General features: G+C 59.6%; 12 protein-coding genes across 50 annotated transcripts; 6 read left to right on the top strand and 6 right to left on the bottom strand.

The window, feature by feature from the left end:
* The first annotated feature begins 408 nt into the window (after positions 1-408).
* Positions 409-28852, top strand: MEIOB (meiosis specific with OB-fold). 5 transcript variants are annotated; one of them, XR_006816670.1, is made up of 15 exons: positions 409-464; positions 2822-2898; positions 5093-5150; positions 7300-7431; positions 9144-9216; positions 11595-11790; positions 13829-13929; positions 14784-14836; positions 14928-15023; positions 19152-19253; positions 20391-20544; positions 23367-23550; positions 24247-24333; positions 28032-28346; positions 28443-28568. XR_006816670.1 is itself a non-coding variant. In XM_045993297.1 (14 exons), exons 2-14 carry the CDS (start codon positions 2830-2832, stop codon positions 28551-28553), a joined length of 1416 nt encoding a protein of 471 aa, XP_045849253.1. In that variant the 5' UTR covers positions 409-464; positions 2822-2829; the 3' UTR covers positions 28554-28852. The 5 variants fall into 5 exon arrangements, 4 of the variants coding, with proteins under 4 accessions (XP_045849253.1, XP_045849254.1, XP_045849255.1 ...); XM_045993297.1 differs by lacking the exon at positions 28032-28346 and having other exon boundaries at positions 28443-28852; XM_045993298.1 differs by having other exon boundaries at positions 28032-28548.
* A 7889-nt stretch (positions 28853-36741) lies between these two features.
* Positions 36742-38517, bottom strand: FAHD1 (fumarylacetoacetate hydrolase domain containing 1). The gene has a single exon (XM_045993318.1). The coding sequence runs from the start codon at positions 38515-38517 to the stop codon at positions 37852-37854; it is 666 nt and encodes a 221-aa protein (XP_045849274.1). The 3' UTR covers positions 36742-37851.
* A 124-nt stretch (positions 38518-38641) lies between these two features.
* HAGH (hydroxyacylglutathione hydrolase) lies at positions 38642-67047 on the top strand. Of its 6 annotated transcripts, none has more exons than XM_045993314.1 (10): positions 38642-38778; positions 39309-39441; positions 41553-41728; positions 42177-42241; positions 46371-46488; positions 47047-47155; positions 48780-48883; positions 49110-49211; positions 55013-55092; positions 55554-55745. In XM_045993314.1, exons 3-10 carry the CDS (start codon positions 41624-41626, stop codon positions 55651-55653), a joined length of 783 nt encoding a protein of 260 aa, XP_045849270.1. In that variant the 5' UTR covers positions 38642-38778; positions 39309-39441; positions 41553-41623; the 3' UTR covers positions 55654-55745. The 6 variants fall into 6 exon arrangements, with proteins under 6 accessions (XP_045849270.1, XP_045849271.1, XP_045849268.1 ...); XM_045993312.1 differs by lacking the exon at positions 38642-38778 and adding an exon at positions 38952-39105; XM_045993315.1 differs by lacking the exon at positions 39309-39441 and having other exon boundaries at positions 38643-38778.
* IGFALS (insulin like growth factor binding protein acid labile subunit) lies at positions 65266-68951 on the top strand. Its single transcript, XM_045993296.1, has 2 exons — positions 65266-65939; positions 66911-68951. Exons 1-2 carry the CDS (start codon positions 65924-65926, stop codon positions 68701-68703), a joined length of 1809 nt encoding a protein of 602 aa, XP_045849252.1. The 5' UTR covers positions 65266-65923; the 3' UTR covers positions 68704-68951.
* An 830-nt stretch (positions 68952-69781) lies between these two features.
* On the bottom strand, positions 69782-73611 carry NUBP2 (NUBP iron-sulfur cluster assembly factor 2, cytosolic). Its single transcript, XM_045993317.1, has 7 exons — positions 73407-73611; positions 72178-72296; positions 71903-72101; positions 70932-71086; positions 70723-70833; positions 70520-70589; positions 69782-70351 (listed from the first exon to the last, which is right to left on the bottom strand). Exons 1-7 carry the CDS (start codon positions 73438-73440, stop codon positions 70206-70208), a joined length of 834 nt encoding a protein of 277 aa, XP_045849273.1. The 5' UTR covers positions 73441-73611; the 3' UTR covers positions 69782-70205.
* A 146-nt stretch (positions 73612-73757) lies between these two features.
* Positions 73758-79107, top strand: SPSB3 (splA/ryanodine receptor domain and SOCS box containing 3). Of its 4 annotated transcripts, XM_045993308.1 has the most exons (8): positions 73825-73906; positions 74587-74721; positions 74898-75035; positions 77401-77584; positions 77673-77860; positions 77955-78057; positions 78156-78281; positions 78458-79107. In XM_045993308.1, exons 2-8 carry the CDS (start codon positions 74674-74676, stop codon positions 78784-78786), a joined length of 1116 nt encoding a protein of 371 aa, XP_045849264.1. In that variant the 5' UTR covers positions 73825-73906; positions 74587-74673; the 3' UTR covers positions 78787-79107. The 4 variants fall into 4 exon arrangements, with proteins under 4 accessions (XP_045849265.1, XP_045849264.1, XP_045849263.1 ...); XM_045993309.1 differs by lacking the exon at positions 74587-74721 and having other exon boundaries at positions 73758-73906; XM_045993307.1 differs by lacking the exon at positions 73825-73906 and having other exon boundaries at positions 74199-74721.
* Positions 79108-79259: 152 nt separating this feature from the next.
* EME2 (essential meiotic structure-specific endonuclease subunit 2) lies at positions 79260-82430 on the bottom strand. 4 transcript variants are annotated; one of them, XM_045993301.1, is made up of 8 exons: positions 82040-82430; positions 81755-81891; positions 81373-81462; positions 80708-80799; positions 80446-80539; positions 80131-80246; positions 79757-79946; positions 79260-79677 (listed from the first exon to the last, which is right to left on the bottom strand). In XM_045993301.1, exons 1-8 carry the CDS (start codon positions 82428-82430, stop codon positions 79507-79509), a joined length of 1281 nt encoding a protein of 426 aa, XP_045849257.1. In that variant the 3' UTR covers positions 79260-79506. The 4 variants fall into 4 exon arrangements, with proteins under 4 accessions (XP_045849257.1, XP_045849260.1, XP_045849258.1 ...); XM_045993304.1 differs by having other exon boundaries at positions 80131-80228; positions 80708-80849; positions 81373-81485; positions 81988-82267; XM_045993302.1 differs by having other exon boundaries at positions 80708-80849; positions 81373-81485; positions 81988-82267.
* Positions 82399-83482, top strand: MRPS34 (mitochondrial ribosomal protein S34). The gene is made up of 3 exons (XM_045993319.1): positions 82399-82719; positions 82809-82851; positions 82935-83482. Exons 1-3 carry the CDS (start codon positions 82399-82401, stop codon positions 83228-83230), a joined length of 660 nt encoding a protein of 219 aa, XP_045849275.1. The 3' UTR covers positions 83231-83482.
* Positions 83483-83545: 63 nt separating this feature from the next.
* Positions 83546-84629, top strand: NME3 (NME/NM23 nucleoside diphosphate kinase 3). 2 transcript variants are annotated; one of them, XM_045993320.1, is made up of 5 exons: positions 83546-83698; positions 83785-83915; positions 84054-84155; positions 84231-84335; positions 84419-84629. In XM_045993320.1, the coding sequence occupies exons 1-5, from the start codon at positions 83653-83655 to the stop codon at positions 84614-84616; spliced, it is 582 nt and encodes a 193-aa protein (XP_045849276.1). In that variant the 5' UTR covers positions 83546-83652; the 3' UTR covers positions 84617-84629. The 2 variants fall into 2 exon arrangements, with proteins under 2 accessions (XP_045849276.1, XP_045849277.1); XM_045993321.1 differs by having other exon boundaries at positions 83555-83698; positions 84231-84343.
* Positions 84626-130621, bottom strand: MAPK8IP3 (mitogen-activated protein kinase 8 interacting protein 3). 18 transcript variants are annotated; one of them, XM_045993289.1, is made up of 33 exons: positions 130170-130621; positions 117314-117434; positions 115097-115167; positions 114762-114856; positions 111182-111205; positions 108620-108668; positions 104755-105001; positions 103573-103675; positions 103274-103392; positions 96793-96804; positions 95954-95971; positions 94828-94885; positions 94234-94386; positions 93550-93631; positions 92547-92677; positions 92083-92139; positions 91826-91996; positions 90966-91092; positions 90727-90822; positions 90490-90645; positions 89806-89971; positions 88934-89116; positions 88655-88844; positions 88431-88550; positions 88272-88352; positions 88099-88166; positions 87852-88000; positions 87237-87408; positions 87038-87151; positions 86812-86850; positions 86457-86636; positions 86197-86346; positions 84626-86122 (listed from the first exon to the last, which is right to left on the bottom strand). In XM_045993289.1, exons 1-33 carry the CDS (start codon positions 130485-130487, stop codon positions 86001-86003), a joined length of 3942 nt encoding a protein of 1313 aa, XP_045849245.1. In that variant the 5' UTR covers positions 130488-130621; the 3' UTR covers positions 84626-86000. The 18 variants fall into 18 exon arrangements, with proteins under 18 accessions (XP_045849245.1, XP_045849234.1, XP_045849244.1 ...); XM_045993278.1 differs by having other exon boundaries at positions 108533-108668; XM_045993288.1 differs by having other exon boundaries at positions 108620-108671.
* A 3299-nt stretch (positions 130622-133920) lies between these two features.
* Positions 133921-147329, bottom strand: JPT2 (Jupiter microtubule associated homolog 2). Of its 2 annotated transcripts, XM_045993954.1 has the most exons (6): positions 147214-147283; positions 145321-145408; positions 144830-144978; positions 139337-139479; positions 137511-137559; positions 133921-136549 (listed from the first exon to the last, which is right to left on the bottom strand). In XM_045993954.1, the coding sequence occupies exons 3-6, from the start codon at positions 144972-144974 to the stop codon at positions 136362-136364; spliced, it is 525 nt and encodes a 174-aa protein (XP_045849910.1). In that variant the 5' UTR covers positions 144975-144978; positions 145321-145408; positions 147214-147283; the 3' UTR covers positions 133921-136361. The 2 variants fall into 2 exon arrangements, with proteins under 2 accessions (XP_045849910.1, XP_045849909.1); XM_045993953.1 differs by lacking the exon at positions 145321-145408 and having other exon boundaries at positions 147214-147329.
* Positions 147330-147731: 402 nt separating this feature from the next.
* CRAMP1 (cramped chromatin regulator homolog 1) lies at positions 147732-201990 on the bottom strand. Of its 5 annotated transcripts, XM_045994226.1 has the most exons (21): positions 201714-201990; positions 199201-199556; positions 189521-189714; positions 183500-183653; positions 178564-178647; positions 175934-175982; positions 167789-167874; positions 167244-167367; positions 166000-166081; positions 164423-165586; positions 161840-162110; positions 159897-160078; positions 159741-159815; positions 157577-157658; positions 156763-156867; positions 156361-156539; positions 155764-155832; positions 154947-155181; positions 154125-154289; positions 152954-153099; positions 147732-151368 (listed from the first exon to the last, which is right to left on the bottom strand). In XM_045994226.1, exons 2-21 carry the CDS (start codon positions 199553-199555, stop codon positions 151204-151206), a joined length of 3966 nt encoding a protein of 1321 aa, XP_045850182.1. In that variant the 5' UTR covers position 199556; positions 201714-201990; the 3' UTR covers positions 147732-151203. The 5 variants fall into 5 exon arrangements, with proteins under 5 accessions (XP_045850182.1, XP_045850184.1, XP_045850183.1 ...); XM_045994228.1 differs by lacking the exon at positions 201714-201990 and having other exon boundaries at positions 154947-155178; positions 161933-162110; positions 199201-199671; XM_045994227.1 differs by lacking the exon at positions 201714-201990 and having other exon boundaries at positions 161933-162110; positions 199201-199671.
* Positions 201991-203477: the final 1487 nt, after the last annotated feature.

A 203477-nucleotide genomic window follows, 5' to 3' on the forward strand; every position in this document is an offset into this window, starting at 1 on the left:
GGGGGCCGGGGGCGGGATCGGAGTGTGAGGCGCGGTCCAGGTTGGGGCGGAGCCAGAGCGTGGGGAGGAGCGCGGAGGTGAGGCGGGGCGAAGGGTGGGGTGAGGGGCGGGGCAGGCCGGGGGCGGGGCAGGCCGGGGGCGGGGCAGGCCGGGGGCGGGGCAGGCCGGGGGCGGGGCAGGCCGGGGGCGGGGCAGGCCGGGGGCGGGGCAGGCCGGGGGCGGGGCAGGCCGGGGGCGGGGCAGGCCGGGGGCGGGGCAGGCCGGGGGCGGGGCAGGCCGGGGGCGGGGCAGGCCGGGGGCGGGGCAGGCCGGGGGCGGGGCAGGCCGGGGGCGGGGCAGGCCGGGGGCGGGGCAGGCCGGGGGCGGGGCAGGCCGGGGGCGGGGCCTGCGCTAACGGTCGCGCGGCGGGTTGCGGAGAGGCTGTGGAGCGCGGGGCCGGGCGAGCGCGAGGAGCGGCGGCTGAGGTGAGGGCCCGGCCCGGGCGGCGCGTTCTGTGAGGTGCGGGCGCGCGAGGGGGCCTGCGGCGCCGGCGGTGCGGGTCGAGGTGGGAAGCCGGTCACGCGGCTGCCCTTTCCCTTGCTGCCGTCTCGGGGCGCGGCGTCCCGAAGTGGGGTTCGCCCCCCGGGCGCGGGGACGCCCGGTTCCGCGGGGGCGGGCCACGAGGGGCGTGGCCGGCGCGGCCGTTGTGCGGCGGGGACGGCCGCGGGCGAGCGCGCGGAGGCGGCTCCCGGCAGAGCGGCGGATCCGGGCGGGCGCTCCCCGCGGGCAGAGCAGGGCCGGGCCGGGCGCCGAGCAGCGCGCGCAGGTGCGCACCGCGGGGGCGGGGCTCGGGGACCGGGAGCGCGGGCGCGGCGCCCCCTCGGAGCCCTCCCGCGCTGCCGCCAGCGCGTGACGTGGTCCGGGCCGTGCGTGACGGAAACGGTCCGCGCGCGGGCTTGGAGGAGCCGGCGGGTCACGCCCTGGAACCCCGACCGGGGCCGCCGGGTGCTTCCGTGTCGCCCTGTGGTGTCGAGCGGCTTCCGGGCCCCCGGGGACCCTCCGAGCCCGCCTCCGCGCTGCTGTGCGCGCGCGCGTACCCCGGGCCCGCGGGGCTGCCGTTGCGGTTCTGCCTGGTTTGACGCCGCGAGCCGGCCGGGCGCAGGCGGGGGAGCGGCGGGCCGAGCCAGAGCGGGAAGCGGGCGCCCGGCCGAGCCGCGGACCGATGCGGGCCCATCCCGGACCCTGGGGTCGTGACCCGCGCGGGAGGCAGCGCTCCACTGACCGAGCCACCCTGGCGCCGTCTGTTTCTTTCCTCGTTTTTTTCCTGACGGTCTACTCAGCGCTGTGAGCGACGGAGAGGGCGCGTGCGCCCCAGCGGGAGCGCCCCAGAGCGCCCCACGTCGACTCCCCGCTGAGCACTTGTCGGCGCCTCCCAGGGCCCCCGAGGTCGCTGTGTTTCCGAGAGGAGGCTTTGCGCCGATGAACACTTGAGTCCCGCTGCGTCTTCTCCCACCCGAAACTCTAACTTTACGGGGTGCACGAAACTGCTGGAGGAGCGAGGTCCCTGGGTGCCGCCCCGTGTGTCTGACGAACTCGGTCGTGACCCGCGCTGCCGCGGGAACCGCCTTCAGAGTCTCTCTTCTTTCCCTCCGTCCCTCTCTCCCAGACGCAGTCAGTCTTTAAAAAACTCACATTCCGAATCAATACCAAAAAAAAAAAAAAAAAAAAAAAGTGAGGAATCAATACAAAAAAAAAAAGTGAATCAATACAAAAAAAAGTGAGGAATCAATAAAAAAAAAAGTGAATCAATACAAAAAAAAAGGAATCAATACAAAAAAAAAAAAACCCACCTCACATTCCGGGTTTTGCTGAAACGACAACGTCATCACACGTAAGACGCCTCTTGGAGTCAGAAATACTGAAGTGTGAAAAAAATTGCTAACTTACACATTTTCTGGAAAGTAAAAGTTAAAAATTGGAACCGAACTGTACCCTTCAAAACTGTAAAGGGACGTTTTGAACCACGTTTTCTACAGATTTGATCTGTACTTACCTGTCACTGTTGTTGTTTTTTTTTTTAAGATTTTATTTATTTATTTGGCAGAGAGAGATCACAAGTAAGCAGAGAGGCAGGCAGAGAGAGAGAGAGAGAGAGAGAGAAGCAGGCTCCCCGCTGAGCAGAGAGCCCGATGCGGGACTCGATCCCAGGACCCTGAGACCATGACCTGAGCCGAAGGCAGCGGCTTAACCCACTGAGCCACCCAGGCGCCCACCTGTCACTGTTGTAATAAAAACTTTTCCCTGAGAGTGACATATCTGATGCTTTCCTAGATAATTTTTTTTTAAAGATTTTATTTATTTATTTGACAGAGAGAGATCACAAGTAGGCAGAGAGGCAGGCAGAGAGAGAGGAGGAAGCAGGCTCCCCGTGGAGCAGAGAGCCCGATGCGGGGCTCGATCCCAGGACCCTGAGATCATGACCTGAGTGGAAGGCAGCGGCTTAACCCACTGAGCCACCCAGGCGCCCCCTAGATAATTTTTTAAAAGATTTGTTTATTTATTCATTTATTTGGGAGAGAGAGGGGGAGTGTGTGTGCGTACCGGTGAGCGGCCGCGGGAGAGGGAGAAAGAGTCCCAAGCAGACTTTGCCCCCAGCGAGGAACCCCACCCAGGACTTGACCCCACAACCCTGAGACCACGACCTGAGCCAAAACCAGTCCGGCTCTGAACTGACTCCTGCACCCAGGCATCCCCCAGATGATTTTTTTTTAATCTTGGAATTTTTCATGCGTTATTTCAGTTATTTAATTTATTCATCAAACTTATATTTTCCAAAATGTAGATAAAAGAATGGCAAACTCCTTTGCCTCAAAGACCTTCACCACACTTTCAGATCTGCATCCAAATATGGCTAATCTGGTAAGTTTTAGTAATATAGCGGTTTGGTGATTCTCTAGAGAAACTTTATGTGGTAATATGATATTACATCAACATTATTGGTTCATGTGACACATGCTTGTAATTGACGAGGATATAGCTACTCATTCCATCAGTACAACTGTTGATATTAGATACCCCTGAGCTTCTTAGATTTTATGCCAGGTAACTGAAAATTACTTTCCCTTTTGTCTAGAGTAGGACCTTGCAGATATGACTAGCAGTTGTTCGAAATGATCAAGAGTTTAATTGTATTACTTTCATTAAATATTTAATAACAGCTCAAACTTAGCATTGTGAAATTAAAACATTTTTGCTCAGCAATATCTATTCTCTAATCAAACTATACATAGGTTATAGACTTAAACGCTTGCCACTATGTTTCTTTATGTGACATAAAGGTACAGAAAAGATGTATTTCTGAAATATTATGTGAAAACCCATTTTTTACTGAAGGGTTGTAGGGGAATTCAATCATTTCAAACATGCCAAGACACTTATTAGTCAAATAAAATCTAGGTGGAATCATCTTATGAGGTGAAGAACTGCCCCAAGCAGTCTGTTGTTTACATTTGGCATTTATAAATCAGATTTCTTAAGATGGGCTATATTTATATGTAAACTTAATGTGCAATTAAAGTTTATTAATGTTAAAAATAGGGGGCCCAAGTTTTTCTGATGGAGGCCCAGAAAAAAAAGGTAAGTTATTAATTTCCTCTTCAGTTAAAAGCTTTGCTGAATATTTCCATTATATTTTTCCAACAAAATTTGGTGAGATTGACATGCATATGGAATTTAAGAAATAACAGCTGTGTGTCTAAATGTAGTAAGATTAATTAATAGCTCAGCTAAAACGTGATAGTCTTAAGGGCTTGAACATATTTTTTTTTTAAGATTTTATTTATTTATTTGACACAGAGAGAGATCACAAGTAGGCAGAGAGGCAGGCAGAGAGGCAGGCAAAGAGAGAGAGGGGAAAGCAGGCTCCCTGCTGAGCAGAGAGCCTGATGTGGGGCTCGATCCCAGGACCCTGAAATCATGACCTGAGCCGAAGGCAGAGGCTTAACCTACTGAGCCACCCAGGCGCCCCGGGTTTGAACATATTTTAAATGTAACAGATTACTGCAAGGTTAAAATTAGTTGCTAGAATTAGTAGTGTAAGTTTAGGTTTATCCTTTTAGGAAAATGTAGTTATTTTTGTAATAATAAATGTATAATACATATAATATTATATATATCATTATTATACATTATTATTTAATGTACAATGAATGTAACAATAAGTGTATAATATGTATAATATTGTATATAATTATTATATTGTACATTATTATATAATGTACAATAAATGTAATGTAGTTATTTTTGTAATAAAATTTTATTTATTTTTTTAAAGGCTTTTTGTTTTTTTTGTTGTTTAAAGATTTTATTTATTGATTTGATAGTGAGAGATCAGTAGGCAGAGAGGCAGGCAGAGAGAGATGGAGAAGCAGGCTCCTTGCTTGAGGAGCGGAGAACCCGATGTGGGGCTTGATCCCAGGACCCTGAGATCATGACCTGAGCCACGCAGGCGTCCATAAAATTTTATTTTAAAGTACTTTTTAAATATTCAGTTTTTATCTGATAGTTGCTAAAGAGAACATTTAAATGTTTAATATCTTTAAGGTCTAAGATCTAGGACTTTAGATTTGTTAGGAGCGATGTACAAGTTTTGTTATAATCCAATTCATATTACTGTTTAGCATGTTTGGATTAAGAAGCTAAGCAATTTTATGTGGATTGTTAGAAAATCCTATAGTAAAGAAAGCTTTGAAGACCATGGCAAATTAAATAGTATATACGTGTGCTTCAAATGAATTCAGTAAGAACTGATAACATAGGGTGGTTACTGTGCTCCCCCTAGTGTGAAAATAAAGTAGAAGCATGCTAAGTATTAAATGATTGTGTATGTAATAGCAGTTAACTGTCTTATTACTTTGTACTTTGCCAGTACTTTGCCTTGTAGAATTGAACATTTATGAAGTTCTTTAGATGTTTGTCTGGAGTAAATATATTTAAATGGCTCCTAGTCAAAAATGTTTGTTAGAGCCAGTAAAATATAACAAGTCCATGAAATTAAATTTACCATCTACATCTGTATTTAATATTTGTCTTCTATAACCTTCTTGTTTTTCAGAAAATAATTGGTATAGTTATTGGGAAAACAGATGTCAAAGGCTTTCCAGACAGAAAAAGCTGAGTTCTATTTAACTCTTTGTTTCAGTTTTCATCAAGTGTGGCTTATGACTACAACAAAGTGTATTTAAGGGATTGAGTTCCTCATGCCTGTTTAACTCCTTAAGAGCAGTGTTCATTGCTCTGTTGTATGGTAAAGTAATCAATTTAAGGCCATATGTGTGTGGACCTTAAAATAATTTTTAATGACATATAAGGCTGTTTGACCCTAGTAAGGACTCCACTGTTTACGATCACTTTCAGCCTAAGAGATAAAAATACACAGCTAAATCTAAGACAGAAGGTGTTAAGGAACAGGGTTTTCAAGCAGGGATATGTTATGGTAGAGGAGCGTGGAAGGAGAGAAGTACAGCAGTGGTATCGACTAGACAACCAGTGAGAAATTCATCTTCCATATGTGGAAAGTACAGTTAACTCTGGCTTTAGTGGCTCTTTGAGTTGCTTGAACTGTATAAAAGTTTTAGGACGATGGAAACAATCCAAGACTAAAATTAGATTTTAAAAAAATTTAAAAACAATTAAAATTAATTTTAATTAAAAATTTTTAAAAACAAGTTTTCAAACTTCTGTAGTTGATGTATAATGATAAGATATAAAAGGCCCAACTAGCATTGTAGTACCAATAGCTTTTAAACCATCAGCACTACTTATGAAAGGTTGCATTATAAGGGCTTGAGGGAGTCAGGGTTGTAGTCAGTCAGACAATGATTTTGGCAGAAGACGTGAATTTTGTTTGAATTGCTTGAGTAATTGTGACTCTGTTTTTTGTCTCATGGTGTAGTGACAGTACCTTAATTTTAATTTCATGTAATATTCCATTATTACATTTGATGTAAATATTTGTTTATGCCTTCACTTTACTTCATCATGATTAATGAGATCAGAATTACCATTTGAAGTTTGAGAAAGTCTATGTATCTTTTTTCTAAACTCTGAAAGGAATAACTTAAAATACACGAATTAGGAAATTGTCAGTATTTGAAATATTTGCTGAAATCCCAACAATGAAATACAACTTTCACCTCACAGTTTGTGCAGGTACATGATTCCTGTGGTGTTAGAGTACTTTGTATGATTATATGTACAGAACACCTTTTCTCAAGAAGATATCCTTACTGACTTAAAAAAAAAAATTATACACATGTTACTATATTTGCACAAAACATTCAAGCAGTGCAGAAGGGCATAGAATAGAAAAATGAAATTCTTTTTTTTTATTGCTTTTATTTGACACAGAGATCACAAGTAGGCAGAGAGGCAGGCAGAGAGAGAAAGGGAAACAGGTTCCCCGCTGAGCAGAGAGCCCAATGTGGGTCTCAATCCCAGGACCCTGAGACCATGACCTGAGCCAAAGGCAGAGGCTTAACCCACTGAGCCACCCAGGCGCCCTGAAAAATGAAATTTTTAATTCAACCCCAGCTCTTTCCAGCCTAGTCCCCTCCCCAAAGGCAAGTGCTAATTACAGTTCGGTAGGTATCTGTAATTTATGTATGTATGTTAGGTTGTGTACTTTTTTATTTAGTGAAGAACAAACAGTGAGGACATTTTTATTTTGGGGAAAAAAATGTACCTGCTGACCCCTAGTGGCTCCATGTACTAGTACACATTTATTTGTTTTGAAATAATTTATTTTTTTAAAAAGATTTTATTTATTTATTTGACAGAGATCACAAGTATGCAGAGCGGCAGGCAGAGAGAGAGGGAAGCAGGCTCCCTGCTGAGCAGAGAGCCCGATGTGGGGCTCAATCCCAGGACCCTGAGATCATGACCTGAGCGGAAGGCTGAGGCTCAACTCACTGAGCCACCCAGGCACCCCTGATTTGAAATAATTTAGATTTGAAGCATGACTTAGATTGAAACTTTAATTATAAGAGAGAAATGGAGATCTAAACTAAAATCTGTATGGTTCAAGCCGACGTGTCATTTCTCTGCAAATACACAGATAACTGGGGAAAGGGAACAGAGGGGTCAATAGCGAGGTGAGTTATCTACTCTGGCAGCTGGGAGATTGACTTAAGCATGACTTATCTTAGAATTTGTATCGCAATAATAATATGTTTACCATGTGTTTGAGTGTGTTTGTTATCATAATAATCATATTTGTTCAAACCTAAGGTAAAAGTTTTCATTTGCATTGGTTTCCCTTAGATATTGGATCAGAGAGATACACTTTCAGTTTCACCATTCGGGACTCACCAACCCATTTTGTCAATGCAACATCCTGGGGCAGTGAAGGTTACATCAGGTCACTTTCTGACAGCTTTAGGGTTGGAGAGTGCGGTAAGTCGGCGTTGGTTCTTGAACTGTTTCTGTTACAGTATTATTCCTGTGACATATTTGTGGGAACTGCACTGAGGGAGTCAAAGTAAGACATCATTCATAATTCCTAAGAAACAGCTGAAAAAAGTCATGCATTAAGAGCATAACACAAGCCTTTAGCATTTTATTACTTGAAGCATATAAATGTGATGGTCACGTGTTTTTACTAGGTAGCTTTACAATCTTTGGTTTATTTCATATTTCCGTTTGCATCAATTCCTGTTGTTGCTGTCACCATTTATCTTTCAGTAACCATAGTCAGGCTGCTAAGTAGCTTTTGATAAAAGAAAAATTTGAAGTTTTAATACGAGTTTAAGAAGCTCTACTTTCAACATAGCAAATCTTTGGCAACCTTTACCCATCCCAGGAATCTTCTGATGGGACAGTGTCATATAAAACAACCAGGGCTTTGAAACTGGATAGAGCTGGGTTCAGATCTTCCAATATTTGTTTACATCATGGCTTTGAGAAAATTGCTGAACCTTGTTGAGCCTCAGTTGTGAATGCGGACCCTACAGATGCTGTGGGTCTTAAAGGAGGTAGTATGCGTGGTATAAAGTGTACGTCGTTGTCCCTCAGTGGATGGCAGCGCTCGCCTCCTACAAGTAATGGGAAAGCACGATACCAGCTCCCTTTCGTGGGAGAAAAAAGAAGGGAAAGAGTAATGCACAGAATTAAACTGCTCTCCAAAACTGCACAGTTGGGCAAGCTATTACCCATCCCCATCACTTGGCACTTACTCGTGTATTTATTACGTCATATTATGAAGTTGAAGGGTTGTACATTGTGTCTCTCTAACTGAGTAATAAAGTACTTGAACATGTGGATTGTGAAGGCAGAAAACTTTGTAAACTTCACAGGGCCCAGTACTGTTAGAAACTTTCCTTGGATGAATGCCAGTGCATTAGTTATATGGAGCTAAAGTTATATTTTGGTATTAAACTATAGGTTAATGGTTGTGAGGATGAATGAAGTAAGGGGTCTTAAAAGCATAAGGTTGACAATAATTACAAATTTAAATAGGACCTTGGTGTGTTGGTGTGAAAAGATTACAGATTTTTGGTTCAGAACAACTGTAAGTCTAGCCTACTAGTTTCTAGATATAAAACCTCCAGAAAGTTATTTAACCTCTGTGAGCTTCAGTTTCTTCCATTCATAAAAAGGGGTTATCATGGAGTAGTTGTGTGAGGAATAAGCAAAACAGACACAAAAAGGTCCAACAAGATCATAAGGAAACAGAACCCCTAAAATGTTCAGTCATAAGCTGTTAAGTTGTGGAGTGGAAATCAGGATCCGAGTTGTGCGTGGCTCTTTCTGCCCTGTGGCGACTGTTTCCAAAGGCAACCATGACCTGGGTGAAGTTTATTTAAAGTCTATGTCCTATGGAAGGCCAGGTCGTAACCAGATTATGTGTTCAGTGTAACTGATCAATAAAACAATATTAATGCAGGTCATATGTAGGAATTTAAACACAAAATGTGAGACATCTGGAGCCATGTTGATGGTCATACCGCAGGTTTCCTTCTCAATGACACAAGGAAAGGACTGCGAAGGAGGTGCTACCCGGACTCAGAAATTAGAAGTAACATTGTAACATTCGGTGTGATGTATACTTGTTTTTAGGTACCTAGTTACTTTTTTGTAATAGCATCTTACTTTTCCTTCTGTTGCAGTGATAATTGAAAATCCCCTGATTCAAAGAAAGGAATTAGAAAGAGAAGAAAAATTCAGCCCTGCAACTCCCAGGTAAATAACCCAGCACAAAGCCCACAGCCTTCATGTTGGAGTGACTGCCGCTGTTGTGTCTGTGTGTGGCAGTAGCAGAGAGCTCACTGACGGTGTATGTGTCGATGTGAAAATTGGGAGTTCTGTTATTCCTCAAACAATTCACGTTGATACAGGATTGCATGAAAACATGGCTGTTTTTAGTGCTTTTATTCCCAATTTAGAAAAATTTGCCTCTAGTCACATTCAAGCTGAACAATGAGAAAGAAAGGTAAGTCTTGGAGGTCCTATAGAGGTATCACGCCCAAGTGAAACTGCGTACACGCTTTCCTACCTTAGTTCAGGTTCACTGGAGACAGAGCCCAGAGGAAGATTTTTGTGCAAGGGGTCTGTTGAGGGAGCGCTCTCTAGAGCAGCCTGTAAGGGTAAGGTCAGGGGACAACAGAGGGGCAGGTTCTGTGGGAGCTCTGCTCTGCCTGCCTGGCCCCAGAGGGAGCTCTGGAGCATGAGTGGCACCCCCTGAAAGGAAGGGACCGGGTGTTTGTGGCCTGGACTCACAAGTTATCGGTGGCGCCCACTCCCCACCACTGGCATTTCTTCCTGAGGCCATCTCTCAGAGCAAGGGGACGCTGGTAAAGGGCTCTGAGTGCGCACAGCGGTCTCCCCTACCATGACACCTGCACCCATTCTGACCCCTTCCCATCTACTGTTCTGATGTCCTAGCAGACCCCAAGTCTCATTTCTGTGCAGCCGCACAGACTCCACTCTGCAAACAGCGTGGGCTCATTCTGCACTATAGCTTTTGCACACTCACTCCCTCTGCGCGGAACAGTCTTCTCCCACCTGCTTTGAACGTTTGCTCCTCCTCCTCATTCATGTGTCACCTCCTCAGGCCCGCTCCATTTTCTCTGTGTAGTCACCCTTGCAGTTCATCACGAGGATGTCTCCCTGTCCTGTTATCATCAAGACCTACTCTCTGAGAGTCTTTGATCAGTGGTGTGTCTGCCTCTCACACAGGGGACCTCCATGACATCAAAGGTCTTGTCCGTCTCTTGCATCACTGTATGCCCTGTGCCTAGACTCAGTTCTGGCACATACTAGCTCGTGGTAGATACTGATGAAATGAATGGATAAATGGATGGAGGGAAAGAGGAAGGGGGCGGTGAGGAACGTTCTTAGTGGAGGGAACAAACATGAAACCTCCTGGACTTTTCCAGAACAGTTAACAGTAGGTTGAACTGTATGAAACTGTTGACATTTAACTGTTTTTGGTCTAAAACTGTCATTTTCGTAATCTAGTGGTCTGATATGGCTGGGCTTTAAGGCAAGGGCAGTGGAAGGAAAAGCTTGAGAGAGAAGCGGAGACACTTCGCAGTCAGCTTTGCCTGGCATCCAACTTCCTTCTTTGCCGGTGGCTAGCCCAGAAGGTCTTTGAGTTGGGGAATAGTGTGTTCATATTTGTGGTTTAGGATAATCACTTCAACAACCTGAGGGGGAAGGAAGCCTGGAGACGAGGCAGCAGTTTAGGTGAGAAGTGATGAGGGAAGCACCTAACAAAATAGCAGGGGAGGCGCGGGAGGAGGGCCGGGTTCGAGGCTAGGAAGAGGCTCCCCGAGGGGACTTGGGAGTTGATTGGCTGGAGGGGAAGAGCAGCCTGACGGAGCTGAGTGTGTAGCTACTGGGCATCTGCTCCGCGGAGAGCATCCTAGAAGGAAGTCGAGCGCCGTCCTGATGCAGGCAGGGCAGTCGGTGTCACGGAGACAGAAATGATGGGACCCCCGCCCGCTCAGACATTTTAGAGGGATATTATACCCTTGTTTTACAGAGAGAAAAACTGAAGCTCAGAGTTTGGGGTTCGGTCAGAAACTAGTATGCGTAGAACTCGGGCACAAATTAGTCCTCAACCATTTTCTTAATGAAAATACATTTTAAAGATTTTATTTGTTTATTGGTCAGAGAGAGAGATTACATGCACAAGCAGGGGGAGCGGCAGGCAGGGGAGCCCGACGTGGGGCTCAATCCCAGGACTCTGGGATCATGACCTTAGTCAAAGGCCCACGCTTAACCCACTGAGCCTCCCAGGCCTCCCTTAATGAAAATACATTTTTAAATTAACATATAATATATTTAATAAAAAATAATATCCACTCTGGCTCTCTCCTCCACTGCAAGGGGGAAGAGTGGTGAGGAGGGGCATGAAAATACAGTTAAGACAAGAAATATTTCACAACATTTTTCAGTGTTTCTCAGAGTAAAAAAGTATAAATGTTCTAAATACAAGAAATTACTGTTGGCTGTCTAAATTACAACCAAAAAGATAATTTAATGTGAATCTGGAAGTATTTTTCTATTAGAAAATCACTCAATATTAACTGTTTTTGTGTGTTTTTGCAATTTAGCAGCTGTAAGCTATTGCTCAGTGAGAATCATTCCACGGTGAAAGTTTGTTCCAGTTACCAAGTGGACACCAAGCTCCTTGCTTTGATATACTTACCTGTCAAGGAGTCTCGTGATTTTTATTCACTGGGTGACATTGTTGCAAATGGTTGCAGTCTGGATGGGAGGATTATTAACGTGCTTGCGGCAGTGCGGTGGGTAAGTTAAAGCCTCAAAAAGCCAACCTCTGTTTGGCAGGCACTTCTGTCCCTTCACTTCTGTTTGGAAAGTAATAACCAGGGGAATCACTTTTCTTGATCTATAGTAAGTTGAATTAAGAAAATGGTGGCACTTCTCATCACTGTCAAAGGAGCAGTTTATCTGGAAATGAGTAGCAAAATAAAATCGAATTTGAATGTTAATGGTCTACTAACTGTGAGAGCTTTGCATACTTTGGTGAGACAAAGACACGCATGGAAAGGATAAATTCATGGACTCGGAGATTTGCATGACGTTTCTCAAGGAGATGTAGGTTGGAGGACTGTCGGAGTTCACTCACATCTGTGCTCAGAGGTGTTCTGAGATGGAGGGGGCGCATCCCCACTGTGTGGCTGGCATGACCTTGTGCAGGCATCGTGGGGCCCTGGGGAACCTCTCAGGTTCACTGTCACCTTTATGCAGTTTCCACAGTGAGTTTGAAACTCTGTTGGACAGGCGGGTCACTTGGCAGACATTCAGAGGTAGATCTCAATAGTACAGTTTCATACACAAAAAGTACAGGGAGAAAATTAAAGGGGCAGGACCAATTCCTCAACTCCTAGGGAGTGAGGATTGTCAGAGACCACATACACACGTATGGAATGTTGTAGGTAATCGCTCATTGCTTTTCTGTATTAAATGATTGTGTTGACTCTTCCCATTGACAGGCCTCTGACGGTGGAGGCCACGATGGCTGTGTTGTCCACACTAGCCCCAGCCCAGCGCAGTGCCCGCCACACAGTGGCCATTCACTGTAACTCAGGCTGGAGGAGTGAACTCCCTACGTGACAGTCTCGAAAACCAGGAGAAATCACTTTCTGGGCTATTTAGTTAGGTTTAGTCTTACATAAAGGCAGGATATTATCTCAATTTCCCTGCAATTCTATACAATGCCATTATATTACAATGTAGTCAGAATTTTCTAAACCTCGGTATAAGCAAAAGCCTGGGACACCACTTTCTGCTTCCCCCGCCATGAATCTGGCACCTTCTTTTGTAGGAGGACGTTCCTTTTTCATGTGTGCCTTTCTTCTACCATTTTATTTCCATCCCTCTTATATTTCCTTTTCTTCACATTTTTGTTTAGCCCTTTTTTCTCTTCCTTCTCACCTCTCTCGTCACTGTAGAATCCTTCTCTGTAGAATAGACTTCTCTTGTGTGCCGTGATAAGTCGCACTTCGGTCACACTCCGGCTGTCCTTACTTCCGACTTTGCTCCTCGATCCTGCTCTTGCGCTGGCAGCGGCCGGTCTTCCTTCAGCTCCTTCCCCCGGAGCTCAGCTCTGTAGGAGATGTGGAGGCGGCAGCGTGGGGGCAGCCTGCTGACCGCCGTGCTTGGGCCAGTGTTACGTGGCTGGCAGAGGGGCCTGCCCTTCCCTCTGAGAACTTGCCGGAGGGACAGAAGGGCCCCTGGCTTTACCTCCACTTCCACGATCTCTTACCCCCAGTGGGGTCAAGCCAGGTGGTGTGTGAGCACTTCCCTTGTTTGGTCTCCATCACCTCATCCCCGTGGAGGCAGTGAAGAAGGTGCTGGTCTCCTACCTGCACCAGCAGGCTGAGGACGCGCAGGCCTGGGAAGACAGAGTTGCGTCGGTCGCGTGTACTCCGCGCCAAGCTCTGCGCTGAGCCGTGGGCGTCACAGATGTTGGGGATGCATTTTCCATCCTCAGTCCACCTAGATGCCGCACGGGCTTGTCGCGGGGCACTGTTTTTGCCATGTTGAAAAGACTCCACAGTCTGAACTCAAAGCACATGTTTCTGTATCTCCCTTCAGTCAAAGTGTGTAAACTTACAACTTCAGCTAACTATACCTACGTTAGAGAGAGAAGATGCTTTTAAAACCATATATATATATATATATATATATATGTGTGTTTCTTGCTATTTTAATTCTTTTAATTCGCTGTTTGAAGGGTAAATATTTGAATGTTTCCACCAAAAAACATTTTTGTACCTCTACAACTGTAGGTGGAGAATAATGATTTCTTTCCATTTCTAAGGTTGGAGAGCCAAAATACTTTACAACTTCAGACCGGAGGAAAGGCCAGAGGTGCGAGGTGAAGCTCTATGATGAGACAGAGTCTTCTTTTGCAATGATATGGTAACCTCCCACACCTGCTCCAGACCATAAAGCCCCTGCTATTAGCACCAAGACAGAATATTTTTACTTTATGAGAAAGATGATGGATTTCATAGTAGGAGAGGAGTAACGATGGAGGAAAAGTGATTATGAAAAAGGAAACCTTTGCTCTTAGATATTGAGTGTGATAGTCTGTGCTGTAAGAGTACCTTAAAGTGAGGTCTGTGGACAGCACGGGGTTATTTGGACAGACTCCACTGTGACTGGTTCATTCCTGTCCTCTGCTTTATAGCAGCCGGTGATTCATTAGGTCCCATGGTAATAAACCGGCCGGATTCTGTGTGATTGCTCGGGTAGTGCCCTGGAATCGGGCCAGGAAGGTGTGTTGTCCCCAGCTGTGCCCTGAAGCACTGCAGGGTAGAACATGGCGTTGCTCCGACTCTAGATGCCCGGGCACCAAACACTGAGTTTGAAACAGGCCTTCAACCCGTCAAGTGCCCTGAACAGTTTAGCCAATGCGGACCTCTGTTAATGGTCGGACAGAGTGGCTGTAAAAGCTTCAGATTTGTAGTCCCTCAGTTCTAACCAGCCTGTGGCCACTGAAGTCGTGGAGAAAGAAGGAACTGAGGAGGCAGAAGTGGTCAAAGATGGGTAGTGTCCGGGGAAAGGACTTAACTCGTGAACATGAAATGCCCTTTGTAATAGACAGTGAATCCTGCAAATCTCAGGAGATGCCAGCGTCCTTCACTGTGGCTGACAACCCGGTAGTGGTTAACTGCAGCCATTAAGGCATTCTGTTTTTGGCAAACAGTGTGATCACTGCCAGGTTTTCTCTAATGTATTCATTTTTTTTACTTCCTTTTAAAAATATGCAGTTGGGATAAGGAATCTATCCTGGTTGCCCAGAGCTGGGTGCCGCGAGACACAGGTACGGTACCGCGATGCTTGCACTCACTGTTTATCGTGTTTTATAGCCCCTTCCACATAAAAGTTGTAAAATGGCTTTTTCCCCCAAACAGTGATATTTGCCTCAGATGTAAGAATAAGTTTTGACAAATTTCGGAACTGCATGACGGCAACTGTAATCTCAAAAACCATTATTACGACTAATCCAGGTAAAAGGCGATCTGCGGTGTTGTGTCCCTTTGGAAATGACCGTGTCACACATTTCAGTGTTTGTGCAGTGTGTTTAAGAATGAAAACAAGGGGGGCGCCTGGGTGGCTCAGTCCGTTGGGCACCTGACTCTTTGCCTAGTGTCGTGGTCTCTGCGTTGTGGGATTGGCCCCAGTTGGGCCTGGAGTCTACTTAGGGTTCTCCCTTCTCCCTCTCCCCTCCCCCTCACTTACACATGCACGTGTGCACACTCTTTCTCTAAGCAAAAATAAGAATGAAAACAATGCTTCGATTTCATTTGAATTAAAAGTGAAAGTTGCTTTATATGCTTTCCATTTATGTTTCTCTAGGGGTTTTTTTAGATTTTATTATTTGTCAGAGAGAGAGAGCACACAGGCAGGGGAATGGTAGGCAGAGGGATAAGCGGGCTCCCTGCTGAGCAAGGAGCCTGATGTGGGACTCAGTCCCAGGACGCTGGGATCCTGACTGGAACTGACGCAGACGGAAAACTGACTGAGCCCCCCAGGCGTCCCTTTACATTTATAGTTCTGAAACTTACAGTGAACTACGTCTTTGATGTCCTTACTAACGGAAAGAAATGTGGAAAACGAGACTCATTTTTACTTTATGGTTTTTAAAAGATTTTTATTTATTTATTTATTTGAGAGAAAGAAGGAAAGAGTGAGCATGAGCAGGGGGAAAGGGCAGAGGCAGAGGGAGAAGCTGAGTCCTGCTGAACACGGAGCCCGACACAGGACTTGATCCCTGAAGCCTGGAATCATGACCTGACCTGAAGGCAGACTCTTAACCAACTGAGCCACCCAGGCGCCCCCAGACTCATTTTTAAAGCATCATTCCTAGTGATGATTCTGGAGAGATCAGTGTAATTGATTGGATCGCCTAAATTATTGACTATTTTATTTAAGTTTTTAAAAAATGTATTTGTCAGAGAGCGAGAGCACAAGCAGGGGGGCAGCAGGCAGAGGTAGAGAGAAAAGCAGGCCACCCGCTGAGCACGGAGCCCGATGCGGGACTTGGTCCCAGGATCTTGGGATCATGACCTGAGCTGAAGGCAGCCGCCCAACTGAGCCACCCAGGCGCCCCAATTATTGACTATTTTAAAAATAAATTCACTTTTACTATAGTAACTTAGTACTAGAGCACCGAGAACATACACGTCACGTGATTAGTTTATAACATAACAGAACGCCCAGAAGGCCCACTGGAGTGATTGTTGAAAGAAGTTACAGCTTATGTCAGCATGCAGTCTGGGAAGCAGGGTCTCAGGAGACGTGAGAAGTTGGTGCCCTCGAGTATCCTCACGGTCCTCTGCACTGCGGATAGAGAGGTGCGCCCAGCGCCCTGAAGAGTGCAGAATTCCCAGAGATGGAACGTTCCTCCCAACTCAGGAAGCTGGGCCTGCAGTAGTGGGTCACTGCTGGCAGTAGCCCCCTCTGCCGGTTGCTAACAGAGCATCAACAGTGACGTGCAGTGCGGTCCTGTGTTGTATTGTGTAGATTTCAGTTATTTGATAGAGGGCGAGCAGATGGCCACGAGCAGGGGAGAGGAGAGGGAGAGGGAGAAGCAGACTTCCCACTGAGCAAGGAGCCTGACATGGGACTTGATCCCAGGACCCTGCGATCATGGACCTGAGCCAAAGGCAGATGCTTAACTGACTGAGCCAGCCAGGTGCCCCCTACAGTGACTGAGAATTACAAAGCAATTCTCTATCTTTGACCAACCATTATCAGAATTTTTTCAAGTAGGGGTGCGGTGAGATACGACATAAAATGATAAGACTGTGCTGCATACGGGTGCTGGACTTTGTGCGTCCGCCCGAATACTGTGTCCTTGAAGGTGGCATCACGGAAGGTGACTTGACATGCACACGCTGTGTGCAGGGCATTGTCCTGGGAGCCGGTGACACAACACAAATATCTCCGCGCATGAAGCTCACATTCTAGCAGGAGAAGCACGGCTGATAAATGGTAAAGATAACACATCTGTGAATTATGATACTGAAGAAGAAAAAGAGGAACAGAGTCAGCAGAGTCCAGGGCGGGTTACACTTTACAGAGGGGGGTCAGGTAGGCCTCCTTGGGAAGGTGACATTTGAGCAAAGACGTGTTGAGGCAGTGGGGGTTAACCACAGGAAAGAGCATGAAGCTATTAGTACTGGAACAGTGCAAAGGCCCAGTGGTTGGCATGTGCCTGCGTGAGGGCAGAATAGCAAGGAGGCCAGTGTGGCTGGAGTGCATGGAGCACGGGCAGAAGGAGGAGTCAAGGTCAGAAGAGAAGCCTGGGTATCAAGAAGGCCTTGAAGGCTAATGAAAGGATGTTGGCTTTTACTCTGTAGCAAAGGGTTTGGAAAAGAACAGTGACATTTTCTAAGTACTGAAAGGATCGCTCTAGCTACTTTGTTATAAATTGATGGTAACACAACCACAATCTGTTCTCAACATTTAAGACAAGAATGCTACTCTTCAATTCCTTTTTTTTTTAAGGGTGTACTATGGTTTGTTATTTTTAACAACTTATTAACAGTTTTATAGCATTATATAGAGTAATGTCAATGATTTAAAAGTTCCCTATCTGCTAAGTGTAAATTTAGCCTGGGATAACTTCTAAAACAAAATTAGATTCTAAAAGTCTTGTGGGGGGGGCACCTGGGTGGCTCAGTGGGTTGAGCCTCTGCCTTCGGCTCAGGTCATGATCTTGGGGTCCTGGGATTGAGCCCTGCATCGGGCTCTCTGCTTGACAGGGAGCCTGCTTCCCCGTCTCTCTCTGCTGCTCTGCCTACTTGTGATCTCTGTCTGTCAAGTAAATAAATTTAAAAACAATAAAAGTCTGTTGGAAAAAGTTATCAGGCTTGGTAGGACAATTGTGTCCATAACTCAGGGCTAAGTTAATGAAACACACATTCGGTGGATGTTATCTGTTTGGCTCTGAACACAGCCTGAAAGGGGAAATGTCAAAGTGTTTGGGCAATGCTAACAGCCCTAGAGTAAGTGCCTGCTTCTCAGAGTGACAAAGGAGAGTTCTTACAAGTCTGGGTGAATTTTTAAAAAAAGTTTTTATTTATTTGTTTGTTAGAGAAAGAGGGTGGAGAGAAAGGACAAGCAGGGGGAGCAGCAGAGGCAGAGGGAGAAGCAGGCTCCCCACTGAGCAGGGAGCCTAACGTGGGACTCCATCCCAGGACCCTGGATCATGACCTGAGCCGAAGAAGAAAAAGAGGAACAGGGTCAGCAGAGTCCAGGGCAGGTTGCACTTTACAGAGGGTATAAAGCTGAAGGCAGACGCCTAATTGACGGAGCCACCCAGGTATCCCAGGATATGAGAATTGTAGTGTGTTTTTTTATTTTTTTTTTAAGATTTTATTTATTTATTTGACAGAGAAAGAGATCACAAGTAGTCAGAGAGGCAGGCAGAGAGAGAGGGGGAAGCAGGCTCCCTGCTGAGCGGAGAGCCCAAGGCAGGGCTCGATCCCAGGACCCTGAGATCATGACCTGAGCTGAAGGCAGAGGCTTAACCCACTGAGCCACCCAGGTGCCCAATTTATGCCTTTTCAATTGAAAGGAAATTACACCACATCATTCTATAAGCTGCTCTTTAACAATATCTGGTGTGTGTCTCTTGGTTTAGTAGACCACTGTGTCACATTGCTAATTGGCTGCATCATATTCTATTTGACTGTGTTTTCGTATGTCTTCACTTTTACCATTAAAAGTAATACTGGAGGGCACCTAGTATCTGACTCTTGATTTCAGCTCAGGTCTTAATCTCAGGGTCATGAGATCATGCCCTGCCTCTGGCTCCATCCATGCTCAACGCAGAGTCTGCTTGAGATTCTCTCTCTAAATACATAAGTAAATAAATAAAATCTTGGGGTGTCTGGATGGCTCATTCAGTTGAGCAGCTGACTCAGTTTCAGCTCAGGTCACGATCGGGGTCCTTGGATGGAGCCCCGTGTTGGGCTCTGCACTTAGCGGGGAGTCTGCTTGGGACTCTCTTTCTCTCCCTCTTCCCCTCCCCACTGCTTACATGTGTGGTCTCTCTCAAATAAGGAAATCTTTAAAAAAAAAAAAGTAATCAGTAGCTTTTCACTTATATTATGCATCTTTTATTTAAGATACCCCAGAAGCTAACATCCTGTTGAATTTTATAAGAGAAAATAAAGAAACGAATCCTCTGGATGCTGAAATGGACAGTTACTTGAGAGAATCCATAAATTGTAAGTAACCTTTAAATTATTTTTTTGTTTCACGTAGGAGAAGATACCATATTTTTATCCTGTAACTGCTATATTTCCACTTTCTAAAAGGTTATTTAAAACTTTTAGAAGTTTTGGGGCACCTGGGTGGCTTAGCCAGTTAGGCGTTGACTCTTGGTTTTGGCTTCGGTCGTGATCTTGGGGTTGCAGGATTGGGCCTTGTGTGGCGCCGTGCACTCAGTATGGAGTCTGCTCGGGATTCTCTGCTCCTCCCTCTGCCCCCACACGCTCTCACTGTCTCTGGGATAAATAAATAAATAATCTTTAGAGGTTTCTATAACCTTTTTCCAATCTAATGGAAGTTAAAAAAAATTGAGCTGGCTGCCTTTTTCTTACTGATTTTTAAGAATTATTTATATATTCTGGAGTCCTTTGTGTCCTTTAAAGATTGCTGGCATCTCCCATGCTGAGGCTTGCCTTCCCACTCTTTTTTTTTTTTTTTTAAATATTTTATTTATTTGACAGAGAGAAATCACAACTAGGCAGAGAGGCAGGCAGAGAGAGAGGAGGAAGCAGGCTCCCCGCGGAGCAGAGAGCTCGATGTGGGTCTCCATCCCAAGACCCTGAGATCATGACCTGAGCCGAAGGCAGAGGCTTTAACCCACTGAGCCACCCAGGCGCCCCCCTTCCCACTCTTTTAATGGCATCTTCTGATGATCAGAAAGTCTCCATTGACATAAAATGAATTAAATTTCTCATTCTTTCCCTTTTTTTGCTTATTATTTTTGGCTGTTATGTCCATTCATGTAATCAGTCTTAATACAGTAAATGTAATAATTTTTCTGTTACTTAACTGAAGCTATTACATGTTCTCATTTTTTAAAAGATTTTATTTATTTATTTGAGAGAGAGAGACACAGCGAGAGAGGGAACACAAGCAATGGGAGTGGGAGAAGGAGAAGCAGGCTTACCACAGAGCGGGGAGCCTGATGCGGCGCTTGATCCCAGGACCCTGGGATCAGGACCTGAGCCAAAGGCAGACGCTTAATGACTGAGCCACTCAGGCAGCCCTGAACTTCATAGTTTTTCTATTTAGATATAATCCTTTGGAATTCTTAGAATATATAGAGAGCCGTGATAACTTCTTTTTATTTTCAGTAAATACAATAGTTGATGTCTACACAGTTGAGCAATTAAAGGTAAAAGCTTCGAAGAATGAAGGGAAGGCCGACCCTTTCTATGGCATTCTGTATGCTTACATTTCTACGCTGAACATTGATGATGACGCCACGGCCGTAGTTCGACACCAATGGTGAGCAGCCCCGTATTGTCAGCTGCTGCTGCTTAGAAGAAATGAAGACCAACTATTGTTAGTAAATGCTAATCTCTATAAAAGTTAAAGCTGTTCTTTGACATAACAATTATTATGTATGCTATTTTTTATTTTGTTTTTATTTTTTCAAATATTTTTATTTATTTATTTATTTGACAGAGAGACACAGTGAGAGAGGGAACACAAGCACGGGGAGTGGGAGAGGGAGAAGCAAGTTTCCTACTGAGCAGGGAGCCCTATGTGGGCTGATCCCAGGACACTGGGATCATGACCTGAGCCGAAGGCAGGTGCTTAATGACTGAGCCACCCAGGCGCCCCAGTTGTTATGTATTTTAAATAAATATATAAATAAATAACCCATACTGAAATTTCCAAGGCAAACTATGCTGATTCAAAGGTTACAATTACTTTTCAAAGTAAAATTTGATTTGCTGTGTTTCTGTAATCTTAAAATATAAAGATATAATGGTGCCAGAGACTATTTTTTTTAAAGATATTGTTTATTACAGAGAGAGAGAGAGAGAGAGAGCATGAGCTGGGAGAGGGGGAAGGGCAGAAGCAGACTCCCTGCTGAGCAGTGAGTCCATGCTGGGGCTTGAGCCCAGGACCCTGGGATGATGACCTGAGTTGAAGGTAGAAGCGTAACCGACTGAGCTCCCCAGACACCCCTGCTTCCAGAAAGTTTTAAGTGAGATGACAAACTGTTGTTTTATAATATATTAGAATATTATTTTGGTTACTGTGTTCTATAGCAATGCAAGGGACAGCATTTAAAAACAACTATTTTCAGGGGTACCTGGATGGCTCAGCGGGTTAAAGCCTTTGCCTTCGGCTCAGGTCATGGTCTCAGGGTCCTGGTATCGAGTCCCGCATCGGGCTCTCTGCTCGGCAGGGAGCCTGCTTCCCCTGCCGCCTGCCTGCCTCTCTGCGTACTTGTGGTCTCTCTCTGTCAAATAAATAAATAAAATCTTAAAATAAAAAATAAAAACAACTATTTTCAGCTGCATGGTAAATATGATTTAAGCCTCTCCTAGGTCAAAGTTAGTATCTAATTGTATAAAAAAAGTAAACCCCAGGGATTTAATAATATTAGCCAAAAGATACTTGGCAAGAAACCTCTAAAATGTTACTGTGAAAGTCTATGAATTTTTGTAATTGAATATTTTACTGAGGGGCGCCTCGGTGGCTCAGTTAAGCGTCCAAGTGTTGATTTCAGGTCTTAATCTCAGGGCTGAGAGTTCAAACCCCACGTTGGGTTGGGCATGGAGCCTATTTAAAAAAAGAAAAGAAAAGAAAATTTATTGAGATTGTTTTAGATTCACATGGAGTTGTAAAAAATAATATAGAGAGAACCCACATACTTTATCCCAATGGTAACATTTTATGAAACTATAGTATTACTTCATAGCCAGGATCCTGACATTAATTCAGTTTGGGGATTTTTTTTTAAAGATTTTTATTTATTTATTTGACAGAGATCACAAGTAGGCAGAGAGGCAGGCAGAGAGAGAGAGAGGAGGAAGCAGGCTCCCCGCTGAGAGAGATGCGGGGCTCGATCCCAGGACCCTGAGATCATGACCTGAGCTGAAGGCAGAGGCTTTAACCCACTGAGCCACCCAGGCGCCCCCAGTTTGGGGATTTTTATTGAAATTTCACCACATTGACCTGCAGTCACACACGTGTGTGTGTGTGTGTGTGTGTGTGTGTGTATGTGTGATTCTATAGGATTTTATTACATGTGTGGGTTTGTGTATCTACCACCATAGTCAAGATACTGACCTATGGATTTTGAAAATATTTTATGATTTGCTATTAAAATTGAAAAAGACCAAAGCGGAGGCTGCTGTGTAAGTCAAGTGTTTAGTTTTTGAAGAACATTTTTCAAAACCTTTTGAAAAATTTATTGTCTCCCTAATTTCTTCCTATGTCTTTAATATTGGTATCTGAGGAAAAGCATCTGAAATTTACCTTAAAAGTGATCTGAGCCCAGACAGGAAAGCACTATCTTCAGATCATACCCTCTAGTCTTTCTGTCCAAATTGGGTAAAGTAAGACCTGCCTCAAAACAGGGAATGGCATGTCATCACCGCTTAGAGAGAGAAGATTGCGTCACTAGCGGAACAAGAGCATTCTGGATGTGAACCTGACCTACCCTAGGATTTTTCTGTTGAGGTGCCTGAGGCCCAGCACAGAAACATAGAGTGAGCATTCGTGGAACTGAGGCTTTCTAGGCACGAGACAGGATTCTTCCCTCAAAGCCATGAGCTGGGGAGACCAGGCGGACCTACCCCCAGTAGGGAGGAATAGGACAGGACAGGATGGAGATGTGGGGCTCACGCTGTTTAGAGCTGGGAAGGGGTGAAGGAAGGGAGCCTTAGCAGGGGCAGGGTGGGAGGCAGGGCAGTAAAAATGGGATTGATTGCACGTTGTGATGTTCCTTATTTCGTATATCTCTCTGGTATCCTGCACTGTGCTGAGCACTCTGAAGTTACTCTGATTTAGACTTTGTAAAAAAGATTCTATTTATTTATTTGACAGAGGGAGAGATCACAAGTAGGCAGAGGCAGGCAGAGAGCGGGGGAAGCAGGCTCCCTGCTGAGCAGAGAGCCGGATGCAGGGCTCGATCCCAGAACCCTGAGATCATGACCTGAGCCGAAGGCAGAGGCTTTATTTAACCCACTGGGCCACCCAGGCCCCTAATATAACTGATTAAGACTTTTAAGGGAGCACGGTTCTTCTGCTGGGGATCAGGATGGTCATTTACGGCCTTCACATTTACCCTTGTCTTTGTTTCCTTTCAGCTCGGGCTGTGGTTATGTTGTAAATGAAGCATCCAGCTCTTGCACTGCTTGCAACAAAAATTCTTTGGAATTTCGGTCTGTTTCTCTCAGCTTCCACTTGCTGATTGACCTCACGGACCACACAGGTACCCTCCAGGCCTGCAGTCTCACAGGACAGGTTGCTGAGGAGACTTTAGGCTGCACCGTAAGTGACAGAAAGGAAGACATGTTTTGAAATAATTCCAAATTGAGTTCTCTTCCCCCCCAAGTATAGGTTATTTCGGTGAACAGTTGGTAGAAATTAAGGCATTCATAAAGAAGTCTGGGAAAAAAACTCAAGCTTGATTTAAACACGCGTTGTTTTCCTGAACAAATAATTGCATGGCGTGTGGTCAGCGACAGCGGCCGGGGCTGTTGACTGTGGGGCAGAAAGAAGACGTTTTCTATAGTCGAGCAACCGTGTGCACAGCACATTGGGGATGCTGATGTGTTGAGGCAGGAGGAGGGTCTGGGGATGTTTCACCAGCCCGCGGGAGGAAGTCACCCCGTGGGGAGTCAGAACGCACACAGCGCCGTCCTCCGTCAGGGCCGCAGCTGACACTTGGTGTGCGCGCGCAAGGACAGGCTCTGGGTTTTTCTGTTAGCGCCAGCTCGTGCGCTTTGCCCTTAGCCCCCAGCCCCCGCAGTGTCAGGTTTTTAAGGGGAGTTTTCTGGGCTGAGCCTCCTGACTGGTGTCGGAGATTCAGCTCCTCGGAGAGTTTCCGACTTTATCTCCTCCATGAAGACAACTGAGCTGTAATTACTAAAAGCAAAATTCCATTTTAGCGCGCAAAGCCAAGTTTCACATTGTTAAGAGGAGTTATTTATACGGATTTTGGAAATATTTGTCTGTTTTAACCAGGTAAATGAGTTTCTTGCAATGACGGATGAACAGAAAACAGCACTGAAGTGGCAATTTCTTCTGGAAAGAAGCAAAATTTATTTAAAAGTTAGTGTATTTTACAGTACTATATTATTCTATATATTCAAGTAATAAGAAAATCCTCGAGTATGACCTAATAAACTAGGGAATTTGTTATTTTTAATAATGTCCACTCCCAGATATGCAGAAGACTCTGGCTAATGTGGGAACAAGTAATCAGCTGTGTGTTTGCTTGTTTCATGTGGTATACAGGGATTCCACGTGACCAAAAGAACAGACCAACATGGGCGTCTGGCTGACTCCTTTGAAAAAAAATTTTTAAAGTTTAAAATCAATTAATATATAATATCCTATTTGTTTCAGGGGTACAGGTCTGTGATTCATCAGTCTTACCTAACACCCAGTGCTCACCACAACACATGCCCTCCCCAGTGTCCATCACCCAGTTAACCCTATCCCTCACCCCAACCTCCAGCAACCCTCAGGTAGCACGTGACTCTTGATCTCAAGGTCGTGAGGTCAAGCCCCACCTCCAGTGTAGAGATTACTTAAAAATAAAATCTTGGGGAAAAAGAAAAAAGAAATAGACCAGCAAAGACAATATCTGTTATATTTAGTCCAAGGAGGGCCCTGGGCTGTGGAGTCAAAGCTGGTACCCCACCCCTGTCCCGCCCCTGGAGCCGAGCTCCTCACCTCAGTGAGTAGTGCCAGGCGGCACAGTCACGTGCCTGGTTGCTGGGGAGAGACAGGCTGGGTCTGAGTCCCAGCTCCACCATGCAGCGGCAGCCTCTGGGACCCTCTGGAGCTCTGTGATCCTGCATCTCTAGTCACACTTCAGTGTGGGAGGGTCACAGAATCTTTCGAATCAAAGGTGTGAAAAGGGAGGAGACAGAGTCCTTTGTTTCGCAAATGCAGAAACTGGAGTCCAGAAATGTTGCTACTTACACCAGGTCACGGGTGAGAGGGGCTACAGCCCGCGCGCTCTGCCCTGTCAGTCTCAAGAGAGTTGTATCTGTCGGTACTTACTGCACTAGAACGTGACACTGAGAATAATTTAAAACCTGTTCGTGAGCCGACCTTCCGTTAGCCGTCAGCAGTGATGTCTCCCATGCCCACAGCCTCTAGAGAACCACGGTGTATTCTTCCCAAGAGCAAGAGTGAGAAAGGCAAACGGCACTTAGTATAATCACGAAAATAGTTGTGACCTCTCAGGTACTCTGCATAGTCTTGGGGAGCACGGTACCCGCTCCAGCTAAGCCTCAGAAACCGCGGTGCCCACTTCCCAGCGCTTCTTTCCGTGGGGCCTTAAGCACGTCTGAGCGGGTTGCAGACACGGAGGTACCCGTGGGCTCCCTGATGTTCCTAGCACATTGGTTTGAGGCCTCTTTATTACTAGGCTGGAGGGGGATTGCAGGAACATACGGGATCTCTTCCGCCATTAGCATGGAACCCTGTGCGTACTGCCTGTCCCAGAGCAGAATACACTCAGATCTCTGACCCACTTTGCTTCCCTCCAGACAAGAGCTGCCAGTGCTGATGAGTTTGATCAGTTTAAATCCATGGCAGGTTCCTTATAGTTTCCCTAACTTGATCTACACATAACAAGAAATTGCTCTCAAAAAGGAGGACATTGTACCTTTCCAAAGGACTTGTTTAAAAGGTAGTTAAGTCAGATTTAACAGATTTTAAGCATATATAAAAGGATTCTATTACAAAATAAAGATCATGATCTAACAATTTCAATTTTTTAATTTATTTTTTATAGAATTTAAAAATATATTTTATTTATTTACTTGACACAGAGAGAGAGAGAGAGAGAGAGAGAGAGAGAGACGCCAGAAGCAGGGGGAGCAGCAGAGGCAGAGGGAGAAGCAAGGATCCTGACACAGACTTGATCCCAGGACCCTGCAATCACAGCCTGAACCGAAGGCAGATGCTTAACTGACTGAGCCACACAGGCATGCAACAATTCCAGTTATTTAAAATCAATTAAAATAGAACATGTGATTTTATTTTTTTTTGTTTTTTTTTTTTAAAGATTTTATTTATTTGATATAGAGAGAGAGATCACAAGTAGGCAGAGAGGCAAGCAGAGAGAGAGGGGGAAGCAGGCTCCCTGCTGAGCAGAGAGCCCGATGTGGGGCTCGATCCCAGGACCCTGAGATCACGACCCGAGCCGAAGGCAGAGGCTTAACCCACTGAGCCACCCAGGCGCCCCAGAACATGTGATTTTAAAAGTAGAAACTCATGTTGTTCTGCTAATATGACAAAAAACAAAGTATTGCTATAAAGATGGGCCATTTTGTATATTTATCATATTTCAATTAAAAACAATGGCTACTGGGGCTCCTCGTTGGTTTAGTCAGGGAAGCGTCTACCTTCGGTTCAGGTCATGATCTCAGGGTCCTGGGATCGAGTCCCACATTAGGCTCTCTGCTCAGCGGGGAGTCTGCTTCTCCCTCTGCCTCTGTCCCTCCTCCCTGCTCATGCTCTCTCTCTCTCTCAAATAAATAAAATCCTTAAAAAGCAAACAAAAAACAATGGCTATTTATTTATTTATTTTTTTTAAGATTTTATTTATTTATTTGATAGAGAGAGATCACAAGTAGATAGAGAGGCAGGCAGAGAGAGAGAGAGAGAGGGAAGCAGGCTCCCTGCCAAGCAGAGAGCCCGATGCGGGACTCGATCCCAGGACCCTGAGATCATGACCTGAGCCGAAGGCAGCGGCTTAACCCACTGAGCCACCCAGGCGCCCCAAAACAATGGCTATTTAAAATGGTTCAGTTGGAGGGATTTCAAAGCAATGTATTTTAGTATCTTTTTTAAACGATTGATTTATTTATTAGAGAGAGAGAGAGCATGAGTTGGGGGAGTGGCGGAGGGAGAGAGAGAGAATCTCAAGCAGACTCCCCTCGAGTGGAGCTCAAGGCTTCCAGGACCCTGAAATCATGACCTGAGCTGAGAACAAGAGTCAGACGCTCAACCAACTGAGCCACCCAGGTGCCCTGGTATTTTAATGTTTTAAAATACATGGTGATATAAACACAGGTCCTTGTAAGTCTGATATTAGTGTCAAAGAATGATTTCCAAAAAGGTTAAAACCATGACTCACACAAAAATAAAATGGACGTGTCAAAGATTTAATTCATTAATCAGTGAAGCAAGTAGGAAGGGGTTCTTAACCAATGAATTCAGAAAAGATTTGAAAGAGCGGACGTGGAGGCTGACCGCAGTGCTGAACTGGGGTTCTCTGTAGACAGCAGAACCTGCCTCTTCCCGGGGAGAGCTGACTGTGTCTTCACGCAGACAGGATTCCTTGGGATTTCCCTGAGTAGGACCGCTCTTTGCATCACCATCTGTTTTCTACAACGTACTGTGGAGAACAGCTCAGCCCTGGCCAGGACAGGGGCCGAGCCCTGCAGAATGAGGTCACCCTGACTGTACGGGGGGGTGCTCCTCTGAAAGACTCCCGCTTATCTCATCGTCCACCTCAGTCTTTCAGTGTTTCCTGACATTCATCTGTGTTTTCCTGTTAGTCTTTGAAACTAGCATGGCCAACGAACATGTCCTTCCACCCTGTATTAAATAAAACATCGGTGAAAGTGCCTTGTTAAATGTCAAGAATAAGACGGTCTTAACAAACTGCATTCTCACATCCCCAGAGCCTACCAGACTTAGGTGACCACCACAGGCTAACACTGTCACAGCTGCTAGTTTGAACACATTTTATTTTTACAAATAACTTCTTTATTTGTTGATTTAAGTCATCTCTACACCCAACGTGGAGCTCGAACTCCTGACTGGGAGAGTGAGAGTGGCATGGTCTTCCAACGGAGCCTAGGCCGGCGTCCCCTTGAACACACTTTATACCCTTCTCTTCTATGTGCTGGATTTGAAACTTCAACTTCCCTACCAAAGAGAAATGTCATGAGAAAAATAACACAGATTTTTACAAAATTACCGTCGGGAGCCAGATACGTCATTTCCCTCCCAGACTGCCCCGATGTGCCTTTCCCTCGTCTTCCAGCGGTTACTAGAACTGACGCTCACACCTGCAAAACAGCTCATCGTGGTTCTCTGTACGTCGCTTTCTCTGCTGTGGTCACTGGTTTTCAACTGTATATACATAGTGACTTTTAAAATTAACTCCTTGTCTCTCTCTTTTCTCCCTACAGTTTTTTTTATCACACAGAGCGAAGGGCGGATTGAGAATTAGCGTGCTCTCATGTAAGCTGGCGGACCCTGCTGAGGCGAGTAGGAGCTTGTCCGGGCGAGGGAAAGTTTAACACAGGATACTTTAAACTCTGGACAAGAATATGAGTTTCCATTCTCTTGAGAGTGGGAAATGAGTTTGAAAGCTATGGATAAAATTATGTTTTGTTCAAAGGTGGTAAAAATGTTTCTATAAATTGTTACTATGTGTCCTTCTGAAATTGGTTAGGGAGTAAGTCTTAAAATCTCTCATCCACCCCAGCTCCTTCCTTAAAAGGCCTTTTTTTTTTTTCCTCATTATTTTTTTTTTGTTTGTTTATTTTCAGCGTAACAGTGTTCATTGTTTTTGCAACACACCCAGTGCTCCATGCAGTACGTGCCCTCCCTATTACCCACCACCTGGTTCCTCAACCTCCCACCCCCCGCCCCTTCAAAACCCTCTGGTTGTTTTTCAGAGTCCATAGTCTCTCATGGTTCATCTCCCCTTCCAGTTTCCCTCAACTCCCTCTCCTCTCCATCTCCCCATGTCCACCGTGTTCTTTGTTATGCTCCACAAATAAGTGAGACCATATGATACTTGACTCTCTCTGCTTGACCTTAGAAGGCCTTTTTGACTGACTTTGCCCTCTCTTCCCAAGTTGGAAACTCTGTGTGGGAATTAATAAACACGTTTAAGGGCGCCTGGGTGGCTCAGTGGGTTAAAGCCTCTGCCTTCGGCTCAGGTCATGATCCCAGGGTTCTGGGATCGAGCCCCACATCGGGCTCTCTGCTCTGCGGACAGCCTGCTTCCTCCTCTCTCTCTCTGCCTGCCTCTCTGCCTGCTGGTGATCTCTGTCTGTCAAATAAATAAATAAAATCTTTAAAAAAAAATAAACACGTTTAATCTTCCCCCACAGATATCAGTGATTTTTTTTTAAAGATTTTATTTATTTATTTGACAGACAGAGATCACAAGTAGGCAGAGAGACAGGCAGAGAGAGAGGGGGAAGCAGGCTCCCTGCTGAGCACAGAACCCGATGTGGGGCTCGATCCCAGGACCCTGAGACCATGACCTAAGCTGAAGGCAGAGGCTTTAATCCACTGAGCCACCCAGGTGCCCCAAGAGATCAGTGATTTCTTTTTTATTTTTTTTTATTTTTTTTATTTTATTTATTTTTTATTTTTTTTTTTAAAGATTTTATTTATTTATTTGACAGAGAGAGAGATCACAAGTAGGCAGAGAGGCAGGCAGAGAGAGAGGAGGAAGCAGGCTCTCTGCGGAGCAGAGAGCCCGATGTGGGGCTCGATCCCAGGACCCTGAGATCATGACCTGAGCCGAAGGCAGCGGCTTAATCCACTGAGCCACCCAGGCGCCCCGAGATCAGTGATTTCTTAAGCCCATTTCCTCTTTGTCTTGTTTTCCTGGGGAAAGATCAGAACCTCCTAAAATGACCTCCCTGGAGCTTGGTGGTGGCTGAGACTGTTTTCCAGGAACTGCTGGGACACAGGCAAGGGCCTCTTGGTGGCTCAGGGTGGGAACAGCAGAAGCCCAAGGCCGCAGGCAGTGCTGGGCAGCAGCTTTGAACCCTGAAGAGCTTCTCTGACCCTTGCCTTCTCTGATGACACATGGGGCCGCCCAGCACTTGTGAAGACTGGCTGACATGGGGCTGAGATGTGTGAGTCTGAATCACCTGGGAGGAGACCAGCCTCAAAAGATCTCGGAGTGGCGCCAGTCTGGGACCTGGAAGGGCAGGGCTGCTCCCACAGGACGCCAGCCCCAGCCCTCCCCTACCGCACTGGTCCTGGCTGTACCCCGGAGCACGGTGCTCAGCCCCACACCGTTCCGAGTCACCTGCTGCAGGACACGGGTTTACCCTCACAGTCACTGCTGGCCCACAGTCCGGCAGGTCTGGCGTTTCCAGCACCCACCAGAGGAGAAAAGAACAGAAAGTAAGTATCTGAAGCTCTTTCTCACGAAGCTGGTGTGGGAGACACACGTATCAGCACTGTTGTGTCTGGCTTTTACCACCGGCAGCCGTGTCAGAGGGCACGAGTGGACCCTCGTGGGTCCGGATTGTAGCGATGAGTGAGGCAAGGCAGGACTTGACCTAGGTGTGCATATGGGCGTGCGCCCCATGAAGGGCTTCCTTTCCCCCTCCCCTGGGGCAGGGTATGCGTGTGTTAAGCCGGGTGACTCCAGAAGAGACGGAAGGTGGCAGAGTGGTGGAGCGGGAGGGTTCGGGCTGCGCAGGAGAGAGAAGTGGGGGCTGCCTGTTGGTCACATTCACACGCTGCTGATTAAGCAAGAGCGGGTGTGCAAGAGCAGAGGAGACCAGGAAGGACACCTGGCCCAGGTGGTGTGTCAGGAATAGCTATGCCAGCCCTCCTGGTGCCCTGACCTCTGCCAGTGGGTCCCGAAGCACCGACGCCTGGACCACAGGTGTTGGTACCAGCCGTGTGGGCTCCTGCCGTCCAGGGGTCTCTGTTGCCTGATCACCTCAGCAGCTAATACAGATGCCTAATATAGACACTCTCAAATTAGGCTTTTATGTCATACCCAGTGTTCCCCAGCCACAGCCATGGGCCCGAGCAGTGCCGTGGAGCGCTCTGAACAGCCTCTTCACTGCTACCTTGGCGACCTCTCAGTCCACCAGCATGTAACCAAGGAAAGCCCATGTGCGTACCTGGAGGGGCCCCCTGATTGTTGATTTCTTCGATTCTACAGGGCTAGGTGTCAGGCCACACTGAATCAAAGGGGCTTCCCAAGATTAACTTAACATTTATGAAATGAAGATGGCAAATTGGCTGATTTCTAAAATCTGGCTGTAGATTAGCCAGAATTCACGCACTCAGAGGCATAAAGAAAGAAGCATCCCATTCCATCACTACGAACTGTGCGTCCCTGTCCAGCAGCTCCGCTTGCTGCTCCCCTCCAGGAGCTGCTTTTCCTGTCCTGGCATCTTCCCATCTGCAGGTTTGCTTTGCTTTATGTAAAGGTGTGACTGTATGATTCTTCCTAATCTACTCGTGGTGGCTTTCGGTAAGGTTCTCCTTTCCTAATTCTGCTGTGCACGTGGCAGAATGTGTGATGCGCTTCACGTAAATTTGATCATTTTACCATTTTTAGGTGTACGATTGAACGGCCTTAAATATGTTCACAGCGTTGTGCAAACATCACCAATCCATCTCCAGAACTTTTTCATCTTCCCAAACTGACACTCACACTCTGTCCCCGTTAGACAATCGCTCTCTATTTCCGTTTCTCCGCCCCTGGTAGCCTCTGAGCTGCTTCATGTCCATGAGCTTGACGACTCTGGGTACTTCATGCAAGACATGACCTTCCGTGGTGGCTTCTCTCTGTGGCATGATGTGTTTGAGGTCCGCCCGTGCCACAGCAGCTGGCAGTGCGTCCTTGTGGTTGAGGAGTTTCCTGCCGTATGGACAAACGTTTTGTTCACCCACTCGTCTGTCTGTGGACATCTGGGCTGTCTTCACCTTTTGGCTCTTGTGATTGGCCAATTACAGCTACTGTGAGCATGTGCTTACAAGTGCCCTCATGTTTGTGTGTCTTTCCTGTCATATGTATTCATCTTTCTTTGTTAAAACGTACAGTTTGCAAGTACAGGACACTCCATATCTGTTTACGCTTAATACTTTGTAATAAACCTTTTTACATGATTCAATATTTGAGCTAACTTTAATGGCTATATATCATTTCATTCGTTATATAAACGTAGGGTAGTGAATGTAATCAATCCAATGCTGTTAGACATTTAAGATGTTCCCCGTGTGTTACTATTGGAAACGACAGCTGTAGCTGAATTTTTGTCCACATTCTTTTTAAAAAATTTTTATTCATTTTTAAAAATTTCTTTTCATTGTTTCAGAATTCATTGTTTACGCAGCACACCCAGTGCTCCATGCAATCCGTGCCCTCCATAATACCCACCACCAGGCTCCCCCAACTTCCCACCCTCCGCCCCTCTAAAACCCTCAGTTAGTTCCTCAGAGTCCACAGTCTCTCATGGTTCATCAGCCTGCGATTTCCCCCAAGTCCCTTCTCTCCATCTCCCCATGTCCTCCGTGTTATTCCTTATGCTCCACAAATAAGTGAAACCATATGATGATTGACTCTCTCTGCTTGATTTATCTCATTCAGCATAATCTCCATTCCCGTCCACGTTGATACAGAACTTGGGTATTCATCCTTTCTGATGGAGGCATAATACTCCATAGTATATATGGACCACATCTTCCTTATCCATTCGTCTTTTAAAGGGCATCTTGGCTCTTTCCACAGTTTGGCAACTGTGGCCATTGCTGCTATGAACATTGGGGTACAGATGACCCTTTTCACTACATCTGTATCTTTGGGATAAATACCCAGTAGTGCAATTGCAGGTCATAGGGAAGCTCTATATTTAATTTCTTAAGGAATCTCCACACTGTTTTCCAGAGTGGCTGCACCAACTTGCATTCCCACCAGCAGTGTAAGAGGGTTCCCCTTTCTCCACATCCTCTCCAACACATGTTGTTTACGGTCTTGTTAATTTTGACCATTCTAACTGGTGTGAGGTGGTATCTCACTGTGGTTTTGATTTGAACCTCCCTGCTGGCTAATGATGATGAACATTTTTTCATGTGTCTGTTACCCACTTGTATGTCTTCGTTGGAGAATTGTCTGTTCATGTCTTCTGCCCATTTTTTGCCATGATTATCTTTTTTGTGTGTGTTGAGTTTGAGGAGTGCTTTATAGATCCTGGATATCAGCCCTTTGTCTGTAGTGTCATTTGCGAATACCTTCTCCCATTCCGTGGGTTGCCTCTTTGTTTTGTTGACTGTTTCCTTTACTGTGCAAAAGCTTTTGATCTTGATGAAGTCCCAAAAGTCATTTCCTTGGGATAAGTTCTGGACATTAAGTTGCTGTAATAATGTGAATAGCTAACATAATTGAGTGCTTTCCATAGGACAGACACTGTAATAGATATTTGCGGTACCCAATTTATGATTTTATTATTTTTTTGAAAATTTTATTTATTTGACAGAGCACAAGCAGGGGGAGGAGCCGAGGGAGAAACAGACTCCCCACTGAGCAGGCACCCCACACGGGGCTCGATCTCAGGACCCTGGGATCATGACCTGAGCCAAAGGCAGATGCTTCACTGACTGAGCCACCCAGGCGTCCCTCATACTCAGTTTATACAGGACTGTTCGTTTGCCCATTTTACAGACGGGACCTGAAGGCCCAGCTGCAGGAGTTGAAATAGAGGTGATTGTGCGGGCAGGCTGCTACTGCAGGCTCACTCCATGTGCTGCTTCCAGGATGGTCTTTGGCTCTGAGCTTCTCCATCTATGGGTCTCCTTTTGTCAACGGGTGACTGTCAAGGCTGAGCGCATGCACATGTGTCAAGGGCTTAGACTCACGCGCCAGCGCACGACCGGGGAGTGTGATACTGGAAGTGCTGAAGGAGAGCGGTTTCACTGCCACTTGCATCTGGCAATATTTTGTTGTGTGAATCCTATTCTGCTTTTGTAGTTTGATTTTTTTCCTATAGTTGATTTTTTTAAAAAAATCTTATTTATTTATTTGACAGACAGAGATCACAAGTAGGCAGAGAGGCAGGCAGAGAGAGAGGAAGCAGGTTCCCCATGAAGCAGAGAGCCCGATGTGGGGCTCGATCCCAGGACTCTGGGATCATGACCTGAGCTGAAGGCAGAGGCTTTAACCCACTGAGCCACCCAGGCGCCCCTGATTTTTTTTTTTTTTTTTTTTAAGTAGACTCCATGCCCAAGGTGTGGCTTGAACTCATGACCCCAAGATTAAGAATTGTGTGCTCGGGGCCCCTGGGTGGCCCAGTCAGTTGAGTGTTGGACTCCTGGTTTTGGGTCAGGTTATGATCTCAAGATCTTTAGGTCAAGGCCTGCATTGGGCTCAGCACTCAGCACAGGGTCTGCTTGGGATTCTCTCTCCCTCTTCCCCTGCCCCTCTCCCCCACGCTCTCCCATATGGTCACTCTCTCTCTCTCAAATAAATAAGTCTTGGGTTGGGGGGAAAGTGTTCTGTGCTCTACCAACTGGGCCAGCCAGGCACCCCTATAGTTGAGTTATAGTTACAATTACTCTTTCCCTTTAAAATACATGAAAGTTTAGGGGCGCCTGGGTGGCTCAGTGGGTTAAAGCCTCTGCCTTCAGCTCAGGTCATGATCCCGGGGTCCTGGGATCCAGCCCCACGTCGGGCTCTCTGCTCGGCAGGGAACCTGCTTCCTCCTCTCTCCCTGCCTGCCTCTCTGCCTACTTGTGATCTCTGTCTGTCAAATAAATAAATAAAATCTTAAAAAAAAAAATATGAAAGTTTTTAGCATATTTGAATTTATCATATTAAAAAATATAAAACTTACCTGAAATCAAGGGTACTACACCAACATTAATACCACAGATGTGCCCAATAGTCTCACCAAAACAATAACTAAGTACAAAAATATTGAAAGATGATAGCCTCTCTATTAGTGAAAGAAATGCAAACTAAAATGAGCACAGCCATAGGGAAGCCTGGGTGGCTCAGGTTGTTTAAGCGTCTGATTCTTGGTCTTGGCTCAGGTCCTGATCTCAGGGTGGTGAGACGGAGCCCTGCCTGGCTCCAGGCTCAGCGGGGAGCCTGCCTGAGAGTCTCTCCCTCTTCCTCCACCCCTTCCCGCCCCCATGCTCTCTTTCTCTCTAAAAATCAATAAATCTTTTTAAAAAGTGATTATAGGAGCACCTGGGTGGCTCAATGGTTAAAGCCTCTGCCTTTGGCTCAGGTCCTAATCTCAGGGTCCTGGGATCAAGCCACACATCAGGCTCTCTGCTAGGTGGAGGGCCCGCTTCCCCCTCTTTTTGCCTGCCTCTCTGCCTACTTGTGGTCTCTGTCTGTCAAATAAATGAATAAAAAATCTTAAAAAAAAAGTACATATTTAAAAAATAAATAAATAAATTTTAAAAAAAGTGATTATAGCCATGATACCAGCATTGGGTAGGGTATGCATAAAAAGGTATTTTTACACACTCATGTCAAGTACAAATTTGTGTGTCACTTTCCCATGGCAATTTGGCAATTTATTTATTTATTTATTTAAGATTTTATTTATTTATTTGACAGAGATCCTGTCTGCTGGTCAGATGAATACACGCTCGGTTACGGGCCCCCTTCAGCCAGCTTTTCCACCGCAGGGAACGTAGCCCAGTGCAGTAATTACAGATATGCGGATTCCACTAGCAAATGACTAGAAACCATTTCATTTGCCCATGATGGAGGAGTGATTTCAGAATCTTGCAGTCACTGAAAACGGCGCAGCAGGAATGTGCCGGCCGCCACAGAGTCACAACACACTGTGAGGAGAGGTTAGGAATTGAGTTATGGGCAGATCTTCTAAGAACTGCAATTACAACCACAGATTTGGAAAGAAGGTACATTAAATGCTTCACTTTGGCTCTCTCTGGGTGAATGGAATTTTGGGTGTTTTCGCTTATTCATACTCTTGAACTCCTCTGTAATAAACATAGTGCTTAGGCAATTAAAATAAGAAACTTGATTAGAAGATAAAACAAGTTAAGGTAGTATGACATCTAAAAAACAGGTTCAATCCTGGCCCTTCTTCACAATAAATTACAAATTAGATGTGGGGGTTGCCTAATACTTACATGTTTGAATCTCCTCATGTATTTACCTGCAGGATACAGCCGGCATTGTCGTCAAGACTTCATGTTCTGGACTTAAGGAAGCTAGGTTGTAACTTGGTTCTTTCCCTCAGCTGAGTGACCAGAAAGCCAGGCTAGCTAGCCTCTAAATCTCCATGCTGATGTTTAACAGGGATGGTGGTGATACCAAACTCCCAGCTTTGGTTAAATAATACACGGAAAGCTCTTGACCCAGTGCCTAGCAGTACGAAGGGCTCAGTAAATGTGACCGGTTATTAAATTAGATGTCCTCAGCTTTCTGCGAGGGGACTGCGGATGTCTTCTGTTTACATCTCCAGCAGGAACCCCTGCCTGAAGGATACCACCGTACCACGGGCACTATGCATCCTGCCAAGACTTTTTGTCCACGGAGAGCAGGTAGGAACAAAAGTAGCTCTCCGGGGCCATTCAGCTTCCTCATCTCTGGTTGGAGGTAGAGGTGCTGATTAACTCTGTTAATAGAGCACAGTGCTCTAGAGGCCAAAGGTCAATGACCAAGGTCTGAACCCCTTAGTGAGGAAGTGTGCCTCTTAGCCACTAATGAAGCGGTAAAAGTAAACTTAGGCCAAATAAAAGAAAGCATTTTTATTTGGAAAACAATCATTTCAAAATTATCTCCCAAACTCATAATCTTACAGACCGTGGTACAAATGAGTGAGGTTGCCGTCGTTCATTTATTAAACACAATTTAAAATTGTGTGCAGTAGTGTTTATACACAGTTCCAAAAGCAGCACTTCGGAGTGCTGGAGATTAATTCTGCTGGCTTGGTATGGGCAAGTGATGTGGAAATATTTATTTTTACAAATACCTCTAGATGATTATCATGATCAACTTAGGATATGTGATTTTCAAAATATTTTGTGTATTTTCTAAAAAGATTTTATTTACTTATTTGACAGAGAGAGAGAGAGAGAGATCACAATTAGGCAGAGAGGCAGGCAGAGAGGGAGGGGGAAGCAGGCTCCCCACTGAGGGGAGAACCTGATTTGGGGCTCGACCCTAGGACCCTGAGGACCTGAGCCAAAGGCAGAGGCTTAACCCTCTGAGTCACCCAGGCGCCCCTCTTTTGCATATTTTAAGTTTTGAATTATTGATCTCAGAATGTCCCAATGAAAAGTGTTCTCTTAAACAACTTTTTTTTTTTTTAAAGATTTCTATTTATTTGAGAGAGATAAAGGATGAGCCAGGAGGAGGGGCAGAGGGAAAAGTAGAGTTCCCACTGAGCAGGGAGCTTGACTTGGGGGCTCAATCCCAGGACCCGGGGGTCATGACCTGAGAGGAAGACAGATGCTTAATGGACTGAACCACCCAGGCACCCCCCCCAGTGAAAAGTCTTATCCACTCCAGCTTTAGGAAAGGAGAGTCTTTTTTTTTTTTTTTTTGGAAAGGAAAGTCTTCTTAACATTAGGTTTGATAAATTCTCTGCTTTGGAAGCATTACAAAAACTTAATTTGGTCATTTCTTAAAATACACTCAATCTTCTTTCCATTTCTGGCCCAGCTTTTCTAGATCACATTTTCCTTTAAGGGTCCATTTTCCTTAGGTCCTAACAATCCAATTAAATCATATTTAAGAACTAGTTTCTTCTTAAAGGATTGTCCCATTTAATAACCTTTGCTTGCTTCTGTCCAGCTCCCGTCTCTCCTGAAACTTAGTAAGTCTGGGCGCTTTGCACAGACTCAGTACTCTGGCGTTTCCACCTTAAATCTCATACTAACGACCCCGTGTATGCCAGCCTGGATCTCATCGTTTTCTTTCACGGGTCCGACTCCCTTCGGGGTCCCGGTCAAGATAATATCTCCTTCTTCCAAGGTCATTATCTTAGAAACGTAGCTGATGATGTAGGGGATGGAAAAGATCATGGAGGCCGTCTCACCCTCCTGCCTGAGTTCGCCGTTGACCCTGAGCCAGAGCTTCAGGTTGTGAGGGTCCGGGATCTTCTCCTTGGGCACGAACGCGCTGACCGGGCAGGAGGCCGTGAAGCTCTTGGCCAGCGTCCAGGGCAAGCCCTTCTTCTTGCACTCGTCCTGCACGTCTCTGGCGGTCATGTCCAGACACAGGGCGTAGCCGGCCACGTAGTCCATGGCCGCGGCCTCGGGGACGGCGCGGCAGCGCCTGCCCATCACGACGCCCAGCTCGAGCTCGTGGTGCAGGTTGCGGCTGTAGGGCGGCATGAGGATGGCCGCGCCGTCGGGCACGTAGGCGGTGGACGGCTTGAGGAAGAGCAGCGGCTCGCTCGGCACGGCGCTCCGCATCTCCTTGGCGTGGTCCGCGTAGTTCCTGCCCACGCACACGATGTTCTTCCCCCACTCCCAGAAGCGGGACAGCGGCCTGGGCGCCGCCATGGCTCGGCCGGGCGCCCCTGGAAGCCACGTGACCCGCCGGCCCGGTCACCTGACGCCGACGGCGCCCCGGAGAGAACGAACTACCTCGCCGCGCTGTCCCGGCCGCGACGGCCCGTGCCGCTCTGCGCTCTAGCGGGCGCTCGGCAGGCGCGGCGTCTCAACTCCTGGGAGCCGCTGTCCAGTAGCCGCCTCGGGGCACGGGCCTGGTCCCTGGAGAGCGGCGGAAGCACTGACGCTGTCCTCCGGCCGCGGCCGCCGCAGGTAGCTCCCGGCTCCCCGCCCGCACTCGGGTCGGCGGAGGCCCGGCCGGCAGCGGGCACGGGTTTGGACGCGGGCGCTGATTGGCCGAGGTCTGGGGCGGGGGCGCGAGACGCGCGCTGGTTGGCTGGAGGGCGGGGCGGCGGGCGCCGATTGGCCGCGGCGCGTCGCCGGCGTGTGCGGCCCGCCCGCCCCTCGCGCCGCCGCCGCCGCCGCCGCCCCGCCGCCCCACCGCCCCGCCGCCGCCCCGGGTCATGGTGCTGGGCCGCGGGCTGCTTGGCCGCCGGAGCCTCGCCGCGCTGGGAGCCGCCTGCGCCCGCCGCGGCCTGGGTAGGTGGGCCGGCGCCGGCCGCGGCACGGAGGGGCGCGCCTGACAGGCGCCGGGGGCGCGGGGCCCGGCCTGCGGGGGGCCCGGCGGCGTCGTGACCCCGCTGCGGCGGTTGGACCGCGCCCCCGCGAACGGTGCGGCGGCGCGGGGGGCGGCCGGGAGTCGCCGGGCCGCCGCGGGCTGACGCGGTTTTCTGTCGACACAGGCTTGTAACCCTCGCCGGCGTCCGGGCGCGCGGGTCGGGGTCGAGGAAAGGCCCCGCGGCACTTGAGTCAGACTTGGCGGGGCTGAAGACACGGGCCACTGGTCGGCTGGGGTTGCTGGCGGACTTGTGCCCGGTGAGGAGACGCGCGCCGCAGCAGCCCGGCGCCCCCGTCCGCCCGCGGCGCCCTTCCCGACCCGCGCGTGTGCGCCCCCGGCCGGCCCATCTCTTCCTGCGAGCTTCGGCTGACAAGTGCAAGGGGCGGGAGGCCCGGCAGTACCCGGGGTGCAGCAGGACGGGGTCCTGGGGGCTGTGGGGCCCTGGCCCTCCCTCCAGAAGGAGGGGCGTTGGGCTGGCGGGCTCCCAGGGCCTGCGCTTGCGGCGGCCAGATGCCTGTCCCACTGCGGGGTACCTGCTGCTTTGTCGGAATATTTTGACCTTGATTTTGAAATCTCTTTTTCTTTATTTCCTGATACCTTATCTGGCTAATGTGGCAATAGGGGCAGTAGGGTAACCCGAGTCTTTGGGAGCTGGTGAGCGGTTGGAGACATGACCACATAGCGGTCTCGCAGGCAGAGCTGTCCTTGGCCGTTTTAGATCTCACTGAGAGCACTGGGTGTTCTGGAGCGGGTAGGTGTTGCCGTCACCCAGGAAAGAGCCTGTCCTTTTTTCCATTTGGGGACACTCCTCAGAGTGTCGGGGCTCAGCCTTATTTGCTTCCAGAGTCAGGCAGAGATCGTGAGTAGGACTATAGGGAATGGCAAGATTGTGGCCGCCGGGTTCAGATGGGAGCCCGGTCCCAGCCTCGGGATACCGTGCAGAAGGACCGGCCCGGTCCAAGAGAAGCCAAGCAAAACGGGCCTCAGGTCTTGGCCGGGACCGTAGGCTGCTGCTCCGCACCCTCCGTGCCTACGAAAGGTCACAGTGCAGAGCAGTGCACCTGAAGCATGTCTCAGGCACGTAATGTTTGGAAAAGGAAGAAGGCTTTCGGTGGTGCCTGCAGAAGTCTCTAATTCCCCGGGTTCTCCGGGAGAACCTTTAGAGCACCTGGAGGAGCCTCATTCCCCTCTCCTGGGCGGCGTTCCTCTCCCAGACTCGCAGGAGAGTCCTGTTTCCGTCCCGCTCCCCCCCCTCCCCCCAGGCACACTCCGCTCCGTGGTGCTTCCTGGGCTCGGGTCGTGCTGGGGCCTAGGGAGGGTGCGCTGTTGCGGAAACCTGGTCCTACAGAAATGTTTGTTTCCCCGTGTATGAGAGAGGAGAAGGGCCTGGAAAATGCCCAGCGGGTTGTCCAGGGAAAGGGGAGTTGGATATCTCGGCGTATTCTTGACAGTTTCCCCGGCCGTGGCAGATAAGGTCGAATTCAGCCCTCAGTGGCCCCTGGAGATGTGGTCTGTCAGTCAGTGGGTCCTGCCTGCTTTCTAGATGCCTTTTGGAAGAGGCCCCCATTCGGGCACCTCCCCCAGAATTTCATGGCTGTCTCCTGTCACCTGTTGTGGTGGTCATCTCTTTCACATTAAGACAATATTGCTGGGCCTGTGAATTTTTAGATCGAAGAGGAGTTTGGTTGTTGGAAGTGGCTTGGCCCCTGACTTCTCAGTGGGGGACGCTTTCGGCCCTTGCTCACTCTTGACACACCCTGCCGGGTCCTTTGGCTCAACTGGATGGCGATTCTGTGTCCTGTGCACTTGGATCTGGAGCAGGCGGCCACCTCTCCATGTGTCAGGCCCGGGTGGTTTTGTGCGTGGCCCAGATTTCGAGTTCCTGCCTATGAAAGAGAATATTGTTTTCTTCTCTGGCTGGAGACTTAGGAAGGGTCAGAGGTGCTCGCCCTCTGGGTTCCTCTCTTCGTGGTCTTTCTGAGTCGGGTGTGAACGCCCTAGGACTGGCACTGGTCACTTCTGCCTGTGGTTCGAATCACAGGCACAAACCAGCACCCCGTCCCCTGAAAGCTTGTGAAAAAGAAAATCAGGATCATAGTGTGAGAGAAGGGATTTTCGTGAATATGCATGTGAAGAATTTTCTGTGTTTTTCTCACGGATGTGGTAAAATTAGGATATTTTCTTCCTCCCGAAGGAACTCAGAAAACCCGTTGCGGCGAGCCTCACACTTTGCTGCTGGCCGAGTCCCTTCCCCGGGGTATTGGGTCCCCAGCACGTGGGGTCTCCCGGGCCTCCCGGCCGAGGGCTTGTCTTTGAGTTTCGGCCTGGGGCGGCCTCCCATGAACACTGACCAGAGCTTTGTCTTCAGGCCCAGCCCTGCTGGGAGCCCTTCTCCATCACACGGACTTCAGGAAGAGCTTGACCGTGGAACAGGGCACCATGAAGGTTGAGTTACTGCCCGCGCTGACCGACAACTACATGTACCTGATCATCGACGACGAGACCAAGGAGGCCGCCGTCGTGGACCCGGTGCAGCCCCAGAAGGTGGGAGGCAGGGCCCCAGCACCACCCCACCCCCTGCCAGGGCTGGTAGCTGCAGTGTCCTCGTAGCTTGGTCGAAGCTAAACAGAAGTTCACCTGTTTGGTTTTTGAAAAACCACCAGTGTCCAGCCACTCTGCTGTCGGGCAGAAGGCCAGCGAGGGCTGGAGGCCGCCGGCAGCTTGAGCGAGGAGAGCAATGGGCTTCTGTCTGGAAGGTCCCCGGGTACCAGGAAGCCCCAGGGACCTCGGCCAGAGGGACTTGGAGAGGTCCTGGCTGGCCCTGAGCTGCCAGCTGGGTCCGGAGGGGCAATCAGCGGGGGAAAGTCAGCAGGGTCAGGGCAGGGCATGGCCCCTCCTGGGGAGGCCTGGGTCCTGCTGGGCCACCTACAGCTCGGTCACGCACCGGGGGAGTGTGACCATGGTCCCCATCGTGCCTCGTGTTTGGTTGCAGGTTGTAGAGACGGTGAAGAAGCACGGTGTGAAGCTGACCACGGTGCTCACCACCCACCACCACTGGTAAGCGCTCCCCTGCCGGGCCGCTTGGGCCTGTCTGCTCCGGGCTGTGTGCACTCCGGGCCGGCGTCTGTGGGGTCAGGCACTTCGGGCTCTCTGGGCCCCCTACAGGTGGAGACCTGCGGGGTTGGGGTGCTGGAAGCCCTCGTCCCTGCCCAGCTGCGTTCTCTGTGCCGCTGAGGGTCGGCCCCGCGGGGTTCTGAGATGACGTGCCGGGGGTGGCCGCTGTGCTGCTGTCCCGTGGCCTTGGCCCTGGGCCCTGCTAACTCTGGGCTGCACGGGATGGACCCCAGCAGCATGAAGGCTCCGGGCTCGTGTGATGGGAGACGGGCTTTGATGTCAGGGAAGAAACCATCCTAGACGTTGTTGTTTTTAACAATCAAGCGGCTCTGTTTGGAGAGATTGTGGTTTTGAAATGGAAGGTAATGGGTGAAGAAGCACCCGTGTTTGTGTTTTAGGACCAGAGCTGAAACTCAGAGCTCTTTACAGCTAGAAAAAAATATTTATTTGGCTCTAAATTATCTTTTGCATGTGAGTGCCCGAGGGCAGCCCAGGCTCCCACGGCTTCAGCCTGCGAGGGCCTGGGCCGGTGGGTTTGTTCTGTGGTGGCCGAGCTGGCACCAGTGTCTTTGGGGTGTTCCTCCCTGGGCTCAGCTGTTAGTTCCTGAGTGCCGAGGGGCGGGGCCGCGGCCTTGCCCTTGGCCGGGTTGCTGGGCTTGCTTTCTGGGAAGAAGCCAGGTCTGCCTCCCACTGAGCGTCTCCCTCACTGAACAACCAACCGCCAGGTCACTTTTCTTAAGTTGCGATGCCCTGGGGTTTTTCCTCTGTTGACGTTAGAATACAAAACCCCAAATTCCGCCCCAGACTGAGCCCCATGGGCCGCAAGGCGCCTGTGCCTCCCTCCCTGCCTGCCCTCCCCGGAGGGTGGGGCGGCGGCCGAGTTGGCGCCTGTCCTCGGAGCCCCGGGGTGTAGCTCTGGGGTGGGCCTGGCAGAGCCCTCTTATCTGTGGGCCCCATGGCGCCTGGGCTCCTCGAAGGGCTGCGTGGACGAGGCTTTGGTGAGCAGCTGGCGCCCTCGCCTTGTCCTGGGGAACGCTGGTCTGGGGCGGGGCCCTGACTGGGCTTCCGCGGTGCAGGTCCGGCCCCACCAGGCTGGCCTGGCCCCCCGTCCCCCTCGGGTGCTGCCGAGCTGGGCATGGGTGCGTGCGTTTATTTGTTTAAAGTTGTATGTGTTTTTATTTTTATGTTGTAAATTTTTAAAAAGCTTCCATGTTCATTCCAGTTACTCCCTGGTGTGAACTGGCTGCGGCCCGGCGGCCAGCGGCTCCGTGTGCTCCGCGCTCCCACGCACGCCACCTTCCCCCACCCGCCTCCCCGCTGCGAGCATCTGTTCCTCCTCCAGAGTCTGCTCCTTGGTTTGTCTCCCTTCCTTTCCCTTGGTTCCTTTGTTGCTTAAATTCCACGTGTCCGTGAAATCACGCGGCACTTGTCTCTGACGCTTCACGTAGCATTTGACTCTTTGGTTCTGTCCGTGTTACTGCAAATGGCAGGAGCTCGTTCTTACAGTTGAGTAATATTCCTGTGTGTGTGTGTGTGTGTGTGTGTGTGTGTGTGTGTTTACACGTGTAGATATCACGTCTTTGTGCGTTCATGGGGTGGCCACTGAGCTGTTTCCGTCATTCGGCTGTTGGAGGTAACAGCTGTCGCCGGCCGCACGTACCCCTCTGGCGAGCGTTCCTGTGTTCTTCTTCGGGTAGAGACCCAGAGCCGCAGTGACTGAATCGTGGGGTGGTTCAGTTTTTAGCTTTTCGAGGAGCCTCCACACGGGCTTGCACGGGGTTGCGCCAGCTTGCGTTCCCGGCCGCGGGGCTCGAGGGCTCCGCTTTCTCGCGTCCCCGTCAACGCTTGTTTCTTTATGTCGCTGGTTTCAGCCGCGCGACGCTGTGAGAGGGGACATGTCCTTGTCGTCGGGGTTTGCGCTTCCCTGACTGAGGAGTGGCGTGGAGCATGTTTTCGCGTGACCGCCGGCCATCTGGATGTCTTCTTTGGAAAACTGTCTATTCACGTCTCTGACGGTTCTTTTATTTGGATTATGTGTGTTTGGGCGTGTTGAGTTACATAAGCTTTTTATAAATGTTGGATACTAACACTTTATCAGAAATGTCATTTGCAAATATCTTCTCCTATTCTGTGGGCTGCCTTTTAGTCTTGTGGAGTTTCTCTGGCTGCGCAGAAATTCGTTATTCTGATGACATCCCAGGAGCTCATTTTTGCTTTTTGTCCCCTTCGTCTGGAGATGCGCGCCGTGGGAAGTTGCTGTGGCGGGTAGAGTCATCACTGCCTGTGTTCTCCTCTAGGGTTTTGAGGGTTTCAAGTCTCACATTCGGCTCTTTCGTCATCCTGGATGGTTTTGCGTGTGGCGTAAGAACGTGGTCCGGCTTCATTCTTCTGCACGTGACTGTCCTGTTTTCGCAACATCAGCGGTCGCAGAGACCGTCTTTTCCCGTTGGGTATTTTCGGATGGGCCGTTTCTGGGCTGTCTTCTGTCCCATGGATCTGTGGTCTGTTTCTGTGCCGCTGCCACACTGTCTGGATGATCACAGCTTGTAATAGAGCTTGAGGTCCAGAATCCCGGTGCCGCCCGCTTTGCTTCTGGTTTTCAGGATCGCTGTGGCCGTTTGGGGCCTTTGTGGTTCCCGAGACATTTTAGGGTTCTTGGTTGCAGCTCTGTGAAAAATGGGGGTAGTTTTGTGGGTGTTGCGTTGAATGGTGGATTGCTTGGGAGAGTAGACATTTTAGCGATGTTTGTTTTGTAGTCCATGAGCACGCAGTGGAATGTCTTTGTTTCTTTCCGTCTTCAGTTTCCTCCGGTTTCCAGACTACGGTTCTCTCACCTCTTGGGTTAGGTTGAGTTCTGGGTGTTGTGCATTTTGGTGCAGTTGTAAACGGGACCGTTTTCTTAATTTCTCTGAATGCTGCTTCATTAGCACATAGAAATGCAACAGATTTCTACGCACTGTGTTTTTTTAAGATTTTATTTATGTATTTGACACAGACAGAGATCACAAGGAGGCGAGAGGCAGGCAGAGAGAGAGAGGAGGAAGCAGGCTCCCTGCTGAGCAGAGAGCCCGATGCGGGGCTCGATCCCAGGACCCTGGGATCATGACCTGAGCCGAAGGCAGAGGCTTTAACCCACGGAGCCCCCCCAGGCGCCCCGACTACACATTGGTTTTTATCCTGCAACCTTACTGAATTTGTGTATCAGTTCTAGCAGTTTTTTGGTGGTCTTTTGGGTGGGGCATTGCCATTTAAAAAAAAAATTTTTAAGATTTTATTTTACTTATTTGACAGAACGTGAGAGAGGGAACACAGCTAGGGGAGCAGGAGAAGGGGAAGCAGGCTCTCCGCCGAGCAGGGACCCTGCGGACTCCGGGACCCTGCGATCATGACCTGAGCTGAAGGCAGACACCCAAGGACTGAGCCATCCAGGAGCTCCCATCTTATTTTATTATTACTGATTTATTTGTTTTTAGGGAGGGAGAGATGGGGGAGGGGAGAGGGAGAGGGAGAGAGACAATCTTAAGCAGGTTCCACAATCTCCACAATCTCACCGTGAGGCTGTGACCTGAGCTGAAATCAAGAGTCGGGTGCTGTACCAGCGGAACGGCCCAGGTGTCCCCGCACTGCCATTTTAGAAGACAGCTTCCACCTGCTCAGGGCAGTGGGTCCCAAACTGGGCCACGTGGGAGCGTCATGTTCGAACTCCTGCTCCGCAGGCCACCGGGGGCCAGCTGCGTCACCACGTGGGGCAGGGAGTCAGGCTGTGGTGCTTCTCACAGACCCTCAGGTGACTCTCGTGTGCGCAGAGCCGGGAGCGGGCGCAGGGATCGTCTAGGAGTTTGGGCTTCAGAAGCTTCTGCGGCTAGGGGGCAGGGGCACAGACATGCCTCACTCCGGACCGGCACGTCTGAGAATGTTCTCGTCAGTGCGGCCACATGACAAACCAGTTTCCTGTGCTGGGAGATGCCTTTCTGCTGAGACGGAGCCGGGAAAGGAGCCTTGTGGTCGGGGTTTAAGAGCAAGCAGGTCCGGTCCTATTGGCAGGAGCCCAGGTCTCCTTTCCCGCTTCCAGGGATCACGCCGGCGGGAACGAGAAGCTGGTCAAGCTGGCGCCTGGGTTGAAGGTGTGCGGGGGTGACGACCGGATCGGGGCCCTGACTCACAAGGTCACGCACCTGTCCACGCTGCAGGTGAGCAGTGCACCCATGGAGGGCACGGTGCGGTGGGGACACTGACCCGACCCCCGGCCCCGGCCGCTTTCCCTCCCTGACTCAGGGACCCGGCGGGTGGAGGACGGCCTGACGGTGCCCTCGCTGGCCCGGTCTCGAGCCAGTTGTGGCAACTGGACGCGCTGATGTGAGGTCCAGCGCCAGGCTGTCCCCGGGAGCTCGGCGGGCGGGGCGCACAGCTCCCGGGCCGCGCAGCCTGGGGGCCGCCCTCGTCCGCTGACCCGGGGGAAGGTCCCACCGTGTTGGTCTTGAATTCAGTCTCTGTGGGCCCGAACGTTTTAGAAGTAAGGGTGGGGCCGTGGGAGTCAGGAAGGAAAACCGGCAGCAGGACAGCCGGTTGGGACTTGGCTTGGCTCTGCGGAGGGAGTGAAACACGGCGCTCTGGCCCGCGCGGGTCCCCGGCAGGATGCGCTGCTGCTCCGCGGCGCGGGGGCCTGAGGTCCGCGGGGCGGGGGTCCACCGGCTGCGAGCCCTGGGCGGCCCGCGGCGTGCAGGGAGCGAGCGCCCGCCCTGCTGCAGGTGGGGTCTCTCCACGTCAAGTGCCTGTCCACGCCGTGCCACACGTCCGGACACATCTGCTACTTCGTCAGCAAGCCGGGCAGCTCCGAGCCGCCTGCGGTGTTCACAGGTGAGTGTGCGGCTCGCGCCGGGCCAGGGAGGTCTCCGGAGACCGTAGCGCTCCGCCGGGTCAGGGCCGGGGTCCGCAGCCAGGCTCCTGCGGGGGCTGGCGGTGAGGTGGGGGGTGCCCGAGCCCTCAGATAGAGCCGGGAAGCCTCCCGCTGGCGGGAGCAGGTCTGCCCAGGCCCGGAGGCCCCTCTGCCTCCTGACGGTCCTCAGCCAGCGCCAAGGGCTAAGCTCTGGGTGTTGCAGGAGTTTGCGTGTCCGTCCAAGTCACTGCAGCAGGAGCCAGCTGGGAAGTGCTTCCGCAGTGGGACGGGCACGCGTGGGGCTCGGTGACCAGCCACTGCGGCCGCGGGCTCCCGGTGCCGGCAGGTGGTGCCTCTGCTGCCTCGTGACCCCGACGCACCCACACAGAGCTCGTCCTAAAGACCAGCCGTTTTCAGAGTCCCCAGTGCCGTAGCGGCGGGTGCACGCCCTGAGCCGACTCCGAGTGCGCCCCGGGGACCCTGGGCTCACTCGGCCTCATCCGCTGATGTGTGAGGCCGTGGAACCGGTCCCCAGCGCCGCCTGCTGGAGCAGCAAGTGCGAAGGGCCCGCGAGTGGCCATGGGCACCTGTACCCGTCCCCGCTGCGGGGTGTGGGGGGGTGTCAGGACCTGGGAGCGAGGCGGGTCCTGGGGACTGCGGACACGAGGAGCCACGTGCCTGCTCTGGAAGCTGGGGCTGCGGGTGAGCCCAGGCCCTGCGCCCGGCGCCCCTCCTCCGTGGACAGCGGCTGGCGGGGCACAGGGTAGGGACAGGTCATGTAGCGTCCTCGGTGCTGAGGCTCTGGCTTTCTGTCACCCTGAGGCAAAGACTGAACATGTGGGAATCAGGGTGTCCCGCGAGGCCCCGGAGGCAGGTGTGGGAATAGGGGGTTGCTCCCCCGGAGGGAGGGCCCGACCTCAAAATCTCCTGTGCCCGTGTGTGCCCCAGCCTCCTCTGCGGTCTCGTGGACTTCTCACTGGTTCCCAGGCTCTCCCTACGTGTAGGGCTTGTTCAGGGGCACAGTCCCTGTCCCAGCCCCATGAGGCTGTCCTGTCGTCCCCTGGGAGCAGTGCGGTACCGCCCTCGCCGGGGGGGCCTGTGACAACCCTGTGGTCCTGGGTTGTGGCTCAGGCTCCCTGGCCAGAGATGGCGGAGGGATTCCCTGCGCCGGGGGCCTGGAGAACAGAGCTGTCCGGGCACCTGCTGAGCCTGGAGCCCCCCTCAGGGAAGCAGTGGGGCTGGGTGGGTGTCGGGGACGGGACGGCCCTCCAAGGGGCGGAGGGAGGAGGGGGGCCTGTGTGGTGAGGACCCAGCTGGTGGCTGCCGCGCTCAGGGGCTTCTCCAGGCTGGCGCTGGCCGCCAAGGGTGAGAGGAGGCGGAGGGAGGGCCTGGGAGGCTGCCGGGCCGGCGGAACAAGGGCTGGTCTGGGGGTCTCGGCGCTAGGGCTGACGGCAGCGAAGGAAGGAGCGGGGCTGAGCAGCTGTTTGGGGGCTGCTGACCAGTGAGACGTGGGGGCTGGGAGCTGAGAGCTGGGGGTCAGGGTTTCTCGGTTTGTCGCCGTCCCGTGGGCGGCCCCCACAGGTCCCTGGCTGTGCTGTTTCTCAGGGGATACCTTGTTTGTGGCCGGCTGTGGGAAGTTCTACGAGGGGACAGCGGACGAGATGTACAGAGCCCTGCTCGAGGTCCTGGGCCGGCTCCCTCCACACACGGTAGGCGGCCCCCGGGAGAGCGGGCGGGCAGGCCGCTTCCCCTGGAAGGGAGGCGCTTCTGGTGACGCGTTTTTGTTGTCGTGGAACACGCACGCAGGCACTGTGTGCTGAGGGACGCCTCCGCGCCGGTCGCTAACGGGTGCCGGCCCGGAGCCCCGCGAGCCGTCTCCGAGGGGCCTGAGGGCACGTCCTGGGGACTTGGAGCTCACGGGCCTGTCTTCCTCAGAGAGTGTACTGTGGCCACGAGTACACCATCAACAACCTCAAGTTCGCGCGCCACGTGGAGCCCGACAACCCCGCCGTTCAGGAGAAGCTGGCCTGGGCCAAGGTGAGCGGGGCGCGCCGCAGGGCTGTGGGCGCCGGGCGGTGAGCGGGACGGGGCTCCCGGGAGCTCGGGGGGTCTGCGCCGCCGCACTCGGGGCTCCGTCTCCCGTGTGGGCACGAGGTGCTCCTCCTGGCCCCGGCTCGAGCTAGCGAGGAAGCCCCCGCCGTCTCGTTGGGATCCTCGCTGACCCTGGGGCCCGGGGCTGGCCCTGGGATCCTGCACTTCTAGCCGCTGCCTTGGAGGGGAGGCGGGCGCTGCAGGGCCCCGACCTGTGCTCCATGGGCCGGGAGGACGGCGAGTTAGCCTGGCAGCCTCCCGGGGCGGTGCAGGCGGGACAGCGGGAGCCCGACCGGGGCTGCGGGTCCGGGGCTGCTGGTCGGAGAGGCCTTTCTCTCTGTGGGGCGGGGCTGGCTTCTTGCCCCCGGGGCGCCCTCGGTGGGTGGCCGGGCTGTCCTGCCGGAGAGGGGGCGCCAGGGGGCCTCGCGGCAGGGCGTCCTGTTCCGTCCCGTGACCACGGCTGTCTCAGAGCTCCGGTGTTTAATGAATTGCCTGTATTTGTCAAGCATCTTCCCCAGTTTGCGGCCTGCGTGTGGGAAATGCTACCGGGAGGATTCGGACGCCGCGGACGTGAGCTGCCGGCACGGGGGATCCTTCCCCAGACGCCGGAGCCCCGGGCGCGTGTGCCGCACGGTGCTCTGTGACTTCGCGGCGGAGGCGGGCCCCAGGGCCCTTGCCCTGGCCGTCTGCACAGGCGGAGCCGCCTGCGTGGAGGAAGCTCGGAGGATCCTTCTCGCTCAGTGGGACGCACCCGACCCGGGCAAGCGGGACAGCTGCGTGACTCCTGACGCCGCCGCCTGGTGCCACTCCAGGGCGCCCCCTGCGTCCCCTGCGGCAGACCCCCGCCGCAGAGTCTCCCGCACACGGAGCCCTAGAATGCGGGTCACGGGCTCTTGTGCTCTGCACTTCCAGGCTGCGGCTGCTGTGACAGTGCCGCGGGGTCCGCTTGGCCCGGTCGGGGCGCCCTGGCTGACGGGGTGCCGCTGCCGCGGGGGTGACGCGGATGTCTGCTGCTCGTGGGCGCGGACACAGTCCGTACGGGCTCGCCCTCAGGACGATCCCAGGATGCTTCCGGTTGGTGGCACCGTTTGGCGTCCTCGCTGGGACTGCGCCACATGCGGTGTGGATGATTGACGAGTGAGCCCTTCCGCGCGGCACGCGCTGGCGTCTCTTTGTGTTTCCTGAAATGTTCGTTTCTCCCACGGCTGATGAGCTCCGTCTCTCACCGGCTCGCCGGCCTCTCACGGGTCGTCTTCTGCAGTGGATGTTCGAATCTTCCGTCCGGGAAAGACTCGGGCTGTCTTCCTGGTTGCAGGGATTCCTGTGTGTCCCGGAAACGGGTCTTTGTCAGGAATCTCTCTGATATTTCCTTCCCGTTTGTATGGCATTTTTTTTTTTCCTTTTTCCTTAACAGTGTCTTTTTGAGAATACAAATTTATACTTTTGGTGAAGATGCTTATTAATATTTTCATTTACACTTTTTGTGTCCTAAGAAATCTGTGCACGCCCCTTGTCAGACTCCGCTGCTCGGTCTGAGGTAAGGGTAGAAGGGCCTTTTTTTTTTTTAAAGTCTTTTTTTTTTTTTTTTAAGGCTTATTTATTTATTTATTTGACAGACAGAGATCACAAGTTGGCAGAGAGGGAGGCAGAGAGAGAGAGAGAGGAGAAGCAGGCTCCCCACTAAGCAGAGAGCCCGATGTGGGGCTCGATCCCAGGACTCTGGGATCATGACCTGAGTTGAAGGCAGAGGCTTTAACCCACTGAGCCACCCAGGTGCCCCAAAGGGCCTTTTTTTTTAAAATTCACATCCAGCCGCTCAATACCCTTTGTTGGAAACACTGTCTTTTCCTCGTGGGACTGCCGTGGCATCTCTGCCCAGTGAGATGGACGGTGTGGGCACGAGTCACTTCCGCACGCTCCCGTCTGTGCCCTTGTCTGTGGCGCTTCTCCGCTGGTAGCAGACGGGCCTGACTTCTGAAGCCTGTGGCGGGTCTAGGGTCGGGCTGTGTACGTCCCCTAACTGTAGACTTTCCTAAAATTGGTTTTGGCTCTTTTTTTTTTTTTTTTTTAAAGATTTTAGTTACTTATTTGAGAGAGAGAGAAAGCATGAGAAGGGGGAGGGGCAGAGAGAGAAGCCGACTCCCCGCTGAGCAGGGAGCCCGGTGCGGGACTCGATCCTGGGACTCCAGGATCATGACCTGAGCCGAAGGCAGACGCTTAACGGACTGACCCGCCCAGGCGCCCCAGTTCTGGCTCTTCTAAGTGCTTTGCATTTCCATATACAATATAAATTTTAGGACTGTCTTGTGAATTTTTAGCAAAAAAGTCGGCTTTGGATCGGGACTGTGTCATAACAAAGGATTTGGAGGGAACTGAGGTCGTGACCGTACTGAGTCTTTCCGTGACTGTGTTATCGCTTTCCACGGATCCAGCTCAGTAGTTTTTCTCAGCAATATTTTGTAATTTTCATTGTTATGGAAATTGTACATATTGTTAAATGTATCCTTAAGAAATTCATGTTTTTGGGTTTTATTGGAAGCGATTACTTGCTGAAGGCGTGAGAGATACAGGTGACTTTTGCATCGCGATCTTGTATCCACGGGACCTCGCTCGGCTCCCTTCTTCCGGCGTCTTTTCCGTAGACTCCTGAGCGCACAGTCACCTCCCCAACACGCAGAGACCGTTTTACTCTTTCATTTGCCATCTGTGCGCCTTTCATTGACTTGTCTGGGCCCCGCCCTGGCAGCGTCCCCCGGACAGCGTTAGAGAAGCAGCGACCGCGGACATCCCTGCCTCGTTCCCAGGCTCCGGGGAGAGCGTTTAGTCTTTCCCCGTCAGGTGCGATGGTAGCCGAGTTTTTGTAAATCTTAGGTTGATACAAACTCATCTGTATTCCTGGTTTCCCGAGAGTTTTGACACGAGTGGGTGTGGAATTTTGTGAACTGATTCTTGTCTTCAAGTTACGTGACGGTCCCCCGCGCTCTGCCGCGCTGCTCCAGCCTCTCCTGGGTCCCTGCCAGGGGCTGGTCTGTCGTTTTGTCGTCTTGGGACGCCGTGGGTGTTGGTGTCAGGGTGACGCTGGAAAGTGTTTACTCCCGTTTTGCAGAAGTTTCTCTGCGACACCGTTTGCTCCCGAGTGGTGGCATTTGCCAGGGAGGCCGCCTGGACGTGGATGCTTTTCTGTGCAAAAATCTTTGTGTCGTTGTTACGAATTAGTGTCTTTACGTAGGGCTGTTAGATTTTTACATCTTCCTGCGTCAGTTTTGTTAGCAGCTTGTGTCTTTCAAGGAATTTGCCCATTTTGTCAAGGTTTTCGGGTTAAGTGGCAGAATTTTCATTCTGGTCTTTTTACGCGTCAGCTCCGTGGTGCGTTAGCTCACGTGCAATGAGCTGCATCAAGTGAGCGAATGAGTGAACCCGGACAGACACACACACCAGGGGAACGACTGCCGGTGCAGTTGGGACAGAGGACGCTCCCGTCGTGTTCTCTCTGCAGTGGCTCGGCGACCCTCCTGTGTCGCACGCCCTGGACCTCAGTGCGTGTCTGCAGAGCCTCCGCCGCATCCCCGCGGATCTTCTCTCGCTCGGAGTGGGGGGGACGGGCTCAATGCTGGGGCGCCCACCCGCGGCTCATTGCTTTTCGCTGCCCAGCAGCGCCCACCGTGTGCTCGGGCCGCCTGTCACCTGTTCGCTCAGAGGCCACCGGGCACCAGTCGTTGGGCCGCGCACCCTTCCACGGCTCTCGGGGAGACACCCGGGCATGAAGCGGCCGCGGGCACCGGCGCGTGTCTGACGGGGGGAGAGACAGCCCGGTCGTCCTCCGGAGCGGCTCTTGTACGTTTCTCCTGGCGAGGTGGAGGCTCTGAGCCGTTCTGAGTCCCCAGGACTGCGCCTCGTCGTTCTTTCTGGTGTTAGTCAGTCTGATGCGTGCCGTGGAGTTATGTTGTAGTTTCGTTTCCTTTTATTTACTTACTTTTCAAGATTTTATTTATTTATTTGACAGACGGAGATCACAACTAGGCAGAGAGGCAGGCAGAGAGAGAGAGGGGGAAGCAGGCTCCCTGCTGAGCGGAGATGCAGGGCTCGATCCCAGGACCCTGGGACCATGACATGAGCCGAAGGCAGAGACTCAACCCACTGAGCCACCCACGTGCCCCAACATTGTGGCTTTAATTTGTATTTCCCTAGTGTCTAATAATGTTGAACGTCTTTTTATGTGCCATTGGCCATTTTGTGAAGGGTTTGTTCAAGTCTTTTGGCCATTTAAAAAACTGGATCATCTCCTTTAGGTAAGAGGATTTTCTTTCTCTCTTTTTTGGTAAATTTGTCAGATAGTTTATCCCATTCCATGACTTGCTTTTTATTTTTATTTTAATTTTGTCTTTCATTGTTTTATTTGTTGAATTAACATACAATGTATTATTAGCCCCAGGGGTTCAGGCTGACACACTCCGCTGCAACTACCTTCCCCAGTGTCCATAACCCACGCTCCCCCCGACCCCCTCCCCCCGGCCACCCTGTTTGTTTGGTGAGATTAAGAGTCTCGTGGTCTGTCTCCCTCCTGATCCCATCTGGTTTCATAGTTTCCCTCCCTTCCCCCGACAGCCCCACTGCCTGGCTCTCAACTTCCTCATGTCAGAGAGCTCATGTGAGAATTGTCTTTCTCTGATGGACTTATTTCGCTCAGCACGATACCCTCTAGTTCCATCCACTTCGTTGCAGATGGCAAGATTGCGTGTCTTTTGATGGCTGCGTAGTATTCCGTTGGTATATAGACCGCGTCTTCTTTATCCCTTCCTCTGTGATGGACATGTAGGTTCTCTCCATAGTTTGGCTAGTGTGGACGTTGCTGCTATAAACATTCGGGTCCCTACATGCGTATCTTTGGGGTAAATACCCAGTAGTGCGATCGCTGGGTCGTAGGGCAGCTCTGTTTTCAACTTTCTGCGGAGGCTCCGTGCTGTTTTCCAGAGCGGCCGCAGCGGCTTGGGTTCCCACCAGCGGCGCAGGAGGCTCCCTTCCCCGCATCCTGGCCTTCCCTGACTGGTGGACTGCAGCCACTCTGACTGCTGTGCGGGGGATCTCGCTGTGGTTTTGATGTGACTTCCCTGTGGCTCGCTTTTTATTCACAGTGCGTTTTGAAGAGTAAGGATTTTTAATTCTGATAAAGTCCAGCATGTTACATTTTTTATGGTTCATGCCTCTTCTAAGAAATACTCGACTTTCCCAAGGTCAGAATTTCTCCTTTGTTTCCCTTAAGTTGATCATCGAGGCGCTGCGCTCAGAGCAGGTGGCACCGGTGACCCGTGCTCCCGCCCTTTACCGTTCGTGTCAGTTTCGTGGTCTTTTCTTTTTTTCTTGTTTTTCCATTTGCCAAGCTGCCTGGCAAACGGCTCTTCCTGGGTCTTCATCCTTGGGAGCCCGTGGAGGGGACACCCTGCCAAACGCCCCGCAAGGGGAGCTCCCCACCCCCGTGTCGTCTGTGTGGCTGCGGGCTGTTCTCCCGTAAAACACAGACTTCGTGTTAACGAGAAGAGTTCCAAGCCTTGGCGCCAAGACAGCAGGGGGAGGAGGGGCAGGTTGGTGGCGGCAGCCGGGACGCTTGGGTGTCCACAGCAAGAGGAGGAGCGGCCTGTCCTCACACTGACCCCCTCCGTTCCCTTCGCCTTCGGAGCTGGGCGACGTCTGAAGGTACGGAGATGTGCCTTCGCAAGTCCCCGCGCAACAGCGGCTTCTGTCCCCTGCAGGAGAAGTACAGTGTCGGCGAGCCCACGGTGCCGTCCACCATCGCCGAGGAGTTCACCTACAACCCGTTCATGAGAGTGAGGTGAGGGGGCTCCGGGGATGCCCGTGCCCCTGCCCTGCAGCCCCGCGTGCCGGAGGCCGCCCTGGACTCTGCATCAAGTAGAGCGTGGCCTCGGGTGCGCGCCCTCTTCTCGGAAGGGGGTGCTTTCCTTGGGCCCTGGCGAGGGTTTGGGATCCTGACCCTGGAGTCCGGATCCATAGGCGGGTGACGTACAGTCCCTGGCGGGGGGCGGGGTCTCAGGAAGCTGCCCCCCGGGCCTGCCGGACGCCAGTGGGGGGTTGGTGTCCCCGCTGTCCGGGTCGCCGGCAGGACGGCTCGGCCAGCATAGCACGACCCCACGGTTGGGACACGCGGCTGGCCGCTGCTGTAGCATTTCGCGTTTTCAGCTTGTCCCAACCTGCGCTGGCTCTTGCGGTCCCCGGCGCCCTGCGGGGGCATGGGGGCAGGGGGCGCGCGTGCAGCCTGGCGTTGGGCTTCCGCAGGGAGAAGACGGTGCAGCAGCACGCCGGGGAGACGGAGCCCGTGACCACCATGAGAGCCATCCGCACGGAGAAGGATCACTTCAAGGTGCCCCGGGACTGAGGAGGCCTGGGGCGCCCCTGGCCGCCGCCCCCCTCACGCACATTTGGGTATTCAGATGTTTTAGATAAATTTCTTGTCGGGAGTGCAGGAAATCCAGTGTTGGCTTCATTTAAATTGACTTCAGAGCCTTCGCTTGGTTGCCGGTGTTGGAGCAGTTACCAAGGCAGTCGCGGGCGCTCCCGGACGCTGCTGGCGGACTGTGCCGCCGGAGGGGGGGAAACCCGGGCGCGCGGACGAGGCTCGGGGTGCGGCCAGACCCGGGCACAGGGTGGGCAGGAAGGGCTGTTTCCGGCCGGCTCGTTTCTGCATCTCGAGGTCTTCCCCGGTTCCGGATGGTGTCCTTCTGGCTTGGATCTGTGGGGAAGAACCGTGCCCGGGGCTCCCCTCCAGCCGAGGTGGTCTGTCGCCCCCTCCCCAGACGTCCTTGGCCGCTGAGGTCGTGTGTCAGGTCCTGGGTGGGCCCCGGTGCTGCAGGGCTGGGAGGCAGAGTCCTTCCTGTGCCAAGATGGTGACCCCTAGATGAGCCAGAGGCCCCTGAGATGTCATCGCGGAGCCGGGTTTGCACGGGACCTTCTAAATGTTTCGTAGCACAGCTCTGACGTAGCCTGGGCGTCTCGGGCCGCGTCACGGTGCTGATCGGCTGCACCGGTCCACGCTGGCATGTGCACGTCCGGGGTGGACCCGTGGCGGCCCTGCCAGTGTCCCTGTCCCTGGTGTGTGTGTCCCCTCCCGCCGGCATCCCGCACAGTCCCCTGCTCTTAGTCCCGGGGCTCCCAGCTGCGCATGGAAATGTCAGTGAGAAGACGATATTCACGACATACACTGAGCCTAGAGAAAACCACGGCCCTCTCTCCCCAGAGCCCAGAGCTCCGAACAGGAGCCGTTTCCCTTCGCGCGTGTCGTCCTTGGTGACGGGGTCCTGCTGGGCAGCCCCACGGGCTCTGGGCCTGCAGCTGGGCTGCCTGTGGGGCCAGACCCGTGGCTGCGGTCGTGCAGCTCTGACACGCTCTCGCATCCACACTGCGTGCTGGCACGCGTGGGCCGTGGGCATGTTGACTTGGGGGAAGGTTCTGGCCCCCCGGAAGTGTGAACCATGCCCGCCGCACCCATGTGCGGACCGCCGCAGGGCTGGTCCACCGCCACCCGGGAGCCTGGGTCCCTTCCATGTGCGTGCGGGCCCCTCGGGCTTCCTCCCCTGGCCGCTGCTTTGCTCAGGGGCCCCGCGTTTCTCCTGGGCTCTGCTGCTCCTGGGGCTCCCAGGGCCCTTGTTTCCCGCCACCTGTGTCGGCAGTCGTCTCCCAGGTGGCTGCTGGCCGCGCGCTCCGGCGTCCCGTTGAAGAAATCCTGACCTGTGGTCAAGCTCACGGTCTGAGGTCACCTTTCCCCCTCCGCTGCCTTCCCACCCGTCCCCCCAGGAGTCGTGTGCGCGCTTCTGACCCCTGGGTCCGTGGTTCCCGGGAAGATGTTGTCACGCTGGTGGCCAGCAGTCTGCACCCCGGGGTGGGGGCCCAGGCGTCTGTCCCTCTTGCTGGTGCGCAGTACAGGCCTGGGGGAGCAGCGCGCAGGACAGGGCTGCGGCCCCACAGCCCATGTTCCTACAGCCGCGGGGTAATTCTCTGTTTCCGGGAAGGGACAGAGCCCAGCTTTGTCCTTCAGGAGGGTCTTGGGCATTTGCCCTTATAAACAGTGATGTTTACGGCCAGGGTCGGACGGGAGCGACGCTGGATGCACCGCGTCTCTGGACTGGCTGTGACCGACACGCCGCCTGTCCAGCATCACGGCCCCCGCGGCTCTCCGTGTTGGGAAACCAATTCTCCTGCTGTGTTCCCGGGTCTGCGTGGCCCTGCAGCCGAAGGGGTCGGTCCCCAGCAGACTGCTCTGGCCTCCGGCAGCGGCGACCGGCCCGGGCTTCCTCGGGGGCAGCGTGGTGCTGCTCGGCTGCACGGGTCCACGCTGGCGAGTCCCCACGGCCTCCTGGCCGCCCTGTCGGATGCCGCCACCGACCCCGCTCGCTCAGGCCCTCGCGGGATGGCTCCTAGAAGGCTGAGAAGTGCTGCCGTTGGGTGTGATTACAAAGGGTACAAAGCAGGACCCCTGGGCGAGGTCTGGGGGTCCCAGGGTGCAGAGCTGCGCGCTCTGTAGAACACGGGGGCCACCCTCCTGGCACGTCTGAGCTTGTGTCGAGGGGCTGTGTGGTGTCGCTGCGTCGTCCCTGGGATCACTGGCCCTATGCGTGGTGTGACCGTCCCGTGTCAACCCCAGCGTGGAGGGGCTCCTGTGAGCAATGGTCTCCCTGCCACACACCCTGTGGGGAGTTCCAGGGGCTCTGAGGGCCCCCGCCCGAACCAGGGAAAGGGCGGACAGACCACCAGCCAGCAGATGCCTTCCCCGTGGGAGCTGACGGGCCTGGAGGCCAGCTCTCTGGGAACGACCCGTCCCTGGTACTCGGCCCTTGACACGGTTGTAAGTGCGTCTTTTTATTACTGACGTATGATGTATTGTTTGCCCCAGGGGTAGAGGTGTGAGTCGTCAGTCTCACAACTCACGGCACTCACCGTGGCACGTGCCCTCCCCGATGTCCCCCCCTCCCCTCCAGCAAGGCTCCGCTGGTTTTCTGAGATGAAGCGTCTCTTACGGTTTATGTCTCTCTGCTTGCGTCTTGTTTCACTCTCCCTCCCTCCCTGCCCCACGATCCTGTCTTGTCGCTCGAATTCCTCGTGTTAGGAGACTGTGTGAGGATTGCCTTTCTGTGACTTACTCCACTCAGCGTCGTACCCTCTAGTTCCATCCACGTCGTGGCAAACGTCAAGATTTTGGGGTTTTGTTTTGTGTCTGGGTGCGTGACACTCCGGGGTGTGTGTGTGTGTCCGTCCATCCGTGTGCGCACACACACACATCTTCAGCCATCTGTCTGTCGACGGACATCTAGGCTTTCCGCAGTTTGGCTGTTGTGGACGTGAGCGGGGTCTCTGAGTCACTCCGGCATCGGGAGCGCAGAGAAGCGCCGTCAGCTTCGCTCCCGGGAACCTACTCCTCCCACCTGAGCTCCGAGTCCCTCGTGAACTTCTGTGGTCACTGCTGGGACTTTCGCTCCCTGGGTCTCTCGCACTGCGGAGAGGTGAGCAGGCCCACGGCCTTCGTCCCCACCTCAGGGATGGGCTTCACAGACCTGAGCGCGGCTGCTGGGCGGAGGCTGACTGCTCTGGGGGTTCGGTGTGAACAGAGCGCCTGTCCTTGGGGAGCTTCTGTCCTGACAGGGGGACCTGGCAGCCGGGTCGGGCGGAGGGAGCATGGGAGAAAACCGGGCCAGGAGCAGCCAGCGTCGTGGCTGGGCAGGCCTCACTGAGTGGTGCCGTGAGCAAGTGAAGGCTCATAGCAGTGAGCCTTGCAGATACCTAGAGAGAAAAGCAAGTGCCAAGGCCCTGGGGCACGGCTGTGGCTGAGGCGTGAGGAGCAGCGGACAGGACACAGGTCCTTGGCGCCCACATGAAGTTGGGAGCCAGCAGGCGGAGCGGCCCCGACCAGCGTTTTTCCGAGGGCTGTGGCGAGGCTGCTGGACTGGCGAAGGGGTGCCCGTGAGCAGAGTGAGAGCCCAGCCCCTGCCCCAGGGGTCTGTGCCGTGAGTGCGGGGTTGCAGGGAGACAGGAGCTTGGAGAAGGCCCGTGAGGCTGGGTTTGGGCAGCAGGAGGCCAAGGTGCCTGTGAAGCTTCCCGGGGCGGGGCAGTGGGCAGAGGAGGGTCAGGGTAGGTCCAGGCCGGAAACGTACCCTGGGAGGTGGCCAGCGTGTGGGGGCGGCCTGCGGGACACACACAAGTGTGGCCAGAAGTCACCCCGGACGGGAACGGGGTCTCCTCACGCAGTCTCCTCGGCGGACTGCGCAGCCCCGCTCCCGGCGAGCCGCCGCTTGGGCCTCCCACGGCCGGCCGGGCCGGACGCCTCCTCGCGTGAGCGCGCTCGGGAGTCTGAGGAAGGGGAACTCCGCGCGAGCCTGGGGTTCCCGGCAGCCGCCGCCGCCTGGGGAGGCGCCTTTCTTCCCAGGGTTTTCTTCTTCCGTTTTAAAGTAGCTCCACACCCACGTGAGGCTCGAACCCGCAAGCCGGAGGGCCAGCCGCACGCTTCCCGACCGACCGAGCGCCCCTCCCGTCTCCGCTGCTCCGGCTGTCGTCTCCGCACGGGCGGTCACGCTGCAGACCTGCCTGCGCAGCTGGCGTGGGGCGCCGAGGGGCTCCGCTGGTTTCTCTCCCTCGTGTCCTCCCTGCCACGGGCCGCCGTCCTGTCCGGCACGAGCGCAGAGACTGGGCGTTGGCCGCTCTCGCTCGGACGCCTGGCCCCTGAGCCCGGGCTCCTGTTGCCCTCAGAGGGGTTTTCTTGGAAACCGTCTGCCTCAGGCCTCTGACCTGTCTTCCCGGGTGGGGTCCGTCGGCTCCGGGTCACGTGCTGGCCCCGCGTGGCCCGCTCCTGTGCCGCTAGGAAATCGCTCGGGCTTTACCCATCTTCAGAATGTTCTGTTTATGAGTGAGGGTCACAGCAGTGAGCCAGGCGTACCGTTCGGGGGCACCCCCACACCCCTACTAACCCTAAACCTTTCACAGACCCATAGAAGGTTTCTCCGGGTCCACCACCTCCTACGGACGCCGAGCCCGCATCGGAGCAGCAGAGAGGCCTGGGAGGCGGTGGCTCCCGGGGCGTCTAGGACAGGCCGGGGCACTATGTGCCCCCAGGACTCCGCACAGGCTCAAGCCCGTCTGGGTCCCACTGTGGCCGGCTGGGGGGAGTGTTGCAGGGGGCAAGGACGCAGGACGCCGTGACTTTTCGCCTCCTTCCCTGGCCCAGAGCGGTTTCTCATTTTTTCAGCTCGCGTTCATAGCTCAACCTGACTTAACAGGCTCCGTCAGAGCGACGGACGGTCGTGTCTGAACGGGGGTGGGGGTCCCTGCGGAAGAACACGGCTTTACACCTGGCCCTCTAAGTAATTATGTAATTCAGAGACTGAGTGGAAAATAGGTTACATAACAAGAATCGGGGACTCTTTTTAAATTTTATTTATTTTTTAAAAAGATTTTTATTTATTTATTTATTTATTTATTTTTTATTTGACAGAGAGAGATCACAAGTAGGGAGAGGCAGGCAGAGAGAGAGAGAGGAGGAAGCAGGCTCCCCACTGAGCAGAGAGCCCAATGCGGTGCTCGATCCCAGGACCCTGGGATCATGACCTGAGCCAAAGACAGAGGCTTAGCCGACTGAGCCACCCAGGCGCCCGGGGACTCTTTTTTTAGTTAAAAGATTTAAAGATTTGAAGGGCGCCTGGGTGGCTCGGTGGGCTAAGCCTCTGTCTTTGGCTCAGGTTATGATCTTGGAGTCCTGGGATCGAGCCCCACATCAGGCCCTCTGCTTGGGGGGCCCCCCAACCTGCCTCTCTGCTTACTTGTGATTTCTCTCTGTCAAATAAATAAAATCTGTAAAAATGTAAAAACTGAGAGAGCGAGCGAGCACGTCGGGGAGGGGTGCGGACTCCCCCGGAGCGTGAAGACCAGGGCGGGACTCAATCTCGCATTCCTGAGATCATGACCTGAGCCGAAACCATGAATCGGACGCCTCACCGACCGAGCCAGCCAGGCACCCTGAGACACGGAGGCTGACATTCTCCCGCAGCGGTAGAAGGTCCGGAGGATCATCACCCAGGACGCCCAAGGCGCAGAGCGCTCGGCCACGGAGCCCGCCTGTGCTCAGATCCGCCCCCCACGTGCATTCTCCAGCCCGGACCCCGTGGGAGCCACGAAACCAGTCACAGTGAGTTTTAACAGAGCAAAGGGAGTGTGTCGGCTTGCTCGAGCGGAATGAGCTCCCCGCGGCAGAGTGAGGTCTGGCAGCCCCCGCCTCCAGAAGGAACGACTGTCGGCACAGGACGGCACGCGGTCGGAGCCGTGGACGCGGCGCGCGCTCCAGCACACACTAGAGCCGCAGCCACAGAGACGACCGGCCCGGCCCCTGCGCGAGGGCCCGCCCGTGCGTGAAGCAGGACAGAGAAAATGGACGTGGCGGGCACACCGACGTGCGTGGGACACGCGTCTGCACGGCAAGGAGAGGCTTCTAGTTAAACCAGAGAAGAGAGCAAACAAAACAAGAAGGAAGCAGAAGAAAAAGGAAAATCAGCAAAATAGAAAAAAACCCCAAAAGTTAATTCTTTGAAAAGATCAAGAGACCGACAAACCCACCGTCACACTGGCCAACACAGAACACACACGTCTCCAGAATCCCGCAGGAGGGGACGGCGCCAGCCTCTCCCTGCACGGGAAGAAGCACCCGCGAGCCGGTCCTCGAGGCCAGAAGTCAGACCCCAGCTGCTCTGGGCCGCCGAGCTGCTTCCTCCCGGAGGCCCCGGAGAGCCTCCCCGCCGCCTGGTCCTCCTGCCAGAGGTGCCCCCGTTCCTTGGCTCCCAACGTCCCTCCCGCAGATGCTAACACCAGCAGCTGTAGGTGAAGCACCCCCCCCCCCCCGCCACTGTCAAGGACCTTTGTAACGACACTGGGTCCGCCTTCACCCCTTTTTGCTGTGTCTGGACACGGTCGTAACTGTAGGGGTCAGGATGGCTGCCCCCCCTCCAGAGCATTTTTGCTGTCACAGCTTCCGAAATCACGGCGACCCCGGGATGCTCACCTCTAAAACCAGGAGCGAGGTGCAGCCGGTCTCGGTGTGGTGCTGGCCGCAGGCTGGGAAAGAAAAAGGAGAAATGTCATTCCCCGATGAGATGACCCCCCAAGGAGCTAATCCTAGGGACCCAGAGACACCCACAACCCAGCGCTGGCAAGTTCGTTCAGCCATATCCTGGGACACCAGAGTAGGAAAAACAAAATCCACTCCATTTCCACGTGCTGGGAACAGGTGTTCATGGAAGGAAGACGGCTCCGTCCACGGCAGCACCACACTACAGATCCTCCGGAAGGACCGCATGGAAAACAGCTCCAGATTCGTGACGATCTAAGTCAATGGAAGGTGCCCCACACCCCTCGGCTGGCAGATCGTCGTCATCTGGTGTGAGGCACCTGGAAAGCATGAGCCAGAGAAAAGCCAAACCAGCGAGGCGGCTTCGTCAAAACAAACCTCTGCATTCCAGGAGGCTCTACACCCAGAGACGGGGACCCGAGGTGACCTCGAGTCTGATGCTTCACTGACTGAGCCACCCACGTGCCCCATTTTTTAAAAAACGGCCGAGCCACAGACTGGGAAAAATGCTCGCAAATGCCATACCCGATAGTCCAGTCTCCGAACTCAGGAAATGAGGGAAAAGCCGGCCAGCCCTCGAGAGTGCGCCCCCGGGAAGGCAGCGCTGAGAGCCGGGGCAGGGGCCGAGGGTGGGCTGGGCCGCGGGGCGAGGAGCTGTGGGACGGAGTGAGCTGTGGGACGCGAGCTTAGCCCGTGCGGCTCTGCGGCTCAGGGGGATGGGCTTGAGCCCCATGCTGGGAGCAGAGGTGACAAAGTCTTGTAACTGTCACACCTAAACACACGTGAGCCAGCAGCTCCCCTGGAAGAATGTGCCCAAGAGGCTGGAAATGCACGTCCGCACCGAGAGCCATAGCTGAAGGCTCGCGACAAGGTCCAGGCAGCCCCCGACAGAGGCGCCCCCACGGCGGTCAGCTCAGCGGGCGGAAGGAGCTAGCGGCGGCCCCTCCCTGCCACCCACCCCGGGGGCCACAGCACTGCGCGTGCTTGCAGCAAGCCCGCTCGCCAGCCACGGGCAGACACGAGTGTCACCCTTGGGCCGGCCCCACTGCAGGGGCCCCGGGGCCACTGCAGGGGAGGACTGTCGGGGCGGGCGTCGCACTCGGCAGCACCTTTAGGGAGCTCTCAGCCCGGACAGCAAAACTGAGGCAGACCAAGGAGGGAAACGTATGGAAAAGTGGCGGCCAGCTAGGAAACCCACACGCCTCGCGGGCGATCGGAACAGAAACGCGCCACAGTGCTGAGCAACCCCAGGTCAGAGCTAGAGCAGGGACGACGTGGGGTGTGCGGGGGTCCGTTCCGCACAGACCTCAGCACAGCCCGCACTCTCGCGGGCTCTGGTTCCGGCCCAGACTCGGGCGAGCCGCTGGCTCCGTCTAGCAGGGCGCACACGGGTCCCCGGCCGCGGAGCCAAGCTGCTCTGGGGGGAGCCGTACTCTGCAAGGGACAGAGACATTGTCCACCACGAGGCTGGTGGGCACAGTCCCCGACGTGCCCCACGGCGCTTCGAGAGCATCACGTTAAAGTCCACGTGCGAGAGGAACCGAGAAACCCCCACGTCCTGAGGACTCCTGCTCGGCACAGAGTGACTCAGGAAACTGCGATCCAACGAACTCTTGCCAAAAATGACAGAGAGCGCGGCCAGGCGAGCCCCAGGACGAAAGGACACGCTGCGCCGGCCCCCCCCGAATGACTTGCATCCAGACTGACTTTGAGAACACAGATCGGACTGAGCCATCACCAGAAATCAGCAAGAGACACACAGGCCCTTCACGGGACAGGACAGTCCCCCGGCTGACGAACCTCGGGCTGCAGTCCCCCTGGTGTCTGGAAAGCACGGAACGAAAGCCAGCGTCCAGTGACCTTCGGGGCTTGTGAACAGACAGGATGGCACTGGGTTGGGCAGGGCACCCCTGGGCGCCAGGAGGTGGGGACCCACTAACCGCTTGGAAAGTCCGGCCTCACCTGCCAAGAAGACACGCACCTGGGTCCCAGCACGTCCACGGAGGACCCACAGGCCTGCAGCACTGGGCCCGCGGGCAGCAGGCGGGTGAGCGAGGATGTGGGGACGGCTGTGTGTCCAAGCTGCCTGAGTCCTGTGCCTCACGAGCAGCCAGGCCAGGGCTCGCGTGGGACCCCCATCCACATGATGGTTGGAAGCACGTGAAACCTGACACCTCGGGGAGAGCCTCGGTGGCCGGCTCCCTGAGTGGCCGGGGCAGGGAGGGACCCGGGGTGGGGGCGGAGTGCGGGTGTTGCCATGGGGGTGGCCACGGGGGCGCAGCCGGCTTTACAGAAAGCCCTGTCCCTGCGGAGGGCTCCGGGAACGTGCTGAGTCGGCACCTGGGGCTGCGGTGACGCGTGTTTACCTGGTCAATTTCTGGGCGTGCACCTTCTCTGGCGGATCTATAATTTCTCAGAACAGAGGCTGAGAACCGACCTGGAAATCAATCAAAGCTCAATAAAGGGAGAGATAAAGCTAAAGCCGTCCCCCACGCTCGGCACCCGGAGCTGTGGGCCAGGCAGGGGTGAGGCAGGAGTGGGGGAACGGAGAGGGGTGCTGCGGGTCCCCCTGGCCCTCTGCGGGGCTGCGGACCTGCCCCCTGACCGGGAGGTACACTGGAGTCTCCCGAGGCTCCCTGAACCTTGCCCTTCCTCTCGAGGGGAGCCTGGCCGTGCCCTCGTCTGTCGGCCTCTGCCGAGGACTCCTCCCCGACTGTGCCCGCCGTGCCCAGGGTGGATGGACGAGGGGGCGCAGGGCTCCCCCTGCTTGAGCAGCGAGGGGCCATGCCGGCTGTCAACCTTCTTCCGGGCCTGACCTGGGACTGACCTGAGGTCAGACTCTGGGCAGCCATCCTGTGCAGCGCGGGCTGGTCAGGGCCCCACGGGAGCTCTGGAGGACAGCCTGAGTCCCAAAGCAGGTGGAGGTTGGTCCTGCAGCACAAGACCCGGCCCCCAAGGCCAGGCCTCCCTCCACCCTTCCAGGGAGGGCAGTGCTAGGGAAAGCAAACACAAGGGGGCCGGGGACCCTGCCCTGGGTTCCTAGAAGAGGATGGGGGAGGAGGAGTGACCAGACACCAGCTGACCCTGAGGTCCCAGAAGCTGAGGCTGGGCAGGGCCCCAGGGAGGCCTGATGAGGACCCCACCCAGGTTGTTAGGAAATGGGCAGGGGGAAGGAGGGGGGGGTCAGCGTGCCAGGCCCATCTCCCACTTAACTCCCACGTGGCCGTCTGCTGAGCGGGAGGTCCCCTGCAGCTGCCCGAGGGGCCCCCACCGAGGGGCAGAGGGCCAGCCAAACCTCAAGGTGGCTCTGGGGGGAAGGCAGCCCCCCCAGCCTCTCCCCTGTGCCATTGGTGTCCTGGGCATTTGGGGCTGACACTGGGCGCCGGGCTCGAGAGGGTTAACGGCAGCGGGCCAGCAGGGCTGGGCTGGGCTGGCCAGCCACAGGGTGCTGGCGGCCCCGGCCGTGGGGAAGTCAGAGGGCAGGAGCGGCCGGCCCCAGCAAACGCACCCAGCTTGCGGCCCGCCTACAGTCTGCTCTGCACGCGGGATGGCCCTGCCTGGAGGTGAGGTGCGCCGAGGCCCCCAGTCCCTCGCTCTGGGGGAAGCCAACCCTGTGCCTCCGAGGCCTGGGGCTGCCCTGCAAGGGCCCATCTTGGGGGGCTGAGAGTGCCAGGGCCACCGCAGGGGTGCCCTGGGATGTGCCCTCAGACGGCCCAGGTTCCCTCAGCCCCCCCCGGGGACCCCTCCCTGGGCTGGACTGCTGCCCCCACAGCCCCTCAGAGGCCCGGCGTGGCCTGTGCAGGTGGGTGTGGGGCGCCTCTCGCACGGCCTCCGGCCTCGCCTGGACAGCCCGCACCGTCTGAGGGCAGGGATGAGCCCTGACTCGGTGGGCAGCCCAGCGCGTGCGCAGGTTTTGGGGTGCTGTTGGGGTGGGACCCAGCGTCCTCTGTCCCGAGACACCCCGACCCTTGGTGAGTTGAGGGCGCAGAGTCCCCATCTGCCCTGAGGCAGGCGCCGTGCTCCTCTCCCGGCACGGGTGCTCCGACGTTCCTGCACCCAAGGCAGACTCCTGGGAGCACGTGGGAGGGAGCCCCTCGCTCCGGGAGCCTCACTGCGGCGGCGCCCACCCGCCCACCGGCCGCTCTCCAGGGCAGGAGCACGTACCCCACCCGGGCCGCCCGTCGGTCCACCTGCCGGCACGGCCCCACCCGAGTGCCCACACCGGGCCGCGCACGGCCAGGCGCCCCTACCGCAGCTCCCTCCAGAACGGGCGTCGCTACCCCAGCGGGCCTGCAGGGTGGAAAGGGCAGTCAGTTCCAAGCTGGACCACGTCCCGGTTGTCCTAACCGGGGCTCCACGTCCGAACCAGGCCGGGAGAGCGCAGCTCTGAGCTCCCACCTCTCTCCGGGCTGCGAGCACTGCGGCCGCTCTCAGTCACGTGCTGCGGTCCAGGCGCCGAGTTCCATGCTGTAGCGTGTGGGCAGGCGGCGGCCCTCGCCCTGGGGCTCAAGTCCTCTGGCCCCTCTCCCTGCAGGAGGCCCAGTCCTGGCCGTGCTGCTGGTCTCGTGGGTGGCGCTGGGCCCCTGCAGCCCGGAGGGAGTGGAGAACGGGGCCGCGGGGGCCGCCGAGAGCCCGCAGTGCCCGGCCGTGTGCACCTGCGGCCACGACGACTTCGCGGACGAGCTCAGCGTCTTCTGCAGCTCCCGCAACCTCACGCGGCTGCCGGACGGCATCCCGGGCGGCGCCAGGGCCCTGTGGCTGGACGGCAACAACCTGTCCTCCATCCCCGCCGCCGCCTTCCAGAACCTCTCCAGCCTCGCCTTCCTCAACCTGCAGGGCAGCGGGCTGGCGAGCCTGGAGCCGGGGGCGCTGCTCGGCCTGCAGCGGCTGCAACACCTGCACCTGGAGCGGAACCAGCTGCGCGGCCTGGCGGCCCGCACCTTCCTGCACACGCCGGGCCTGGCCTCGCTCGGCCTCAGCAACAACCTGCTTGGCCGGCTGGACGAGGGCCTCTTCCAGGGCCTGGCCGGCCTCTGGGACCTCAACCTCGGCTGGAACAGCCTGGCCGTGCTGCCCGATGCCGCCTTCCACGGCCTGGCCGGCCTGCGCGAGCTGGTGCTGGCGGGCAACAGGCTGACCTACCTGCAGCCCCCGCTCTTCTGCGGCCTGGCTGAGCTGCGCGAGCTGGACCTGAGCAGGAACGCCCTGCGCAGCGTCAAGGCCAACGTGTTCGTCAAGCTGCCGCGGCTGCAGAAGCTCTACCTGGAGCGCAACCTCATCGCCGCCGTGGCCCCCGGCGCCTTCCTGGGCATGAAGGCGCTGCGCTGGCTGGACCTGTCGCACAACCGCGTCAGCGGCCTCCTGGAGGACACCTTCCCCGGCCTGCTGGGTCTGCATGTCCTGCGCCTGTCGCACAATGCCCTGGCCGGCCTGCGGCCGCGCGCCTTCAAGGACCTGCACTTCCTGGAGGAGCTGCAGCTCGGCCACAACCGCCTGCGGCAGCTGCCCGACAGGGCCTTCGAGGGCCTGGGCCAGCTCGAGGTGCTGACGCTCAATGACAACCAGATCCGCGAGATCGAGGCGGGCGCCTTCGCGGGCCTCCGCAGCCTGGCGGTCCTGAACCTGTCCGGGAACTGCCTGCGGACGCTGCCGCCGCAGCTCTTCCTTGGCCTGGGCCGGCTGCACAGTCTGCACCTGGAGCGCGGCTGCCTGGGCCGCCTCCCGCCGCACGCCTTCGCGGGCCTCTCGGGGCTGCGCCGCCTCTTCCTCAAGCACAACGGCATCGTGGCCGTGGACGAGCAGGGCCTGGGCGGGCTGGCCGAGCTGCAGGAGCTGGACCTCACGGCCAACGAGCTCACGCACCTGCCGGGCCAGGCGTTCCAGGGCCTTGGCAAGCTGGAGTACCTGCTCCTCTCGGGCAACCGGCTGGCGGCGCTGGCGGCGGACGCCCTGCGGCCCCTACAGCGCGTCTTCTGGCTGGACGTGTCACACAACCGCCTGGAAGCCCTGCCCGAGGCCGACCTGCCCCAGCTGCGCTACCTGAGCCTCCGGAACAACTCCATGCGGACCTTTACGCCGCACGCCCCGGGCCTGGAGCGCCTGTGGCTCGAGGGCAACCCCTGGGACTGCAGCTGCCCGCTCCGGGCCCTGAGGACCCTGGCCCTGCAGCAGCCCAGCGTCGTGCCGCGCTTCGTGCAGGTGGCGCCGGAGGGCGATGACGGCCAGCCGCCCGCGTACGCCTACAACAACATCACCTGCGCCAGCCCCCCGGGCGTCTTGGGCCTCGACCTGCGCGACATCGCTGAGGCCCACTTTGCTCACTGCTGACCGAGGCGTGGTCTGGCCCGATGCCGCCCCGGGGTCACTGTGGCGGCCCCCTCTGCTGGTGTGGGCACCGCTGCCGCATAGGCCCCGGCTCCCCTCAGCTGTCCCTCACTAAAAGCCATCTGACGGGGCGTCTGGGTGGCTCAGTGGGTTAAGCCTCTGCCTTCGGCTCAGGTCATGATCTCAGGGTCCTGGGATCGAGCTCCGCATCAGGCTCTCTGCTCAGTGGGGAGCCTGCTTCCTCCTCTCTCTGCCTGCCTCTCTGCCTACTTGTGATCTCTGTCTGTCAAATAAATAAAATCTTTAAAAAAAAAAAACAAACAACCAGGCACCTGACACACGTGTGTGACCACAGGAGTACAGCTCTGGGGATGGGGGAGGAAAGCTCGGGCTCCTGCCCCCGCCCCGCTGCCCTCCCGGGACACCCGCCTGTGCCAGAGGGGCAGCAGCTCCTCCTCCCATGTCCAGAGCCCCGGCACCTCAGCTGTCCTTTGTGGCCCCATTCTCAGAGGCCCTGGTCCTGGGAAGCCGGGCAGAGCTGGGCGGTCACTGCTCGTGCCCAGCGTTGAATGTGGGTTCTCGCTGCCCACCCCCCGCCAACACGCCCCCCGCCCCCAGGAGCCCTTCCCCTGCTCTCTAGTTCCACACCAGTAAACGTCTGTCCAGGTGCACCTGAACCCCCATCATCGCCCCCCTGGGGGGGTCACCCTGTCCCTTTTGCCGACATCCCAATCTCTTCCCTTGGGGAGGGCACCATGCCATGCCCTGTCCCACTGCACCACCCAGCCTCCCTGGGGCGCTGCATGTCACTCCCGGCTCTGCCCCGGCCCTGCGACGTGGAGGGTGTGGAGGGCGACAGGGGACGGGCCGTCCGCTGCGCCAGGCTGAGCCTCCCCCGACGGCATGGATTTCTCCGCCGTCTCCAAGCTCTCCACGCACTGACCCTAAGCTCGATCCCGGAGTCTGCAGGGGCCCACAGGCTGGGCGTCAGAGGTCCGAGCTGGCTGCCGTGGAGAGCACCAGCACGCTAAGCCTCCGGCGGCCCCAGGGCACGACGCTCCGGAAGCAGAAGACCCGTAACTGCGGCAGTGGGACACTTTTAATCGTGGTTTCCTCTGGTTAAGTCCCGCGCTTCACAAGACGCTGCCCGCTGTCCCGGCATGGCTCACGGAGGCGCTGAGGACAGCAGACGCCCCTAGGATTTCTCCAGACGCGTAGGTGTTGGGACCATGTGGAGCCCTGGCTGCCGACAACAGCCCAGCCGCGGGTCCGGGGGTGCACGTGCCATCCCCTGAGCGCTCAGCCACCAGGACCCCACACCTCCCGGGCCCTGCCACCGGCCCGCCGGACAGAACCACCCACTGTCGGCCGCTCTGCCGCCCAGAGGCCCTGGAAACCCGAGCTGCGGGGAGGGGGCGCAGAGAGAGGCCCGCACGGCCACGGCCACGGCCTCTGCTTAGGTCTGAGCGTGCGCGGCCGGAGACGCGAGAGGGGGGCTGCCTTGGTCAGGAGAGCCGAGCAGGCGCCTCACTCAGAACCTTCTGGGCTATGGAGGAGAGCGCGGGGAAGGCGGGACTCTGAGGGAAGTCCCTGATGAAGTCTCGACCCTCCTCCAGGCTCCTCGTGAGCTCGGGGTCCAGAGGCACAGAGCCTGCGAAGGGAGAGGCAGGGCACGGGCTGCGAGGGCGGCAGAGGGCCAGGGGCCAGCGCCCCAGCCCCAATCCACACGGGGCTCCCGCGGGCTCCCACTCGTGCCCACCAGCCGCGGGGAGCTCAGATCCCCGGAGCAGAGTCCAAGCGGCGGCCCTGCCGCGCTCACCCAGGAAGGGGACTCCGGCGAGTCTGGCCAGCTCCGCCCCGCCTCCCTGGGAGAAGACGTTGGTGCACTCCTGGAACGCAGACGTCCTCCTTAAGGAACCTCTCACGCACTCGGACAGGACCAGGGCCGTGCTCGCCGCCCAGGGCACACCTGACCCCTGGGCCCCGCAAGGGCTGGTGACCACTTGAGTCCCCACGACTCACTGTGCAGTGGGGACAGACGAAACCACTCATGTTCTCCACGATCCCGACCACCTGCAGCCCCGTCTTCCTACAGAAGGTCAGCTCCCGTCTCACGTCCCCCACAGACACCGCCTGCGACCAGGCACAGAGGACAGCGGTCACCGCGCGGGTCAAGAGCCGGGAGCAGTGCCGGGTCCCCGGTGAGGTCGCGGACGGCGCTCGCGTGGTACCTGTGGCGTGGTGACCACGAGGGCCCCCAGCGGGCCATAGGGGCGCAGCGCCTCCACAGCGGCCATGTGCTCGTCAGAGGTCCCCGGGGGCGTGTCCACAACCAGGTAATCCAGCGGTCCCCAGGCCACGTCAGACACGAACTGCTTTATCAGCGCTGCAGAGACCCAGGGGTCTCAGCGAGCCCCTCGCCTACAGCCTCTGCCGGGCCCGGGGCCGCCCAAGGGCCGCAGAGCCAGCCACTCCGTAGGGAGGACGGCACGCGCGCCACGTGGGCCCCACAAGCACTTCTCTCTTCCCAGGCGTGGGGCCACCCCTGCCACCCGAGACTTCTGCTCAGGCCTGAGCCAGGAGCTGTGATCCCCCTGGGGGGGCGGCGGCCCACGCCTGGATGCAGGTTCCCCTCCAGCTTCTGCCGCAGGAGAGACGGGGATCCATGGCGGGTCCCGCATGCAGCCCCTCCCCCTGCCAATTCCGCTGCTTAGTGGGGCCCCGGCGTGGCCTCCCGTCTGCGCAGAACCCTCCCCGCCCAGGGACTCGGGTGGGGCCACTGACAACCACACCGAGGTTCCTCCTGCTCTTAACTCGGCCGGCCTGATCGATCCGGTGAGCAGCACGACCGTTCTGGAAATAACCGGCTGCTGGGGGTCTCTGGCTTTACCCAGTAACCCTGGGGAGGAGGCCCGAAGCTCCCGCAGGACTTTTTTTTTTTTTTTTTTTATTTGACAGAGATTACAAGTAGGCAGAGAGGCAGGCAGAGAGAGAGGAGGAAGCAGGCTCCCTGCCAAGCAGAGAGTCCGATGCGGGGCTCAATCCCAGGACCCTGGGACCATGACCTGAGCTGAAGGCAGAGGCTTTAACCCACTGAGCCACCCAGGCGCCCCCCGCAGGACTTTCTAATCGACTTCATGAAGCCCGGCGGCAGCAGCTGAGGGGGCAGGGCTGACTGCGCCGCCCCGTGCCCCGTCATTACCGTTCTTCTTCGGGCCCCTCCACACCACAGCCTCATCCGGGCTCTCCAGCAGGAAGCCCACGGACATGAGAGAGATGCTCTGCTCCTGGTCCACGAAGACGGGGACCCAGCCACTGTCACACTGGTGCACGGCCCTGCCCTGTGCCCGAAGCATGCGGGGGATGCTGGGGCCACACAGGTCCACGTCGAGGATGCCCACCTGCAAAGAGGCAGGACGTCCGCGAGGGGCAGGGGCAGCGGGGCAGTCGGTGCGGGTGCCAGGGTGGGGCGCTCACCTTCTTGCCTGCGTGGCGCAGGGCCAGGGCCAGCTCCGTGGAGATGGTGCTCTTCCCGACCCCCCCCTTCCCCGAGAGGACGAGGAGGATGTGCCGGACACCTGCCAGGTTTCCAGGCTCTGGTCAGGAGAAAAGGGGAGGAGGGCAAAGGGTCCCCCTCGCGCCAGAGCTCTAGGAGGCTCACTCAGAAGGCTCACCGGCCCCTCCCGCGGCCCAGATTCCCAGACCCGCTCTTTCGGCCAATGGCAGCAAACAGCCCCAGCTGGGAGGTCTTCCCGCGGGCCGGCCCAGACCTGACCCGTGGCCTCCCGGAGGGCGGCTGTCTCAAACCGCCGCTCTCTGCTTGAGCACGCCTGTCACTGCGCCCCTGCAGCTCACACACACGGGTGGGCCACGGGAGCCGGGGGCTGCAGGGTCCCAGCTGATCCCAGTGGGAAACAGGGCCGCCGGGACAGGCTGAGTGCGCTGTGCTGGGGACGCAGGTGTGATGCCCCCAGGCGCCCAGGCCAACGCTTAGAGCTCTAGAGACCTAGAGCTTCAACCACGCGCGGGCGCGGAGCCACGTCCCTGGCTCAGACCATGCCCCGAACCCCAGGCCTCTCCCGGGCAGCCCCAGGCCCCACAGCCGCGGCTCTGTGGGCCGCGCACCACTCCGCCCCGGCTCTTCCCTCCTGGGAGCTTAACGCGTCTCTGAAAAAGCACCGCGCCCTGCCACCCGCGGGGCTGCCCTCGGCACCCGCACCGCCGCCAGGCCCCCTGCAACACCCTAACGTCCTTGCCTCTTACCTCTGACCCCGCACGGGCACCCCTGCCGGCCTGCCCAGCGCCCTGCCCGCGAGCCTGGGTCCCTGGGGGCTCCGCAAGGGCTGCCCTGGTCCCGACCCTCCTCTAGACCCTGCCTCCAGCGACGGGCGGGGACGGGGTGCGCGGGGCACCGGGCCGGCTCGCGGCAGGGCCCGGTCGCCGACGCCGGCAGCACCCCCGGGGCAGCCCGCCGCACCCGCTCGCGCCCTGCCGGACCGCCGCTTCCTCACAGAACCGCGGTACGCGCGCAGGCGGCAGCCACGGCTCTGCGGCCGCCAGCCCCGACCCCAGGCCCCCGGGGCGCAGCGAGACGCGGCTGGTCCCCTCCAAGCACCCTGCGCGCGCCCTCTGGGCGCCGACGACACCCCCTGAACGCCCAGGGCCGCGACCGGCCGCCGCCCGCTTCCGCCGTTCCGTGCACTCACCCGCCGCCGCCGCCTCCGCCGCCTCCGCCGCCATCCCTCCGTGGCGCCGCACGGCCTCCGTCCGCCGGCCCCAACCCCGCTCCCCGCGCAGCGCCCTCCCCCGGGCCGTCCTGATAGGCCGACTCCCGCCCCACTCAGCCAGTCACAGCGCACGTAAGGAGACGCAGCTCCCAGGGCCCACGATGAAGCGGAAGTGCATTCACTTCCGTGTCAGTCCCTGCCTCGCCCCGCGTCCAATGGGCACACGGGCCCTGTCGCCGTCGGCTTGAGAAGTGACCAATGCGGAGGTGGAGCCAGGACTGACAGTTCGAGCAACCTTTCGGCAGGAGGCATGGGCCGCGCGGCCCGCCCCCTGGCCGCAGCCCCGCACCGCCAGCGGCCTCGGGGCCAATGCGGCGCGGGGGGCGGGCTGCGGGGCGGGGAATGTTTACGTCTCGCTCGGGAGCGGAAAGTAGGTCACGGCCGCCCGGCGGAGCGCGGCGGCAACCGAGCAGTGGCAGGTGAGCGGCGGCGGGCGGCGGCCGCGGCCCCCGGGGTCTCCCGGCTCCGACGCGCACGGCCGCCGCGCTCGCTGGTCTGGCGGGAGCGCTGGCGGCGCGGGGCCCCGGCGCTCCTTTGTTCCTGCGGGCGGCGGCGCGGGGGGGGGGCCCGGGGCTCGGCGGGCGGCCTCGCCGCAACCCCCGCGAGAGCGCAGAGCCGGAGACCCGCGCGGGCCGGGCCGGGGCGCGCCGCCTGCCGTGCGCTGCTGCGGGGCGGTCACCTGCGCCTGGCGGCCGGGGGCGGCGCCTCGGGGAGCGGGTGGGGGGCAGCCCCGGAAGGCGCCGTGGTACCGGGAGAATGCGGGACGGGGGAGGCACTCCGGCGAAGGGCAGGAGCGGGCTCGCACCCGGGCCCAGGCCCTTGCGGCTTGGAGAAGCGCGGAGGAGCGGGATGTTGCATGTTGTCTCCGTAAGGCAAGGCCGAGCCGTTTCCAGATGAAGATCTGTGCTTCCAGAAAGTCGCCTTGGCTGTACTGGGTGAAGTGGGAGGAGCCAGAGGAAAGGTGGCCCCGGGGATGGAGAGGGCTCAGGACAGGGTTTGGAGGTGGTGCTGGGCGTGTGAGGGTGTTCAGGGTGACTGCCATGGGTCTGGCATGAGGAACTGGGAGGTCGGAAATGCTATCTGTCAACCTGGACAACAGGAGAAGCCAGACAAGGTTGGAGACGCCCGAGGGACGCTGGGTTCCCCAGGTTGAGCTCAGACAGGCTGAGATCCGCGGTTGAGAGTCATGGACATCTGCATGGTGGTCCTCACTCTCTGCCTGGCGCTCATCAAGGTGCCTGCATGCTGGAGGGAGGGCTGAGGGCGGGAAGAGTCCCAGAGCTCTCGTTCCGCATCTGCGGGGCTCAGGCAAGCTCGCACCTTTGGCCGGGGCCGGCACAGCTGGCTGAGGATGGAGCACGGGAGCACTGCCTCGTGTCTTCTCTGCTCAGAGCCTGGGTGTTCCTCCAGATCCTGTCTGCCATGGCCAGGCGCCCTCGGAGCAGCAGAGCTTGGCACTTTGTCCTGAGCGCAGCCCACCGAGACGCGGATGCCCGGGCTGTGGCTCTGGCGGGGACCACTAACTGGGGCTACGACTCGGATGGGCAGGTAGGTCCTGGTGGGGGATGTGGGCGTGGCTGGACTAAGGGGCAGAGGCGCCCAGGGCAGGCAGTGCCTGAGCCAGGACTGAAAGAGAAAGATGCCCCCGAGGCAGAGGACGGGCCAGGGAGGCCCTCCTTTCCCCTAGTCAAGGACCCATGTGGCCCTGGGGTGACAGGACCCCAGGACAGATACCACCTTCTTCTCTAGATTTTTCTCTCTGGGGCACAGAAGTTGTTTTCTTCCGTCAGTTCAACAGAAGCTCCATTCCACTTATCCAACCAACGTCCAAAAGCAGCTTGGCCTGCGCTCCCAGACATTTCTGCCCATGCGAGTATATGCCTGGTGTTTGTGTATGTGCACGTAGAAAGAGGACTTGAGAGTTTTTAGAGATCAAAACGCCCGTGCCTTCCCACACGCAGCGGCTCCAGAACTTGGGAGGCCAGGGGCCGCAGAGCAGCAGCTGGGATGCCCCCGTCATGGCGGCTGCTGCACAGTCGTTGTGCCTGTTGCTGGAGGTGGGCACTGCAGGTGGCTGGTCGGGGCGCCCGGACCAGGGCAGGGCTCAGCTCGGCTCTGAGTCGCCTCTGCTGCTTCTGGCGGGGATGATCCTCAGGTGACTGGGCTCTGCTGTGTCCTAACACCCCGTGTTATTGCCCTAGCCCTGGCGGGTGTCCTGGGAGGAAGCGGTTGTCTTGATAGCGTGAGGGTGGCTGAGCCCCGTGGGACTACCACCGCCTGGGGAAAACTGGAGGCAGAGTCCAGGGCCCCCTCCTAGGGCCTCCCCAAACTCCCTGCCCAGGCCAGCGAGAGGCTTGGCCCGCATTCCCGTCCCGTCGCCAGCTCCCCCGACCACGTCATCTGAGCAATCCATTCTCCCGCCAGTCTCTGCCTGGCCAGCTCATTGCTGGAAGATGCAGGTGCTGTGGGGGCCTAGGGCACAGCACGTAACGCCTGCCTGTAGCTTGTCCGTCACCTTGTGGGCGGGGAGTCCTGGGTCGTGTGGGTGCGCGTGTCACCCTGAGCACGTCTGACTCTGGCTCTGATGCTGGTCCTCTGCTTGATGATGGGCAGCTGCCCCCGGCCCGCCGGGCTGCTGTGCAGGGGGCTGGTCGGGTGGACCCGGGGACTCAGGTCTGTGACCCCAGCACTTGACAAATGGGAAGGGGATGGCTGGCCTGACGAGCAGTGGGCCTGCCTTGGCTTTGGGGGGGCAGCATTCTCCATAAGGGGCGGGGGGTGCTTCGGGCATTCTTCCTGTCTCTTGGTGGCATCGGTCTCTGACTGCAGCTTCTGGCCTCCTGAGCTCTGTCTCTGCCGTGTGGCCGCTCTGCGGCCTTGGGTGCCGAGAAACAAGGGGCAGGTTTTTCTGCCTCTGATGGGAGAAAGCAGAGCCGAGGAGTACAGCACGGGAGGGAGGGGCCGGAAAAGCCTCTTGGAAGCACAGTCTAGAGGCAGCGAGGCCGCCCCCGCATAGGAGACGGATGGACACAACTGTGGGGGGGCAGCCCCTGACGCGAGGTGTGGGCCTTCCCCTCAGAGCAGCAGGATTCTGAGGTGGACCAGGCCTTGCCCTGGGTCTGTGCAGGGGCAGGCAGCATTTCGGGGGAGGAGCTCATGGAGGCCGGGAGAGCAGGCGCAGAGGGTGGAGCCTGGCCAGGACCCCAGCCTTCGTCCTGGGCCCGGCCAGTGAGACGCCAGCCCCTTGCAGGTGGGTCCCGAGGGCCTGTCCTCAGAAGAGCAACAGCTCCGTGCATAGAAGGCATCTGTAGTGTTAGCATCCCTGGCTGGCCTTCTGGAAGGATCTGGCTCTGGGCCATCATCGGGCTCCCAACATGTGGAGCACGTGTCATAAGGATGGGGCCCCTCGGGCAGAGGCCAGGTCCCCGTGGAAGGTCCTGCGGCGGCGGGACTGCACGAGTGAGCACGGGACTGCGGTGCCCTGGGCTCAGGGTTCAGAGCCAGCCGTTCTGTGGATGACCGGAGGGCCTCAGCCCGCAACAGATGCAGGGGCTCTGCCGGGGGAAGGGGCCCACGTGCTCCCTGTGCGGAGAGCAGACTGTCCTGGGCTCCCCGGCTTCGGGCGGGCTGGAGGAGCTGGAGCCCGCGGCCCTACCTGACTGGAGGTCCGCGGGGCGCCCAGTGGCCCCAGGGCTGTGGGAGGTGGGGTGGAGCCCTTGACTCCGTTCCCAGGAAGCCGGGGGAGATGTCTGGGGCCACTGGGGCTGACACTGGCCTAGGGCCGGGAGACCAGGGAAGGCCTTCGGGGCCGGATCTGCAGGTGCTTCCTCAGGGCATTGGTGCCGTCGACCCGCACGTGGTGACGGAGGGCAGGGGGTCCGCCAGACGGCAGCCACTGGTCCTTCTCTCGCAGCACAGTGACTCCGATTCCGACCCCGAGTCGCCCGCCCTGCCGCCGCCCATCCCCAGCGCTGTGCCCGTGACCGGGGAGTCCTTCTGTGACTGTGATGGCCAGAGTGAGGCCTCCTTCTGCAGTGGCCTGCACGCAGCGCACCGCAGCAAGGACAAGGACTGCCGCTGTGGGGAGGAGGACGAGCGTAAGAACCGGGGGAGGGCCCAGGGTGTGGGGGGGCCGGGGAGCCCGGCCTGCGTGTCCTCCAGCCCCGGCCTCCTCCGCTCCTGCAGAGTTTGACTGGGTGTGGGACGACCAGAACAAGTCCTCGGCCACCCTGCTGAGCTGTGACAACCGAAAGGTCAACTTCCACATGGAGTACAGCTGCGGCACGGCGGCCATCAGGGGCACCAAGGAGCTGGGGGAGGGCCAGCACTTCTGGGAGATCAAGATGACCTCGCCGGTGTACGGCACCGACATGGTCAGTGGCCGGCGGGCTGGCAGGGGTGGGGCGGCAGGCGTGATCCCAGGCGCCCAGGCCCCAGACGCCCTCTGCCCGCCCCGCTCCCCCCCAGATGGTGGGCATCGGCACGTCGGACGTGGACCTGGACAAGTACCACCACACGTTCTGCAGCCTGCTCGGCAGAGACGAGGACAGCTGGGGTCTCTCGTACACGGGTCTGCGGGGCCCTGAGGGCAGGCGGGGTGGGGGAGGGGGTCACGACCCTGAAGCAGCGGCTCACCCCATCGCCCGCCCCCCCCCCCCCCCCCCGCAGGGCTCCTCCACCACAAGGGCGATAAGATGAGCTTCTCGTCGAGGTTCGGCCAGGGCTCCATCATCGGCGTGCACCTGGACACCTGGCACGGGACGCTCACCTTCTTCAAGAACAGGAAGTGCATAGGTGAGGGCGGACGTGACCTTGACGGGGCCTGAGGGGTGTGGAACGGCAGCCTCCGCCCCGCCGGCCCGGCCGCGGGTCCCTGCGGGAAGCCGAGGCCCTGGGTTTCCCGGAGGGCGGGGTGGCGGGCGTCTGCGCCCCGCAGGGCCGGCCGGGGACTCAGGCGGTGCCCCCCCCAGGCGTGGCGGCCACGCAGCTGCAGAACAGGAGGTTCTACCCGATGGCGTGCTCCACGGCGGCCAAGAGCAGCATGAAGGTGATCCGCTCCTGCGCCAGCGCCACGTCCCTGCAGTACCTCTGCTGCCACCGCCTGCGCCAGCTGCGGCCCGACTCCGGGGACACGCTTGAGGGGCTGCCCCTGCCGCCCGGCCTCAAGCAGGTGCTGCGCCGCAAGCTCGGCTGGGTCCTGAGCATGAGCTGCGGCCGCCGCAAGCCCCCCGCGCTGTCCCCCGCCGGCGGCGGCGCCGAGCCCCAGCCCCAGCCACGGAAACGCTGCCGGCGGACCTGACCGCGTTCTGGGGCACGCGGCCTTCCCGGGGCCTGGTGGCCGCCTGCTCCACGCCCCTTCAGACTGGGCTGCAGAGGGCAGACTCACGCCGGGGGCGGTCTCGGCCGGTGCCAGCCCTGTGGCTCCAGGAGCATCGGCCCTCGGTGTCATGCGGACGCAGCGAGCCCGGCACTCCCGGACCGACTGTGGGCCGGAGGACACGGGCAGAGGCGGCCCCGTGCTTGCTGCCGGCCTGCTCTCATCCTTCAGCTGCTTGTGCATGTCGTCAGCTGTCGTCCCTCCTGTCCCAGATCGAAATGACCGTAATAAACTTAGACTCTATGTGACGCCTCTGTGGTGGCCAGAGGAAAGGAGTCAGGGCCGAGGCCCGGGGCTCCCGGCTGCCTGGGGCTCTCTCCGTGTCGCGCCCAGCTGCATCACGGCGCCTGCCAGGAGAGACAGCCCGGTTCTCTCCCCTCCCTCGGGACTGTTTTACTGCTTCTCAGAATAGGCCACCCCCAAGTCTCCCTGTGACTGGTGTTTCTTTCCCCTTCCTGACCCCAGCTGGGCCCCGGCTCTGTGGCCAGCATGTCCGGGACCCAGGGCAGGGGAAGTTCCCCCTCCTCTCCATCCCAGTTACCCTAGAATGCTCTGCCCCCCCGCCCCCCGCTAGTTGGGGTGGGGTCGACCAGGTTCTGTCCTGCTGGTGAGACAGGGCTCCTTCCTGTCCCACAGACGTAGTCAGGAGCTCAGGTCCAGTAGGAGCTCGGGGTTGGTGGCGGTCAGGAAGAGGCAGATGCGGCGGGAAAGGTCAGGCCCCACCCTGCGGGGCCGGCCAGCACCATCCGTCCTCACGGGGAGGTCTGCCAGGAGGGCCAGGCGCTCCCGCTCCGTGCTGCAGCGCGTGTAGGCCTGCGGCAGGCACAGCGATAAGCAGGGCAGCGCTTGGGGCCCCAGCTCGGCAGCGGCGGGGAGGGGCTAGGGGACGCACCTGTTGCAGAAGGCGGGGGGAGGGGAAGGCGGTGACAATGGCATCGGCCACAGCAGGGCTGACCCGGCGGAGCTGCCCGATCTGGCGCCACCAGACCCCCCGCAGCCCTGTGCCGTCCCTCGCCACGCGCTCGCCGGCTGGCCAGCGCCCAGCCACGCAGAAGGAAAAGGCACAGGAGTCCCGGTACTGCCTGCAGACGGAGAAGGATGTGAAGAAGGTTCTAGAGCCCTCACGTCTTCGGAGCACCCTGTCCTCCCAGCTCACAAAGCCCTCGGCGCGCTCTGCTCCCAAAGACACCAGAGAGATCCCACCCACCCGAGTGTCCCTGTCCCCTCCCCCAGCCACAGCCACGAGTCCGGGTGGGGGGCACGCACTTGAGCGGGCGCTGAGCAAGGGCCCTGGTGAAGGCGCAGATGTGCTGAGTCAGCTCCTGCCAGGAGGCCACCAGCAGCACGTCCAGATGGGCCCAGAGCTGCAGGAGGACCAGGCCCTGAGGATGTGAGCCCACCGTGTGGGTCAGACAAGGTCCCCCCAGGGGACACCCAGCTGAGACTGACCCCATATGCTGCTCCGGGACCAAAACGGGCTGCTGGGCCGCTGGGCCTGGGAGAGCAGCCCAGGCACCAGGACCAAGGGCAGGACCGAGGGCGAGCATCCCCCCCACCCCGCCTCACCTGACGGGCCCTCACCTCTTCCACCTTGGGCCAGCTGAGTGCCACTGGGGCGTGGGCCGCTGCTGGACTCTCTGGCTGCCGCATGGCCTGGCTGCTGGGCTGTTGAGACCTGAGCAAAGGTGACCATCCCTCTGGGTCCCCACACCCCATCGTTCCCCCGGAGCCCCCCGAGAAAGGGAATTAGCTGCATCACAGTAAACCCCTGGGCTCCGACTACCTCTCCCCTGGGCTCCCACATCCCAGCCAGGCCTACTAAGGGCAAGCGAGTGACTGGTACCACAGGTAGGCGTCCAGCCCGATGACAGCCAGGTGGGGACCGGTGGAGCTCTCGGGACAGACCCAGGGCACGGAGCAAGATGGGCCACAAGTCTGCAGGCCAAGGTTTAACACATCTGTTTCTGCCGCTGGCAACGTGGCAGCTGCGTTCGTACCCAAACAAGTCGGCCTGAGAGTGACTCAGTGGTCCCGGGGAGAGGACACAGGCTTCCTTCCACAGAAAGCAGCTGTGTGCCTCCCACAAGGCCAAGGGACCTGGGAAAGCCCCTGACGCCCTCCAGGCACCTGCAAGAGGGGCACTGAGCCCCCACCCCCCACTTCTGCCTCTGCACCCGAGCGCCCAACTGCCCAGCATTCCGTGGGTGTGTCAGAAACCCTGAACCACAAACACCCCGACCCGCACAGAGTCTCAGCTAGCGCCTTGCCTCATCACTCAGCGAACGGGAGAACCTCCCCCAGCCCGCTTTTACTCTCCAGCAGCGGCCCCCGTCTGCTCCAGGCCAGGAGCCCACCTGGCTTCCCCAGCTCACCCACGTCTCTGCCCCAGGCCGCTGCACACATCCTGTCTGGTCCCACTACACTAGGAACGGCAGCTAGCAGAGCAGCTCCCGGAAGCTGGGGAGCCCAGCCCCTCGGCCGCAGGAAGGACTATGCGCCCCCGCGCACCTGCGTCAGCTGCAGGAGGCCCTGTAGAAACTCCTCCGGCTCCAGGAGCAGAAGAACCTGTTCCTCCACAGCCCACACCTCCGAAGGCACCTGTGGGGACATGGAGAGACTGGCTGCCCGCCCCCCACAGGGCCCAGTGGCTCAGAGGCTCGTGGCCATAGCCAAGCCCAGGCCCTGCGGGGACTGCTCTACAGACAACCCTCGCCTCGTCCCCCGCCAAGTCCAAGACCAGTTCAGGCCCGGGGACACCAGCCCTGCCAGTCACCGGCACCCCCTGAGCGCTCCAGCTTCTAGCTGAGCGCTCCCGAACCCCGCAGGCCTGCGTGAAGTTGCGGGAACGGGAACTCAGGCCGGGGGTGCCCTCCGCGGCCCGGACACTCACAGTGCGGGGACAAGGGTCCGGCTTCGTTCTGGTCCACCTGAGGCTCCGGGCCGGGCGCTGGGGTTCGATGTGGTACTCACAGCCCAGGGCGCCCAGGGCCTCCAGCAGGACGTCGGCACCAGCATCTTCCAGAAGGGCTGCGATGGGCCGCGGGGACACGGCTGTCACCACCGCCCGGCTGCGGGGAGCGACCCCGGCCTGCGCCCGGCCGCCTCCCCGGCTGGGAAACCGACCCCGTTCCGGCGCGGAGGGCGGCCTCGGGGGTGTCGCCGGCGCCTCCCGCACCTGGGTCCACGCGCACCGCCACGCGCCGCAGGGCCCGCTCCGGCCGCAGCGCCTCGGCCGCCGCCCTGCGCTCCTCCGCCGCCGCCCCGCGCTCCTCCGCCGCCGGCCCGCGGGCCTTCGCGCCGGCGGGGCCCTCGCCGTCCGAGTCCGAGACCTCCCATGTCGGAGGCCGCCGCCGCCCCCCGCCCCGGGCCCCCGCCCGGCGCCAGCATCCCGACCGCCCCGCCGCCTCCCACGCCATCGCCGGCCCGGCCTCCACTGGGCTTCCGGCCGCACCCGGACGCTTTTCCGAGGGACACCGGCCGCTTCCGGCGCAGGCGCGGCTTCCGGTCGGGGCGCGGGCGAGCGGGGCGCCCACCATGGCGCGCAAGAAGGTGCGGCCGCGGCTCATCGCCGAGCTGGCCCGTCGCGTGCGGGCCCTGCGGGAGCTGCGCAACCGACCGCGCGACTCGCAGCGCTACGCCCTGGACTACGAGACGCTGACGCGGCCGTACTCGGGCCGCCGGCTGCCGGTGCGCGCCTGGGCCGACGTGCGCCGGGAGAGCAGCCTGATGCAGCTGCTCAGCCGCCTGCCGCTCTTCGGCCTGGGCCGCCTGGTCACGCGCAAGTCCTGGCTGTGGCAGCACGACGAGCCGTGCTACTGGCGCCTGACGCGCGTGCGGCCCGACTACACGGCGCAGGTGCGTGCGTGCGGGTGCCGCGGCGGCCCGGCCGCGGGGAGGGGGCGAGCGCGCGCTCCGAGCCGACGCCCTGTGCGCTTGCTTTGCAGAACCTGGAGCACGGGAAGGCCTGGGGCGTGCTGACCTTCAAAGGTGAGGCGCTGGGGGCGGCCCTGACCCTGACCCCAGCCTGCCCCGCGGGCGCACGTGCGCTCAGCCCCGGCCTTCTTCCCCAGGGCGGACGGAGAGCGAGGCCCGGGAGATCGGGCAGGTCATGTATCACGACTGGCGGCTGGTGCCCAAGCACGAGGAGGCGGCCTTCACCGCGTTCACGCCGGCGCCGCCCGAGGACGCTCCGCGCTGCGTGCCCTACCCGCCACTGCTGCGGGCCATGATCCTAGCGGAGCGGCGGAAAAAAGGGGACGCCTGCACCGAGGAGCCCATGCTGAATCTGGAGCGGACCCGAGTGCTTCCCTGGGACTACCCTGCGAAACAGGAGGCGAAGAGAAAGGCCAAGGGCACGCCAGTCTGAATGCCACGGGGAGGGCGCGGGGCCCCGCTTTGTGAACGAAGACGCCTGCGCGTTGCAGCTGGGTCAGCCCCCTGGGATCCTGGAGCCAGACCCTGCCCCCGCGCCTTTGCGTTGGGCGAGCTGGCCGCGGGGGGTGGCGGGGCTGGCAGCGCGGAGCCCCCAGCGCTGGCGCGGGTCGCCTCCCCGCTCCGTGCGGCCGCTGCCCGACTCGGCTGGGAACCGTGTGCGCGCGCGAATAAAGGCAGAACCGGCGCCCTGGGTTGTGGTTTTCTTGGCGTTCGGGGTTGGGCAGCTACAGCAGGCTGTGGGCAGGTCCGGGAGGGAAGGCCGACCCTGTGGAGTGCCCGAGCGCCGGGGCTCCCTGCGCGCCCGCCGCCCGGCCCCTTTAAGCGCAGGCCCCGCCCGCCGCCGCCGCCGCCATCATGCTGTGCCTGCTGCTGACGGTGCTCGCCCACCTCTTCCCGGCCGGTGAGCGGTCGCGGGTCCGGGTGGGGTGCGGTGCGGGCGGGGGAGCGGCCGGGCCTGACGCGCCCCGACCCCGCGGGTCCCCGCAGCGGGCGCCGGCGTGTACGAGCGCACCTTCCTGGCGGTGAAGCCCGACGGCGTGCAGCGGCGGCTCGTGGGCGAGATCGTGCGGCGCTTCGAGCGCAAGGGCTTCAAGCTGGTGGCGCTGAAGCTGGTGCAGGTGAGGGCGCGCGAGGGGCGGCGGCGGGGCGCGGGCGGGCGGGTGGAGACCCCGGGGCGCGGGGGGCGGCGGCGGGGCGCGGGCGGGCGGGTGGAGACCCCGGGGCGCGCGGCCCGTCCCCACCCCGGCCCGCCGCAGGCCTCGGACGAGCTGCTGCGCGAGCACTACGCCGAGCTGCGCGAGCGGCCCTTCTTCGGCCGGCTGGTGGACTACATGGGCTCGGGGCCCGTGGTGGCCATGGTGAGTGCCGGGCACGCGCGGGCGGGCGGGCTGGAGCGAAAGCCGGTGCACTGAGCCGCGCGGGCTCGCGCGCAGGTGTGGCAGGGGCTGGACGTGGTGCGCGCCTCGCGGGCGCTCATCGGGGCCACCGACCCGGCCGACGCCGCGCCAGGCACCATCCGCGGGGACTTCTGCGTCGAGGTCGGCAAGTAAGGCAGCCCGAGCGCGCGCCCGGCCCCCGCCACGCCCCGGCGGCCGCCGGCGCTCACGCGGCTCTCCCGCAGGAACGTGGTCCACGGCAGCGACTCGGTGGAGAGCGCCCGCCGGGAGATCGCGCTCTGGTTCCGTGGCGAAGAGCTGCTGTGTTGGGAGGACAGGGCCGCGCACTGGCTGTACGAGTGGCCGCGCGACCCCGCGGGCCCCTATTAGCGGCCTGCCCTGGCCCGCCCCGTGGGCCAGCGTTTCTGGGGACAATAAAGTGAAGCGAGTCCTTAACGCTCCCGCTGGTCTGTGCCCAGGGACACAGGGCTACGACGTGAAGACGTTTATTACATACAGAGCAGATACGTGGGTTCGCTTGCAGGGCCAAAGCCTGAAGAGAATCACCACCCAGCCCCTTCCCTAGCTGCGCCCACCCGGCTCGCCCTCGAGTCTCTTTGCGGCCCCGTGGGAACAGACGAGGGACTGGACGGACATCACAGTGGAGAGTGGCTGGGTGGCGGGGAGAAGCCTGCAGCAGCACGTGGCGGTGGCCGGTTGGGGTGCGGCGTGGCTGCCCGAGATCTGTGCTTCTCTGGAGGGTGGTGGGTGGGCAGCAGGACCTCGGGAGCAGGAGTGAGGCCTGGACCTGGGTGGGTCGGGGAGGTGGCGGTCCGGGGTGGCCCCCCTCAAAGCCAGCTGGAGGCAGCTTCTGCCCCGAGCTCTCGCGGGCTGTCTTCCATTGCGCTCAAGGGAGCCGGCCACACTGCCAGCCCTAGGCACTTCTTAGTGTGTCTTGGGATCTGGGCTCCTTGGAGACTGGGAGGCAGGCCCCAGACCACGTGTCCCCACTGTCCCCCTGAGGCTGAGCCTGTGTCCTAGGACTGACCCCAGGAGAGGCCAGGGGCCTCCCCTTCTTCCTGAGGCCTGGGCCTGCCTTGGCAGCCTGAGAAACTCCACCCGAGGGGATTCTGGGAGGGGAGGACTCCGGAGCCTGCTCCCACCAGGTGGATGTTCTGCGCAGGGAGAGCTGGCCACACAGGGTGAGCAGGAAGAGAGCACCCGTCCCCGTCTTCTCAAGCAGCTGCCTTTGGCAGCCTGGCTACGTGCTTCCATGCCAACTCCCGGGGCAGGCGTCAGGGTGTGGCTAGGGGGTGTCCGGGGAAGGCGAGAGGCTAGGCCGGTTCCCTTATGGTCAGGCCCACCCCATCAGGCAGCAGGCAAAGGCAGGTGGGCTCCGGCTGGGAAGACCTGGCGGGCTGAAGTCCCTGCTTCCTGCCCTGGGGGGTCCTGGGGGTGAGGGAAGTGGGGGCCCGGGGTGGAGCTGGGAGCCACCTGCAGGGCCTCTCCTGGCCTGACCTACCCCGACCCGCCTCGCTGTGGCCCTGAAGTGCCCCCAGGCTGTGCGCACTTGGGACCAGAGGAGAGCCAGAAGCTGCCGGCTCGGGTGTCCCCAGAGGTTCTTGCCCTCCTGGTGAGGGTGCGGCCCCCCTCCCCCGCCTCCCTCCCAGCCAGACCCGTGTTGCCGCCCTCTGGGAGGCCTGGCCCTAAGGTGAAAGCTGCAGGTTGAGAGGTTCTAAGAGGGGCGGGCACCAGGCTGCCTGCGGGGGGGCGGTCGGGGTGGGGGCCGTATGTACACGTGGGCGGAGGCGGGCGGTGGGTGGAGCCTCACTCGGGGCTGTAGGACACCTGCCACACGATGACGTGGCTGCGCTCCGCCTTGGACAGCAGGGGCTTCACCTGGCTCACGTCCCCAGTGTTCTCCTCGGTGTCGTCATCCTCTCCGTCCCCTGGGCAGACAGCAGCTGCTGTGATGGGATGGCCCCGCCGGAGGGTCCCGGGACCCCGGGCAGCGCCCACTCACCGATGCGGAAGTCGATGTAGCCCTCCCCACCGCTCAGCACCAGCACGTTCTTCAGCTTCTGGCCCTCGGCGTCCGAGGCGGTGGCAGCCGGCCCGGGGCTCTCGGACGGGCTGTCGAGCACGCTGCCGTTGAGAGTGGCCAGCACGTTCCCTGTCATTGGGGCACAGGGAGCTCAGCCCGGGCAGCCGGCGCCACCCCCCCCACAGGCTCTGGGGGGGGGCACACCGTGGCCTGGAGCAAGGCGGGGCCCAGCCCCTCACCTGGAACGGACACGAAGAACTTGACGGCATCGCGGTGGCCGTGGAAGCAGAGCTGGGCCTGCGCCATGGAGCAGTAGGGGATGAAGCTGCTGGCCGACTTGTCGCTGCTGTCGTCCCCGTACACGTGGATGACGCCCCCAGGGCGGGCGCCTTCCCCAGCGGTGGGGGATGTCTTGTTGGCTGCAGAGAGAGGAGGGCGGCAGGCCCGAGCCTGAGAAGGAGGCCCCCGATCTCCAGCGGGCAGAGGTGGCCGCGGGGGAGTGCCCACCGCCAGGGGCGAAGCCAGCCTCTGCCCACGGGGCATCTCAGCTGGGGGCTGCCGTGCGAGGGCAGGAGGCAGGTGCTCTGGACTCACCTCGGAGCCCCAGGAGCTGGCCTCGGTGCAGAACCACGGCTGGGGAGGCGAGGGGCACAGCGTGGAAGGGAGAGGAGAGAAGTCATGGGAGGGGCGGGCCGGGGCGAGCGGTACCCCCGTCCTCCGGGGCGAGGCCTGGCCGAGCTGCCCTCCACCCCCTGCCCCCGAGTCTTGTCCCAACGCGGTCACCACCACCCGTGCAGGTGTCGGGGGGGGGGTGACTCACTCTCGGTCAGCGGGATGGAGATGACCACGCCGTTGCCGGTGCCCACCCAGAGGCGGTTGCCCGCGATGAGCAGCGCAGTGATGCGCACGAAGGAGAAGCCCAGCTTGCCGGTGCCTGGGGAGAGGAGGGGGGGTGGTCGGCGTGGCCGCTACCGGGGGCCCTCCCGGCCCTGTCGCCCACGCCCGGCGCCGCTGCTCACCCAGCATCTTGCTGACGTAGGGCTCGATGTCCACGTCCTGCAGGTGCTGGTGGGTGTGGGCGTGGTACAGCCGCAGCGTGGAGTCCAAGCGGATGGACACCCACACGCCGTCCCCGATCCACGCCAGCTGCCGCACCTGGCTCTCCCGCCGCGGGTGTGCGTCGAACGACTTCTGTGGGGTCACGGCAGCTCACGTCAATGACGGGGTTCCGGGGGGGGCTCTGAACCCACCTAGCCGCGGGTCACGATGCTGCCTGTGCGGCTCAGTGCAGCCTTCACTCTAGAACCTGTTCTACTTCTCAGGGTCCAGGCTCCAGGGCAGAGCCGTAGCCAGCACCCTGCCCCCCTCGGCCCACAGGCTGGCGGCCCAGGGCAGGCGCGCGGGGCCCCGGGGGCGTGCCCGGACTCGCCACAGAGCAAAGCGGCAGGAGGAGCCCAGACGGACTGGCGCTCACAGCCCGGCCGCCCCTGCCGACCCGATGCTGCGGTCTCCCTGAGCAGGCTTCCCTGGACCCCCCGAAGCCCCCAGGGCCCATTAGCAGGCAGGCCGGGAGCGCTGTCCCCCAGCAGGAGCCCCTTCCCCGCCCGCGAGGCCCTCCTGCTGCCAGCACTCGCCTCGATCTGCATCGTCTTGGGCTGGATGACGTGCACCTTGTTCTTGTAGCCGCACCACACGCGGTCCCACACGACGGCCATACAGCGAATGGAGTGGTGGGGGTGGCCCAGGTCCATCAGGTGGTAGTTGCTCAGGTCCCACTGGCCGTCTGCGGAGAGCCCCGGACGCCTGCTCGGGCCTGGCCAGGACGCCCCCTGCCCATGGTGGGGGCCGCCGCTTGCCCGCCCAGCGCCCCCCGGGCCTTACCTTCGCCTCGGTGGAAGATGGCCAGAGTCCCATCGGCCAGGGCCACCAGCACGCGCCCCTTCACGTGCCTGGAAAGGGACGGTGGTGAGCGAGCGGGCCCAGGCCGGGTGCCCCGGGCCCCTCCCGACGCCCCGGGCCCCTCCCGACGCCCGCCCTCAGCTGGGCTCCCGTACACCAAGCTCAGCACCGAGTCCTTCAGCTTGATGGAGTGCAGACACTTCTTCCAGTTGGCCACGGCTGAGTGCACGTACAGCCTGTGGGAGGAGGCCGTGGTGGGCAGGGGTGCTCGTCCGGGAGACCCTTCCCACGCCCCGCCCCGGGGCCGCACCTACCAGCCGTTCTGAGCTCCCAGCCACATGGTGGGGGCCGCGCTGCTACTGGCCCCCGTGGGGTCTGCGCCGGGCTCCGGCTCGGGCTGTGTCCCAGCTGTGTCAGCCTCCGGCCCGTTCTCACTGCGAGAGGGACGGCTGCTCCAGGGTGGCCCGTGGGAACCCCTCCCCGCCCGCCTCGGCCAGCCTCCCCTCCCCTCCGTCTGCCCCGTCCTCAGACAGCCCACCTGCCAGGCTGGGCACTGGGGGCTGGGGAAGGGGCCAGGTCGGTGAAGACATGCTCCGTGAGGGGCCCGGGCCGCACCGCAGCCGCCTCTGCCTCGCTGGGCCCAGAGTCTGGCACTTCCGTGGCTTCCGTGGCCTCTTCCGTGGACTGAGATGGGTTGACCTTCCCATTGGCGACAGTAGCCACCTCCCCTGCGGAAGGGAAGAGTGAGTGTGGCCAGGGGGTGGGCAGGAACAAGGGGGTTGGGGGGGGCGGCTGCCCAGGCGCAGGCCCAGCTCACCCTGACCCTTGTCCAGCACTGGGGTGTCCCCTCGGGAGGAGCAGTTGCTGCGGGGCACGTTACAGCGGGTCGCACAGCCCACCAGGGTGATGCCTGCCAGCACGCCATCGGCGCCGGAGTCCTCGGGGTTCACGTCGCTGTCCAGGAAGATCTCCCCCGGAGGGTAGTCACTGTCACTGGCCGCTGCGGGAGAGTCACGGCCCCATCAGCCCATGCCGAGTAGCCCCTACTACCAGAACACAACCAGGGCTCCTGGCCCGTGTGGGACCGCCGGGGAAGGAGAAGGCGGCCGCCGGCTAACGTGGGCAGCTCAGGGCGCCCCGGGCTCTTAGGCCAGGCTGGCCTCAGTACGGGGGCCCCTACTCACAACCACCGCCTGCAGGCCTGGAGAGCTGGCACAAGGCGTGGAGAAGTGAGACTCTGGTCTTTGGGAGCAATCAACTCTGATCACGTGTCAGAAAGTTAAGAGTTCTGAGGAGCTTGGGGCCATCTTGGAAGACGGCTCAGGCAGGGCCCTGCCCACCCCAAATGCTGGCGTGAGGACTGCCGCTGAGAGACAAAGCCAAGCCACCACCGCACCAGCTCTCCCAGCTGCAGCAGGACGGTGGGAACTGGGCCCAGGTCGGTCCGCGTTCAGTTCCTGACCAGTGTTTCCATCTGTCCTGCGGCCTAGCTCCCCCCTTCCAGGCACCAGCAGGACAATCACCTTGGGGTCGTCTCCTGGTTGTTCACAGGACTATGGGGCGGTACTGCCAGCGGGCTCCCCTCTGGACACCCCCACGGGCTCCCGAGTGTCCCCAGCACGGCTCAGCGGGCCTCCTCTACCCCCGCGGCGTGCGGAGCAGCGCCAAGCCCGCGCTGCCGGCCCTCACCTGGAATGCTCGAGATGCAAAGGACGTGTGCGTTGCAGACGGTGAACTGATCCACCACGGTGCCCGGCTGGTTGGCGTCGATGATGACCACTTTGCTGGTGGTCAGGGTGCTGGTGAGGATCCACACGCGGCTGGAGGGGGCATCCGGCTCGGGGAGCTCCTTTGCCTGTTTCCGGGCACAGGAGGCCAGGCCTCTCCAGCAGCCGCATGGGTCGTGGGGGCCTCCCGGGCCCTCTCAGGGTGCAACCCTGCCCACGGCCTCAGGGGATGTATGTCCTCCGGCAGCAGGGCAGTGAGAACTCGGGACTGAACTCCGGTGCCCCGCTCCCTGCCCCCGAGCCAGTCTGGGCCACAGAACAAAGCCTTAGACCCCACGTGAAGCCTTGTCCGCCAGCCCTGTCCCTGGGCCGCCCACCGCTCCTGCGCACGGGAGACACCCCTGCGGGCCTGAGCCCTCCAGCCCCACAGCCTGCGGAGCCTCAGACCCTCCGCACATCTCCCCCGACCCAGGAGGCAGCGAAGGCCTCCAGCGGTCCTGAACCCGGAGGAGACCTCAGAAGAGCCCAGTCTTGCGGCCCTGTCCCCGGCTGTCCGGTTTCTGTCACTCAACGCGACTCCGGTGCTGGGCACAGTCACCTGGACCCTGGGAGCCGCGGGGTCCCTGGCCCTGCCGTCTGCTCTGACCTTCTTCTCTGGAGACGTGTGATTGCTCTTGGTCTCTCCGTCCGCTTCCCGGTCGCAGGTCAGAGGGTCGCGGCCTGGCACAGGCTTGACTCCGTTCCCAGAGTCGTCCTCGCCCGGTTTCCACCCGCTCAGGTTGACGCCCGCAGCACACCACAGCTGGGAGAAGGGCCCCGGGGTCAGTGAGCCCGCGGCCCGGGCCCGGCCACCCGCACCTGTCGGGCCTGCGGGGCTGCTTACCTTCATGGTTGGGTCTTTCTCCACCAGAGGCCGGCAATACACGGGCACCGGCACGTTCTTCATCCGCGTGTCCTCTTGGCCCCCGTTGGGGCTCAGCTGCAACCACAAGGCACAGGCCACGTGGGCGCGAGGCCAGAGGCGGAGGGCCGGTCCTCCGTGGGTGGGGCCGTGGGGGCTCCCCAGCTGCCGTCCCACCTGCCCTGCACCCCCACCCCCGCCTCCTGCGCCCCCTGCAGCACCTGCTTGTACTTGGCCGGCAGGCTCCAGCCGCAGGCCTGCAGTCGCCCGTCATCGTTGCGCACGTGCTCGCGCACCTGGCGGTACTGTTCCCGCTTCTGCTCCCGGCGGGCGGAGGACGTGCAGTCGCTGGCAGGAGGCGCACAGGTCATTTCCCGCCCGCGCCCGCCGGCCTGCCCTGCACGGAGCATGCATGGTCCCCACGCCCAGGTGGCAGGACCATGCATGCCCCCCCGCCCCCCAACAGGCGGCCTGGGCACCGGCCCCTGTCCAGCTCCGACCAGCGCTGGTCCCCTCCCCCACGCCCGTCTAAGGACACAACACACAGAATTCCCCACTTCTGCTCTGGAGCCAAAATCCTGGTATCAAAACTAAAGGAAACGTGAAACTCCAAACAGAGTTATTCCCAGGCAGAAACCCCACACTGCCGACTTGCTGTCGGCTCCCAGAACCTCCAAGGACACAGGTGTGGCCCAGAGCCTGGGGTGGGGCCTGACCCCGACTGCTGGCTGCCCCGCCGTCCCCAAGGCCAGGGGAGCCGGGGCACCTGAGGGGCTGTGGGTGGCCCTCTGGGACGAAGGACAGGAACTGGGGGGCAGTGGGGCCTGTGCCCAGAGACACCCCGTGCACCCAGTCAGGCTGGAGGGGTGCAGGGTGTGGGCGCAGAGAGGTCATCCTCAGAGGCCGGCCAGCCCCCTTCCCACCAGGGACCACGTCCCCAGCACAGCCTCCCGGAGAGTGAGGCAGAGGCCGCTCGTGCCTCAGAGCCCAGAGGGGCAGGACCCTGGGACCCAGGGCCTCCCCTCAGCCCTGCCTGTGGCGCAGGCCTGCGGGAGGGGCAGGGACACTTTGGGACACTCACTCGTCAGGGAAGAACTCCAGGGGCCGGCTGCCCGCAGACATGGGGCACATGGCGTGGCCGCGGCGCTGGCTGAAGCCGGCCGCAGTGGGAGACTTGTAGTGGATGTTCACGGAGGGGTAGGGCCGCTTGGCCGGAGGAGGGCTGGATGAGGAGCTGAAGAGGCGGCTGAAGCTGCGGGGGGGGGGGGGGCACGGGCGGTGAGGGGCGGCCAAGGGGGACTGCCTCCGCCCCCTCCCCATCCTGGCGCCCCCACTCACAACTGCCAGATGGTGGATTTTTTCTTCTCCTGGACAGACGGGTGCTCTCGGGACGCTCTGCAGGGGGCGGGGAAGGGGGGCTGGGGATCTGCTCAGCCCGCACCCAGGCAGACCTGTCCCCAGACTACACCCACCCACTGGGCCCTGCCCAGGCCAACCTGGCACCTCCCTTGCCCGGAACTGGGTGCTGGGGAGCCCCCCATGGGCACACGGGGAGTTGGCCTCAGGGAGGAGGGGCTCCCAGGAGTCAATCACAGCTTCCTGGAAGGGTCTCCCAGGCCCCAATCCAATGTGCCAGCTCGGTTCTAGCCCAGCCAGGCCCCTTGCCGGCTCAGAGCCCCACGCGGGCTCCCACCAGGCCTGCAGGAGAGGGAGGCAGGGAGGGATCTGCCGCATTCTGATCGTCAGGGCCTGCGGTGGGGACTGCGCTTGCAGCCAGGCACCCGCGGGGCCGAGGGGCGCACCTGATCATCTCGGTCCACCGCACGGCCTCCTGGAGCTCCATCAGCCTCTCCTTGTACTGGTTGCGCTCCATGAGCACACGGGCCATCTCCACCCGCGTGAAGCGGCGACGCTGTGCCAGGGGGACCTTGTCCTGCAGGGGGGCACAGCCGCTCAGCCGGCGGGCAGCCGGCATCCTTCCTCTCCCGGGCCTCCTCAGGCAAACGTGCTGGGGGGGTATGTGGGCAGCCTACCCACCCTCCAAGGCGGACCTTTCTAGAAGGTCACATGACACACTCGAGGAGGCTAACACAAGGCCCTGGACCCCATGGCGATCCCAAATGCTTCCAGTGGACACGGACAGGTGACATCGGTCCCCACGGGCACCAGAGGAAGAGAGGTTCTAGGGAAGGTCTGGCTGGCGGTTTCGGCAGATCCGTGTGGGGTCTGCCAGCTGGGAGTGCAGGGGCAGGACCCAGTCTGCTCCTTGCGGCTGCAGGCTGGCCCAGGGCTGAGGCACCCCAGGGGACTGCCAGGCGAGTGAGCGTCAGCCCCCAGCCCCAGGCAAGGAGGCCCGCGTGCCTCTGGGTCTCTTCTAAGGTGCTCAGAGGTAGGGACTGTGCAGGACAGGCTGAGGGAACACATGGCCCCAAAAGTAACCGAGCTCCTGAGCAGTGTGCCGTGTCCCCTGTCCACCTCGGGCCGAGGAGCCCGACCCTGCCCTCTGCGAAGGCAGGCAGCCCAGTTGCCAGACCCTGGCCAGAAGGGGGTCCACAGGGGTGAGGGCAAAGGCCCGACACACCGTCCCCCTCTGCCTTCCCTGCAACAGTCGGTGACGACCCCCCAAGGAGTAGCGGGATCGCCTCAGGGCCGCCCTTGGACCTGGGGGCGAGGGTGTGGGCCCCTAAGGCTGAACGGGGGTTCCCACCAGGAAAGGGTGTTGGAGAGGACACAGAAGGGGTTAGGAGGGCCCCGAGCCCGCCCCGCGGCCCGCCCCCGTGCCCGCAGGTTAATAGTGGAATATACCAATTCTGTACAGAGATAGCTGCTTACATCCTCCACCTCCTCTTTGGGCTCGCGCCGCGCGATGATGGCCTCGGACTTCACTCTGCGGGACCAGGAGGGAATTGTGGCGGGGGTCGGGGGTGGGGAGGCCCCGCTGGGCTCGGGCCCTGGCGGACCAGTGGCCGGAAGCCCTGCTCTGAATGAGCCCCAGCCGCCCCAGCGCAGGACCAGGGCTTTGGGGAATGGGGAAGGCGGAGCCAGTGGGCCACCCCAGGCAGGTCTGCCGCCCCCACAGGCCCACCTGCCCGCCCCCCATGACACCTCCCCTTTCCAGCCTGAGCCACCCCCGCGGGAAGCATCAGGCTGGGACAGAAGTGCCCAGTGCTGGGAAGGGGACCCAGAGCTTTCTGGGGTCCCCCCACCCTCCTCCGGAATGAACCTACGAAGGCTGTGAACACCTGTGCCTCCTAAGGGAGCCGAGGGGGCAGGGCCGGGATGGGGGGAAGGGGGGCAGCCCGGCCAGGCTGCTCCACCGTGAGCCGGACAGAGGGAAGGGCACCTGCAGATGGAGGGCCAGGGCCGAGCCGCTGGAGGGCGTGTCCTGGGGGGCCCGGAGGCGGGGACTGGGCTGGGGCGTGGCCTAGCCCGGCCCCGTCCAGGAGCCCCACCACCTCCTCCCAGGGCCCAGCCCCGGCCCTCGCTCACCGCCGCAGCTCTTCCTCCAGGTCCTTGACGCGGCCCTCCAGCCTGAGCTTGGCCTGCCTGGCGGCTTCCAAGTCCCCTCTGAGCACCTCCTGCTCCCCGGACAGCTGGTCCACCTTGGCGATGAGGTCATTTTTCACCACATTCAGAGCGTTTCTTTGAGAAGGCAGAGAGTCGAGAAGTCCGTGTGAACCGCTGTGCACAGTGCGATGGGGGCTCAACGGCGCCTGCCGGCTCATGGAGGTCTGAGCGGGGACCCCGCAGGGCGGAATGCGGGGCAGAGTGGTGACCCTGGGCGGGGGCAAACTGGGCCATGGGGGTCTGGGCCCTCCCAGCGTTGTCACAGGGAGGCCCTGGCCCTGGACGGCGGGTTATCTCAGTACCCGCGGAGGGAAGACAGCGTTTGGGGTTTTTCTTCTTTTCAGAGAAAGGGTGCTGGGGGGGGAGGGGGAGAGAGAGAATCCCAAGCAAAATCCATGCGCAGTGCAGAGCCCAATGTGCGGCTGAATCCCAGGACCCTAAGATCATGACCAGACCCGAAATCGAGACCGGGAGGCTTAGCCCACAGAGCCCCAGCGCGCCAGAGAGCGCTCTTACTTGGTTTCTAGAAGCTGGGAGTTCTCCAGCAGCAGGTTCCCCACTTCCTTGCCCATGCCTGAAACCAAAGGCACAGAGGTACTCCCCAGGTCCAAGGCCAGCCCTCGGCGCTACTCTACTTGTCCCACAGCAGCAGCCCTCCTCCCCAGGGGGCGGCTCGGCCCTGGGGGGCAGATGCAGGGGACAAGGCCCCCGGGGCTGGCCTCCGGGGACCCCAGGGAGAGAGGCCTCTGCCGGTCTTCAGCTGGGCTCTCAGCCGGCAGCAGCGGGCAGACACAGAGTCCCAGAGTAGCCTCCGGACGGCCCTCTGTGGACGGGCATGACAGCCCCAGCTGACCTGCACATGCTCTATCCACGGAGATCTGTGTACCGTGGGGCTCACAGGAGGGTTCAACCGGCACCAGCCCCACAGGGTGGCCTCAGTCTCTGTCCCCTGTCAGCAACTCCCTAGCCCTGTGGTTTCTGAGGCCTTCATGAGGCAGACCGTTCTCAGAGCAGTCCCCAGGACAGTGGTGGATGGAACCGTGGTGATGGGGACAGAGAAGCAGCACAGGACAGTAGAGGGCTCGGGGCCAAGGAGGGCAGCCGGCCTCCCTGGGGCACAGCAGCAGGGAGAGAGTGTGGAAGTGAGGACCACACTCCCTGGGGTTGGTGCCCAGAGGGGCCCCCCAGCTTCTCCATACCAAGTCCCAAGGTGGACCCCACCACTAAGCTGTCTGCAGGCACATCACAAGAACTCTGAAATACTAGCGCTCAGCCAAGATGACAGACAGCCCCGAGAACCCAGGGTCTGCCCCTCCTGATCACCCGCCCCCGGTCAAGGACAACCATGAGACAAGACCTATGCACACGGCATGCTGGGTACGGGCTCTGACTGCTGTCTCCGCTCCCACCCCTCGGCCTGTCCAGGGTCTGCTCTGAGGGAGGGCGCTGGGGACTCGGGACTTGAAACCAACCCCCCCCACCCCGGGGCTAGGAGCCAGGAGAGCCTGTGGCCCCTGCTGGCCCCACCGCCACCCCACCACGCAGAGCGAAGCGACCAGCTCGCGAAGCAGGAAAAAGATGTGAGGCCCACAGAGGAAGGAAGGAACGGGAGAAGCAAACTGAAATGGGGCCTTGGCCTTACCAAAGAAATCATGGCGCACTAGGAGAGCCATCCCAGTCCCACGGGAGCCGGGCGGCCGGGGCGGCAGGGAGACGGAAGGAAGGGAGAAAAAAGAAGCGCATTAAGCCTGTGTGAGCAGCAGGGGCGTGGCCCGCTAGGGCTACTGGTCTCCGGGTTTGGGGTGCACCCTGGAGCGGGACGGAGGGGTAGGAGAGGCATGGAGCCAGCTCCTCCTCCTGGAAACACCACCAGGCCTCAGCACCCAGGGGGTGAGGCGGAGGGTCAGCAGTGCACCCCAGCCCTGAGCCGGGGAGGGCGGGGGTAGGGGCGCGTGTCTGCAAACGAGGGGGAGTAGCACCCGGGGAGCCAGCATGGCTTGAGCACACTAGGTGGGTGCATGTGGGTGGGCTCAGGGTCTCCTGCTGGGAGGAGAGAGGGAAAGCAGGAACTGAGTCCTCCGCCACGTGGGAAGAGGACCCCTGACTTCTGGGGAGCACGTGACAGAGGGGAGACACCACGCAACGGGGCCTGCGGTGCCATCCGAACTGTCCTATGCTTCTGATGGCTCCATTGAGCCTTAGGAAACGGCATTGGGGGACCGCCGGCCTCGAAAAGGACGGGGTCAAGGCCACTGTCAGTGGGCTAGTAGTAGAGCAAACCAAAGGAAGCTTCCGAGCAGCGGGAGGCTGGGGAGCAAAAGCATGTGTCTTAGTGGCCTGGAAAGGAACCAGGGGGGGACAGTCTGCACAGCCAGCGGCGACTGGACGGCAGCAGGGAGTGTCCCAAGGATGCCGACCCATCCAGCTAGATGCTACCGTGGGCTGAGGGAACGCAGACAGACAGATGGGAGAGATACGCACCTGAGAACTCCCCTGGGGCCATGTCCCGCGAAGCAGAGAGACAGGGGGAAGGAAGTGACAAAGGTCAGTTGGCGACTGGAACCAACAAAATATATTTTTATTAAAAAAACAAAAAGCAACGCTGAGCAGCCATCTCCTCGTGGAAAGGCATGAAGGAGGACAAGCAGATGTCACCGGGCCCAGGGTGGTAAACTGGGGATGGCAACCCTAGAGGAAGACAGGGACCCAGAGCGTCGGGTCCCACGCCTGCTCAGCCCAGGGGAGGGCGGCGTCTCTGCAGCTGACACCTGGGAAGGGGAGGGAGTGTGTGTGCGTGCATGGAAGGTACGTGTGTGCACGCGTGGGGTGCCCGTGTGAGGCAGGCGCATGCTTGCATGTGTGCGGGTCCTTTGTGTGGGGCACGTGTGTGCACTGCGTGGACGGGCTGTGCATGGACATGCGTGGGGGACAGGTGCGTGTGTGCACGTGTGCGTGGGGGGTGTGCGTGCGTGGGTCGGTGGGTGGGGTAGTGTGCCCAGGGTGTCCAGGCCCAAGATGCCTCCCCTGCCCTAGAGTGCGTGAGCTTGGCCTTACAGGTTGGGGCTAGCATGTCCTTCAGGAAGGGCACGACCTCAGGGAGAGTCGCCCAACGACCAAAGGGAGCAGGTCTGGCTGGCCGGCAGGGAGGGAGAGGGAGGGCAGGCAGCAGGGGTGGCGGGCGTGTGGGGCTGGCAGTGCCTTCCTCACTGGGGTCCAAACTCCTCTGTGCAGCCCAGTGGGGGACGGGCCACGACACTACCGCTCTGTGGTCACTTCCCAAAGAGGCCAATAGTATAAAGTCACCCGACTCAAACACCAACGTATATCGTTTGGCGTCGGAATTTAAACAAGAAACAGGCGCCCTGGGTCAGAGGCGGATATGCCCTCGTCCCTGCTCCTTCCCGCGGCAGCCACCGTCAACAGCTCGTCTCCTGGGACTCCTTCCGGATCAGCTCTGGCATTTCAAGAGCAAACTCACAACCAGGCCAGCCACGCTCCCGCTCGAGGTGCTCCGTTTCCCCGACCCTCTGCACCGGCGACCGGCTCCGTCTTCTGTAGTGCCCGTCCCATCGCTCGCCGGCCGGCGCACAAGGGGGCCCGTCCTGAGACCCCGTTGGAGGCCAGGCTGCACCCCGCCGCGGCCTCACACTGCCACCTCCTGGCCGTGGGGCACGGCAGCACCCGCTTCGCTTCCGTGGATCTTCGGAGCAGTTATCTCCGTGTCCCCCTTCCAGTTCTGGGTTGTTCTTGAGGTTTGAGCATCCTTTAGGTATGTTTGTTGGTATCTTCTGTGAATCCCCTTTTACTGAACCCTCACCCTACTGTACGCCCCTTCTGTTAAGGCTGGAGATCCCGTGGCCGGGAAACAGTGTATCTTTCTTGGGCAGCACGCCTCCCACCTGTCAGTAATTTCCTCTGCCGCCGCCACAGGGGCCGAGGTTAGGAACATAATCTCCACCTCTCTTTCAGCTCCGCGACCTCACATTTCTGCGCTTAGATCTTCAATCCAACCAGAAGTCTCTCGTGTATAAAGGTGGGACCAGACTTCTCCACGAATCTACTGTATTTCCAGCGGCTTCAAGTGCTGCGTCTGTCCTACCCAAGTCCCCACAACGGCTCCGGCTCTCACCAGGAACTCCCAGGGCCCTGCGGGGCTGTCACTGGTCCCACCTGCATAAACGCTTTTGTGCTCAGAGCATCGGGCAACCTGCACCCTGGATCTTTCTCAGAAATTTCTGGGCTACTCTCACGTTTGCTCTCCTGGATGAACTTCAGACTCCAGCCATAGTGTGAATTTACACCGGCACCGCGGGCTGCTCTGTGAGTCACGGGAGGCTCATACAGCTTGGCCTGCAGGTCTCGGTGTTCGAGGCCTCTTTCCGGCTCCTGGGTCGTGTTTCCCAATTCTGTTCACACAGGTTTGTGTCTTTCTCAAGGTTATTTCTACACACGATCTGGGTCTGGCTGCCACGCGGGCGGGACCCATGATGTGAGCACAGCGCCGCAGAGAGCACACGGCCGGCCTGTGCCGTTCGTCAGGTTCTAAGTCGAGCTGCCCGGCTTCTCTTGAGGTCCCCCCCGGAGAAAGGGGCCACGGTCTCCCCAGCCCGCACCGAGTGGCCACCAAGCATGGATTCCCTTACTCCCCAGTTACGCCGGCTCTGGGGGCGCACTGCCGCAGGGAGGTGCCTGTGGGACCAGACGAAGCTTTGTGTTCAACAGCTTGTCCTCCCTGGACTGGCAGCCAGGCCTTGCTTTCCCGGAGATTTCTCAAGTAACGGTGCATCTGGCAAGCCATGGCGGGAGCCGAGTGTAACACAAGGAGACCTGCCTCTCCGGGGTCTTCTCCCTACCCTCCTGCTACCGGAGTTCACGGTCCAAACGCGGAGAGGTGCAGGGGGCGGCCGGAGCGGACACCCGGAGCGCTGAAGGGTGCCCCCCTCAGCCGAGCCAAGGGCACCGCTGTGTTTCTGGAACCACAGGACCTTTCCATGGCGAAAACAGCGGCAGAATGGAGACTACCAGAGCCCCTGCCGGCCCTAAGCTTCTCTGTGCAGCAGCCGCACTGGGTCGGGTCGGGAACCCAGCTCTCTAACGGCGGTCTTCAGAAAGACAGGTGGTGCCGGGGGACTGGTACTCCCATCCTGATGGCTTACCCTGCCAGACGGGAACGGGCCGCTCGGTGAGGGGACCGCGGCTGAGGCCACCTCCTCCCTCCACCTTGCTAGAAGACGGGTGGGCTCCTCAGCTCGGCTCCCCGTCAGCAGAGTGCACGGCACTGATCCCTCCTGAAGCCCTTGGTGCTGCCGGCCTGGCAGGTGCCTGTCGTGCCTGAGGCTCCAGCAGGCTCCTCTACTCCCAAGAATGGGGGCTCTTTGCAGCCAGAACGAAGCGGTGCCCAAGGTGGCCACGGACACTGACACGTGCTGAGCGCACAGTGAATCTCGGCCCGTCACTCGATGATGGAAGGATTCTGATTTCAGCTTTCTCGGAACGAAGACCCAGCTGATGCGTGGGTTAGGTCTTCTCGTGAGAAAGTCACGCCGGGCACTCTCTGTTTTAGGGAAGTGACCCCAGGACAGTCACCAGACACCATCTCCCTTCCAGGAGCTGTCTTCCATCTGCCTGGGAGTCATGACCCCACGGCCTGCGGGTCAAGCTCACTGACAAGCACCGCCTGTTGCCCCGTTTCCTGCTGTCACCATCGATGCAGCTTCTCTAGGTCAGTGGCATCTGGAGTGATGCCAGAGGACCCCACAGTCCTGACGATGGGAGGGAGGGGACAGCCCCGTGGCCTGGAACCGCAGGGCAAGGCGGGAGACTGCGGCCAACGGTAGGGACCAACAGGCAAGCCACCCAGAGCCACCCGGCAGCGAGGAGGCTGGTCAGCACTGGTAATCCTGCAGAACCACGTGAGGAACCAAAAGCACAGCAGAAGCATTAGCCACCGTGGCCGAGAGTGGAAATGACCCACACGACCATCCGTGGACAAATGGATCCGTGACGGGTGCCCTATGCAGGCAACATGCCAGCCGCAGCCGTAAGAAGGAACGCGACTCTGACACCTTCCACGACACACGCAAACCTCAAGGCGTCACGCTCGAGGAAAGAGGCCACGTGGAGAAGGACCACGGGTATGAAACGCTCAGAGGGGGCCGCCGTGCAGAATGGGAAGCAGGAGAGTGGCCGCCAGGGGCTGGGAGCAGGAGGAGGGAGGGGACGGCCCACGGGCACGGGTCTCCTCGGCTGGTGAAATGTCGTCTAATGTAACGACGGTCACTCGACGGAATTTGCTCCACGTGTTCCAAGACCCGGGGCCGTGCACTTCGAGCAGGCCAACTGTGCGGCGCGTCCCATGCCAACGGAGCCGCAACAAAGGCAGAGCGCATGGTCCAGGTCCTGCCGCTCCAGGTCCGGCCTGGTTTGGGTCCTGACTCTGCTGCTCATCCCGCCCTCCCTGACCTGGTTTCTTCCTCCATAACACGGGACAACTGTGCCACCCCAGGTGAACGGTGGCCGTGCATGCCCAACGCCAGCAAGACTCTTCCCGTGACCACGTCGAGGGGTGGAATCTTGTCGTGAGGAGACTGGCCACAGAGCAAGGTCCGGCGCTCCAGCTCTGCCCCTCCTGGACACTCCACTTCCCAGCCCTGAGCCCACCACGGGGTGCCTCCAGCCACCAGGAACGGGCGTGTGAGGCTGGGCCTACAGACGCCGCACGGACACGCAAGCTGCCGGGTGCCTGTCTTCCCAGGGAGAGGGCTGCCATCGCTCACCACATCCTCAAACGCTCACCAGCACGCGGCGGCCTGCTGGGCGCTGCCCTCTCACCCGCACAGCCTCCACGGCGGGCCCCGGCGGAACGGTGCTCCGTCGTGAACACACGGCACGCTCGGCTACCCACCACGTCCTCCTGCCGCGGGAACCCTGCTGAGGCACACGCCCTCCCAGGCCACCCCCTGGCAGCGGGTCAGCACCTGCGCGCAGCCAGGCCAGGCCCCTGCAGCGGGCAGCGCGAGCTCGGGCAGAGCCCCGTCGGGGAAAGCAGCGTGCGGCCACTCTCGGGAGCCCACACCTTTACCCCGAGGCTCCACTCTACAGATCTGTTGTAAAGAAGCCATCAGAAGGGTGGGCACACGCCTCTACCGCAGGATCTACGACAGCAACGTACCCACAGCAGTACTCGGGCCCAAGAGAGCGGAGGAACTTACAGTCCCGTGAAGGGACGGGTGTGGAGGACACCAGCGGGCCGGGGAATAGTGCCGTCGCTCACCCAACACCCATAGCCCACGGACCATGTGTGCCCTGGTGGGCGGGAAGGTGCCCCGACATGTCACAACAGGCGTCACGGCAGTGGCGTGGGGTTGTGTGGTTTCACTCTCTTGGCAGTTTCTGATATTTGAGTCCTATTGGAAGCACGCACTGCTCTTCCAAAACTAAAAACTAGAACACACGTACGTAGGGTTATCTGAGGTCCTTAAAGGACAGTGGCAGGGGGTCACAATATTAAACGTGATTTCCCCTACGTAAGTTTTTCTCAACGTTAATAGTTTATTTTTAAATAAATGTTTTTATCACACTTATGAGAAAAATCTCACTAGAAACACACACTGCCAAAGGCGGGCCTCCTCCTGCTCTTTCTCCTGGTCTCATGAGCGAGGGCCGACGTCCAGGTCACACGGAACGGTACGCTCACACGTCAGCGAAAAGGTAAGTTTCCTATTATGTGTATTCCGCCACAATTTAAAAACTAGCTGGAAAAAACTTCCATTTCGGGCCCGAGACATTGCTGGCGCTGACGCCACGGGGAGCTGCGTTCCTGGGAAATCCCCACGCCCCAAGAAGGCAACCGACCTGGCAACGGCCCTAAGGCAAAGAAAGCGAGAGTGTGCCTGACGGAAAGCGCCCTTTGGCGCCCTTCCCTCCTGGGCTCAGGCCTGGCCGCGTCTGCCGCTGGAAGCCCAGATGAGCCACCCAAGACGGTGCCGTCCACACAGAGCAGCTGAGCGGGACACAGACACACTCTGCAAATGCCCTCAAGTCCCTGATGGCAAACGGTCCCCAGTGTTCATCACAGGGGAGGGCCAGCAGCGGGAAGGCCGGCAGCAGAGTCCCCGACGGCGGCAGGCCTGCCCCCTTGGGCAGCAGGCAACCACGTCCGGGCCACAGCGCCTGTGGACGGTCTCACGCACACCCCCCCGCCCCGTGGAATTGGCCCCTCCCCTCACTGACGCGGCGGCCCTGGCTCCAGCTGCACCCCCGCCCGAGCCGAGGACAACGAGGAGCACCCGTCCCCAGGAGCCACCTCCTGGATGAGGTGTGGGAAGGGACGAAACAGAACCACTGCTCCCTGACAACACAGCCACTTTCTGTCCCACAGCCCACCTCGCTGGGAGGCGGGGGCCCCGTGCAGCTCTAGGGTCCTGGAGCTCCTGACCTATGGCCGGGCCTCAGGGCACAGTCATGCCGCTGAGAGCACCCGATTTCCTGCCTGCAGTGCTGAGGGCCTCGGGGCGCTGCCAGCAGACGCCCGGGGTGCCGGATGCCCATCCCCGGACAGGAAAGAGGACCAGGAGTGAGTCTACGTGGGGGATGGTCTCTGCACCCGTTTCTGACCCAGGTGCAGGGCCTTCTGGGGCTGACCACAGGCTTGCAGTTGGACAGTGACCGTCCAGGCGTTTCCTTTGAGGAGAACTGCTAGAACGCTACCCAGGCTGAGCCCTCAAGGGCACGGCTTCATTTTCAGAGATAGAAGGTTCTAAAATTAGGAAGTAACGTTGCTCTGTGTGAACCCTAAAACCCACAGAACTTTACGCTTTACGTGGGTGTGTTTTATGATTCGCGAACTGCATCTTGACCAAACCGAGAAGCTCCTGGCTCACGCTGACAGAGACTGCTTCCGCTACAACAAGAGAAATGAAGGCAAGTTCCAGGCGCTGGGGTCCCGGGGGCTCGGGCTTACCTAACAGGTCGGCTCCTTCATCCACGTCCCCGATGACCTCCGATCCCGCAGTCGACAGCTCGTGGTACAGGGAGTCCGTGTTGATGCCAAAAGCCTTGTTCACGATCCCCTGGGTCGGGCTGTGAGGACACGCGGCCGGCAGCTCAGGGTGAGGCCGGCGTGCACCGGCTGCGGGGGGGGGGGGACCAACACCACCCACGGGGCCGCTCAGTGCCATTGCTGCTTGCGCAAGGCTACGGGGGGCACCAATGCCCACGGTGAACCCGGAGCCCACCCTACTGGCCAGACCCAGTGAGTACCTGTTGCCCATGCGATCAAGGCGGGGCTCCCGACTCATGTCCAGCTCTGGGGTGGACTCGATAATGTCTTGAACATCAGACCACTCATCACTGCTGCCCATGCCTGGGGGGACACACAGGAACCCCAGGGCTGGGGGGATGCCCACCCACTGGCCCCATGTCTGGACACCCCACACTGGACCATCGCCAGCCACGGACCTTCAGGAAAGGGCTCCTCCCTGGCTGGTGGCCAGCTGGGGCCCATGCCCCAGAACCACGGCTCTTTCTCGTGACCTCCGATGAAGAGACCAAATGTCCTCTCCTCCTCTACCCCCTGCCTCTACTGAGTACGTCTGCAGGAGGATGGGGTGCACTGCCAGAGGCCGAGGGTGACCCAAATCCATATGTCGAAGTCGTAGCCCCAGTGTGGGGCTGCATTTGGGGATGGGGCCTTTAAAGAGGTGGCGGGTCAAATAAGGCCACACAGGCAGACCCTGACCCCATCCGACAACTGTGCCCTCATAAGAGGAAGGGCTGAGGACGCAGGCCCTATGCACAGCCAGGAGTGAGCATCGAGGGGAGCCAGCCCCGACACCCAGACACCTGAATCGCTCACTCCTGGTCTCCAGGACCGTGAGAAAGCAAATGTCTGTGGCTGAAACCACCTGGTCGGTGCCGTTTTGTTACCGCGGCCTGAGGGCACTGATACCTCTGCCCAAATGAAGATCCCTATTTGGAAGGGAAAGGGGGGGGGGCAGAGCAGCAGGGGCGGGGAAAACTGGGAACGGAGCAGCAGGGGCGGGGACAACAGGGGACAGAGCAGGAGGGGCGGGACAACTGGGGGCGGAGCAGGAGGGGCGGGACAACTGGGGGCGGAGCAGGAGGGGCGGGACAACTGGGGGCGGAGCAGGAGGGGCGGGGCAACGGGGGGCGGAGCAGCAGGGGCGGGGACAATTGGGGGCGGAGCAGCAGGGGTGGGGACAAACTGGGGGCGGTGCAGCAGGGGCAGGAGGACGGGGGCGGAGCAGCAGGGGGCGGGGACAATGGGGCAGAACAGAAGGGGGTGGGGCCGACTGGAGTGGCGGGGAGTGGCGAAGCAGCAGAGGGCGGGACGACGGGGCGGAGCAGCAGGGGCGGGACGGCAGGGGCGGGCGGGTGAGCGCTCCCCACCACAGCCCCAGAAGCCCGCAGGCGGCGCGGCACCTATGCTGACGTTCCGCATCTCCTGCGTGACCTGGACCTCCATGTTCCGGCTGTTGCGCTTCTCCCGCGCCCGCTTGCTGCTCTTCGTGCCGGCGCTGTAGTCCCCCAGGGGCTGCAGGCTCTCGTTGAGCGGTGTGACCGCGGCCGAGGGCACGGAGGACGTGGGCGTGTTGGACTTGGTGCCGGTGGTACTGGGTGTGGCAGCCGCCGAAGACTGGCCTGACTCGGACATCTCATCCTGTGGACACTACAGCCAAATACAAGAAGGGAGAAGCTCGCCACGTGGGCCGGCCTGCCCCCGAGGCTCCCGGTGACCCACACTGTGCAGGGTCAGGAGGGGCCTCGGCCACCTCCATGAGGTCTCCTCGCTAGGCTGCTCTAGCCACGGTCAAACAGCACCCTGAGCCAGGACTGGAGGGGACGGGAGGAACCCCGCTGCCCTCTCCGGCCCACTCCCTGGGCCCACCCAGCCGCTGCCTCTGTCTCTGGCAGCGGCAGTCCCCTTGCGGAAAGGGCTTGGCTTGGGGCCCTCAGCTCGCCCGTTTCCCGGACGGCCCGCCGATGCCGCATGTGATGGACATGAAGCTACAGACATGGCAAGCAACCCTTTGCAGCCGGGGGTGGTCACAAACGAGGGGCAGCCCGGGGCGGGGCCGAGGGCTCTACATGGGGACCAGGGAGAAGACCGAGCATGCCTTCGGATCAGGCCATCCTGGCCCCAGCCAGCTGCTGCCGTCTCCTGCTCCCCGCGCTGGGCCTGGTCTGGGCAGGGGCGCCAACCTCCTGCGCACGGACACCAGGAAATCTGTAATTCTGAACCCCCGAGGCTCAAGTGGACCTCAAGGCCTGCCCTGTGCATCTACGTATATGCGGTCAAGCTGGAGTCCCACTTCCAGGGAATGGGTCCTCCTCCAAACATTGCAAGGGAGACGAGATTATTAGAAACCGCAATCAGCTGTTGACCTTAAGCAGCTCCCTGCGGGGGCGCCTGGCTGCCTCCGACGGTGGAGCGCGCGACTCTTGATCTCGGGGTCGTGAGCTCGAGCCCCGTGCTGGGTGTGGAAATTACTTAAAAAAAAAAAACAAACAAAAACACACAAAATCTTTAAAAAAAAAAAAAAGGAACAAACAAACAAAACCAAAACCAGAACCCCCTGGAGAGCACTCTGTGCGGGAGGATAGCACGGAAGCAAAGCCATCTTCTCCCGCGTCCTTCCTCGCGCAGCCGGCGGACAGAACCCGGGAACCGGCCCCTCGTCTACTGTCACTGATGTCCCGACTCGGCCCTCAGCGCGCAGCAGCCCCCGCACACCCTGCGGCCCTCTCGGGGTGCAGAGAAGGGGCACGGCTTCAAGAGGGGCTGCTGCTCCCGGTGCACACCCCACGGGCCCACAGCACTGGGTCACGTGGTTTCCACAGAAACGTGCTTCTGGGAGCTCTGTCTTGCCCGGGAGGAGCTGATGGTGGGTGGGGGGGTCCAGCCCTCTCCGTAAAGCTGAACACACGCTGGGACCAACCGACACTCACCGCCTGAGAAGGGCTGACCAGGCTCCCGTGGCTGCCTCTGGGTGCCCGGGAGGCAGAGATGGCTGGGAATCCCTGACACCTGCCACTTCCTGACCCATGTGGTCAGCATCAGGCCAGGAGCTGGGACAGCCAGGTCGGGCTTCGTCTAACCGCGCCTCACACTTCTCTGCCAGGATTCTCACTGTTTCACAACCGGGCCCGCCATATCCCCAGGGGATGCCTGGCGATGTCAGGGGAACCTCTGTGGCTGTCACGAACGGGGACGCATGGAGGTGGGGAGTGTCCGCTCACTGTCCTGCAGGCCACCGGACGGCCTCCACGGCTGAGAACCACCGGCCCAGATCGCTGAGGTGCAAGGCAGTATGCCCTGCAGGCCAGCCTGTGCCTCTCTCCCTGGTACAAGCATTTTCTACTTGGATTCTACAGCTGAAGGCTGATTTGAGAAGGAAAAGACCTTTCCTGAGAGCCTGTGAGGGAGCTGCCCCAGAGTGTCTGTCCGCGCCACATGGCAGGAGCTCCCAGGTGTCCCACAGGCAAGGGATGCCTCTGCTGCCGGCGCTTGAGGAGAAATGGCCACAGGAGACCAGAGGCCTGGGAAAGTCTGGCAAGGACCGCGGGGAGGCCAAGTATGCGAGTCCACGCCTCTCAGAATCATGCGCTTTCTAGACCGCCTTCCACAAGGACGTGGTTCCCGCCGGCCCGTGCCCGGCAAACTCAGGTCTGCAGGTTCTCAGCGGACATCCTTGACCCCAGAAGTCACCGAGGGGAACCGTGCGGCGCAGCCCGGCCTCCCCCAGTCCCTGGCTCTCCCTGACCCTACAGGCCGCCACCTACCCACAGGACGCTCCCCTGGCCACCACTTACCTAGCAGCAAACCTCTCAACCTCCTAACACCAAGGTGTGGCAGTGACCTCCAAATGCAAAGAACCCAAACTCTTAGCAGTCATTCCTCACCATGAGTAGCCACAACTGTTTGCTTAAAACACTGAAAATACAGCACATAAAACAAAAAACAAAACAAAAAACAACAAAAAAAAATGAAGAAATTAGAAAGACCTTAAAATCTAAAACATGAAATAAAAAGAACGTAAACGTGACTGAAAACAACAAATCAAACACACCCACAAACTGAAACAGAAAACAGCGGAGTGAAAAGCAAGAATGCTTCGGGCGACGCAGCAGGTGAGAGACGCAGGCAGAAAGCTGGCCTGGCTGCGGGCAGGAGCCCCAGCTCCCGGGCCCCCCGCCTCAGCGGCCCCCACGGCTCCTCTGGGCACCGGAGCCCCAGCCACAGGCCGGACCCCACACAGGCAGTACAGCCCGTAACGGGGGGCGGTGAGTGCCTGGATCAGAGGTCGCAGAGACATGCCCAGGTCTGGAACCGAAGCTGAAGCGAGTGGGGTCATATCTGACACGGTGGGCAGCTTGAAGCCACCGCTGGCAGGCAGGCTGGGCACCCAGGGACAGAGGGACGACCAGCCACAAGCCGCAGCAGGAGGAAGCTTCAGGAGAAGGCCGGCCCCGCATCTACTGGCTGGCCCAGGTCCGGAGTCCCGGGTGCCTTGCCTTCCGCAGGCGACCTCCCGTGGCCCCTGTGGGAAGTGCCCCACGCCTCGGTCGCCTCCTCCAGCCCCAAGGGTGTCATCCTTACCTGGTGACATGGCCAGGGCCTGTCTGACAAAGGCGGGGCTCAGCTCACAGACCGACATTCGCCGCAAGTGACCATGGGCCCTGAGTGAGCGGCCGGCCAGGCAGAGTCCCTGCCCCCGGCTTTCTGAGGGGGGCCTCGCTGGGGGCGCGTTCCCTGGTTAGCCGCACACACCCGGGACGGCCACGTCCTGGGACTTAGAGACGCGGCGGCATCAGGAGCAGGGACGGTGGCTCCTCGCCCTACCCTCTCCCAGCAGAAGCGTAGACCTCAGTCACCAGCCTACAAGACCTTCTGGGCTGCAGCTCGGGCTGGCCTTGGGGCTGGTGCCCTGGGGTGGGTCTGGGGGGCAGACATGCTCGTCGTGCCCTGGAGCAAAGTCTCGGCTCAGCCAGAGCAGACGGGTGCGCCCTGGCTGCAGAGGCCCCGTCTGAGACTCGGACCTCCCCAGCCGGTGCTCTCCTCGGGGGCTGGTACACCTCTGCACAGCCCCACTACCCTGGGCGGGGCCAGGGGAGCTGCAAAGGGTTGTACACAAAGACGCTTCCTGAATGAGCATGGGTGACAGGGAGGGACCCTCACTCCACGGCACGGCTACAAAACCTGGTAGCTGGAGCTGAACTGGCCGAGGTCACTCAGGTGCCAATGGTCCCCCGCAGGCACGAGCTTGCCCCCCATCTGTGCACGTACCATGCCGTCGGCCAGGGGGAAGACGTTCAGAGAGGTGGGGCGCTCCTTCCTGCTGAAATGTGAGGGAGAGAGGAAGAAAGCGGATGTTACACGGGGCTCCCACATGGAGGACTGGAGGCTCTCCGGACGCAGGGGGCCGGCCCCGCAGACCGAGCCGCTCGGGGTCAGGGTGGCCCGGCCTGCACGGGGGCCACTGCGCCCTGAGCTATGGCTCCCGTGTCACCGGAGCTGTGCCCGCGTCAGGACCCTCAGCTGCTCTGCGGGCCTCAGGAGCCCCTCCCCTTGGGTCCCCGTCTTCAGGGCCATTGTCTTGGTTAGTTCGCCGTCACAGAGAGCCGCTCTACAGGCTAAGAAACCCCACGGCAGCGCCAGCACAGCCCCCTCGGCATCGCGGCCGGCACAGAGCGCTCCTGAGCGGCGACAGCTACCGTGACGGTCTTTCCCACGCGGAGCCCACACCTGCCTCCAGGTGGCCGTCGGCCCAGCTTCTGCCTCCTGGGGCCGGGCAGGAGGAACCAGCCCTTCCGCTCGGCTCTTCGCTCCCTGCCCCCTCCTGAGCCCTGCACTGCTCCTTCGTGAGCTGTCGGTGTACCCCGTCGGCACAGACGTGCGGAGCAAAGAGGGCCCCATCCTCCTGTGCGTGTCGTGTCCTTTACAGCCCACGGGGGCCCCTTTCTCCTGCTCTATGCAGTTCTTCCGGATCGTCAGGGACCAGGGACCCCAGAGCGGTGTCTCTGAAAGGCGTGCCAGGAGACGGGGAGCGGCAGGTCACCTGCTGGGCTTGGTCCCCGAGGAGACGCTCCCTTCGGCGTGGGCGCCAGGCCAGCTCCCTGCGCTGCCCCCACGTGGACGCGGCGCACGCCGGAGCCGGCCAACTACCTCACAGCCCATGCTGCTCAGAGCTGTCATGGTCAAGCATCAGAGACCCGCACACAGAGCTCGACCGGCGGACGCTTCCTCGGGAATCCCACGCAGCCAGGCCCAGAGTCTGGACGGGTCTGCAGAGAGAAGGCGGGCGGCTTCCCTGAGGCACCGGAGGAGGGGACCGGCCGCGTCCATGAGAACTGCCCAGTGGGCAGCTTCCTGAAGCACAGCCCTGGGAAGCGGGGGCCCTCTGGCTGGGGCCCCCGTGTGGTTCTGGGGGCCGGCCGGGGCTGAGATGAAGCAGGGAGAAAACAGAGTCTGGGATGGAGTCCTGCCTCGTCCCCTCCAAGGCTGGCCGGTGCGTCCTGTTCGGCAAGACGCTGCCTCCCACGGAGCTGGGCCTGGGCTGCGCTGTCCCGGGGGCTGGCGTGTGGCAGGACGGAGCCGCAGCAGCAGCTGTCTGCTCCCGAGGGACTGGAGCCGCAGCAGCAGCTGTCTGCTCCCGAGGGACTGGAGCCGCGGGCACCTCCACACGTCAGGGCCACCAGGAGGCTGGTCTCCTGCAGACGATCGCAGGCCCTGCACATGCAGCCTTCGTCCCGCGGCAGAGGACACGTTCTCGTGCACGTCTCCGCTGAGTCTGCAGGCAGGTCCACAGCTCAGCAGGCCCGAGGCTCTGCCCACTCAGGCTGCTGGCCGCCACCAGCCTGCCCACTCCCCGGGGTCTGGGAAGGCGCCGGCCGCCGCGTGGTCAGCACATCCCTGGAGGAGGGGCCCGGCCTCCACAGCCCCAGCGTCTCTCCCCCAAGGCTCCTAGGCCCGACCTTCGCCCGCTCTTCCTCATTGGGCTCCCGCTGCTGGTGCGGGAGCCCCTCTCCTGGGGCCCAGCCCCACCGTGGAGAAATGTCCAGCAGGGCCCTTGGCCCCAGGCGAGGGCCAGAGTATGAGTCCTGCCTCAAAGGATGGCGGGGCGGGGAGCGCATGCCCGTGCCCTGCTCGCACAGCGGTGTGCACGGTCACACGCCGCGTCCGCAGACAGCCAGGCTGCGCTCCTGCAACGGCTGTCGTCCCCAGGAATCGAGCCTCATCTCCTCTCTCTGCTCCTCACAGAGCCATGCGTGGCCTGTGCCACAAGTCCTCGGGGCACATGCGGGTATTGCCGTCGGAGGCCTACACCCGTCCAGAGTTCGGCCACAGCGTCTCTTGTCATATTCCTGCTGCTGCTCCTTTGGGAGACGCCGATGCTCGTCCAGAAGCTACAGCTGGGGGAGTTGCGCCGCCCGCAGAGGTCAAGGTGCCTGCAAGGACCACGGCCACGCAGCCGGCTCCGGGCCCAGGTCTGTCTGATGCCAGAGTGCGGTTCTCCACCCCTGGCCGCTGCCTCCCTGCCGCGCCAGCCCAGGGCTCCGGGCCCAAGGTCCGACCTGTGATCACGGATGTTCGCCGGGCTGGGGTCCCTGCGCCACTACCTAGTCTGGGGCTGTCTCGGAACCTGCGTCTTGCCCGTCTCCACGGCCTGGCCTCCAAGAGCCACACCGAGTGTCTTTAATCCGTAATACTGCGGCAGAGAAACTGTGGAGCAGGTCAAGGACCGGCCCTGGGCCTACAACTAAGAACCACCAGCACAACCAACTCTCCCAAGCCCCAGGGCACCCCAAGCGCCCCGCACGGCAGCATGAACGCTGGCCCAGGCTTTACCTTTTCCTCCACGACTGGCGAGGACTGCAGGGCAGTGAGACACGAGGGCAGCACACAGCGGCAACAGCACAGGGGCGAGACGAGAAGACAGCATTAGAGGGCACAGGTCAGGGGACACGGGCCACACGCGCTCACGGGGAGAGTGAGTGCACAGCGGTGGGTTCCGCTCCGTGCAAACACACGTGGAGACACGCAGACGTGCACACGACAGACACGGGACACTCAGACACGGGACCTCTCCACTGAGCCGCCGGCCCGCGGCTTGGCACACACACTCGGTACAGGGCGGTGGGCAGGTGTCGTCTCCTGAGAGCCCCGGCACGCCGTGTGCTCAGGCCCGCGCATGCTCACGTTCGTGGGCCCACGCACGCTAACCAGGGTTTCTGAAGACACACGCGTTGGGACAACCAGGCCAGGAGTGAAGGAAAACCCGTCTGGGACTGGCGGCCACAGCGGCTCCCAGCACTACGGATGAGGCCCCTGGCGGAAGCTGAACTAGGGAGCTGGGGCGCACATACTTTGTTCTCCCCAAAGAGCTGTGGCGAGGCAGGGGACACCAAAGGAGCAGGCACGCACATGGGGCGGCCTTCCTGGAACCCACAGGGGCAGCAGCGCCGGCGACAGAGGCCAGCGCTCAGCACGGCAGGAGAAGGCTCCTGCTTCCTGCACTTCCACGCGCGTCCCCCGCGCGAACGTCGGGCAGGGCGGCCAGACGCGCACAGAGCACCCCCAGAACGTCTGGGCCGCAGGGAAGCAGCTGCAGGGGCGGCGTGAGACTGAGTCCCAGAGGGTGGCTGGCTCCGTGGGCCGGTGAGCAAGATAAACACGGGCGCGGCCCGGCAAGGTGACGTGGGCAGCCCGGACCCACAGCCCCACCCCTTGGCCCCCAGACAAGTGCTGCTCCGGCCATCACCCCTCAGGGCCACGCTCCTCTCCGTGGCCAAGGGGACGCGGTGGAGGCGGGCCCTGTCCTCAGAGGGTGTCGGCTGACAGACCGGGTGCCTTCGTCCTGCCGCAGGAACCTCCGGCACGTGGTGGTGCTCTGGCCCGGGAAGTCTTTCACCAGAATGCTGAGAGCCTGGACAGCACGTCAGTCGCCCAGCCGTGGGGCGCCCTCCTCGGGATCTGGACCAGAGCCCCTCCCTCTCCTAGGCATCCGTTGTGTCCGTTTTACAAATGAAGGAGCTCCTGGGGGCCTCGGCTGGGTGTGGAGAAAACCCGCCAGGACAGCCGTCCCGGGAGACGGTGAAGGCCCGCCCCATCCCGCCCAGGAGCGACGAAGGGCTCGGCCAGGCAGCAGGTAGAACAGACTGTGCCCTGAGGAGGAGAGCCCATACGGCTCCAAGAGCTGTGGCGCAGCCTCTGAGGGGATCCCAGATGGGACCCGTGAGCCGGCCCCTCTCCAGCCTGAGTCCCGACAGCAGACCGGTGACAGCCGCAACCGGCCGGAGCTCAACTCCAAGCACAGGGAGCACTGCGGGGCCTGGGGCCGGGCCTGCTCCAGACTGCCTCAGGCCAAGACAGAGGTGACCGCAGGCTCCCAGACCAGGTCCTATCTCCGGTGCGCGGGGAGACGTCCACGGAGAGCGCCCTCCGCCTGCACCCACGGACAGCCCCAGTAATGGCCGGGAAGCTCAGGGCCCGGCTTTGGCACCAAGGCAGCTTCTGCTTTGGGCTGAGCCCATGTCATCCTGGGGCTCTGGGGACACCGGTTTCTGTGGCATCCCCAGGCCCCCAGGAGGCTGGCCACAGGGTCCTAAGACAAGTCCTGAGTTCAGACAGCCCACCTCCCTGGCTTCTGGGAGAACCCGGTCCTTCTCGCTGGGCGCTCTCCTTCATGACCTTCGAGGTGCTCCTGCCTTAAAGAGAGCTGGCAGGAAACCAGCCTGAAGGTTCCGGAATGCTGCCGCTCTCAGGAACTGGCCGCGAACCCAGCGCTCGTCGGGGATGCACAACTGCCCAGCTGCCGCAGCCCCAGCGCAGAGGGCCCTGCCTGGTCCCCCCCAGAATGCAGGCCCCCGTCCCTCCAGGTCAGCATTCATGTGCAGTCCCTCGGAAATCCTCCTGGTAGGTTCCGAGTGCTGGGGGCGAGCAGGTCGCAGTGCTTTTGAGAGAAACTCCAGAGCCGGGAGCCGGGAACCGGGAGGCTGTTACTCCCCTCGCTTCAGGCGGTCGTGACTCAGGAGCGACAACTGCAGAGTTCGGTCCTTGGAACTGCTCGGTCCATACCCCCCACCAGATGCAGGGTCGCCACCAGCAGCCCGGTGTGAACGCGCAGCAGGGACGCGTCCGCTAAAATCCTGGGACTGTCGGGAAGCGTGCGGCCGCCCCACCTTCCCAGGTCCCGCCTGGGGTTCGCACCCGCGCTCTGTGTTTCTGTTTTCAAGTCGGTCGCCTCGAGCACACAGAAGCAAGGGCTTGCCCCTGGGCCCAGACAGCAGCTGGCGACACACAATGTAAGGGCCTGAGCACCCGCCAAGGGACAGGCCGGAGACCACTTCTGGGGGGAGGGGGTGTGACAGCGCTCAGGCATTGGCCTGTAGGGACGAGGGGCCACGGCTTCAGAGGGACCAAGAGCTGAGCTCCGTCTGTGAGGCCTCCGGCTCCTCCTCCCACCTACTGGGACTTGGGACAAGGGTACCCTCTCCCCAGGCCCAGGCCCAGGTTGATGACCTTGGTGTCCCACAAGGTGGCAACACCCTGGAGAAGATTGTAGACGGTCTGCCCCTTGCACACCATGCGTGGTCCAGTCCTCCCCCGACCGAAGGCACAGAAGGTGCAGCTTAGCCCCCTCCCTGTAGGTGAGAGCCGCCGAGCTCCTGGAGCAACCAGCGAGGGCCCAGGCCCGGAGTCTGCGCGTGCCGCTCTGCCCCGCAGCGAGAACGGCTGTGCAGGGGGTCGCCTGGCGACCCCGCCTCCCCACCCATCAGGTCAGTTCTCATGACTGCAGCCAGTCAAGGCCCAGAGGCAGGACAGCCCGGGATCAGCGGATAAGGAACCGTCCCTCCCGCACAGGAACCGTCCCTCCCGCACAGAGACCCACGTCTCTCAGAAATCAGAACCTCGATTCCCGACTCCTGCGGCTGGGTGACGCCTGCGGCATTTTGCAAAGGAGAAAGCGAGGTGCGCAAGCGTGCGGTGAGCTGCCCGACGCGGCCCCACGGACGGGGGCTGGAGCTGGGCTTCTGACCTCACCCGACGGCCCCAGTGCGCCCGTGTCCAGCACACCTGGCACCGCCCCTCCCGCCGACACGCACGGGTCTCTGCGCCTGCCTGCAGAAGCCCCACGAGGGCTGAGGTCGAGGCCACAAACTTGAGCGAGCAGGTGAATCCACAAACACGGGGTCTGAGATGACGGGGGCGGAACACCCCATTTTCCCCAGGCCTTCGTGACTGCTCGCGGCCAGCAGAGGGCCCTGCCCGGCGCACGTGCACACGTTCCCGCTCCCGCACCCACTCTGACCCCCGACCCCCTCTCCTGACCGGGGTGGACACGGCTCTCCAAAGGCCGCCCTCCACCCCGGACCACCCCGGGGATGACGGGCCACCAGAGGCTGCTGCCGCCTGCTTCCCGCCTTACCTCCTCCCCGGCAGGCTGCCCCCCTCGGTTTGGCTGTTTCCCCCGACTTGCTGCATCTTGGACCTCTCGATATGTTCCACGTAGGTCTGGATCATCTGTGACCGGACAGATGTGCCGTGTGAGTCAGGCCTGCTGACCCAGGCGTCTGCCCTCCAGCCCGCGGCACTCTGACAGCAGCAGAGACACATTCGTGCAGTCTGAGCGGCACAGAGCCGACGGTCTCTGGCTGGGCAGCAGAAGCCGGAAAGACAAGGCCAGCAAGGCCAGCGCCATGCACAGCACCACTGCGGGGCTAAGGCCACGTCCTTGCGCGCAGGTCAAGGCCGGGCACTTACCTCCGTGTGTCGCTGGTGCAGAGCGTTGTACTCCTTCTTCATCTCGGACTCGCGCTCCTCCAACCGGGAAACTGGAAGACACAGCCGCTGCCCGTCAGCACCACAACCCACCTCCCAACGCCTCCGCGCCTGCCCTCGGGCCGTCTGCGCCAGGACAGACTGAAGCCTGGTGCAGACCGCCGTGGCCCGCCAGCCCGGACGGGGATGGCCAGCAGAGACCCCGGGGCCACGAGAAGACGGATCCCGGGGGTCTGGCTGGCATGTGGCTGCGTGCTGCGTTAGTGGAAGGTGTTCGGTTCTGCCGAGGGAACCAGGATGACTCAACCCACCCGGGGCTGTGACCTGGGCCCGAGTGGCAACAGTTCCCGAGGTGCAGGAAGCTCGCTGTGGTCCGGTCGAGAGAACACGTGAGCAAGGGGCTCATAGAAAGGGGCAGTTCCTGTGTGAGTGGCCTCTGTGACGTGGGAACGAGCCCACGACCATCTGCCACGTGGCACGGAACAAGCAAGCATCCCCGACACGTACCAAGCGCTGCAGACCAAGCTGTGGCCGAGGCATGCAGGCCGGCAGGGGTGGCGCCCGGGAGCCCCCGCAGGTCAGGACTGCCTGACCGCCCCCCCCCCCCCCCCCGCAGGCCCTGCATGTGCTCCACCCGCAATGCGTGAGTCACCTGACCGGTCAGCGGGCCTGTCGGGCCTCCTGTCCCCTGTCCTCCATCACCGGGAGAGCATGCCAGCCTCGGACGCCTTCCGTCCTTGGCCCCTGTTGGCACTTCAGCTGTGTCCCCGTGGCCCCAGCAAGTGGAGAAGACTGACGCACAGAGCGAGGCGGGACCCGTGACCGTCATGGGACTCACAGGTGTGGTCCCGCCAGGCTCACCCGCCTCCCTTCCTCCTGAGATCTAACAGGTGACCCCAGTCCACGTCTGGCTTTGGTCCACATGCTCCCCTGTTCTGCGGTTCTGCAGGGGCCGCGCTCCCGCACCCCACAGCAGGATCCTCCGAGTCGGCATCTCTGGGCAGCTATCTGGGGGCCACACTCTCGGGAGCAGCGAGGGCGTCGCAGGAAGTGGGGGTCTGAGGCTCACAGGCCCGTGGAGCGTGCTGATGGCCGCTGCAGGCAGACTGCAGGGCGTTGCCTGGATCCCAGGGGCAGACTGTCTGACCTCCCCCAGCCTCTGCTCCTGCCTTGGGACGGGCATCCCGTGTGTGCAGCCGGCCCTTCCTCCTGGCCTTCTCTGCCGGGCAGGTGGCCAGGCCGCCACCTGGCCGAAGGAGCCACGCATTTGTTCTCCCCTCCTCCGGCTCTCGGTCCTGCTACCACTGAATGAAGAACTTCAGCCAATGATTTGGAGCTTGTATTATTTTCCTTCTAAGAAGAGCCAGAAAGGGGTCGTATCTGCACGGTACGCTAGGGCTCTGTGTGATCACAGAAAGCGTTTCCCTCCGTATGCCTACAACAGGCTGTTTGGTTTGCTTTCATTCCGCAAACACCAGAGCGTCTGTAGGCGTGCGGGGGCTGCTGGGCCCCTGGCTGTCTGGGAGTCTCTGACCCAGCCGTGGGGCGCCGGCCTTAGCCGCAGGCCCTCGAGTCTTGGTCTGGGAGACGGACAGACCCTGGCACATCAGACCCTCTTCCCCCAGGCTGTGAAATGAAGGGACCCGCCATGCGGGGTCACCGGGGAAAGCAGCACGTTAACCCCTGCCACGGAAACTTCCGCTGAGAGTTCGTGGAGACTTTGGCCGCAAAGTTTAAACACGACTCGTGAAAACGGAAATAAGAGGTCTTAGAATCATCGTCATCCAAATCACTTCCCTTGCCTCTCCTTGCGAGGGGATAGGGTGCTCCCGCAGGCCCCGTCAGCCACGCGTCCCTGCCCCGTAGGGCCACCACGGTGGGCAGCGAGCTGACTGCCCAAGAGCAGTGTCCTCCCGGTGGCGGACAGACAGGAGGTCCGGCACGGTCCAGCCCAGGCCTCGACTCTCAGCAAAAATGCTCTGTCATCAAAGGGGCCTTATTTATTTATGTATTTCCACCCGGGATCGGAGGCCGGCTACAGAAACACTGGCGGGGCACAGACATGAACGAGTGGTTGAGGGAATCCCAGTGAAAACACGGCTGCCGGCTTCTCTCTCTCTCCCTCCCTCTCCCCTCCCGAGCTGGGGCCAGGCGGGGAACAACACGGACAGTCCGGTGCGGCTCCCCCGGCCTACTTACTCTGGTCTGCGTAGTTCTTAGCCTTCAGCTCCAGCTGGCGCGTCTGGAACTCGTAGTGCTCCACCTGGACCTGGAGCTCCTTCTTCTCCTGCTCCAGGGCATCTTCAAACTCGATGAACTTCTGCGCACGGGAGGAGAGAGAGCAGGTGTCACGAAGGTGGGACACCAGGGGACGGCAGCACGTCACGGAAGGGTCACGGGCTCCTGACATCACGCCGCCTGCCACCCTCTGCAGGCAAACCCTGACACGCCCATCCAGAAGCGGGGGCCAGACGAGTTTCCCGAGAGGTAGTAACTCTAGAACCTTCTAGCCAGCCACCCAGAGATTCACACTGGGCCAGACTGTAGAAAGGCTCGTGCTCCCTTTAACAACCTACTGCCACCTTCTTGAGAGCCTTGATAATTTTTGAAGGAGGGACCCCGCATTTTCCTTTTCCCCGCAGGCCCCACACAGCAGGTCGCCGGTCCTTTCCTGACACAGTGACATCAGTCTCCTGGACACTGAGCACCTGCGTGAGGTCAAAGCCACTCCGCTCCTGATCCTCGTCCATTCCTGCTCGGCTCTGGAAGCCACCACCGCCAGAAGGACCAGCAATGGGGCGGGGTCTTTGGAATCCTTCCCTTACCCAGTAAGTGTCTGAGCAAAATTATCATCAAGCCAAGTGAAAGGAAAGCACTTTGCAAAAAAAGTAATAACAAAAAAGGCAACTCCGGAGAGATTCTGGGAGGGTTCCTGGCTTCACACTGGAAGCCAGGTGTGGACGCAGGTCCCTGGCCGAGGGGAGGAAGGGGACGGCCCAGGGCCCCCGGGGTGGGAGTGGGATCCCCACGCAGATGCCGGCCCTGAGGGTGAGCTGCTGGCACCTCGGTTTTGTGGGGTGCATGGCTGGAGGGGGCGGGGCGCAGAGTTAGGGTTAGGGAAGTGTGGCCGCCCCGTGGCCGGGGAGGCCCACACGGCTAGCGCAGCTGTGCACAGAGCACGGGCACGCGTTTCTCACTCACGCGGACACAACCAGCGTCCCAGGAAGCAGCAACGGTTCCTAACTGACTGATAAGGGTAGGCTTTCCCTTGGGCAACCTTAGCTCCTGTTACTTAAAAGACCCGGACGATGGGCAGCCTGTGCCTCTGTGGGAAGACCAGGCGAGTCTCAAGTACGAGGGAGAGTATTTTTGAAAAACCGTAACTGTACCATCCAGAGTCGGTTAAAATGGGGTGATCTCCTTCCAGATGCGCACGTCTGTGTGTGCGCACGTCTGTGTGTGTGCACACGCACGCGCACAGCACACACGCACGATCTCTCGTACACACGTTTGGGACCCGTTATTTCCAGGAGCCTAAACGGGAGCGTCTTTCTGCCTCGAGAAACATACTCTCCCCATCCGGGGTCGGCAGTGTGCAGAGCAGAGCTCATTCCAGCAATTTCCTCCTGTGGGGCTTCCCACCTGCTCTAACACGTCCATTATCGGGGTCACGGCCTGCGGAAATGCCTGATGGCTTCCTGTGACCAGAGACCCAGCCCTGGGCCGTGCATGGCCGACAGCCCCTCCAGGGGGGCCTCCCAGCTCACTCCCCCAGGCCGGGGCAGGAGCCTCTCCCAGGGCCCTCGGCACAGAGCCGTCCCGACGGGTGGGACCCGGACCACCGTAACTGTCCCGAGTGTCAGGTCCCCAGTGACTTCAGTACGCACTGGTCCCCAACAGCTCACTACGTTCTCGTCAAACACCTGCCTGCCACCGAGTTCCTGCTGTTCCTCGTGACCTGTGACGGCCTCCGCTGCTCCCATCTCACACGCAGCAGGGCCTCTCCGGGACGCGGGCGCGTGTGCACTGCACGAGTGTGCTTCGTCACTTCCCCTTTCCGCGTGGCTCCGAACCACCACCGTCCTCACGTGCTCAACCCTAACACAGACTTCGGTCTCTCCATGAGCCAGGCCACAGGTTTCTCTGAACGTGGACTGTTCCATTAACCCTTAATATCGGACACGTAGTCAAGCTTTCAGGTCCCGTTTTCAACATCATCTTCCGTTATTCCCACCTGCTTCTCCTTCCAGATTAACTCGAGAGCTCTCTGGGGTCAGTCATGCTTATTTTTGCATAAGCACTTTGCCCAGAAGCACAGGCTCTCGGGCCTCGGGCTGGGGTCCCGACCTGCAGGCGGCACCCCTGTGGTGTTACACAAAGAGAGTCATTTTAGGGACAGCGTTTCCTCCCACATCACCTGCACTTGAGATGTGGGAATCAGCTGAGAGATTTCCGAATTACAGACGCTGTCAGAAAGCCCACTTCTAGATTCTCCCGAAGGCCAAGACAGACTTCTTAAATCCATCCTGGAAGACTATACTTCAGGGATCATTTCTGTAGTTTCTTAAATCCATCCTGGTAGCTGATCATTAAATCCAACCTCGGCGACAGGGCCGGAACACTTTCTCATGCCCCAAAACCACTGACGTGCCTAGATTCCTGATGAAGCAAGCCCCAAACCAGGTCACAGGCACAAATCCTCTGACCTCGATATTTCAAGGCTGTCCGCATCAGGAAATACGGAGACATCACCCAAGAGAGAAAGCAGCTACGTGAAGCTGCATACATGGGCGTCCTCAAGGCCAAAGACAGAGGGCGCAGCAGGTGGCAGGGAGACAGAGCCCACGGCAGGTCAACAGGACGTTTGTGGTTCTCAGGACACATGGAACCCCAGTGCCAAAGGGACGGCCGGACGGGGCGGGGATGGCTCAGTCCTTCAGAACCGGTCCCCTTCCATTCTCTCGGCACCCCTGTGCAAAGGGGTGTGGTGGTCCGGTGGGAGCAGCTCCCCAGGTGAACGGAGAGCCTCAAGAAACCCACAAGTGACCCTCCACAGACTCCAGGACCCCGGCCTTGCACCTGCGCGGCTCCCAGAGGCGCCTGAGCGAGGTGAGGCCCCTGGCTTCTGGACCACAGTGAGTGCGGCAGAGAGCCTGTCCCTGGTGTCCCGGACGCGGGCATCCTACCAGACAGAACCGATCGGGGGGCGCCTCAAGGCCCCTGAGTCTGAAAACATCACTGACACAATGTGGCATTCTACACCTTCCAAGAAATCCTTTTTCTTCCTCTCGTGAAGAAATGATTTCAATGTCATTCACGTGTTTCCAGTTTAAAAAAACCCACAAGCCAGCCATTCAACCGAGAAGAAACAGGCAAGGCAAACCTCATCGGCTACCACGGGGAGTAAGTAACGGGCAGGAACAGCGCCTGCCCAAGACTGAACAGATGCTGATCTTTGTTTCTCAGGAGAGTGTGCCCAGGGCCGGACTTGGGAAGAGGTGCAGGTCCTCTCCACAACCCACCCCGCTCCGGCTGCGCTGGCGGTTAGCTCAGGAGCGAAGCGGGCGGGCGGGAAAGCCCAGCTCCCCTCCCTGCATGGGGATGGCCAGCAGCAGGGCGCCGTCCCGCCCGGGCTACCGTGAGTCACAGAAGTCCGGCAGATGGCTTCAAACAGGCAGAGGATGTTTTTATTTGCACCTCATTTACTTTAGATTCGGGAGAATAAGACTTTGCAGTGGTGGGGAAAGGCGGGGGGGAGACTAAGTCAAGCCTATAAAGAAAATCTTCCCCAAATTTGTAAAGTAGAACCTCACTGTAGGAAAACAGGGCTGGGACTGGGAAGAACAAAGATCTGGCTGGGAGCATTTGGGTCGAGCGGGTCCGCAGGGTACTGGGTTACACAGAAGTCTCCCCCATCGGAAACCCCCGCCACACACGGCAGCGTCCCGGTTCCCGGTCTCCAGAAGGCGCACCTGCGGGAAAGCCAGAACTTGGCACACGTGCTCACGTGCTCGCTGTTCGTACTCCGGGTTTGAACTTGGAGTTATCGTCTGTCCGCCCAGGTCGAGTCAGCACGTCACGAGGCACACGGTAACCCACAGATGTTCACACGCACTCTTACGACCAATCTTTGGAGAGGCCCGAAGGGCAAGGACTAGCTCTCCTCCCACGAAGGGAAACGTGTCTCAGCCTCTGGATATGAAACACCTAATTCTCATGTCTAAATACCAATACACACATGGGTCCCTTTCTCGATTTATTTCTAAGTACTCTTCCCCCTCCCAGCGAACGGCACTGGTTTAATTCACACGGTTTCCAAGGGTTGGCAAGACAGACACAAGAAAATCTGTGTGTGTGTGTGTCTCCCAAAAAATGTCACGGATATGTTTACACACTAAGCATTAACATACGTTTTCCATGTTAAGATACAGGCTGTATGAAACAGACGTAGGGCACATAGAACACATGATGAGGTTGGTAACACGGGACAGGAGGGAAGGCAGGTAGGCAAGACGCAGAGCCCAGGACCCGTGTTCTCCGGAGCGTTCTCCGCAGCGAGCCCTGGCTCCTTCAACTTGCTCGTCTGCTCGGTTTCTGCCTGGCTGCCGCTCGGCTGAACAGCACAGGTCCAGGGCAATGGCCTTGGCCCTTCCGTAGACACGGGGTCTTGCTGGCTGGAAATGAACACTGCAGGTGGACACGGGCCCTGGGCCACGTGCGTGAGCAAGCACCCATGGGCTTTCACAGGGGGAGAAGTGGGTGTGGGGAGGCCGGAGGAGAAAAGCCCACGAAGGGGCAGGGCCCCCAGAGAGCCCGCGAAGTGTCTGGGGAGGCGCAAAGAGACTCTCGTGGGAGGTGTCATTACACACTGTCGCTGAGGGCAGAGTCCAAATGTGCTAACCTCCGCCGCTCGGACCCCTGGGGTGAGGTGCGGTCCCCTGGGAAAAGGACCCGTCCCCCGCTTAACCTGGCATTCCCCAACTCTCCTGTGCAGGACAGGTGAGGAGTATGCGGGCGCCGAGAGCTCACTGCCCTGGGGTGACACTTTCCAGCCCTGGGGACTCAGTGCTTGCCGGGGACTGGCTGGTCCTATCGCCGGCCACCCGCTGCTCCGGACCTCTCCTGGCTTTCTCTTTCCGGGAACTCCCATGCGCAGCCGCACCCGAGCCGGGCTTGGAGACGCGCACCTCCCGCCCCACCCACAGGAGAGGGACAGAGGCCACACGAGCACCGGGCTCAGCGCTATGGGGAGGGATAAGCACGACACTTGCTATGACCCATAAGAATCTCAACATCGGGGCGCCTGGGTGGCTCAGTGGGTTAACCCACTGCCTTCGGCTCAGGTCATGGTCTCAGGGTCCTGGGGTCAAGTCCCGCATCGGGCTCTTTGCTCAGCGGGGAGCCTGCTTCTCCCTCTGCCTCTGCCTGCCTCTCTGCCTAGTTGTGATTTCTCTGTCAAATAAAAAATAAAACCTTTAAAAAAAAAAAAAAGAATCTCAACATCGGGGCGCCTGGGTGGCTCAGTTGGTTTAGCGGCTGCCTTCGGCGCACATCATGATCCCAGGGTCCTGGGATCGAGTCCCGCATCAGGCTCTCTGCTCAGCAGGGAGCCTGCTTCTCCCTCTGCCTCTGCCTGCTGCCCCCCTGCTTGTGTGCTCTCAAATAAATAAAATCTTTAACAACAACAGAAAAAAGAATCTCCCTGTCATCGTGCTGACTGCAAGAAGCCAGACAGAAAAAGAAAACACCTGCACGATTCTATTTACGGTTCTGGAGAACCGCAGTTCCACGGCGTCGAGAGCAGACCAGTGGGGGCGGGGAAGCAGGGGGAGCTCACTGAGGGGCAGGGGACACTTCAGGGATGGCGGCCACGCGGGCGGGTTTCTGGGTGTAGACATGTCGAGATTCACCGAACTGCCCAAGCTTGTACAGCTCAGTGCGTTCACCTCAATAAATTTGCTAGAAAGAAGGAAAAGCCGCTAAGAAGATGCAGCCCAGGTCAGAGATCTCGCCGTGGGCTGTGACACCAGCATTTCTAGGCTCTGGGGACTTCTCGCCAGATTCTCCACAGCCTTTCGAGAATTCCGTCACCTCCCCATTCTGTCCTGAACAGCCGTCACTCCCGTCTTGCTGCTGTTTGTCTCACACTATCTTCTCCCGTCTGGTCTCCTGCATCCAAACCCACTGCTCTGGAGCGCTCCTCCTTCTGGAACGTGCTCACAGAACAGCATCGCCCTCTGTCGCCTGCCGCCCGCCCCGGGAAGCTGCAGGCGCCCGTCCTAGTCGTGAGTTTAAACTCAGGAAAACGGTGTAAAATAAGAACTTGCTTCCTTGGCTGCATGAGCCAGATGTGAAGCGTCAGTGGCCCGGGGTGGTCACCAGCTACTAAACCAGAGAGCACAAACTAGAAGTTTCCATCCTCACGGAAGGCTGTGTTGAACAGACCGCGGCTCTACTGACTCAAGCACAGAGCCTGTGTCCTCCGGGAGCCGGGCAGACACTTGGGTTGACGTGCACGGAGGCAGAGGAAAGCCGCCTCCCTCCTCATCTGCACGGGCACAGGTGGCTAGCCCCGCTCTGAGGTGTGCCGTCAGGGAGACAAGAACCAGCCTGGGGCGGAAAGTGCTAGAAGGGCAGTGCTCCCCTGATCAGCCAGGAGGCAGCCGGAGGTGGCTGGGGTGCGAGGCACAGGGACCCATCCCTCTAGCCGGGCCCGCACGCATCCCAGCACCCGGCACCCAGTACCCAGAGGCACTCCACCCTGTCCTCGTGCCAGACTCCGGGAGGCAAGGGTGCCCAGGAACTGGAACCGCACGTGGGGGGACGGCGGGAGAAACCAGTGGCGCACGGAGCAGGCCCCAGAGGAAGGTGGGCCTGGCGGGGTTCAGACACGAAGTGAGCCTCACCGTCTGTTCCCCAGGGCAGCCCGGCCCCACCTGTCAGGCACACCCCACGCCCCACTCATCGGCATCTCTGCCCACACCTCCCCACCGGGCGCCTGCCCCAGACCCAGTCCCCAAAGCCTGCCGCTGAGCCTGGCACCCAGGCTGCCCTGGCCAATGAGGACACGGGGGAGGGGGAGATGGGATGCGCCTTGGCGAAAATTCCCTCTGGCTGAGGAAGCCCTGGGACAGGGAGAGCAGCTGGGAGGTCAGTGTGACGGCGCCGACTGGAACCAGGTTGGTGCCAAAGCAGACGAGAAAGGAACGTGAATCCAAAACTCAGGTGGAAAGAACGGCGGGGACTTGGTGACTGGTGGAACATGGGAGCTGATGTCCTGGCCTCTCCCAGATCACAGGAATCACGTGCCCGGAAAGGCACGCTGGCCCGGCCGCCGGCCGTGCCCTGGTTACCTGCTGCTCACAGGCCGCCCTGCAGAGAGGGACCCCGTCCTGCGCACAGCAAGGGTTTCAGACACTCAGGGGCGTCATCGCTTCCGGGGGCTTCCTGCCAAACTAAGGGGCATCCTGCGAAATAAGCAGCCTGTGACGTCACGATCGTTCAGGCCCCACAAAAAAGCAGAAAGCAAGGACCCAGTCTGCAAAGGACGGGCCACAGCAGGACCCCGGGGCTCATGGCGGAGTGAGACGGAGGGACGGAGAGCAAAGCAGAAAAATGTTCCCATTTGGGAATCTGGGAGCAGGGCGTTATTTCGGCAACTTCCAGAAATGATTCTAGAACAGGAAGTTTTAGAAAACTTAAAATAAAAAAACCCAAGGTCGCCTGGGGGGCTCCATCATTAAGTGTCTGCCTTCAGCTCAGGTCATGATCCCGGGGTCCTGGGATCGAGTCCCGCATCGGGCTCCAAGCTCAGCGGGACGACTCCTTCTCCCTCTCCCCCCACTTGTGTTCCCTCTCTGTCTCTCTCCCTGTCAAATAAATAAACAAAATCTTAATAAATAAATAAAAAGATAAAAACAAAAAACCCAGTGGGACACTTGGCCAGCTCAGGAGGATCGTGCAACTCTTGGTCTCAGGGTTGTGAGTTTGAGCCCCACGTTGGGGATACAGCTTATTTAAAAAAAAAAAACCACCACGGGCCACCTCGGTGGTACAGCAGGTTAAGCATCCAACTCTTGGTTTTGCCTCAGGTCATGGTCTCAGGGTCCTGGCACAGAGCCCCCAGCTGGGCTCCACACTCAAGACACAGTCTGCTTGAGCGTCTCTCTCCGTCTCCCTCGGATTCTTCTCTTTCTCTCTCTCAAAACATAAAATCCTTAAAAAAATAATAAAATAGGGGTGACCAGATGGCTCAGTGGGTTAAAGCCTCTGCCTCCAGCTCAGGTCATGATCTCAGGGTCCTGGGATCGAGCCCCGCATCGGGCTCCCTCTTCGGCGGGGAGTCTGCTTCTCCCTTTCCCTATATTCCCTATTTGTGCTTTCTCTCTCTCTCTCAAATGAATACTTAAAAAGAAATAGTAATAATAGGGGCGCCTGGGTGGCTCAGTGGATTAAGCCGCTGCCTTCGGCTCAGGTCATGATCTTGGGGTCCTGGGATCGAGCCCCGCATCGGGCTCTCTGCTCCACAGGGAGCCTGCTTCCTCCTCTCTCTCTGCCTGCCTCTCTGCCTACTTGTGATCTCTGTCAAATAAATAAACAAAATCTTTAAAAAAAAATTATATTAAAAAAAAAAAGAAATAGTAATAATAAAATAAAAAACCCCACAAGACCCAGACAGTAACTGTAATTTAGAAGACCGTGTTTGGGAAGAACTAACTCATTGCAGTCCTCGGTCTTGCTTTCTAGCTGTGGCCAGCAGGCCCGGAAAGGTTCTGCCCGGTGGGGGCACAGGCAGGGTCTGGGGCTGGGTGCCCTCCCCACGTGTCTGCTCTGGCTCGGAAGCACCTCTCTTTGCCGCCACTTTTTTTTTTTTTAAGATTATTTATTTATTTATTTATTTGACAGAGGAAGAGAGACAGCAAGAGCAGGAACACAAGCAGGGGGAGTGGGAGAGGGAGAAGCAGGCTTCCCGCTGAGCAGGGAGCCCGATGCGGGGCTCGATCCCAGGACCCTGGGATCATGACTTGAGCCAAAAGCAGAGGCTTTAACCCAATTAGCCACCCAGGGGCCCATCTTTGTCTCCATTTTTAACGGAGACGTGGTTGCTCTCCTGGAGACTCGGTGCAGTTACCATGGCTGACCTTTAAAGACGATTGGTAAAGGCAGCACCAGCCGCTTAGTCTTAATGGCTGTGTCTAAAAAGAAAAAAATTTTTTTGAAAACTGCTTTAAATATTACAACATGGCAAGAAGAGAAACCCCATGCCTTGCCCTAGCAGCGGGGAGTCTGCTGCTTGTAATGTGGGAAACCGGAAGAAAACCGCTGCTTCGGGGTATCGGTTCGCTGATGAGAAAGGCAGATCGGCCCTCTCTACAGAGGAGGGTTAGGGCTTTTCCTCCAGCTTAACCTTATCCAAAAGTTCTCCCTCGAACTAAATTACTTTTATGTAGGGGCACCCGAGTGGCTCAGTGGGTTAAGCCTCTGCCTTCGGCTCAGGTCATGATCTCAGGGTCCTGGGATCGAGCCCCACATCGGGCTCTCTGCTCGGGGTGGGGGGGGGGGGGAGCCTGCTTCCTCCTCTCTCTCTGCCTGCTTGTGATCTCTGTCTGACAGATAAATAAACAAAATCTTTAAAAACAGTACTAATAAATTACTTTTATGTAGCCAGAAGCAAACAGTCTGGGGTAAGGCTGCTCCCACTGGGCGCCTCCTTACGTGGCAACAGAGGCTGCGGCCCGTACGCTGCACTGTCCTGTAGGAGTCTGGGGTGTTACTAGTAGTTTCTTTAGGGCTGGGCCGAGTTTGATGCAACAATGGCTGCCGAACTCACACCTTGTCTCTCAAACACGACTTTTCCTCCTACGTGCTACGCGCCTGCCTGTCTGCAAGGAAGAAGGCTCTTTGCTGCCCCAGGAGCCCTCTGCCTATTTCTCCCCCTGGGTCGCACTGGGTGGGCATCTCCTCGCTCCGGTCCTCCCACTCGACTGCCTCCTGCCAACCTTTCCCGATGGTCAGAAATCAGATGAAGAGTCAGCATTTTTAAGATCTGTGAGGAAATTTTCGAAGGCAGCTCTGCAGGCCAGCGGGACTCGTCATGTCAGTTCCAAGGGCAAAGCCCGCACAGCCAGAGACCGAGACGCCGGCGCTTGCCACCTACAAGTCCATCCAGGGGCTCTCCCCTGGCCCAACGAAGTCTGTCTCTCCACAGTTCTTCAGGAAAACAACAGCCCGCGACGGGACTTGGCCCTTGCTATGACGGCAGCTTCATGGCCAGCAACCCCCTTGCTCTACGGAGGTGGCCACCGCAACCAGAGAGGGGCAGACAGGTCCACGGTGCAGCTGCTGAGGGCAGGGCTGGCGCTCAAGCCTGCGTCTGCGGCCTCGCCCCGCTCCCGGGAGCCCACTGTCTCCAGCTACCGTGGCTCCCGTCTAATGAGCCACCCCGGACCCAGACCCCACTCGCCATCTCTTGCGGCTGCCACCATGGGCAGTAAGTGCAAGACGGGGGTCTGTGCTCTGCTCCAGGCTTTTTCAACCAAACCTGCAGGCTGCACCTGCTTGGAAGGCTGCGGGCGGCTTGGGTTAGCCGGCTCCGATGACGCCTTCTGGAGCCCAGTGGCCAGGCAGGCTGCAGCTACTCCGCACCAAGAGCCCCGGCCTGGGGCGGTCCAGCTTCTGTGTCCTCAGACGCACATCTGTGCTCTCAGTTCCCTGCCTCGAAAAAGAAGTGGGCTTTTCCACAGAACTGGAAATGACTGTCTGTTGGACACAGTGCCAAAATGGTGACAGTATCTGACCCTCCTCCTTAGCTGTACCATCGCCCGAGGTCTCTGCAAGGCCGTCCTGGTAGCCGGTAGCCGCAGCCCCGTGCTGGCCAGCCAAGCATTTGCTCGCTTCCTGGCTCTCTGCTCAGCAAGCTTGGTGCAGCTCCTCCTCGCAGCCGGGCAAGGCTGGGTCTCGGCCTCAGAGACCGTGCCCTGCCAACCACACGTACGCCCTCCGGCTCTGAGTCCAGGGGAGTGCGAGCGGGAGGCCAGAAGCAGCACAGTCACGGCTGAACTGGAGCTGCGCGGGGCAGAGCAGGGGCCTCGCGCATGCTGAGCTCATCTCTGGGCTAGATGGTTACGACGCACAGCCTTAAGGCTGTCCATCCTGACCACCCCCTTCAGCGTCTTCTCATCCACGGTGCTGACCACAGAGGTTCGAGAAGAAGAAAACAAACTTACTCAAAACATCATCAGTTAGACATTACGTGGCTGCGGAGAGCAGTCAGAGAAGTGGAGGGCACTGCCCAGAAGCCGGGAGGCAGCCCAGCCCCACGGCCCGGCAAGGGGAATCCCCAGCAAGCCAGTGTTCTGGGGGTGCAGCTCTCTGACCTCCCACAACAGCACGATACAGAAAGAAGAGCCTGGGCCCGGAGCCAAGGTAGACTCGGGGCGCTATGGCTCTTCCAGGTCATGTGACCTTGGTCCGGCCCCTCCCCACCCCCAACTTCTCACGTCCACTTCCTTCCCCAGTAAACGCCAAGGCCACTCTGAACCCTACAATCCTATGAGCTCACGTCCCCTTAAGTTGAGAACAGCTTGACACCCCAATCAACAAACAGCCCCTTGACAGACGGATGAGATCCCCAAGCAAAGTAACGACCAGAGGTAGGAATGACGAAGACACTGAGTTTTCATAAACATGCTTTTAACCAAACTGACATAAAACCACTCTGATTCAAGAAAAAGGCCCGATACGGAGACAATCTTCTATTTCAATACTAAAGTCAAAAAATGTGTTAAGCCTAATTAATTGAAAAGAAACGTGGCTCATTTAGTAAGAAACTCTGTATTCGTAAACAAGAGACTACCACCTAATGCCTAGAATAACAGAAGGTCAGAGAAGCCTAGAGATCAGCCAGGGCAATTGATTCATTTGATGGAAAATCAAAATCCGGAGTGGGCCGGCGATGTGGACAAGGTCAGAGGGGCAGAGCAGGGACGGGAGCCCACATGCCCTGCATCCTTGGTTCCGGCACACACCGGGAGGTAAACATTTCATGCTGCAAAGACAAACTGGTTTCCTACAACGCATGGTTCTTCGAACCATCCTGAAGAAGTGATTTCCAGGTTGCAGAGACATCCTGGAACACCATCCAATATTTCCAAATTCCATTTGGAATTTCTCAGCCTTTCCCACGTACGCTAACAACCTTCCCAACTGAGGGGACGACAGGGCAGAGACATTTCCCCTGGTGCTGGGGCAGCGGCCCAATGGTGGCTCTCTCCTGAGTGGTGTACATCAATCCCCAAACTCATCCATGTCACATCCCTCGGAGACACTGAACCGGGGACAAGGGGAAGGTCTTGTGACACCGACCGCTTCCAGCTGCAGAACCCTAAGATCACATACCCTTTCTCTAGCTGGATTTAGAATTGCAGCCGCCACACAGTGATGGGAGTCTATCTAGGGAAGCTGGTGTGCAAACACACACACGGGAAGAACAGACGTCTGGAAGGAGAGGTGGGGATGGGGGAGGAAGGGAGGCCTGGTGGAGGTTCCTGGCCGCTGAGGCTGCAGGCTCCGGTGCGGCCAGAGGCTGGGGTGGGGTGGGATGCGGGGCGGCCGAGGGCTCCCTGGCCCGAGCAGCGTTGGGGGGACGATCGGGGGCTCCGAGGTGGAGCGGGGGAGGGGGTGAGCCTCCGGGGCCCAAGCATCGTTGTGGGGGGCAATCGGGGGCTCCGGAGTGGAGCGGGGACTGGGTGGGGGTGGCCGAAAGCTCCGGGTGGAGTCGGGGGGGGCGGTCGGGGCTCGGGTGGAGCAGGGAGGGGCTGGCCGGGATCTCCGGGGTAGAGCGGAGGGGGGGCTCCGGGCCCGGAGCAGCGTTGTGGGAGCGCCGGCTGGGAGCTCCGGGTGCAGTGGTGGGGGAGGTGGCGGTCGGGGGTCCGGGGCCGGCGCAGCGAGGAGCGGAGGGGGGCTCCGAGGGCCCCGGGCGCGGCCGCCGGGGCGGGGCAGGGCGGGGCGGGGCGGGGCGGGGAGGGTCTCCGGGCGGCCGGCCCGGCCCACGCACCTCCTCGGCCTGCTTGCGCAGCGCCTTCTCCCGCTCGTACTGGGTGAGCAGCTGCTCGTTGTCCTCGCGCAGCAGCTCCAGCTCCACCTCGTGCTCCTGGTTCTCGCTGAGCACCGAGTCCAGGTTCTCCAGCACGTTGACCACCAGCGGCATGAGCTCCTTGACCACCTCCTCGTCGTAGCAGTGGATGAGGCGCTCGAACTCGCGGTAGATGGAACCCGCCAGGCCCGACACCCGCTCCGACATCACCGAGCCGGAGCAGTAGTCGTCCTGGTACACCACCACGCCGCCGCCCTCGTCCATCTGGATCTCCATCATCGCGGCCACCGCCGCCGCCAGCGCGGCCCGCTGTCCGCCGGCGCGCGCCCGCCCCGGCCGCCCGTAGTCCGCAGGCCGCGGCCCGTCGCCGCCGCCGCCGCCGCCGCCGCAGCAGCCGCTGTCGCCTCAGGGCTCGGCGCCTCCGCTGCTGCTGCTGCTGCTGCTGCTGCTGCCGCCGCCGCCGCCGCCGCTGCTGCTGCAGCTGCCGCCGGCGACGCTGCGCCCGTCAGTCAGCGGCCGGAAGTGCTGCCGCCCGGAAGTCCCGCCCGAGCCCCGCGCCGCCGCGCCGCTAGGGGTCGCGCGGCCCGTGACGTGGCGGTAGGTCGCCCCCGAGACGGAAGGTCGGCCGAGCGGGGCCGCGGGCACTTCCGGTCCGGCGCAGCGCGGCCCCCGTCAGCCTCCGCGGCTTGGCCCAGCTCCCCGGTGGCCTGGCGCGTGTCCCAGGAGCGCGGGGACGCGGCTGCCCGTCCCGCCCGCACGCCCGCCGGGGAGCCCCGGTGTCCTCGCCCCCCGTGCCCCCGGCCGCCGGGAGTTTGGCCGCGGTGGCAGTCTCCGAGTGCGTCCCGGTGGGTGCCGGTGTGCGTGTCGCAGGCTGCGCACTCGCTCGCTCGCCGCCCCGCCCTCCTCCGCCACTCGGGTCCCTGGAACGTGCGGGAAGGACGTGCAGGCCCGAATGCGCAGTGGCTCCGGCGGGTCTGCGTTCTCTCCCCGGCGTCTGCGGACAGCTTCGGCCCACGACTTGGAGACGCCCGCAGCCGGGGGCCGCACAGCCAGCGCCCAACGAAAGGCTTCGAGGTCGGGCCACCCTGACCAGATCGCGCGCCCGCAGACGGTGCCCTAAAACCGGTGACACGAAAGTTCGCCCTGTGACCTGATCGTTCTGCGGTGGGTGCACGCCCTCTCCATTAGGAGGGACACCGAGCTTTCGCCTCCGATTCAGACTGCGTGGATCTGCTGCTCGCTAGGTGACTCGGTCGTGCCGAATGTCATTTCCGATCGGAGCCTAGACGCGTGCCCGACCTCCGGGAGCGCAGGAGCACGCACGAGCTGATCCATGAAAGGGACTTGGCCCGGCTCTAGTCGGTAGTAAGCACACCACGCAGGATTACTAGGTTTACTCTCAAAATGAGGAGCCAGGCGAACAGGTTAGGTTGAATTTCCCCTGGTAACTTACAAAGAAAGCTTACGTTTTGGCTCATGTTTAAGACATGCCTTGGGCCTTTTCTCAGACACATGACCCCTCCGAATCCCCCAAGGGCCAGCTGTGGTCCAGCAGCCCCCACCGTGAGAGGCCAACGGACTTCGCCAATGTTACTGCCTTTTATTACCAGCATGATTGGGCACGTTTACTTGAAATTGGCTAAAACAAAAGGAAATTTTAACAAGATGACAACACAGTAATTCCCGAGGCTTACTGAAGGGTGCAGCGGGTGCACTTAAAACTCAGGCAACCTAAGTTAGAACTTGGTCTAAAAAGGGACTGGTGGGGCGCCTGCATGGCTCAGTGGATTAAACCTCTACCTTCAGCTCAGGTCATGATCCCAGGGTCCTGGGACCGAGCCCTGCATCAAGCCCTGCATTGGGCTCTCTGCTCAGCAAGGAGCCTGCTTCCCCCTCTCTCTGCCTACTTGTGATCCCTGTCAAATAAAATCTTTTTTAAAAATGCTGTTATAATATTCTTTTAAAAAGTCTTGCTTTCAGATTTGTTAGGTAATTGGAGACACAAATTTTCTTCTCACTACAAGACCCTAAAATGTAAGGTGAGAACACAGGTCTCAAACGTTTCACTTTAGCCCGTCAGCAGACGGAGCACTGGGCTTCCAGGAGCGCACTCGCTGAGGAGCGCTGGGTAACGTATGGAAATGTGGAACCCTGTACTGGACGCCCGAAACTGACCGCACCGTATGCTGCCTGACTGGAATTTAAACAAAAACGTCTTTTAAAGGGTCTAGTTTAGTTTGCTCGAGTCCTCTAGGTCCCTGTAACACCCTCTCAGTTCCTCCTACGCTGAATTTTGATGGCACTTCGTAGTCACACATAAAACAGGAATGTCCCGTTCATGATCTCCGAGAATAACAAGGATCAAGGACATCCAGCGAGGAAATGAGCTGGGCCACACGGGAGGACTACACCCCGCACCGCGTTTGCGAAGTAGTAAGAACAAGTCATGCGGTCCAAGAGCCAGTCCGTTTCTGGAGGGAGCAGAGCACATGAAAGGGCAACCTTTCACCGCTGCAGCCTCCCTCACTGTAACCGCCGTGCAGCGGTTCTCGGACCTGAGAGGTGGCCACTGCCTCGCCCCTGGAGGCAAACGGCCTCTGCAGGCCTGAGCTGGCCTGTGGCGGGCGCAGCTCCTGCAAACCGGGGGTGTGATGTTGCCAGTGTTGTCTGGCCGAGGTCCTGAGACAGGCTCTGCACTCATGTTTCCAGATAACGAAGATGGAGTCGGGTAGTGTAGATCAGGTGTTTGGTTTGTTTTTAATATTTTATTTGACAGAGAGAAATCACAACTAGGCAGAGAGGCAGGCAGAGAGAGAGGAGGAAGCAGGCTCCCTGCGGAGCAGAGAGCCCGACGCGGGGCTCGATCCCAGGACCCCGAGATCATGACCTGAGCCGAAGGCAGAGGCTTTAACCCACGGAGCCATCCAGGCTCCGTTTGGTTGTTTTTTTTTTTTTTTTTTAATTAATTTATTAGAGAAAGTGTGCATGTGTGAGCGGGGTGGGGGGGAGAATGTCCAGCAGACTCCCTGGTGAGCATGGAACCTGACACGGGGCCCGATCCCAGACCCCGAGATCCTGACCTAAGCCGAGATCCAAAGTTGGAAGCTTAACCACCAAGTGCCCCTATCAGTTTCTGACGTGCTGTTCTGGTGTTGGCCCTGGGCCAGCAGGAAGAATGCTGTGCAGCCTATGGGGCGGGTGTGTGTATGTCTCTAAGCAGGTAGTCTGAGCAGTTTCCTCATCTTAGATCCCCATAATGCATACAGATTCTGTCTGCTTTTAGGGCACACGAAAATACCTAATATATGAGGAAAAGATCCTCAATCTGTGTTTTCTCTACAGGATTTTGGCCTACAGGCAAACCAGAAGCTGAGCACCCCATCTACTCCTTACCAGGCTTGTTACTGGAGTTTCAAGGCCCACTCAGAGCCAAGTTCGAGACCTCCAGGTCCCGTACAAATGGTGTAGGAGAACACTGGCATATTCCTGCTCGTTCTACACAGAGCGTAGTCTTTGGTTTCCAAGTTTAAAAACCTTAAATCTGTAATCTCTGAGGAGGTTAGTTTGGGCATCCTCTGGCTAAATGGAGGGAAAAAAGGCAAACCCATTCAGAGAAAAGCTGTCAGGAAGCCGCAGGGCTCAGGCACCGTGGAGAACGGAGGCTGAGGAAAGCACAGTGGACAGGCACACAAAGAACGACAAAGACCTCGAGTACATGATCGCTAAGTTTACTTCAACGGTTATACCCAACCCTGCCTTGTAAAAACAACAAAACGCCCCTATCAAAACTATATTGTGATGTGAGTACAGGCTTGTTTTTGATATAGCTCTAGAAAAAAGTTGGCACCAAATGCACATAAAGTTTTAAGGCTTAATAGAAATAGACTAACAATTTCAAAATGCAGCTTAGAGGTTGAGAACAGAATGCTAGGTTAATAAATTTCCAAACACAGGCAGTCCCCGACGTAGAGAGCATTTTCCAAATATAAATGGCCACTTCCATCAGGCTTGCAGGGGCAGAAAGTCCTCTCCTGCTTTTCTCAATGACCAGACTACCGGGCACTCTAAACCCAGTTCTGCGGCCCCAGGGAGGGAAGGCCGGGGAGAGGAGGGAGAGCATCTCTCTGCAGCGGGTAGAGGCTTCTGCTACAGCCGTTCTCTGCCTCCACCCCCACCACTGCTCCCCATCCGCACCCACGACCCCTGCTGTGGACAGGACTAGGTGGACAGCGAGGGCAGGGCCGCAGCCACAGGGCTTGGCAGTACGATGTCAGGGCTCCTTGCAAGCCAATTCAGAATCCAGAGATCATTTTCTTGCGTATTAAAAACCACAGAAACACAGTCATAAATGGTAGCTCATTTCTATCATGAGAATGTTGCGTTATTAAGCAAAAGTTAGTGTGTTTGGGCTTAAACCCCAACTACCATTTATGAGATTTCCTAATGGGGGAAAATGCTCTGAATTCCAAACTTTCCTCTAAGTGGCCATTTCAAGGGTGGAGACAGGAAGTACTTGAGAGAGTCACATGGAAAGTTTCTAGCCTCCTGAGTGAAAAGGGCAGTTGGAAGGGGGTAAACAAAGGGTCTTTGGTCGACAAAGCCACGTGCAGGTCCCCCAGCCTGCCGGTGTAAGAGGCGGAGCCCGGCAGGGAGCTCCCACAGGCACTTAAGTGTCTAGGCCACGGTGGGCGCACCGAAACACAGCGGTGTGGCTTTTCTCCGTTTCCGTCGTGATGCAGTATTTTCAGCACCCAGTGCTGGCTTGGGAGGCACTCACACCGGGACGTACCCCACCCAAAGCCTGTCCTCTTGTTAACTGTTGGTCCAACACGATGACGTGTAGGACTGAGACTGCTGTCCTGTGGGGTCCAACGGGGAGAAACTTCGCCTGCTGAGATGGAGATACTCTGGCCAGCCCATTTTCTCTGCCAACAAGCATCATGGAATCGGCCCGTTGAGCCTTCAATGTCAAACTAGTCAACTTTCTGGACCAAGGTCTCCAGGCTCCTTCTGGAACCTGAGTATGGTCCAGAGGTTCTGCAAAGCTTTATAAAGAGCAGGCAAGCAAAGTTTCTCCCTCTTGGTTGTACCTGAGCCAACTGCCTTCTTCCTAGAAAGGTGTCGGAAACGGGGCAGAGTCAGCAGTCACTTACGTAAAGCTGGTGTTTTAGAAAAGCTCTTCAGATATTTCTAAAGATTCGAACCGAAGAACCCAAGGTTCTGAAGTGCCTCTTCTTCCCACCATCAACAGGAGTGAAGACACATGAAGGGTCTTAGTCACCCCGTTGCCTAGATGCATGAGGACAGTTTGACAGATGTGGGGGCGGGGGGCACGGGGAGAACTGCGGCTCGACCCTGGACACGGGCGCGGGCCTCGAGGGAGGCCGCTGAGGAAAAGTGGGAACAATTCACGGCAAAACCAGCCCGGTGTAAAAGGCAGAGGTTCCTACTACGTTAAGATCTGGCCAAGGTTTTAGATGGCAGACGTGAAGCACCTCAGAGATCAGAGCACGAAATCTTACTGTAAAGCATGAGACTGAGCGACTTTTTGGTTTTTGTTGACAGCTGCCAAGGGCCAGCGGCCGAGGGGGGCTCAAGCAGTGTGTAGGGCAACACACTGCGGCTGACCGGAGAGGAGGTGGCGGGGCCCGCAGAGGCTGTTCCCGGGGATGGAAGCTGTCCCATGGCGAGCGGGGTGAGGACCCGAGGCCCAGAGACCCCCGGCCCCCGGCAGTAATGTTTCGGCCTGTGCCTTGCTCCTCCGTCCTACAGCAGCACACAGGTCGTTTCTATTTTCTGGCCAAGGCTTTCAACGGAAACTGCTACTGTGTTAGTGATCCCCGGGCCCCCGTCGGCCAGCCCCACCCCACCAGGCCTCACCGTGGCCTTGCACCACCTGCCCCACGCCCCTCGCGGAGCACCGTCCCAACTGCAGTTCCAAGTTGAGTCCGTGTTGTCCCCACCAGGCCAGGTCTCGGCAGCCCGTGAGGTGAGGTCCCCCGGCTCCGCGACGGTGGTGGGGCCCGAGCAGTGGCTTCAGGGGCACAGCAGACCCTCTCCCCACCCGGCTCCTTTGGGCTAAAAGAAACTACAGTATTTGAAATCCTATCTCTCGGGGTCCTCGTCTGGCTACAGGTGAGGCAGCAGCCCGTCTTAGTAGAAGGAGATACTGGATTTGCCTCCAGGCGGGTTGAGGACTTTGTTGTGAGAGCGCGGCCGCGGGCCCAACCTGGGCTCGTGGCTGTCACCCGTGGGCATGGGCACTGGCTGTGGGGCGCGGCCCGCTTCTCCAGGGCCTCTCTTCTCGCCCGCCTCTTCTCTGGGCGATGTGCTTGTTGCGGCTGCGGGACAAAGTCGGCATGCCATCCCGTTACTGGCCGCCCGCGGACCGAACCGCAAGCTGCGCCGACAGCCTTTGGCCCCGAGCAGCCAGCAACAAGGCCACGCCGTGATGGCAAAAGCAGAGTGCACAGAGCCAGGCTTCCGCCTCGTCCCAAGGAGACTGACTGGCAGAGGCCGTTCCTGAACTGGGGCCGTTCCTGAACTGGGGGCTTCATACAAACTCCTTGATAAATTCCTAATAAACCGATTATTCTGTACACCTGAGGACCCCCCCTCCTTTCCTCCCACCTGCAGAATCAGTAACAAACCTTCTCAACTTGAACATGACAAGGAAGAGAAGGAGCCCACATCAGCTGGGGATCTAACAGGGCGAGGCAAGGCTTGCGGACGCTCCTCGGACTTCGGGATGAACGAGTGTCTTGGTTAGGGACTGAGGGAGGGGTGACCCGCAGCACAGCCAGCCAGGACAGCGAGGCGGGGCTCAGAGTCGGACCCCCCACCCCCACCCCACGCCCCAGGGGCAGCTCTCCCACCGCGGGCAGGCCTCACGGGCTCTCTTCTCACGCGGCATCTCTCCTGCTCTCCTCGCCCCCCATGGCCGCATCAGTGCAGCCTGGGCTCCCGCTGGCCACAAGTTCATTCATGGCTCCAGATCCCTGCCCTTCACTACCTGAGATCCGCTTCTAGAAGGGGTCCCCGGTCGCGGCCTAGGCTGACCACCAATGCCAAGTGAAGAAAGGCTGGTGGTGACCAGTTGGGAAGTTTTCACCCAAAATAACAGCCTACTTTGCGGGTCTTTTTCAAATACTATGTATCCTCTTGGCAACCAACAGGACCTTGCTCGTTTCCGTCGGCAGGCCCGGGAGAGGCAAGGAATAGTCCCTCTCATCCTCTGGGGTCGTGGTGGCAACCCCCCCACAGCACAGCGCCCGGGGGAAGGCACAGAAAACAGCAGCTCACCTGTAGGGCCCGATCTGGGGTCTTCTCCTTCACATAAGAACACGTGGTCCTGCAATGAGGCAAAACCCCAGGTCAGTAGGTGATTCACACATCTTACCCTCATTCAAAAGGATGATGAAACTCAGGGCACAAGTGGGCTTCTGTGGGCGCCTGGGTGGCTCAGTGGGTTAAGCCGCTGCCTTCGGCTCAGGTCATGATCTCGGGGTCCTGGGATCAAGTCCCACATCGGGCTCTCTGCTCCGCAGGGAGCCTGCTTCCCTCTCTCTCTCTGCCTGCCTCTCTATCTACTTGTGATCTCTCTCTGTCAAATAAATAAATAAAATCTTTAAAAAATAAAATAAAAAAAAAAAAACAAAAACAAGTGGGCTTCTGTGCATCTACGGTGGAGAGTTTCACCCACGAGCGAAGCGGAGGGAGCGGTGCCACGAGGCCCCCGCAGCCGGGACGAGAGTTTGTCGCCATCCAGACCCCAGCCACACGCTTCCCACCACAGTGCCTCCGGCCCTTGGGCGGTCTGTAAAGCAAATCTCAGTATTTTGATTACCCACAAATATCCAATTTAAAAATGTCCTTTAGGGGTGCGTGGGGGCCGGGGGCGGCTCAGACAGTTACGTGTCCAACTCTTGATTTTGGCTCAGGTCATGTTCCCAGCACTACACTGCGTGGACTGTAACTTTACAGTGAGTTCTGAGACTGGGAAGTGAGTTTTCCAACTCTGTTATTCACTGTTAACGTGTCTGGCGAGTCACGATTCCCTGAGGATTTTAGGATGTCTTTCCACTTAAAAAAAAAAAAAAAAAAAAAGAGTATAAACCCAAACAAACCGAACACTATGGTAGGCACTTTGACAGGGACTGTATTCTTCCCGCGGGGAGGGAGGAGCAGACAGAGGATCCCACGCAGACCCCCTGCTGAGCGCAGAGCCTGATGCGGGGCTCGATCTCACAAACCTGAGATCCTGGCCCGAGCCAAAACGAAGAGCTAGACACCCAACTGCGCGGCCCAGGCTCTGACCGGGACGGGATCATTTAATCCTCTTCCCAGTCGCCAGGACTACTGTCTGCCCTCTCGTGCCCGCGCTGTCAGCCCTCTCCTTCCTGTTACCCGCCGACCCCGTGGTGTCCGTTACCCGACAGCTGGTCTGATGTGGCCCTGACCTTCTGACCAGAATTTGCAGGTGGGCTGTGATGTTCTGTGAGGTCCTGCACCTCCGGCCGTCTCTTGTGATGGCAGCCACGGACGCTCACTGCTGAGCTCCAGGCTTTTATGCCGCGTCAGCACAACGGCGGCAGCGGCATTCCGTTACCCCTTCGTTTCTGGCTGAGCACCCTCATAACAGGAAAGCTCCCTCAGCAGCAGCCCCCCGGGATGCGATTCCTGCGGAGAAGCTGTCCTCTGCGCCAAGCCGCAGATCAGTCTTTCCAAAGTGGGATCACGAGCCCCAAAACTCTCAATACTGGCTGAATTTGAATCCACTGCGACTACCGTACTTACTGACAATGACTAAAAATACAGAAATTTTAGACGTTCAATTCTATGAAGAGCCGCACGGGACAGAGGAGAGCAGCAGCCCGTCGGCAGGGGGCAGCCGCCTCCCCCGCACGCTGAGGCTTCATTCATCGCGACCGACCGCAGAGTGGGTTTCTGCGCCGACTCAGGGGAGCCGTGAAAGCCCGTGACTAAGGGCCGCGCTCAGCGGAACCACATCACCCACTCCGCCTCTGCCTGGCAACGCACCGCAGCCGCCTCCCAGCCGCACCAAGGAGTCCTTGGCCCCATTTTTGTCTCTCTTACTTCCACGTCTGCTAGCCGAATGCAGCCCCTACCTTGGGTTTGTTTGGGTGTGCCAGAGGAGAAGTGGCAGCAACTGGGGACCCAAAAATGTCACTGGTCTTCCCGCCAGGTGGGTTCAGACGCTGTCGAGTGTGCACAGGCGTGGACTCGTCGAAGATGCCGCTTCCCTTCCCCCCTGCAGAAACAGTTCCGGGATGGTGAGCACCCACGACAGCCCCCCCGGCGCCCCCGCCGCCTTCATTCCTTCAGAGACTCGCAGGGACGCCCCAGTTCCAGTCCCTAGTGCGGGCCCACGGGCGGGTGAGCAGGCTGGTGAGCCGTACATCAACACCCACCCGTCTGTCTATCGGGGGCCTGCTGGGACCCCCGTTTCTGGAAGCTGACCTCGGCCGGCCTCCAGCATTTCCCACTTGGGACTTCCTTAACCTTGAACTTCTGTTGTCCCGTTGAAGAATCTTCTTCCTTAAACCCATGGAAAGTTCTTTATGTTAAAAGCAAAGAGCTGTTGCATTTTTAGACCAAACACGTAAGAAATGAGTTCAACAACATGCCATACTCAAGGCAAGCCTGTAATCTGGAAAATAGCCCCATTAGTCATTCTGCTGACCTCATTCTGGCCGCAACCACCAGTGACAACTAGACATGTCAGCAAATTACTGACACGTGACATCCTACAACGCAACTCTAAGTGATCTGATGAGCCATAATGGAAATAAGCATCGAACGTGTAACTTCTCATAAGCTGACGAGTCTGGCCAGACAGCGAAGTCGACGCCCAAACGCCTCCGTTAAGCAGAAAGACGGCCGCCACACACCCCGGCTGGCGCGTCTTCACTGGCAAACGCAGGTGAGCCACCACCGGTCGTGGCCCTGGGCACCAAGCCCTTCCAGTCTCATAAGGAGAAAGAGAGAGCATTCCACTAACTAGGTAGCTAGATGACCACACAAATTAGTTGGCCTTTCTGTGCCCTCAGAGGCTCAGCTGCAGAAAGGGCAGAACGAAAGGACCTGAGAGGCAGGCCCGAGCTCATGCATCAGATGGTCGGAACCATTCCAGGGACACAAAGGCTCAACGGAGGTTCGCCGCGTCCCCCACGCACTGATAAAGAGCATCTCCTGGACGTGCACACCACTCAGTGCGCAAGGGCAGAAGGCGGTCCACACGGCGAGCAGTGTAAATGGAGGTTTCAGTGTAAATGGTTTCAGTGTAAATGGAGGGGTTTCTCGCTTCGGGGCATCTGAGTAGGAAAGCGGTCGGTCCGCTGCCTCCCTCCCCGAATGCGACTCTCTGTGGCCAGGTTGCGGGACTCCAGACGGCTGGGCGTGTCCTTTCTCAGAGCTTTGTTTTCGAGGGCCCATGTCACAGGCAGTCACCTCCTGGCTGAAACAGCCCACGTGGCGAACAGAGAAACACGAGCATGCAGGAACGACCCGGACGCCTGGCTCCCTGCAGGCCCCGCGGGGAAGGGCTCCATCAGGGGTTCGTGCTCTCGCTTGCCCGCGGAGCCATCCTGAGGGTCCCCGCAGCCCGAGTGGACGGTGAAACAGAGGGGCCTCTGGGACGCGCCCACCCAGGGACATGGAGCACAAGCCCAGCGAGGACTGGAGCAGAGCGAGGGAAGAGCCCTTCTGGGGCAGGAGAACCAGTCAAGAAGGTGCGGGGCTGCCAGCTCAGGGGACAGACGCGCACTCACGTCATCTTGGTGCCCACACCTCACCTTCCAGGACCCACAGGCCCGGGCCGGAGATGCCACACAGCACAGTGCCGGGCCGCCAGCTGGAGCCCGGACAAGGGGCTCGAACCTTCTTGCCTCCATCTATCAACTCTGAGGAGGTCGTAAGTTAACAAGAGCACCGGCCCTCGGGCCACTGGATCTACGCGAGCGAACGCACGTGAAGCGGGCAGAGGGGTGCCTGGAGGGTCAGCCCTCAGGGATGCTGCTGGGCTGCCGTCAGCGAGAGTCCGTCCACCACCAAGGGGGCAGAACTCCGGCTTCGGCTCACCCCAGACACTGCCGCTTCTGGTCGTGCTACAAAGGCTTAAGTCAAGTCTCTTTCAAAGGTGCATTCAGTTTTTTAAAAAGTAGAAAATAGAAGTAACTCAACTTGGCTAAAGACACCGCTCGTCAAACTTATGATTACTTTTTTAAGATTTTATTTATTTATTTGACAGAGATCACAAGGAGGCAGAGAGGCAGGCAGAGAGAGAGGGAAGCAGGCTCCCTGCTGAGCAGAGAGCCCCATTTGGGGCTCTATCCCAGGACCCTGAGATCATGACCAAAGGCAGAGGCTTTAACCCACTGAGCCACCCAGGCGCTCCCCCAAATTATTTTTAAATTATAAAACATAACACGAAAGTCCCTAAGACTTAAGAGTCACAGATAACAGGGAAGCAAGGACCCTGTACCGGCACCTGGAGTGCACAGAGCACGACGGGCTCCCAGAACGCTGGGCGTCCTCCCCACACCCCCGGTTACCAGACGCCAGCGCTTCCTGCAGACCACAGACTTGTTATCGTCGGTGCATTCGTACTGTGTATGTTCAACTCCAAACAACACAGTTCTGTTTCTGTACGTTATATAAAGGACCCTGCGTGTCGCTAGTCGACATTTTGCCTGGAAGATGAACTCAGGTTTGGAGAAGGAAAAGGTGCTGAATTTAGTCATAAATAAATTCAAGATAAGCTTTAAAAAAGTTATTTCCTAGAGACAGACAGTGACACAGAGAGAACCCGAGCGCACACAAGCAGGAGGGGCAGGTGGACAGGCAGAGTCACCCCGACTCCACACTGAGTGCAGAGCCCAACGACCTAAGCCGAAATCAAGGGTCAGACGCTTGACTGACTGAGCCCCCCAGGCGCCCCTAAGATATGCTTTTATAAGAGCCAAACTGCAGAAGACAGACACCGCGCCGGCAGAGCGGGCAGCGAGCATCGCACACACGGTGGGGTGCACCGGGCCCCTCTCATGACCGGTCGGAAGCGTCTATCAGGATTCCAACTGACCCAGCAATTCCACTTCAAGAAACGTAGCCGACGGACTTTTCAGGGTAAGTTTAGAGCGTGAGCTCTGGGATCGAAGGCCACTGGTGCCGCTGGCTAGGGCTGGCTAGGAGTGAGCTCGGGTGGGGGGTAGGGATCACAAGCAGGCAGAGAGGCAGGCAGGGACCCTCCCCTGCCCGCCTCTGTTTCCCTCTCTTTCCGGGGGCGCCCCCCACACCTACCTCCTAGGGGTGGAGAGGCAGCCAAACGAAAACATGGAAAGCACTGAGCACAGTCCCTGGCGAATGCGGAACAGTCCACACGTCTCCAGCACCAGGGTTAGAGCAGCGAGAACAATCCGGAAGATGTGAGCCAGGCGGCCAGCAGAGCCGCTCGAGAAGGGTAAAGAAACACGGGGCAGGGGCGGGGGATGGTGCCTGGGTGGCTCAGTGGGTTAAAGCCTCTGCCTTCGGCCAAGTCATGGTCTCAGGGTCCTGGGATCGAGCCCCGCATCAGGCTCTCTGCTCCGCGGGGAGCCTGCTTCCTCCTCTCTCTCTGCCTGCCTCTCTGCCTACTTGTGATCTCTGTCTGTCAAATAAATAATAAGAATTTAAAAAAAAGAGAGAGAGACTGAGTATGACAACCCTTGGCGAATGCACAGTGACGATCATGGGCTCAGTCACTCCCATCACCCGCCAGCCTCGCCGCCCCACCCCATCCTGGGCCCGTTTCTCAATCCGGCTTTAGAGGGCAGGGGGCACACTGGGGGCTTTCCCTTTCAGTCTTCCCTTGAGAATTCATCACAGACTGTCTGCCAAGAGCACTTGCCAGGACAGAAAACAGACCCCAAAGAGAAAACAGCCGCAGAAGCAGGAACCCGGCACAGGGAGTGAGTTCAGCGGCTGTCGCCGCATCTTGTGACCGGGCACCACACAGAGGCTCTCTATCTCTCGGTCAAGAGGGGCCCAGGCTGCCGGCTGGAGAACCGGAGGCCGAGGGTCCGCAGAGCGGCAGGGCCCCAAGCTGCCACTCTCCAGGGAACCCGCCCCCCCCCGCCTCCCGGGGGCAGCTCTGGACGCACAGAGCCGCAGCCTGCCGGTGCAGAGCTGACGCACGGCGGCTATCCTGCTGTCGCCGACACACAGGTGTGCGGGGCTGACTGCACCGGCCCCACACCTGTAAGCTGGAGGCGACGAGGGTGTTCCTCATGTTTAAGAACCACCTGCTTCTACTGTATCCCAAACTCTAACCCTCCACCCACCTCAACAACCAAACCCCAAACAAGCTTTTGAACCTACTGCTTTTGCTCCGCGGGTCAGGTCCCTGGCACAGGACAGGAGCCTCGCTAGCTTCGGCTCTGCGGGACTGATCTGCCGGAAATACGAAGTCCTGTGTCGGGCCTCTCACAACCTTGTTTTCCCTCGGGGACACAGGACAGGGACAGCTCCTTGGCGAACTATTCCCATACGGTCAGTCACTCAACTGGGGAGCCTACCGGCCAAGAAAAAGACTTTTTCAAGATTCTTTCCCACTGTGACTACTGAAAAGGGGGACCGGCACTGAAGAACTACGTGGACGGGGTCATCTATAGAGTTCTGATCCCAGTGACAATGTGAATCAGAGGAGTCTCCCTCTGAAGAACGTTTCACAACTTGCACACAATTTCTGGCACTGCAAGGACCCACTGGAGAACTGGGAGGGCCTCCCTGGTGGGAACCAGAATCCCAGCATCCGCCTCTGGGATCTCAGTGCCTGGACTCAGCCACGGTCTGGTGGCAGAGGGAAGAGGATTCAAGAATGAATGAGCTCGGGCACCTGGGTGGCTCAGAGGGTTAAGCGTCTGCCTTCAGCTCAGGTCATGATCTCAGGGTCCTGGGATCGAGCCCTGCATCGGGCTCTCTGCTCAGCGGGGAGCCTGCTTCCTCCTCTCTCTCTGCCTGTCAAATAAGTAAGTAAAATCTTTAAAAAAATAATAATGACTAACTGAGCTGGGAACGCCTGTGGGATTCAGCCAGTGAAGCCACTGCCTTGGGCTCAGGTCATGATCTCAGGGTCCTGGGATCGAGCCCTGAGTCGGCTTCCACACTCAGCCAGGAGTCTGCTTCTCCCTCTCCCTCTGCTGCTCCTCCTAATTGTGCACACTCTAATAAATGAAATTTTAAAAAACTTGGGGCACCTGGGTGGCTCAGTGGGTTAAAGCCTCTGCCTTCGGCTCAGGTCATGATCTCGGGGTCCCGGGATCGAGCCCCGCATCGGGCTCTCTGCTCCGCAGGGAGCCTGCTTCCTCCTCTCTCTCTGCCTGCCTCTCTGCCTACTTGTGATCTCTGTCAAATAAATAAAGTCTTTAAAAAAATATACAAAAAACAAACAAGAAAATAAGCAAAACAAAACCATCCTTACATTCTAGAACTCGGACAGCAAGGGATAACCTGTACCCGAAAACATTTGAAAGTGCTGATACGAAGAAATAAAAACTGTTAGAGAAGAACAGCTGAAAGCAGAACAGGCAGAGGCCAAAGGACTGATGATTCACAAAGGCCCATACCTGGAGGGTTGGTCCTTTTAGGGATGTTCTGAGGCTCTTCGGTTGGTCCAAAAATATTCGATGCCATCCTATTGGGCCTGCTGGAAGGAGCAGCTTCTTCTGGACTTCCAAAAAGATTGCTGGCCTCTCCTCCCGGGGGCTTCATGGCCCTAAGAGCAGAGAGCACCCGAGACTCACGGATCGTCCTGACTCAGTGTGCGTCCGTCTGATCTGGTCCCCTCCGTCCTGCGCCCTGGCCTCACCCATCTGCACGGCCCCAGAGCACCTGTCCCGGAAGCTGGTGCCAGGCCCCGTGCACAGAACGGTGGGTGACGGCAGGCTGTGCGCCTGGAGCAGCTTTATCTGCCGGGAAAGCCAGCGCCACAGGAGCACGGGGCTCTAGCGTTCCCATCAGTGATGCCCCTAGCCCTGGGTCTTAGTGGAACCCCAAGACCCCTGTGGAGAAACAGGGGTCTCTGTCCGGGAAAGACAGCCTCTGGCAATGGACGTACCAGAGTTGTTTGAAATGTCCAAAGGGTTAAGACCGGGCGGTGGAAATGCGGTATTTGTGACACGACTCTGTACTTCTGCTGTACTGTACTTTGGAAACAAGGGAAGAAAAGCAGCACAGTAGCCCAGCTGCCCAGGAAGGGACAGTGGCAACGGGATGGGCGGTAGGGTCCCCCCACCGTGTGGGGGTCATACAGATCACACAGGCTGCCCCAGCAGGGTCTCGAATAAGGGGACTGAGAATGAAGAGGCTGTTCTGATAAAAACAGAACCCGCGATGGCTCAGTGTGGCCTCTCCAGGCTCCCCATCAAAGGCACTTACGTCCAGGACACAAACTACAGAGGGAAGGGGGGAACACTAGAGAGCTCCGCACGGACAGCGTGGGGGGACGCGCCGAGAACAGCTACCTCGTTCTCTTGTCTACCCTCCAGCGCGCTCTAGTAGACAGTGAGGTACACAAGCGGGGCCAGAGGGCTCGTGACAAAGAAGAGCCACAGAGACAGCTTGAGGGGACGATGGCACCAGCAGCGGCAGGGAGACAAAAGCCACTCTCGCCTCCAGGTCCAGAGCCTCCCCCCAGAGCTGGTGTCTGTGTTTCAGAAAAGATTTTGGGGGATGGGTCAGACTTGGAGAGAGACCCGGGGAAATTCTTTACAGGTGCACAGCCTGCGGCACAAAGGGACCCCCTCCCACTGCGGACGGCCGAGGCACCGCAAGTGGACAGTTCCAAGTCCCCTGAACGCCCGATAACCCCTCAGCAAGAAAACAGAAGACGCAGGGCCTGGCGGTCTTCAGCCCCCACTGACTCCCGCCCTCCACGGCCAAGGGAGATCGGAGGCCCCACAAGGCCTGTCCTGCTCCCCCAGGCCTTTACGACGGCTGCGGAAACGCAAATCGTCTGGCTGATCCCGAGCAGCGGCTTCGGGCGTCGTGCAATCACCCAACCCAGAAGAACGCTCTTCTACGTCCCGGGAGGAAAAATCCTCTCCTCCCAGCAGCGTCTCCCACACGCGCCCCGGGAGAAGGGCGCGCAGCCCCGACAGCAGCCGCCCCGCAGGTCCAGGGGGTCTCATCAGGAGCGGCCACGTTCGCCGGGCCTCCGCGGCCAGGCTGTGGGACAAACGGGCTGAACCCCGGGACGCGAGGGAAGGAGAGCTGGGACACGGCGGCCGTGCGCCGGAGCACCGGGATACGGGTGTCCGTGGAGCCCTCCGGGATAAGCCTGCGGCTCCCATCGCTGCTCGCGGAGACGTGGGTGACGCGAGTCACCACTCCGCGGCCTGACGACTGACCACTGACCACCGACCTGACTCCCCCAGGCTCACAGGGTTTGGGGCAAGTTCCCTCCTGATGCGGTCCCTGTCCCAACCGCTGTACACACTCTCCTCTCTAGGGCAAGGCGGGGGGACAGAAGAGGATCGCGCAGTCATGAAAGCTCATGGGCGTCTACAACCCCGAACTGGACCAGGCAAGGCGGCGACGAGGGGAGCGCGGCGCCCCGCCCTGGAGGCCCCGGGATTAGGGGGGCGCGGCGCCCGGCCCTGCGGACCCCGGGACAGAGCCCAGGACGGTGACCCCACCCCGCGGCCCCGGCCCCCGCGCCGGCACGGCTACCGGAGGGCGCGGCCCCGCCCACCCCCATGGCCCCGGGCTCCCGGCGGCGGCCCCGCACACCGTCCGGCCAGCGTCTCCGGGTGAGGACGCGAGGGGAACGCGGGCCCAGGAGGAGCAGCGCGGGCGGCGCGCCTCGGGCCTCCAGCCCACACCCTGCGGGGCCCGGGAGCGCGTCCGGACCGAGCGCCCGCCTCTCGGAGCGGGAAGCGGGGACCGCGGCTCTGTGAGGTCACCCGGCACCCGCACCCGCGCCCACCACGTGGCCGCGCCCGCCACGCACCTGGAGCCGGCCCGGGCGCCCTCGCTCTCCTGGGCCTGAAACATGTCGCCGGTGGTGCTGCGCCTCCTCGACCGCCGCACCGCGGTTCCCGCCCGGCCCTACGCCGCGCGAGGCCCGCCCACTCGCGCCTATTGGACGCCGTCGACGCCAGTCACGCCGCCGCAGCCTATCGCAGCGCCGGGCCGCGCCCCCGCCCACCGGGACAGAAGCCCCGCGAGGCTCGCGCCGTGCTCGCAGCCGATTGGTGACAGCAGATGCCGCTCAGGCCTCGGGCGCCGACATTGGGCAGCAGGGCTGTGGGGTGGGCCCTGACCCCTGCGCAGGCGCAGACACGCACTCCGGAAGGGCCTCCCGGCAGCAGGGGGCAAAACCCGGGGAACCGCTGGGAGCCGCGGGTCGTCGGGGAGGCGCGCGGGTCGGCCGGGGGCCGCGCACGTGCGGGGCCCGACGCCGCGAAGGAAACAAGGCTCACTCGATAAGTATTAGATCAAGTATTAGTATGTATTTATGCACAATAATAAAAACAGATTTACAAGTTGAACTGGAAATTTAAACATAGGAAGTTTAACAGCTTTTGTTTATTATATTAAATAACCAAAACACCTTTTATTCCCAAAATTGGTAAAGAATAAATAATATAATTTACAATATGGTACAAAAAATAACCAGGAAGGACAGGCATTCTGCTTTATACATACACTGTATATGCACATTTATAATCCGTACGACAAACCTCGGTGATATGGCTTAACGATCAGCAAGGGGACCGCGGACAGCGGCGCCCCGGCCGCCTGCTCCGCGCCCTGGCCCGGCGGACACGGGGCCCGGCTCGCGTCGCGCATCTGCGCTCCCCGGGAGCCGCGGGTCACAGGGCAGGTGTCGCTGGGGGTTCCTTCCCCCTCCTAACACAAAGTGCCCTACCTTCTCACAAATGCACCTGATAGATCTCAAGCTCTTTAAACACAACAGAAAAACCAGCGACGGCTACTTTCCTCCTCTACTTGCTTCCGGTGTCTTATTCCGAGACTTTTCTTGGCCCAAATTTGGACTCCATGCTGTGATCTAGTTAAAACTAGGCTATTCCACTGAAAAGGACGCCCTTTTCGGGATCCCGCAGCTAAGCAGCTGGAGATGTGGGGAAGCAAGTAGATCAGTGGATGAACTGTTTCCAAATACCCCTCCCTGAGCAAGTACTCTACAACAGCAGATAGGACAGGTGAGGGCCACGTCCTCACAGATGCTCCCGGTCATCAGCCTCCACCTAACACTTCCCGCTGCGTCTTCTAAGCTCATCACAGGCCACACCACCAACTCCTTGAAGACCAGAGATACTCAAGTCTCCCTCTTCACAAAAGCTCAATCAGCAAAAGTCCCAAACAACATCAGAGCGACTAGGGAGGGAATTTTCTGAGGGACGGATCTGGTCTTACTCACAGCATGCTCGGATGCACGAAGCAAGCCACAGGTGCACACCAAGACGACGACTCCTGTGGGACAGGCAGAGGAAGATCCGGGAAGAGGGAGTTTCTCTGCTTGGGTCTTTTGAAAATTCCAGCCTTTACCAGCCACTTATTTTTATACACATGCATTCATTTAGGCTGGGAGAAAACACTCATTCTTTCAATTCTACTTTCCCTTTAACTCGGCAAATGCTTAGACCTGTCAGGTTGCCACAGCGGTGGCAGAATTCTCTGGAATCGTGTCGGCTTTGCTGCAGGTGAGAACAATCGGCCCACTGTCCTCCCCAAGCCATCCGGCCCCTGCGTGACACTCCAGACGGAGTCTGTGGTTAAGGGCCAGTGGAAGGTGCCACCGAAGAGCCTACAAGAGCTGACCCCAAATCCCTACTTCTCCTTTTACATGTCACTGAATCACCAGGGCCAGCTGACCTGCCAGACTGCCTCGGGGTGTCCCCGATGAAAGCAGCTCAGGACCCCCTACCGTCTCTGGCCACGTGCACACTGCCATCAGGTCCTGCTCCCAGCATCGATGCCTTATGATACTGGGGGTGTCTGGTCCCTGACCGTGGAGTACGAGTAAGTTAGTGGCGGCCTAAGTGGGCCTGGCGTCCTAACCTACTACGGACCTAACTGTCAGCGGCCCAGAGCGCCCCATGGCTGTCATCCCCTCCGGCTGGCGCTTGTTTCAGGAAGCTAACAGCGGGACAGCTGAGCCACACAAGCTAGTTTAAAGACACTGTGGTTCAAATGACGCTGTCTTCATAAAAGGGCACGTCCCTCTCTTCTCCATCTCCAGAGCCTCGGGACTTTCTGTAAGAGCCCAGGAGAGCGGCCCACGGTGGCTTTTATTAGTGATGTTTGTACCTAGAACCAGACCTGAAAGAAGAAAACCACGTTGACAGGCAAGAGCTCTGAGAAAAACTTGAGAAGGAAGGAACGTACTAGCTCCAAGGCCGACTGGACTCTTTCCTACGTGGCCCGGGGTGAATGGCACTGCCCGCAGCCGGCTGTGAGGACCGTGGCACCAGGAGCATCCACCCTGTTTGCACACACAAGAGACCTTTTCTGTTCCCTTACACACTGCCTCGTCTCTCCATTACAGAGAGGGAGAGAAGCCCGGGGAGAGGGCTGGGACTGGCCTGGGGTGGGGCTGCCGCTCCACGGCAGGCAGGAAGAGGAGAGAGAAACTGTCCTCAGTTCAAGTGGGTCTCAAAAGCCAAAGTGGTCCAGACAGCAGGCAGAGGGTGAAGCCGCACGGGGACAGTGGTGCACAGGGCGCTCCCGGACCCACACCACAGCACTGGCTGCTGGCCACAACAGATGGGGCACCGGATGGGGTTCTGTCAAGCCTCCCCCCGGCCAAGAACCAGAGCAGCCCCATCAGCTGCGATCCGGGCAAACTCCGGGCATTGACCCGCCGGCAGTGACGGCAAACGGTCACCAAAGAAGGCTCGAGGAGCACACGAGAAGGACATGGCTTTCGCATGCTCTGACTGCGGGGAAACATGAAGGAGGAGCCATGTGCACAGGGTGGACTCTGTGCCGAAGCTGCGGAAGGAAGAGGAGACCCTGGAGAGGCGGAGACCTTCCCGGAAAGGGCGCGTGTGTGAGCAGCTAGCCAGCAGCGCCCGGGCGGTTCGGGAACTTGTGGGCCAGAGCTCGGCTGCGGACCCAGCAAAGGAACGTCTTCGTTGACCAAGAAGCTTGAACACAGGAAGGAAAGCCTGAATTCTTTTCTTCTTCAACGTCTCCTTATTCTCAAAACACAAGGAAAACCTTTTTCCAACCACTTTAGCAGAATTTTTTCCTTAAAGTCCACGCAAGCTGCACAAAACCAGATTCCCTCCTCCTTCCCACTGAGCGAGTCAGAACAAAGCTCTGGGCGGGAGAGCGCACTCGGCAAGGGCCAGTGTTTCTGGGGGACAGCGCCAGGTGCACTGCCCTGCGATCTGGGCATCCTCCCAAGTGTCTGCTGAGGGCGCACACCCCACCTGGCAGAGCCCGGCCGTGCCCAGCTGTCCTTCCCCATTCTCTGCAGAGAGCAACCGCAAGGTGCATAGGTTTGGCGGAAAAAGAGCAGCGACGGCCGGAAGCGCCCCTGCAGAGAGCAGCGAGGCTGTGAGTCCTGGGGGCCGTGGCCGCCGCCGCACACCCACACCTTTCCCTTGGGAGGACAAGCCACTGCAACATCCAACACAAGTGAGGCAGAAGCGCAGGTGGGAATGTGGCCACCACACGCTGTCCCACGGCCAGCAGGGAGCCGCTCCAACGCCACAGCAGCGTCTGACACGGGCCTCCTAGAGAACCCGTCCTCGCCTCCCTGGCCACCACAGCCCTCTGCCCTTTGGGATGCAGCTTCCTGCCTGGTGCACATTCTGGGGCACAGAGGTTCCTCTGTTCAGATCATCTCTGGGGGGCTCTTGGGCTTGATTTGTTTTCTGTAGCCTGCAGAGAGCTGCTCCCACCGCCACGGAGGACCCCCAGCCCTCCTCTGCAGCCTCCAGGATGCCCCACCAGGGACGAGGTGTGGTCACTGGGACAGGTCACCGACAGGGGGGCCGCCTCCGCTGCCATCAAACAGAGCCTCTCGGCGGCTGGGCTCAGCGATGGACAGTTCTTGGGCCAAATCGTTGAATCGAGATATGTAATCGATGCTGTTTTCATTCATCATGCACACCAGCTGGGAGTCCACAACCTACAAACACAGGACACAAGGGAAGTCCAGGTCAGCAGGCGGCTGGCCGGCCGCTGGCCCGGGAGCAACTGGCGGGGCCTCCAGTGGGAGCTGAACGAACCGGGGAAGACTCGAACCCCCGGTCCACGAGCCAGGCCGGAAAATCCCGACTAGAGCTATGGCATGAACTGAATTGTAAAAGTGCACGACAGGGGCGTCCGGCTGGCTCAGTGAGAAGACCAGGCAACGTGCGATCTGGGACTCATGAGACTACTTCGATAAACAGACTTTGAAGCTTTGTAAGAGAAACGTCAAACTAAATCTGTTTTCGGAAAAGCAGAGCAACTAGTGTCTGTCTTCCCCATACGTGCTCACCAGCAGCCACCGTCACTGTCGACATGGGCCAGCCTGGCCCTACCTGTCCCTCCCCTCCTCACGCCCGTTCTCTTCAATGCCCATCAGCTGGGCCGGGGCGGGTGGGGGTTGGAGTGAGCCTGGGGTGGACCTGGGCTGGGCCCACGAGTCTGCACTTGAAACAGCCCTGGGCACCGTGGCTGCTGATCTGGAGACTGCCCAGGAGGGCAGAGTCCTGACGAGGGGTCTCAGATACGTGTGGCAGGCCCACCTACAGAAGCCGAGGGCGGGTAAGCGCGCGCACACGCACACACACAGGAGGGGAAGATGGGCTTCTCCTGTGACATCAGACCCACAAGTGGTTTGAGAAACGCTGCGCAGTGCAAGGAGGGTGTGTGCGCCGCTGTTCTCTGTCTGTGTCTATTTGGGTAGAATCTCTAGTCCTGTCACCGCTCAGCTCCAAACTCTCCCCACGAGCTCCTCAGGTCTCCAGACGCCTGTCAGGATACGGGGAAGCCGAGGCGTCCGTGAGAAACAGGCCTGAGCGGTCGGATCCAGGGCCCCGTCGGGAAGCCAACGAGGAACTCTCAAGAGAGACCCGAACCGGCACGTCCCAGGGAAGCAGTACTCAGGAGACGCTGCTCCAGGCCTCGGACCCCAGAACTAGGCCCAGCGGATGCTCCGCAGGGCCTTCTCTCCTCCTCCCGCACTTCCTCCTGCCCCTCTCTCTCGGAGCGCTGCGCTCTCTGGCCCTGCCCTTGCCAGTCCTGCCTGCTCCCTGACGCATTCGCTCCTCGCTGGGTGGAGGCCCGGGCGACTTCGACTGGACAAACGAGGGGTGTCGCAGAACGAGTCTCGCCTCCTCGTCAACTCCCCACCCCGAGCCGATTTTCAGCTCAGCGGGCGGCAGCCTCAAGCCACCACACAGGGAGAGGCGGCTGGAAGGCGCCCCTGCCCGTCGGGCGGCAGCGCTGACGGGAGAACACACCCAGAGCCCGCGCTGCCCGCCAGCAGAGGCCCCACAGGCCACCCGCCTCCCGGGCTTCCCCAGCTCCGAGGCCTCCAGGGCAGAGCTGTTGGCTCGTGTCCTGCACCTGCCGCCACGGGGGAAGGAGCGCTGGCCCGGGGCGGCCGGACCTTCCTCTGTCAGGACGGCTCCAGCTTCTAAGTGCCCAACAGGCCTGGCGGAGGCATCCGGCCACCTCCAGAAGGCGGGCTGCCCGTCAAGTCTGAGCTAGGGCCACGCGCCTACCTCCGCGACATCAGCCAGGGACCGGGACACAAACGAGTCTCTCGAGTTGCCATCCAGCAAGCTGGGGCCCAGCAGGGAGGTGCCGCTGTGAGTCCCCGACGGAGTTGGCAGCATCTTCCGGCTCTTCTCTGGGGAGATGAAGCTTGCTGCCGAGAGAAGAAGGAAACATCCTGAGACTGGCTCGCCTGCAGGATCCTGGGGAGGCCGCAAATGGCCCTGCCAGGCACCCCCAGGCAGGTACCCATGCGCTCGTGTCGCCACGGGGCTCTGGATGGAGTCGTGTGCTCCCGGCCTCCCTCCCACGGGGAGCCTGGAGGCTTCCGTGCAGCGCGAGTGAGTGGGCCTCGCTCTCCGGGAGCCCTGCCGCGGCCCACTGTCGCGTCGCCACCCTTGTCTCCCTGTAAGGTGCTTCCGATTTCTCGTGCCCTCTATCTGACCTCGCAGACCCCACGCTGCTCTGTGACCTCGTCCGGAACACAGCCCCGTCGGCGCTGCACCCCCAGACCGCACCCTCATTCACCTACGCCGCCGGCTATGGGCCGCGTGCCCGCCCGGGTGCCGACTGGACCCGTGTGTCAATCCACCCTTTAGGGCCATCAGCCCCCCCACCACACGCGTGTCCCCTACAGGACGCTGGGTGTGCTGATCCCACACGGGCCCCAGGAGCCCACCCCACGCAGGCCGCTGAGGCCAGTGTGGGCTCTCCCTGGCGGCTCCTCCCACCACACAAGCACCTGGTGCCCGGGGCAGGGGCCCATCCTGCAAACGCTCCAGCCTATAGTCAACACGCCCACAGACTGCGGGCACATCCGCTTCACGACACTCAGCTGCGGACGGGAAGAGGAAGCTGAGAGCGCCCAGAGCTGTCATCCGTCCCACTGCTAACAGCGAGAGCAGAAAGCCCGAGCTGGCAGGAGCCAACAGCGGGCAGCCCGGAGGCGGGCACAGGAGGCAGGAGTGCAGAGACGGGGCCATCTCAGCCGGGCTAGCGTCACCAGGGTGTCCGCATTCATGCCAGCTCGTGAAGTGCCCCCGAGACCTCGGCACCCCCCCGCCATGTCAGTGACACGGGGTGAACCCCGAAACAAGCAGCTCTGCGGGACCTCAGACTCCGGGCCCCACCCACGTGTGCCACAGGGAGCCCCCCGTGCCCGCCGTGCCCGCCCCTCACCAAACAAGCTGCTGAGCGGCGAGTCCGTGGGGTCGCTGGGGCACCACTGGGGGTCGTGGGTGGGGGAGGCGATCCAGTCGGGCTGGGGGCTGCTGGAAGGGGAGGGAAGACTCTTGGAGCTGTCGCTGCCATTCAGTTTTGCCGGAGAAAGAGGAACTCCCTCGCCTGTCAACGGAAGCGCGAGGTCAGAAACGCCGCAGTGGGCCAGCGGCATCCCCTTCCCTGCCCGCCACCCGAAAGCAGGGCAGCGCAGCCCTGAACGTGCAGGCCCAGAACCCCGCGGGGCCGCGTGCCCGGCTCAGGGAGCGGCGGCGGCTGCACCCATGCTGATGGGGCCGGACCCCGTGCGGAGAGCCACCCCCAACACACACCGCTGACGCCAACAGCGGCCACACCGGCGCCCCAGGGCGCGCATCTCCCCGTCACCAAGAGAAGTAGGCCGCGAGGGTGAGGGCTACGTTCTCGGCGAACCCGCAGCCTGAAGCAGACCTGCCAGTGCCATCCCAGAGAGCCCCTGAGACCAAAACCCCCACAGGTCCCCGCCCAACCCCCTCCTGGGACACGCTATCCTCCCAGATTCAGAGCTACCCAGAAAACAGCCCCACTGAGCCCTGGGCTGCAGAGGCCTGGCAGGCCCGCTCTGCCCTCGAGGCCGCGAGGAGCCACAGCGCCCATCTGCCCCTCACCCGCGGGGGCTGCCCTGCCAGTGGGGCGGCGCCCCAGGCAGCAGACGCTCCACTCTCAAGAGGGAGCGCGGGGCAGTGGTGTGCCCCACAAGGGAGCGCACCCCGCCGGGGAAGTCAGGACCCCCGGGGCCCTCACCGTACTGGCCGGAGCTGATGGCGATCTCGATGATGGAGTCGCTGATGTGCGTGGCGGGCTCGCCCTGCGAGAGCACGTCCTCGGGCGGCCCGGGCAGGGAGATGTCGAGCAGCGCGGAGACGTTGGGGGGAGACAGGCGGCTGCTGGAGCCCTCCGGCGCGGGCAGGGCCGCAGGGGGCCCGTTGTGGAGAGGAGCCTTGGAGAGCTCAGACAGGGAGAGCACGGGGGAGCCCTGCTGGGGCGGGGACACAATAGATGATCAGGAACACGGAATGGCAAACTGGTCCCAGCCCCACACGGCAGTGACTGACAGGCTCATCAATGGAGAAATGAGGACCCAGCAGCCACCTCCCCCTTCTCTGCGACATACACACGCGGTGGATTTACTTCTCTGGAAACCACTTGAGCAATGGCGGCCTTAGAGGCCAGGCCGAGGGGGGCGGTGGTCGAGGGGGGCCTGGTCCTGCTTCCAAGGCTGGCAGGACAGCTGATCGTCTGGGCAGAGGCGAAGTGCCAGGGAGGATTACTGGGAGGGGACCTCCACCTCCGGCCCAAACAGTCCTTCCAGGAGCGTGACAGACACAGGCCGCCTCGTGGCGGGAAAGCAGGCCTCCAACGGAGCTATGAGTTCGTCTGTCCAGGCGAGGTAGGAAGGACAGCGCTGCCGGGCCTCGAGGGCTGTCTGTGCGCTCTTGCCACGAGCTGGCAGTCCAGGGGAGCGAGGCTACGGCCGCGGGCAGACCACGAGGGTGGGCGGTCCTGGCTCAGAGGGGGCCCGGGGCCGCTACTCTGCCCTAGAGCTAACGGCACACTCTACCTGGAAACCGTCCGCCACTGGCTCCTGCTCAGGCCTCGAGGGGACGCTGATGAACGGGTCGCTCGTGCCCTGCAGCAACACCAGGAAAGCCAGTGAGCCCCCCACTCGCACGGTCCTCGCAGCCACAGGGACAGGAGGTAGGGCTGTCGGGGCTTGGTCATCTAGTCCCCACAGCTGAGGCTGTTGGTTCGAAGAGCAACCGAGTCCCCGCAGAGCCTGGGCACGGGGGCCGGGGGGTGGGGTCACAGACGTGCCAGGGAGGCACGGGGCGTCCTGCCAGCTGGTGTGGCCAGAGCTGCTTCTCCAACCGAGTGACGTCCACAGGCAGACCGGAGCCCCGTGCCTGTCTCAGCGTCAGAGCAAGCCTGTTCCACTGCCTCCGCCACGGCTCTCCCCTTGAGGCCACACAGCACTCACCCCCGCCTCAGCCTCCCCGGCCCGGGCACTCTCCGAGAGCCTCCCGGGGCCCATCGCCTCCTCAGGCAGAACTGGAGCCCAGCATGACCTCAGTCCCTTGGCCTTGCAGCCTATCCATCTGGAAGCGACTGACCTATCCCAGAAGCTGGTGATGGTGCGGAAAAGCCTGAACGTACTCACCCCCACAGCGGGGATGGAATCGCCATTCTGGTGGCTGCTGGCAAGGTCCTGACCAGCGACACTGGCGGTCACCTCGTCCGAAGACAGTGGGGAGATGCCAGACAGGCCCTCCGTGTCCAAGACGGGGAGGGGGCTCCCGGGGATGATGCCGGCGCTTTTAGCGGCTAAGTCGACAGCACCTGGCAGCACAGAGGACGTCTGAAGCTCAGCTCCAGGGACACCCTGACAGTGACCCACGGGGCTCACGGCGCACCCTCTCCCTCACGCCTCGTTTCCAAGCAAGGGCCAAGGCTCTTGTGTTCTCCCTGAACGGTAACAAGACACTGGCTTGGAGGAGAAGACAACAGAAACCTCACTCGGAACCCTCCCGTGCTGTCTGTCGTGCTGGCGACAAAAACTTACTGGACAGGTGGCCCGTGGCCTGGGGTGGAAGGGCCTTGGGCACAATCGGTCGAGACAGGGCGGCTTTGGTCAGGGAAGACTGGATGGGCCGGAACGAGCCTCTCCCTGCGGGGAAGGACAGAAGCAGACGCATCAGCCCGCACCCTTGGGATGCACGACGGGGCCACGGAGCACTTTCTTTCAAGCCACGGCCCCGGGAGGTGAGCCACGTCAGAAGCACTGAATTTCCCAGTCATGGATTTCGGAAGTCACAGGTCAGACAAGGCCTGAGGAGGAGAAAGTCCCAGTCCCTGGGACCGGCACCAGCATGCTTCCTGGGCCTGCAGAAGGCTGCGGTCCACATGCCCCACGGGGGCCTTGGTGGAGGGCGGGCGCACAACCTGAGCGGCGGGCGGCAGGCAGAGCTGCAAATCCGGCACCGGGACTCGGCCTCTGTAGCTCGGCGCCCCCCCGCCAGCCTTTCCGCAGCCAAGGGCGCGCATGAGAAAAGCCATCGAAGCTCATGGTGCGTGTGCTCTGACCCGCGGGGCGAGGCACAGCGCGTGCGTCACTCCACCAGGGCCGCCGCGGGGGCCCACGTGCTTCTGAGAGCCGGGGCCCCTCCTACAGCACACCCCTGCCCGCACACCACCACCCACCAGGCGTCCGCGCGTGCCCTCTGGGGCCCAGGCCTGGCACACTCAGGCTCTGGGGACAGAAGGGACACAGGGATGGCCCGGATGTCCTGCAAAGAACCAAAGACCCCAACACCTGCCGTTCCCGAACACGGGGCCACGCTCAGGAGAGCGTGAAGCCGGGGAGCGCGAGTGCTTACCAGTCACGGAGGAATTGGACAGGATGGAGAAGGAGCAGACGTTGTGGGACTGGTGCTCGGACGGCCGAGGAAGCAGCGTCCTCTGCGGAGAGGAGAGGGCCGGTGAGCAGGTGACGGACAGACCCTGGGACCGGCCATCACTCGGGAAACCCGCGACGAGCCATAAGGGACATTCCGGGTCAGAGGGAGCGGAGCGTGTCCAGACAGCAGCTCTGGCTCGAGGGCCGATGACGCAAGGGCCCTGGGGCACACTGAGGGCAGCTGAGCCTGCAGACCCCGAGCCCCTGAACGCGGGGCCTCCCTGACAAGAATCCTGAGGAACCAGCCCCCCCAGGGAAGGCCGGAGGGACGCCGCGATGGCCGAGCGCTGGCTCAGAGTGGCCTCCCAGGTGCTGCACACCTGTCACGGGCGCGGGCCCCGCACTCTCAGAGACAATCCCCCCCAGATCTCGGGCCCCTCGCGCATGTCGTAAAGGAAACAAAGCGGCTCCTCATGACGTAGACGGGCTCAGGCCACAAGGCACATGGCCACGGCCGGCGCAGCGCCCACCCTCCCTGCTCAGCGGCCCCGGCCTCCTGGTGCTACATCACGCAGGGCAGGGTGGCGGCTGCCACCTCACAGGGAGTCACGGGAACGGCTGCGGCGGCGCAGAAATAAAACATTCACAGGAAGTATCTGCCGCGTCGAGACACGTGCCCGGTTCTGGACGCGAGGTACGTTCTCCGCTCACGCGTGAAGGACGTCTCCTCGCCCCTCGGGGTCGGCACAGAGAGGAGGGGGGGACCACGACACGGAGGCCCAGCGGGTCTGCTCCTGCTCCAGGAAGCATTGGGGCGACCCGGTCGTCTGGCAGTGAGCTGCGAGGCAGCGGGAAGCGCCCGCTCTGCTGGTGGGAAAGCAGGGTGCGTGGCGGGGAGACGAAGGGCCCCGTGCTGCCAACACTTTCTAGCAGAACAGTAAATGCACAAGACCACGTGTGGTTCCACTTGTGTGAAATGCTCAGGTGAGGCCAACGCCCAGGGACAGAGAGCGAGAGTGGAGACAGCGCCTGCCCGCGGCTGGAGGGCGGCACCTGAGGTGACGGCCACGTGGAGATGGAAACGTCCTGGGGTCAGACAACAGGGCTGGCTGCTCAGCCCGCGAGCCCTTCGCCCCTCCGGGCTGCCCGCCTCACGCACGAGCCTGCACCCCGGGGCCACGGAGCTGCCCTCCCGCCGGTCGGGGGCGGACTCACCGATGTCACCAAATGTGCTGCTGCGGACTGCGCCCGCGCCCACAACGCTCGGGGCCTAGGATATGGGAGTCCTGGCTCCACAGGGCACGTGTCCCAACACCTCATGGACACCTCGACTGTGACGGCATCAACCCTACAAGTACTGTTGTCTACAGGGACGGAGCTGGGGCCAAGTCTGACTTGTAAGTTCGGCGCAGTAGCAAGATAGAACCGTAACTCTCCGCTGAAACCGAGGTCACGCCAGCGAGGTCTCTCTCGTCTCTGCCCGCAGGAGCGAGCGAGGTCGGCGATCAGGCCCGTGAGGCAGCGCAAGGCTACCGCTGACCTTCTGACGACGTGCCCGCAGCATCACCGGCTTCCTGCCGACCTCGGCTACGAGCCACGGCAGCAGAACCGCAGGGGAGGGGGCGCTGCCGGGCACCGTGCGGCCCGACACCCGCCATGCAATCTCTCCTTCCTACGTGAATTAACCTCGAGGCAGGAAGAGATATTAAGGGACCAGCAGGACCAACAGAGCCCCGTACGCTGAGGGCAGCACGACGCCCCCACGTCTCTGGGCTTCGAGCTGCTGCACAAATCCAGCCTCAGTCGCACGCGCAGCCTCTCGCTGGCTGGCTGTGCCCTTGGCTCTGCGGCTGGCTGCCACGGGGCCTCCGGCATTCCCTGCTGTGAGCGCACGGCAGTCTGGCCTCTGGCCACTCCCTCTACCCGGTCATCTGCCTCTGCCGGCTGCGGGTGCGTAAAGGGGCTCCGAGAGTCCTCGGACACACCCTGACCTGGGACACGCGGGACTTGAATCCCCAGAACACCTCGTCTCTTGTACAAGTGGTGCTCGTGCCGCACAAAAACCATGTGTACGTCAGGGGACGGTAGGACCCCGTTACTCCTCCGCCTGTCCCTGCCCCACGCCCGCACGTGGGCGCCCTGACCTGGACCACCAGTGGCTTCCGCAGGTGCCGGTTCCGCAGCTTCCTGGGCTTCGGCAGGAAGAAGTCCGACTGCATCTGTGAGGACACGGCCCCGGGGTGAGAGCGCGTCCCCAGATGCAGGCCCCCCACCGGCGGAGCGGTGCGGCCCCCACTCACGCTGATGGAGTTCAGGTGCTGCCGGAAAGTCAGCTCTGTTTCTTTACTGGGAGAATAGAGCTTCCCGTGACGACTGTTGGGCGGGAGCGTAGTTGGGACAGCAAAAAGGCCACCGTCTGAGTCACCGCTGCCTGTGCTGGAGGGGCCCGCCACCAGGAGGGGTCTCGGCGGGTTCCTCAGACCTAGAAGCCAAGGGACGGCAACAACGACCACTTACCACTTATGGCCAGCACGCATGGAGCTCTCTTTCCGGACGGCAACACGGGACAACCGACCCATTTGCTCGCGTATTTCCTAGATCTCAGTCCCCAAACCTGCTTCCTACGCTTGTCCCTGAAACTCGTCCCACTGAGGCTGAGCCACGGCTCTCGCTGACCGCACAGCAGCCCTCTGCCACCTCGACCCGCACAGCGAAGGGCAGATGGGCCTGCAAGGACACCTGAGAGCTGGAAGAACCTTCCAGACCATGCAGCACAGACCACAGGTCAGCAAGCTCTGTAAGGGGCCAGAGAGTGAACTGCCCAGCTCGGTGGGCCCCTCAGCCCCTGGTACCCCTAGGCTGTGCTGCTGGAGCGCGGCCGGGGTGCGTCAGAGCCTGTCCTGACGACAAGGAGCTGTGGGCCACGGTCAGCCGGTCCCAGCTCTATGTCTCTCTGGTAGCAAAGACAACCCAGAGATAAAGCGGCAGAGAATGTTTCTTTAGGAACTGCTGTTCCGAGACTCTGCCAGCTGCCGTCACCGTGGGTGCTGCTGCGCGCGCCCTCAAGCCATGGACAGATGGGCCCCCTTCCCTTAGTTTTCATTCGCGAGTCTGTGAAATGAAGCTCAGGCCCTCTGGGCACCAGGCCAGACTCTGGCACTGCGAGTGTCTCAGTCTAGAAACATCCTCAACACAGAGAGAGAAGGATGGGAAAGCCCGCGGAGACAAGGACAGTCTGCGAGCAGAGCGGAAGGCAGGAAAGAGTGCAGCGCCCGGCAGGCGGCCTGCCGCTCCCGGAGCCGGGTCTGCACAAGACGCCGGAGCCAGCCGCCGCCCCAGAAGCCGCCGCGCAGAGATCCCATGCCGCAGGCAGGCTACTCCAGGCGCAGCCAGAGAACACGGAGAGCTGAGGACGCGCCGGGACAGAAAACAACCCGGGGCACCCGGTGGTGCAGTCGCTGGAGCGTCTGCCGGGATTTTGGCTCAGGTCATGATCTCGGGGTCACGGGACACGGGGCCCCGTGCTGGAACCTGTTTGAGATCTCTCCATCTGCCCCCTCCTGCTCACGCTCATGCAAAAAAATGTATCTTAAAAAATAAAGGAAGAACCAGCTAGAAGCCGTTAACACCCAGGCCACGTGGTCTGCTCAACTCCAGCACGCCCGCACCCGCGTGCGTCCGATCACAGAAGATGCGGCTCCGCTTCTCTATGAAGCACATGGCCCTGACGCTGGGACGCCTGCGGGCCTGAGACGTTCGCAGCGACCAGGACAGCAAGGGTGCCACAGGGAAAGCACGCGCCATGGGGACAGAGACCGTGAAGGCCTCCCAGACACAGGACACGAAGGACATGCCCATTCTCAACCTCTGTCGTGCCAGGTGCCAGGTAACCAGAGTGACCCTGCAGGGACATCACTCCCCAGCTACAGCTCAAAGGACCGGCCGTGCAGACCAGCAGGGTGGCCCCCTTCCCTTCAGAGACCACGTAAACGGCCGGGGGATCCCTCACCTGAGGGCAAAACTCCAAATGTGAAAGGAAACAGGCCCTCCTGAGGCTTTCAGCCACCGAGTCAGCATGCCAGGGAGGCGCCCACTGACCTCACAACGACCCCCAAAGTGACCACACTGGCAAGGCCCACGCCGTGTTTCCCAATGGCGCCCACCCCCCAAGACCCAAAGCCTTAGGTGACAGGCCTAGAGCTCCCCCTCCCCGCGAGTAGCAGGGACCTCTGCTCTGACTCACCATCGGTGAGACGGCAGCCCGGTGAGTGGGGCCGGGCGGCAGGCATCCTGTGCCCCCACACCCAGGCAGGCACGCGGGACGGCCAAGCCTCACCTGAGGAGCAAGGCGTGGAGCTGGGTGGGAAGGTCTTGCTGCTGCGGAGGGCCGACTGGCTGCGCGGGCAGCGGGGGCTGCGGGCGCCGACGGTCACCACCTTCCCCGGGGGGGTCGCTGACGGCTCCTCCTGGGCCGGCCTCACTGAAGCCGTGGAGCCGGCGTTCCCTTCTGGAGCCTGGGATGGAAATGGGCCACGACAGAAGCCGAACTTAGTGAATGACAGTTCAGGGAGGCTCCGAGCTCATGAGGCGCTCCGACCGGCTCAGGAATCACATCGTCCCCCGCACGGGTTAGGGTGAGGGTTCATGTCCTAACCCTAACCCGTCCCTTGGCAATGCGCCACTTTCCCACCACTGCCTGCAGGCAGGTCCCCCAGGGAGCAAGCACGGTGCCTCCAGGCCCCCAGATGGGCAACCCCATCACGGCTGAGAGCCGGCGGGGACGCAGGAAGGACGCCCGGCTCCCGCCAGCCTGAAAGTGGTCAGGCTGCCAGAGGGGCCGCCGCATGGCTGGGAGAGGAGCTCATCTTTCTAAAAGACTTAAAAGAACCGCGAAGGCCTTTGCGGACTGAGTCAGAGGAAGGAAGTACAGGCTGATTTTCTAGAATTCAACACGGTCCCAGCCGAGGCGGTGTCTGCTGACTCAGAGGCCAACCGCAGGGGTTCTGTAGGCCTGGGCTCACGCCGTGCTCAGGGCCACGGTCCCCGCCGCAGAGACACCCTCTTCCTCCCCGCCCTGGTGACCCCTCGCTGATCTCCCCCAGCACCCACTCTCCGGGAGCACCGGGGCCGACCTCTCTGTGAATGAGGGAACCCCTTCCTCTGCTTGCGGCACGACCTTGCCAGCCGCGGCTTGTTCGGGGCTCCATCCTGACCCGCTTTCCCTTTCCCTGGGACACTCCCACCCCGCGCCCTGCTCTACCCCGTCCCGCTTAGTTTGTTCAGAGTCCCCAAACACTCGCCCCCGCACACCCCGCGTCCTCTTGCGAGGCCCCCCGGCCAGTGGCCTGGGACTGGGCCGCACTGGCTCGGCAGCTCAGCCCAGCGGGGGCCGGCAGGACCAGCCAGCCTGTCTCCCACGCAATGGGCTCTCACAGCTGAGCTCCGTCACAGTCAGCCGAGGGAGGATCCTTGCGTCTCCGGGCCCATAGGACGCACGTCTTTCTTGAGTCCCCAGGTGACGTGGAGGCCGCTGTGGGGGCCCCACTCCGGGGCATGGCTCTGAGCACCCTGCTCTGAATTCTCTGCTGTATTCCCAAGCTGCCTGCCATTCTCTCCCTGTCAAGGCCAAGGCCACTGCCTACGTCCGCTGCTGCCCCAGGCTCCACGGGAGCCTTGCTGGGTCCCCTCCCCCAGCGTCCTAGACATGCTTCTGTCCTCCAGTCTTCTCTCCTCCAGGAGCCTCACTCTAGGACGTTCTCTGAATTCATCTGTGCACTCGCCCGCACGTTGCCCATACCCGTCCGTGGGGCATGAGCCTTCTCCACACTAAACCTGAAGGCCATGGCTCACCCTCGGGTCTCCGCAGTCCCCGCCCAGGTCCTACCGCCCGTGAGTCCTCTCCCCCGCAGCACGGACTCACACGCATCCCCGCACGCTCCACCGAGCACCTTCTCTGTGGCAAACGGCGCACAGGGACGCGGGCAGGGAGAGGGTGGAGGAGCGGCGCCGGACGCACGCTGAGGGCCGTCTGTCCGGGAGCAGCGGAAGCTGCTGTGCAGACACGCCTCTGCTCTCGTGGGCCCACAGGGTCCCCACAGCCCATTCTGTCCCCCAAGCCCCCTCCTGGCCACCACGTTCCGCTCCCCTGGCAGCTGCTCTGGAGGTGATGGACCCCCGTGCTCCCAAGCACTAAGCACACACAGCGGCTCGGGAACCCGTTCAGACTCCGTCCTCTCGCACCCAGGACAGCCCACGGACTTTCTCTCGGTGGCATCCTCTGCCCCGTTGCTGCTGAGCTGATGCCCCAGGAAGGGCTCACAGCCGCTCTCCAGGCTTAGGGACCCCCAGGGCCCTTCATCTGGCCCCTGGGCGCAGGCCTGCACCCGTCCGTCCCCTCCCCACCCCCTTCCCCGCTGGGAAGCTGTGCCACTGTCCTCCCAGGACGGCCCCACTCAAGCACGAACAGCCCTGCCATTCCCCCCACTGAAATCTGCAAGGGTCCTGCCTGGCTACCGGCCATGGCAACCGCCTCGCCTTCGCACACGCTGTGCCCCGGCCGGGAGGGCGGGCCGAGGGTAGTCACTGAAGCCTGACGAGGAATGGATTCTCGGCCACTGTCGTCTTTGGAGCCTCGTGTGAGCCATGAGGACGAGGCCCTTGCCTGCAGCAAACCAAAACCCGGCTCGAGGGAAGGAACCGAGACCTGCCGGGTCAGCGGGGTCCCCACCCCCTTCTCCTCCAGGACCCAGCTGCCTGGGTGAGGGCCTGTAGGCGGAGCCCGGCCCCCCTGGGGTGGGAGCAGGGCTGTGCGTCGACCCGCACTCACCAGCCTGGGGTTGACCTCCGTGGAGATAAGCTTCAGGAGGCAGCCGAGGAGACGCTGCTTGTGGACGGCGGAGGGCGGGGAGCCGGTGCAGGAGCCCTGGGCCTGCCCGCCGGGGGCCTGGCCGTCGGGGCCCAGCACCGCCAGCCAGTCGTACTCGAGCTGCAGCTTGTTTGGCTTGCCCATCATGAGGTAGACTTCGGCCAGCGTAAGGCTTTCAGAGGTCTGCAGGTTCCAGCCCTCCTCACGGAGCTGCTGGGCCAGCCGGCTGGCGGGGACGTCCTTCGGAGGCTTGGCGGCAGGCGGTCCCTGAGGCGGGGGGTCCGAGGCGCTCGCCTTCTCCTGGGGCTCCTCCGCAGGCGCATCCGCTGAGTCTTTAGTGCAAAGGTCTGGCTGGAGCCCGGGGCCAGGCTGAGGCTCTGGAGCTGGCGGGGCACGGACAGGGGACGGTGGCCCAGCCCGGGCGAGGTCAGCCACCTCTGCCGCGCTGGGGACGCGAGTCTCTGGGGAGGCGCACCCGGAGGGCCGCAGGTCCGCGCAGCGGCACTGCTCGGGGATGATGAGGTCCTGACAGGACTTCATGTAGCGCGGGAAGGGGTCAAGGAGGGAGAGCTCCTCCTCTAGCTCCGGCGGCCGCCCACAGGCGCACGTCCCATCCCCGGGCTCTCGGGCAGGGCCGTCCCCGCCCTCCGCAGGAGCAGCCGCGGGGGTCTTCTCAAGCCGTGCCCGGGCATCCTGAAGCCCAGGGGGCAGCCTGTCAGGAGTGTCGAGGCTGCCGAGGCTCGGTGGGGCCCCCTCCGCAGGGGCACTTTCAGGGGAGCTCTCTCCAGAGCTCTGGGAGGCGTCAGTGGGAGGAGGAGGACGTCCCGGGCCCTTGCCCTCAGCACCGCCCCGTGGGCACTTCACCTGGCCCCTGGCCGTGCCCTGCCCGCTCTGGATGCCCAGGATCTGGGCGGGAGGCAGCGGGTGGGCATCCTTGGAGCTCTGCTTGCACCGGCCGCCCTCCTGCCAGTGCACCGTGCAGAAGGCTTTGGAGTGCACGACGCGGGCCACTCCCGGCAGCGGCGTCAGCGTGCAGCTCTCCCCTGGGAACAGGTGCAGCGCCACCTTCTCCTGCGACGGCTCCGTAAGCGAGTGCTGCAGCTGCCGGTCCTCCAGTGTCTTCCGCTGGGCACGTGGTCAAGGAGCTGCCACGGGAGCAGACCCGCCACGGAGCGCACACGCCAGGGACATCCTCATCTGCCGGCGGTGCGTCCAGCGGCCACCCTCCCACCGGGGACCGCAGGCTGGCTGGCGGCCGAGGACACAAGTATGGGGCTGTGTCCTCGCTCGTGTCACGCTGCTGGCAGGGACGCTGTGCGGCCCCAGCCCTGCCACAGAGGCCGATGGCGGCCACCTGCAGTGTAGACAGCAGGGAGGGGCTCAGGCTGAGCCCCCGAAGACGAGGGGCTGTGCTTTAGTTCCCGCTCTGCCCACCCCGCCCTGGGCCCTCTGCACCCTCAGGAGGAGATGAGAAGCCGCGTCCTCATGTGGCAGGCACGGCAGGTCCGGGCGAGGCCGCGTTACTAAGAAAAGGATACAATTCGCACTTCGTGCAGCGCCCACTTCTGTTTCAAGAACTCGATGAGGCTGGAGACCTTCCGGTGGAGCTCCACGATCATCCTGCGGAGAAACCACGGGCAGCACATGGCGGCCGTTACACGGGGAGGGAAGCTCCTGAGGACCACAAGGCTGTGGCGGCGACTCGAGATGGGGCCACCGGCGGCAGCGGACGCAGGGGCGGGGCCAGAGGCACGGAGCCTGGCAGGGCCACTGACTCCTTTTCTTAGAAGTTAACCCTTTAGGGGCACCTGCGTGGCTCAGTCAGTAAAGCCTCTGCCTCCAGCTCAGGTCATGATCTCAGGGTCCTGGATCGAGCCCCTCATTGGGCTCCCTGTGCAGCGGGGAGCCTGCTTCTCCCTCTGCCTGTTCCCCCTGCTTGTGCTCTGACAAATACATAAATCTTTTTAAAAAATCAGCCCTTTAAATGGGGAGAAGTAGAGATTCACATGAAGCTGTGAGAGAAAACCAGAGCTCCCGTGTGCCCTGCACGGGTCGGAGGAGAGCACCCCCGGGATGCAGGCCGCGCCGCAGCCCACCACGCTGCTCTGTGAGCGTCCCCTGGGGCCAAGGTGGGCCGGCCTGAGCGCCAGCAGAGCTTACGCCCACGGGGAAGCAAGCGGTCCGACAGATGAAGCGTTCCGCTCGGGGGAGCAGCCGCACAGCAGACCGCAGGCCGCACTGTCCCCTCACGGGAAGCGAACCGGCATGTGTGACGGGCGCCCGAGGCTGGGGGGTGGGGGCAGTGAAGACGTCGTTGGCACGAGGTTTTGAGATAACGAAACGTTCTGGAGCCAGATTGAGGGGAAAATCCTACAATGCCGTGTGAAGGTACCCCGTGCCGTGAGTCTGACAGCCTCAATGACTAACAGTTCGTCGTAACTTAAGAGAATTTTACTTCAAAGAAGAAGTCTAATGTCTAAGTGAAAACCGGTCCAGACTCCCAGTGGTGCTGCGTGTCTACGTCCCACACAAACCCCCAGGAAGATGCTAAGACAGCGAGGAAGGGGTCCTGAGGGGAGCGGCTGTCTCCATCGCCCTGCTAACCACACCATCTGTCTCCTGTGGCCCGAGAGCCCCTGCCACGTGTGGAACAGGAGCTCAACCCTTCCAGGACCCGCAGGTCTGAGGGCCGCCACAACAGGGCCTCACGGCCCCCTACCCTGCGTGGCGCCGCCGTCCTGGGGGCCCCAGCTCTCCCCTGAGGTGCCGAAGGCCACGGTACCTGAGCCTCGGGTTCTGGGCCAGGCTCTGCACGCGGGCCCAGGCGTGGTTGTTCCTCGGCTGCAGCTCGACGGGGACCTTCAGCGGCAGGCGCACGGGCTTCTGGTCCTCTTCGTCACTCAAGCCTGTGACAAGATGGGGCCACGAGGGCCCGGCACACGTGAACCTTGATGCAGAAGGCCACGCGCTCGGCCACACAACTAAGAGAATCAACGGAGCTCCGGGCGCACAGCTCTGCGATGACAGCAAGGCCGGCAGAGAAGGCCCGGGGACCTGGGCTCTGACACAGGGAGGCCAACAGGGCCGTGGGCACAGCTGCAAGCCTAAGCCACAGGCCAGGCCACGAGAGGCCACAAGAGACCTGCCTGGGACACTGGCAGACATTTCGTCTGAACAGGCTGTGGCTTCTGAGCTGAGCTCAGTCTCCGAGGGGACACACTGCTGTGACACGGAGTCTCGAGTGCAGGTGCTACCAGCCGGCAAGAGCGGCGGAAGCAGGCTCGGAGCCACGGGGGAGACACCGCCAGCTCGGCCGTGGACACTCACCGTCCGGGTCGCAGAGCTTCTTCAGCGCGCGGCACATGGGTGCCTTGATCCGCAGGTTCCTCCCTTTGTAGCGCACAGTGGTGGCCCTGGGAAGGGTTTGAGGGGAACCGTGAGGCCTCCAAGAGAATGGCCGTTCCCCGCCGAGCACACACAGAGGGCCAGTGAGAGCCTGGACAGACGCGCGGTCTGGAAGCTCCCGAGGTCACAGGCAGCTGCACACGGCGAGACACACTGTGACGCTGGAGGTCCTACTGTTCTCCTGCCCGCGCCTCCCGCCTGCAGGTGGGGTGGCACCAGCTGCTGTCCAGCCGCTGGAAGCACACTGTGCAGGCGCCCGTCAGACGCCAACTGCACGGCCTCCTCTCCTCCGCCTCCTCGGGGTCCCTGGAGAGCAGAGCTCCGAGCCCTCCTCGAGGCGGTTCCCCCGTCAGCCACACCGGCGGAGCCCACGGGAGCGGGAGCCGTGCGCATCCCACAGACACAAGGTGCCACCTGCTCCCCGAAACGGACCCCAGGCGGCCCCGGACCTGCCACAGCGGAGGATGACACTGTGTGAACCCCACTGTGGCCACAGCCTGTGTGTCAGAATGACACAAACTGAAGGATTTCCTGTAACTGATGAACAGAACATCCAAAAGAGAGCTCCTTCCGGAAAGCACACTCGGGAAGCTTGGGGACACTCGAGAAAGCTCAGCTGTCCTGCAAAATGACGGGGAAGTGACGACGACTCTGGAATATTGGGACCCAGTGCGACATGGCGGCCCTTCCTCCGCCTGGACCAGGAAGTCGCCAGAGGCACGTGCAGGCCAGCACTTCTGGGACCAGCTCACCACCGGACCCTGAGACGTCACAGGCAGCTCTGGCCGGACAACCAGTGGCTACGGACGCAGGTTCACACGCTCTGGCAGGGTCTGGCACGCTGTAAGCTGCTTCTGTAACTGTGTTAACCAGGTTTTGGAACGCTGTGGCCTCCCCAGGAGAGAGCTGCCGTGCCGTGGCCGCTCCGTTTCTAAGAAGACCTAGTGAAGGACTTAGAGGATGCGTGTGCTGCGATTCCAAGCGCGTGAGAAAGAATCGCGTCTTACGTCTGTACGTTTACGCACATGAGGTCCCGGGAAAAAAATCGGAGATACACACGGACCTGTGTCCGTGCTGACTTCTGGAGCAGAAGGCGGACAGGGCGGCTGGGGTTAGGATTTGCACCGCTGGCCGTGACGCACGGGGCTGCAGAGCGTGACTCTGGAACAGTCCTGCCTACAGCTGGAGGTCCTGGTGCCCTCGGCGATGCGCGACAAGCGCTGGCCGCCCACCTCCCGCCCCCCCAGGACAAGCCCCAGGTGCGCTCACATCTGCACTGCAGCCGGCTGGGACACAACTCCCACCTCTGAGGAAACAAAGCTGCACCGCCCTCCTCCTGGGGAGGGAAAGAGCTCTGAGCACCCCCCAGCAGATTTCACGGAGGCCCCCAGAGGGAGTCTAGAAGGCCGGGACGGTGGTGGGATGTGGGCTGGACCGGGCTGCGGCAGCCAGTCTCATGGGACCCCAGCGCTAACGCCCCCCAGGTAGCCGCCGTGCCGCGCACCCAGCTGCCTGCTGGCCCCTTCTGTGCCGGCGATCAGCACAGCACCGTGAGCGGCGCGGAGCGAGGGTCACCTGTCGAACCAGGATGCCAGGAAGCCCACTCCCCCCACTGGGCCGGGCAGCGTGGTTCAGGGGACGGAGTCTGTGTGGAAGGCACACCTCGCTCCACCCAAGAGTGAAACCCTGAGGTGTGGCCCCCCCGCCCGGGGAAACGGAGGCAGCTAAGTGCTGCCCTGGGCGTGTGGAAGGCGGACTCGGTCCCGGACGGTCCCCGGCAGCAGCTGCGGGGCACGTGGGCCTCTCTGCCCATCACTTCTTGTTCCACCTGCGCCAAAGCAACAACAGGGGGTGGGCGGCCACGCCATGGGGCACCTGTGTTTGCGATAATTACATTTTCCGTTAAACTGCTCTTTTGTGACTTCCTTTTTTTAGTTTTTTTTTTTTTTTTTAAGGGAAATTGAACAGCCCCCTTCTGTGTGACCAGAAAACATCTCAGCTCACGCTCTCTTTTCTCTTCTCTTACATGGAGGTCCCATGACTGTCCTGAGGCTGCAGCTGCCGAGGGAAAGCCCCACTCACGCTCACGGACAGGCCTCATGGGCCTGGCCACAGTCCTGGGTGTGGTCTGTGCCCCCAGTCGCAAGCCCGCCCTGGAGCTGAGCCACGGCAGGGCGACCAGCAGGCCGGGCGCCCCGGCTTTAAGACACGCATCTGCAGAAGGCTTGCACTTTGACTCTGATGGCAGGTCACGCAGGGGACTCCAGGCAACCCCCCCTCCCCGCACCGTTGTTGCTCTGACGAAACAGGCAACAGGCTAGCTCCTCTACGGGCACGAGAGTCTATGTTCCCTTCTGCAAAGCCACATGACGAGCCCCGTAAGCACGTGCTGACTCTGTGCCGCTAGCCTGGGGCTGTCACCACGAGGGGGACCTAAGAGCTCTCCTCGGTCCATCTGCTCCCGAGTCCTACAGCTCTGCAACGAGAGGACGTTCGCAGGTCACTGAGGAAGTCTGCAGGAGCGGCACGGGACGTTAGTTGCATCGGTACTCCACGGCCTCAAGTAAAGGAGCCGTTGTTCCCGTCGGGCACCACACTGACGTCCCCCGCATCTGCTTCCCCTTTACGGGCCACTGGCTTTGTTCTCGGAAACAGGCGTTTGCTGGTGGAGGACGACACACCCAGCCGTGGAACAGGAGGGAAACCCGCAGACAGACCCACAGGCAGCGCGGCCCGCTGGCCTCATAAAAGGGTGCAAGGGGAGGAAGGACGGCACTTTCCACAGACACCCACGGGCCATGAACACGACCCACGGCACGAACTGCGTGTCACAGACCACGGATAGAAGCATCAGACCCTGAAACTTTTACAAGGAGACAGAGAGCAGCGCCGTGACTCTGAGCGAGACAGAGAGTTCCTGGAGGTGACTCTGAAGTCACAGCCTGTAAAGGAAGATGGCAGACGGCAGATGGGTCCTCGGCAGGACTGAGCACCGCCCCCCTCCCCGCACCCCATGATAGGCACCAGGAAGGCAGGACAAGCTGGAGGCCAGGAGAAAACCCTGCCGACACCCATCCGACCAAACACACGAGTCTGCAGCACTTTGAGAACTTTCTCGTCTCGGTGATAAGAAAACAGGTGTGAGATCCCAGCAGGCTGGTCACTGCAGAGAGACAGAGGGGCGACACGGACATGCACAAGAAAGATGCTCAGGGCGGCCAGTCCCCGGGGACGTGCAGACCGACCCCGCCAGGAGACACCACTTCCCACCCTTGAGGCCCAGTGTGGAGCGCGTGGGCTGCGACGGGCCTGCCTGAAAGACCACGGGCAGCTCCCTAGGAAACCAGAACCCACACACCCACCCGTCTGCCTAGGTACCACGGAATGAACACGTGGAGACCAAGGTTTAGAGCAGCTCCTTCTACGGAACAGCCCGTGCCCCTTGCTGGGGGACGGAGCAGCACACGGGAGAGCCGCCGCGGGGAAGCTCCCCTGCAGGGAGAGGCACGAACTCCAGACCCACAGGGACAGAGCTCACACGTACACCACCATGCGGAAACCGCCAACCTCAAGGTGCGGTGTGACCCCGCGTGGATGGCGTCCCGGGAGAGGAGGACCCCAGGGGCCTGCCGCGGCTGGGCGGGGATGGGGACTGCAGGGGGGCAGCACAGGGAGGAGGGGGGTGAGGGAGCCAGCCGTGTCCGCGTCGTGCACCTCCTCACACTCGGAATAGGACGTGAAAGGCCGTGCGAAAAGGCCGTCTTCTGGGTGATGCCCTCTCGGTGACGTTCGGGAAAAGGCACCGTTGCAGACAGGGCTGGGGGAGGGAGCGAGTCGGGATAGCACGGGGGTCTTGCAGGGCAGGGACGCTATCCCAAGAGCCTCTGATAGACATGGGACACTGGGCTCTACCATCGTTCTTGTTCTGCCCTGCCGCACACACACGCAGGAAGGCACCTGCCTACGACCCGCTTCCAGAAGGCGGCCCGTACCACAAACCACAGACAAGCCCACGGTCCCGCAGGGGAGAAAGGGAGTGGAAAGCCCAACGGGACACGTGGCAGCACGCGCACACACAGGACTGCCCCCTCCGACCGGCCCGAGCCGGTGCACGTGAGCACGGCCTCCGGGCAGCTCCCCCACCAGTAAATCCAGGTCCAGGGGAGACGGGGTCTGTTTTCCTGCTATTTCAACCTTTCTGAAGCTTGAACTTCTTCACAATCAACTTTCTGAAAGACTGAGAGGGTGACCACCTTGCTTCTTGGGCACATCGGTCAGAGCAGACGGGGAGCCGGCAGCACTTGGCATCCCGCTTCCCCACCGGGGATCTGGGAGGGGCTCCCTGGAGCCCCGGACTGACCCGGACCCGGTGCCCGGCACTCAGCTGTTACGGAGCTACGGGCTGGTCCGGGGCCCGACAGATAAGCTCCCACGGTGCCCAAGGGAGTGCCGAGCCGGCCAGTCACACGTGAGAAGACACATGACACGCAGACTGTGTGGAGGCTCAGGGCTGGGGCGGCGTCCGAGCTCGCAGCCGGGGGAGTCGGGGAGCCCGTCACCTGGGGGAGGGAGGGAGTGTGCCGGGGAGGGGCGGCGGAGGGCAACGGCAGTCAGAAACCCTAGCCCCAGCGAGGCATGCAGCCTGCCACCCACGGGGCCTGGGGGAAGGAGCTGGGAAGCAGGACCCAAGGGCACCCAGCCTCTGGCCGGGACACTCCTCAAGCCCAGGGCCTCACGAGCTCTGTGCTGGGGCTGGCTCCCACCTGTCCCTGCCTCGAGGTCCCAGGGCCAGCAATAGGGGGTCGCTGTCACCCCACAACCCGCCGAGGGCTCCTACACAGTTTGACCACCAGGCAGCGACAGCAGCCACTCAGCATGAGGTCCCAAGGCTTACGCCACAGACACTGGACTTCTGCGGCCAGAAATACAGACAAATGCGTTTTCATAAATAAAGCTCCACAGGGCCAAAGAGGTCACACCAGCGTAGAGCTAAGAACACCCTTTCCCAGCACGGGCCTTCCCTCCTCCAACAGGACAGAAGCTCGCTTCCTAGATGCTCAAACAGAGGCTGGTGTGAACGGAGGTGCCCTGCACGCCGGCCACCCCCAGAGGGCCCCGGTGTGAGGCGAGAGCTACTCACTGAGCTGTCTGCTGCGGCCACGCACTCGCCCCGTCTCGCTTCCAAAGAGAAGAACGCAGCCCGCAGCCCGCCGCCCGCCACGCCCCACGCTTCCCTCCGCGCCGCCCTCTGCCAGCATGCGAGACGCTGCGGTACGCATCCTTGCGAGGGGGCCCACCGCTGGCCTAACAGCTTCCCCGCCGTGGGACTGTGGGGTCAGAGGCATGCACACTTACGGGGTGGGTCACGCACGCACACTTACGGGGTGGGTCACGCACACACGCCGCGCACCCGCTGTTTGCAAACACTTACACGGACAGCGCCCTGAGACTGTCCACCCACAACCGTGACAAACAACACCACTTCCGCCTGCTCTCCTCTCTGGCCTGAGCCATGTGGGGACACACGCGTGGTAACACTCCTCCCCCTCCTTGACCCGGGGCGTCTGGGAGCGGCCACATCGGCCTGCAAGCTCTCCCGACGGCTGTCACGCGCCAGGGCAGCCAGGGAAGGAAATGCAAGTGACTCGGGCTGCAACCCTACTTCCGTGCCTTCGCAGCAGGAGAACACGCGCCGCCCCACACTCTCAGCCACTGTTGCCCCGACTTCGCTGCCGGGGGCTCAGCTCACATCCGGCCGGCCGCCTCCCGCCTCCCTACGTGGCCCCCTTCAGGAGTCCCTGCACGCAGCCCACAGCGAGGCACGGAGGATTATGCCGCCCTCCCTGTAGGCTGGGTATCTCCACCGGCTGCGGAGAATGCGGCCCGGGAACGTTCCCTTGGGCCCCCTCAAGCAGCCCGACTGCTGACCCACCTGCCACGGACGCACACTGTCTGCTGGCCACGGGCCGTCCCGACCCGCGGTGCTGGATGTCCAAGGCAAACATGAGGTACACACGCGCCTCCCGGATCCTTCTTGGGTCGGAACCATCCCAACAGTCACGTCGCCTTCAGGCTTTAATATGATGGCCCCTCGCCCAGGCCGTGGGGACTCGGCTACTCGTCCCTCTGGTCCCCAGCCCAGGGCCTCTCCAATCTCCAGGAGGCCCTAAAACCGACCATCAGGCCGCTTTCACGCTTTCAACGCGCCTTACCCACCCTCAACGGACCGTGAGGCAAACCCGTCTGTCCAGAAACCCAGGGGGCCACCTCCTCTCTGCGCTGCTCCTGCAACGAGACTGACTCAGAGACAAGCAAACGCACAGTTTTCCATTAATCCAGCGCCCGACGCCCTTGAGCACAAAGAACCAGGAATCTCGGCTCGGGCCCCCGAGTCTTGGGCAAGTGCGATAGAAGGGGAAAAAGACGCACCCCGAATCGCATCCAGGAAGCGTGCCCCTGCTCGTGGGACAGCTCTCCTGATGGCGGGGGAGACGCGAACACCAGAAGCCACTTCCGCCAAGGATCCTCTGCCTTCCTGCAATGCTGCCCCAGAGGCACGCACGGCACCGAGAGCCCGCAAACTCAGCTTCGACCCCAGCTCTGGAGCTTGGCACCGTGCCTCCATGAGGCTCCGCCTGCCCGAGGACACCGGCGGTGAAGGCTGCCCGCACCCCTCCATGGCAAGTGGGGTGAACTGCTGCTCTCACACACGCCACCTGGTTACTACCACGCCTGCTTCCACGCGGGGCAGTTCACGGTAGTAAGTCTCTGGGAGCCCAACGGGAGCATCTGTAAGGTTAGATGCTGGGCCGGAGCCAGGGCACAAACCACACGGCCAGGCCCAGCTGTCAGGAGCTCGCGCCCAGCGGGCAGGGGCATGCAGGCCGGCCGGCAGCAGTTGAGAGAGAAAGGAGACCAGCGAGGCAAGGCCACATTCTGTGGATGTTGCGGGGGACAGCTAGCCTTCGATCAGGAGGGGCCCGGGGACGGCCCGTGGGTCCATCTAGGACAGGGGACAGAGATCCGGGCGGAGTGCGTGAGCTCTGGAGGGTCGAGGGGGAGGGACGTGGCGGCAGCCGTCACCGAGGGCCACACCAGGGGAAGGACGGGCACACAGAACCCGCAGGCTGGAGAACAGGGGAGGGTCCGGGCCGTGCAGCAGTGTGGCTGGGGCACCCGCCAGAGCAGCTGGGAGAGGCAGAGGGCTGACGGGCGAGAGGAGCAGAGGTGGCCAAGATGGACCCCGAGAGTGAGGTTGGGGTCTTCGCAGGAGGACCTGCTGCAGCCTCCCAGCTGGGACACAGAAACTCTACACCGTGCAGGATTTATAAACTGGGGCGCAGAAACGGGGGACAAGTTGGATCTGGAATCCCTCCCCAGAGAAGGTTCGCCAAGGCCCCGAGGAGCGTTCACACTGCCCAAGGAGAGCACGGAGCGGCACGAAGCTAAGTATGGCATCGGGACAGTCCCAAGAGGGCTCCGGGAGGAGGGAGGAGCTGGCGGTTACAGGGCTGGAGAGCCGCCCAGAGTCAGACATCGGCGCGAGGCCGGGGCCCAACGGCGAGGCTGACAGAATGAAGGAGGCCTCGAAGGCCAGCTCTGACTGGGGCACTGGGCACGCGTCACATGTCATCTCTGCTGCAGCAATGGTCAGCGCGGAGCAAGCCGGAGAACCTCAAGGGCAGACCCGGCCCGCCTAGAGGGGCGCGGAGCATTGGCAGGCGCGGCGCAGGAACAGCACCAGAGGAGCCGCAGGACGGCGGGAGCGAGAGGAGAAGACACTCCCAGCCCGCACGCAAGTGGGGACAGGGCGGGGATATGAGGTGGTCAGGGCTGCGTGGGGGCTGCCACCCTGCCCGGAGGCCCCTAGGGAAGGAGACGGGAGCGGCCCGGGTGCTGCTCTCCCAGGGCTCTGAGCGGCAACCCGCTTAACCCCGGGGAGTTCGGCAGCTTACGGGCCCCGGTGATAAAAGGCAAGAAAACCACGAGTCCCAGGGTCTGGGCCTGAGAGAAGCCCGCGTGCGTCCCCAATCCGCGGCAGCGCTCCACAGGGCAGGCCCCACTTACCCGGCCTGAATGAGCTCATTCAACTTCGTGGCGTTCTTGTCGTCCATACCTTTAATGGAAAAGCAAATAAAAGTGACCACAAAGCTCTACGGAACAAAACCCGTGATGATTCCCAAGTTGTCATCGGATAACGGCCTTCCAGAACACAGGCCCCACGGTAGCCGCGGCTCCTCCCGCAAAGCCCGGATTGAGAGCGCCGTCCCCACCTGCACGTCGTCTCCGTCACCCGGACTTTCTCAGGGGAACCACTACCTGCCACCGCACGCCGGATGCCTCCCGGCCAGATCACCCTACGCTGAGCCTCCACCCTCCCCAGCCGTGGAGCGCACAGACCCCCCTCAGGGTCACCCACAGGTGGGCCTCTCCCGCTGGGCTCGGGGCATCCGTGGGCCCGCCGAGGTCTGCTCTGGGTCCCCGGGTCCCCACGGTGGGTGAACGATGAACCGAGAGCCGGCGCGTTCGCCAGTGCTGAACCCGCGCTCCCCTGCCCCTCCCAGCGTCCGCACCGCCCCCTAGACGTGCAGGGCAACAAAGTAACCTGAGAGGCACAGGATGTTTGCTGATCACTGCAAAATGCTTTCAGCTCTTCTATACTTTTGGGGGGGAAACAAGCCATAGACACACGGACAGGCCGAAAACCAAAACAAGGACAAAATCCTTAAAGCAGAAGAGAAAAGTAACTGTTCCCCAGAAGAGTGAAGACACAAGGGCCAATGGGTCCTCCCAGAACCACGCAGGCCAGAAGCTGGAGCCACATCTTCACGGTGAAGAAAGAGAAACTGTCACATCAGAGCTCTACGTCCCGCACAACACCTTTCAAGAATGAAGACAGGGACGCCTGGGTGGCTCAGTGGGTTAAAGCCTCTGCCTTCAGCTCAGGTCATGATCCCAGGGTTCTGGGATCGATCCCCGCTGAGCAGAGAGCCTGCTTCCTCCTCTCTCTCTGCCTGCCTCTCTGCCTACTTGTGATCTCTGTCTGTCAAATAAATAAATAAAACCTTAAGAAGAAAAAAGAGTACAAAGACAACATAGCTTTACAGATGAATGGTTACTGAAAGACACGTGACGAGGACAGCAAGGCAAGTCCCGCAGGGACACAGACGGGCCTCCGGGACAGAAGGGGAAGAGGTGGGCGCAGCCCTCCCCTGGCGCACACAGGTCTCAGCAGCCCATGGTGAGCGGCGCAGCAGGCCGTCCCCCGGGAAGGCAGGGTCTGCAGGGCCAGGCGTGCCGCTGGGAGGCCAGCCTGTCCTGCAGGTCCGTGGGTGTGGGAGCAGAGATCAAAGGGAAAGCAGAAAGTAGTGCCAAAAGGAGAGCGAAGGTCCCATCGGTCCTGCATATGGATGGCCAGACAGATGGCCAGAGGCCCGGGGATGGAGACAGGGCAACCAAGGTTTGAGTCATGTGCAGGCACCACCCGGGACCCAGCATGCAGGGAAAAGCCGCCCAAACACACAGGTGAGGACTGGAGACGGCTGGTGTCCCCCTGTGCCCCGTGCCAACACCGGGCCGCTGTTGCAGCAGGAATAAGCTCTGGGTGTTAAGACTCAGTCCTGGGGGCAAACCTGCCACCTCATAGCCAAGGAGCCTTGTAGGGACACTTGTTTTCATTGAGGCGGAGCCTCTTCGGACGCAGGGACACCCCCAGCACAGCAGCCCTGCTGCTGACGCACAGAGCGTGTGTCCGAGCCCCAGGGACACAGTGGACTTGGTGTCCACTGTTTCAGGACTCACATGGGTCCGGAAACCTCAGCTAGGAAGACCGTCTTAAATAAAAGCGTGCTCTGACCGCGATTCCAGCAGAGCCCGGAGTGGATGCCCATGAGGGGTCTCTGCAGGGCAGCACCCCGAAGCCTGCGGCTTCCCTGTGCACGTTCGCATCCCGGTGAGTGCGGCTGCGGGCAGGGGGCAGGCAGGGCTCGGCTGGAACAGCCCCATGGGGGTGCAGGGCACTAAGAGCTCAGGTGGGGTCCGGGGGACGTGTGACAGGTGCCTGGGTCAAGAGGGACGAGGGAGACGTCGCCAGCAGGAGGGTCAGGTGAGCTGCACGTGTCAGGAAGAGGGGAGGAGGTCCAAGTGCAGGGGACCCTGGGGCCGGGGTCCCAGCGCTGCCCGGGGATGGCGGGGGGGACAATGGCAAACCACCCAAGGTCACAGAGCCAGGCTGGCCTTGCAAGGACTCAGATGGGCTAGGAGAGTGCGGGCCGAGACCTGTACGTGGCGGGGACACGGGAGGGGCCAGAGCACAACATCCCTGACCGGCGGGACTGGACCGGGTGTTGGGTGTTCCGGTAAGAGAGGCAGGGACTCGGTAGGACGGCGGAAACTGCTGGGTCGCAGGACGACGGGCAGGCAGGACAACGCCCCTGCGCTCAGGGACACAGGAATAACGTCAGGGCCCTCCTCAGAGCCGACCAAGAAAGTGTGCCCAGGGGAGGCGCACAGACGGACCAGTGCCGCCAACGTGTCAGGCTGAGTGACGGTGCGGGTACGTGGGGCCCACTGCACCAGACGGAGGGGACAGAGCCCTGACGTCACAGACCCGCGGTGACAGGAGAGCAGGCCCCGCCAGGAGGGGCGGCCCGCACACGGGGGCGTCAGTCCCAGAGCCGCGAGCACCCCATACTCACAGCCCCCGACCTTCTTCCGCAGCTCGCCGTAGCAGATCAGACCGTACAGCTCCTGGGATGACTTCTTCAGCCCACGGGAGAACACTGGAAGACGAAGACAAGATAGACCTTTACCAGGGAAAGACACCCGCATGGACAGCGGCCAGCTCCCGGCACAGGACCAGCGTGAGGGACACGAACGCCGCTCATCTCACAGTTTCGGCCAATGTGCCCTGGTCCCCCAGGACGTCAGCCCCGGGGGAAACGGAGTGAGACATACACGGGAACAAGGGGCTGCTTTTCTCAAATTTTTAAAATACGTTAGACCAAAGGAACCGGGGTGGGGCTGGGAAGTGAGACCTCACTGGCGGAGTCCCAAGAGGACAGACTGGGATGTCTGTCATGTGGATGTGGCCAGCTTCCATGGAGGCACGGAGGTGGAGTGAACTGTCTGTCTCCGCACACGCAGAACACACCCGAGCTCCGTGTGAGGCCAGCGGCCCCGGGACCAAGGACGCGGACGTGTCGCGCCATCTCTGACCACTGACCGACCGCCCAGGGCTCGGGGCCACACGAAGAGGAACCACAGCCCCAACCACCCCAAGCGCCAACACCCACCCTCCCCGGCTCCTCTCCAACAGCCCCGCTTCGTCCCGGAAGCGAGACACCCAGGGCAGACGGCACGCGTCCCGGCCTGTCCTGTGGCTAGACAGCGCCACGCCACTGTGTCCTGGCCTCGGGTGTGAGCGGGAGACGTCCAGAGGCTCCGGACGTGACTGAAGACTGACTCAGGACAAATGCGTCCCCGTGGCCCATCCCTCTGCCCAAATCCGCAGAGACAGAGCTGCTGCCTGGAGCCGCGGTGCACACAAGCGACACGCTGGGACGGCAGAGCGGAGAGAGGGCAGACCCTGTCCCCACTGCCCTCCCTACCGCCTCCCTGCGATCTTGGACAAGAGACAACAAATCCCGCCGCGCTAAACACCGCGCTGCTTTGGGCTCCACGTTACCTGAAGCAAACCTGAGGGCGACCCGCCAGCTCGGGCCAGCGGAGTCTGGCGCCGTCCCCACCACCTCCCCGAGCAGTGACCCGGGCAGCCTGTCCCTCCACTGTCCTCCCGACGGCTCTCTCTGGCTTCTCCCCAGAGAGCCCTTTCCGAACTCCCAACACTCTGGGCGTGTGATTAAATCCCCGGGAAAGGAAACCAAAAACGCGTCAGCAAGTGAAAAGGAGATCGTGAACGAATGACCTGAACAGGAGCTTCTAACCCTCGCACAGCCTCCCCAACCGCTCCCGGAGGCTCTCGGGAGACGGACCGAGGCCTCGCCGGGCCTCTCACGGGAGACCGCTGCTCAGGACGCTGAGACCGCCAGGCAGCGGACAGACAAGCGTGGAACGTACAGACAGTGGGATCTGTCTGCCACGCGAGGGAAGAGTGTGAACGGTGGCCACGAAGTGGACAAGCTGAGAAAACACGGTGCACAGGGAGAGGCCACACGCTGTGGACTACGAAACGTCCAGAACAGGCAAATCCGCAGAGACAGGAAGCGGATCCGGGCATGAGGACGGAGGACAGCAGGGCAGTGCCAAGCCAAGGCAACTGCCTGAGCCCCACAAAGGGGCAGGCGGCCCTCGGGCTTCATGTGGTCACCCGGCTGCCACCAACGTGGAGAGATCACCAGGACCAGCGAGAAACCTTGGTGGAGGGCGCCTGGGTGACTCAGCGGGTTAAGCCTCCGCCTTCAGCTCAGGGCATGCTCCCAGGGTGCTGGGATCGAGTCCCACATGGGGCTCCCCGCTCAGGCAGAGCTGGCTTCTCCCTCCTGCTCTGCCCCTCCCCCTGCTCGTGCACATGTGCTCGCGCTCTCTCTCCAAAAAATAAATAAAATCTAAATAAAAAAATAAATACAAAACTTTGGTGGAACCGACAGCTCAACAGAAAGAAGGCTCTTCTCACGGGGTCACGTCCTGGGGTGAAGGAATGTGGAGGAAAGTACAAAGTGAGAGAGGGAATCCTCAAGCAGGCTCCTGCTGAGCAGGGTGCCCGACATGGAGCTCGAGCCCAGCACCCGGGGATCACGACCCGAGCCGAAGGCAGATGCTTCCCAGGCAGAGCCACCAAGAAGTGCACGGCTCAGGTAAAGGACGCCAGGGACACGGGCCACTGCGGAAGGCAGGGACGGGCTTTGTAAACACCACAGACGTTATCAAGTCTTAGACCCAACAGGCTTCAGAGCTGTGCTGGTATCTGGGAAGCGCGGAGAACGAAGGACACGCACAGCCAGCAGGTACGCGGACGGCTCGGTGACACTCTGCTCAAGAGCGAGACGTGGCTCACGGGCCAGCAGAGACTCTCCGATTCATGCTCACACAGACCCGAAACCCGATAAACAACACGGCATCAGCAAAAGACCGAGGGACAGTCCCCAACACGTGGCAGTCAACAGGCCATTCCCCCAGGTCTCCAGAAAGAATGGCGTCCATGCTGACGGACAGGCCATCCCAAGGTGCTGGACCCGCTGCTCCTTCCTTATCTACTTTCCCCATGGAGGGGCCAGGCTGGACTGGAGGCCCCAGCGGCTGGAACTGACTTGGGGTGCTAAGCCCCCCTCCCAGTCAGCCCCCATTATGTGTCGTAAACACTGAGACACGTGTCCCCTACGAGGACTGGAAGGATACCGCTTCAGGTGACCAGTGGAAGGCGGTCAAGCTGGAAAGGACTCGTGGACACGGGAGCATTGTGCTGGCCAGAGAGCAGCTCGGTAGGGCTGTAAACTTGGCAGAGGGAAGGCCTTGCCACGGGGTCCTGCCAGGGAGACAGACTGCCCCCGGGTGGCGTGTGCTCAACTGCCAGGGGCTGCTCCTTGCCTCGGTCAAGGACAGAGCCTGCAGGGAAACACGGCAAAGGAACAGCCAGCCAGGCCAGCAGGCCGGACCCTGATCCTCACAGGGACGATCAGCACTCGCAACGAGACGTAAGCAAGCTGATCCCAACCACGCGATTTTCCCGAAGAAGGCGCTTCTGAAGAAAAGTGCTCTGTGAACAGGGATGTCCACAAATGCATTATTCGGAGCCACCAGAAGTGACCTGTCGATCGACAGGAAAAGTGAAACGTGCTCACCTGCAGTGACATCACTCAACAGGGAGCAGAGAGAAAGCCCACAGCGGCAAGAAAAGTGGGGCGGGGGCTGTGCTGAGTACGTGCAATGGGCGCCTGGGAAGAAGGGGGGGGTTTCGGCTCCCCCACTGGCTGTCTTGGGGGGCCTGGGCGAGGGCCTGCACGGCTGCACTTGGTTTTTCTCATCTATCCTGAGAGTGCTGTCCTGAGCCACAGTCAGAGCCGGTCCGCACTCGGGCAGCCGCAGGAGGGCAGGGCAGGGTTTCGGGAGAACGTCACAGGCGCTCGGCCTGGGAAGCCGATCAGGATGAGGCAGGCAGACCAGGCAGGAGTGGCAGCGTGGGCACCAGGACGGTGGACAGCCCGCTCCCACCAGCCCGCGGGTCGGCACGAGAGCCCAGGGGCGCAGGCAGGGGGCAGCCCCGCAGAGACGTGAGGGGCAGGTTCGGAAGGGTGGGCCCAGGCCGCGGCAGAATGGCGACGATCTGAACGGGACCAAGGGGAGCAGGCAGGGAGGACAGACCTGAAAACCTCTGAGGTACAACCAGCAAGACTCTGACTGGTGACAGATGTCCACAAGGATTCAGAGGGAACTACGTTTAGGTGACAGGGTCGGGTAACAACTGTGACTGTCTGAAGCTTGGGTGCCCCGTCCCCAAGGGCTCCCACACTGGCCGGTGGCAGCAGGGAAGGATTTCTCTAGGGCAGGAGTCCGCAAACTATGGCTCACAGGCCCAATGCAGCCCGTGGCCTCTTCGTGTGTTTCTGAACAACGTAACACACACCTGCTCCCTTCTGTCTACAAAGAGCTTCTACAGACTGCAAACCCCAGAGTCTGGGAAAGCCTCAAATGTTTACCACCTGACCCTCTACAGAAAGAGACTGCTCGAACGGTGCTCTCTGGGCCTTTCTCGGGCTGGAGGAGGAACCCCAGGTCGCGACGCGCTGACCCGAGGGAGGGTCAGTGAGGGAAGTTGGATGGGTCGACCTGGGGGGCGCCGGCAGGCGCATGGCCAACACGTCCCCGACAGGCCCAGAGCGAGCACACGGGAAACACGGGAGGTCGGCCATCAGGGGCTCACGCCAAGGCCTCACGGCGGCCAAGACTCCAAGCGGGCGTGACAGACCGGGCGCCACGGTAGTTCCACGTCAGAACGCAGACTACTGTAACAGCACGGTCAGAAACGAGCCGAGTTAGTGGACGCACACGGCTGGAATGACCGGGTGGGGAGTGAGGCTGCGGACACCAAGAACAGCACCAGGAAAGGTGGATCCACGAGGGAGCAGCAGGCATGACCCGCAGAGACAGGAGGCGGCCACACCCCACCCCCCCACCCCCCCACTGGGGACAGGGGCTGACCCGGACAAGTGAACCACACACGGCGCGACTCGAGCTGGCCTCAAACGCGGACAAGAGCCCCAAGAAAGCCAGCCTCCCCCAGGCCCTGCCTGCAGCCCCTGGTCCCACCCTCACCCCAAGGAGCTCCCCTTGGGCAAGAAGCACAGGCACCGGTGGCGAGGGGTTCGATTCTGGCCGGCCCGTGCCCGTACCCTGCCTCTCCTGGTTGACCGGGGGCCTTGCCCTCCCAGCGTGGGACACGGACCCCGGGTGAGCCAGGGACCTGAACACCCAGGCACCCGGGGCCGTCAGAAACCCACACAGCCTCCTCACCGTTCAGCTTCATCGATGGGGCCTGGGCGTACCAGCAGCCCAAGCGCCCCGAGGCACGGAGGTCCCCGGCCCCGTGGCTGGGTGGGAGGAGTGCCACGGGTGCGTGTGACGAGCTTGTGGGCACCAGCTCCTGAGCAGCAGCTGGCCGTGGCCGGGCACACTCACCGTTACCAAAGTCAATGTACTTGGTGATCTTGTGCCACGTGCGGTAATAGAAGTGCCGGACCTGCTCTTTGTTCTTCACCATGCTCGCGGGCTTGCCTTTCTTCTTGTACTTGAGCGCAATGTTGTTCTGAATGGCTTCGAAGTCTTTCCCATGCTGGAAAATTAAGTCCACAGTGAGAGCACAGAGGTTACAACAGGGCAGTCTTCTGCGGGCACAGACCCCTCCTGAGACAGGAGAAACGGGAAAGGAGACCACTGTGGTCGAGCAAGCATCCTTCACGGATTGTCTCTGTGCACGAACTGCAACCTCACCTCCCTAGAACCCCAGGTTTTAGTTCGAACAATGGATAAAGCATCAGTGGAAACTCAGGGATAAAACTATCAGGGCACAGGAGACCACAGAGGCAAGGGCCCTGGAGCGGGAGAGCACGACGCTCATCCATCAGATGGAGGGGCCCAGAGACCACGACAAGACCACCCGTGAAGACGATCACAGGAACACACAAAACACAGACCACAAGGGCAGAGGAGTGCAGTGTGGTATGCCTCACCTAAACAACGCATCAACCATCCAGAAACACCCTCACTGCTTCCATCAAATGCAACATATCCTGTATCCAGGCACAGCAAGTATGCACACCTCGTAGGAGAACCACACATCCCATGGACTGCCCCTTCCTTCAACACCTCCACGTCGGGGCTGAGACTTCCGGGATTCTCAGAGCGGAACCGGTGTCCTGGAGAACACGGTCACCACTGGCGCCGTGCAGGGGCTACAATACTCCATCGGAGCCAAGACAGAAGTCCTGGGGAGGGCCCGCAGGGGACAGCCGCCCAGCAGCGTGAGCACCCCCAGCAACCGCATCTTGGCTTCTAAATCCCATTCCCCAGAAGGAACCAGGACACCATGAAGAGACGGGAGCGGGACAAGTTCCAGGGAGCCTGCAGTATCTTGTCCACCCAGAAAGTGTGCAAGTGCCTGGGGACGACAGGAGCCAACCTGGAGAGGCTCCCGGGGGCCAAACCTGCAAGAATATGGGCAGCAAAACCAAGAGAGACCAGAACCAATGGGGACAGAGTAGCCTACATGTCCCTGAGTCCACACAGATAAAAAAAAAAAAATCACTGAATTCATACCTAAATGAGGGAGAAGAGAGATCTCTTTCTTGCACGAGATCTCCAGTAAGTGTAGAAAGAAGGATGGAATCAGAAAATCATTGGGCAAACAATGTAATCATAGTTATTTCAGGTAAAAAATGGCATGATTGCTACAGTTAATGGATAAAAGGATGAAAAACAGGGTATTTACATCATCTAAAAGTAAAAACAAAACAAAAAATGAGTCAGCACAGGACCTGGCAGGTGGCACCTGAGCGCAGTCCTCAAGGTTCACACCGCCAGACAGGACAGAGCACACCATGGGCTCCGGACAGAATGGGCCCAGGACAGCCAGACACTCCCGTGGTATTTTTGATAAAAATGCAAAATGTAAACTTAATCATGAGATAACCTCAGAGAAGCCCAAACTGAGGGGCATTCCACAACCTAACAGACCAGGAGTCTTCAAAACTGTCAAGGTCTTACACGAGAAAGTGCTCCGCATCACTCGGCATCAGGGAACACAACTCAAAGCACAATGAGACACCAACTCACACTCCTCAGAGCGGCTAAGCAAAACTTAGGAAATGAGAGGTGTCGGCGAGGACGTGGAGAAAGGGGAGCCCCACACGGCTGGTGGGAATGCAAGCCAGTACAGCGACTGTGGAAACCAGGGTTACAAAAAGAGCTACCCTGCAGCCCAGCGATTGCACTACCGGGTGATTACCTCCAAGATACAACTGTAGCGATCCGAAGGGGCACGTGCACCCCAGCGTTTACAGGAGGAATGTCCACAAGAGCCAAACCGTGGAAAGGGCCCAGACGTCCGTGGACAGACGAATGCGTAAAGATGTGGGGTATACACAGAGTGGAAAATTACTCAAGCCATCAAAAAGAATGAACTCTTGCCATTTACAACACCACGGATGGACCCTGAGGGCATTATGCCAAGCGAAGTAAGTCCGTCAAAGACAATCATGGTATGATTTCACTCATGTATAGAATTTAAGAAACAAAACAGATGAACGCAAGGGAAGGGAAAGAAAAATTAAGTAAGACAAAATCAGAGAGAGAGATAAATCGTAAGAGACTCTTAACGCTAGGAAACAGACTGAGGGTTGCTGGAGGGAAGGGGATGGCGGTGGGGTGACTTGGTGATGGGCATTGGGACGCGGGATGGAATGAGCACTGGGTGTCATATGCAAATGATGACTAACTCACTTCTACTCCTGAAATGAGTAAACTGAATTTAGATTTTTTTAAAAAGCGTCAAGGTCTTGACAGAACAAAGGAGGCAGAGACAGAGGGCCTGGCCCCCGATGGAGGGCTCAGGAGTCATGACCACTGAATGCACGCGGGACCCTGATCTAGAAAGCACATAGGTGGGAACACCAACCAAACCAGAGTCAGGCCCACAGGTCAGTAAATGCTACAGTCTCCACGTCCAATCTCCTCGCTGTCCTGGGCACACTGAGGTTGTGTGAACATTGTGAAAGGACACATGGAATTCTCTGTACACTTGCCGCAAGTTTTTCCAAGTCTGAAAAATTAAAGTATAAGAAACCTAAAAGAATTAAAGTTTCTTTACTGTTAAAAAAAAATACAACACGTAAAAACCTCTAATCTTAAACGCCTTCCTGTGGGTGCGCCATCCCCCATGACCCTCCCTCAGCGCTTGACTGTAACCGAGCAAGTGCAGACAGCCTGTCCATCCCTCAGCTCCCCGGGGCAGCAGGGCACCAAACCCAGACAGGCACACACTCGCCGGCCTGGGAGCCGAATCTGGGCTTGGTGATTCTCAAACCATGCTGCCTTCTGACTTCTGGCGCCTGTGAGCACAGGCTGCCTGTCGGCACCGCCTCCGAGGGCCCCGCTCCGTTTCCCTGGTCACCCTGTCGCCGCTGAAGGGGGACTTCTCCGCACCCCAGCGCTCCTGTGGAGTTGTGTGTGCAGGCGAGCCTATAGTGATTATCTAGCCGGCGGGAAGCAAGCACGGGACGCCGGACATGCGCTGTATGGCGGGAACTGCAGACAGAAGACAGTGGAACGCCGGTGACCGCTGTGTGAAGAGCCGCCGAGGGCAGAGGATGCAGGCACTCGCCCTGCTGACCTCCCTGCCAGCCTTGGCCACAGGGCGAGTCTGGGATAGGCCCGGCCTGCGCTCCGTGCCCGGGGAGCCAGACCCCCCCAGAGCCGCGCTCCCCCCAGGACGGGCGGCGGCAAAGCTGGCAGGGGGCATCAGCAGCGCGGCGTGACGACGGGCCCATGGCCTGTCATCACCTAATCCTACCAGCAACTGCGAGGAGGCACAGCGTGGGGACCTGGCCTCCAGAAGCGGCCTCCGGGCAATCCTCTCAAACCATCCCAGGAAAGAGAGAGACACATGGGCACTTGTCTGAATGACAAGTGAATGACCCTCAAACATACAGTTCATGGTCTCCCTGGACCACGGCCTCCTCCAACTGGGACGGCAGAAGCGAAGCAGTGGTCCCTCGAAGGGAGAAGGGCCGTGGCAGGACTACTGTGAGCCGGCGCCGAGTTCGAGCTCCTCGCCCCTCTAGCCTGTCGTGGACACAGACAGACACAGGGCAGAGCGTCCATCCAAAGCCCCGCTCTGCCCTGAGCCCTGCTCCGGCCCCGCCAGTGCCGTGCTGGGAAGGAGGAAGGCTCGCCCGCTGAGTCACCTACTCCCCACGCGACTTCCCAGCGGAGCAGCCTAAGATATGGGACGTGCCCAGGGACGTTCGGGGCAGCGCTGCTCACAACAGAACCTGGAAGGAGCCTCGGCAACCAGCGACACGAGGATGCTACAAGAGAGCAAGGACCGGCGACGGGGGGCACTCAGACGCCGTGAGCCACTCTGTCGCTGCTGTCAACACCACCGTCCTCAGAGTGGCCAGAAACTACACACAGGTCAGCGGGCATGGCTGCGTCCCAATAAAGCTTTATTTATAAAAACTGGCCGCGAGCTCGCAAGCCACAGTGTGTTCTCGCCTCAAGCAGAATGTTCACAGGCACTCAGAGAAACACTGAGCAAACAACCGTAACCTACAGGAAAGCACATTTGATGTTAGTAGAAGGAATACGTTCTCTACAGTTACAAATACTCGAAAAAGCAGAACGGGGAAGCGAAAACAGCTGGCAGGGAGATGGGCTGTTTCTCTGGGCAGTGCGATCGGGGAGCAGCTTCTATTCTTAGGACTTTCCACTCTGTCCCAGGTCCACTATAACAACTCTCAGAGTCAAGCTGCCGGCTCTGACTGATGTGGCACGTGTCCCCTTGTCCTTCCCAGTCTGGGACCATTCCTCCCAAGTCAGCCCTCTCAACTGCAAACAGGAGGCCCAGGGATAGGGCTGCAGACTTCAGTCCAGTATGTATCTGAGCGGCACCTGGGTGGTTCAGTCGGTTAAGTGTCCAACCCACAGTTTTAGCCCAGGTCATGATCTCAGGGTCATGAGACTGAGTCCCACGTGGGGCTCTGTGCTAAGCAAGGAGTCTGCTTAAGATTCTCTACCTCAAAGGTATTTGCAAACGACATTATCAGATAAAGGGCTAGTATCCAAAATCTAAAAGGAACTTAGCAAACTCAACACCCAAAGAACAAATAATCCAATCAAGAAATGGGCAGAGGACGTGCACAGACACTTCTGCAAAGAAGACATCCAGATGGCCAACAGACACATGAAAAAGAGCTCCACACCACTCGGCATCAGGGAAATACAAATAAAAACCACAATGAGGTACCACCGCACACCAGTCAGAATGGCTAAAATTAACAAGTCAGGAAATGACAGATGCTGGTGAGGATGCGGAGAAAGGGGAGCCCTCCTTCACTGTTGGTGGGGATGCAGGCTGGTGCAGCCACTCTGGAAAACAGCATGGAGGTTCCTCAAAAAGTTGAAAATAGAACTACCCTATGACCCAGCAATTGCACTACTGGGTATTTACCCTAGAGATACCAACGTAGTGATCCGAAGGGGCACGTGCACCCAAATGTTTATAGCAGCAATGTCCACAATAGCCAAACTATGGAGAAAACCTAGGTGTCCATCAACAGATGAATGGATAAAGAAGATGTGGTATATATACACAATGGAATACTATGCAGCCGTCAAAAGAAATGAAATCTTGCCATTTGCGACGACGTGGATGGAACTAGAGGGTATCATGCTTAGTGAAATAAGTCAATCGGAGAAAGACAACTATCATATGATCTCCCTGATATGAGGACATGGAGATGCAACATGGGGGTTAGGGGGATCGGAGAAGAATAAATGAAACAAGATGGGATTGGGAGGGAGACAAACCATAAGTGACTCAATCTCACAAAACAAACTGGGGGTTGCTGGGGGAAGGTGGGGTTGGGAGAGGGGGAGTGGGGTTATGGACATTGGGGAGGGAATGTGCTATGGTGAGTGCTGTGAAGTGTGTAAACCTGGCGATTCACAGACCCGTACCCCTGGGGATAAAAATACATTATATGTTTATAAAAAAAAAAATAAGAAATAAAAAATTAAAAAAAAAAAAAAAAGATTCTCTCCCTCGCTCTCTGCCCCATCCCCACTCACTTGCATGCATGGTCTCTAAGTAAATAAAATCTTCCAAAAAGACAAAAAGAACGTATCTGAGACAAGGGCAGACTCTTAGAGTAGAAAGAAATGAACCAAACAAAGGCACCTCCTAACAGCCTCTTCCCTGGTATCAACTCTTACAGTCACAAGGAGGGGATAAAGGGCTGAGGTCAGAAGGTGGGTCCCGGGCCCTGGGGACCCACGCCTGCAGCCCACAAGGGCCCCCACTGAACTGCTAACCTAGTTGACCTCGCAGCCATGCGGTCGGCAAGGCAGAGGCAGACTGAAAGAGAAACACGCGTAAAGTGGAAAGAGAAGGTTTCTGCCGCCTGTCCTAGCGCCCGAGCTCACCTCGTACAGCCCCTCAAAGAAGGTGTTTTTGTCCTCCGTGCTCCACGACTCCCACTGCCGGCGGGCCTTCTTGCCTTCTTCCTTCTCCCCGCTCGACGACCCCAGGTTCCGGGAAGAGGAGCGAGAGCCCCCCGCAGCAGCGCTGGGAGCAGCCCCCGATGCATTTCCAGATGACGGGCCGCCACCGTCGGCTCCTTGGAGAGAAAGAACCGTCAGCGACCTGTTCCCGCAGTCCGCAGAGCCCCCAAGGCCCCCCACACGCGCCTCCACTGGGCGGCGCCACCGCGGGACAGCAGTGGGACCTGCCAGGCCTCCCTGGGGCTGTTCCGCAATGACCTCATCCTGACCTGACCTCGTGCCTCTTTCCAAACTCCGCACAGTGAGCAGCAGTGAGGAAAAGAAGAAAGAGCATTCTGCAGACGCCTGAAGAGCAGGACGACCCCTTCCCCACCGGAGTCAGAAAGCCCTTTGCCCCGGGGGCCTGGAAACACCCATCATACACCATAGCTCCTCCTCAAATGCGTCTGGGGTGAAATAATTCTTGTGTTTTCAAACCAACACTGAAACTCAAACTCAAGAAAACATGTGAGTGCGTGTGGAGTACCACCTCGTCTTAGATACGACGGATACTTCAGAAACAAGAGTCATCTGATGCCTTTAGGAGAATCTTTAAGAGGTCTTGGAACTTGGGGTCTTAATGAAATTCCACCAACAAAAGCCGACGTTCTGAGAGCCAACTGACAACCTCACGGGTGCCCTGCAAGCATTGATTCCTGCTCTCGGGAGGAGCCCTCGGAGACCCCGCAGGGCAGGCGAGCAATGGGAAGGAACCTGCAGCCGCCTGCGGGCTGCGCCCTAATCCGGGAGAACAGAGGCAATCAGCCAGGGGCAAAGGTCCCAGATAAAATCCTTCTGTGGCCCCACCCAACCCTCCCACCCAGCTGGTGCCTTCCCCAGTGCAGGCCCAGCCCAGCACCGAGCAGATTCCATCCCGTGGAACTTTAGGGCCGTCTGTAATGAGCAATCCTCAAACTGTGAACACTTTGTGGGGGGCTAGTGCTAAAAGTAAAATCAAAATAAAAGCATTTAGAAAAGCAAACATGAAACAAATGCAGATTATTGTTAAAGCGCTTTCCTAGTGAGACAATCATGAGCTTTGGATGGAGGCCCTCTTCCTGGGCCATCCGGGGCCTCCCTACCGGGCTACGCTTCCCGTCCCGCACCCCCTTGACGGGTTTGCCTCCAGAGCAGCGACGAAAGACAGGGAGTTCACAGAAAATCAGAGGAAGTGAAACATTTTAAGTCCACTCACCCACGTTCATTTGCCAGGACCATCCCTGGAAAAAGCCAAGCCACGGGGAAGGGGCAGCTGGAGGGACAGGGTGAGGCAGGGTCGCCCAGCACGACATGCATGTCGGACCTCCCCCAGACTGCGCCGGGGCCTGTCGGCTACTGGAGAGCGGAATGTGTGGCCACACACGCAGAAGAGTCACGCCGCTACGTAGAATGGGGGAGAGTATCTCGTGTAGAGAAATGCACCAGCTCGGCCACTTCAGAAAGCTACATGACCGGGTCCCCCAAAATCGCTGTTCATCACCGCTGCACTGTCCAATTCAGCTGCTGCGACCCAAGATGTAAATGCTGATTCATTAAAACTCAATAAAACTAAGCACCCAGTTCCTCGTTCACACCAGCCACGTTTCTCGTGGCTCATGCCCACGTGGGCAGCGCAGACCATTTCTGCCACCGCGGAAAGTGCGGTAAGAGCTCTGGGCGAGAGCCCGACGCTCGCGGTCCGAGGTGCCCCATTAGGGGAGACGCCGTCAGGCTCAGGGTTTCCAAGCCCAGCCAGCCTGGGTGCCGGCTGCGCCCTCCCGCCCACGGGCACAGCAGATCGTCCTCCGGAGGGGCAAACTGCAGCCCAGCGGGCTCGGGGGTACTCACTACGCACCTGACTTGGTCCCTCCCCCACCAACCAAACCGCACCCAACACACGACCTAATTAGTGACCCCAGAACCTCCCAAGACGTGGCCAGCAGGCGGTGACCTGCAGGGATGACGGGCTTTCAGGCCACTTCCCATGGCCTCACAGACGCTTTTGCTGCACCCCGAGGGCCGGGCCGCCCCAGAAGTGCCTGCCGACGTGGAGCCCGTAACCACTCAGGTGGAGTCACCCAAGGAAGGGCCACCGGCCGTCCCCTGCCGCGCTACCACAACAAAGCCTTCAGCTTCCGAGGAAACACTTGTGAACTCTCTTTTTCCCAAGCCAGCCCGACAGAGCGCAGGCTTGGCCCCCGCCAGCCCACGGCGTCACCACACCAGCGCGTAAGGACAGACCAACGTCACGAGGCATCTCAGCACAGGCGTGTGGCCAGCTCCTGTGAGACGTCCTTGGATCACAGCACCGCTGAGACTCGAGACGATGGTTAATAGTGAAAGAAAACAGCGGAAGCATTTCTGAGCTGGAGGCAACCTCAGGGTTAGAGTGCACGATAAAGCGAACATAGGAACATCTAAAACGTTCGAACGTCAAAGCCGATCACCCCCTACTAACCATTTCTGATATTCTGTGACCGTTGCTCTAAACCTTGAATCCTTCTTAAAAGTAAAGCAGAGGGGCGCCTGGGTGGCTCAGTGGTTTAAGCTGCTGCCTTCGGCTCGGGTCATGATCTCAGGGTCCTGGGATCGAGCCCCGCGTTGGGCTCTCTGCTTGGCGGGGAGCCTGCTTCCCTCTTACTCTCTCTGCCTGCCTCTCTGCCTAGTTGTGATTTCTCTCTCTCTCTGTCAAATAAATAAATAAAATCTTTAAAAAAAAAAAAAAAAAGTAAAGCAGAACTGCAGAACTTCAGAGCAGAGAGAGAACAGGCCGTCTGGTCCAACCCCCCCAGTTCAGACAAGGATGGCGCAGCGCATCACCTCGGGCTCATCCACGCAGTTGGGCTCAAGGACAGACACGAAGTGGGACCAGAGAGACTGTGGGGAACATGCCAGTGGGCTGGGGGGCGGGGGCTCCCACCTATGCAGAAGCATCGCCGTGTAACCGTGAAGAGTGAAGGGGGAGACAGAAGCAGGCGAGGACGGAAGTGGGCGGCCACAGGCAGAAAGAGAAGAGCAGGACTGGGCGGGTATGGGGGGGTTCTCTCCCGGGGACAGGGGAGGAGGCAAGAGGCCCAGTGGAAAAAAGCAGGAGACCAAAGTCACCACCGTCTGCAACTAGTTTCTGAGGCCACAAAGGCATGAACGAGGGTCCACGTGATGAGAAGTCGGTTTCTGAGGAACCTACAGGGAAGCGGTGTACAAGAGCAGGACCCCAACAGCGAGGTCTCTGAAGGCGGGACAGGGTCTGACTCCGCAGGGCCCAAGCCCAGGAGCAGGCCTCACACACAGAAGATGCTCCCCAGGAGTTCAGAAACCCACGGAGAGCGCAGCAGGGGCCCCTCGCTGGCCCCGAGACCCAGTGCCTCTAACCCGGAGCCCACTCTTCCCTGTCAAACAACTTCTGTGTCCCGGTCCTCCAATGGCCCCGGGGCCACCCAGCTTCTCCTGTCCCCATTTGTGCGACCACGTTCCCAGACCACTCCCGGACCACCCGAGGAGCCTCCTCCCGGGTCTCCAAGCCACCCACCCCAGCCAGCCTCCTCTCCAGAGCTTCGGTCTGCCGCAGACGGGTGGCTGTGCTCTGCCTCCCAAGGCTGCCCGGCTGCCCACTCCCCGTCCGGACAAGCTAGGCTGCCTGCGTCCTCCGTGTCCCCCTTCCCATCACAGGTCTCTGAATGAGCCTGGAACCCGACCGCCCACGCCCCCCACACTATCTGAAGAGGAGGAGACAATCCCCATCTTCCCGCTGGGGGTGCTGAGGCCCAGGGAAGCAGCTCGCCCGCACGCCATCCCGCTGCTCCGACCGGGACAGGCGGCTCCACGGCACCTCAGAGGCACGACAAATGCTTCGCTCCTCCGTCTTCTCAGCGCGGAGCTATGGTCCGCGTTACAGAGCTGGCCCACGGTCACCGGGCAGTGAGGACCAAGCCTGGGCATCTTCCTCTCGGGCCACACGAAGCCATGTGGCTGCCGCCCGTGTCACGGATGCTTCTGAGTCTGCATTACACACAGAGCTAAAGAACCAGGGTTTTGAGGGGGGAGGGCAGTGGACCCCTCCCTCCGCCTGCGACAGAGAAGGGCACTTCGAGGTTCGGTGACTTGCCCAAAGCCACGCGGCTGACAGTGGCAAGAGTTAGGTCGCCGGGAGGATGTCCACCTCTAAAAACAACACCATGTGACTTCGTTGACGTCAGACACAGAAGACGGGACGACACTGTCCTATCAGGCAATGACTCCCCACCCCTGCGCTCGCTTTCCGAGCCTGCGCGGCTGCTCCGCAGGGTCAGGAACGTTACCAGAGCGCAGCAGACCAGCAGTGCGAGGCGCTTACGGGCCCCCCGACGGGAGAACACGGGAGCCTCCCCTCGCCTCGTGCGCCTGCAGCTTCTCAGAGCAAAGACGCTTCTGCGTGAGCTAAGCGAAGTCCGCCTGCGGCCGCACCTGCCTCCAGCCCGGCGCAGGACTGCTTCCTCGTGGCCTGGGTCCGTGGTGCGGGAGGGCAGGGACCTCTCACAAAGGCTGAGGATGGCACCCCTGTGCCGTGGACCTGTCCACCTCAGGTCACCATATGCCACGGTTGAGATGGAGGAAAAACACCCAGGTCTCCCGGGGGCCACTCCTGCGCCGCTCGGAGCACCCGTCACCCACGTCAGGCACCGCAACCGTCAAGCAGACTTTCGGAGCCCAGCCGTGACCAAAGGGGCACCCTTTCCACCAAAGCCATTCCCAGGCAGGGTGTCGCCTCGGCAGGCGGACCCAGATGCCTCCCCTGGGCCGCCGTCCGTCATCACACACACCGCTGTCCACCGGGCGGCCTCCCACCCACTGGTCCCTCAACTGGTCTCTGCAGAGCCCGTGCGGCCGCTGTGGTCGAGCCACGGGAGAGGGGTCCCTGCCTCCGAGACCGCCGGGTCCGTGAGCTGAAGGTGACGCGGAACCTCAGAGCCCACAGAGTGTGCGGCCCCCACACAAGACCAAGCCTCGGCATCCTCTCCACTTCTGGGCCCGGGCTCCCTCACAGGCGGACCGCTTCTCCCCAGACTATCCGAGAAAAGCGTAACTAAGAGCCCCTTGCGTCCGTGAAGACAGGTGCCTTCATTGTCGGTAACTGCCGACCCCCCCGCAAGCACCACGCCTGCGGGCCTCTTCGTCCTCTGGGCTGCTCACGTCGGTCCTCAGGGCCAACACTGCGCCGACGCGGCGTCCTAGCACGTGCCACGCTCCGTCCCCTGCGACAGAGCTCGTTCTCACACCCGGGACTCTGCTCTCGGAACCGTTCCTGTCCTCTATGATACGGAACGAGACGGGTCCCGCGGCACAAAACGAAAATCCTACAGTACCCTTGCTCGGCAAAGGACAATTCCACAAGCAAACACCACAGAACTCTTCGTCCTGACGTTAAAAGCCAGCGAGGTGCTGGAGGAGCAGCTGAGCCTTCAGACCAGCCCTGAAACATCACCTCACCTGTTCGTCGTCCTCTGCCCACGTCTCCAATGCGAAGCCAGTAAGGCGCACAGCTCCAGAACGGCTCCGCGTCTGCTAACTTCCAAAGAGCCCCGGGCTGCAGGGCTTGCCCTCTCCAGCCCGCACGGCTCCGCCAGGGCCCGTCTCAGAAGTGGCCGGGACACAGGTCTCCTGCCCTAGCGTGCACAGGGTGTCTGGGGCCCACAACAGGGCGTCTGGGGCCCACAACAGGACGTGTCGGGGTCTTCTACCTTATGGTGCAGCGAACAGCGTGTGCGGGGGGAGGGGCGCGGGGTCCTGCCTTCCTCCTCTTCTTCCAACAGGCTGACAGCTTTCGGCCGAGCCCGGCGCCCTGGCCCATGTGGCCACAGCGGCCTCCACACTGTCTTCACTGCGCCTGATTTCATTAGACACCACGGACTCATCACGGACTCACACCGGGCACAGGAATCAGAGCGCTGGAGCCTCAGTGGTCGGTGACAGTCTGACGGTCCCCCTCCCTCTCCGGAGAGTATGAAGGGCAGGGAGCTCCAGCATGCATGGCCATACCTAGGCCGGCCTCCTGGGGCCTGGCCCAAATGCCGGGCAGCGACAACACGAGCGACCGCAGAGCCTATGACTGGCAAACTGTGCCTGCACGACACACGGGCACGCCCCTGGGCGGAGGGGGTGCATTCTGACCACTCCCCGCCCGGGGCTCCCCCGGAGGCAAGGGCTAGGCAGAGCCCACAAACAGAGCTGCCCTGTTTTCGGGCAACCTACCTTCTAGAATGCTCTCTTGAGCCACACAGGATCCAAGTCCTGTCGGCACAGCTGACCCCTCACTCCTAAACGGTAAGGTCAGGACAGCTTCAGGCACGACCCCACCCAAACATCTTGGAAGTAAGGAACCTACAGTCTGGGCGAGTCAAGGGACTTTCCCTTTGCCCCACAGCTGAGCCAGCCACAAAGCAGCTCTGCCCCACACGGTACTCGTCTCCCAAAGGCTGACCACACTGGGCTGACTGAGCTCATCCAGTGTCTTCTAAAAACACCTGGAACCTACAAGCAGCCCGCGGTTTATGGAAAATATGAGTTCTGTACGGTGATGTACTGATTCCTGAGCACAAGCACACGGAGACCCGGCAGCACGGCCCCACTGTGGAGTCCGCACATTCATGACCGGCCGGCCCGAAGGCAGGGGGCGTGATAGTTCTTGCGCACAAGCGGGCTGGGGTAGGGGACTGAAGGGCATCAGAGAAACTGAGAGTCTACCTTATGCTTACAATTGTCCCCACGAGGCAGAGAGCAGCTTAGGAGCAGTCCTGGGACCTCTTTCTCTACCTCCCAACAAGTGACCCCGTCTACCCGTCCCGACGCTGTAGTTCCCCAACCTCAAAGCTATCCACATTTTCCATAACGGATGCACAGGGAGCTTTTTAGCCACTTACAGCACGGCTTGGCTGTGGTATTTACTGGGGAGCCAGACACTGGCATTATCCCCATTTACAGACAAAGAATTCGAGGCTCTGAGTGAGACCAGCTTGACCAGAATCACCCAGATCACAAACTGGCCAGAGGGGGAAGGGCCTCGGGGCTCTGAGTCCCGGACCAAGTTCTTACAGACACGTGAATTCTGGATCTCAGTGTCACACGCGCCCTCGGGTCACTGGCACACGGTGGGGCGCCAGAACACGCGCAGCGGCATCCGGCACATGTACCGGCTTCCGGCCTGCAGCTCACCCTCTGTTCAGGTCGGGCACGTTACTGAAACTACAAACCTCGGTTTCTGCACCCACTTAAAACGGAAGAAGAGGGCCGTAACACGTGCGGCACAGAGATGCTGAAGCTTAGCGCCCTGCCCCTTAGAATTCCAACAGAACCTAATCTGGAATCGTACTACAGAAAAGTTACTATTTGTTCAAGGTGACAAGACTGTCTTCTCGGAGAGAAAGAAAACCCAGCGGTGCGCAGAGGCACCAGGCGGACTCCCTTCTCTCCGCAGACTTTCCTCCAGGGTCATTGCAAGGTCCTCACGCCCGTCTGCTCCCGTTCAAACAGGCGAGAGTGGTCAGTGGTCAACACAAGACCACCGACCGGGCCGGGAGCACTCCTCCAGCATAACGGAGACTCACTGCTTTCAAGTGAAAAACTAACAAATGCCAGGACTGTCCGTTTCCTCACTGATCCGCTCTCAGCACCCCGGGTGGAGACTTCCAGTCTGGAAGACACACGCTCCTCTAAGACCTGCTTGCAGAGGTCCCCAGGCGTGCTCGCAGAACCGGACCTTCGCGGGCTGTTAATGAAGGCGATCAGTGAGCACGGGATAGAGGCATGAGGGGGGTGTCCTGGGCACGGTGACAGGTGCAGACAAGATCAGGCCCCAGCAGGAAACTCCGGCTCAACACCTTCTGGGAGCACAGTAGACACGCTTCTTAATCCTAAAAGCCCCCATTACAGTTTAGCCTCCTCGTTTACGTAAAGAAATAGTCACTTGCTGAAACAGGAAAATACGTAAAAGTCACAAGAAGCACCAATTCTAACAAATATCCATTTTCCTACCAGAAAAGTCGACTGCTGCTCCAAGCCACACACCGGGACAAGAACCAAGAAGAGAAAGGCCGATGGCCGATGTGAAGCTAATCCAGGAGCCCTTCCGTCTGAGCCACGCTGAACTACGCAAATAAAAGCACGCTTCCCCTCATCAACGGACCTCCGAGAGCAACTGGACCCCAAGGCCGTTCATAGGCGACAGAGCCCTTTCAGGCCACCACCCTGTTTTGTCTGACCAGTCACTGCTGTTGTCGCAGGCGAGTACGCTTCCCCTTCCGGCACATCCGACAAGTCAAAGGAGCAGACGCAGGTCAGAGGGCCAAGGTGGCAAGGCCGTGGCTGCTGCTAGGGCTTCTGAAGCCACAAACCAACCCTTGAGGGCATCCCCGGAGGTTCCTGGTGATAACTTAGACAGATGTGTAGCTAGGAGAAAAAACTATTTTTTACAAAACAAGCAAACCTGGTAAAACAAATCAATGCTTTCCTAACTGATCAGCAACTTTCACGACATAAACGCGTAGGACACAAGGTTTAATTTCTGGGACACACTAAAAATGACCCTACACTCACAACATTAAGTATGCTTACATCAAGAATCCTTATACCAAAAACCTGGTGAGGCCTGCGATTGCCGAGGCCAGCCCTCCTCAGGTGAGGAGAAGACAGGAGAGCGTTAACTGTACGTATTGGGCACAGGTCTCCAAAATGGTTCTCACTCCATCAGTTTCTGAAATCTTTCTTTTTCAGATTATCAGGGCTTCTAATAAACGTAAATTACCATTTCCCAAGGAACCAAGTAAAAGCCTCTTTCCTGCAAAACTCCCTGGCCCGCTGCTGCAATCTACAAAAGCGGGCAGCCTTAGACTTGGCCTCCACGGCGAGGACGGGCAGAGCAGCTCACGTACAATCAGGAAGGCGGCCTCCTAAACGGATGAGAGCGGTGGCGACAGTGGCACGTGGTTTTCTTCTTATCCGGGTGGGGACCCCAGTAAAGCTGTACTCCCTCCCTCACCAGGAGCAGGAGGGCAAACCCCCAGTCTGCTCCCTGCCCCTATCAGGCCACAAGTGCTCCTGCGGCCTCCTGCCCCAGGGGACACCATGTCTGTGGCACCCAGGGAGGACTCAGTGGACTCAAGGGGCTGCATGTGGATGTCTGCAGGGCTCCCGAGCCTGGGTCTACCTGGGGTAGAGGACGACCGGCCGCGGCCAGACCCTGCAAGAGATCGTGTTTGGCTTCAGCCAGAGCGGGTTTGCAGAGCCCACTCCTTTGTTGTGTGTGGGCCAGCTGACGTCCGGGATCGAGACGGAGCAGGTTCCCTTCCCCAAAGCATTGTGTGCGGTTTAAAATAGCCTCAACAGGGACGATCCTTCCCGGGAAAACGAAACCCGCCCTTCAGGAACCCATTGTACTTGCCCGGAGAAGGGTCCTCACGTAGTTCCGACAGACACAGGCTCCGGGGCAGATCGCGGGCGCGTCCCCCTGCACGGTGCCCCCCCCCCCGCCGGCGGGCGCCAGGGCGCAGGGCAGGGCGCGGGCAGGGACCCCGGCCCCCCACGCCCCCACGGCCCCCGCGGGTCCCCCTCACCTTTGCCGCGCGGCCCCGGGCCGCCCGGGCCGCCCGCGCCGCCGCTCCCCCCGGCGCACGACGAGTCCTTCCTGAGCCTCTTGCTCTGCGGCCTCACGCTGGACCGGAGGAAGTGGTGCTGGTCCTGCGGGCAGGCGGGCGGCGGGGACGGGGCCTGCGGGCCGCCCGCGGGCGCCGGGGGGCCGTCGCCGCCGTCCCGGGGGGTCCTGGCGTCCCTCTTTGTGCCGCCGCTCTCGTCGGCCGCGTCCCCGCCGCCGGGCCCCTCGCCCTCCAGCGAGTCGTCGTCGGCCGCCCGCTTGCCCAGCCGCTTGAGCCCGTCCTCCCCGCCGCCGCCGTCTCCCAACTTCACTGTCATCCTGGCGGGGCAGGGGGGGAGACCCCGGTGAGGCGCGCGCCCGGCAGGCTGCCCGAGAAGTTTAGCGCACCGATGCCCTCTCAACATGGCCGCCGTTGTTTGTTCCCGATCCCCTCCCGGCCGCCCGCCGCCGCCGCCGCCCGGCCCGGCCCGCCGCCCGGCCCGGCCCGCCGCCCCCGCCGCCGACCCCAGGAAACGGCGGCCCGGCGGCGCGGAGGCGGCGGGCCGGGCGGCCCCCGGGGGCCGCGCCCGGACGGCCCTGCCCGCGCGCGGCGCCCCGGCCGGCAGGGTCGTGGCGGTGGGGGCGGGGGGTAGGGTGGGGGGTGGAGGGGCCGGGGTCGGCGGGGAGGAGGAAGGGGGGTCCCCGGGGGGCGGCGGGGGGTGGTCCCGGCGTTGGGGGGAGAGCTCGGGGCCGGGCCCGGAGCCACCTACCCGGCGGGGCCGCGGCTCATGGCCTGCGCGCCGGGCCTCTCCCCGCGCCGCCCGGGCCTCGGCGCCCGCGCCCCCGACCCCACCCCTCCCCGCCCCCAAAACGCGCGGGGCTCCGGACCCGCGCACCTGCCCCGCACGCGGGTCCCCAAAGTTGGCCCCGGAGCGGGGGCGGGGGGCCCGGATCCACCCTGCCAGGGGAGAGGCGCGGGCTCGCCTGCGTGCACAGGGGACTCCATGGTGGCCCGCGGCTGCCGGTCCGCCTGCTTATTTTAAAACACACTTACAGAGTAATAAGCTCGCGGCTTCTGGGAATCTGGCTTCCCAGGGTGGGAGGTGTGTGCCGCTGCAGAGACTCGCAAATTAAAAATGTCTCTGCAACAGAGAGCCTGCCGCGTGGGACAGGTGGGAGCCACCCGGGAAGGCGACCCCACAGACATGTCCAGATCCAAATGCAAGAACGGGCAGGAGACGGCTGTGCAAAAACTCGTGATAACCGTTAACAAAATTCTTGCATCCACCTTGTCCCCCACTGCCACGTGAAATGTCAACAACAACACCGGGCGACCGCAAAAATGCATCCCAGAATGCAGACCCACTCAGAAATTATCTCGGAATCAGGGGGCACCCACACTATGGGCCCCAGAAGGGTCAGTAATGTTTACCTGTGACAAAGCAAGAAAGACAAATATTAAGATTCCTCAACAGGTGTTGAAACTGCGCCCAAACTCTGTGACGTCCTCAATACAACCGCTCAGAATGGGAACGTTTCCATTCAAAAGGGAGAAGTGAGCAGGACAGCAGGGCTGACAAGTGAATACAGAAATAGGGGCAAGGACCTCTCACCGAAAGACTGACAAATGAGTAAAAATCAGAGTAACACCTACTACCGCTCTGATGTATTGTGTCACAAAATGACCAGTAAGTTGTCTTTTGCTGGAACCGGTCTTACAAATCATCTGAATGATCCAGCTAATGCTAGTAAGAACAAAAGACAAAAACAAAAATCCGGACCAAAAAAGAAAAAAGAAAAAACCCTAGACAGGACGAAGAGCCAAACTTTTAAAGGACTTCACTGTGTAGGGCTTCTCGCTGCTCCCTTCTCAACCTTTCCCTTCCTACTTAAGAACCCTGGAAATACCTCAAAGGGCCTCTCTCCGGGTTACAATGGGGGAAACCCTACTCCCAGGGACCTATTATCCCCAACTGCCCGCCGTGAAGCCAGGCCCGGGCGAACACAGGCCAGCCACAGCGGGACACACCTGCCCGGCTGCCCGGCGGAACACTGGAGGACACTAAACTGAACACGGGAGGGCACGGCCTTTCAGGACCGGGGGATACGGACGCGTTCCGAGCTTTCCCCTGCAGGAAAAGGAAGCCACGGGGATGGAGTCCCTCGACCGAAAACCTCCAACGCTACTTCCTGACCGCGCACAGAGGTGGACTCAGCTCCAGCAAAGTCCCCGCCCGGCCCCGTCTGTCAGGTTTCGGGAAGGAAAAAGCAAAACCCGCCGTGTCTCGGGCCGACTTGTGGCCGCACACACGCAGTGCTGTCACCGCGACACCGGTCGGTCCGGGCGCCCCCGGGCCACCCCGACAAAGCACCGCGTGCGTAGCCACCGCCGCCAGAGCACAGGCCGCGTCCCCGCTCCCGCAGCCCCGCTCCGGCTGGAGGCCGTGACAGCCGGTCGGGGCTGCCCACCCCTCCCGAGCCCCAGCCCCCGGTCACCTCCTTCATCCACGCCTCGCAGCGGCCTGGCTTCGCGGGCTCCCCGGGGGCCTCCCGGGCGCCCACAGAACCGGCCGGGCCGGGAAGCCCCGGCCCCCGAGCGCCCGCTGCACAGAAGCCGCGACGCCGGGGTGGTCCTCCGCCTCGGAAGCAGTTGCCCAGAGGCGCTCGCCTCGGCACGTCCCCTCCGCGCCGGGCGAGCGGCGGACGAGGATGCGGGCGCCGGTGCTGCCGCCTCTCAGCTCCCGGAGGCCGGGCTCACCGCGCTCAGCAGCAGTTCCGGCTACGGCGGCCCGGCGGAGACGGCGGGGACGGCGCGCGGGGCGGGGCGGGGCGGGGCGGGGCGGGGCGGGGCGGGGCGGACGGCGCGCGGGGCGGGGCGGGGCGGGGCGGGGCGGGGCGGGGCGACGCGCGCGGGGACGAGCTCGCCCGAGGTTTCCAGCGGGCGCGTCCCCCCTAGGGGCGCTGCCATTGGCCAGCAACGGGCGCGCGCGCTTGCACGTACGGACGCTGGGCGGGGGCCCGGGGCGGGCCTGCGACGCCGGTAGTGTTGTGACGCCAGCCTCGCGGCCGTGCGAGCCAGTGCGTCTCTCCGGATTGGTGGACGGACAGCCAATGGGGTCAGCGCCCGAGCTGTGATTGGCCGGGGCCGTGTTGACGGATGCGTGAGAAGAAAACGCTGCCTCAGCTCGGAGTCTTGAATCCGGCGCGAACCGAGTTTTTAACGACAAAGTGTGAAAGTGCAGCTGAGTCAGACAAACGCGTCCTTCATTAGACTGAGAGTTTGCTTTTGAAGTTCCGCGGCGTAGTGGGTGGCGCTGGGCACTCGGGTCATATTTCTCCTTCTTGGCGAAACAGGAGTGTGTTCTCAATTCCAGGGTGTACTGTGGAGGCGAAGGATCAGAGAGATGGTGCCCCAGCAGCGTCCAGGCCTGCGAGGGGCAGTGTCACAGGGATCTAACACATGCAGGGGAGAATGAGAGAGATGGCGTCCCAGCAGCGTCCAGGCCTGCGAGGAGCACTCGGGAGCCATAGAGATCTAATGTATGTAGGGGAGGATAGGAGAGATGATGTAATGTATGTAGGGGAGGATAGGAGAGATGGCGTCCCAGCAGTGTCCAGGCCTGGGAGGAGCACTCAGGAGCCATAGAGACCCGTGCACAGTGAACGATCACAATGATCCCGTACTGTAGTTATGCGATAGGACTGACATGACCACAAGAGCCATATTACGACACGGGCATATCAAAGCACCTCGCAGCACACCTTAAACTTACACGAAGCTAGATGTCAAATTCTTTAAGTAAAAACATTCTAGTGTCCGGGCGCCTGGGTGGCTCAGTGGATTAAGCCGCTGCCTTCCGCTCAGGTCATGATCTCAGGGTCCTGGGATTGAGTTCCGCATCGGGCTCTCTGCTCAGAGGGGAGCCTGCTTCCCTCTCTCTCTCTCTCTGCCTGCCTCTCTGCCTACTTGTGATCTCTCTCTGTCAAATAAATAAATAAAATCTTTTAAAAAAAAATTCTAGTGTCCGCGAAAATGAGGTTTTAAAAAACGGGATCTACCCTGTACCTATGGGATCCAGCAGCTAAACTGTCGGGCTCCCTAGTATCTGCATCCAGCAGCTAAACTGTCGGGCTCCCTAGTATCTGCACTTTCCCCTTTTATGTTTTCACTCTTTGACAATGTGGACCTTTTCGCCGTAGCAACTTTTTTTTCTTTCATGACAAGACATCGCTTTGTCGCCCAAAGCGAATCTCGAAGCG

Source organism: Meles meles, chromosome 21, assembly GCF_922984935.1.
Source record: "Meles meles chromosome 21, mMelMel3.1 paternal haplotype, whole genome shotgun sequence".
In the NCBI taxonomy this organism is placed as follows: domain Eukaryota; kingdom Metazoa; phylum Chordata; class Mammalia; order Carnivora; family Mustelidae; genus Meles; species Meles meles.

Coding starts and splice junctions, on each gene's coding strand:
- FAHD1 (XM_045993318.1), bottom strand. CDS start 38,517: ATGGCGGCGCCCAGGCCGCTGTCCCGCTTCTGGGAGTGGGGGAAGAAC.
- CRAMP1 (XM_045994224.1), bottom strand. CDS start 199,642: ATGTTGAGAGGGCATCGGTGCGCTAAACTTCTCGGGCAGCCTGCCGGG. Junction 166,082..167,243: donor GCCCAGAACCCGAGGCTCAG/GTACCGTGGCCT, acceptor GTTTCTCCGCAG/GATGATCGTGGAGCTCCACC. Junction 162,111..164,422: donor CGGAGGTCAACCCCAGGCTG/GTGAGTGCGGGT, acceptor TTTCCATCCCAG/GCTCCAGAAGGGAACGCCGG.
- MEIOB (XM_045993297.1), top strand. CDS start 2,830: ATGGCAAACTCCTTTGCCTCAAAGACCTTCACCACACTTTCAGATCTG. Junction 15,024..19,151: donor CATTATTACGACTAATCCAG/GTAAAAGGCGAT, acceptor CTTTTATTTAAG/ATACCCCAGAAGCTAACATC. Junction 20,545..23,366: donor GCCGTAGTTCGACACCAATG/GTGAGCAGCCCC, acceptor GTTTCCTTTCAG/CTCGGGCTGTGGTTATGTTG.
- NUBP2 (XM_045993317.1), bottom strand. CDS start 73,440: ATGGCGGCGGAGGCGGCGGAGGCGGCGGCGGCGG. Junction 70,834..70,931: donor TCGTGGTCACCACGCCACAG/GTACCACGCGAG, acceptor GCCTGGTCGCAG/GCGGTGTCTGTGGGGGACGT. Junction 70,590..70,722: donor TCGTCTGTCCCCACTGCACA/GTGAGTCGTGGG, acceptor TCTGCGTTCCAG/GAGTGCACCAACGTCTTCTC.
- EME2 (XM_045993301.1), bottom strand. CDS start 82,430: ATGAGCCGCGGCCGCACCTTCTTGCGCGCCATGGTGGGCGCCCCGCTC. Junction 80,540..80,707: donor GGGCTGGACGCCTACCTGTG/GTACCAGTCACT, acceptor ACCTTTGCTCAG/GTCTCAACAGCCCAGCAGCC. Junction 79,678..79,756: donor CCCCCCGCCTTCTGCAACAG/GTGCGTCCCCTA, acceptor TGCCTGCCGCAG/GCCTACACGCGCTGCAGCAC.
- MRPS34 (XM_045993319.1), top strand. CDS start 82,399: ATGGCGCGCAAGAAGGTGCGGCCGCGGCTCATCGCCGAGCTGGCCCGT. Junction 82,720..82,808: donor GGCCCGACTACACGGCGCAG/GTGCGTGCGTGC, acceptor CTTGCTTTGCAG/AACCTGGAGCACGGGAAGGC. Junction 82,852..82,934: donor GGGCGTGCTGACCTTCAAAG/GTGAGGCGCTGG, acceptor CTTCTTCCCCAG/GGCGGACGGAGAGCGAGGCC.
- HAGH (XM_045993311.1), top strand. CDS start 39,030: ATGGTGCTGGGCCGCGGGCTGCTTGGCCGCCGGAGCCTCGCCGCGCTG. Junction 47,156..48,779: donor GCCGCCTGCGGTGTTCACAG/GTGAGTGTGCGG, acceptor GCTGTTTCTCAG/GGGATACCTTGTTTGTGGCC. Junction 55,093..55,553: donor AACCCGTTCATGAGAGTGAG/GTGAGGGGGCTC, acceptor GGGCTTCCGCAG/GGAGAAGACGGTGCAGCAGC.
- MAPK8IP3 (XM_045993277.1), bottom strand. CDS start 130,487: ATGATGGAGATCCAGATGGACGAGGGCGGCGGCGTGGTGGTGTACCAG. Junction 88,551..88,654: donor CCCAGTGCCCAGCCTGGCAG/GTGGGCTGTCTG, acceptor TCCCTCTCGCAG/TGAGAACGGGCCGGAGGCTG. Junction 87,152..87,236: donor CTACGTCAGCAAGATGCTGG/GTGAGCAGCGGC, acceptor TCCTCTCCCCAG/GCACCGGCAAGCTGGGCTTC.
- NME3 (XM_045993320.1), top strand. CDS start 83,653: ATGCTGTGCCTGCTGCTGACGGTGCTCGCCCACCTCTTCCCGGCCG. Junction 83,699..83,784: donor CGCCCACCTCTTCCCGGCCG/GTGAGCGGTCGC, acceptor GGGTCCCCGCAG/CGGGCGCCGGCGTGTACGAG. Junction 83,916..84,053: donor TGGCGCTGAAGCTGGTGCAG/GTGAGGGCGCGC, acceptor GGCCCGCCGCAG/GCCTCGGACGAGCTGCTGCG.
- JPT2 (XM_045993953.1), bottom strand. CDS start 147,257: ATGTTTCAGGCCCAGGAGAGCGAGGGCGCCCGGGCCGGCTCCAG. Junction 139,480..144,829: donor TAAAAGGACCAACCCTCCAG/GTATGGGCCTTT, acceptor CTGTTTCTGCAG/GGGGGAAGGGAAGCGGCATC. Junction 137,560..139,336: donor CACACCCAAACAAACCCAAG/GTAGGGGCTGCA, acceptor GCCTCATTGCAG/GACCACGTGTTCTTATGTGA.
- SPSB3 (XM_045993306.1), top strand. CDS start 74,730: ATGCTGGAGGGAGGGCTGAGGGCGGGAAGAGTCCCAGAGCTCTCGTTC. Junction 77,585..77,672: donor CTGTGGGGAGGAGGACGAGC/GTAAGAACCGGG, acceptor CCGCTCCTGCAG/AGTTTGACTGGGTGTGGGAC. Junction 78,282..78,457: donor CAAGAACAGGAAGTGCATAG/GTGAGGGCGGAC, acceptor TGCCCCCCCCAG/GCGTGGCGGCCACGCAGCTG.